This window comes from Cupressus sempervirens, chromosome 6 (assembly GCF_028749045.1).
Source record: "Cupressus sempervirens isolate cs-2001-9-10 chromosome 6, ASM2874904v1, whole genome shotgun sequence".
Taxonomy (NCBI): domain Eukaryota; kingdom Viridiplantae; phylum Streptophyta; class Pinopsida; order Cupressales; family Cupressaceae; genus Cupressus; species Cupressus sempervirens.
The window spans coordinates 337,232,550-337,484,553 of NC_143123.1; the positions used below are offsets into that span (position 1 = coordinate 337,232,550).

Here is a 252,004-nt window from a genome sequence, read left to right on the forward strand (position 1 = left end):
GAAAACCATAGTAGACCTAGAAAGAAAAGAAAGACATTGCAAATCAGTGATTCTAAGGAATTTGATAAAGAAAGTGATGAGAATCTAGTTGAACAAGAAGTTATCTTGGAAACCTAAGGTTGAAAATCTGAATATGAAAATTATAGATAATGACAATTTTGTTTGATTGAATAAGTATTATAGTTTGTACAATAACATGGATATGAGAGAACTAGAAAATGCTATTGTAAGGAATATGATTATGAGGAATAATATATTTTATAACATCCAAAATAAGATCCTAGAAAATTTGTACAATAGATTGCTAAACATGAAGAAAAGAGTAGTAGAGGAAGACACTAAATTAAGAGAGAATATGATTATCAAATTATGTGAAGTTTGCACAAAGAAAGACATGGACAAAATTTTGAAAAGTATTGAACCATTGCTAAGGAATAAAAGAAGAACAATTATTCTTATGGGAGCCAACTATGAATAAGTCAAGAAGGAAACTAAAGAAGCCATAGTAAAATATATGACTTCCATGCCTAAAATCACCAAGGAGAGCATGCATCATGAAACTGCAAATCTAGTTTATGTGGAGGCTAGCACTCCTTTTGATAGTGAAGAAGTAGTTGAAGAGGCACAACAAACCTATTCAAGAAGCAAACAAAAATGTAGAGAAGAGAAAGACAAAAGAAGAAGAAAGAAAGAAAGAAGTAGAAAGAAAAGAAGCAAAAAAAAAGAAACAAGAAGAGAGAAAGGAAGAAGAAGAAAGAAGAAAAGAGCAAGAAGAAACAAGAGTTGAAAATGAGAAGAGATTAGAAAAAGAGAGAAAGAAAGTTGCGGAAGAAAGTAAGAGAGAAGAAGAGAAGGAGAAAAGAAGACAAGAGGAACAAAAGAAGAGTACAAAACTAAAAGCAATTGCACTAATTCTAGCAACAACAACAACATCAACAAGATCTGATGATGATGATGATGATGATCAGAAAGGGCTAATGAGCTCCTTGAGGAAATTACTTGAAAAGAAAAAATTGGTGAACTCTTTAGAAAGAATGCTGATAGAAGTCTTCAAGAGAATGAAGAATATAGTCCATGCAACTATCAAAAATCCATATTTACAAACAAAGGTGAAAGAATTGGTGAAATATTTTGATGAAAAATTCACAATGTTTTTTGAAATTGCTTCAGCACAAGCAACGCATGATGCATCATTGTTTGATACAATATGCACAAATTTTAGAAATGATATGAAAAAATTGGATATGTGCATTAAAGAGTTAAGGAAGAGCACAGATGAAGGTAAGAAGTTGTATTGACAATGCACAACGTCATGCAATTACCTATCATATTTTAATAATCAAATCAAAGGCCAAATGACTGAGCTTCAAACACTCATTACTAGATTGTAGCTACCAAAGGAAAACATTGAAAAATTTGGAACTAAAATGGAGAAGATTCACAATGCTATCAAAGGCATTGAAATTGTTAAGGAGAAAGTAATCATAAGATTCAAAGGGGTAGAAGTATATGTAAAGAAAATTGTATATGTATATATTTGTAAAAGAAAAGTATGTGTATATATAAGGGGGGGCTTACCTATGTAAAGGAGTGATAAGAAATGTAATGATCCATCAAAACGAGAATAAAAAAATTTGTTTTGAAGGAAATTTTGTGTAATAACTTCTTTTATTTATTTTATTTTGTATGACATCATTTTGGGACTTAGCCAATTTTCCCAAATGTTGCCATCAGTGCCAAAAGGGGAGATTGTTGGCAATATGGCTAGATAGATGTTTGAATTTTGTCATTTATGGAAAGATGTATTTAGCATTTTATTTATGCAATCAAAGTTAGAAAATTGTTTAAGTGTTAGATAGGTTGCAATAGTGGAGAGACAGATACAGTATGTACGAATGACAGAGTTTGAGTTTGGACATGCACAGTTAAAGATCAATAGATGATAGTGTCATGATGATGTATGTTAGTGCACAAATGGGTATGACTTGTACAACACAAGTTATAGTTAAATTATCAGTTTAGGTAATCAGCAAAGAAGAACATAGCACGATAGCTAATTGGAGTGTATGGTTTAAGGAATTTTTTTGGAAACAAAATAATTACTTGATCATGTTGGTGTTAGGAAAACCATGGACAGAAATAAAAACTACATGCAAATATAACCAATAACAGAAAATAATAGATCACATAGAAATGAACACAAGGCACCAAAATTTAACATGGTTCACCCAATCCTTGGGTTACATCCACCAAACTGCAAGTCCAATATTATTACAATCCAGTGATTACAATCTGTAATCCCTTACAGCTCAATACTACCACAAGAAGCAATTTGGCATCACAACATAATGAAAATACCTAACCCTAAACTTTTTTATACAAGTATTTTATGCCATTTTAGGGTTACAACATGTTGGCCATATGTCAGCTACAATGATGATCGAACCCCACTAATTGTGAAGTATGTATAGTACTTTCCTGATTAGTCACCATAATCTAACAATCTCCCACTTGGGGACTAATCAGGCTCCACACTAAACAAAAATCTCCCACTTGGAGACTAATCCTATAGCAATACCACTACCACATGGGGCTCCCACTAGATCAAACCACCCTGGACTCTGCTATTCTTTGATTCATGTTCAGTCTAAAAGACCAACCAAAGTTGAAGAGGAGTTTAGCTTCTCCCTTGTTACAACATTTGTCAACATATCTATTAGATTGTCATTTGTATGGATCTTCTCTAGCTTTAGCTATCCATCCTCCAAAACTGACCAAATGAAATGGTACCACAATTGTATGTGTTTGGTCTTAGAATGCAAAGCTGAATTCTTTGCAAGATGAATGGTACTCTGACTATCTATGAACAAATAATTATCCTTCTAAGGATGTCCCAATTCTTCTAAGAAGAACTAAAGCCATATCATCTCCTTGGCTGCCTCTATAGTAGAAACATACTCTACCTCTGTAGTGGATAGAGCATTAATCTTCTATAATCTAGAAACCTAGCTCACAGCTACCCCACCAACAGTAAAGACATAACCTATAGTACTCTGCCTGGTATCAATATCCCCTACCAAATCTGAGTCAACATAGCCCTGTAAATTAGAAGTAGAGCCCCCAAAGTGTAAACACTTATTGGATGTTCCTCTCAAATATCTGAGAATCCACTTGGCAGCATTCCAATGCTCAAATCATGGATGACTCATATACCTGCTAATGACTCCCACTGCATGTGCAATATTTGGCCTAATACATACTATAGCATACATCAAGCTTCCTATAGCTGAAGCATAGGGTACCTTAGACATCTTATCCTCCTCTTCTTGTGTCTTAGGACACATCTCCTTAGTCAATTTCAAATGACCAAGTAAAGGTGTGCCGACAATTTTAGCATTCTCCATAGAGAAACATTGCAACACCTTCTCAACATAATGAGCCTGAGATAGCATTAATGTTCTATTCTTCCTATCTCTGCAAATCTTCATACCAAGGATTTGTTTTGCTGCCCCCAAATCCTTCATAGAAAATGCATGTGCTAATTGGCATTTTAACCCCTTAATATGATCCATGTTAGACCCAGCTACAAGCATATCATCAACATATAAACATAAAATAATGTAGCTATCATCATCCAACCTCTTAAAATAAACACAGTAATCTGAATGACACCTATTATATCCATGCTCATGCATAAAACTATCAAATTTTAGATACCATTACAGAGGTGCTTGCTTCAAGCCATATAAACTTTTCTTCAATTTGCACACTAAGTTCTCCTTACCTTTGACCTCAAAACCCTATGGCTGAGCCATATATATTTCTTCATCCAAATCACCATGAAGAAAGGTTGTTTTAACATCCAACTACTCTAAATGCAAATCTTCAGTAGCCACAAGACTTAAAACAATAGGAATAGAAGTCATTTTAACAATAGGAGAAAATATCTCATCAAAATCAATTCCCTTTTTCTGTGCAAATCCTTTTACAACTAACCTAGCCTTAAATCTTTTTTGACCTCCTTCCTCTTCTTTTAACCTGTAAACCCACTTATTCTATAAAGCCTTTTTACATGCAGGCAACTTGTATAGATCCCATGTCTTATTCTTCAGCAAAGATTCCATTTCATCTTTCATTGTAGACTCCCACTGAATCTTAGTATTCACCTACACAGCTTCATCATAACTTTTAGGTTCACTAGCATCAGTAAGTAAAATAGAATACAAAAAGGGAGAAAATTTTTGTGGAGGTCTAATTTGCCTCGTTGACCGTCTAACATTCACCAGTGTGTGTGGTATTTTTTGTTGCAGTTGTTGTAAATCATGAAAAATGGCTGGAACATTAGCTTTTGGAGTATCATCCAGCACAACATAATCATCTTCTTTCCTCTCATGTTGCTGCAACAGATCTTTGTACAACACTTTCTCATTGAATATGACATCCCGACTTCTAACAATTTTAAGATTTTTAAAATCCCAAAGCCTGTAACCAAATTAATTAATTCCATATCTAAAAAAGACACATTTCTTTGATTTAGCTTCTAGCTTGGTTCTATTTTCAGAGTCTATATGAGAAAAAGCTTCACAACCGAAGGTCTTGAGAAAAAAATAAATCAACTTCTTACCAATCTATGCCTCCTCTGAAATAACACAGCTAAAAGGAGTAAAGGGACCTCTATTGATCAAATATACTACAGTATTGACAGCCTTCACCCACATGTGTAAGGGTAACCCAGCATGCAACCTCATGCTCCTTGCGCGCTCCATTATAGTCATGTTCATGCGTTTAGCCACTCCATTTTCTTGTGGAGTACTTGGAATAGTTTTCTATCTCTGAATACCATTAGTGGAGCAATAATCTTCAAATTCATGACTGCAATACTCACCACCATTGTTAGATCTAAGACATTTTAATTTCTTACCAGTCTCATTTTTAACCAAGCGTTTCCATTTCTTAAAAGTTTGAAATACATCAATTTTTTGTCTAAGGAAATAAACCCATACTTTTCTCATTGCATCATCAATAAATGTAACATAATAATAAGAGCCACCAAGGGAAGATACCTGAGATGGTCCCCATACATCTGTATACACAAGCTCTAATTTCTCCTTTTTGTTTTCCTTCCCAGTCTTTACAAAACTCACTCTCTTTTGTTTTCCATACACACAACTTTCACAGAAATCCATATTAACACATTTTAGACCTAGTAAAAATTTCTTTGAATGAAGTACTTTCATACCTTTCTCACTCATGTGCCCAAGTCTGTTGTGCCACAGTGTTGTATTAGAATCTACAATAGCTATTTGTTCTCCTTGCTCAACTGTAGCAATTGTTCCTGAACATTCATTTTTCTCTGAAACAATCAAAGTAGAAGGAACAATATGACATGTACAAAGATATAAGGTGCCTACTTTCACACCTTTTGCTACTACAAGGGAACCTTTTGAAACCTTCCAATTTTTATCATTAAAAGTAACTACAAAATCCTCATCACCGAGTTGCCCCACTGAAATTAAATTCCTACTCAGCCTTGGAACATGCCTTACCTCATGTAGTAGCCAATGATTCCCATTCTGCAACTTAATCTTAATTTTTCCATTTCCAACAATTTGACAGGGCTCATTATCCCCCAAATAAACAAGCCCAAAATCCCCTTGGACATAATCAATGAAATAACCTCTATGAGGTGTAGCATGAAATGAAGCACCAGAATCTAAAACCCATGAATCATCAACACTTTCTAAAGATAGAAGCAAGGCATCCTTTTCAAATTTTTTACTTACCACATTTGCCTCCTTGTCTCCATCTGATTTATCTCCTTCATTTTTCTTTCAATTCCATCAATCTTTCTTTTTGTGCCCTGGTTTCCCATAGTACCAGTAGTCGTTTGGTCCTCTCGATTGAGACCACTTCCCCTTTGACTTTCCTCTTGATTTCCCATGATTTCCAAAGTAACTTTCTCTCTCAGTTGTTCTGCCCCTGCTTTGTGCATTCAAAGCACCTCCTAATGTAGATCCACTTGAGGATTTCCTACGATTTTCCTCACTCAAAACAACACTGATCACATCATCATATTTTAGGGTACTAGATCTAGGAACAGAATTACTCACCGCCATTACCAAGCCATTCCAACTTTCAGGAAAAGAACACAAAATCAAGAGAGCCCTAATTTCTTCATCAAAATTTATACCCACAGAAGATAACTAACTAATAATAGTATTAAACTCATTTAAATGATCTGCAACAGATCCACCTTCTGCCATTTTCAAATTAAATAAACGCTTCATGAGAAATACCTTGTTTGAAGTGGAGGGCTTTTCATACAGTGTCGCTGGGTTTTCATCAACTCTTCTGTCATCTTTCCTTTTTTAATATTAAATGCCACTGATGGTTCCAAGCATAACCGAATGCTTTTGAGTGTCTTTCTATCTAAAAGATCCCATTCAGCATCTGACATAGATCCCTGATTCTTGGCTTTTCCTTCCAACGGTTTTCATAAATCCTTCTGATACATATAGTCTTCCATTTGCATCTTCCATAATTGGAAGTTTTTCCCATTAAACCTATCAACCCTTAGTTTACCCTCATCTATCATTGCTCCCACTCAATCGTGAAACTTTCCTGTAGAGGATAACTAAAAACAACTGGGCTCTGATACCACTTGTTAGGAAAACCATGGACAGAAATAAAAACTACATGAAAATATAACTAATAACAAAAAATAAGAGATCATATAGAAATGAACACAAGGCACCAAGATTTAATGTGGTTGACCCAATCCCTGGGCTACGTCCACCAAACTGCAAGTCCAATATTATTACAATCTAGTGATTACAACTTGATTACAATCTGTAATCCCTTACAGCTCAATACCACCACAAGAAGAAATTTCACATCACAACATAATGAAAATACCTAACCCTAAACCTTTTTATACAAGTATTTTATGTCATTTTAGGGTTACAACATGTCGGCCATATGTCAATTACAACATCAACCATGGCCCAAAACCCCACTAATTATGAAGTATGTAAAGTAATTTCCTGATCAGTCACCATAATCTAACAGTTGCGCCAACATACTAAATGTTTAGCCTAAGTTATTTAATAATTAGTCAAGTGTGTAAAAGCATCAAATTTGACTAAGTATGCATTTATTAATTTGTGAGATATAAGTAAAGATCGTATCTTGCACAGATAAAGAAAAAGTGTGAATGTGATGCAAACAATATGTGAAGAAAGCTTAAATGATATGTGAGCCTTATGTGATGTGAAATATGATGTATGATCAGAGAAAATGTGAGATACAATAGTAAGATAGTATTATATGTATATCTACTCTTGTGAAGAAACTTATCTACATATTGTATGTTAGGGAAGTGGGCTCTTCTTGTATACATTTTATTTGATCTACCAACTCCTAACAAGGTTGGGGCTTTTAACAGGGCTTAGTCCTCTAACAAGGACTCAAGATATTATATGTATTTCATAAACTCCTAACAAGTTCAATATCCTTAACAAGATTCTTTTTTTTAGTGGATCATCTTGTGGGTATCATCCCCACCAAGGTTTTACCTTGGCTAGGGTCTCCCTAGTTAACAAATAATGGTGTAATGAGTCAACTTGGTGTATGGTTATATTTATTGTTCAACATTGTTTTAGATTAAGGTAAAAATAGGCTTTGAATAGACCTAAAACCCTTTAAAACTATCTAGAGATAAACATTAAGCACCACCTGGTTTTACAAGGACCTAAAACCTAAAGTAAAGACAAAACACTCACAAAAACCAAGTTTTACAGGTACCTAAAACCCCAAGTTTAAACCAAATAAAAACAACCAATTTTTACAAGGACCTGGAACCTAAATTTTTAAACAAGGTGGAAAACAAAAAGAAAAATGAGTAAGACCACACAGACCAGTAACCATCACACTAGCACCCATGACCAACACCTACAAAAACTCTTTGATGATATTTGCCACCACTTTACCTGTTTCTGCAATACTCTAGATAATTTTAGCCAAAGCTAAAGTAGGAACCTCAAGAACCTTAGTGACATTTTTCCTCATGCTCTACCTAGTTCTCTTACTTGGACCTCTTGGACTCCCCTTCCCAACATTACCTAGAGACATTATCTTCGTGTTGCTCTTCTTACCTAGACTAGCTGCCGCTACACACAAACTTCAAGTAACTTGTTCCATTCTTTTCCCACTTTCCTTTATTAAGTAGTGGAGCTCCCGCTTATACTCCTTGATATTTTTAGGGATGTTGCCAATGCGAATTTCTAGCTATGTTCTCATAGTATGTTTGTGGTCCAGCTCTTTCTGTATAACCCCCACTTTTTTCTTGAGCACAATGATTTCATTGTAAAGCCAAGAATAACCTTGAAGGGATGCCTCCACTTTAAGCTTAGTAGTATGAAGGAAGGATAATTTTTCTTCATGAGACTCTTCCATGCACCCTTAATCAGCCCTAATCTCATAATCAATAGCAGTAGTAACTATATTGATATTAATTTAGTGTTTGCATCCTACTTCTCCATACTCTCCTCTTTTTTCTCTTTGCTCAGGTTTTTGTCCTTTATGACAAGGTCTTTACCCTTGTTTTCCTTTCTAGTATCCTTCTCCATTTTCTCCTCCCTGTCATTCCTCTTCGAAGGGGAAGGGTGAACACTCTATTTCTCTTCATCATCTGCTAAAGCTTCTGACTCAACATTAGATTCAGTTATTCTATCCTTGCTACCCTCCACATTATCTTTACCAATTGAAACACCTTTGCTCCCAGAATATCCATCCATGTTGATACTAAGGTCCCTCATTTCCATTTTGTCATTGTTGTTTGAATTCTTAGACTCTGTGATTTCCTCCACATTTTTCTTTTTACTCTCTCATTTGAAACCCTTTTTGGTACTCTTAATATCACTAGTGTCTTCCTCACTTGTGACATTAATTCTCATAGAATGAGGATCATTACTAGACACTTTCCACTTCTTCTCCACAATCAAAGAGGGTTTAATAGCCTTTATTTTAAAAAAAAATTCTATAAGTAAAATTAAACCCTCATGAAGCACAAGACAAGATTCTTTCTTCCTATGAGCATAGACACTTTGAAGCAGAGAAAATTTCAAGTAAAATGGAAAAGAGATCCTACCTTTATGCCTAAAATGATTTAGGAAAACAAAGTGAAACATATGGACTCTCTTTGCTCTACCATCAAAAATAAAATACTCATTAATGCACGAAAAAAATTCCCTCCAGATGACCTTGATCTATTTTAGGTCGTAGAAGTCTCCATTTTTCTCCAAGTTTCTCTCTTCTACTTCTATTTTTAGGAATTTATTAAATGTCGCATTCAAGATACTAGTCTCCTTGCTGAATTTAATTCCTTCCATGGGAAGCCTCGTAAGCTCAGATATAAACTCTTTAGATAAATTTTCCATGACCCCATGCAATGTGACCCTTTCTTCAATCCAATTTTTGAAGAAAATCTCAGTAATATGAGGCTTATACCCATGGAGTCTCTCAATGTAAGTTATTGCTTTCCCTTTTTGCAAAATCTCCCACACAAAAGCATTCACCTTCCACTCCCTACAATCGCTCAGTTTTTCTTTCTTGGTTCCCCTCACATCTCATAATCTTCTTTGCACCTGCAATTCACCTAAGAAATGAAAACCAGAAGAAAGAGTAAAGTTTTTATAATTACTAAGGAGCTTTTAACCTTAGATACGTGTTGAATATAAATCATAATAGCACCATAGTACTTCCTAAGGAAACTCATACTTTCCTTTGTAAACCCATCACTCCCCTTAATAAATTTTCCAATCTTAGGAGATATTTCCTTCTATAGCATGTGTCTTGTCATAATTAGCTATAGCCATCAACTCCACTTCCTTACATAGGTTAGCTTGCTACCTCAGCTTACTTTCCCTATAGACAGCTTGGTTAGCAATCTAGTCAGCTATTGAATTGCCCTCCCAAAATATATGAGAAATTAAAATGTTATCAAATTTATTCATAAGATCTTTAATTTCCAATATACTTCCCTAAATGGTCCAAGTTATCAGACACTTTTAATTAAGCATATTAATAATATTGAGTGAATCTCCTTCCAACCACATATTTTGATATCCATAATCCATTGACATCCTCGTAGTATACACAATTTTTGCCTCTACTTTATGGCTAGTAGATATACCTATAGGAATGGTAATAGCATCAATAATTCTACTAGATTGGTCCCTCAATACACCTCCAAAACCAACTTTTCCAGGATTTCCTTTAGTTACACTGGCAAAATTACCTTTAATCCATCCCATAGGTGGAGAATTCCATTTAACATTCTGTCTCTAATCATTTTTTTTTTTTATTGCTTTTAGTCTTCATGGGATTACTAATTTGGGTTTCATCAATCATTTTTCTCTAAGATTTGAAATTTTCCTTGATAGCTTTGATAATATTATGACCAAGAACCCACTCAGGAATTTCTTTATCTCTAAAGATTCTATTATTTCTCTCTTTCCAGATTCCCCACCAAAGATGGGGTAGAGAAATTTCCAAAGGAAACCAATATCAACATCCTTTGAAGGACAAGTCCAACTCTAGAAATATTGATCAATGTTATTATGTTGAACCCAATCTAAATTCCAATAGAGAAGGATATAACTCCAAACTTTCTGGCTATACCTACAATTTAAGAAAAGGTGACTCCTATCTTTAGATTCCATTTTGCATAGACAACATCTATTGACCAAATAAATTCCTCTTTTTTGTAAATTTTCCAGAGTTAAGATTTTATTTTGAAGCATAATCTAGAAAAAAAATATCGATTTTGGGAGTAAGACCTTTAATCCAAGCTTTAGCCCCATAAAGGTATATTTCCCTTATCCTCAAATCTAAAAATAGAAGAGACATTAATGCATACTCTTGTTTCTATCCCCAAAACCATTTTATCGTCAATACGAGGATAAAGGCTAAAAAGCATTCACAATTAATTGAAAAAGTGTAAAAACCAAATTACTCTCAACAAGATTAACCCATTCACTATCAATTCAATAATTCTCCACTAAAATACCATAAATCTATTTACATCTATCAAAAAGAGTTCTATCCTCAAAATTCTCAAGCAAAGGAATATCCAAAAGCCACACATCATTGTTAGAGTAAATAATTAATTATTTATTTATTAATTATTTATTCTATTACTTAAGCTTACTTAGGTAAATGCATGTAGTTGATAGTTGTAGAGATAAGTTGTTGACAACACGAGAGTTTGTTCCCTTCTAGCATATTCCACCTTTTTGTAAAAAGCATGCTTAATTGTCAAACTTATCTTCTACCACCTTCTAAGCTTGTTCTACAAGCTTCCTTGAGGCATTTATAAGTAGTCTCTCTTTCATTGTAAATTCATCCATTCACATAGAAATTCTAATTTCCTATTGTGAAATATTTTCTTGTGTGGTTCTTACTTCAAGCTCTTGCTCCTTAGGTTTTTCTTCGAAAACCTATTTGCACTGCAGGTGATCTTGGCACATTTTTGGAGTTGGATTCTCAACTCCTACATGGTATTAGAGCCTCCCTACTACTTCTTGTTTGAAGGATTTTTGAAGATGTGATTTGAAGTCACAAACCCTAGTTTGTTTGTGTATTTTTCTTCAATTCAGGGGTAGAGCAATTTTTTGGAGCATTTTGGGGTCAAACGAATACTACCATTGGATCTGGAAGGCCATTTTTAGTTAGGATTCATATAAAATATTTTATTTTTGGCTACAAGGAATTTTTGGAAAAAAAAAAATTGGGCCCCTAGTATGGTCGTACAGACACAAACAAAAAAATTAAAAAATTAAAAAAATTGGGTGGCCACTGCCAAAGTGCCTAGGTGCCACCGTGGGACCATCCACTGACTACATGATGACCACCATCTGACCACTCAACCGACAGCTCCTCAATGCAGCTCCTCCGACGCTGACCCACTACTAGGTCACCACCTTTGCTCCACCATGGACAACGGTACCACCATTGGTTTTCTCCCTATCACCACTCTGGCATGCTGACATCACTTCTAGACTGCTTAAATCACTCTCTAACACCATACAAGATGTTTACATCATTTTTTGGACTAACACGTCATCTTACCAACCACTGATGTCATCACTATCTAACCTTGTGCTAATGTCATTTTCCTATGAGGTGACATCATCAATCTGACTACTAACATCAGCAATTTGACCATTGGAATTTTTTTTGTCGATGGCCTTGTGACAGTCATACGGGCGTCAAACTTAACATAGTGACTGTAAATTTTTCAGTGAGGTGGTCCTTTTGGAGTAGTAGTCAATTTTTTGGCTATAACTTGAGCATACAGAGGTCTTTTTTTGATCCAAAAGAAGCATCGAAAAGCTTACTTAGAGACGAAGACAATAATATTGCTTTCTATAGTTTTTTTTTTTGTGGTATTCGAGGGATATATTTGTACATTTGTGGAGAGGTATTTTATTTTCTGTAATATTGTTTAAGACCCTTCTACTTTCATCTTTTTCTTTCTCTCAATGATGGGTCCATCTATGACCCATCTCAAACCACACAACTACTACACCTGGAAGGCACAAATGACTAGGCTTCTCATGTCAAGAGTTCTATGGTCTTGTATGGATGAGCACCAACCTATTCTCATGCACCCTATTGAGGTTCTACAGCATAGGAACAAAATGGATGAAGCCATGGGATTGATTGCACTCAACATTTCAAATAGTCTGCTATTTCACTTGGATGGTTTGACTACTCCATGAGCTTATTCGTAGAAGTTTTAGACTTTTTTTGGTTAGGTGAATGAGTTCCAGGCACTTTAGTTGGATGCAAAGTTGACTACTTTGTCACCAGCCAACTTTCCCACCATTGAGGACTTTCTGATGAAGTTTAAATCCCTACATGAAATTTTACAGGGATGTGGGAAGAACAAAACTGATGATGAGTGCATATTTTTGATACTCTCAAAGCTAAGGGGGCAATATCAAATTTTTTCTTCTACTTTCTACTCCACCATGGATGCCCTTGGTGACAAATTCAAGATGCCTACATTTGAGACATTTTGTGATAGGTTGACTAGGGAATAGGCAAAGATCCAATAGGTGGATACTACTGGCTCTGCTAGCCAAGCATTGGTTTCCTAGATTAATTCTAAGGGGAAATCAAAGAAGAAAGGTAAATCGAAGAAAGACACATCAAAATCTGATCCTAAGCCTCTAGCTAATCCTCTAGCAAACCCTCCCAAGGGTAAAGATTCTTTGAAGTCAAGTGAGTCTACCTCCAAGACCAAGAAGAAATCCAGTAAGAATTGTAGTTTTTGTGGGAAGGATGGACATTCAATTTCTAGGTGTTGGAAATGATTAGAGGCTTTAGAGGAAGCCATGAAGGAGCATTAGATTTCAACTCCTCAGTCTTCATCTCCACCTATTGGGAAAGGTCATGCTCTTTCTGCATGACTACGACTTCCATGCCTACATGGATTCTTGATTTTGGGGCTTCTCACCACATCATAAACACTCCTAAGTTGCTCACTTCACTTGCTACTTGTGCCAACACATAGATTGTTGTTGGAAACTCTTCACAACTTTTAGTTTTGGGTTCTGGTACTATTGCTTTGGCTGGGGACTCTCTACAGGATGTACTTTGTGTTCCTAATATTTTAGTGAACCTCTTATCTATCTATCAAAGTTGGCATTCTGGCTCTGGAAAGATAATTGAATTCTCACCACACAATATGGTTATTCGAGACTTGCATGATTCTAAGATGATTGTGGCCACTGGGAATGTTGACTCTACATATTTGATGAATTTGAGTCTTATAATGACACGGGTTCATGCTTAGTTTCTCATGTAGATTCAATAAGTAGACTTTAGCATGAATGTTTGGGGCATGTCAATTACAGATATCTTCAGCAGATGAGCACACAGGTACTTGTTCTTGGGCTTCCGCAAATTTTTTGTCTAGATGGTGTTTGTCAAGGATGTGCACTTAGAAAACAACATAAGGATTCTCTTCCACATGGACAAGCCACTTGTGTTTTAGCACCCTTGGAGTTGATTCATAGTGACCTCATGTCATTTCCTACTTTTTTGGGTGCCAGATAGGTTCTTACATTTATTGATGACTTCTCCAAACGCAAATGGGTGTACTTTCTTAAGTACAAGTCTGATGTCTTTGACTCATTTTGAGTTTTCAAGGCATTTGTAGAGAAGCAGTTTGAGCTTTCTATTTGACAGATACGCGCAAACAATGGGGGGAGTATGTGAACCAGGCTTTTAGAGATTTCTTTTCTGAGCATGGTCTTCAACATCTACTTTCAATGCCCTACACTGCTTAGTAGAATGGTGTGGCTAAGAGGAAGAACAAAATCCTTTGGGAGATGGCAAATTGCATGATTCAGTCTAGGTCCATGGATTCATGTTTTTGGGCAGAGATAGTCAATTGTGCCAATTACATTTAGAATTGAATGCCTCACAAGGCACTTCGACATATGACTCTTAAGGAGGCTTGGTCCCATGACAAGCCTCATGTATCATCATTCAGAGTTTTTGGGAGTACAACATATGCATTTGTACCTAATGCTTAGAGGAAAGCAATGGAATGAAAGATTCAACCACTAATTTTTGTTGGCAACTGTGAGGATGCAAAGGCTTATAGGTTATTTGATCCTAATTCTATAGAGGCCATGTTTCAACGAGATGTCCAGTTTGATGAGAGCCCACCTATAGTTCATTCCTTGCCTCCTTTAGCTCCCACTAATCCCTCTTCTTTTCCAGATTGTTCCATGGATGATGAGGATGATGATCATGGTGATACCCATTTACCTCTACCACAGGATCCTCCCCATATGCCTAAATGGGCTCGAGCTATAGTTGAGGCTACAGGATCTCTAGCTAGTGACCCATCCACTTCCCATCACACCTGTTCTCATACTGCAAGTTCCAGTCTTCTCAGTCATGCTATTAGTGTTGATCCTCAGACCTTTGCAAAAGTGATAGGGCATTCTAAATGGGATAGTGCGATGGAGGAGGAATATTCTTCTTTGATGAAGAATCACACATGGGATCTTTGTCCTCTTCCCAAAGGGAGAAAGCGAGTGCAATGTAAGTGGATTTATCGTACTAAGTATGTTGTTGATGGTTCCATTGATAAGAATAAGGCTTGTCTTTTTGCAAAGGTTTTTTTGCAAGTTGAGGGTGTTGATTACTCTGAGACTTTTTCCCATGTCGCCAAGATGAATTTTATCTACCTTGTCTTGTCCGTGACAGCTTCACAAGGATGGCCAATTTATCAGATGGATGTGAAGAGTGCCTTCCTACATGGTGACATTACTGAGGAGATTTATATGGAGTAGCCTCCGAGTTTTGTGTAGGATCCCAACTTGGTTTGCAAGCTTTGACATTCATTGTATGGTCTCAAGCAAGCTCCTCGGGCTTGGTATGAGAAGATGGACTCATTTATATTGCCTACAGGCTTCACTCGCTACCATTCTGATCCCACAGTGTACATACAACATCTTGGAGATGAGATTTTGATTCTTGTTTTGTATGTTGATGATCTTATCCTTATAGGTAGCTCATCATCTATGCTCCAGGATGTTAAGTGTGCACTGATGGACCAGTTCAAGATGACTAATCTTGGTTTGCTGCACTATTTTCTTAGTCTTTAGATTAATCAGTCTCCTACTGGGATATTTTTGTATCAGTAGAAGTATGCTCTTGACATGCTTCATCACTTTGACATGCTTGATTGCAAGCTTGCTGCCACACCTTTTCAGTCGAGTGTCACTTTGTACCTCCTACTCTTCACCTTTAGTGGATGCTACTTTGTATTGACAGTTGGTTGGCAATTTATTGTACCTGACACACATCATCCTGATATTTCCTTTTCAGTCAACCTTGTCTCTTGGATCTCACAGGACCCTCATGAGAGTCATTGGCAAGATGCTAGGCATATTATGCACTACACTTAGGGCACACTCATGCATGACATTCATTACACTATGAATTCACATATTATTGGCTACACTGACTTAGATTGGGCCAGTGATGTCGATGATTGAAACCTTACTTCTGGCTTTGTGTTTTTCCTTGGCTCAGGTCTTATCACATGGTCGTGTAAGAAGCAGCATACTCGAGCACTTTCATTCACAGAGGTTGAGTATAGGGTCATAGTTCTTGCTATTCATGAGGTTTTATGGTTGTATCAGTTGATGACTGAGTTTGGCTTTCCTCCTAATCATCCCACTATTTTGTGGTGCAATAATCAGAGTGCCATCCACATTTCTCGCAACTCGGTGGAGCATCAGCGTACCAAGCACATTGAGTTGCATATGCATTTCATCCGTCAACTGATCTAGGATGGTGTTATTGCATTGGAGTACATTCTTACTACCAGTTAGGTTGCAGACATCTTCACTAAACCTTTTGCATCACCTCGCTATCTTCAGCTACGATCTATGCTTGGGGTTATGGAAGTTTTCCTTGGGGGATTGGTTGAGGCCTTCCTTCCTTCACTTAATTTTTTTTCAGCATGTTGTTTTTACCTCTTTTTGGAGGGCTTTTCCCATGTGGTTTTCCCTCTTTGTCCATTTTCAGAGGTTGTATTCTTTTGCATTGTACATGGGTACCTAACATGGCCTTGTTATGAGGACCTATCCTACATTTCATCTTAGTTTTTGTGAGCTTAAGGCATTCCCCTACATTGCACTTAAGGGGGGGTGTTAGAGTAAATAATTATTTATTTATTTATTCTATTACTTAAGCTTACTTAGGTAAATGCATATAGTTAATAGTTGTAGAGATAAGTTATTGACAACATGGGAGTATGTTCCTTTCTAGCATGTTCCACCTTTTTGTGGAAAGTATGCTTAGTTTTCAACCTTATCTTCTACCACCTTCCAAGCTTTTTCTACAAGCTTCCTTGAGGCCTTTATAAGTAGTCTCTCTTTCATTGTAAATTTATCCATTCACATAGCAATTCTAATTTCCTATTGTGAAATATTTTCTTGTGTGGTTCTTGCTTCAAGCTCTTGCTCCTTGGGTTTTTCTTTGGCAAGCTATTTGCACTATAGGTGATCTTGGTGCATTTTTGGAGTTGGATTCTCAACTCCTACAATCATCCTAAAACCTAATCTTATTCCCATTGCCCACTTTCCATTTTCAACCCTTGTTTAAAATATGTTTAGTTCCCTAAACAAAACCCCAAATGGCAGAAGAAGACTGAACATTTTGGTAAGATAGAAAATCAAGAAAAGTAGGAGCAAAAAAAAGGTATTTATGAATCCAAATAGAACTCCATTCCTTGTTCTCATGATAAACTCTCCATCCTTTCTTAGCAAGTAAAGCTCTATTCATACTCCTAAGAGACCTGATACCCAGCCCACCATCCAATTTAGGCTTACAAATTTTCTCCCATACAATTAATGCCATTCTCCTCTTCTCCTAAGATTCGGACCAATGAAATTTCCTTTGGATTTTGTCAATAGTATCAAAATATTTAGCTAGAATCCTAAAGAGACTTAAAGCATAAGTAGGAATACTTTGAAGGAAAGCTTTAAGATTAGTAACTTTACCAACTTGACTTAGAAAATTCCTTTTTGCCCTACCAGTTTCTTAGTGAATTTCTTAACAAGATTCTCCCAAAAAGAATCTAAACGATTAGGTCCTAAAGGGAGACCTACGTAAGTACAAGGAAAAGATCCTATAGAACAACCAAGCATATTGGCAATCTTTCCCTATCTAGTAACTAGAGTATTAATAAAATACAAATAACTCTTGTTCTAATTAATCAATTGACTAGAAGTAGAGGAGTGGAGATTAAGGGCCTTTTTGAGATTCCTTGCTTCCCTAACCTTAGCTTTACCTAAAAAAATAGTGTCATCCACAAATTTTTCATGAGAGCACATAAGAGGATGAGAAGAAGGTCTCAATCCTTTAATTTCCCCTATAGAAGCCAATTTCCCAAAATATTTTCCCAAGAAATCAAACATAATAGTAAAGACGGTTAGAGATAAAGGATCTCCCTATCTCAACCCCCTAAATGGGTTAAAGAAAGCAGTAGATCTCCCATTAACCAGAACAACAACTGTAGTAGTAGTGGAGATCATCTACATAATAAGCTTAACCACATTGACACTAAAACCAAAAGACATTAAGATCTTATTGAGAAAGGACCATTCAACTCTATCATAAGCTTTAGTAATATCAAATTTCATAATAAACCCCTAATTGCTAGAAAGAGATAGTGAATGGATTTTTTCATGCACTGAAATAACAGAGTTAAGGATTTGTCTACCAAGGATAAAACCATTTTTTTTCTCAGATATAAGAGAAGGAATAATGTTCAACAATCTCAAAGTAAGTACTTTAGAAATGATTTTATAAATCGAGTTGCAAAGATTCATGGGCAGTTATAAAGTAAGGATATTGTTCAACATTGTTGGTTTACTTTCATATGCAAGTTATAAAGTAATTAACAATATTTAGTTGTGGGAAAAAAAATTAGAATATTGATTCACCCCCTCCCCCCTCTCAGTATTATCTATTTCTAACATGTAATTTCTTCAATTATTTGGTCTCTAACCAAGGCACTAGACTCTTCCTCTACTATTGCAGTCTTCAAATCATCTTGATCTATTTTGGGTTCACAAATCTTGTCATCTTGATGCTCTTCCTCTTCTCTTTCATCTTCTTCAACTTCAAGTTCACAAATATTTTCATCTTCATCATCTTGTTATTCTTTTGTATCACATGTGTGATACTCTACTACATCTTCTTTCTGTTCTGCATCCAAAGAATTATCAACATCTCTTTTCTGGTGACACACTCTTCTCTTTTGCAACTCTACGTATAATTCATTCACTTGCTTCTACAAATCAAAGAGTGCAACTCGCAATGCCTCTTGATTTCTTGCTCTAATTTTCTCAATTTTAGGAATCCTCGAAATCCATCCAATCAAAAAAGTCATCTTCTTCTTTCTCTTCTCCATAAGACAAATCTTGTGCAAAATAAGCACCTCATGCAAACTGCCTCACATTTGGTGATTTGTCCACACACTCAAGAACTCCCACTCTGATACCACTTGATGAGGGGCCACACTAGCCTTACCAACTCACAACAAAAAACACAACAATATGGAGACAAAGAGAAGACACAATGCTTCACAAAGCATGCTTTTATTATACTTGAAAATCCTTACAAATTTTCCAACATGGGAGAAATCCAACTTCTTACAATATAAGAGAGATTCCACACTAAGAGCTTCCAACTAGCTTACACACCAAGAGATCTTCCATAAAGAAGAGATTACAACAAAATATCTTTAACAAGAAGAACTTCCCAACTAAGATCTTATACACTAAGATATTTCACTTCCAAAGCTTGCTTACAAGAGATTGTACCATGAGAGCTTCACTACAAGAGCTTATACTTGAAGAGCTTGATTACAAATGATCATAAGCCTTACCTATATAGGCACTTACCATCCAAGATATTACAAACACAACTAATGTGGGATAAAAGGTAAATACAACTACCTTAAAGAAAATATTAAATTCCCACCCAAGTACAACTAAGCACCACCATGTGGGCCAATTAGAAAATTGCATTTCCTTTGTAGATCACAACAAATATTAAATGTATAATTTAAGGAACTTTCCACAAACTTCTAAGATGCCACCTACATAGCTCAATAAATGAAATGAGAATTATTTTTCTATTTACACCACCTATGCACCTTGAAAATAGAAATTCCTCTTTCCCCTCTTTTTCCCATATTTTATTCTTTAATTACTTTTCTTCTAAATTTTGTCACTTTCTCTCTCCTTCAGTTTTTTTTTAATAAATAAATTTTATCATGCCCCCTTTATTTTTGTGATGCACGATGCTCTTGCATCACACTTTGGTTGTGTGTGTAGACCTAGAGGATCCTTATGTAGGAGATGGATTTTATGATGTCATGGTGACCTAGAACCATGGTTAAGTGGGAGTTGTTGGCATCAATATATTTATTAAGTGTTTGCAGATGTTGGAGGAAGTCTTAGATCATGTTGCTATAGAAGTGTCTTTGACATTTGTATGGTGCACTTGGTGGTGGTTATCTTCATGTTGTGTGGAGATGGTTTCATCTTGAGGACTCATGTGACATTTGGTAGAGGTTTGGTTTATGTTTTCATTTAACCTTGGTGTTAAGATGGTTTCACAATTATGTTATGGTATACTCTTGATACACGTTTAAAGTTTTGACTTGTTATGGTATGTTCATATGGAGCATGTTATCTCTCTAGTTTAGATGGTTAGATCATTTCGTTATGTTTACGTTCCTGAAGCCTTGGTTGGAACTTTGATTGATCTTGGAGTAGTTTCTTGGTATTGAGTACATTGATCATTTGCTAGATGCTTAATGATATTGCTATGTTGCATTTGGAGTTTTCATGGATTGATTGGTTATAGGTGCTCATGGATACTTAAAGATGGTGCTAATGTTGATTTCTCTTAGATTAGGAATATATTTATTGGGATGGTTGATAGTTTCAGTAGGAACTATGGGGGGAATTCACCTGATCTAACTTGAGAGGAGACTATTTTTGGTTGAGTCTTGGCTGGAGACTTGGATATCTTGATGAGCATTCTCATTCCCCACTCTTGGTCTACTCATAATTTTTCTACTTGAGAGGTATAGTCCATTTTTTCTCTTAGGTGCATTATGTTTATGCTCATCTTTCATAGATATGGATCTTGGGCTACATTATGAGTTACTTCCAGAGGGATCATTTGAGAGATAGTTTAGCATATGTTATCTCCTTATGCATATGGTGTGCTCTCATTATGGTTGATTTTTGAGGATGATTTATATTGGTCATATTTCTTGGATCAGGAATGGTTATTCCTTAGGGTTAGGAATGGTTGAGTTTGATCTTCTTATGTGAGGCTAACATCCATGATTCATTGTATGGTAAGGTTTAGGTGTTGTTCTAGCTTCTTGGTTGGGGTTTTCTCAAAGAGATCATAATTGGCACAATTTATATCTAGAGGTGTGTGTAATACATGATACAGGTAATGATTTGTATGTTTTCTCTTTGGTCTTGGTTATCTTCTCAGATGTTCTATTTCACTTACATTAGATTTTTTGATCGGTTAGAACTTATGATCTCTAGTTTTTGCCAATGTATGTCATGTGAGAGGTGACATCATTATTCCTTTATCTCTTTCTTTTGCTATTTTTGGAAAACTTGGGAGAGTGTTGGACACTTTTTATAAGAGTTGTTCTTGTAGGTTATTGGTTAATGTGTTGTGAACGTCGTTGATACCACATGGATTCACTTCTACAAGATTTTGTAAGTGGATTGATTTCAAATTTGACATTACATTTGCAGCCAAAGCTTCTTGGTGTGTATGTGGTAGGTATTGCACTTGAGGCTTGTGATTGCAGTGACATATTGAATATGTTGATTTTGTGACATTCACTCAATATACCTTTGGATGTATGTATAGTTGGATGAGTTGGCACTTGATGTGGGTGTTATTTCAACTATGGGTTTTGATAGCTATGGATACATGTGATTACCTTTGGATTAGGTATTTTTTATTGGCATTTCAGTTGGTACATGATTTTATGATTCTTATATAATAGGTTGGGTGGCTTTCTCTTTGGACAACTTCAATGTATGTCTAGTAGCAGTGGCATAATAGGAGGTGGGACCATTTATGTTTGAGATGTTGGATACTTTGATATTTTATAAGTACCTTGATGGAGTACATGCTTTGGTTTGATCCATGATGATGGATGTGCTAGGAGGCATTGTTTCTTTGTTCATTTATGGGGCTACAGATTGACCCTATCCAATGTATACAACAAGTGGGAGATTTTTTAGATTATGTGTGTTGCACACATTGCATAATATTATTTATATTATATTATTTAATTTTACTATGTAATGTTGCACCTAGATGGACATGCAACATATAGAGGTTCCCATGCAGTATTATTGATGGGTTGTAGGGATAATGTTTGATGTAATTATTTAATATTGGGGAAAATAAATTAAATGCCCAATGTTAAATATAGGTCAATGGGGATTAGGTAGCACATGGTTTATGTAAATCACTTGGTGGTTTTGTGGGAGCTTTCCATTATAAAAGAAACCATAAGGGTACTTGTTGGTGTGAGACGGGTTAGCCAAGGTAACACTTGTGGAGGTTGGAAGCATGACATGGGATGTGTGGATTCATACTTTTTCACATGAATTGCTTGGTTGTGACTATGGATTTGAAGGCTCGCATGGTTGTATTAAAATGATGTTTTATTAAATAATAACATGGTGATGGATGCTTTTGGAGGATGGATTTTTTTTATAAATAAGGGTTTTGTACTACATATCTTGTGTCACATTTTTATGGGTATGTTGTCTAATCTCTTGTGTGTGGATTCTAAGTGTTTATTTGTTTCAAATCTATTATGGTTCATGTGGAAATTTTTTTTCTATAGGTTGTGACTTTCCTTTTGGTTTAGACCTGAAGGAAGACTTAAATAGAGAAGCCCCTATCAACATATGTATGTCAAGACTCCTCCTGGAGGTATGAGATAAACAACACTTTAGGTGGACAATACCTCATCATTGATGATATGCCAAAAAGAAATTCTACATTATTTTTTCCTTCTATTGTGTTAAAGATGTGATGAACAAAATTCTTCCCAACTTTAGAGTTCTTCAGTCAAATTTAGGAAAATCACCCATGTTCTTGTTTATGAGAATGGCACAATATACTATAAAAAATGTTCCAAGGGGCATTTGATACATGAGTGTTTGATGTAGTGCCTCTCTCATTTGACTTCTGTAAGTCATCCTGATGGATGCAAACTTATTGATCTCTCCTTGAGAAGGGGTCATGATTGGGACCATGAGTGGTCTACACCCTTGTGATGATTAGATTCATGTTGCTGTATTAGTTGCTTTGATTATGCTTATGGCTGATTTATGAGATTATGATGTGTTAGATGGTTTCATTGAGGTTTGTGCTAGTGATTACCAAGATCAATGTGGTAGCATGATGTTGTTCCGTAATTACCTAGAGATGTGTGCAAAGATTGCACTATGTACTTTTATCTTGCTATACTAGACTAGGTCCCTGTAGCAGTGGTTAGTCATGTGTTTGACCATTTTCACTTATGTGTTTTAAGTACCCTTTTTATGTTGTTTAAACAACCATTATTAAATGCTTAAATAATTAGAAATGGATTGTCCATGTTGGATTCATTGGTTATGTGTTGCAAATATTTACCTTGTATATTTTGATCTGAGAGATACTTGTTACTAATGTTATGCATTATGTTTGAGATGACCTGAGGGTTAGATATCATACTTTGATTTCAATATCATAGATATTAGATTCCTATGTTGTTCAGTTGATCATATTTGCATGTTGATGCCATTTTAAGATGACATTATATTTTATGATGATACTTGGTTATTCGGTATTTGGACATATCTCTGATTATGTTAGATGTGGATTTAATGTTACGGTGATTTACATCATTCTTTTTTTGTTATGCTTTATGTGAGTGTGACTGATGTAAATGGATTATTTTAGTATAATTGAATAAATGGTTAAATTGGGTATTTAATGCATTTATTGCTTCAATTATATTATTATATATAATTGCACTTGATCAAGCATTTTAGTGTATAGGATTTATATCCCTGGCAATGGCACATGGAGTTAGTGATTCAACTATTCATATTGACCAATTTCGTCCCTGTATGGTTGACGTATCTTATTTAATTGTTTAATTAAACCTTCCAAGGATTTGATAAATCTGGACTCATTTGCATTATATGACTAGACCAGTGAACGTGTCTATGCATTGTCACAAAGTTGTTAAGGCTTTTTGTGATTTTGGTTTAAGGGTTTTCGGGCTTTATTTTTATTGATTTTAATTTCTGGTAGCTTTTCTATAGATGAATTCCAATTACTTGGAATAGCCTATTTCTGTTTGGGTTGATTCGGGGGTTTAACTAGGTTAGCTAGTTATTTTCCCTAATCGATTATTTACTTGAAAAGTGAATAAGTATCCAAAGTGGAATTTAATTCCTCGCTTCTCACTTTTGAATTAGAAAGTTTGAGAGTAAAACCCAAAATCCTCTTCATGAGGAATTATTGTTCAATTCATTATGGGAGCTAGGAGTGTGTGATCCTCATGAGATTGGTCTTGTTGGATCTAGCTCGGAGAGACCTTAGATTGGCACGATTTTCGGCTACTTCTACAAAATTTTTATTTAATGGTTCAAATTCTCGTGTTGCCCTTTTGGCTACAAGGTAGTGCTCTCCTATTTTATTGTTTCAGCTCTATTTTTGCTTCCATTTTTTGTAGTTGTTTGTTTGGAGGTTGAGAACTAGTGTTCCCCTTCATTTTTGTATGCTAGCTCTACCTGGTTGGACAGGTATGAGCATTTTCTGATTTTTCGGGATGAGGGTTTGGGGTTTTGCATTGTTATGATAAAAAAAATTGCATATGGACTCTAAACCTTGATATTATTGGATTTTTGTGGCTTTTGTGCGCTAAGATCAAATGGGTTTTTATTGCAAAGTTTTTTAAGTTTTTGGGTTTTTACCTCGATTTGTGTTATAACTAGATTTCTTGAGTTTTCTTGGCATGATGTTGGTCATGGACTTGGATTATCCATAGGATGTCAGTCAAGCCATTTTTTCACTTTTATGTTTGCATTGGGATGTGTACTACATCTGTACTCCTAATGTTGTATTTAGTTGAGTGATTTTATATCTAGTTTTTTTGGTTCTGATCGAACCCTTGTTATTTTGTGGACACTAGGATTCATGTAGAATCCATACTCCTGGATTGAGGTTGGTCAAGTGAGTTCATGATGTTTGGTTTTGTTGCATCATTGGAATTCATGTAAAATCTATACTCCCTAATTGTGGCGAATTGAGTGAGTTCATGATGTATGGTTTTATTGCCTATGGGGATTTGTGTAGAATCTGTCCTCCCGAGCTTGTTTTTGGTTGAGTGTTATTTTGTTTGTGTTCTCATCTAGTCCTTGTGATATGATCTTCATGATGGTGGTGTGCCACACATGAGTACATGCGCATACATTTGTTGGGTGACTTGCGAGGCCCAATCTCTCATTTGTACTTCAATGGAGTTATGATCATTTGGGGTTGGGTTGGGAATATGCATGCCTATGGGCACTCATCGTTGGATGAGCATGGGTAGGGTAGGGTAGCACCATGGAGGGGACCTCTATCTCCACAGCCCAATGTCTATTTCCTGAGGGTTGGCATGTTGAAGCTTTAATCAAGTGATAACTAAATAAAATGTGAGTGGTAATAAAACTTAAGATAATAAAATGATGTAGCGTGAGAGCCTTTCGTTGGGAAGTTAAGTCCACACGATCTGAGCTTGGGCTTTCTGATGCCAAGTGACTCTCCATATTGTCAGCCCCTGCATAGTTGTCCATTGAGTGTCTAACAAAGACCTGCAGTATTTGCATTGTCTCATGATCTTGGTTTCAATCCTCATTATTGTCTAGCGTGAGTGTTAGCCATGGACATTTTCTTTGCATGTGTTTGTGGTTGGATCATTATCTCCATTAGCATGGTGAGAGTGGACCTATAGGTTTCACATGGTTGGGAGGCATAGGTACCTATACCACTACTAGGGACCGGTGTATAGGGACGGTCTATTGTCCCAGTGCGACCGTTGCTAGATATTTTCACTTGATACTTCAGGTTCTAGAGTATGTTTTCTTGTGATTTAAGCTTTCATTGGAATACTTGGATATCATGTTAGATGATGCTAGTTTATTTGATGCATTCCCTTGTTATGATGTTTAGCATATGATTAGATGATGTTATTTGCTTAGTTGGAGTATCTATTGCTTATTGGATTAGCATGTTAGATTTCATGTTCTTATGATGTTATTACGCTTTAATAGTGGCATCCTTATAAGACAACTCTGACTATCTAGTTGGCAGTTTGGGATGTTATGCTCGGGCGATGGTTAGGGCCTTCAAGGTCTCATGATGCAATTGTGGTTGGGAGGAACCGAACACTTAGTTTTTTGTTTCAATACATTGTGATGTTGCTTTCAGTACTTTTTCATCACTGCTATGTTTAGATGGTTAGATGCATTTTTTGTCTTTTTGATATTATGTTCGAGTGTCTATGCCTCGATTTTTGGATCTGATACTCCCTGGCATGGAGGAATTGTCCTTTCTTGCTTTTTGTTCTTTGTTTTCCTGGTAGGCTGTTATGGTTCCTTGTGCGAGATTGTGGAAGTTTCATGTGGTTCTCTATAGTTCCTACCATGGATTATTGCACTTCCTTGCGCAAACCTCAGCACCAGTGTAGTGCTTTTTGGCTACTAGACCCAATGCTTCCTCACGCAAATGGGTGTTTCCTTGCATGGCTTGGTATACTTTCTCGTGCGAAGAGGTACTTCCTCACGTAAGACTGTTAGTTCCAAATTCTCTCGTGTGAAAAACAAAGGGCATCTCTGCTATTTTCAAAGAACGCAATTTGGACTTTTGAGTACTCTTTAGGAATTCTTGTGTTTCCATGCTTTGACAAATCAGAGATTTTGGGTTTTTTTGTCGTCTTTGGTTTTGGTCCTTCAGTTTGGTTGTGTCAGTTCGGTAGTGGCATTTGGAGATCCATTGGTGTTTCGATTTTTGGTTAGTCTTCCATTGTGATCTTTGTGATCCTTGTATGTTGTTGTCATGTGCAACCATACTTGTTATTATTATTATTTTTATCTTGGCTTCTATTTATCCTTATTCCAAGGATCTTTGGGCAGGGCATTACATTTGACCTCCAAATGAAAACAACCCATGAATGGGTGGTTGCAAAAGAGGTGACATACAACCTTAAACAACAAACAACCAATGTTGGAGATGGGGCATCGAACTCTAAGATTACTCGTTCTTTGGAACCTAGGAGCTCACATTCAACGGTTATACAAAGAAAGGATATCCATATGCAAAACTCTATTCTCATCCTAAGCCTTCAACTCTTTCAAATCAAGCACATATAAAGAAGGGAATTATGCAACTGATGCATTTGGAGCATTGGAACACACAACCAACACTGTTAAATGTTCGTGAAAGGAGGATAACATCTCCACACAAGTTAACTATATCATATTGATGGATAGACAAAAATGCGATTAGCATGAGGGGACAATTATAAATGTCAATTAAAAGATTATTAAATATTGTGGAGGAATAAATTTATTAAATAATATCGACCATACAATTATTTTTAAATGACATTAGAATAAATAAAAAATTAAAATCATTTAATTAATTAACAAAAAGATAGTAAATTTATTGCTTTAGGGCATTGGACAAATTCATATGTCTATGGGTATTATTTAGTTTTTAAATTGAACGATGCAATTGATCTTCCTTTATAATTAAGAACTACATTATTATGATTCATTGGCATCACAACCAACTTCAAAAACTTTGTTAAAATCAAAAAATGAATGCACCTTCAAGTATTCAAACCTCTTGACAACTCTAATAACCTAGTGAAAGTGGCGCTTTCTAATGCAATGAAGAATGTTGCATAAATTTGCTAGACTATATAAAAGTTTGAATGAACTCTGTTGAATGAACTCTTAAAAGTTTGCTAGACTATATAAACTTTTATAACTTGTACTATAAACCATTTGATTTTTCCTCTTAAATTATTTAAATCCATTATGCATCTATCTAGAAAATTTGGTTGGCACTAATTTTATGGGTTCATATTTGGCACCAATATTAACTATTTTTTTATAACACTCATTAAGAATAAATAAAAGTGCATATAAGATACCATCTCTAAAAGGTTTATAATTTGAATAAAATGTAAATAGGGATTGGATAGGATACGATTTCTAGCTGATTATTTTGAAGTGGCAAGAATTTAGACATGTAAACTCAATTCATGGATTTATAGTATGAGGAACTAAATAGAACAATATAGTTATTGTTGATATGGTGTTGAAGGTAATTCTTTTATAAATATTTTTTATATATTTTATAATAAATAGTTGATTTAAGAATTAATAGAGAACATCTTTCTATGATTACAATATAATTTTTCTCATCCTTACTATGTGTGATTACAATTTTATCTAGTTATCTTACAATGTAAAAGTTTGTACTAAGGAACTAAATTTTATGATGCCTATAAAGGGCTCAAAGTGGTAGACACTAGGTCACTCACATTTATGGGTATTTTTGCTAAAAATTTAGTTGTATTGTGAGGATCCTTTTATGGGCTATATGTTATGCTTTAGATATCACATCACAAAAAGATTTTGTGCGGAGCACCTTGTTGGAAATTATTTCAATGTTGGATTGATATTGTGTATCATGTAGAGGGTTCTTTATAAGACTATTAGAACACTCTTATCAATCAAATTCTATTTTGAACTATAATGCACATCGTAGATAAATTTTTGAGAAATTAGTTAGAAACAATATTTTGAAATTTGTTTTGTCAACCTATACATGTCAAAGGAGGCATGCCCATATTTCCCACTCCTTGTCAAATATGAATTCATTAAGCAATTTACTGTTTAAGTAAATATGTTATTAAATAGAATGTCTCTTAAATAAGATTTGATTGTATCTTTTAATTGGCATTCATATCTAAATAAACAATTCTGTGAATTCTTAGATAAATGATTATCTTTAGTTTTTTATTAAGTAAAATAGGTTTTAAACAGGTGCCTAAAACCCAACGGTTACAAAAGAAGTAGACATTAAGCCCAAAACCATTACAAACAACATAGAAACAACAAGCCTAAAAGGTCACGAGAGCCAAACAAAAAAGGGCAACCTCTAAAAGAGTAGGCGAGCAATAGGTTTTGAAGGGACCTGAAACCTTATACAATACCAATCTTCAAGATTTACATTTTGGTCTCATCTTTTGAGAACATAAAGACATATCAAGCGACAGTTTAGAGGACTTGACTCTTGTCCCTTTTATTTTTGTCCATCCATCCTCCACCTTTCCAACAGCCTTTTGCCAATCAAGGCATTCAACCTCACAGCCAACCCCCAACACTCGCATTGCAGGAGATAAAACAGTTGAAACAACACCACCATCCATAATCTAAACAGCAGCAAAAGAAGGGACAACAACACCATCCTGAGACAGAGCCGCAAGAGGGACAGCATCTGAATCAACAATTTCAGCAACTGAAGAAGGGACCATTCTTGGTCACCACCAAAGGGACAACATTTGAATCATCAAAGACATCAACAAAATCCTCCACCAAAGAACGATCTTCCTATGAAGAGCCTTCCAACCCATCCCCAATTGTGGAAACTTTATGAACTATGTAGTGCTCATTCGAAACTCCCAACCACCAAGAAGGTGATTTCTTCGATCTAACCTTTTTAGAGGAGCATTGTATAGCAAGATGACCGGTCTTATGGCGTTTCCTACTCTGAAGGGAATACCCTCATAGTCAAAAAGTTGAATCCAAGAGCCTTTTGGAGAGGCCAACTTAATCATTTCAGGGAGCCCCTTGGAGACATAAATCTCCACAAGAATGTGGGCATATGTCATTCTAAACACATTGGAAGACGCAATGTCAACTAGCAAGAAGTCCCCAAGGGCCTCCCCCACAGCCTCCAGGACTGAATCGAACCATAAGTGAAGGGAAAGATTCGACAATCTTACCAAAGAGGAATCTTAAAGGATTCAGTCGACGGATCAAACTCCTTATACCAAGGTTTAGCCATCAAGGGGAACCTATCCTTCCAAGAGAAACCACAACACATGATGGTATTTTTGTCTTCCGCATTAGCAAATTTCATAATAAAAAAGCCCCTTGCCATAGGGTAGATTTGAACTAAATCCGAAATGATGCGTTCCCAATATTTAGATATCCAAGCATGCAAATCTGACAGAGATGGCTGAAATGCCCTAAAACGAAAAATAGCAATTGTAGCAAAGTAGTCCTCCACATATGTGGAAATTTCATCAACTATTTCAGAATCTAGATGAATCATAATCGGGTTACTTATAGCGACAGGCACAACCAAAATGATTATCTTTAGTTACTTGTCTCATTTTCATTTCATTTTATTTCTTTTTCAATATTTATGAATTGATCTTTAATGCCTAGAATATTCAAACAATGCAACTAAATTATTATTATAAATAGAAAGCTAGAAATATTATTTTCAATTAAAAATAGGTATTTATTACTTTATGATCCAACCCTGTTTTACCTAGCATCTAAGAAGTGTATTATTATCATCAACATTGATGACATCAACTTTGCATAACAAAATAATCAATAATCTAATTAAATTAACATCCACATACTATCCAACCTTATTCTACCCAGTGTCCAAGTAGTGTATTATTATCATCAACATCTAAATCATCAAATTTGCATAACAAAATAATCAATAATCTAATTAAATTAACACTTCCATATATGAACGTGAGTATATACGATGACAATTTCAATAGCTTCCAATATGGACCAACATACAAAGTACTTACATTTAACTCACACAAATGTTGCTAAACGAAGTGACTAACCACTATGAATATTACACATAATGAAACAAAAAGTGCATACTTCATAACTAAATAAATAATTTTCAAATTATAATGATATGCCAATCCAAAGCTTGGAGTATATGTTTCTATGCAAACACCATCCTAACCAAGAGTAGGATGACAAAGTACCAATGAGTCGAAAGATTTGATAAAAAGAAATGTCCAATATTTTAAATTTGGAGATAACCTTAAATTATTTTTATTTCTTCTTTCTTCTATTTTGAAATTTACACTTTTCTTTGTCATTCTTAAAAACTTGATTAAAAGATTCACTGAGCAATAAAGAATCAACTTAAAAATATAAGAATTCTTATATTTCTATATAAATACATATATTTTTATGCATATAAACATGTGTATAAATGTACACAAATAAATGTGCATATTAAAAAACACAAGAACAAACATATGCATACATATACACAGATGGGGCACACACACAAATAGGCACACTTGTATTGACATGCACACATGTATCAACATGTGCACATATATAAGCATAAACACATTGAAATGTACACAAATATATACATGTGTGCACACACAAATGCACATCCATCAATGTGCCCATGCACCTGCAAATGCTTATACACATGCCCACTCACAAACACAAGTACGGATACACACACATCTACATGTCTACATTCACATGCCTACAGAAACATTTGATTATGTAATTGTGTATGCATATACCAATAAAAATGAAGTATACGATTTTCATATTTAAGATAAAATTCTTCAATATTGTCATCTTTTGTTTAGGCAAACATATGACTTTGAATACAAAAATACTTAAAACATTAACATCAAACCCTAACGAATACTTTTCAATATTATCTTATTCACCAGTGTAAAACTATTGACATTATGGGTAGAAAGTAAAAAGAGCCTTCAATTCAGGTCGGAAACAAGGTATGCTAGTACTGGATATTAAAATGATCTTTATCAATAGATTTAAAATATATTTAAGCTAATCATCCACAATGGTGGTAGACAACAATTATTTTGGTCACAAAAACTAATAAAATTGGTTCCAACAAAGATAACTATTCTTTTATTATTGAATAGTATTTTATTCTCTCCAGATTCTTTATTATTCATAGCTCAACAATACAATTTTAAATCTTGCATCCCCTAATTTAAAATAACATATATAATTCAGTTTAGTAAGATAAAAGAAAACATAACAAACAAGGACACAATACATCTAATTCCTGCCTATAGTAGTTAGTAGTTTTGATTTGTGTTGCGGATAGTAGTTTTGAGTTTTGTTGAGTTTAATCGAAGAAGTAATATTCATGTAAAGTGTTGTTTAACAATTAAAATAAATGTTACAGATTTTGTTATAATATGTACCAAATATTGATGATAGATTTATTTTATGAACATAGTAGATAAATAATTTCTTTCAGATTATTAAAAAATCAATATAAATAAAATTACTTACTTACAAAAAAGATGCTGAAAAATAAAATGTTAAAAATTTGAACAAAAAGTCTACAGTTACAATTTTCTTTTAAAACTTTCTAGTTCCAAAAAGTAATTGAATAAAGAACTATTCTGATTGGACAAACATATGAAAAACTTGCACTCCCTACTGTAGCAAAAACAATCAAAGAAAGTGTCAATAAATATATAGTGTTGAATTATTTTTCATGTAATAAATATGCAAACTTTATAGCTCAAAAAGTATTTGAATAATAAATTGTTCTAATTGGACAAACAAATTAAAAAGTTGAAGTGCATTGAATGTTATAGTTTCTTGCTAACGGCAGGAAATAATAAGATTTCAACTTGTTTAATTGATAATAGAGAGGTTCTCATTATAAGATGTAGTAGAAGCTTTACTACAAGTAGGGTATGTTATTACGCGTCATTACAATGATAACGTTGATGCATTCAAGATATATTTGAGCACTCATTCCCAATGCTTAAATGTATCAGTTTGACCAGAAAATTTACTAATAAATTGATTCCAAAGAATAATAAGCTTAATAGTTATCTTTAGTTTCTAACTTTCTATGAATAGAATGCAAATTTACTTCCTTCAGTAGGTTTCTAAGAATGGCACTACTCATACTCAAAAGTTGCCATAAGCTCAACAACTCATTTACGATCCTTTTATATCTAACCCTCACTAATAAATAATTGGTTCCATCTTATAGATAACAAACTGTTACCTTTCCCACTCTTTTTAGATGGCTTTAGTCTGCAACTTGATTCATTTTTCCTTATGCTCTGTATCATCGTGATGGATCAATGTGTGCGATCCCAAAAATTTGATGCTAAAAACACTCACAAGAGAATCCAGCAGCGGCATACTTACCAACTGATAGATTATGTAAATCTACTCAGTGGCTTGTATTTTTTGTTGAGATTTTTTGAGATCTACGTTACATGCCTCGAATATGTCCCGTAGATATGAGCAAGGAGACAATTCAAATGGAACCAAATAAATGACAATTTACAGGATGCGTTAAATGTATATATTCCTAAGTTGCATTGAACAGACAGCATGGTACATAAACTACTAACAGATAGTAAGACTGTGTGCTAGAGGCTCCAATTTTTTTTTCTAAATATCAGAGTACATAAGCAATCGCATTACTCCTAAAGCTAGCACACATGACCCCAACCAGCAAGGACCTTACTCAGAAACAGCTAACAAATAACACTTCTCTCGCAAGCAAATAGTAATATGTAAAATCAGAGTTTTCAAAGTCAATAATTCCATTAAATCTATTGGAATAAAGTCAATTAACTAGCAAGACCATAATTCCACTGAATCTATTGGAATGCACTAAACTAAATTGTAAAATTAGGGATTGCATGGACCAAAAAAAAACTGCTTCTATTGGATTGCTTCTTGGAATACCTTTTCAGGTATTTGCCAAATAATTTTATCAAAAATATCATACTGTGAAAATGATGATAGAATACGATTTAGGTATGCATCAAAAGGATTAAGTGTGAATACTGAATAGTGATACACCTTTCATGATCTTTTCCACATGAATAAGATGTTTAAATTAGGGATTGCACGGACAACAATTCTATTGTTTCTATTGGATTGCTTCTTGGAAAACCCTTTCAGATATTTCTCATATAACTTGGATAATTTTATCAAAATTATCATACAGTGTGAAAATGATGATAGAATATGATTTAGGTTTACATCAAAAAGATCGAAGTGTGGTTCACTATTTTTTCGAAAAATCAGACAAGAATAATGTCCACACCACTTTGCGATAAACATTTCTCTAGGAAACAGATTCTATATGTTTCTATTCTTTCTTGCACATTCTATATGTTTCTGTTTCTAGTCTCATTTTGTTTCTTATGTTGCGACCCCTATCCTAACCATAAATCAAGTTACAGATTAGCAACGTGAAAGCCTGTTCCACAACTAAACCAGAAAAATTGTGCAATGTTTCTGAAGATACTGTAAAGCTTAAAACCATTTCCACCATTTCCTATTTCGTCTCTCCTCTCTTTTCCTGCGCACTTCAGCCTCCTGTTTGTTGTCAATGATTCTCTGTGATTAGTATAATAGATAAACCAAATCAAAACTGTTTCATGCAGGATTTATGAACCCGTGCATTTTAGACCCAAAATTGAATATAAAACACCTAACTAATCCACACATAATCCTTTCACATAGAGGGAAGAGGAATAAAGGATAGAACCTGTTGAAACTTGGCAATTCCCTTCTGAACCCTCTCTCCTACTAGTTCCTCGTACTGTAAAATATAGCTTGTCAGGTATCATGTTAAGAACTTCCAAGCCTGCTAACGACTCACATACAACTTCCTTCCAATAACATCTCCCAAAATTATTAGCAGAACTACCCTACCTTTTGCTTGCGCCACTTCATCTCCCATGCTCTATCTAAAACATCTTTCTGCACCTGCTTCTGTCTTGGATCCTCAAGTTGATCTTTCGCCCAACCTGTCTCTTCTAAGGAGATACTTGAAACCTTAAATCATCACAAGTCTGCGAATGTTAGGAAGGACCCAAAAGGAATAGGGTTCTAATACTCCCAAATGAAACTAAATCAAATTCAATAAGGATTTAAGTTTCGTACTCCCCAATTATGTGGTCGTTGTGGGACTTCAAGTTTCATAACCTCAGCTTTGATCTTCTTTGTTGCTTTATAATAGGGAACATTTTTTACAACAACAGGGTCAGCTCTAGCCGTACTTGGGTCAATGGCAAGCAATACCTGTCCATTACAACAAGTGACAGCAAATTCCATTGTGATACCAGAAAACCCAAGTTAAAATATTGGATCTAAAAAGTAAAATAAAATTCTAGTAGAAATTCTAAAAATATTTATGAAACAAATTATACCTTGAAATTCACAAAGCATGTTTATTGCAAGCATTTGAAAAGCCCAAATTTTAAGCCATAACTGAACATCTTTTTTGGGAATAGGATATAAAGTTGAGATGGATAACAGACACTAGAACAAGAGCAATAGAAAGAAGAAATACATTTTTCAGTTAAATGAGAACGAAATATGTTTAGCAGCATAGTAGGAAAAATTGCTCTGAGGAATAAATTGGAAAACCAAAAGATGAAGGATTTCAAAAAAATCACAACTTAATTGTATATAGCCTCACTCTACATTTTTTTTCTTCCAAATCAGTGACTTTTTAATTCAAGTTGTTTCAACAAGGCATAAACTGTCAATTTTGAGAATTAGTGATGTCAGATGTCAATATGTTGCAACATTACAACCTTTGTTGATTTTGACAGCTTTTAATGTTGCACCATTGGCCAGACTATCCAAGTTAGTAATCCATGTGGTCCATGGTTCTTTTTAAAGCTATCGATCAGGGCCTGATAAAAGGGATCCATGTGTCATCATTGATTGTAGAACTGACGCATTCAAGTTGTTGCACTCATAGATGCGATACTCACAGACTTCTCCGTGAGAAGTTATTATCTCGTGGGCTAAGTTGCTGGTTCAGATTCTGGTATGGATGTGGGTTCAAGATTCGGATTCGAAATTTGTCTAAATTTGTTTGGGCTTGGCTTCGGATTCGTTTTGGGTTCATCTGTGCAAAAACATACATTTTTAAAAATATGTATTGTGTGTGTATTTATATGTAACAAAAAATAAATCCATACTTGAACCTGCTAACAGTAAAGGAACATAGCAAAATACACCACCAAATCTATGTTTCAGTTCAATAGGACATTAATTGCATCAATTTTAGCCATACATACAACTTGATACACTTGCTTGGTCACATGCATGGAAAATATTTCCATATCAAGGAAACAGTTTGAGAATGAAAGGAATTGTCAAAAGATAACTACAGTTATCTGATTTAGATGTCGCCTATCATCAATATGGATTTCCTTTATAAGAAAGTTCTCATTTTCATACACAAATACATAAATGACATATAAACATCTTTTTTGGTCTTTTTAGTGGTCACAATAGGGTTGGGAGGCCAAGAAAACACTTTAAAAAAGTCTAAAAAAGAGACCAAATTCAGCCTGGGTCTAGATAGCAAATTCTTCAAAATTCGCTGCAAATTCTACCTGGGTTCCTCTGATAGAATTTGCAGTAAACTTGTAGTTCTGCAAGAGAATTTGGAGAGAATTTGACAAGGACCACAGGCTTTGTACAGAATTAAACCAGACTTTGAGGGTTGCTGGAGAGAATCTGGTAACTTAGCTCGTGAGAAGTTGCAGCTTGCGAGTAATTGCAATACTTTCTCACCAGAACTTTTCACTGAGAAATCGGCGAGTTTGTGACTACTTATTGGCTGCAGATGTATATTGCTGTTTGATGTCAAACAAATAGTTTATGGTGCATGTTTGTGGTTTCTATTTTTCTGTAAGGCAAAAAAGTCCTTTACAAGGTATTGTAAGGTGATTTGCAAGGATTTAGTTCAATTTGGAGTAGATTTGGAGAGGATTTGAAGTAAAATGAAATTCTCGTGTAGGTTTTCAAATTTCTTTTTTCTTTTTTTCGTAGCATTTTATCTCCTCTTTGTTGCATCTATGTTCATAGAAATTTAACAATGACATTTTCCTAAGTACTCTAGAATTGTTTGACTGTAATGAACAAAATATAACACCTTTTTTTTAACAAATTTTTTCAGATTTTTTCATTGTTTTCTCAAAAATCTCAACTTTTCCTAAACATTTCAAATTACCTAATACATTGTTTTTCATGTTTCAACTGTCTACGATTATTTAAACGAATTTAGATTGTTTGCTTATATTTTTATTAAAATATCAAGGTTACCGGGAGACAAAGAGACTTGGAGGAAATAGGAGACAGGGTAACTTGGTGACAAATTTTTTTTTAATAATTTTAAGAGTCTAATACTAAATACAAAATAGTAATACTGTAAAACAAAACGACTAAAGTAAATAATAATAGTAATGTCACATTAATATAGAGTCAAATATTTCAAAACTCACATAATCACATTATTGTATCTCATAGTGATACTTGTTTTCTGAATATTGCATATGATCATTATCATATCAGCTTGATAATTGTTGATATTATCATTACATATTCAAAATTTAAATTTTAAAAAGTATAGTTTGATGCTAAATTCCCAATATGCAAACAAAAATGAACAAACTTAGTACAGTAAACAAACCAGAAATCTATCAAGTACTAGATGTTGATGCTACTATCATCTACTCCACAAGGTTGTGATCATCCATCTCAAGGTCTTCAGCTATCATGCTCTCAAAATCATTTTAATTGTCATTGGTCTTAATTTTTGCATTAAAAAACATTAAAATGAGGGCTAAATACATCAAATAAATTAATATTATATTTTACAGTTATTTTTTATCAAGAGACTTCACTTTTTGGATTAGGAGACTAGGAGACTTCAAGAGGCTTTGTCATGAAGTCTCCAACCTTTTTTGAGGTCTCCGGAGACACGGAAAGTCTCCGAGACGCATCTTTTAGGGGGGAGACGGGTATCCAGGTAACCATGTAAAATATTGTTTTGCAATTACAATTTGTAAATGGAGGTGAAATTTGATTGATGATGACAAATGAAGATTCTTCTACAACATATCAGCTTCATGGTCTCTTAGTGCCTCAATAGACGCATGCCCATCTAGATATGTGGGCACACATCTTAAAGGGGCTAGACATAAGGCTTAGAAGTACGCCTTTGAAGGACCGGAAAATAATATCAGAAATTGCATCAAGTATGAAAAACTAACCTGTGGAGCATACACTGCTTGAAATACCACCTTGCAAGCATCATAAAACATGATGCGAGGGTTTGTGACAATCCCATAGATCAAATAAAAAGAGAAATAAATGTCTTGCTTGCTACCCAAGAGGAGAAAAAAAACAAAGGGGCAGGGAAAAGCTAACCGTGAGAGCATACATAGATGAATCTCAAAGTGTTACAGTCAACCTTGAAGAAGAAAAAGAAGAAATGCTTGAGAACTCACTTTGTGGCCCATGTCTCCATAAATCCACCACTTCCTTAGCCACCACTTTTGCTACTTCTAGTGGAGCGCCACCATTGGTGTCGCAACTGCAGTCTATGGATAAATGTTTTGTGCACACAAACACACTTGGAGCATGGCTATCGTTGCAGAGAACTGGGTAATATAGGGAGGTGCATTAGCAAGTAGGCATTACTTGTGCTGATTTCTGGTACTTCAACAACATCCCTCTCAATGTCACAGAAAATCCATATTGGCTGAATTTGGTTATTGCAATGATTGCAGTGGAAAATGTCTACAAGGCACCTTCTCGTGGAGACTTAAGTAGGAGGTTAGTTCACTTGTTTTAGTTTTTAAACTGTTTACTATTAGTTTTAAATCTTGATAACTTGAGTTTAAATTTTTATAGTGTAGACTAAACTTATGTTCTTATTTTTATAGCACTAACTAATTTTTATTGAGTTTAAGTTATTTTTTAATCAAAATTGTGTACTTAACATTAATTTTACTTTGTACTTGTAGATTGCTCACATATGCAATTGCTAAAACAAAACAAGTGGTGGAAGAGAAAAGAATACAATGGAAACAATATTATTCTTTTTAATGGATGAACAGACGGCAAAAACTGCACCATCATTATTTTTTTGGATTCTTGCAAGGATGATATGGTGTTCTAGAAATTTGTGGATATCTCCAACAAGGTGAAGAATGTTGAAACTTTGGCTCCAATGTTAGAGCAAGTGCTCCCATGCCTCGTGGTGTTAATGCTGCAATAACACTCTCACTGTGATGCCTCTAGGGTCCTATAGGCTCAGTATTCATTTGTTATGTTGCCTATGTAAGCTGCTGCGATACATCCACAGCGTGATTATGTCCTTCTCTAAGAGCTCTCAAGGTTTCCCTTGCTTCTCTATTTGCTTCTTTAGCCGAGTTTGGGACTCTTTCAGCCATCGAATGTACTCCAATTACCACTTATACTGTCTTGCCTTCCGGAATTTGTGGGGGTCTCCAAACTCTATGTGGTTCTCTGTTATACTAATGCATTAAAAGAAAATGCCCACTAGGTAGCAGGTTCGCTGCTCTAATACCACTTTGATATCCTCTAAGTTTGAGAACTTCAAATATTAGGATGTGTATGAGACTTTTTCTTCTTGATATTGACTTTCTTAGTCCTTTAATTCATGCCAAGTGTTTGATGAAATTAGTTGCATTTTCCGGCAGCTAAATCTATGAAAGTCTGATTGCCTCCTTATGGATAAGAGCTAATAGGCATATAAGCAGCCTAAACATGAAGCAATAGACTTCCAAATTGAACAAACATCATGCATTTATTAAATATATTACTCAGAACTCAGATTTCAACAACAAACTCTAACATTGATTCACTTCTAATTATAAAACTTAGACAATTCAGGAAATGCAGTTAATGATTTGAGAAAATCTAAAGAGGGCAATTGTAGAAATAGCTTGTTGTCCAACCAATACTAATGCTAGAATTGAAAACGTAGGTGACCCATGTATACAACAACATAAAAGGTCACGTTCCTATATGGCTAGACTTGTTACGACAACCTTTACACTGAATGTGTTGATGCAATAGTTTCCTAGGCCACGAAAATCTCAATAACAGAAGACCCAACCACTCAAGCATATGGTAACAGATATATTCATTCTCGCTTATGACCAAGTCGAACTCTTTATGCTAGCAAAACTCTCACTTGATAATATGTCTCACTGTTGGGTATCTCACAACTTCCTTATGACTAGTTCTTCTCAATACTCCAATACACTAATGCAGTTTTTCGTGTTTAGGCCCAACACTTGTGCATCGTCTCCAACAACTCTTAAAAGGTAAACCATACTGAATCTCCTTGCAATCATGCAAACACCATCCAGGAATTTGTCCACTGATAATTCTACTGCAAATCAAATGAGGAGAGGTTTAGGGCTATGTCCAAACATCCTACAGCATTATCATCCTGCACTAACAAAGGAAAATGCAGTCTCTTGGTTTCTTGCAACTTATGGAATCAATTTTCTTCTACATCCATGTCCTTTCCCATCTTCCCATATAAATTCATGGACTCCACTATTCCTGTTACCTAGCACGAAGATGCATTTAGGTGTAACAACACTGACAAAGCATCGATAGGGTTGTAGGAGCATTTGGATTCCAAATGCTAGTCATTACTATGTTGTCCAAGTAACTACCACGACCCTAGTCCAACATGGCGCCACATAGGATGAGTGTTCATGTTAGAATCACCACCTCTCAAGGACTCATGGGCGATTGAGAGTGAATGTTAGGCCACGGAAGTAATAGGAAGTTGCCGCCAGCATAATGAATTATTATTTCCTCAATCAACACTAACATCTATTTAATCAAAAGAAAACCCCTTAGCCTATCACGATGCAAGAAGAGAAAAGGCTAAGTATGGGTGTCGACTATTATGCAATGGGAAGGGACATGAACAATTCTTTGAACCTAGTTGTTCTATTGTGGATAAACAATTCTCTGTCTCTCCCAAATTAAGAACTAATTCATACTCTTATCGAGGCAAACATGCAAGTTTCTTTTCCATATTGAAAAGTTTTTCTTCAAGGACCTGTCCTTGGCAATAAATTTTGGTGGCTACCTGAGCATATTTGTTTGCTTCTCTAAAATATTGTTTGCCAATTTTATTTTATATTTTCCCTATGGAATACCCCTTTCTTGGCCTCAATTTAATGCTACCTTTTACTGACCCTACTAAATATAAATTGTAGGAAAGTGTCAATACTACCAAAAACAACTTAGCTTCTAATCTGGTCTCAAACTTTCAATTTCAAAACTCTAACATTTTGTTGAATAGTTTGTATGCAAAGACTGATCTGAGTATCTAAGTTCCAAATATTAGACAATTGAGATCTGCAAATTACTTCAAACTAGAAATAGACAACTCTGGCAATCACACCACCAAACTTGGAAACAATATCTTTTAACAATGCCCAACTATGGATTGCATAAGGAAATAGGCAAATAACTGAATCCCAATCTTTAAACTTGCATAGCAGCACTATCGAAATCCCAATTGCATATATATCAAAGTAACGAATCTCGCTGCGAGTCAAGGGAGTTGTCCGAGTCGGCGAGTCGAGTTACCTCAGCCGGGTCAAAATGACCCATGACCTTGACTCGGCAGGTCAACTAAGCTGACTCGCCTAACTCGACCGACTCAGCTGACTCGGTTGGGTGACTTAGCTAACTCCCCTAGTAACTCGGCTGACTCATCTGATATTTTCTTTTTCTTTTCAAAATTTTCTTAATACATCTAAAATTTACCTTTGTACTTACGTAATCAATATATGTTATGTATGTGATCAAATTACCTTCTATTTAAGCTTTATTTAATAATGGATGCATGGAATTAATTTAAATCCTTAAAAATCTCAAAGTTTCAAGGGTTTTGTCACTTTGTTGAGTCGTTGCCGAGTCACAAGCAAGTCCGAGCCAGGTCACGAGTCAAGTTACCCTTGCCAAGTCCGAGCCGAGTCCGAGTCCCATTACTTTGATATATATATTATATACATTTGAAGAGTTGGCAAAAAAGATATTTGGAACCGATCCTATTCATATGATCAAAATATTATTTAAAACAATGCCAAGTTCATTTTCTAGTATGCTCCTAACAATTGATACAAGGGCTCGACAAATACAACACTAAATTCAGAATCAATTGTCTGACTTTTCCCTGGTCTTATCACACACACACACACACACACACACACACAAATATTTCCTATTAAGGCCAATAATAATCAGCGTAGGCATGTGTATTGAGAGGCTTTGAAGTAGCATATATGATTAACATGTTGTCATTCCCAAATTTTGTTCCAGATTTGATGCTTATTGGAGAAGAAACAATATCAAATCAAATAGCCTATGTTCTGGGTAAACTTCTGAAAGTGATAGAAGATACTTGCATTCCTCAATAACACCTTTTTCGATGATAATATAGATTTTGTGGCATTGTTTCTAGGTAGTAAGATTCAAGACACTTGCATTAGTACCTACTCTGATAGATGGTCTCCTATGCAAGTTCACCACTAAGGCCCAACAAACACTTTGACATCCTTGACTCATAATTGATCCCCAAACAATTGGTCAAATCCCTTACCAATGCAGAAGTGCGTAGACAGTATGAGATAACTTTAAAGAAAAACTTAAGTTGTTTGTTTGATGAAACATAGGGCCCTTTTGTTATGCAGAATTGAATAGGAATTAGGATAGTGATAACCTAATTTTGCCCCAAAATCAAGTTACTAGTCTTCCATCTTGATAGGTGGAACTAGAAATTGACTTCCAGTTCTACCTTTTATGGATTGGAAATAAATTAAAATGTATTAATTTTTCAAGTCTAGCGATTTTTAGCATAATTTGTTTTGCCATTATACCATTGTAAATCTATGCATTCTGTTCTTGACATTTTATAGAAGCAGGTAACAAATGGTATGTTTCTACTCTATTGTAATGTCCCTGTTTTTGGCAAGTCCGTGCAGTTGATGGAGTTAGCTCATCATAGCGACCCTCGTGGGCTGACAGGGTGTTGTGGGGGTCTCAGTTGTGGACTCGCTATTTTTAGTAAGTCTAGTATTGGTAGTTGCTATTTTTGGCAATGCAATGGGTGGCTTCAGCAGTTGGTTGTCACCTGTAGTTAATAAAGTTAATAATTGCATGAGCTCTTATTTATTTATTAATCATTGAATTGCATTATTATAATAATGTTTATATTATTATAATAATGACATTAAGAGATATTTCTAAAAAGTGTTGAAAAGTTTCTAGTGTTGATTCTTTTGGAAAACTTCCACAATTTTTGTGCTAGAGTTATTTAGGAAACCTTGGCCAACGGAAGATTATAAATGAGAGCTCATTGCATTGGGAAAAGAATGCTTAAATATATATTTGCTTTTTGTGCCTTTGTGGCTTTTTCCTGATTTCTGACTTGTGAGCCCTTGCTGAAGTATAAGGGTCTCGTCTAAGAAGTTCTTGGCAATTGTGTGCAATATACAATTGGCCAACATTCTCCTACTGTATTCCTGTAGCTAAGGAGAATAATCTTGAAAGTATATTTCTTATTGATTATTCGGGTGAGGGTTTCTAAGAAATTCTCTAAGAATTGTTCTAAGTATTGCTTGTAATTTGTTGCTGTGGTATAACAAATTACTCATTCTCCTACTATTGCATATTGTATCTTGGAAAATTGACTCGATTGAGGTAGTTGTTTGGGAATTGAATTCAGTGGTGTCTTACGACTTGGAGACTGCAAACTGCAAAATAATTTGGTTGGGGAAAATTGTTGTTGACTTCTAGTAAGAGACATTGGGCATTTAAATTGTCTTTGGCAATCATTATAGAGCTGGACACCTATCCCTTAGTGTACTGCGATTATTTCCTGGGAGAATCGCAGGGTTATATTGGCATTGCGTTGGAGGATTTAGGAGAGGCTGCAGCTAGTCTGGACACCCTGAAATCTACTGCTGGGTGAAATCTGATAGCTGTGGGTCAGTTTGGGAGTGGTGACATATATCTCCTTGGAGTAATCGATCAACATGCTGCAGCCTGCAATTTAAAATCAAGCTAGCACGTTGACAGTCCATATAGAGGGTCGGCTAGAGAACAACAAATACAAATCTGATAGCATTCCGAATTAGCTCCAGACTGTTATGATATTGTCTCTGGCCTGTGTTGAGGATAACCATGGTGACATCGTGTTAAGGAGCCGACTTTGACTCATATTCTGGGTTCCCCTTTCAGCCGGCAAGCACAACGAATTAAGCTATGGAGAAAATCAAATTTCTTCATTGAATCAATGGTGGAATTTGATTTATATTAATTGTATTTCCTTTCCAATTAAAATTTTAAATAGTGCTGAAGTGATGTTGTTAGTATTTCTCATGCACTCTTAATGTTTTTCTGAAATTTAATTTTTAATAAAAACAAAGAAACATAGCAGCATTGTTCATTGGCACTGAAAATTCTATCAGAGCATACAGAGTTTTTACATCTATATAGCTGCCTCCTCTTTGCCTAGTTTGCCACCAAAGAAAAATTCCAATCCACCGCAATATTCTATATAACACACATATAGAGACTCAACATGCAGAGGTGATTGGAAGGTGAAGCGAAAATGGTGAGATCTCTTGTGGTAGTTTTTCTAAATATATTATTTTGTGTGGCTCATGCATTTTCTATAAAACACAGTAATGATTTGCCCGCAGCAGTGGATGGTCTGTTGTGGACATGTTATGAAGAAAGTTGCCCGAATGTGAGGGACACAGTTAGAGCCACAATTGAGTCTTTTCTTTCTCTTCGAACTCTATGATGCTCTATCAATGGGCTTACAAATTATCATGCCTTCATAGTTGGTGATCTGCAGTTTGGCCTGGGTTATAGATAAGCCTAAGAAAAATGAGCCGAGTTACTTCATTTTTTTTTTTACAAATTTTAAAATTAAGATCTGATATTACCTGTTCATTGTATGTTATCAGTTCCTTAAAAAGTCTAATTCCAATTCCAGTTTTACGAACCAAATGCAAAAGATGTATCTTCCCACTCATCTTCTAGGTGAAACAAACGAGACCAACTAGTTTCCCAAAACCTGATTTTGACAAATTATGGATATGACTCAAAACTCAGTTTTGCTGATTCTGAAAAACAAGCGGCCCATAAAGAACTTCCCTGTGATACTTGTCTACAACCAACTTTATCTATTCCTGTGTGTATGTTACTAGATAGCAACAATCATCATTTACACGTATGATTACAATTCATCTGTCACTGTTGGGAAGATGTAACATTTTGTGTATATGGAGTGCCATTCAATATCAAATTATTTTGGTTGCTGAGAAAATACATTTAATGCAACCAATTTGCTTATTATTTGTTGGAATCAACTTGCTACTGAAACTGATTACAGTCATCGCAGTGCCCTTCACAAAGCACCTTGAAACTCATTCACATAGACTATCCTGCGTATAATTTCTGATAGGTACATGCCCAATAATGGTTAAGTACTGCTTCTAGCAATAGATGTGCAGTCCCTTGATACTTGTCGTTTCAGACTTACACGCTTCAGAATGAATCATTTGATTATAGGGTGATATGTATTGGAAGCTCCCATTCACAAAAATGGCAGATGGTGGCTTAACCAGAGCCATAATGGCAATTTCACCAAACTCTAGCCACAGACTATCAATACATGTCGAACAAAATTAATTCCTTAACTCTGGAAACTGAAACATCATATTCTGAGGGCTTGACATGTGAAAAACTGACCCAACTCTCACTCAGATTGTACACACAGTTGTCGAATAAGACTCCAGCAACCAAACAACTTCTCTTCCTTACGAATACTTTCTGCTACTGATAATAGTTTCTTGTTTCCTCAGCGATGCTATATTTGCTCCTTCAGACTTTTACCGCAATAACAATATGGATCCATGCTACAGCTATATGACAATTAAGAAGATCGTGAAATGGGGCTCAACATGTGAAAAACCGACCCAACTCCCACTCAGATTGTACACACAGTTGTCGAATAAGACTCCAGCGACGGAACAACTTCTCTTCCTTACAAATACTTTCTGCTTCTGATAATAGTTTCTTGTTTCCTCAGCAATGTTATGTTTGCTCCTTCAGACCTTTACTGCAATAACAATATGGATCCATGCTACAGCTATATGACAATTAAGAAGATCGTGAAATGGGCTTGCCGCTGCTAATAATTTCAGATAAGGACCAACAAGAAGACCAAATTAAATCATGGACTTAAGCATAGCTAAAATTTAGAAATATCGTTTTCCAAATTTCTTCAACGGAAACATTAAATTTAACCGCCATGTAATGTCCCCTTTCTAGCATTCATAGCATGATATTGTCGTTAGCCTATTTCCCCACAGTCTCGTAGGCTAACTAGGACATTAAAGGGGCTTAGAGGCCATTTGGCCTAGACAATTTCAGTTGCAGGTCTTTCTGAGGGGTTCTGAGGCAACTTTTGGCATACTTACTATTTATAGTAAGTCATCTTGGACATGGCCGGACATTCAGTCACAGTGGTATGTCGATGGTAATTGTTTAAAATCGACAGGAAGACTTATTTATCATTGACAAGATTTGTTATGCATTGATAAAGCCATTTTATAAAGTTAAATTTAAATATTTAATTTTATTAATGCATAGACTATAGTTTGTGGGAAATATTTAAATTAAAAGAGTTCCCTTTATTTCTATAACACATTGGAGACATAAGGTACATAAAGGGAGTTATGTTTTATCCCACATTGAGAAAACGAAGGATTGAGCTCTTGTGAGAACACTATAAAAGAAATGGAAGAGTTTTTTTTTTGTATGCTTGGATGAAGATTAATGTTATATTGCTGGATATCTGATTATCGGGCTTGGAGGACGGAATCCCTCTTTGCTAGCATTCTCTTCGCTGTTGGAAGACACAGTCAGGAGGATCAAGGGTGTTTTCACTTCAGGAAACACACTGGGTTTCATTTGGGGCATTTGCATAAAGAAATTTACAAGGGTTTGAGGTGCAGATCTGAAGTTAGTTATTGCTATAGTGCCGCATGAACAGTATTTTGCTACAGTCGGCATGAACATTATTTTGCTACAGTACGGCGTGAACAGTGTTGGTATCAAGTTTACTTGTTTTTCCGGCTGATTAGAAGTTTGGAGGGCTGGCCGACTACATCTGCAAAATACTACGGCAACTAATTCCAGGTTTCTTCTGTCAAATTTTGATATTTTGCATAATAATTGTTGAATACAAGTCTGAATAGTTGTTGCAGCCTTTAAGGCAGCTGTAAGTGCACATTTACATTTAAAAATCACCCTTTATTAGCAGATTGAAAGAGTTTCCAGATTTTTCATATACTATTGAATGTGTGCCAAGTGTTTGTGAAAATGTTATGTGTATTATGCATTTTAATGTCACTTCATAGTTGTTCGTAAATCTACTCATTGGAAAGCAATTTATTGAGGAAATCAGCTTTATGAGTTTGCATACAAAGTGTTTGACAATATTCCTTAAGTTAAATTTCTACAAGGCAAAGTTCAAATCAGGGGAGGATATTACAGTGGTATCAGAGCTATAAGTCCTGCCATCCTGTGGAGGTCTTATAGGAAATTTGGAACTGGCGGATAGAGGGGAAAGTGTTTGATGAAATGTCAAAACACTAAAATCAGAGCATTTATGTTTGAGCATGCGACAGGGGCCTTATAATTTCCGCAATACCAGAGCAAGACAAAGTAGGAGTTCAGACCTGCAAAGCAAACAGTCTAGTTCATCCGTACAAGGGGGTATAGAATCCAGTCATACAGACACAGCGGAGGTATTCTTTGATCAAGACAGCAATATGGGTGACCGAGATGACAGGAATACAAGATTAGGTGGAGGCGGGAATGCCGGTCCAGAGCCTGGAGAGGAAAGATTCTTACAGTTATTAGAGACCTTGGTACAGGGTCAGCGAGTAGCAGAACAAAGGGCACAAGAACAGAATCAGAGATTGGATCTTATGATGCAGATGATGGCTCGTCAAATGGGGTTGAATGCTAACATGGGTGGAGGAAATAATCAGAATGGTAACAATCAAAATGGAAATGATCAAGATGGGACACATAATGGAGATGAACAAGTTGGAAACAATTTCGGTCATGCACCCCAGCGAGCTAGGACAGTGAGTTCAAGGCCCATGATTCCTACATTTCCTCCTAGAGCTTCAAAGCAGCTCGTACCAGAGCCCCAGATTACTGATATACAAGACCAGTTGAGGAGAGATTGGGAAGCCGGAGGGCCAGATTTTACTGCTGCAATTACCTTTAGGGAGTATATGGATGTGCGGATGAAACATATGCCACGTGGACATGACAGGAACCAGAGTTATGAGCTACGGAAGAAAGTAGGGAGACTTGAGTTACCATATTATGATGGCTCAGGAAAGTTTACAGCAAGAGCTTGGGTTCAAAAGCTTGACACATACTTTCAATTGAACCCTATGCCCGAGGAAGAAGCTATTAAGTATGCAGCAATTCATCTGGATGGGTTAGCACACGAGTGGTGGCATCATGGTATGGTCACTATGGGACATGCACACATTACCTCATATGTGGAGTTTACAGAGAGGCTGATTGAACGTTTTGATAGGAAGGATCCAGAACTCCATTTCAAGGAGTTAGCTCAGCTTAAACAGTGGGGATCATTGGAAACATACATTTCAGAGTTTCATAAACTTGCAGTGTTAGTAACAGATGTATCTGAACGGAGGATACTAGTTCTATTTATGGATTGGTTAGCTGATCCATTGAGAGGGTGGATTAAAGCTCTCAACCCTCCCACTTTGCAGGAAGCCATTAAGAAAGCTCGTGACATGGATTCCTCTTCATCTTCAAAAAATAAATTCCAGGCAAAGAGTTTCCCTTGAAGAAAAGATAAGGATAGGAAACCTTTTCATAAAGAGGTTCAGCCAACTAAGGAGGAAAGTAACAAGTTGGACAATGAGACACTTAATGATCTCAGGAAGAAGAAGCTTTGTTTTCATTGCAGGGTGCCTAAGGCCAAGGATACTTTGCAGGAGTGTCAGGACATTATGCGATCCTTGAAGGAAAATTTGCAAAAGGCACAAAATCAGCAGAAGCAATATGCTGATCAGCACAAGGTTGAGAGGTCTTGTAAGGTGGGAGATATGGTGTACCTCATGTTACAGCCATATAGACAGTCCTCTCTCAAGAAGAGTGGAGCAGAGAAATTGAAACCACGCTACTATGGACCGTTCAAAGTAATCAAGAGAGTGGGCGAAGTAGCTTATGAGTTGGAGTTGCCTGCAGACAGTAAAGTGCATAATGTGTTCCATGTGTCACGCCTTAAGAAGGCATTGGGTCACAATGTGTTGCCTTCAGTAGTATTGCCACCTCTTGATGATGAGGGAAAGCTTATCTTGGTTCCCGAGGCCATACTTGACTCCAGGGAGAGGATGCTTCGCAGGAGGACTATCAGGGAGTATCTAGTGAAGTGGAGGAACCTACCTGTCGAGGATGCTACTTGGGAAAATGAGCAGATATTGCAGCATCCAGAGCTGAAATTGCTTGAGGACAAGCAATTTTGGGAAGGGCGGACTGTAATGTCCCCTTTCTAGCATTCATAGCATGATGTTGTCGTTAGCCTATTTCCCCACAGTCCCTTAGGCTAACTAGGACATTAAAAGGGCTTAGAGGCCATTTGGCCTACACAGTTTCAGTTGCAGGTCTTTCTGATCTGAGGCAACTTTGGGCATACTTACTATTTATAGTAAGTCATCTTGGACATGGCCGGACATTCAGTCACAGTGGTATGTCGATGGTAATTGTTTAAAATCGACAGGAAGACCTATTTATCATTGATAAGATTTGTTATGCATTGATAAAGTGTAATGTCCCCTTTCTAGCATTCATAGCATGATGTTGTCGTTAGCCTATTTCCCCACAGTCCCGTAGGCTAACTAGGACATTAAAGGGGCTTAGAGGCCATTTGGCCTAGACAGTTTCAGTTGCAGGTCTTTCTGAGGGGTTCTAGGGCAACTTTGGGCATACTTACTATTTATAGTAAGTCATCTTGGACATGGCCGGACATTCAGTCACAGTGGTATGTCGATGGTAATTGTTTAAAATCGACAGGAAAACTTATTTATCATTGATAAGATTTGTTATGCATTGATAAAGCCATTTTATAAAGTTAAATTTAAATATTTAACTTTATTAATGCATAGACTATAGTTTGTGGAAAATATTTAAATTAAAAGAGTTCCCTTTATTTTTATAACACATTGGAGACATAAGGTACATAAAGGGAGTTATGTTTTATCCCACATTGAGAAAACGAAGGATTGAGCTCTTGTGAGAACACTATAAAAGAAATGGAAGAGCTTTTTTTTTATATGCTTGGATGAAGATTAATGTTATGTTGCTGGATATTTGATTATCGGGCTTGGAGGACGGAATCCCTCTTTGCTAGCATTCTTTTCGCTGTTGGAAGACACAGTCAAGAGGATCAAGGGTGTTTTCACTTCAGGAAACACATTGGATTTCATTTGGGGCGTTCGCATAAAGAAATTTACAAGGGTTTGAGGTGCAGATCTGAAGTTAGTTATTGCTATAGTGCTGCATGAACAGTATTTTGCTATAGTCGGCATGAACAGTATTTTGCTATAGTACGGCATGAACAGTATTTTGCTACAGTACGGCGTGAACAGTGTTGGTATCAAGTTTACTTGTTTTTCCAGCTGCTTAGAAGTTTGGAGGGCTGCCGACTACATCTGCAAACGGCAACTAATTCCAGGTTTCTTCTGTCAAATTTTGATACTCATTGGAAAGCAATTTATTGAGGAAATCAGCTTTATGAGTTTGCATACAAAGTGTTTGACAATATTCCTTAAGTTAAATTTCTACCAGTCAAAGTTCAAATCAGGGGAGCATATTACAGTGGTATCAGAGCTATAAGTCCTGCCATCCTGTGGAGGTCTTATAGGAAATTTGGAACTGGCGGATAGAGGGGAAAGTGTTTGATGAAATGTTAAAACACTAAAATCAGAGCATTTATGTTTGAGCATGCGACAGGGGCCTTATAATTTCCGCAATACCAGAGCAAGACAAAGTAGGAGTTCAGACCTGCAAAGCAAACAGTCTAGTTCATCCGTACAGGGGGGTATAGAACCTAGTCATACAGACACAGCGGAGGTATTCTTTGATCAAGACAGCAATATGGGTGACCGAGATGACAGGAATACAAGATTAGGTGGAGGCGGGAATGCCGGTCCAGAGCCTGGAGAGGAAAGATTCTTACAGTTATTAGAGACCTTGGTACAGGGTCAGCGAGTAGTAGAACAAAGAGCACAGGAACAGAATCAGAGATTGGATCTTATGATGCAGATGATGGCTCGTCAAATGGGGTTGAATGCTGACATGGGTGGAGGAAATAATCAGAATGGTAACAATCAGAATGGAAATGATCAGGATGGGACACATAATGGAGATGAACAAGTTGGGAACAATTTCGATCATGCACCCCAGCAAGCTAGGACAGTGAGTTCAAGGCCCATGATTCCTACATTACCTCCTAGAGCTCTAGAGCAGCTCATACCAGAGCCCCAGATTACTGATATACAGGACCAGTTGAGGAGAGATTGGGAAGCCGGAGGGCCAGATTTTACTGCTGCAATTACCTTTAGGGAGTATATGGATGTGCGGATGAAACATATGCCACGTGGACATGACAGGAACCAGAGCTATGAGCTACGGATGAAAGTAGGGAGACTTGAGTTACCATATTATGATGGCTTAGGAAAGTCTACAGCAAGAGCTTGGGTTCAAAAGCTTGACACATACTTTCAATTGAACCCTATGCCCGAGGAAGAAGCTATTAAGTATGCAGCAATTCATCTGGATGGGTTAGCACACGAATGGTGGCATCATGGTATGGTCACTATGGGACATGCACACATTACCTCATATGTGGAGTTTACAGAGAGGCTGATTGAACGTTTTGATAGGAAGGATCCAGAACTCCATTTCAAGGAGTTAGCTCAGCTTAAACAGTGGGGATCATTGGAAACATACATTTCAGAGTTTCAGAAACTTGCAGTGTTAGTAACAGATGTATCTGAACGGAGGATACTAGTTCTATTTATGGATGGGTTAGCTGATCCGTTGAGAGGGTGGATTAAAGCTCTCAACCCTCCCACTTTGCAAGAAGCCATTAAGAAAGCTCGTGACATGGATTCCTCTTCATTTTCAAAAAATAAATTCCAGGCAAAGAGTTTCCCTTCAAGGAAAGATAAGGACAGGAAACCTTTTCATAAAGAGGTTCAGCCAGCTAAGGAGGAAAGTAAGAGGTTGGACAATGAGACACTTAATGATCTCAGGAAGAAGAAGCTTTGTTTTCATTGCAGGGAGCCTTGGGATTTGTCGCATAAGTGTCCATTGAAAGCAAAAGCTAAGCAGATGGAGTACTTTTCAGCCGAAGAGTCAGTAGATGGAGATTCAGAGCAGTCATCCGAATCAGATGGAGATGATGATAGTTCTTCACAGGAGGAAGCACGCAGTGATAGCACGATAGCTCAGTTGTCAAGTATACAGGAGGCCGTCACTTTCAGAGTTAGGGGAACCTTGGATGGACAGAGAGTTGTGGCACTCATTGATACAGGGGCGACACATAACTTCATTGATGAGAAGTTTGTGACACGCAGAGGGCTACATACAGAGGAGCATAGGGGATTTAAGGTGATGGTTGCCAATGGCTTCAAAATTGAATGTACCAAGAAAATCTCCAACTTGCAGCTTCGTTTGGGAGATTATGACATGACAGGAGATTTCTTTCTGGTCAACATTTGTGATCAGGATATGGTGCTTGGGATGAACTAGATGAAGTCTCTGGTAGAGTTTACATTTAACCTTGAGAAAATGGAAATGAGGTTTGAGGCAAATGGTAAAAAGATAGTGCTTAGAGGTTTGTCAGATGGGAGACTTCGAGTGGTGTCACTCAAGCGGATGCAGAGTTTCTTTAGACATGATCAGGTGCAGTGGGCAGCAGAGTTTAGAGTAATGCCTGAGATGACAGAGCAGCATAAACAAGAGTATCCACTTGATGTACAAAAAATAATAACCAAACATACTAAGGTGTTTGGTGAGATACCTCCAGGGAGACCCCCGGATAGGGGAATCGAACATGTTATTGAATTAGAGGAAGGGGCTAAGCCAGTTATCATCACACCTTACCGCCATCCGAAGAGATGTAAGGATGAAATAGAAAAGGCAATTAAGGAGTTGATTGACATGGGGCACATACGGCCAAGCAAAAGTCCTTTCGCTTCTTCAGTAGTATTGGTGAAGAAGAAGGATGGTACAATGAGGATGTGCATTGATTATAGGGAGCTAAACAAGAAGACAATCAAGAACCGATACCCTATCCCGCGCATCGATGAGCTTATTGATGAATTGCATGGTGCATGCTACTTCTCCAAGATTGATTTGAGATCCAGCTACCATCAGATACGGGTTAGAGAGGTGGATGTGTAGAAGACAGCTTTTAGATGCCACTATGGACATTTTGAGTTCTTAGTCATGCCCTTTGGGTTGACAAATGCCCCTGCCACTTTCCAGTCCTGTATGAATAGAGTGTTCAGAGATCAGTTGAGGAAGTTTGTGTTGATATTTTTTGATGATATACTGATATACAACCGTACTTGGGAGGAACATTTGAAGCATATTGATACAGGCCTCAGTATTCTAGAGAGGGGGTCATTATATGCCAAGATGAGTAAATGTGAGTTTGGGCTCTATCTAGGGCATATTATTAGTGCAAGAATTGTTTGGGTTGACCTAGACAAGATCAGGGCCATTCTGGATTGGCCATCATCGAGGAACACTTCACAACTCAAGGGATTTCTCGGGCTTTGTGGGTTCTACCGCAGATTTGTGAAGGGATTTTCACAGATAGCAACACCACTTACAGATTTGACACGGAAAGATAGTTTCAAGTGGTCAGAGAGGGCTCAGGATTGTTTTGACAGGTTTAAGGAGCTGATGAGTACATGTCCTGTTTTAGCCATTCCAGATTTCACCAGGCCCTTTGAGCTGCAGTGTGATGCCTCGGGAGAGGGCATAGGAGCTGTTCTCATGCAAGACAAACATCCCATCGCATATGAGAGTAGAAAATTACAAGGTGTGGAGAGAACCTACAGCATCTACGACAAAGAGATGTTAGCAATCATGCACGTGCTAGCTAAGTTCAGGCAGTACTTAGTGGGAAGCCGGTTCACAGTAAAAACAAATCATAATAGCTTGAAACATTTCTTTGGACAGAAGGACCTTAATGACAGGCAACAGAAATGGGTGAGTAAATTACAGGCCTATGATTTCGACATAGCCTATGTCAAAGGGGAGAAAAATATTGTTGCAGATGCTTTATCTAGAAGGCCTCATTTGCTTGCTGTTGGGATAGTCATGGATGATTGGAGAGAGATGATCTTGGCAGAATATGCTAAGGATAGTTGGGCATCTAGCATTATTGAGGGAGCTATTCAAGATAGTCGATACGCTGTCATAAATGATCTGATCATCTACAAGGAAAGGATTTATTTAGTACCCGGGTCTGCTATGAAGCAGAAGATTTTGAGGGCATTTCATGATTCACCAATAGCAGGACATCCCGGATTTTTTAAGACATATCGGCAGGTGAGAGAGCGCTTCACTTGGAAAGGACTCAAATCAGAGGTGCTTTAGTTTGTGAGGGAATGCCCTGTGTGTAAGCAGAACAAACAGAAACATTCTTTTCCGGGTGGTTTACTACAGCCCCTACCCATACCAGAGAAGAAGTGAGATAGCATTTCCATGGATTTTATCACAGGCCTCCCCAAGGCACAGGGTCGGGATTGTATCTTTGTTGTGGTAGACAGATTGACGAAATTTGCACATTTCTTTGCAATTTCGTCTACATATTCAGCAGCACAAACAGCAGAACTATTTTTTTGAGAGGTATTCAAACTACATGGGATACCACGGAGCATAGTCAGTGACAGAGATAGCAGATTTATGAGCCACTTTTGGCAGGAGTTGTTCAGGTTATGTGGAACAAAGCTCACTCCGAGTACCAACTACCACCCCCAAACTGATGGGCAGACAGAGATAGTGAACAAATGGGTTGAGGGGTATCTTCGAAACTACATTGCAGGAGAGCAGAAAGCTTGGGTGAAGTGGCTACATCTAGGGGAGTACTGCTATAATACCTCTTTCCATATGTCTATTCAAATGTCCCCTTTTATGGCACTGTATGGGTATGATGCTCCTAATTTTTTGGATTTGTTATTTGGGGACAGCAGGGTGCCTAAGGCAAAGGATACTTTGCAGGAGTGCCAGGACATTATGCGATCCTTGAAGGAAAATTTGCAAAAAGCACAAAATCAACAGAAGCAATATACTGATCAGCACAGGGTTGAGAGGTCTTTTGAGGTGGGAGATATGGTGTACCTCATGTTACAGCCGTATAGACAGTCCTCTCTCAAGAAGAGTGGAGCAGAGAAATTGAAACCACGCTACTATGGACCGTTCAAAGTAATCAGGAGAGTGGGTGAAGTAGCTTATGAGTTGGAGTTGCCTGCAGACAGTAAAGTGCATAATGTGTTCCATGTGTCACGCCTTAAGAAGGCATTGGGTCACAATGTGGTGCCTTCAGTAGTATTGCCACCTATTGATGATGAGGGAAAGCTTATCTTGGTTCTCGAGGCCATACTTGACTCCAGGGAGAGCGTGCTTCGCAGGAGGACTATCAGGGAGTATCTAGTAAAGTGGAGGAACCTACTGTAATCACCTAAAAATGGTCATCTAGACTATTAGCCCCCTTTTCAACATTTTGGCTAAATTAATTTAATCACTTACCTAAGCCAAATTGCTAATAATCAATTTATTTGATTATAACCTATAGTTTGACTATGCTATCCTAAGTTCATTATTTGATTAAAAGAACATGTCCCCTTTTAATTAAATAAAAGACCCCATTCTTCTAACCCACTTAAAGTGCACACATAAAGTCCTTTTTCTATTTTGCAATTAAAAGAAAAGGCTTTGTGACTTTTGTCTTATATGACAAGTCAACTTATATTCTATTGGTTGATTTGTGTGTGCACATGGATCACTCCTATTTTCGAATTCCACCGTTGATCATCCACCATCTTCATCTTGATCTCTACCGTCCATACATATTTAAAAGGGAGAGAGCTTTTCCCCTCAATCCATCTTTTGAACATTGTTATGCTGCAGGTTTTCTAACAAGTTTCTTTGGAGCTTTGTGGAGAACTTCTATTTCTTGTCTACATTCTCTCATCCATGGCATCCATGGCATTTTAGCTTAGCTTAGCTTCATTTTTACATTTAGCTTAAATCATATAGTCTAATAGTTGGATTGTAACACTCTCATATATGTTTTAGCATAGCTACATTTTGCATTCTCATCTTAGCTTAATCTTCATTTGCATTGCATCCTTGAGGAACTCCTTGGGACATTTGCATTCTTGCATCTTGTCTTTGGAACCTCCCATTGCATGGTTTACTAGCAAGAAGAGTATCTCTAAGGCTCATCTGAGAGCCTTTTTATTCTTGAAATATACTCTCTTGCACTCCATGGATAGGGAGCTCTAAGCCGGCATCTCAGCATTCCAACTCATGGAATTGTTTGGATAGAAGGGTTTAGAGTGGGACACTTTCGAGTGTACATTTTTGGCGCCCACCGTGGGGCTTGAATCAAATTTTCAGCTCCATTTGCTTTCATTTCTTATCTCTGGTTTTTTTACAGCAGCATATTGAGTCTAATCAAATGCTTTTGTAGAATTTTCACTTTGGTTTTAAGGCCAAGCCATAAGTAAATTGGTTTGAAGGCCAAAAACTTAGTTGGTTTAAAGATTTGATCATATCTTTTAAACCGCTTAGAATTTGGTTCTGAAATTTTGTTCTGAAATTTTGTTTGCAGGTTGGGTATATGCTCAAAATGTCTCAGTCCAATTTTCAGAGCATTTTGACGTGATTTTCGGAAGTTATGGTATTTTCTTTATTTTTCATAAAAAGCTGTTTTTGATCGCAAATCAGCGCATTTTTTGGAAAAACTTACATTTTCAGAAAGATTTTTGAATTCTAATGGGGGTTCTTTCTTTGTGTTTTGAATTTTGAGATCGTATTAAGGATAAAAAATTCGATTTGATAAATTTGGCCTGTTTTGACAAAATCAATCTCTTGGGAGCAAATGAAGAGATTTTTTAAAATTTCTTTCATTTTTGGAAAGCTCTCTGATTTTTAACAGGGGTCTCTTTTTTTCATTTTCATTTTTGGATACGAAATCATAGCAAAAAAGTCCAATCTTGTTGACTAGGTCAAAACCAAAGAGTAAAAATGAAAGCATTTGTGATTAACTTGCACTTTCTTTGCATGTACTTGGTTGGAGGATAAATTAGATTTTTGAAGCAACCCACCACTTTTTATTGCAGATTTTTATGTTATTTCACACTAACTTTTGTTTCTAACAAGTTGTGATTTCAGGTTGCCATCCTTGTGAAAAAAATTGAAACATTGCATAAAAAGAACGCATGTCAAAGCTTCAAATGCACAAGGGCTACTAACGATTGTTTGCAGGGCTGCCCAAAGCATAAAAACCCAAATTTCTTGCTTTTTTGTTTTCATGTGTGGCATTGAATAATTGTTCATTTTTCATAGGCACATAAAACTTGTGATTGGAGTCTTTTGGTAATAGGAGAGTATGCTCTTCACCCTTGTGGTGAATCAGAAATCTTGACTTGCCATTTGGTTTCAAAAACAAGGGGTAACTGAATCTTCTTGGCGTGTTTGGGAGAAAATGATTGGAATAGGAGAGTATGCTCTTCACCCTTGTGGTGAACCAGAAATCTTGACTTCCAAAATTTGATCCACTTTGTGTAGTTAGAATCCTTTAGAGGGCCTGCTCTCGGACAACCTGAGAGGAACGACCCAAGTGGGAACAAGCCGATTACCTGGCTCTTCCAACCCACTATAAACTCAAGGCTATCAAGGACACAAAACCTTGGTAGACGTAGTGTTTATCTTCATCTAGTGTGATCGCTTATGGGATTTCGACCATAGGGAGATCACTAGGCAAGAATGCTTAAGGTACTCTTGTGATCGCGAGATCGGTTACTCATCGCAAGGTGAGGTGTCCCGTAATTGGGAGCAAGAGGAACACTATGAACGGAAGCCCGATCTAAAAACTCTAAGTTAGTAACTACCTTTTTTTTTAGCCGCTCAACTTCTTGGTGCAAGGATTGATCCTAGTGGACTACCCGGATCACCCCAAGATTTACACTCACCATATGTGTTCCCTTGGTTATGCTTATGGCATTTCCATGACAAAGCCAATATCTCTTGTGGGCAACCACTTGGTGTGAGGCGAAGGAGCATCAAGCGTGGGCTAAGTTGTTGAGTAATGAACCATGACTTCTAGGTAGATATTGCTTGATGTGTTCTCGAATGTGCTATACCTGTGAAAATCTTTTGAACATACACATGACGATAATTCTAGGGAATTCTTTTGAGACGTCACATATGCTTGTATCATGTAAGGTTGCTTTGTCCCTTGCTTGATTGTTTGAAGACTACTCCATGTGTCACTATCTTGCTTGGAAAGAAATTTCTTTTGAACATCAAATTTACTATGCTATCAATTATTGCCAAACTTTGTCAACCAAGTCAAAACATCAAATGCAAACATTTTCTTGTGTTGCTTGTTAAGTGGAGTCTCATCATTTGACTTTGATTTTCTATGTCTATAGTTCTTGAACATGCTTAAAGTGACTCTTTGGTCTTAGTGCTCTTGGTCTTTCTATCTTCATGGTCTATGCATGCTTGCTAGTTATCTTTTTGCTGAAATGGTTACCTTGATTTCTTGACTACACTCTTGGGTTGGGAAAGTTGTTCACTTGTCACCCTACTTGCTCTATTTATTTGGCTATTTGGGCATCTTGCCTAGCTATTGACTTGAGTCATTCATGTCGTAAGTTTCTTGGACATATTTTTTGACAAGTTGCTTTAATCTCTCTCTAATATCTTGGCAAGTGAACACTCTACCTCCTATAGTTTCAACATCAAGTTATCTTCTAGACTATTTTATGCTTGGCTTTGCATCTAAAACTATGGGATCTAAACCTTATGCTACCAAAATTCAACCAAATCTAGATGATCATGATATCCTCCATGTCACTAAAGAGTTTCAAGATCTATATGCACAATACAAAGAACTAGAAGAGACAAATGATCTTTCTTACCTTCATCTTTCTAAGCGCATGATAGAAATGAAGTCTAAACTTGAGAAAAGGTTGGAGGAGAAAATTGCATCATTACATGAATCTTCCTTAAGGTCTTTACATGTATGTGAGTCACCTTCTTTGAGGTCATCCTCTTCTTCTAGGTCTACATGCTCTACTTCAAGACATCAATTGTCTTCATCTTCTAGATCTAAAGACCTCTTTAGAGGACAAGCAAGTGATACCTACTTTGAGCCTATTCCAAAATTTCATGATGGACCTATCTTTGACCAAGATAATGATGAAGACATGAATGCATTCTATTCACTTGAGAAACAACAAGAAGATCCTAGACATACTTCTAATAGAACTTTTGCTCCCTTGGAAGATTCTTATGATGACACTTTCCAAAAACTTCTTAGCAATAAGATCATCATGTTACCTAAGTCTAGCTCATATGGAAACCCATTCTCGGATATCTATTGCACTTATCATCAACATAATGAGCATAGTACTTCGGATTGCATTGAGCTAAAACATAAAATCCAAGATCTTATTGATAATGGAATTATTGATACCTCTAATGATTCATGTGATGAGGATACTTTTCTTGAGCAAGATCATATTAATGAGCCTATGTCTAGTGATGGTTTCCTTGATACCTCCACTTCTTCCAACACTCGTGCATCTCCCAACACTTCAAATCTTTCCAACATGCCTCCATCAAATAAAGAACCTAATGCTTTCCACATTGACTACATGTATCCTCAAGGGCTACCTCTAAAAGAAACTCAAGCTAACCTTCACTTGGCTGCAAACCTTTTCCATGCTAGTAATCCTAAACATCCTCAACCTTCATGCACTGCTATGCCTAATCCAAGCACTACTCCATTCACTCTTCATTCTCCCTTGTCCTTAGAAATGGCTCCATGTCAAGAGGACTCTCAAAAAGAAAAAGCTATAAATGTCAAGAAAGATCAAGATCAAGCACCCTTTCATCTCTTTCAAGATTTTTCCCCTCCATATCATATATCTTGCCCACCTCCTAAGTATGATGAAGATACCACTTCCATTTCCCTTGAGCTTACTGAAAATTATGAGAAAAGTTCTCTTCCTATGCTATCCAAAGCTACTTGTCAAGATCAAAGCATCCCCTCATGTTCTACTTCTCCACATCCACTTCAAAACTGTGCTCAAGCTTCAAGTGCTTCTATTAAAAATGTTGTTCCTATCAAAGGTACTCATGAATCTATTGATGGCTTTGACCACGTTGCTCACTCTAAAGATGTTGATATCTCTTTTCACTATCCATTTGCATCTCCTAAGTCTATCCTTGGTCCTTATCCATCTAAGCTAAAGCATTCAAACCTTCCATCCATATTGGGGCCTTATGTTCCTCCATCTCCTACATTCACTCCTAGCTCATTCCCTAGCTCTTCCATCATACCTCAAGATCAACAAAGACACTCATCCTTGATGAATTTTCACCCATCTATACATCTAAACCAGTCATATCATCCTTATTCATCCACAAATCCCAAGTCATTTGGAAGTGAGAATAAACATAAGAATCCTTTGAAAAATGAAGATCACTATGTCCCATCTAATCGACATGTGAATGCTAAGAAGGAGAATGCACAAAAGAGACTGCAAAGGTCCACTATTAAAAAAGCTAAATCAAAGAAAATATGGGTTCCTAAACCCATTATTGAAGAAATGTGTTTTGAAGTATCCAAAGGAAAATCTAAAGCTATATGGATTCCCAAGTCTCTTTTAGAAGACTTGAATATTGAAAATATTTCAAAGTTGACATTCAAGCTTCCAAAGGCTTCCATTCCATCTTCTTCCAAAAATCTTCCTAAAAATATTCCAAAGCCTTCCACTCCACTTTTTTTTTTTTCCAAATCTTTTCTACCACCTCATACATCTAAATCTCAAGCTATTTCATCCATGATTCCTCCATCATTCCAATACCCTTCCAGGTGTGTGTCAACATTGATCTTGTCCAATATTTCAACTACCCTCATGAAATCCTCTAAAGCTTACACTAACTTTCTATACATGAACTATTATCCTCCATATACTCTTCCTACTACCATTTCTCTTTCATCACCCTATCAACATCTTTGAGCATACCTTTCTATGGTCTTGGCTTATCATGACTTATCTTTCCTATAGGAGCACTATCTACATTCAAAAAAGCTTGAGCTCTTTCTAAAAATTCAAAAAAAAAAAATTTTAAAAAAAAAATGAAAAAAATGAAAAAAATTGAAAATGTGCCTTGGTGAAAACCACTTCTTGTGGCACCTTGGTAGCAAAAGTAAAGAGAAATAAATGCATCCTATGGTGAAAACTACATCTTGTGGTACCTTGGATAAGTACCATGATGAAAACCTGGCAAACAGGCATCAAGCATAATTCTTCCATCATCCATCTATCCCCTCTTCTCTCTTTGATCTGGACAATGTTGAGCTATCTTTGCATATTGGCTATCTTATCCACGAGATTTTCTATTATGCTCTCCCATTCACTCATAGCCTCCATCTTGAGCTTTATTCTTATTGCTCTATCCCATTGCTATACTATCTAGTTGACCCCTTGGTCTTGATCATAATAAATAAAACTTGGTTCTCATAGGTCTCTTGACATGTCTACTCTTTTGGACTACATGCTTCATGCTTTCTCACTTGTTGGCTTCACTGCTTATCCTACATGCTATCTTGCTCATTTCTTCCATTGCTTATCCAAAATATGCTTCATATGACTATTTCACCTCTTTCCCTAGCTTGGGTACTCTTGAGGAGTGCGTCCTTGAGGATCACTTTCACTTGCTTCATACTCCTTTCTTATCCATCTTTGTCTATCCACCAACTTTCTGCTCCATCATGTCCTACACCTTGCTAGACATTGGGAGAAAATGATGTGATCTTGCTTAAGAACTAGTGATCTCTAAATTATTATAAAAAATCCAAAAAATCATATATGATGCTGAAAAAATCCTAAAAATCAGAAAATGTCCTAAAAAAAAGATCTTCTTAGTGAAAACCTAGCAATAGGCACTTTGATGTATCACCAAAAAAATCAAAAATACAAAAATACAAAAAATTGAAAAAAAGTCCTGAAAAAATCTGTCAAGTGGTGAAAATATGGAAACAGGTGCTACTTGAGACCCTTGCACCTATGTCTATCAGTCTCAATCATCTATTTTGCTACACATTTCCTAGCTTGGAATTGTTTCTTGTCCTCGTCTTGGGGGCACAACTACTTAGCCTTTTTGAGGTATTCTTATGCATTTGGGTTTCTTTGACAACTCACAAAATAGTGTTTCTCAACACTACCCCCACCCACTTTGACATCAAGTGTTTCTCAACACTTTTTAGATAGTTTACCTACAATCTCTGATGTCGCAATATTTCTCACTATCAGAATCAAGTCTTGAAGAAATGGCCAAGTGACTTACACACATGCACTTTAACACTTAAATGACTGAGCTATGCTGACATTTATCTACTTTGTGTGTTGTCTATGATAATTTCTTTGCCATGTATTCCCTCCCTAATAGTCTTTCAAGGATGTCATTGACTAGAAGACTGGGGGCATGGGACATATTTTCTTGATTTCTGCTTGTGGGTATACTTTTGTTTGTCTATAGTGTTGTAAGCATTCATGCTTGTCCTATTCAACACTTTGACTTATAAATGTATCATCCTTGATTGTTTTGCAAGACCGCACTCAGGGTTTATCCTGGCGCTTATGCCTTGATACAGGTGTAATCTTGCTAAATTAAACTTAGGGAATCTAATCATGTAGTTATCTTGACTTACATGTCTCTGATGCTTAGATTGGATTTCCACATACCTATCTAATATCGATCATATTCATATCCTCATAGTTATACTAGTGATGGTTGTATGATCTCATGATGTCCCTAATAAATGCTCAATGATGAAATTAAGAGTCTAAATGTTATGCGCTTCTTGCTGGTAAACCACTTTGCATATTAGCTTGCATTTTAGGTTCATTTTCTAGCTTAGTCTTGCATTATTGCATATGGGGAGAGCTCTCTCTTCATCTTTTTGTGGACATATCGGCTAACTCCTTTCATATATTTCTTTACTTTCTTCTTGTTCATGTCTTTTCACCTTCTTAATCTTTTGCTTCATCTCTTTTCTATCTTGTCATCACAATATATAAAGTTTTGACCTCTTAAATAATTTTGACGTCCTAGATTCATTTTCGGGATCGAAATCCAAAGTCGAGTTCATCTTGATGGTCAAAATTGTCTTTTAAAATTCTACTTTCTTCTGAGCAGTTAGCTGACCTTTTGAGGTCTAATCTCTGAATCATCACTGGGGCATCTTCATTTCTTCATGTCTTCATCAATTTAATACTTCATATCTACTTCAATTCACTGTTTCATGTCTAAAATCACCTTTCTACTCATTTTGACCTAATTTTTATGCTATATCCTTCAAGGTCAACTCTAGTCAAACTGGGGCATTTTATCAATTTCTTATAGTCATTCTTGGGTTCTAATCATTTATCTGTCATTTTGGACATTGCTATATTCTACTTTTCTCATGTCTAGCCAGTTTCTGCATCCCCTTACCTCATTTCAATTTCGATCCCGAGGGGGCAGAAATACTCTATTTTTGATTGTTACAACTATCTATTTCTTAGGAGCATTTGTTTGACCTTATCACTTGCTCTTGATCTATTCTACTTTGCTAAGTGTTAGCATTCTTCTTGAATTCTAACTTCATCTTCCTAGTGTTCAGTACTACCGCTATCAGGCTGTACATTTAGGACTTGCTATCTTTTTCTACATTTCGTTCTTCGAAATTAGACATCTATATCTATCATCGCCTACTTGGCTTCAATTTTCTTTGACATAATGTGTTCCCAGATCGATCACGCATTAGTCAAAGAGGGGCAAATGTAATCACCTAAAAATGGTCATCTAGACTATTAGCCCCCTTTTCAACATTTTGGCTAAATTAATTTAATCACTTACCTAAGCCAAATTGCTAATAATCAATTTATTTGATTATAACCTATAGTTTGACTATGCTATCCTAAGTTCATTATTTGATTAAAAGAACATGTCCCCTTTTAATTAAATAAAAGACCCCATTCTTCTAACCCACTTAAAGTGCACACATAAAGTCCTTTTTCTATTTTGCAATTAAAAGAAAAGGCTTTGTGACTTTTGTCTTATATGACAAGTCAACTTATATTCTATTGGTTGATTTGTGTGTGCACATGGATCACTCCTATTTTCGAATTCCACCGTTGATCATCCACCATCTTCATCTTGATCTCTACCGTCCATACATATTTAAAAGGGAGAGAGCTTTTCCCCTCAATCCATCTTTTGAACATTGTTATGCTGCAGGTTTTCTAACAAGTTTCTTTGGAGCTTTGTGGAGAACTTCTATTTCTTGTCTACATTCTCTCATCCATGGCATCCATGGCATTTTAGCTTAGCTTAGCTTCATTTTTACATTTAGCTTAAATCATATAGTCTAATAGTTGGATTGTAACACTCTCATATATGTTTTAGCATAGCTACATTTTGCATTCTCATCTTAGCTTAATCTTCATTTGCATTGCATCCTTGAGGAACTCCTTGGGACATTTGCATTCTTGCATCTTGTCTTTGGAACCTCCCATTGCATGGTTTACTAGCAAGAAGAGTATCTCTAAGGCTCATCTGAGAGCCTTTTTATTCTTGAAATATACTCTCTTGCACTCCATGGATAGGGAGCTCTAAGCCGACATCTCAGCATTCCAACTCATGGAATTGTTTGGATAGAAGGGTTTAGAGTGGGACACTTTCGAGTGTACACCTACCTGTCGAGGATGCTACTTGGGAAAATGAGCAAATATTGCAGCATCCAGAGCTGAAATTGCTTGAGGACAAGCAATTTTGGAAAGGGCGGACTGTAATGTCCCCTTTCTAGCATTCATAGCATGATGTTGTCGTTAGCCTATTTCCCCACAGTCCCGTAGGCTAACTAGGACATTAAAGGGGCTTAGAGGCCATTTGGCCTAGACAGTTTCAGTTGCAGGTCTTTCTGAGGGGTTCTGGGGCAACTTTGGGCATACTTACTATTTATAGTAAGTCATCTTGGACATGGCCGGACATTCAGTCACAGTGGTATGTCGATGGTAATTCTTTAAAATCAACAGGAAAACTTATTTATCATTGATAAGATTTGTTATGCATTGATAAAGCCATTTTATAAAGTTAAATTTAAATATTTAACTTTATTAATGCATAGACTATAGTTTGTGGGAAATATTTAAATTAAAAGAGTTCCCTTTATTTTTATAACACATTGGAGACATAAGGTACATAAAGGGAGTTATGTTTTATCCCACATTGAGAAAACGAAGGATTGAGCTCTTGTGAGAACACTATAAAAGAAATGGAAGAGCTTTTTTTTTATATGCTTGGATGAAGATTAATATTATGTTGTTGGATATCTGATTATCGGGCTTGGAGGACGGAATCCCTCTTTGCTAGCATTCTCTTCGCTGTTGGAAGACACAGTCAGGAGGATCAAGGGTGTTTTCACTTCAGGAAACACATTGAGTTTCATTTGGGGCGTTCGCATAAAGAAATTTACAAGGGTTTGAGGTGCAGATCTGAAGTTAGTTATTGCTATAGTGCTGCATGAATAGTATTTTGCTACAGTCGGCATGAACATTATTTTGCTACAGTACGGCGTGAACAGTGTTGGTATCAAGTTTACTTGTTTTTTCGGCTGATTAGAAGTTTGGAGGGCTGCCGACTACATCTGCAAAATACTACGGCAACTAATTCCAGGTTTCTTCTATCAAATTTTGATACTCATTGGAAAGCAATTTATTGAGGAAATCAGCTTTATGAGTTTGCATACAAAGTGTTTGACAATATTCCATAAGCTAAATTTCTACCAATCAAAGTTCAAATCAGGGGAGGATATTACATAAAGCCATTTTATAAAGTTAAATTTAAATATTTAACTTTATTAATGCATAGACTATAGTTTGTGGGAAATATTTAAATTAAAAGAGTTCCCTTTATTTTTATAACACATTGGAGACATAAGGTACATAAAGGGAGTTATGTTTTATCCCACATTGAGAAAACGAAGGATTGAGCTCTTGTGAGAACACTATAAAAGAAATGGAAGAGTTTTTTTTTTGTATGCTTGGATGAAGATTAATGTTATGTTGCTGGATATCTAATTATCGGGCTTGGAGGACGGAATCCCTCTTTGCTAGCATTCTCTTCGCTGTTGGAAGACACAGTCAGGAGGATCAAGGGTGTTTTCACTTCAGGAAACACACTGGGTTTCATTTGGGGCGTTTGCATAAAGAAATTTACAAGGGTTTGAGGTGTAGATCTGAAGTTAGTTATTGCTATAGTGCCGCATGAACAGTATTTTGCTACAGTCGGCATGAACAGTATTTTGCTACAGTACGGCGTGAACAGTGTTGGTATCAAGTTTACTTGTTTTTCCGGCTGATTAGAAGTTTGGAGGGCTGGGCGACTACATCTGCAAAATACTACGGCAACTAATTCCAGGTTTCTTCTGTCAAATTTTGAAATTTTGCATAATAATTGTTGAATACAAGTCTGAATAGTTGTTGCAGCCTTTAAGGCAGCTGTAAGTGCACATCTACATTTAAAAATCACCCTTTATTAGCAGATTGAAAGAGTTTCCAGATTTTTCATATACTATTGAATGTGTGCCAAGTGTTTGTGAAAATGTTATGATGTGTATTATGCATTTTAATGTCACTTCATAGTTGTTCGTAAATCTACTCATTAGAAAGCAATTTATTGAGGAAATCAGCTTTATGAGTTTGCATACAAAGTGTTTGACAATATTCCTTAAGTTAAATTTCTGCAAGGCAAAGTTCAAATCAGGGGAGGATATTACACGCCACTAATACGAACTCCCACAACTACAAGGTTTATTAAAGTTTGCCTCCTTCAATCCTCAATAACATTTTCTTAACATTAGAATCTAATCCTCATGTAGCCACTGTATGTAATCTTGAGCAGATTCATCATTTTTTAACATGCCTTCAAGACATGGGAGAAAAATTGTTATCCTTGAATTAATAATCTTTAACTTCACCTTGAAACATTAATAACACCCACAGAGACAATAGGACACTCCCAAATATTTATTTACACCACATTTTGAAGCAACAAATAATATTCAAGGGAAATTATTTCAAAATACTTTGTAATAAATATTTATTGGCAATACCATTATCTGTTCATTAATATTTCCACTCCTTTTATATAATATCACCCACAACTTAATCTCAAGATATAACACCCAGCACAATATAAAATTTAATCACCAAACTAATAAAAAACTGCAATGAACCTTGGGAATAGTTAGGCTCCTTATAATTTTTTGGGCCTTGTAATTATTGTAACACCAAATTGTTGAAACACTAAACCAACTTCTACCAATCGTGGCCAAACTCTTCACACGGAAAAAGATGAATCGATATACTTCAGCGGTCCAAATTGCTTATTTAGGCATTAATAAATGAGTCCTCACCGTCCCACCAACTGAAATTTTCTGTGATTTCCAGCACTGATGCTTTTTTTCTTTTTTTTGTTTCTGATGAACTCTCTGATTGTACCCAACAGGATGGCAGGTTTAATGCTCTGATACCACTGTAATATCCTATCTAGATATTCTCTCCAATTTTTCCTCAAATAAATTTCTGAATCATAAACAAGAATTTATACAATAATAACCAGCAACATTAACCAGTAAATAACCCAATACTCCAGAATTCGTTACTGCATTATAAACCAGCAATACAATAACAATCCAATCGTATAAACAGTGATAACAATCAGACTGGATGATCAGAAAAGAATTTGTGATGCAACTGTGAACTTCGTTACAAACTCACCACAGCTAATGATCAGAGCTATGTCCAATCCACCCAAGAAGAACCTAAGGGTTTGTGTCCTCGGATCTTGAATAGAAGCTAAAGCTTCCTTAATTTCTCCAAACAAATCCCAAACCAAATCAATATCCAAGCTTAATGAAATTGAGATCCCTCTTCCCTTTTTAAGCACAATAGGATGACCCTTCATATTCCTTGCCTTTCTCTTCATTTTTAATGCTCTTTTCTCCTTTGATTGTCTTTTTCCCATTTAAGAGAATAATATACCTTCATAAGATAAAGTGACTTAATATTTTCTCTTTTAATGTTAGTCACTTTATTAAAACAACTTCATCTTCAGACATTAAAATAAATATCCTGTCAATCTCAAAAAAACATGTATAATAGCTTGTCAGAAAGCTCTCAGCAAGACGCTCAAAGTTCAATACTACAAACATAGAAATACAATCCCCAACTAACTTACAAAAGTATCAGAAACCCCTTTTATCATGACTCTGATATGCCTGAAAGTAAAGATGCCTATGTCGAAACTCATACTAACCCTAGCAAGACTTGGCTAACCCACATCACCATGATGGAAACGGCCAATGACGCATCAGAGGCTAATGGATAGAAAAAGGGGACATTACACATCATGAGTGGAGCCAACAAAAAGAAGAGGAAAATACAACAATTTTTTATGGGATGTATCATCTTGTCAAACATTCGTTGATAGTAGGCTAAACAAAAACCCAACTTAATGTCCTACTTTCTCCACAAAGTATACCAAAATGACCCATAAATTTTGTATCCCTATTAAGACCATGCTCTTTGGTAATCTATTAGAAACAATGTTCTTACTACATTTCTAAATAGCAACAAAAAACACAAGTCGCTTGACATGACTTCCCAAAAATCATAGTGTATCCTTTTAGAAAACCCATCTACAACAACAAAAATAAGGTGATTGCATTATTGAGTTCTTGGGCATCCAAGAATGAAATCCATGCTCACATTTTTTCTATAGTCTCATTAAGGGTGATGACTGATATAAACTTGTATTTTGAAAACTTCCTTTGTTATATTGGCAAATTCTAAAATTTTGAATCGTAATTTTCATATCTACATTCATCATGGGCCAACTAGTATATCTTGCACAACTGCATTGATATTTTATCAATTCAAAAATGTTGAGCTAGACCTCCACTATCCTTCTCTCTCGCCTATTTTTCTCATTAAACCATGCGTACACACAAATGTAGTCGTTTGAACAAAAATCCTTCTTCAATAAGATATTCCAACCATAAGATTTTCTCCATGTTGATTGAGCTCTTAGATATTGCCTAAGTTTCCTCAAAATCTACATCATCTTTCGCAATTCTTTCATAAGAAAACCCAAAAACCTCCACTCTCATCTCACCTGACAAAAGAGCATCTTTTACAAAATACATTGCCCTCCATATCCAATTAACTACTCCTATGCATTAAAATAAATAACTTACAAGGACTTGAACCAATTTCATCTAATTTTAACTCAGTTTACCTTGGTTATTATTAAATATTAAATTTCTTCTTAAATGCTTGAGCAATCACATTAATTCTTCCTCATAGACAAAACATTCATCTTAGCTTCATTTAACTTATCACTAATATATACGATGGACTTACCTTCCTAATTCAAAACTTTACCTGCCATTGTCCCACTTCCATCATAATGTTAATAATAAGCTCTTTTCTACTGTAACTATACAATGCAATTCATTCTTACTTCCCTTCATTCCATCCATGATAAGTGTACAAATGCAAGTTAAATTTCTTTTATTTTTCTGTAAAAACTTGTGAAATAGTGAAATTCTCGCTTTAAATGTGCCCCTTGATAATGGACACTCTACAATAACTCTTAGATTTTTACAGTCCATCTACAAACCTTTTAGTGCAATTATAAAAGTCCAAGTACACTAACTATGCAAACTACCTATCTTCAAGTTGTCCAACAACTTCACTTCTTGCAACCATTGCAAAACAAGCCTTACATGCATCAAGTGTTCTTCATTCTGCTATATATCAAGATATCATCCAACTAAACAATTAAAAACTTACCAAGAAATGATCTCAACACTTCATTATCCTCATGACCGAGGTGGGTCATTTGTCAATCCACATGGCATGGCATGCCACTCATACAAATGATCATTTATCATGAATATGATTTTCCACTCACCCCCCTTTCTAATGTAAATTTAGTGATATCCACTCTCAAATCCATCTTTACGAAGAAATTAGCTCCACTCAAGTAATCTATCCATGATAATGGAAATTAGAAATTTCTACAATGATCTCACTAATAGCTGGTGACTCTGTATGCACTCTCAATTTGTCCATCCTTCTTGGGTGCTAGTATGGCTAGTACTACACATGGGCTCAAAATTTTCTTATGAAGCCCTTCCCTAACAACTTTTATTTGTTTCTCTTCAGTTCATCATTTTCTAGAGGTCTCATCCTATTCACTACCTTATTCAATGAACTTGATCCAAGGATTAAATCATAGTCGATACTTCTAATGGGTGGAAATATGATGATGGTTATTTTGAAAGAATTTCTTCTAATCACTCCAATATACTGTTTACTTCACATGGAACTCCATCCACTTACCCATTATCCAAACCTTTATAAGTTAAGGAGTGGAAGTAAAGAAGTTTTTCTCTTTCTTCACTCTCTTAAGCACTATTTTCCTAAAATTAGCACAAGTTAGGACTACTATAAACTTGTTCCCCTTTTTCCATAAAACGGTATACTTATTGTCATTCTTCACAATAAAGAAAATATTCATCCTATCATCATGTAGAACCTCTCTATTGAATTCCCAAGCCCCATATAACAAGCATACATGAGCATGACATCTCACAAAATATCGTCCTTATATGATCCAATATAAAAACCTACTAAACAATGGCTTTGCATCATTTAGCTCTAAATCTACATATGGTTTTGAGTAACATATTTGTATTGGTTCATGTTGTTTAACTTGATTCTCTTTACCATGAGAGATTATATGTTCTCCAATGCCTATGTGTGATAAGATGCAACAATTGTTTGCTATGAGGTTTTCACACTACCTCCCCATTACAAAACGGGACCCCCTATTTTCACTCGTAGTTGTTAGGTTTGTTAAGTTTTGCTTGTAGAGTTGGTCATTTCGAGTTTTAAGGATTGACAGTGATTGAGAAATCAAGTTGTCAAGTTGCAATTTTAAAGTGCAAGTATTAAAATTAAAATCCTTCAAAGTAAGTTATAGTGGATTGGGCCAAAAATCTCAAGTGTATTTAAACTGTGATTACTCAATAGTCCAAAATACATTACAAAAGCAAGCTTTGTTCATAAAGGCCTTAATATGTTTATAGAAATTGATTTTACATACCAAGAAAGGTCAAAATCATAAGGAAAATCACCCCTGAGTAAAAGAGAACGTGCTCTACAACTGCACGACCTCCTTGGATGAAGTGCAAACTTTGTGGCTCTTTCTCTTTCCTCTAGGTGGATTCTATTTCCCATTCTTGGCTCCATCGTATCCTTCTGTGTTACTATTGTTTTTACATCCTTCTTGTGTTTGATTTTGTGTGCTTAAGTGTTTTGTGTGCTTTAAGTGTTTTGTGTGCTTGAGGAGGGTTTGGTTATAATGTCTTTGGAGCCGAGCCTTGACTCCTAACTTGGCTCGCCCGTGTTTAAGGATGGAGGATTGCCTAATAATGGGAGTGATGATTCAGAAATGAGGTTTTCTCAGAAGTGTGGTAAATGATTGTCAAGATAATGTGCAGAAAGAGGATGGGGTTTCTCGGCCCTCATATAAAGCAATTCTCTCAGAACAATCTAAACCAAAGTGTCCACCAACGACTTTATTTAATGGAGTTTTTAGTGGAAAAAGGGGCAGTTATCGAAGACCTACAACCAATGGAGATAGACTGGAGGGCAAACCAGCCGAGGATGGAGGCACAGGCAATGATGGAGATTGTAACTGCTGAATAACTTGGATATTTTCCACAAATGTACTAACATGGCCATTGTAATTGATGATTTCCAAACGCAGATTTGGATCTCAATTTAAATATGAGTCTCTACGATTAATCATCACTTGTTAACATATTTTATAGTAATATAAGTAACCATATATGTAATATATTATTATATTATTATATAATAATATAATAATATATTATATTACATATATAATATATATTATATATATTATATATATTATATATATAAGATATTTATCTTAAAGATGATTTACCATCAACAAGATATCTCATCATAAAATCAATCTAACAGAAGCTACAACCTTAACACTCCCTCTTAGCTAGGGAGGATTTATAGAACACATTATGCTCTCAAGAATATGAAGAGATATCATCTCAGTTGGTTATCATGGTGTCCGGCAAAATCCGGCCCAAAGAACCATGATGAGTTAATTATCATTTATAAAATCACCACTTTACAATGGTTACCTTCTGTTTGTTCGTTATCATGACTTCTAGCACTCTCAGACAATAATTTAATGAAGTCATAATAACAAGTCTACCATTTATAAGATCTTCATCTTATAATGGTTACCTTTTGTTTATATATGTCAATGAAAGATCGTCACCTTTCATTACATATCATATGTGAAATAATAACCACCATGAACCAAGTCAGAGGGTGGTGCAAAGGCTTTCACCTCAATTCTCTCTCATAGAGAAGAATGCATTTCAAGGAATTTCACTTAGAACCAAAGGATTGCACCTCAAAAATTCTCTCTAAACAAAGATCATGGGAACTCAGGTCCAATAGTTACTCCCTTAGAGGCTTTCTTCCCCCAAGGATTCTTGTCAGACTCACTCTGAATCTGATATCAGTTTTTTGATTTTCTGGTGATAAGTCATCACTTTCTCATGATATACATAGAAGTAGGCCCATCAAAATCATGCAGTCACACACGTGTATTTGTAATGCCCCGCCTGAAGATCCTTGGAACAAGGATAAATATAAGCCAAGATAAAATAAAATTTAAACAAGTATGGTTGCACATAACAACAACATACATAGAACACAAAGATCGCAATGGAAGACTAACCAAACATCCAAACGCCACTACCAAACTGACATGACCAAATTGAAGAACGAAAACCAAAGATGACAACAAAACATAAAATCTTCGCTCTGTCAAAGCATGGAGATACTAGCAATCCTAAAGGGTACGCAAATCGCCAAATTGCATTCTTCGAAAAATAGCGAGGATACCCCCGGTTTTCCGCGCGAGAAAATCACAACTAACAGTCTTGCGTGAGGAAGTACCTCTCTGCGTGAGGAAGTACACTAAGCCACATGAGGAAACACCCTCTTGCGCAAGGAAATGCCTAGCCCAGCAGTCAAAAAACATTGTACTGGTGCTGAGGTTCACACGAGAAAGAGCCAGGAGCTATGCCAGGAAACGCAAGGCCCTACGTGAAACTTCCACACTCTCGCATGAGAGTACAATCTCGCGCAAGGATTCACAACAACATACCAAAAAAACAAGGAATAAAAAGATAGGAAAGGTAATTCCTCCACACCGAGGAGTACCGGATCCACAAATCGATGCAGACACTCGAACACAATAGCTACAAGACGGGAATTGCATCTAACCATCTAAACATAGCAGTGAAGGAAATGAACTGAAAGCAACATCGCAATGTACTAAAACAACAAAACTAAGTGCGCGGTTCCTCCCAATCGTAATAGCATCATGAGACCTCGAAGTTCTTAGCCATCCCTCACACGTAACATCCCAAACTGCCAACTAGATAGTCGGAGCAGTCTTATGAGGACGTCACTACTAAAGCACAACATCATAAGAATAGGAAATCTAACATGCTACAAGTAAAGCAATAGATATTCCAACTAATCAAATCACATCATCTAATCATATGCTAAACATCATAATAAGAGAATGCGTCAAATAAACTAACATCATCTACACATGATATCCAAGCATCCCAATGAAAGCATGAATCACAAGAAAGCATACTCCGGAACCCAAAGTATCAAGTGAAGACATCAAGCAACGGTCGCACTGGAACAAAAGACCGTCTCTGTACACCGGTCCCCAGCAACGGTATAGGTAGCTACGCCTCCCAACAATGTGAAACCCGTAGGTTCACTCTCCCAATGCTGATGGAGATAATGATCCAACCACAAACACACATTAAGCAAACATCCATGGCTAACACTCACGCTAGACAGTAATGAGGACTGCAACCAAGATCATGAGACAATGCAAGAGGATCAGGTCCTAGTCAGACACTCTATGGGTAACTATATAGGGGTTCACTGGAGGGTAAGTAACTTGGCATCAAGTAGCCCAAGCTAGTGGTGGCAGCATCAACTTCCCAACGGAAGGCGCACAATCCTAGCACCATCAATTTCCTAACGGAAGGTGCACAATCCTATGTCCTCAAACTTAATTGGGTGCTCACATAACAAGTGTCCTCAAATTGAATTGGGTGCTCACTTACATTTTCTTATCTTTCATTTATTACCCAGTTCATTTATTTAGTTATCACTTAATTAGAACTTCTTTACATCAACCCTCGAGAAATAGTCACCGAGGTTGCGAGAGAAGCCCCATCATGCTATCCTACATACCCATGCTCATCACAACAATGAGTGCCTGTAGGAATGGATGTTCCCAACCCAACCCAACCCAACATGAACATAATTCAATTGTAATACAACCAGGAGATCGGGCCTCACAAGTCGCCTAACAAATGCACATGCACGTGCTCGTGTGTGGCATACCACCATCACGAAGATCATAACACAAGGGTTGGATGAGAACACAAACAAAATCACACTCAACTGATAACAAACTTGGGAGAACAGATGCAGCACGCATCCCAATGCAACATAAAAGTGCAATAATGATCTCACTGACATCCTAACGGATGATCCAAGTCCACAACCAACATCATGCCAAGAAAACCTAAGAAAACTAGATGGCACGAAAATCGAGGTAAAACCCCAAAATTGGAAAACTTCAAAAATAAAACCCATTTGGTCTTTGGGTAAAAAAGTCACAAAAATCCAATAAAAAGTAGGTTCGGACACCACATGTGAAACGATCAGCATAACGGTGCGAAGCCCCAAACCCTCATCCCGAAAACAAGGAAAACGTTCATACCCGTCGAATCGAGCAAAACTAGCAATCAAAAACAGAGGGGAATACTAGTTCTCAGCCTCCTAACATACAGCTACCAAATACAGAAGTAGAAACGAAGCTGAAATACAAAAACGGGAGAGCCCTACCTGACAGCCAAAAGGGCTAAAATGGAAAACAACCAGATAAAATAAATGTCTTGCGAAAGCTGCTAAAAGTCGTGGCAAAGCAAGGTCTCCCTGAGCTGGATCCAACGAGACCGATCTCGTGAAGATTCCGTGCTTGTAGCTCTCACAACGAACAGAAACACAATCCTCCATAAGAGGATTTTGGAAAAAGCTCTCAAATTCTTAATTTCCAAAAGTGAGAAGTGAGAAATTAATTTCCTCTTTCAAAACATATTCACTTTTCAAGTGAATAATCGATTAGGGTAAATAACCAGTTAAGCTAGTTAGAGCTCGAATCAACCCAAACGAAAACAGGGTATTCCAAGTAAATTGGAATTCATCTATGGCAAAACTGCCAAAAATTAAAAATCAATTAAATAAAGCCCGAAAACCCTTAACCCAAAATCATAGAAGGCCTTAACAACTTTGTGACATTGCGAAACTCTAAATGCACAAACACATTCGCTGGTCTAATCACATAATGCAAATGAGTCCACATTTATCAAATCACCAAAGGTTTAATTTAACATTTAAATAAGATGCGTCCACCATACAGGGACGACATTGGTAAAATATGAACACAATCACTAACTCCATGTGCCACTGCTAGGGATATAAATCCTGCACACCAAAACACATGATCAAGTGCAATTGCATATAACATAGCCAAAACAATAAATGCATTAAATAACCTAATTTAACCATTTATTCAATTATACTGAAATAATCCATTTACATCACTCACGTTCGCATAAAGCATAATGAAGCAAGAATGAAATAAATAACCCTAACATTAAATCCATCATGATATGTCCAAATACCGGATAACCAGATATCATCATAAAACATACCGTCATCTCAAACTGGCATCATCATGCAAATATGATAAATTGAACAACATAGTAGTCTAGCATCTATGATATTGAAATCAAGGTATAACATCTTGACCCTTAGGTCATCTCAAATGAAAACATAACAAGAGTAAAAAGTATCTCTTGAATCAAAATATAACAAGGTAAAGACTACAAACACAAGAGACACTACAGTATTTCTAGATTCCCTCTGAGCATCAATCTTCTAAGCTCATGTGTTGCAGTGCCATACTCCCTCTTAATGTAGAAGAATCTCATTATTATAAACATGATTTACCATTAACAAGGTATCTCATGATAAAATCAATCTGACAAAAGCTACAACCTTAATAGTAAGTCTATCCCTAATGACTTCAGAAGTCTTTCTTTATCTCCTAACGAAGATATGCTTTTGGCTATTAGAAAGGAACATAAGAGGTTGAAGGATATCGCCATTTTCTTTGTATGCTTAGATAAATATACCCTCCCTTCTCGAATTTTTTTTGATGACTAGATTGCTAACATTTGGGGAAGAAAACTAGGGATTCAAGTAAGCTTTTGTAGAATCATCCAAAAAGGGCTTTTTGCAGTTTTTTTAAAAACCCATGAAATGTAGGAAAGAGTGTTGAAAAAGAATTACTTGAATGTTGGTCAGTCGCTCTTTAGGGCATATCAATGGTCAGCCATAGGCAAGGTTGAGCAGGTTGCTACTCGTTCTCCCCCTTGATGGATTGAAATCAAGAATCTACAACTAGAATTCTGGCCTTTTATCATTTGAATTGTCCAACCGCTTGGCTCAGTCCTTCAAGTTGAGGATGCCAAGTATACTTTGCCTCATTTGAATGTTAGGATTTTGCTTGCCCTAGCATCTGATATTGAATTTCTAGAATTCATTTCAATGAACTTAGAAGAGGAAAGTTTTATTTGGGAAATTTCTTTATTAGGGAACCTAGGATCTTGTTGTCATTGTAAAAAGAATGGCCGTACAAAAAAAGGGGTGCCCAATTCTTATCAATTTGAAAAACCCTAGGTTTGAAACCATGGCTAAACCTAACCCTAATGAAGGTGATAAACAAGAATTGTCAAAAGATCTTAATGCTAATGATTCATCGAGGGCTAACCGACCGAATGTCAGTATTGAATCCTTTAGGAATACTAAGGATCTGCCAGTTAATGAAACAGTAACTGAGACAATTGATGATGGTAAATATATCAGCTTAAATAACCATTTGTATGAAGTCAATTTTGAAGTTGTGCCAACCCTAGGCTCCAATATCTCCAAAGCCCTAACCGTTTGTCAACTAGTGTCTCGTTCTGTTAATAGTAGTGTTAATGCAGAGGTTAATGCTAGTTCTTCATTCCCACCTAAGCTTAAGGCACAACAATTAGCTCTTAATACCACTAATGCAAGAGTTGAGAATGCTAGAAGGATCACTAATGGATTCCTGAATGCTGATAAGAATCTAACTAGGGCCCCAAAATCAGTGATTGTTAGAAAGGACAATGGTAACATAGATGTTTTAATGGAAGAGTAACCATTTACAGAGGTCATTAATAAAACTACAAAAAAAAAAGAGAGAAAATGGTGGAAAGGCAGTCTATCTCTAATGAGAATAGAAGGGTTGGTAAAGAAATCCCAAATTACTTTAGCAGATTGTATAATAATTCTAAATCCCATTAAACTAAATGATGCACTTACATAGTTGGAATGTGCGAGGTCTAGAGATGTTTGACAGGAAGTATTTGGTTAGAAAATGGTATAACAATTTTAAACTAAAGGATATTATTTGTGTACAAGAAATTAAAATTGTAGGTTTTCAAGCCTGTACCATTTTGAAATTTATCTGGGATCAAGCTATAGGATTTCACTCTAATCATCTCAGAGGCAAAGGTTGGTTGGCTATCCTGGTTGGTCCACTTTGGGCTGACAAGGTTGTTGCTAATGGTTCCTCCCCATGTCATAGAGCTGTATGGGTTATTTTTAAACATAATGAAGTGCTAATTGGGGTCTGCAATATTTATGACCCCAATGATTATAGGGACCGTGCTGTCTTATGGGAGTGGTTAACCTGTAAACTGCCTAAAGCACACTGGATTTTCATTGAATACTTTAACATGGTAGAGAATAAAGAACACAAATGTGGGGGATCCACCCAGTGCTGGAAAGGTAATGAATTCTACTTTTGGTCATGTTTCAAAAGAACATTTAGTGTTGCTGACCCTTTAGCCCTTCAAAAGAAATGATTCTCTGATATTTGGTTCACTTGGTGCAGCAATCAATCTGGAAGCCAAAGAGTCTATTGTCGGATGGATAGGATTTATGTTGAAGAAACAATATTCAGTGTAGCTAATCAGGATGGTCATGCTCTTGTTAGTGTTACCCCTGCATCTCTTTCTAATCATCAACCTATATATGCAAATGTCTTTATGGACAATTATCTTGGTAATAAGAGTAAAGCTAAGAGTGGTTTTAAACTCAGTACATCTTTATTGAATAATGATGAGGATGATGGTGCCATGCATATGGTGACAAGTCTTTGTAAACTTTGTAACTCAAATTTGAACCCCAGGGATAGATAGAGCTTATTGGTAGATTCTTGGAAAAAAAATTACCAAATTATTGGTATGAAAAGAGCTAGGGATAGGGATGAGGAGAAACAGTTCTTGCAGAGCACCTTGAACTCCATTGAAAGGGATCTTCAGAGTAAGGGTTGTGATCCTAACTTAAAGGAAAGACTAATATGGACTAAATCCCAACTTAGGAAAATTCAGCATTATAGGATAAAAGGGCAGCTAATCAGAGCTAGGATGAATTGGATAAAGGAAGGAGATGAAGGCTCTAAATACCTTTTTAACATTATTAGAGCTAAGCATAAGAAAGAATTGATTGAGCATGTCCAAATTAATGGGGACCTAAACAATGATCCTCTCCTTGAGTTTCTATAAAGGTCTCTTTACCTCAGAGTTTAGTGATGAAAAGAAGATGAAGTTAAAACAATGTCTTAAGCTCATTTCCAAAAAGATCTCTAATGAAGATGCTAAGAAAATGGATAGGTCCATCACCCTTGATGAGATTAAGAAGGCAATTCTTTCTTTAGCAAATGACAAGGCTCCAAGGCCTGATGGCATCCCAGCCGAGTTCTACAAACATAATATTGAATGGATTGGTCCTGAACTTTTGTAGTTGTATGAGAATGCTTTACCATCTTGGTTTTCTTGGTGCTGACATCAATGAAGGGGTTATTAAACTTTTGCCAAAAGGAGGGGGTAAGTTAGAGGTAAGGAATTGGAGACCAATAACATTACTAAATCTGGCATATAAAATTATAGCTGAGATTTTGGCCAGGCGTATAGGGGGTCTTCTTAATGAGTTTATCTCACCTACTCAAACTGGTTTCATTAAAGAGAGGTATATTCTTGAGAGCCTCATTACTAGCTGGGAAGCAATGCATTGGGCTAAGTATGATGATCAGAATGCAGTAATGGTTAGACTTTGAAAAAGCCTATAACAGAATAGTGGCCTTTTGTGATGGGTATGCTGCATGCTTTTGGGTTCCCTCCTGGTTTTTGTAAGTGGATTGACATATTACTTAAAGACTTTTCTACAGTTATAGATGTTAATGGTAAATTGACTGAAAGGATAGTCCTTCAAAGATCTATAAGACAGGGATTGTCCAATTGCTCCCTCTTTGTTTGTAATTGCTGCTGGTGCATTATTTTATTTTCTCAGAGCTTCCCAATTAGTAACTCCTGCCAAGGGTATTACTCTACCCAATCAGGAGATCCTGCTTAATGCTCAATTTGCAGATGATACTGCCGTGTTCATTGTCTTGGATGAAGATAATTTTGATAATATATATCACAGGTTGCAATTCTTCTGTTTGGTCTCAGGGGCTAAAGTGGCTCCTCATAAATCATCCATTATTGGGTGGTCCTTGTCCCCCCCAGGCTGGGTGGTGAGTAAAGGATGGCAATGGTTGAGAGCTAATGAAATTGTTACATATCTTGGAATCCCATTCTCTATTGAGCCATCTATTAAGGATATGTGGATGTGCTCTATTCCAAAATTGAGAAGAAATATTTGAAATGGCAAACCCATCTCCTCTCTTTGGCAGGTAGAGTTCAAGTGGTTCAGAAAGTTTTATCTACCCACCACATATACTTGTCTTCAGCATGGTTATTTGTTAACTATCAAAACAGTAGTTTAGAAAGGATCGTCGGAGACTTTTTATGGTCTGATGGATTAGGGAATAAGAAAAGACATTATGTAAAATGGAAGTGGTGTTGTTTACCCAAAGAGAAGGGGGCATTGGGGATTAGGACTTAAAAGCCCAAGGTATGGCACTGGCTTCTAAGTGGATCATTCAAGCTTAGAGAGGGGAAGAACCATGGAAAGTTTTAGTTAGGAGCAACATCTCTGAGTCGGGTATCAAAATGGGTAAAAACTGGACCAATCTTCAGCTATGTGATAAGGTCTATGGGAATTTTGAACTCTCTGTGTTTGGGTCTAGAGTTTGCCAATCTATTTGGAAAGCTTGGTCCCAGGTTAGAAAGCTTATCCCATCCAGGGGTGCAGGTGGTGCTCCCCCTAAATATTATGTTATAGATTGATCTATTTGGTGGGGAGTTGAAGCTAATGGTAAACCTCTTGCATTAACTCAAAGCTGTTCTGCAAAAAATTGGAATAAGTATGGCATCTTTGTTGTTGGTGATATATTGGTTGACAATAAATTAGGGCTACAAAATGAGATTGTTGGCAAATTTCACATTCCTAATTCTCAAAAGAAGACTTACTCCATCATTGTTAAAGTTGTTTGTAATCTCTTCCCTAGACATATTATGGACGCTAAACAGTTTGCTCAGAGATTAAATGGAAAGATGGTAATTACTTCAGTAGTGTTTCTACTAAACATATCTATTAAATGCTTAAGGATGATTGTTCTATTCTTGACTGGGTTAAACATGGCTGGGAGCTAGGGTTCTCGGTTGATAGATGACGTTTTATCTTTACTCTTATTTGGCACTCTCACTGTGAGCCTAAGAAATCTTGTTTTAGATGGTTATTACTCTTGAAGAAACTTGGTGTGGGTAATACTCGGCCTAATGGTCTTGGTAATCCTATTATGTGTGGTGTCTGCTCTGTCCATGAGTCTTATGAGAACCTTTTTTTAATGTACCTTTGCCCATGGTGTTTGGTCTATTTTGTTTGGGTCACCAATAGTTTGGAATAGTAGGCCAGGTCCCTCATGGAGTGAAATCCTTCCAAGTTTTGTTGAATCTTTTCATCTTAAAATTAATATTTTTTGTTCCGTTTTAACTTGTGAAATTCTTTGGTTTCTTTGAAAGGAGAGAAATGAAGAGATTTTCCAAAAGATGAGACAACTTACTGAGTTTGGATGTAAACTCATACATTTTCAAATCATGTCCCAGGTTGTTGCTGCTTTGGAAATATCCAGGGACAGATTCATGATATTGCTGTCAGAGGGACAGATCCTGATCCACAAGAACAATATTGGCTCATGTTAATATTTTGATATTCACAAGGATATGCTTAAATAAAGGAAAATGGACAATCTTAACCAGTTAATTAAAGATCTTAGTATTGAAGATAGATTGAATGCTGCTAACCATGTTCCTCATGATCATGCTACAGCTGGACAGATGGGCTAGCCTTGTATATTGGTTGTTTCCAGATGTTGGAAAGGATTGTTTAAGCTGGTTATATATCTTTTTTGTATTAGCTAATCTTATTATCGGTTATTTCAGTTGTTTTTGTAATCAGTAGACAAATACTTTGAATTGTAATAGGTATTATCATCTCAGGTACCTGCTTAGAATGTATATCTGTGACTTTCTCCTGAGCCTATTTTGAAGATGTAAACTTAAGATGCTCAGTGGTTTATACACCTCATGATGTAACCCAGATGCTTTCACTATATTAATACAAAAAAAAAAAATCAATTTTCTTTATAAAAATTTACAAAATGGAGACATGGCATGAAATTCCAGACTTAAGTTGATCAAAATCCAAGGTTACCATGAATTTCCCCACTTGAATAAATCAAAATATGGACTTACTATGAATTCTCCACTTAATTTGAACAAAATCCAAACATGGTACGAAATTCTCTACTTTAAATGGCTTTTTCTTGAAAATTTTCTTAAGTGTTGAGAGTTTATCTAGACATGGGTCATTTTTCTCCACATAGAATTCAGGGATAAAAGGTGTAAATGAAGGCTCCAAATGCAAGGAAATTTCCCCCTTTTTGGTTTTACACTTAGTCAAATTTTATGACTCAGTGTCAAGATTCACCCAATAAATGTTTGGATTTGTCTAGAGACAAATCGATTTTCCCCTTGAGGTAATTAAGGATGATGAAAAAAATTTGAAGTATGAGAACTAGTTATCTCTACATGAATCAATTTCCTTACTTGGAATAAGGAGAAATGAAGTGTGCATACCACCCATGAAAGTGAGGATTCCTCCTTTGAAGTGATAAAGGGGGACTCAGTCAAAATTTTGCTAGTCCACACATGGATCAACCTCCCCATTATTTTTTTTATTTTAGCAAATTAATTAATTAAATAAAGGGGGAATATATAATAAAGATTTTAAATGCTTCTAGAAAGTAAAATATTTTATACCACATTGCATGTGTGTGTGAAAGGAATGTTCTCGGGAAATTGGGTAGTTAGATAATTTGGCTTAACTGAGGGAAGTTATACAGGTGCAATGGTTTGCCTCCCACCCCCTCGGGTACTATATGTATGAATCCTCTTTATCTAAAAGCACATGTTGTGCATTGGAAATGTAATCTCGCATTTGATGATCAATGAATACACAAGTTGCTTCTAAGTCCTTTGAAACTCTTGTGTTCAATTTCCTATTATATACTTATGCATTAATTCCTATTACCCCAGAGGGCAAACATTTGGCATCGTTGCTGAATAGAATTTGGGAAACACGGTAATGGAATAGATGAGACTACTTGTGAATGACAACAAGGCAACAAATGAAGAAGGAATCGCAAATATTTTTTAAGGGGAGCACGCTTTGACAATCGACTTCTATATTTTCCAGTTGACCGCCATTGAGACATTCGTACGACGGGAGGCCACGCAAGAGGAAGTTATGAAGGACTCGGTGTGGAATGCACTAAATGTCAGTCCTGTCGGAGACAGGCTTTTGCACCAACTACTTCGTCTATTGGCCCCAGCATTCATTGCAAAATGAAACTGACAAGAACAAGTCGAGGGCAATAAACGATGACAATAGATCCTTCATAACTTTGTCAAAGGCAACCGTCGGGATGGAGAGGACCGCAATGCATCCCATCAAAGGACCAACTCATGAGCTTTAAGACTTGGGGGTGGTAAAGAACACTTATAAATCTGTAATTGCAAAGGTCGCATTGTCGATCCACTTGTCTTGTAAAGATTGTTTACCGTACTGGGTAAAGAAATCAACGCATACAAGCAATAAATAAGAACAGCAGAACTCCTTTTATTATTCGCATATGCCAAAAGATTACATAATCCTTATGATGATTTACAATGAACCCAAACGGGGTATAAATACTTTCCGCCGAACCTTCCCGAAGGGGTCCATCGGCTACATAACAATACTAACCTACCCGTCGGCTACAAAATCTTTCCCGACAACATGAGCCCGTTGGCTACAAAGTTTCTACAGACGACAATTACAAAATATCTGAGACAAATTAACAAACAAAATACTTTAACTGACTAACTACAACAAGATAGATCACTTTCACATTCATCCCATGCCTACACCAAACTGGTCTCCAACCCACGCACATCTGTAGCCTCTGCTAACACAATACTGTCTCCTTAGTCAAGCTGACCTTGATAGCCACTTGTGTTGCCAACTCTGGGTGCACTGGACCAAGTGTCATTGTACTGCCTTCAACTGGATGATCAACTCCTCCTGAACTATCTATACATCCACCAAGACAGCCTCACATCCAACACCTACTCCAAGTGCCTCTAGTACACAGACACTCCATGCCCGCAGCAGCTCCAAGTTCATCAACTGGTCACACTTCCCACGACTGATAACCGCAACAACCAATAACCAAATTAGCACTCTGAAACCCACACAAAATTGCATGGAACACACTATTTCTGTCATTTTTTTCTGATTCCATAGTCTTTCTGGCAACTGCTTATGTTTTCCCTTCCCTTTGGCATTATGCGTTACTCATTCCGAACTGTTTCAATCTGTCATCATTTTTTTTTTTTTTGCTCCACAATCCTGATCCCGGACGCTTGAGCTGAGGAGTAAAACAAGGATGCAAAGCCGCGTAAGTTTAAAAATCCAACCAAGGACTTACGTCGTGGAGAAGAACAAGTTATAACTTGCGCAAGGCAAAGTCCACAGAAGAAGACTCTCAGCCCACAATTAAAAAGCCACCCGCAAAATAGAAGATACACCTTCACCAACATCGAGTGAGGTCCGCCGCATTAGAGACGCCGCGGGAGAGAACAGTTTGAAGCCGCGGGAAAAAATACCATCGCAAGCATAAAGCTGCAGAATAACAAGATACCCCGCGGAGTTAAGTCAACCCATGGAGAGGAAGCCCGCGGAAGAAAAATGAAAGCGATCTGCGAGGAAAGCATAAGTGCCCGCGGAAAACAACAAACGCCTGCAAGAAACAAGATAGATGGGGTGGCCACGCAAAGAAAACAAAGGCATTTGCGGCAAACAATAACAAAGACATCTGCAGAGAAGGAAACAAAGAGGTGGGAAGAAGTTTGTCCCACGGAAAAAGACTTCGCCACGGCCTCATTCGCGGACCCACCCGCGGAAAGCTCTGTCCACGGAGGTGGGTGCCAACGGGACATCCCTATTCACTTGCTCTCTTTTTTCTTTTTTTCTTTTTTTCTTTTTTTCATTTCTTTCTTTTTATAAAAAAAAAATTTACAAAAATACAAGAAGCTCAATTTTCCCTCCAAACTTCGCCATTCTGCAACAACGAGGGAGTTTAGACTTTATCATTCTGTGACGACGAGGGAGTCTTCCTGGCATGGTACATATTTAGCTTCAACCCATTGACTGCCTGAGGCACTTCTTGTCCATCCAAAGTCCACAATTTTATTGCTCCATTGTCACCTACCTCCCGGATCTGGTATGGCCTGACCCACCTGACCTTAAACTTTCCTGGTTTATTTCGTCCATCATACTTCAACACTAACTGCCCTCGCTAAAACCTGTTTAGTTCCAAGTGCTTATCACACTGCGCTTTGCGTCTGTTCTGTGTCACCTCCGTGGCCCATTGTGCCTGTAATTTTATCGGCTGCCATCCCTTGTTGTCAATAATTGTATTCTTGATTTTAGAACCCTCACTCTATATTGCTGAAGTTTTTATTAAGCCTGTTCTCTTTGTTTCCTGTGCAGACTGTACGATGTGTTTTCCTTGCTGCCGGCACCCTTCTAATATATCAGTGGTTCGTCATAACATTTTCTTTTTGCGCAGTCGTATGGTGGGATCTTTCTTTTTTCTAAGTTCGTATTGTATGTTCTTCCCCTCAGCTTCAGCCGTAACCACCTTTCCTTCTTCCACTTCTCTGTATTCCTTCGGACATTCATTTTCCTCTTCTTTCTCACCTTCGTCCACCCTTAACATATTACAACTCGGAAAGAGTTCGTAGTCCTCTATCTGCCAGTGGTAAAGACTGTTCACCGAATCCAGATCGTCATCCATTGAACCTCCTTCCGACTACAGGCCTCCCTCATGATCTGATTCCATACGCTGCCTTCCTTCATCTTCTTCTTCGGAATCCGATGACAGAGCTTCTTCTCCTACCATTTGCGTGTGCAGATCAATAATGAATTTCCTCCCTTTGCTTTCCAGTGATAATGTATTTGTCTTCCAGTCATGCTTGGCCTTCGCTTGCATGATCCATCCACAGCCCAAAATAGCGTCATATCCTCTCCTCTTCAATGGGATAACGACAAAGTCGAGCAGGAACGGTTGTGTTCCAATTGTCATTGGTTGCGTTATGAGGACACCGAGAGGCTTAATGCCTTGTTGGTCTGTTGTCAGCAATTGGAATGTAGGCGGCCACAACGCCGACTGTCCCAACCTCTTCCAGGTATCCTCAGGTAAGACATTCATGCCGGACCCTCCGTCGATAATTATGTCCGTCAACACACTTCTGAGAATCCCCATCTCGACAACCGTCGGATGCCGTTCGGATGTGAGGGCTAACAACATTGGGTCTTCTCCACCGGCGGCAATTTCCTTCCCTCTTCCTAGTTCTCCTGGTAACTTGGCAGTTGGCGCAATATTTGTGAGTGCCAATTGGAGTTGAGGCATTGTGAGCAACAGATCGCCTATTTTGATGGGTACCTCAATTTGTAATATCTAGCATACAATGTTTTGTTTCGTGCAGTTCCTTGGTGAGGTGCCAGTGGTATCCTTCAACTAAGATGTCTTCGCCTTTGTTTTCTCAATTTCCTTTCGTACTTCCTCCAGTCTCTTCTTTTCTTTCGCCAGGTCAAGGTATAGTTTTGCTTGTTTTCGTGTGATTGCCAGCACCTCCTCTTCATCCATCCTAACGGTGATCAGATTCACTCCAAACTTCGGGCACTTGGCATCTTCATGATCGCCAAGTCCGCACCACCTGCATAATAATTTTGGTGTGTTTGTCGTTGTACAATCTCAGGCAAAGTTCCCCACAAATTGCATGCTCGGCATTGAACGATCGACCATCTATTCGCATCATACTGAATTCGACTCCGGTTGCTATTGTTATTGTTCGCATTGTTGTTGTTGTTTTGCCCTCTGCTATTATTTCTGTACCCACCCGAAGTGGCACCATCAATGTTTGTGTTTACGTTCCCTCCCGATGTGGAAGCTCCCTGTGTCAGGAGCACTTGTTGAGGTCCTCTACTTTTCATATTGAAGGGGCATTCTTTTGTGGAATGTCCCATGATCTGGCAGATGTCGCAAAACTGGTTCTTTGGACAAAAGCCCTTTGTGTGACCTTCTGCCATACATTCCATGAAACATAGTTCGCTTCCCTTTGTTTCTTTCTGCATGTTCTTGAATTCCTTCATCATCTGGATCATGTCCTTCTCGAGAGCTCGGACCTTCTTGCTGCTGCTTTCATCATTGTTGTTGTCTTCTTTGGAAGACGCATCGTCGTCTTACTCAGAGGAGCTACTCTTCTTCTTTTTCGTCTTCTGCTCACTTTCCAAGTTCATTGCTCGATTGTACGCTTCAGTGTATGACGATGGCGGCACAATCTTCATCTTCTTCCGCAACTTCAAGTGCACGCCTTTAGTGAACCATCTTTTTTGTAGTTCGTCAGTTGGCTTATTTTTCATTTTATTTATCAAGTCATTGAGTTTCCTGGCATAGACTCAAAGAGTTTCGTTCTTCCCCTGCTTAGTATTGTATATCTCTACTACAATCTCATTGTCATCTTGCAACAGTTGAAATTCTGTCATAAACTCCTTGATGTTGTCCCAACTGTTTAACTTTTGTGGATCTGCATCAGCAAACCAATAATTGCGACACCCCATAGGTTTGCCGGAAATTGTCAGACCCATTCATTTGTATCTATTATGCCATTTGCCCTCCAAATTGTTTGCATGTTTTACAGTGTCGGATTGGATCGGTCATACCATCGCCATCAAACTTCGGCAGCTTTTCCTTTGGTCCCACCATTACTACTGGATTTTGTGCACGGGCGTTGTTCGGTCCTGCAACACTGGCGCTTGGTACTCCCACACCGGTAGTTTGCACTCCCACACTATGGCTTTGCACTCCCACACCGGCAATCTGTACTCCTACACTGACAGTCTGCACTCCCACACCGGTGGTCTGCACTCCCACACCGGCGGTCTCAACAGCTGCGAACCTTGGTGAAGAAGTATCTTCTAAAGTTGTCCCTTCCGGAAGTGTATCCCAAACGAAGAGTTCACTCCACGCTCATGCTCCCTTGGCACTCCGAGCCATGTGAGTCGATTCCGTTCTGTCTGGATTCTCTTCCCTCGGCGAATGCAGGCTCAAAAATTCCTCCCTAGCTTCTTCCACCAATTCCACTCGCTGTCGAGTCTCCTCCAACAATTCCTCAGTGCTTCGGTGTCCATTGGCAATCTTCTAAAACCTCCTCCTGCGTTCTGTTGCTTGTGCCAAAATTAAATTTTCTTGCGCAATACGTATTCCATCTCTTCCCTTTATCTTATTTCGATCCTTGTTAAGCTGATTTAGCATTAAGCTTCATTCCTCCCTCCCAGGTTCATAGGGCAACGGCGCCAAATGTTTACCACATAGATTAATTGATTAATGCACACAGACTATGAACAAGAACAGCCACAACAATACTTCCTTTTATTATTCGCATATACCAAAAGTTTACATAATCCTTATGATGATTTGCAATGAACCTAGACGGGTATAACTACTTTCTGCCGAACCTTCCTGAAGGGATCCGTCGGCTACATAACAATACTAATCTACCCGTCGGCTACAAAATCTTTACCGACAACATGAGCCCATCGGCTACACAGTTTCTACCGACGACAAGGATATATAAATAAATAAAAAGCGTTTTGTTTGTTTTTTAAATTATGATGTTTTCTTGGATTAAATGCCCAATCTATTAAATAAGGATACAAATGATGTTGTACATGCCACACACCAAGCCCTAATTCTCACACAACAAGCCCAACAAAGATGGAGGTTCAAGCAACTCGTTGAAGGGAGCCATGAAGGTATCACAAAGGGTGACCATGGTGGTACCATGGAAGATATAGGGACCAAAGGGTAAAGCAATTCGTCTAAACACTTGCGGGTGAAAAATAGTGAGGAGTTACTAGAAGAAACACGGTAAAGACTAAATTGTATTGAGATAACAAGAGAGTTCATGAATTTGTCTCCTACACCATGAGTGGAGAACCGGTGCACGAGTGAAGAAGTAACCAACACGGCTAGAGGTGTCGAAGCAGCACGAGCGTGGGGTAATTGAGACACTCAGTTTGTTCCTTACACACCAAACGAGCGAGTACAGTTTACTAACCTAACCTTGTTTTCAAAACCTACAACACCATAGTGCAACATAGGAGCACAAGAGCAGATGCAAACCTGTACAGGACACAACCGACACAATTGGTGGTACAAGTATCACAATTGACAGTCATGGTGACAAACAAGTTGAAATTGCCCAAATTTATGGGTCGGGTGGAGGAGGATTTGGTCAACCATTGCCGAACATGTGAGAACATTTGGACGACAAATGGGGTTACTAACCAAGACGAATGGGTTATGCAATTCCTACTAAACTGAGGGAGGGAGCCATTGACTGGTATTTTGGTGTAGATAAAACCAATTTGATGACGTGGGATGCATTGAAGAAGGAATTCCAAAAAGAATTCAAATTACAACACGACAATGAGATACTAGTAGAAGTTTCTAGTACTAGATAGGGGAGGAGCGAGCCCGTTAAAGCCTATGAACGACAGCTGAAAGGAGTTACTGGGTAAGATGGATTGTGCACCAGCGAACGAACTCAAGAAGCAGTGGTTCGTCGAGGAACTTAGAACATCTTTCCGAAGGAAATGAAGATTGTACCTCCTACTTCGTACAAGAACACCTAGAATCGTGCCATGGATTGGAAAGCGAGTACAAGACCTCCAAGGAGGCCGGCAAATAATTATCAAAAGATGAGTCCTCTAAAGGAAGTAGTGATGAGGGCTCAAGCAAAAAAAGTACATGCCTTGCAAAAGGATCTTCAGTGAATGATGAAAGAACTGAAGGCAAGTAAAGGAGGGTCAAGCAAAAATGAGGAAGGCGAAGTATGGTGTACAAACTACAAAGAAGCCGAACACAAAGGGTTCTTGTCCTAAGAAGTCTTTTTGCGACATTTGCCAGATTTTAGGACAATCTACTAAAGAATGTCCCTACAATATGAGGGTTAGAAACCAATAAGTATTGTTCATACAAGAACAACCCTCCACATCAAGGACGAGTACCCAACAAAATAATAATAATGTGACTTTTGGTGGCTATAGGAATAATCGACGGCGAGGCCGAGGGAACAAAAACAATATTTGTACCCATATCTAATACAGAAGCTATGTAGTTAGTGTGCACTTGGCAACCACGAAGATGCCTATTGCTCGAGCCTAGCATCAACCTCCTTTACATCGAAGAGAGAAACAAGGAAGATGTTTCTAGCAATCACATCAAAACAAGCTAAGAGGGCGATCCATCTTGATTCCTAACCCTCGTACAAAGAAACAAAGGGCAATTGAGGCAAAGGCTGAAATTAAGAAAAAATTCCTAGCATGTAAAGAGTCAAGGGATACAGCGCGTAATCCCACCTCAACAATGACTGAACAAAATTTTCGAAGGTTGGTGATGCAACTAGAAGTACCCGTAAAGAAGAAGGACCTCCTGGATACGATGCCTCACCTCTATAGAACCCTCCTAAAGACTCCAACGACCACAATGAGTACCCCGGAAAGGAATGGGGCTCCCAATAGTTTGGCAACAGATCCCATGATACTTACAGTAAACAACAAACGACACCCTATCATGGTGGAGATGGGCATTCTAGGCACCATTCTCACTAATACAATAGTGGATGGCAATTCAGGAGTAAATGTTTTGTTGGAAGAGAATTGAAGAGCCTCACGAAGCCCACTTTGTGGCCATCGACCTTCTATCTCTTGGAAGCTGACCAACATGGTGTCAAGCCCTAGGGACTTTAATGCTGCAAAAAGTACAATCGGCACACAATTGTTTACCCTAGATTTTGTGGTAATCCCTCTTCAATGTATGGGATATGATGCCATCTTGGAGGCAAGGATGGTTGGTGACAACCAAGGCAAATCATAATTAGAAAAGGAACATATTATCCTTTGAGAAGGGCAAAAGGAAGTTCATAATTGATCTAAGGACCCAGATGGTTGGAGAGGAGATGATATCTTTGAATTTCTGTTGGTTAACAGTTTGTCCCTCTTGCTAATTTGGCTTTACCTCGACTCTAAAAGCCCAAAATGTGAGGAAACAAAAGGATGTCAACAACAAATGGCTCAGTGTATGTGTTATATCACTGCCCTATGAATTATAAGGTACAGCTCCCTTATATGCAAGATATGCAATGAATTATGTCTTTAATAGATTACTAGGATGGGGGTATGCTCTTAACCTGAGAGCAGAAGTGGATAAACCAAGATGCTCATAACTACAAACACCCTAGGCAAAGATAGAAATGAGCCACCTATAACACCCAATGGAATGGATATCATAAGTTACCTTAAAGTTCTTCTAACATCTACTCCTACTTCTAAGTGCAGATTAGTTCTAATGAAATGCAATATAGGGAAAGAGAAGAGATGCACATGAAAGACAAAATGGAATCTACCTTAACTGATAACCCTTTACCAAAATGGAATCTAGCAAGGAATTAACAGCTCCAAATGCTTTTGTCCTACAATCCCATACAAACTATTCTAAGATGCAAGGTTAGCTCAGCTGGAGGAGACAATGAAAGAAACCTAGGCATGCTAGTCCTAAATGGAATCAAAACATCACATTACCTAACTGCAAACATCATAAAAATCCTTCATTCTATCTAACTCTTCGATTCTCGCTCAACACTTGGAAATGCGAGGGGAAAAATTAGACAGAATTGTTAATCCTTTTCATTAACTTGGAAAATTACATATATAGGCCCCCTCTTAGGGTTCTTGGCTAGTTACATATTCATCACTTATATTGACAAAGCACTTGAATCGCTCAAAAATCCAAGAGTCATACAATAGTAAGAAAATATGAATAAGACATGAAAAATATCTAATCTGCAACATGGTATAGACACATGACATTATTCCCAACAATGATCTTGCTCCCATGGCACCTTTGAGAACACCCAACGACCTGTCATCTTTATGTGGCTTCAAAAAACCCTATTAAACTCTTTGTTTCCTTCATATTCTTTTGTTGGCGCCAAATCCATATAATTTGTATCTCAACAGTCACAACAATTTTGAATTATGGCCGTCAATCTCTTATCAACAATCATGATTTAAAACCTGGCAATTTCCCTTTATGACTTTCTTCGTGGGTCCACCCGTGTAAATGTGTCGAATTGTCGCTTTCTCACTTTGGTTATTTCACGCGCATCTTTAAAAAGTGAGAAAGCGAGGGACGTTGATCTGATTTTCATCAACGGCTGAAAAGAATTTCTTAAGAACCTAACTCTGTTTTGTATAAAACCAATCAAATGAAGACGCTTGTCACCTCGTTTGACATCCGTACCAGCCGCAAAGGAAATGGCCCACAGGGACATGTGTTGTTCTATTGTAATGTCACTATAATTAACAACCGAACAACTTTGGAAAGCAACATAGTGATAAGCGTAGATCTTTTAAGATCTAAGGACTGAGGATATGCATTGTTGAATACTTATATTTCCATCATAAAACACCATCTATTGATCTGGTCTTCATCTAACGATCTAGATTTAGTCTTTGAGCCATTTGACTTGTCAACTTTGCAACGTATATGCGCAGAGTAAATATTAACCATCGATTTCATTTCAAAAAGAGTCATACAACCTTTTACTTGGTTCTTTCACCATTTCTAAGGGTTTATATGCTCCTCCTGTATTCAATCTGATTTCTCTGGTTTCCATGATGTTCCTATGATTTGCATATAATCTTTTAACATCGGTTCTTGTATTCTTTGCTGCCATTTGTTGTGAATATGCCTATGATATCTCCATTCTGCCTAAATTATGCCTTCAATAGAACACTTGATCATAGAGTTAGGGTTTCTTATGAATATAACTATTTCTCTCTCCTTTAGGATATGCAGAAACTTACCCTACCAAATTCTATTCACCTAGCCTAATTGAATCCATTACATTGTTCTTGTATCCCTGCCTATGTAACTCAGAGGGAAAGATGAGAGAGGAAACCCTAATGGCAACCTAGACCAAACATGACATCACATTGACTCAACCCTAATCCTACAAGTTCGAAAAATATAAGGGAACTGAAAGTGCTCTAACAGATTCCAAACCCAATGACACAGTAGACAACGGGGATAACGACATGGAACCCAATGACAACAGGGTATTGGAATTGAGGGAATACACAGATGATGCAGACTCCATGGGTGGCCTATTCCAATGGGAGATGGGTGATTATGAACTATTCATGCCATCCTACAATATGTTGGAAATTGAAGAGGAACGAAACAAATTAGTTCAAGGAGAGAGAGGCTAAGGTCAACGATAGTCCTGCCCACCAATTCCCTAAGGATAAGAGTATCAAGTATCAAGAAGCCAAGTCACAAGAATTAAATTTGGGAGATGAGTAGAACCCAAAAACCATCCTGATAGGGGATGGCTGGGATCCCGTACTGAAGACCGCCACCATAAAAATATTTATGGAGTACAAGGATATGTTTGCATGGACATACAAGGACTTGAAGGGAGTACCCTCAAAGCTATGCATGCACTGAATCCCTCTAGTTCCTAGAGCCCAACCTGTGCACAAGAGATCGTACAAGAATTATGTTGCAAGAGTGAACACGAAGATTGAATGCATGCTCGAGCCAAACATCACCTTTAGAGTTGAAACAAATGAATGGGTCTCTCCCATAGTCATTTCCTTGAAGAAGGAAAAAAACTATATCCACCTGTGTGTGGATATTCGATGCCTCAACACAATCACCATTAAGGACTCGTTCCCTTTCCCATTCACTGACAACATTTTGGAGGAAGTAGCAAGCCATGAAATTTATTCATCTATGGATGGGTTTTTCGGATATAACCAGATATCCATTGCGGAGGAAGACAAAAAATACAACCTTTGTAGTGGAGGACAATGTATACGCATATAATTGTATGCCCTTTGGCCTCTGCAGTGCACCAACTACTTTCTAGTGGATCATCCTACACATCTTTTACAAGATGTCAATAGGGAACTTTGCAGCATTCTTGGATGATTTATCAATATTCAATGGAACGACAAGCATCTTGCAGCTTTGGGCGAATGTATGGAGTAGTGTCGAAAAGCTCGCCTTGCCCTTAACCCGAAGAAATGTTGCTTCATGTTGCCACAGGGCAAGTTGCTTGGGCACATAGTTTGTAAAGATGGACTAAAAACTAACCCAGGCAAAGTACGGGTGATAGTGGAGATGGAGGCCCCTACGGATATGACTAGAGTCAAATCCTTGGTTATATTGGATATTATTGTAGATTTATCAAGAACTTTGCATAGATATGATATCCATTGGGTAAGCTCACACGGAAGCAAGAGTTGTACATTTGGGAGGAAGCACAGTAAGAAGCCTTCAAGGAGTTAAAAATAAGGTTGTTGAGTGCTCCCATTCTGGCATTCCCTAATTGGGATAAAGAGTTTCATTTTCACATGGATTCCTCGAACTACGCCATCGAGGCTACCTTGGCTCAAGAAGGGGTGAATGGACTAGACCACTCGATATACTTTGCAAGTCAATTGTTGTCCAATGCAACGAAGAATTATGGTACCACGAAAAGAGAAGCCCTTGAGATAGTTTATTCTATTCAAAAATTTCAGCACTAGCTACTAGCTAACCCATTTACTTTCTATGTGGCCCACCAAGCCCTCTGTACTTGGTCAACAAGCCCATTATTCAAGGGAGAGTCAGTCAATGGCTTCTGTTGCTCCAAGAATTCACATTCAAAATTGTGGTACAGCCAAGATGCAACTACTTGATTGCTGACCAATTGTCACGTATCAAGTCTGGCGAGCCACCCGTCGGAGTGAATGATGACTTTGCCAATTACCACCTGTTTGAGATTGTCATTCTCCCTCTACAGTATACTAGCATAGGGGAATATCTGTCCACTGTCTAGTTCCCACGAGATATGCATCTAGGCGAACAAAGAAAGTTTGTGTTACGGAGCAAGACTTTTCAATTGATCAATCGATTACTATACAAAATGGGGGCATACCAAGTACTTAGATGATGCATGATGGGAGAAGTACCAGTACTCTGGGAAGCCCACAAGGAACTAGCAAGCAGACACATGAGTCTTGACACGACGACAGGGAAGGTCCTCCTAGAAGGCTTATGGTGGCTGACACTACATAATGATGCAAGGGAATGGGTTGTGAGGTGCAACACTTGTCAACGAGCAGGCAAGCCTCTTAAATGCGACTCCATGCCACTCAACCCTTCATATGCACAGGAACTATTTGAAAGATGGGGGTTAGACTTCGTCGAAGCACTAAATTGTGCCCAAAGATGTCAATACATAGTAGTGGCAACAAAATGGGTAGAGGCATGAGCACTGCCAGATAATTTTGCATTAAGCACAACCAAGTTCATTTATCAACAAATCATAACGAGGTATAGAATTTCGATCTAGCTGACCAATAACAGGGGTGGACATTTTGTGAACCATCTTATCAAGTTGCTTACCACTGAATTTAAGATTTTCCATGCACTATCAAGCTTGTACTATCCTCAGGCAAATGGCCAAGCCGAGGCAACTAATAAGATTTTGGTCAAGGTCATCTACAAGTTGTGTGGAGTCAAGGGTAAAGTTTGGGTAAGTTAGGTTCTAGGATCCTCATTCACTTGCACATTGAGATTTATTTGCCTCAAATCCTTTACTCTCGGTCTACTATACTTGTCAACGGTCAAATACCTAGTGACCAACTTCTTTACACTAATTACATGTTTGAGTGAATCCTCTACCTCTTCCTCATTTGTAATTGCCTCTTCACCTCAAGTTTTGACTAAAATAATGGTTTTGATAGTGTTTAACTCTCCTTAATCTGCATGTCAGTTGGTCTCCACACTATTTGGTTGTCCTCTTCCTCGACAAAGTCATCCCTTTCCCCTAGAATTGTTTTGTTGCCTCCTAGAAAAAAATTCTTCCACCTCCAAAGCCATTTTGATAGGTCACTTCTATTGGCCTCTACTAATCATATGAAATCATCTTGAATAGGTACAAGAATCTATTAACATGCCTTGAGTTATTATCTTCATTTTCTCTACATGTCTAGCCCGAGGGACGAGTTTGTAGAAATCCTTTCGATAGTGTTAATAGTCATCTCCTTTAGCTTTAGGCTCTAGTTCTTTAATAAACTTATATGATAATCTGTTGGCAGAAACTTGGCCTTCAGCTTCACAACTATCCAAATCTCAAGATAGAGTCTTCTCCTTCCAATTTTCATAGTTCTTTCCTAGCTATTGCTATAGCTGAATAACTAATGATTGATTCTGAATTCACAATCAAGTCCCATCCAAAATTCCCCCTCTATTCCATGTTCCTACATCATCAAAAAAAAAAATCCTAGAATCATTCCCATTATGGGAATATGAGGACTCCTTTGTCTCTATGGTTGTACACAATTCCATCACAGGGATGGATGTGCATGTCACTTTACCTACATAGAATATTCTATTGACTCAATCAAAATATTTCTCCATATCTTGGTTTATTACCCATGTTCAAAATTGCATTTCAAAAACTACTTTCAAGTTCACCCATAGCTGCTCTACTTCAAGCTATTGACCTTACTTTCCTCCATCATCACTTATATCCCCAACACATGTTCTTTTTTTGCATTTTCTTCATTACATCCAATATTACTGCAATACCTCTCAACATCTCTACAAAATTTGCAAATCTAGGTGCCTTCAACATTCCTCTATAAGTCATGTCTTATCAATGTAACCCCAATACTGGGGTATGTCAGGAAGAATTTCCGGGATGTAGGGAAAATGGGCCTCATTTGGGACGGCGGGGGGATGACTAGGGGACGACGGCAAGGGGAGGACGGGGTAGGGACGAGTGTTGTATAGCATACATATAGAACTTGAAATGCTAGTTACAAAATAGTGTTTCAATAGAACATACCAAATTAAAATACTTAAACATAGAGAAATTGCAACATGAACTAGAACCATTGAACATTCAATATAGTAACATTTAAAAATCAAAATTCAAATAGAAATTCAAGTACTCGTCTCAATAGTAGCATAGTTGCGAAATGGCAGAGGTGACGTCGCAAGGACGGCTACTTCGAGGTCTGGGAGGGGGTGCGAATCCCCGTGTTACACTGTGTCTTATCTCCATTGCTCCTCATATTTCTAGGACACATGCACACCTACCCAAATTTTCTAGACCTTCTCAGGACACAACACAACAAGACAATTACTTTGGTACCTATTGATGCAGTCTAGGGGGATCTAGCTAACACTACTTAAAATTAGCAGCCTACATTCTCCAAACAATCATAGATGAATTGGACCACAAAATTCTTTCTATTTACGTTATCTAGAAAAATCAACCTTCCAAGGTGTAGCATCCCTTGCTAAATGATGAAGAAAGATATTTTTGTTTCTACCCAAGAATATTGTAAAACAAGTTGCACACAATTTGGAATGTACCATAAACTGATTGCAAACCAAATATATAACATATGACAAGCCATACACATCAATTTTGCATCATATAGGAAATTCGCATTTGTCAAACACTTGCCATACATGACTCAAGAACAGTGTTCCGGGACTCTGTGCGTCTGAGGCAGAGGCGGCCTTTCCAAGGCAAATGGCCTCTGGACTCAGACTTGGCCGAGTCCTGGTAGAGTCCACGTGGACTCGCACCCAAGACTCTCCTGAAAAATTTAAGAAGAAAAAAAAATTATGAATTTGTGAGATAATAGATATAGAGATTTCTGGAAGGTGTTTATTTTTTCAGTGAATATTAATTCTAAAAATGATGTTGTGGTATGTTACAAATTTATTAAAGATTGAATCTTAAACAATTCCTCGACCAATCTCAGATTATGGAGACGGCAAGTTATAATGTTCTTATTTTAGTCTTTTGGGTGTGTAGAAAATTATGTAGAAAGAATGTCAACTGTCTAACAATATGCCTTATGCAATTATGAATGCTTGAAATTGATTTTATTGTCCTTTCCCACCTTGCCCTTGTGTATAGGACTTGACACGTTTGGAGTGGGATTATCGTGGTACTAGTATAATAGTATTTAGTCAAGCAAGTAATGATGTTTTTGAAAACTAATCTAGAACTATATCCTTGCATTACAAAAGTCAATGTTCTCCTCTAGATTTTAGAAGAATAGTTATAAACCAATAGAGTCAGCTCCCAGTCTAAAAATATGAACAATATCTATGCAAAATTGTGTATGAGTGTTAAGTAGCTTCTATTTATCTCAATTATTGTGTATTTAATGTTAATTGTCTAAATGATGCATGAAAAAATCTTTAAATCTTTAAATTTCATGGGTTTTTCGATTTTTCAAGTCCTGGCAAAGTATGGCTGCCAAGTCCGAGTCTGAGCCCAATTTTGACTTTTCGAGTCAAAGGCGAGTCCGAGTCCTGTAAAACACAAGTTTTGAAGGATATACTACTACAAACCGAACCAAGTAAAAATCTTATTGCCATTCAGGGAACTAAAATATATACTATTAAGAACAATGCATTCAAAAATTATTTGAAAACTATAATTGAGAACCTGTAGCTGATTGCATAAAATATTTGGCACCCCAAATGGAATCACTAGTTTCAAGAAAATAATGAAAGCTGATGCCAAAGCTTGCAATCTTCAATTGGAGGCTCTTGCAAGTCAAACAAGCCTAACAAAGACTAAATGTAGATCCCCTTTTAATTAAAATCGTTGCCTTTTGTTGAGGAATCAGGATCCCTACAAATGTATTAGCACAGCCAATTCGGTATGTGTTTTTCAAAGGTAGCAATCTCTCTTATTTATATTGTGGATGAGATATGATAGACATGTCCCTTCATTGGACATGTCTATTCATTAATATATACTCCTTTAAATAATATTATGACAAATATATATATATATATATATATATACATATATTGGCCCCCAAAATCGGCAAATTGGTAAAAAATCGCCAAAAATCACCAATTTTAAAACCTTTGAATTTCAAGGCTTTTTTCGCCTTGCCAATTCATAGGCGGTTCACAATTCGAGTAGGCCTTGCCGATTACGATTTGATTCCGATTTTTGGTTCTTTATTATATCTCACATATAATAGATGTGTATATATCTACAATAGAATTGTCTCATAGGTTTATCCGACTGAAGCTACCAAACATTAACACTCCCTCTTAGCTAGGGAGGATAAACACATGAATGGATATCAGCTCAACGTGATATCAGGAATGGAAAATTTTTAAGAATATATTTGATCAGAAGGTATCCACCATTTAGATATCATCTCATGATAACAAAAGTAATGGCCAAAATATCTAGTTACATGATATTCACCAAGTACTCAAAAAATGTCCATAGATAATGTATCCTCAATAATACTTACCATAGGAACATTCATGGATTATATAAGGAACTTAATCCACCATGCAAGATATAATCTATCATGATCTGTCTCAAACATCATAATATGTCCATCACAATAGAATTAGGCCATGGTTTGTTTAAGGATCTTAATCCACCATGCTAGTTATCATCTATCAAGGTCTACTTAGAATCATAATAGAAGGCCATGCACTGATATAGGAACCTAATCCACCATGCAAGTTATAATCTATCATGATCTTCTTAGACATCACAAGATGTCCATCATAAGAGAAGATTAAGTTATTGAAAGATCGTCACCTCGTAATAACTTCTACAAATACAAGTGATAATCATTTGGAAGTCATCACTGCCTCATGATGTACATAGGGGGTAGGCCCATCAAAATCATGCAGTCACACACATGGATTTTTAGACTCCCTCTAAATATCGATCATATGAGCTCCTTATCCAATGTTGCTTCTGAGGAAGTGTCAGACTCCCTCTACATTTAATATAAATCTTCCTTTTCTTGCAAGAACATCCCCAAAGAGAAAGGAAAAAATAAAGGCAAATAGCTCTTATAGTACGTCTAGAAATACAATTAAGAGATTAACTACAAAAGTAAAATAAAGGTAGTTCTCAAGATATAATAATCAAAAAATACTTCTCTTGTAGACAAAGGATAATTCCCTTCATACAATACTTGATCCACTTGAGCATTATTGATAGATTAATGCTCCCTCCAAGCTCATAGATACATGATTAAATTCATTCCTTATATCTTCCTTATAAAAAATATCCAATACAAATTGTATTCTCTGATTCTCCCATATATATTCTTTATTTCCATATATAGTTTTATTCCAACCAAAAGGTACGTATCTACCCTTTATTGACTTGGTACCCAATGTCTCTACCTTCCCTAGGCCTTTGCCCAACTTTAACATATACTTGTCATTAATCACTATTCTCCAATAATAAATTTTCCCCTTCAGAGTTTTGTCCATGACCCCTATTGTCGGTCAGTACCTTGACCTCATGTTTGAAGGGAATGATTCTCTCGTGTGCATATGGCAATATATATATATATATATATGCCTTACTAACATGTCCAGTTCATGCCATTGACTTTGTCCAGTGGGTTTGATAATATGGTTTGATACCTGAAGATTTGTTTGAAAATGTCTAATATACTTTCCTTGATCTGCAGTGGCCCTTGTTACTAATATTGCGATATAACCACTGATGTGATTGGAGACTAGTCTGACACGTTGAGTCGTATTTTATTGACCTCCTCAATGGGTTTGTATACCCTATGTCCTCAATGGGATGTCCAATGTATGCTTTGATATTATCGAGCCGATATATGTTGCAATAAATATTTCTACTCTCTTATATATTCCCTTGAATGTTGATTGCTTGTTTTCCACTAGCCTAGATACAATGTATTCCCTTTGTTTTTTTATGGTGCACTGTGGGTGATCTTGTTTTAACATTTTCTTCTAATTTATATTTACCTTTTCGTGATCACTAAAAAAATATCTGAATTATTCCTCTGGTCGAGGCTCTGCAATACATATTTAATATTTTATATCTAGTCCTTGATATATTCAATATTTGATTATTCACTTATACATTTGCAGTTTGGCTCTAATACCACATTGAGGAATAAGGATCGCTGCAAATGTATTAGCACTGTCAATTCAATATGTGTTTTTCAAAGGAAACAATCTCTCTTATTTATATTGTGGACGAGACATGAATAGACATGTCCTTTCATGGGACATGTCTATTCATCAACATATATTACTTTCATTATATAATGACACACACACACAGATATATATATATATATATATATATATATATATATTTTTTTTTTTTTTTTTTCTTTAATCTTATTATATTAATTTCTCTATCATAACAATACTTGGATATGTGTGTGTGTGTGTGTGTGTGTGTGTGTAGTAAATATGTATACATATATACAATAGAATTGTCTCATAGGTTTATCCGATTGAAGCTACCAAACATCAACACCTTTAAATGGATGTCACTGCCACTTTATGACTTGCGGTTGTTTTTTACTTCAAGAATAGATCCTTCTCAAGACTACGATTTTTCGTAAAACTCTATCTTCTGCCCTTGGGAATGTCTCTGAGATGAAATGGAGTTGTTGATACTTGAATTTCTGCAAACAATGATAACAATTTTGGCCACTAATTGTAACCAACACACGTGCACAATTCATTGGAAATTTGCACCAACTCAAAGTGCAATGAAATCTCATAGAATTCACAATTCTTCAGATTAAAATGATGCAACCCCGTGTGTTTCAAACCCACACCAAAAACCATCAAGGAAAATAACCAAGTACAATGAATGAGGTTGGATTTCCATCTCCAAGACTTTAAAATTCCTCCATCGACCCTGAAGTTTCAACCAAACACTTCTGAATATACTTTGGCATTGCAAATCATTCATTTTTCATATATATTTGAAATAATATAAACAATAACTCTCCCCCACTTTAAAAATGAACATGGCCACTTCCTTTATGAAATAATAATAACTTAAACATAATATTAAATGTCCTCATAATAAAAATAATTAATCAAGTTATCACTTTATCATAATCAAATAAATATAACTTTATAATTAATCAACTTTTCTTCATTCCATCTGCTCTAGGAAGTTGACCATTTTATTCTCTATCCAACATATCAACTTACCAAAGATAGAAAGGGTCCCTCTTGATTGCTGCATGACCTACCATAGATAGTAAGTATATGAAACTAAGCCCAAATGAAGTCCAATCTGAGGCAAACAAAATCCGATTTGAGCCGAACGAAGACCATGCTGGAACATACTGAGTTCTAGAGAAGATGAGAACCTCCATTAATCAAGCCTCTATCTTAGAAGACCCTCTATCCTAATAAGTAGCCTACAAGGGTCCCAACAGGCTAATCCCTCAAGCTCAAGTGCTCACTAAAATGGGGACATTACAGAAGGACTTACAAACAAACTGAAGGGATAAAATAAATGGTCACACACTCAATTAAGCCCAATGACAATATGTGACTTCAATGGATCGATTACTAATTGAAATTATAACTTTTCTCTTTCATTCTTCTATTCTTTTCTCCATCTATACGCTCAACCTTCCCAATTTGATCTCCTTTCTCCTCCTCATCAACTGACTTTGATCTTTTTCTGTAAGAAACCCTGCTGGTTTGATCAGGTAAATTTAACTTTGACTAACAGTAATTTTGCCAAACAGTTATCATACGAATGAAGACATTAAGCAAGGTTACTACTGGGTCATACCACTGCAATATTCTCCTTATACTTCATTACAACATTGGATCCATTAATCAAACATTTTAACAAACAGTTGGTAAGCACCGACTGCTATAAGTTGAAGACAATACTGTAGTATAGATTTAACTGGTGTATCACAACATAGAATGGTCGTTCAATAAGGGATTTCAGTTATTTCGAAAACTCACTTTTACTATTGCAAATGAATACAACGATTGCAATATAAACAGACTAAGGAATACTATCGAACATTAAATATATACTAGCCAAGGAATGACTACACGTTAGGAGATTGCAAACACATGCATGCCTGCTGTATGACGTGATTACGTTCAGACTGCTCACTCACTGAAAGCTGCCGACAGTGGACAGGTGTTGGCCTAGAAGATGCCATGAAAGACCCTTGCTATCCCTTTGAACTTTCCTATTGCTACCGTTAGTTCATATAAGACTTTCCTAACTTACTACTGCCCATTACCTCTACTCTGAGGGAGTTCCGTATTGTGCAACTGTTAAGGGACGTGAGTATGATGCCACTGCTGTTCCTAGTCTCCACGTCAACCTCTGCTATGAATAATGCTAGAGAAAAAACCCAACTGTGATAGAATAACCCGTGAGAATGAATAGCTAAGTTCACACCAAGTTTACCTTGTTTCATCTATGACCACCCTGCGGTAATATATTAACCCCGCACTGATCTTCTGATAACTAGTGAATGCAGCAAAAGATCTATCTGCTTGCTGGTGTGTTAGACTGCGTGATGGATTCCTTAACTGTCTACTAGTTGGACCCATGTCTCAAACTGTAACCCGTGCTTCCTAGTGTAGTTGCTATAGATAACTGAAGAACTCCCTCTCTGAATAGGACCTCCACCTCTGACTATGCCACAGTCCGCAGTCTAGAAGAAAAGCTTCGAGAGTTATGCAGCATACCTTATATTTTCTTCTGCTCTTCACGTGGAACTTGGTTCTGTCTTTACATTAGCTGTCAGAATAACCATTCACCCAAGAAACTACTCAGCTAACCTGAGGGATATTGTATAGCAATGAATGAACCTTTACTGTCTAGTAATCTTCCAATCTGATGTAAGTCTCACAAAGAAGACTGGGGCTACGTCTAGCTTCCGACTTCCCAAGGGGTTTTGTCCTTAAGAAGAACGCAGTCACATTTAAGCAACCATTCAGGATTTTAAGTAATAGCATATATTCGTTGTGTCAATCCCAATGTAGCTCCACACTTTTATAACCTCGATATGAGGGAAGACACAGAGAACTAGGCAATGTGGGATTAAAGGCCAATTTTGTCTTTTAGTCACTTAAGTAACTTTATAACTTTATAACGTTAAAATATTTAAATAAATCACTTAAGTCACTTGAACTTTAATATCTCTTGAAATACTTGTTTGATTGCCATGCTGTCTGAAATAGGAATCTCTCCACATAATTCCCCATGTAACCAAATACACTTTCTAAGAATAGAAAGGGTCCATCTCTATTACCCTTGACTTACTATACATAAGTAAGCATGGCAAATGGAGTCCAAATGACATCGAACGAAGGCCAAATCCATAGATCGTTGAATGTTGGAGATGAATCAATCCTCAAAAGACCCTCTAACCATCCTCATTAGCCTACAAGGATCCAATATTAGGCTAATCCCTGAAATTCTAATGCTGATTTCGAACGAAGGCCAAATCCATAGATCGTTGAATGTTGGAGATGAATCAATCCTCAAAAGACCCTCTAACCATCCTCATTAGCCTACAAGGATCCAATATTAGGCTAATCCCTGAAATTCTAATGCTGGCAACCAATGGGGACATTACATTTTCCTACTCTAGCTTTATCTCATCTTAATTGAAAATTCCCCTGCCCTTCTTCCTGGATGGTATCAAAGAAAAGCTAATAGAAATGCATTTCCACGTTCAGCTTCCATTGTAACTATACAATGGATATGTCATCTTGGACTCTAAACAACACCAGCCAACTCCCATAGCCACCAAAAAAGAAAGGAGCGACAAGATCATTCACCCAAAAGACAATGAATAGATGGCACTTCAAAAAAAAGTGGAAGCTGTGACATAGAACAAGTAACCAGCAACCAAATCATGTATATTTGCTGACTAGCATCACCAATGACGAAAAGACAAACACACCAGTTTAAGAAAAAAACAGCAGTCAAGTGAAACAATGACTACCTGTGTCAGATGGGACCACTGCACATCCATTTGATATTAATCACATTGTGGGAGCAATGACAATTGCATGAACAAATTAACCGATCTTATGACCTATTTCCAAAAGGCCTATACCATGATACAAATCACCTGCAACAGCTCACAACATACCTATGGAAACTTATTATATGTGTGTTGAAGTTCACATAACTGTAGCACAATATAAGATACCTTGAATAGTGTAATAATGCCTATAGCAGCTTGCAGCTGGCCTTTACAATATGGACTAGCAACCAAAATACTCCTGAGAAAACAACTAAAACTAAAAAAGCTGTTTATTTACTTAAAGCATTGCTTGCTATACCATTTGATGACACAATACCACTCATGAACCCAAATACTCCTACATCACATGCCAAAATATTTTGGGATCTTCACGTGTTTCTTTGAATGTTTCAATGAAAACATTTAGTATCTGTTGCAATGGGTTTCTTTCTGTCACTTTACAAATCTTCCACAAAAATAGGCATCAATTTTCTGAAAAATAAGTTCACCTGGAGTATAGGCTGTAATTATTGTCCAAATTTCAACTGTCATTTGCTTAGAATTCATCTCATATGGCCATTTCAAGGAATTCGACACAATAAACAATTCCATACTCTCAAGAAAAAATTAACCAAGAGGATAAAAACGCTATAAATAGTTCTTATGCAAGTAAAACAGAATACTGAGAAAAAAATAAAAAATTGCCCAAACTGAATTAGGTCTCCAAAAGAAAAGATATACTGATTCTATGTACTATCAAGCACATAAGCACTAGCCATGATTACTACTGCTTTTGTCCACCCCAATATAGTACACGTGAAATAGAAAACACCAAATGTTATATCTTTCTGATTGATTTCAATGCATCAATAAAATGAAATATTTCCCTCGACGCAGATGCTCACTTTCTGCATGTGTTCCCATCCCGGTTCCCGCTCAGCAACACTCTTACGAGCCATTCCATATCGCAAAAAATACTCCTGGAAAATGACAAACAATAAAGGTCTCAACAAAGAAAAACTCTTCCAAACATTGAAGATTCTTGGAAAAACCATATAAAACCTACAATTTGCAGGGCAAAGTCTGTTTTACTTTGAGCTAATGTCATCACAATACCATCTAAGGAGGTGGACTTAATTATCACTAGCCACCACTACAAAAGGCTTTCCTACAAAAAGGTCCTTAAACACTAAATCCTTCCGAGATTTGTATCGGGATTTCTAGCATCTATGAATAGCTCATTCCTGTCTGTACTTCATAAAATTGATTAAAGAACATTAAGATTTCTCTGTTACATGTTAATGATGACCCTCAAACTTATAAGTGAATTGTAATTAACACAACCCAGAAAATAAATTTGGAGCAGATCAAAAGGTTCAAAGCCAACCTTATACTTCCACCATATCTTTTGTTTTACATCTTCATCGAACTTGAAACCACCTTCAAGCTCAGGTTTAGCAATCAGCCAGTACGCTGCCAGAGAAGGATCTTCCATGCTCGCCAATAAATGCTACACACAATAAATACATTAGACTCACCTATAAAGCTATTCAAATAGATCTTTTTTCTTAATAAGTAATTTGTTTATCATTACATTAAATTTCATTCTTTAACACATCCTTATGTCATATGCACCAAATATTCCTGTGGTCGTTAAGGACAAGGATTTTGGAGGTTGATTTCTTGCATACTGAATGGTGGCACCCCAAGTGATTAGTTAAGAGACTTGCTAGTGTTCTAAAAGGAATTTCCTCCTTTTGGAGAATAAAATCATACATCCACTAGGATTTTAGCAGGCTAAATTGGACATAACACTGCCTTAAAGGATTGACTGTCCCAAACTTGACAGATAGATAAGATAAATGTATTAATGTCCAACAAGAGACCGCGGAAAACAAGAGACCGCAAAAAGGGTCTAAGGGACTGAAAGCGAACAATCAAGGAGGCTAACACCAACAGGATCACCAAATGGTGTCCGGAAAGAGCAGAGCAAAAGAAAACAAGAAAGTGAAAGAGAAGCAAGAACAAGAGCAGGAACAACAACACCACTAAGGCAAGGACTAGGGATCCTGAATAGAACACAATTTATACAAAAGAAGTCATCCATTAGTTCTCTGAAAAGTGGTCTAACTGAACATAACACTACTTTTAAGCTTTGTGAATGAACTAACACCATACCAGCTGAAATACAATTTATAAGAAAAAAATGATCTGTTATTTCCCATAAGAAAAGCCTCAGAGGAGACTCAATAAATTGTAAAAGGAAAAATATTAACACATTTATGTTCAGATACATTGATCAAAAGTTGTGACTGTGGAAATATCAATTTACTAATTACTTAGCATAGCTGGACAATAGGAAAGGTTAGAAATTATTGCTAGAGGTCTTATTTATGATTACATATCTGAACCTTGCATGTTGAAACCATGACTTCCGTGATATGGATTTTTTGTACATGAAAAGTCAAAAGATAAATGGATTCCTATCAACCCCAAGAAATGTATAACCTACTTCATCATACGTATTACAAGATTTGTCAATCACTGATGCAACCCAACAAAAATGAGGCTCATGATCTGATTGTGCATATTCAATTTAATGATTATACTATGCTAACTAACTGTACGTAGGCAAGAATGAAAAAAATCCAAGAAGTAAATCGTACATATGACAAACAATTCCGTCAAATATAATAAGTCAATTGAAGATGTACACATATCTGGCAGGGATGGGTAACCTAATACAAGTTGGTTCTATCTCAATCAAGATCTCTAATATACACCTTGTTTGTTTGTTTGATGGTGCTTGATAGAAGTGCAGAAATGTATCACAGTGTATATAGGTTTATTACAGCAAATGGACAAAGAAAATAACTTGCAAATACAATAATTTAAATACTTATAATCTAAAGTACAAAACAAAAGCAGAATCAGAGATACCCAAAAGTCACAATCTCATTACAAACAGATATTTAACATACCCAGTTGCTGGTCATAAATATTGAACGATAGCAGCTATAATCAGTAAATTGGATTACCAAATCCTTGGTGCCATCCAATAGGCACCTTCAAAAGTTACAACCTGATGTAGGAAGGCTTGGACAACTCAAATATGCCAAAAGGTCTCTCCACAACCCTAATCGCCATCCTCCCGTCCAAGAAGTATGGCCAGCACAAGCAAGGATAAAAAGCCAAAACTTGCAATAAAACTCTGCATCCTTCCTCTGCTAGATGCTGAGAATAATCTATGCCAAACAAGCTCTGAGATATGAGGAAGAAAACTGAATCAATGACAATCACTGAAGCACCAATGTGATTCCTGAGATGAAAACGCCAAAAGATCTTCCAGATTGGTTGCACCAATATAGAAAATGTTACTTAAAGATTTTTTGTCTTTACAACGCCACAGGATACATGTGCAACCAGAAAAAGATTTCCAAAACTCAAACCAAGAATAACACAAGCTCCAAAAACTATCTTTTACAGCCCCCTTTTAGACTTGCTTTTTCATTTAACTTGAAAACCCTTGTGTCTCCAAAGTAGTGGACATTCCAAGAAGACCCCTTATAATAAATATTTGAAGTGTTATTTTATTCAAATAACAATAAAGTTTAATTTAACTTTATAAATGTATTGTTCTTTTTTTCCAAGCACCGGACTATATCAAATAACCGTATCCACCAACCAATCTGAGCATAGAAACACTGACAACTGACTTGATTGGAGCCTAGAACTGATTTACTAAAAATAGTATGAGAAGAAAATCCAAATCCACTCCAAAAAAGGGTGTTACGCACATTTCAACCACTTGAGCTCCAAGAAACACCTGTCACCACCAAGCTTTTGGTTCAAATTGTCATCAGAAGTTCCCTGATCCTTAGTATCATACAGGAACCCAGTGAATAAGCTAACAGTCCATCATACTAAACTGCTTAAGAAGTGGACATTACAAGATCATATACTAATTGGAATTTAATAATTTAATTCAAAATAGAGGATTTATCTTATAAGATGTTTGAAGTTTTACAATCCCACCAGAGAAAGATTTGCCATAACTCTTCTTTATAAATTCCAGGACTACCATAAAGAAGCTTTATTCACAGATACATAAAATAAAACCCAGAAACATAATAAAATAAAACCGAAAACAAAAAGGTTATTATAAATAGAAAACTAGTACTTGCTCTAACTTGAAAAACAAAATGGATCTCATAAGAGAAGTGTACATAATCTGGAAAAAGAGATGCTACACAGAGACAATACAAGAATTTTTGATATTAAACTTTAGGTCATGAATGTAAATTAGATGTACTAATGTTATAAATGTAATTGATGTAGGAAACAAATGCACAACTTGAAACATAACATTGCGTTTTGTAAAAGTTGTAAGTGAAGCTGTGTTGACTAACCTTATAATAAAAGATTACTCAACAATGGACCGCCTCTCTATTTCATTTTATGATTTACCCAAATTCATTTTCTCATTTACGAAGTTAATAAATGTTATGCACCCACGTTGTAATATTATTATTCATTTCTTTACTATGTGCCAGTGTGGGTTTGGATTCCATGATTTGCTGATTTTCTACTGATTTAGGTACAACTTGTTAATGATGTATATAAAATTATATATATATATATATACAACTTGGATATAAACTTAAATACACACACACACACACAAATGTATACATATTCAATTTGGTGAATTAAACTATTATTATCAATAATCAACCATCTATATCAGATCGGGCAAACATCACATAACTCCCAGCAGAATCTTATCGACATATCGTGGTTAGGAACTCATCGATTATACCAAATGTTATTATCTGCAGCACTATAAATAGTCATATTCCTCTCTTCAATATATATATATATAACAAGATATATAGCAGGGAAATTATACAGTTGCAGGACAATATCAGAATTATCATTCGGTCAGTTTGGATTGAAATAAAATTATTAATACACTCTATCTCTGATTTGAATTCCTTAACAAATTATCAAAGCCAAACCAATAGAGTTCAAATAAATATTGAAATTACTTTACAAATTTAGACTTACATAAAAAATCCATTGAAAAGTCAACAATGGTGAACGGAGTCAGAATCGAAGACAGACTCAAAGGTGCATCAAAGTTTGTATCATGAAGAATTTGAATAATAATCATGCTTTGAGAACTAGAATTAGAATCATACGTCGAAGAAAACAAAACCATGCCAAACAGTGAACCATATAAAACCATATGGAAAAGGCATAACAAGAAGGTCATGAAAATCATTATAGATGCAAGGAAAGATCATATACTACCAGCTATATCAAAAGTGGAAACTGCCTACCAAATGTTCATGACTCTTCAAAACACGTGAGAAATTTATAATACGAGCAGGCTTCTTACCTTGAAACAGCAGGCTTCTTAACTTGAAACAGCAACTTCTTACCTTTTGTCAAATAGATTTTTCTATTTTATGCAAGTGCATAGCAAATAATAGTAGCATAGAACATAGTTTTGGGACTCTATGAGTCAAAGTAGGACTCACCAAGTCTGAGCCAGAGTCCATCAAAAAGAGGTAGACTACCTCTAGCCTCAGACTTGACAGAGTCTTGGCAAAGTCACCATGGACTCGCCGAGTCTAGGGACTCTCCTAACTCGCAGTCTCGAGCTCCGGATTCTCACCGACAGCAAGACTCATAAACTCATGAAGTGTAATAAATAATAAAATAAAAGGGTTAAGTGAATTGTTTGTGCTTTGTATAACATCTATTTCACCTAAAAAGGTCATTCCATCCTTTGCTAACACTTGTGATAGAGAGAAAAAGAGTTAGAGAAGAGTATTGGGGTTTTGAGAGAGATATTAGTAAACTAGTTGGCTCTCCCATATCAATTGTTGATTGTTTGTGCAACTTTGTAGCTTACACTTAAGCATTGAGAGGAGCTAAAGGCAGCATTTCGAGGAAGCTTCTACAAACTTACTTGCATTTCAATTGTTTGTGCAAAAAACGAATGATCTTGTCTTTGTTGACTACAACCTTCACCTTTGCCATAGACAGATCCTGGGCACCAATACATCACAGACTGTATTGGAGATTGTTGATCCACATTCAGAGTGGAACATAGAGATTGCTGATCCTGTCTTCATTGATGAAGATGTGGAGTGGGTTGATTAGGTGAATTGCGAGGCAAAGGCAGTAGCGATGGTAGTCAAGGAGGCTACACCATGAGGAGATTAAGTGCAGGACCTTGAGGCTAGGAGTGATGGATTCGACTCTGATAATGAAGATTATGTCGGTGAGGATAAGGATGAGGATGAAGATGCCCCTGAGGTTCAACCTCAAACATAGGGAGAGAGGATGGCTCTATAGTCCTCCATGACTTATCTTAGGCATATTTGTAGGACATAGGCTACGATGAGTCTTACTCTTCTGCACTCTAGATGTTATTTTGATATATGTTTTGAACTTTTGATTACATGGATTTCATAATCCATGAATATTGTAGACATTTGATAGTGACACTATGCTTAACTTTATATTATGTTATTTTTTTTTTTTTCTTTCAATAATTCGCTTTTATACTTCTGTGATCTATACAAAATTGTGTATGTGTATTAAGTAGCTTCTATTTATCTCAATTATTGTGTATTTGATGTTAACTAACTAAAAAATGCATGAAAAAATCTTTAAATCCTTAAAAATCTCTGAATTTCATGGGTTTTTCAATTTTTCAGGTCCTTGTCGAGTCTGGTCATAGAGTCCGAGTCCGAGCCCAATTTTGACTTTCCAAGTCAGTGGCTAGTCCGCGTCCTATAACACTAGCATAGAATCTTGATAGATGAGCTTAGGTTCTTCCATCATTACTTAGATCCATTGGATCTAACACCTTTTCTTATGTATTTAGGATTCATATGCTTGGATGAACTATGAACTAGGGCAGCAAAAAAGCGGGATCAAAGCATAATAACATAACCAGTCATTACATGCAATGGTTGGTTCCTTATGACCCTCTCATTTGCATTCTTTTACTTTTTCATGTTAAGTACTTTCAAAGTAGGGATATGTATCAACAGATTTAGAGGCTACTCTCACAGCCAATTGTGTGAGAGTCATTTACTTTCAGCATTCATTTCATTTCAGCTTTGTGATATCAATTGTATCTATCATGATGAATAATACGAAGGACAGTTTGGTACTATTCTTTTGTTCCGAATGAAATATGATTTGGCAATAAATATGAGCTGAATGCAAATAAAAAATGTGTACCTTGCACATTGTTTAGGACTGAATTTTGACATGTGTGAATATTTAGTAACATGACTTACTATAAATAGTAAGTGTACCAAACTGACTTACTATAGATAGTAAGTGTACCAGACTGGCTTGCAATAAAAAGCCTCTAGCATTGCCAACAAAGACCCTCTATCCATTTGATTAGCTTATGAGGGTTAAAAAATAGACTAATCTCGCAAACTATGATGCTCACGAAAAATGGGGACATTGCATACTACATAATTCGTAGTTCACATACCTCTACTATTTATCGATACTCCGTTATCGCAGGAAGTTCCTAAACCATGAAGAAATTTGCTTTTGTTCTATTTGATCTTTGCTCTCTTATCATTTGTGTGAGTTATCTCAAAGGTGTGATGCTACAATATATTCTATTTCTGAGACAAAGTGTTCCATTAAGATGAAAAACATTTTGAGAAACAGCGTTAAGGAGTTCAGTGAGATGTGATGGCCCCAAATTTTCGGTCTCCATTTGTGATATTGAGAGCTCAAAAGGAGTGGGCTGCTTGAAATTTTGAGCTCCATTTTCTGTCAACTTTCACTGAGGAAAGATCAGAGACATAGGTTCTGTGATGACACATTCTATCTCAGTTCATGTTGCAGATGAAGGGGATAGTTCAAGGATGCTGTAAATATTTATTTACAAACATCAAGTGAGGAACCAAGTTTGCATACAAGTGTGCTGTTAGAACAGGCAGCCTATTGTAATTTACATGCAAAACCCAGCATGCCGAGGGAATTTGGATTCCATCTTGTGCTTGCTGGAAGTTAGTACAGTATATGTGGCCACAGGAAGCATGCTGTTTTGAGCATATGCACATTTTTTTTTTTGTCTTTGATAGCAATGGATGGAAATATATTAGAGACTGTGTTCATTTCAATCTGGAGTGTGGTATGCCATTCTGGGTAAATCCGATCTGGCAATTCAGCATTTGATGAGATTACTTCCATGTAGTCATCAACCAACAGTAACTTAAGAAACATTTCTGAAGGACTTCTTACAAATTTTTTAGAGCCTGGGTAGGAGGGTGGAGCAAATGGTGAGATTCAATTCATAGACTTTTCAGTAGATGATAAAGTGAAGATAACCAGCAAAGTTTGAAAACGTCTGAGTTAAGTTGCACAAGAAATGCCTATACAAGTCATAAAGATTAGGCATTATAGTCTTTACTTTTAATATTTTATGAGGGAGATGGATATTGCATCTGCTTGTCCAAGAAGATCACCAATAGATTATCGGGCAGTAAGCAGAGAGTCATTCATTATAGCTTGAATTTTATTTCAGATGAAAAAACTATTGGAAGCATGTATTTTTCAAGAGGCATTCTATCAGTTTTTGGATCCTTTGGCATATTCTCATTTCAAAACTAAGGGTGAAGTTGAGCTCAGAAGTGTTCTCTACATCCCTGACTCGAATGCTCTTCTTCTTAATGTCTCAAGAGTGATCCTTCAAGAAAGCCCTTGCTGTTTTTAGTAAGTCGTCAACAGCAGATTTACACGAGTTTGATGATTGAGTGCGATGGAAAAGATAAATTGTGTGGGTGAAACTTCCAATAAGGAGCGCATCATATGTTGATGGCGGAGACTTAAAATCCGAGCACGGGGCACAATATTTGTTTTCAGACATCAATTACATTACCCGTTCCAATTCATAACCATAGCGGCTCTAAACTGTATATGATTTGAATATTGTATGGAAAAGAAAATGGAATGTTACAGATTACGATTTGAATATTGTATGGAAAAGAAAATGGAATGTTACAGATTACGATTTGAAGAAAGCAAATGTTCAGTGGATAGAAGATTGCAAAGATAAACGCCCACAGGAATGAGGGAAAAACAAAGTCCATACTGTATAGGTTAATAAAATAGAGTGATGGCAATATCGACTTGAAGTGTGTCTTCCGCCAAATACATCGCTCATGCAGCGCTCACAGGAACTTTCCAAGCGAGGATTTCGAATTACCTTGTTACTAACTGGTATTTGATAAATTAGTATCTAACGTCGTTGTTGTTTGTTGCAGGAGGAAGGATTACACACGGATCATGTATTAGCGTCTAAAGTCGCACTATTCCCATGAAGCCCTTTTCGCAAATATGGATAAGTGCGTGAGAAGAGAGTGCTGGTTAAGTAGATTGCGAAGTGTGATTGTGTCTGGACAAAGCGTTGGGAGCAAGCGGATATTGTTTGATGATGGAGTGCGATGTAACTTTATTATTAAATTTATTTATAGTTTAATATATTAAACTTTATAAAGTTGTACGTCTCAGCTTATAATGTTGACTCTAATTGCCCATTTAATTAGGCACTGATCTTTTACTCATGATCCATAATCCATATGCTGGCAAATGTTTCATTTCTTTCCATTGAAGAAATAATATATTCATCTATTGCGTTAATCTATATTTATTCTTTATTCAAAACATTATTTCAATCATTTACCTTCGTTCTCAATTCATAAATCGCAAGTTTGAAGTTTTCAATAATTCTTGCCATTTTGAAAGCTTTTGTTGTATTCGCATTCTAATTGATCTGCTTTGAGCATCTTGGATATAAAGCTGTTGTCCAAGATTAGGTACACCCACCTCGGTTTTGCAGAGCCAGAAGTGCAGGGAAATTGGACTGTGTTGTTTAGTTCCGTCAAGTTGGCCTTAACTGGTTGGATATCCCAACATCGAGCAGGCAAAGCTCGTAGGATTCCAATCTGCGGTTTTGGGAACCAACAAGACGATTTTAGAATCAACTATTATGAAAGGTGTGTAGTACTTGGTGATTGAGGTGTGTGTGTTCTAAATATTGTTATTGAGTTTTGTTTGAGTTGGTGCTACAAAGAGGGCTGGTACATCAATTGACTACAGTTGGTGCTACAAAAAGGGTTGGTACCTCAATTGACTACAGTTGGTGCTTCAGTGTCTAGGGTTGGAGCTTCAAAGAGGGTTGGTGCTCTCTATGACTTGGTGCTCACATCTGTAATCTAGGTTGGTACCCATTTTTGTTAATAAAAGCTATTGCACATAGTTGTCTTTTACCCAAAAGCGTTTTCTACTAGAAATTTGGTGTGTCTTTATGGTTTCTCTCATTATGTTTAAGTGGCTTCATAAACTTAAAAGTTTAAAAAAATTGAAATATTGATTCGCCCTTCTAGCTCTCAATATTTCTTGTGCGCTTCAAAATTAATGTCTTGGCTTTTATTTTTTTCCAAAAAAATCACAACTTGTGTTGCTGGTCTTATAGGGTATTTTGATTTTTACTACAAAAAAATTATTAGAGGGGTTTCTCTTTTTTGTCCATAAACAACGATGGAAGGTTTTGCTTGGTTTTTCCATCAAAAATCAGGAAGTTTTCCATGGGTGATATCAGTATCACATCAACGGTTTTTTGATTTTTGACACAAAATTGTAGTTTTTGCAGTTGTTTCGGGTCATACCTAGAGTTGTTACGGTGTTAATCTGCAAATGTTTCCAGCATTTTTTATAGCAAAATGGCAACTTTTTTTTTCTGTAGTGTAGGGTTTGATGATTTTCTCCTCAAAATCATTGTTTCAGGTTAAGAAGCTAAACTCCGTGTCGCTGGCTACAAAAAGGAAAATCTTTGTTGCCCAGAATCAGGTTGGAAGGGTTGTGATTCTCTTGGTTGTATCCAAAAGTTTTGAAAAACCACGCGACTCAGCAATAGGCTCATGTTCCAGAGTGTTCTGAACATAAGAGGACTCTGGTAACTTAGGTTGTAAATAGATATGTCTAACTATAACTTGTACCTCACTCTATATGCACACAAAACTTTGACAGGTTATCCTATGTCATTTTTTATAGTTGTTATTGATAGAAGAATCGCTTTTGCAGAAAAAAAGAAGAAATTTAAATACACGATCACAAACTTGTTTTTCTTTACATTCCTAAACACTTAGGCAAAAATAATGTATACAACCGATGTAAGAAGGAAATTTGTTTATTCTTTGCTCAGATATACAAAAGTTGAACATTTTGTGTGATAATGCTTATAAACAATATATTTGTATGTCACTCATTTATTTGTCAACAGATGTAATAAGGAAATTTGTTGATTCTGATGGGAGCCAGATTTTAACAAATAAAGGTTTCCATTCGAGCTTTATCTACCATTATTTTTCTAAAAAATTGCCTAGTCTCTGCAAGGTGGTGATACACTTATTCAGCTATATCACAACTTTAGTACTGAATTTGAAACAAAGATATTGATCCTACAGTTTATGGAAGAAACCATTACTCCTCCATTTAAGTGTCTTCCTGTATCTGCAGATCAAGATGAATCTTCTGGTGAAACAAGGAACAGCTCCTAAAGGAAAATGTTGAAGTGGTTACAGTTGCCTCAACCTAAAACAAATTCTGTCAACATACATTTCCACATCATTCAGCGATAGTTGAGCACTTGAATGAAATGGTTACATGAGCAACTACTATGAACAGAAATAATATATAGGCAGCACCTGGCGGCAAAGCAATCATTCAATCGCTTGTCACATGATGGATCCCAGTCACTTTCTTCACAGTGGGGTCCACTATCGTCAGAATCACTTGGAGATGATGAATTATCTGGCAGAAGCAAATTAACCTGAGGAAAATTCGAGTGTTTGGGCATGATTCAAATGCTATTGAGGACAATCCTATAACCTGAAGGCAAAGTACAATGCTTAGAGATTCTATGGAGCAGGTCAGAATACGGAACACTACAAGTACTGTGAGTATTTCTAAACTTTTGTCACCCGGGTGTGGAGCCAATTGACGGGAAAATGCTTCAGGAAAGGAGTAGGTTCTTTGCACCAACTTATCATGTCCAATCATTGACCTTTAGAAGCTATCTATGTTCCACGATTCACAACGGTGTGTTTTTTGCGATGAATGCGAAAGAAGCATCTTTCACAGTTTCAGACATGGAAGACAGTAAATCGCAATATATGTTTACATATACACAACAACAACAAACATTTATCATCCTTTACAAAGCTCTCACGGTGAGTGTTTAGCGTAAGTTTGCAATATCACGCACTGCAATAAAGTATGGTTTTGATCAACAAAAGGAAGAAAACTGAAAAACCATCAAAACAAGGAGGGCACATGCTAACGATGTCCATACAAGAGGAGTACTTTGCGGAGAATAAATCTTTGATGATTACGACTATATCATTTTGATGTTGCAATGAAAATTATGCAGTGTTACCCCGGCGCAGGGGTGCGGCAGTGCGGGGGGACGTCAGGACGAGTTTCAGGTGCGGGAAAAAAATACCCTCAATTTGGGGACGGCGAGGGGATGGCAGGGGTGCGGCGGCGGGGGACCAGGGGGGCCGGGGGGGGCGAGTAGAGGGAGTGGGGGGAGGGGGTTGCATATTATATATATAATATTATAAATATATATGATTGAAAATGCTAATTATGAAATGATACTTCAATATATTATATAACAATGTAAAATTAACATACCAAATATAGTTGACTACAATGAATAGAGAAAATTAAAATGTGATTCATAAACCATAAGTTCAAACTTGAAACTTGAAATTTCATAACCATTACTATTACTAATGACCATTTGACAAATTAACTTAGTTCAAGATGCAAGATTCAAAATTCATTGTTCAAATATGATTTTATGAATATCATATATCATAAAGATGCTCATGATGACAATGAGCCGAATAGCATGAAACAGTGAAATAATAATAATGTATCATAGCCATATCAAAGTGAGTATAATCAACAAAATGACAAAATGCCAATAATGAGAATGGATGATTCTCAAGTGCTCTCTAATCATCCCCTATGCCGAAGTCCTCATCACTGGAACTACTAGACTCCTCCTGGGTAAGATCCTGATCCTCTAAAGGAACACCAACTAGCCCTACATTGGCTTCTGCATCGGCATCCTCATCAATCTGAGCTAGATCCTCTGGCTCCACATCCCATTGTGCTGCAGGGCTCTCCTTGTACTCGCATGTCTTGCGATCTTTGAGCCGCAAGTGACCATGTACAGCAACCAGCTTCTCCGCTCTCTTAGAGGCAAGTCTGTTCCTCTTAACAGAGTGAATGAAGCTATAGTTGGACCAATTCCTCTCTACAGCCGAGGAGCTAGACACCTGAGATAACAAAGTTGAAAGTTACAACTTACAAGTTACAAACAAATGTTCATACAATTTGTAACAAATGATAAATGGTAAATCGATGATTAATAATTATTGAATCAATGAATCATAAATTGAAATCAGCAAGGTAAAACTCTTCAAGTTAAGATTGTAAAGGGCTGGAATTAGTTATTAGTATTACAAACCTGAGAAAGCAGTCGAATGGCTAGTGAGGTGATCTTTAACTTTTGTGAACCATGACATTTCCACCATAAAATGGGATTCTTTTGTGCCATGGTTTTCAGATCCACCTTTGCAATATCCGAGTATCCTACAAGTTACAAATTTTAAAGTTTACACCATAATATTAAAATTATAAATAACTTAAATAAAGTTATACTTATTACTTATAACTTATAAGTAAAGTAACAATTAATTATTAAAAGAACTTATAATTTAATAATTATAAAGAGTTTAGAGCATTGAATCAAGATTTAAGGATTACCTGAAAGACTAGCAAATTCAGACCACTCGGTGCGAATCTCACTAGCAGTCTCAGTATCATACATTTTGGCAATGCATCGAAAGAACCCATTCTTCACCTCATCATCCCGAAGTGGTGTGACTCTACCAGGCCTAGGTATGTACCACTTCGGGTTCAATGCATAGGCAGCCATGTGCAAAGGAGTGTTCAACTTCTCCCATCTACAGTGAATGATAGGCTCAATGTGCTCCGTATAGAATGCTAGAGTGGGGTCTCTCTCACGTACAGCAGCCCTCATCTGCCCAAGCATGGAATCAATGCACTCATAAACCTCTCCAAGGCTAGGTGAATCTGCATCTCCATATCTGATCACCTAAAACACTGGAGTAATGATGGAGACTATGTATTTTGCATCACTCCAAAACTGATCACTCTTCACTGTCTCCTTTACTCTCTTCCCCTGCTCTGTTCTGGACTCGGGCCATCGATTCTATTCTTGTGTCATAACCATGAGTTACAATGGCTCTTGCAACTCAATCATTCTCTCCAAGAGAATATAATATGATGCATACCTGGTCTCAACTGGTTTGTGGAATTGCTTCTTTGCGAAGCTCTTGAAAAGTGCATGTGAACTATGGTGATTGCAGGTAAACATCTGCACCTCTCTCCCATCATTAACCACCTTTCTAATCCACTCTATTTTCCCCATGTCTTTGAGTGCATTGTTCATAGCATGCACACAACATGGAGTCCACCAAATATGCCTATAAGCTGCCTCAACAAGCCTCCCTACAGCTTTGCACACATGTGTTGCATCTGTCACAACTTGGACCACATTTTGTGGTCCAACCTCCTCAGTGGCTTCCCTAAGCACATGAAACTGAAAATCAGCATCTTTACGATGCCCTAAACAATCAACTACTTTCAAAAAATATGGGCCCTCCATGCATGTAACCATAATGTTGATGAGTGGATGATGACTAATGTCCATCCACCCATCCATGATAATGCTGCAACTTGACTCCATCCAACATGCTTTCATTTGCTCCATCAAGATCCCAACCTTGTCATAGGCTCTATCCAACACTGTAATCCTCAGCTTGTGGTCACCTGGTGGCACATATGATGGCTCTCCCTCATTCACTGCCATGGTCATCATCCTCACGAAATAGGGAGATCAAGCCACATGTGTAGAGATGCCATTGGAAAAGAAGAAATCACCAACAGCATCATCTAACCGGTCCCTTGCATGTATGTCAAATAAATGAGCAATGGGGTTACTATCACTACGACTTGTGGTTGCTTTCCGTTTCCCCCTACTACTGTCCCCTGCTGAACTATGTGTAGGTGAGGTGAATGATGGTGTAGGTGACATAGTCCCTGCTCTCTGATGCAAGATACGAGTAGATGTATCTCGCTGCCCCTGTAACTGTTGTATATGTTGTACCTGTTGCCTAGCAGACAAAGATCTAGGCACTGCAACATCACTATCATCAGGAATGCCCCATAGTTTATTCACTTCAATTCTGTATTTGACATTCTCAGGATTTGACAAGAACATGCATGGGTTCACACCATAGCCACTCCAAAAAAAAGGTTTGAATTAACTCTTGTAATGCTGCCAAACCATTCTGCTCCACATATATTGCACTTCCATTTGCGTGTGCCACCCCCTGAAGGTGTAGGGCGTGTAATTTTTCTAGCAAACTGTTTCAGAGGGGACCTTGAGTCATAAGGACCCCTAGCATACTTCCTCAAAATCTCTGAAGGGCAATCAGTAGAAGGCACCCCTGGTGCAACATAAGGAGGCTCTACTTCAGGCTCAGATTGACCACCTATATCAGCCCCATGATCACTTCCTTCAAGCTCAAGTTCAGGCTCATAATCAGATGCACTTGACTCATTAATTTCCATGTCTTCTGCACTTTGGCTGGATCTAGAAGCCATTTATAAAACTGCATTTCAAAAAATGAAAATAAAATTATAAAAATGATCATGATACATTTCAGCCCAAGTAAAAATAATTTAAAACTTAAAAGTTAAAACTTTACTATTTAATTTTAGCATTTACTATTTAAAAATTTAAAGTATTAAAAAATGAAGCTAAATAGTAAATACTAAATAAAAATATGGCAATATGGCATATGCTGAAACATTTTACTAAGTTACTTTCAAGTTTCAAGTTTCATTCTTGAATCTTGTTGATAGTTGAATCTTCTTAGTTCTATGATTTTTTATTTTATAATTTATTATCTATATTAATTTTTAGCTTTTTTCATTGTTCTTAAAATAAAAATATGGCAATATGGCATATGCTGAAACGTATTTTAGTAAAATACGTTTCAGCATATGCCATATTGCCATATTTTTATTTTAAGAACAATGAAAAAAGCTAAAAATTAATATAGATAATAAATTATAAAATAAAAAATCATAGAACTAAGAAGATTCAACTATCAACAAGATTCAAGAATGAAACTCGAAACTTGAAACTTAGTAAAACTAAATACTAAATACTAAATTTAAAAATTATTATTTATAAATTGATTTTTAAAACCAAAAAAACTAAGTAAAAATAAAAAGAATCCTACCTTGAAGGCTTGAACTTGAGGAGACACTTGCCAAATCAAACTTTCTTGCTCCTCTTGCTCCTCTTGATCTTGCAATCCCTTGCAAAACCACCCACTAATCTTTCACAAACTCCTCCAAACACTCTTTCTCACTTAGCTCCTTGCTGCTCCAAAATGGTGAAATGAAATGATGAAATGAAAATGAGATCAATTGGTCTTGTTAAGACTTCAAATAGACCACATGGGACCCACAACCAATTAGGGTTAGCATACTTTAAAAACAAAAACAAAAACAAAAAAAAAAGCAAAAAGTATTGTTTTTTTAAGTTTTTTTGGGCCTCTTCTCGGCGCACCCCGCAAGCACCTGGGAAGCACCTCGTGAGCACCCGCGGCGCACCTGCGCACTCGGGAAGCACCCAAGCACCACGTCCCACCCGGGTGCTCAACCAGTGCGGCGGGGGTGCGGCGGCAAAAAAGCCGCAGGCAAGGGTGCTTGGGTGCGTGACGCACCCGCACCGGGTGCGTACGCGCACCGGGTGCGTACGCGCACCGGGTGCGCCCAAGTTTTGACCTGGGTGCGCGCACCAAGGTTACACTGAAATTATGACTCAACGGCGCCCCAATGGATATGAAGTGTATTCCAAGCATGCCATGGTCACGTGTTTGGTTGTTGAAAATCGCAGGCGCATATGGATGATCTCCTAATCTCCATAGAAGATTCAAAAACACATCAAAATTAATTCCCAGGCTACCTATTATATGATCGATCAACTTTAGTGTCTTTCACCGTTTGATTTAAATATAATAAATAATTTGATATTAGTTAAAGCGGTAATTATTTAGCAGTTCGCAGATTGAGTTGATATATGTTTTGTATGCATAACAAACAATTAGTTGTTTGTTTCCACGGATTATATCAATCAGTGGTTTCTATGCACCTTCTCATGCACTTAAAAATAAGAGATGTAAAAAATAAAAACAAGACATATTCGACATCCAAGAAGAAGAAGAATTGTATGGAGGAATAAGAAGCTTAAATTATGGCCATGTAATATAAATTCATTTAGTATATTTTAATTAAAAGTAAAAGCCCTTTTTACTTTTAATTTATTTTAAAAAGGCATGGAGAATTAAATTACAATTAATTCATCCTTTATAACAATTAATTCATCCTTTATAATCATCTTTAAATTCTGTAAACAGTTTAAATATCAGATAAGTGGACATGATCATTTAGCATCTTAAATGTGATCATCATAGATATAGTGAAAAATATCAAATTGTTTTTGTACCTGTGTCCATATCCCCTGACCAAAAGAGTTAAAATTCAATCTAGACTAATCTAAGATTGCGTATATATTTGATCTGTCGCATCTTGATTATTAAATTGTTGACAGTACATGTGCGTAGAGTTTTATAAATAAAGTTGTACGTGAAAATCTTTGTTGTAGTTGAATCTGTTGCCCAAATAAGCAAAGGCACTAGTCTTTTAAATCATTGAAGTATTATTGGATTTATATTTGAAATCAGAAAATCTATATCTTCCTTCTTACAAGCATCAAATCCATTATTTACCTAAGTTGCCCGTTCAGATTCTGGTCTGTATGCAGGTTCAAAAAAATTTTGGGTTCATTTTGGGTTCGTCCCTACAAGATATATATAGACTGCATTGTTCATACAATATACTATATACAGTTATACAGATACTTATTGCAAAAACAAAAAATAGTCTCTTAACTATATTCCAATTCCTACCAAAATGGTTAACTATTTTGTGCAGAAATTAAATAGAATTATAGGAATATGAACAAAAAACATGTAAAGAAGACGTATCTTATGATCTTATGAGGAATTAATGAGAAAGAGGTATTTTGACGTCCAGAAATATAAAATAAATTATACAAATTATACAAAATCTTTAAAATATGATTTGTATGCACGATTACAATCAATTTAGTTTGATATGTCTGGGAATTTTTTGCAATAATATTAGCTAAGGGCTATATTATTTTAGAGAATTTTCATTTAGATTTAGTATTTTCTTATTTATATACAATGCAAACAAGATGCATGCTTGAGTTGCATGACAGCAATATAATTTTTAGTTTACTCTTCGAAGAATCTGTTCTTTTTACAGGCTTGTGATTCTATAGAAATGAAAAGCAGACTCTTTAACAATTAAATTGCAAAAAGTTTTTTTCTGTTGTGCAAATAATGAGCTCGAGTTCTTCAAAGTGCAGTCAAAGAGCCCACTGTCATGGCTTCTCAAAACAAACCCAAGCTATTACAAGTCAAAATGTTCGCTCTCAAGATGCCAGGTAATTTTTTTTAGCACTGTAGAATCATATACAACCTCATTCTTCTGTGTTTGATATGTATGTGCAATTTGTTTAAAATACAACGTTTGATATAAAACTTTGTTCTGATCGCTTTCGTTAGTCCCCAAGATGCGTTTGAAATTTGCCCAAATTGCACAAAATTCATTTTGGGTGCACTTTGACCAATCAAAATTTCCTGCAGATGATCAAAAAGTCGTCCAGGATCCCTTTGACTGAATTTCCAGCAAATTACACAGGGAAATAACAACTTAGAACCGACTTTGAACTGAATTCGAATTTGAGGCGAATCGACTTTCGAATTCTATGGTAACTGATCGAATATGGTAACTTACTTATTTACAAATATTATACAAAGCATTCAATTATTTCAAGCAAGCATTCAATTTCATTTTGATTGAGTTTGAGGACCTTGCCAACCAGAAATCTCGCAAAGCTTAAATTTGCTATTGTAAAGCCTTGAACCAGGCAATCAGTATTTGAGGTGAAGGTTTACCGGCCTAGGTGTACCGAAGCCTGAAATGCAGGGGAACTGAAGTCATCCCTGTTCTTTAGCCAGAACTTATTGAGAAATCCTATCCGATTTTCAATCTGTGTTTTTCGGAACCAACAAATTCTTTGCTCAAATATACAAAAATCGAACATTTTGTGTGATAATGTTTATAAAACAATACATTTGTATGTAGCTCTCTTGTATTTGTCTAATATTTTATGCTGTAATTCCATATATGGGCATACTACCATCTTTCTGATTTGTTACAAGTATGTGGCTAAGATTAATTTTTCTTTCATATTACACATACAAGTACCAAACAGTAATTTAATACCAGTGTAGAACTTTGAATTGTATTTACTAGTACCACAAAAATAAATACAAAGAACAAAATAGATAAGTATCTGCAATTTTAAAGTAGGCTAATAGCTAGTCACCTCAGTAGGATAATCAATCTTCCTCAGCACATCCCAAGATAACCTGGGTACATCACGCAACTGCAAAATGCCAGAAACCAGTTAGGAATATAAAAGGGCCATATGTTCAAGAAAATCACACACAAGACGAATACATGCAGAAATACCAAGTTTACTTGAGTTTATTATATCAAAGTAACCAAAGTTCCAATCAATAATTAATTATAATCCAGCCAAACTTAACAATAGATAATTATAGAAACCCAAAAACTTTCCGTAGTATACAAGAATGCTTAAACAATGGACGGTAAATTATGGGATCCAGTTTTTCAAAACATAAATAAGACAATGGACAGCTGAAAAGGGAAATAGCTCACAAATACTAGTAGAACTACTGTGATAAAATTTGTCCTCTCCTCGATCCTAACCTATCAAATGTCTTGTCTTCCTTTATCACAAGAAGTCAAGAAAAACCTAGACAAAAAACTTATATCCTTCTTCTAGGAAGAATTATCAGAAAAGTAGAGGGTCTAGATATCAAAAAACTAGCATTAATTAAATGGGAAAAGCTATCCAAACCTATATCAGTAGGGGTTCTAGGTATCAAAAAACTACAGTGGAAAAATAAAGCTTTAGGGTCCAAGCTAGTATGGAGAATGTTCCATGAATCTGATAGGAAATGGGCCAAAATACTCTACCACAAACACATTAAGATGAAAATCATATTGAATTGTTTAGAACCAACCACCTCCCAAATGGATCTAGGATAGCGAATTTTATTCTGCAACACAGATATTATTGGAAGCAAATTAACTTGGGACATAGGTAACGAGTGTCATCCTGCTACTCATGTCAATTCACAATTAGTGTCAGCTTCTCATAATTTTACATCCAGAAATTGTAAAAGATATCATTTTTACCACATATCCACACCCTCATGACATTGCAAAACAAATATCAATGCAAATAACTAGACAAGAAAACAATTAAAATAAGTGACATGTTTTAACAAAATACTGACTACACCAAGGGTCTCTCTTGATGTTAAACTTCAAAATTTCAAAATGGATGAAAATGCACTTCAAGCCTCTATATGCTTTGTGGCTCACATATATCGTGTCTCATTCCTCTCAATTTGACTACTCGAAGTATTTAAAAACAATAAACAAACACCCTATTTGATCACATTCTAATTATCCTAGTTAGAAGGATTCCATGGATTTTAAAATTTAAATCCTTTTTAATGTGAAAATAAAACAAGAATAAATTCACAAAGATCTTAATAAAAGGAAAGTGTACTCAAACAGCAGTCAACCGGAATAAAAATTCAATCAAATAGGAGGCAAGAATGCAATCATCAGAACATCTTTAATCTTGTGTGAAAATACAATGTCAAACATACTGTTAGAAATGCAAAAAATATTCCTAGTAAGAACTACATCATGTATGGTGATTACTACAAAATAGGTATTCATCTGTATCATTTTCCCGAAAAACAAAAAATTATATAATAATAACAATAAAGAAGCATGAACTATTAGAAGAGTTACCTTATCGGACGAAAGTACGTGATTATATTTGCCATAGCATTCAGGGCAATCCATTACCCCCTACACATTCAATATTATGGTGTTACAATCCTTTGTATGCACTAATATGAAGTGAAATAAAATGGAACAAAATCCAATAGCCATTAAATGCTTATTTCGATTTCATATTGTTAATGTAACAAATGGTTTTGCATATCAAAAACAAAGACAGTTTATATAAAGATTACCCAACATTCTTTGATAGATAACTGAAAATCCTATTCATATGACATTAACTGTTTTAACAATCCACTGAAATAACCATAACCATATCAATGATCTTCTAAAAATAACTAGTTTAACGACTAATTGAAGATAAGTGTATTTAGGATCAACTAAAATAACTAAATTTATGATCAACAAAAAATAACTATATTTATGATCGTCTATAAATAACTAGATTAACGATCAACTATAAATAACTAGATTAACGATAAACTGAAAGTAACTGTATTTATGATCAACTGAAAATAATTAGATTAACGATCAACTGAAAATAACTATATTTATGATCATTTGTAAATAACTTGATTAACAATCAACGATCCTTTCTTCATACAAGTGGGTAAATGCTTAACAACAAAAGAAGAAAAAAACATACAATAATCATCTAGAGGATCTTTAGCTAGTTGTGCAAGTCTCGGCTTTGGTAAGAGGAGAAGCATTGACATAGGCTTAACCTCCCAACCTCGGAATATACTTATCCCCACATAATCTATTGAATTAGAAAGGCCCTCCCTACCTTGGAATCAGGCTTGGGATGTTCTTAGTCTAGCCACCTGAGCATCCTAGTGTTTAGAATGTCCGCACAGTTATGAAACAGACATACGTGCATAACTGGCAGTCTAGCACCATTGACATCAAGTGATCATTAGATGGCAAACATACCTTTAAACTACCTTGGCCAAGGATTTCTGATGGGTTCAATGACCCGATCACCACCGCTCGACTTGACAATAGGTTACATTATTAGGGACGAGCACGAGCTATTAAGTAAGATTTATTTTTTTTTTTTTTAAAGTATCAAGTCTGATTTTACTCTCTTATCCTTCCAAGATTTCATCTCATCTCTTCACCTTTTTCGTGGCTTAACAATCTATGAGTCCTAGGTGTTCAAAAATTCAAAGCATCCGGCTCTTATTGATTCATGAATATTGCAATCTTCCAGCATTTCATAATATTCTCTTAAAAAAAGAAACTTGCATAAATATTTATCAGCCGACTTTAAAATCTATTGGCAAATAGTTTATGAATCCATGCTATAACACATCAATATGCTTATTGCTTAGCAACTCTCTAGAGTCATTTAGTTATAAGTGATGGTACACTACAGCTACAGCTATGGAAATCGTTTGTAAAAAAAATAACATGGGAATAACATGAACTAGAATGGTTTTCACATGACCTGATATAAGTTTGGGTCTATCCTGAAGTATTTCAAATCATCTTGGTAGCCAGCTCTCCTTCAGTTGCTATGGACGTATCCAAAATGCAGAGATACTTAGACTTTAGTGAGATCAGAACACATATGGTAGAGTTTTATGGAGTTGCTTATGAAAGGAAAGTGCAGATTGGGATAGCAGAGAATTCGGCACAAGAAATATGTGAAAGTCAAGTGTTATGGAGGGCGGAGAGAATACTGGAAAACGTAGCAAAAGAAAGATAGTCAGGTGTATGAAATATGATGTCCACCTCTTCTTACGGCTTCCATTTTAAAAGAACAAATCGTGACTTCTTGGCTTCCGCAAGTTAAAAGATTATTTGTCAATTTATCATGCCAAGTGTTTAATCGGTTAAAAGCAAAGAAATATTAAAAATCGTAATAGAGTTGGAAGATTATAATTATAATTCGAATGTTATTATATTTTAAATATTATTATAATTTTATATTTATATATGTACATGTAAATATATTAATTAGGTGACAACATTTTATTAAATTATTATAATATAATGGTGTCATTTCATTTTTATATCTATGTGTATGTATATACATATATATTATAATAATATGGTGAAAGATCATTTAAAATCCTTTTAAGTATAGTTTACATTTTAATTCAATTATTTTATGTTTCTCAAATTATTTATTTAAATAGCTCATGCGGTTCTCACAAATGTATCCTGTGTTCAAGTCGCTAAGTCCTTATCAAAGAAGTTTAAGGTCATACCTATCAATCTTGTTAACTGAACTAAGCGAGCATCCCATTCCAATGATCTCGTTTAGCAATGCTTCCCCCCCTATAATAACAAGTCTATAATAATTTTCATATAAACATTTAAAAGATTTTAAATTATTAATCATAATTCAAAAATCAAGCAACTGCTAACATCATATAACAGTTAATGGTTAACGACCATCTTCATTAACAGTTAATACAACGGATATAAATAACTACCTACTTCACATGATGATGAAAGAAAATTTATTAAATCCAACGGTTATGAGCAAGTTTAAAATTAAGTAAAAAATTTGGGATGTAATAATTAAGTTGTTTATAATATTAACTCAATTGTTTATAGCCATTGCTTTTCACAACAGCTAGTCCATGTTGCAATTCTTATTATTTATCATGTTCCTTTCAACAGCAACTTAATGCAAACATGAATTCAGGCATCATATGCATACCAATTTGAAATTGAAATGTGCAATGTTATGATGAAAGAAAAAAAGACGGATATCATATTAGTGCCCATAAATTCGCAAACTTGGTCCATTTAACTCGATGCTACCTACTAAAGTGATAGTATGAAACAGCATACCTCAAGCACCTTCCAATATAGAAATTAATTAAACAAGAAACAAAATGAAGGTTAACAAAAACAAAATAATAAAAATTAAAAAGCTAACTTGAAAGAATTGAAACCTAAAAAGCAGCAACTGCAAGTACAAAGAGCACTACCCTGAAGGGGAACCTCGTAAAAATTGAAAATGCAGAAACAAAAGACACTAAACAGTGACATGAAGACAAATCATAAAGAGCACTGTCTCCAAATTTCAGAAAGGACATGTGGCCCACTACCACAGACGAAAGGAGCGATCATAGAAATGTGAAATGCTCTTAAAATCCATCTAGTTAAAAAATGAACTCTGACGATATCACTCAAGGGTGGAGTAGGCTAATGAGAATCCAAGTGATTCATTATCAAACACAGAAATACCATATTAAAAAAAAAAGTTACCAAAATCTCTACTAACACAGGTCAAAAAGTTAGTGATTCAGTCCCAATGATCAGAAATATTTTAGGGGTAGCAGAGTGTATTCTTCATGATGATAAAAGATGACTTCTCTATTATCTTCACATTTAAAAATACAAATGAATCTTGTAAATAAATCAGAGAAAATGTATTATTTTGATCAAAAGGGGCCAATGAGAGAAAAAGTCAATGTCTTGAGTTTACAACCCCTAAATATGACATCTGTGAACATGCTGGGCATCCTGTAATGTCACCTTTATTTGGATATTAGAAGTTGATTAAATAATAAAACTTCAAGTTGTCAAATATAATAAATTTAATGACAACTTAATTTAATTATTTAATAAAGTAATAAAGTGACTTTATGGTGAAGGGTGGAAATTTAATAAAGAAACTTTATTATGATTTCACCCAGGTTAAAAATTAAATTAAAAGCGACGAGAAATCAAAAGACAAAGGGAAAGGAATATCAAGAGGCAAGCAGAAGGAAAGCCAAGAGTCACTGCAATGGGCTATGAAAGAACAGTAAGGGGTTCATTCAGATTATGCTTAGTCTTTCTTTATTGTCTCGTGGAGACTTTGGGAACTACAAGCTTCCAATTCAGGAAATCTGAGGATAGAAGTCCTTGGATTTTCTAAGGAATTAGAAGGATACCCAGTTCCAATTGGAGGTTTTAATTTAAAATCTCACCATGGACATTAAGTTTATAAAAAAATTGAAGTCTTGTTCTGAGACAATTTTGTACAAGTTTAAAAATTATTACTTATTTGAATTAAAGGCTTTGCTGGGATATATTTCATGGGACATTTGAACTTATTAATATAATTCTTAGTTACCGGTTTGAGTTCGATTCCAAATACGGGTTCGAAGAACTGGTTTGCCAATACGGCAAAATTTTGGAAAGGGTTTTGAGTTCATTCTTACAAAAACATGTAAAAATTATAAAAATTTATACATATATATATATACACACACACATTTATGAAGCCTAGAAGCATGGAGTATGATAAAATCATATAATTTAATCATTTGAAAAACTAAAACACCATAGGCATAAACTTTAAACATGTAATCATAGCATCATGAATCAAGATCATACCATCATATATTCCAATTTTCAAGTTCAACATCAAAGATTCAAATTCAAAACATTAAAATTAAATCATGATCAATGAATCATTACATGTAGCAATGAGACACAAACACTTCAATATAGCTAATATTCTACTCTTCCAACTCCACCTTGGACAAACTTACTTTTGCTCAATCACCTATTTGCACACCACAAATGATGTTAGAAGCCAAAATAACCTATTTACATTTACTTTTTAGGGCTTCCGTAATCAAAACAATATCAAATTTGCTATAAAAAATGCCTTGAAAGTTGTCCATGGCCGGAAATTCACCAAATTCACAACAAAATCGATCTAGGTAGCTGAAATTCGCCTAGATTCACACCAAATTCAATCTTGGTAGCTGAAATTCGCCCAGCTTCAAATTCTTGGACTGTGGGTTTGAACCAGCCCCACGAAAATCGAACCATGTTCGAACCTAGGCCGAAACGAAGCAGTATTTCGAACTAGTTTGAACCCAAGCAAGGTTCTAGGGACAAAATGACAAACCCAAGTAACTAAGATATAATTTCTAGAGCTCAAAATATAAATAATTGATTTAAAATGAATTATCTGGGCAAAGAGATTGGCATTTTCTTGGTTGATTCGGTTTTTCCCTTATTGGCATGGTTTGCAGATATTGCTTGAAATATTTAGCAGCTCATTATATATTATTATGAACTGATGCTTTAGCAAGGAGTCTTCTTTTTACATGTGAGGTATTTTAAGGACAACTGGTATTCTCAGACCTCAACCTATCGCTAAATACAAATTTTGCAAGTTGAGGGAATATCAAAAATCATTTTCATAGCTGTGTGAGGGCATTCAAGAGTAATGGCTTCTTTCTTTGATGGTGCAGAGCACCCAAATTGTACCCAAGGATCCAAGGGGGTCTTTGGAATTCTTAAAAGATGTAATAAGATATTTTGGGATCATTTAGACATTTGTTTCAATCAAGTGAAGTAATTTTGTAAGCCCATTAAACCCATCAAGCTCATAGAAATTTATAAGGTCCTTATTAAATCAAGCATGCTAAAACCACTCAAATGTATTTAAATAGAGTGGAACTGTTCTAATTTCAGTATTGAAGTCATTTGTATCATGTTTGTAATGTTTAGAAAAGGTTTTAGGGTGTTCTGGATGAAAAAAGTAAAAGTTGTTCAAAATTGTCATGAAAACTTTTGTAATTTAATGACAACTTTTTAAAGGTTTGTTAAATGTTGTTTGTGGGGTAGTTCTAGGTTGGTTTCTTGGTTGACTATAACGAAAAATTGTATAAATTTGGTCTTAAAAACACAAATTGGAGGTGGGAGGAATTTGAAGAATAATTGGAATGGAAGAGAACTTTGTTTCAAGCATTTTATTCTAGTTTTCTAAATCATATTTTTCTATAGTTTAGTCGTTACAATCTCATGTGAAATTATACAGATATTAAACTTAAATTTTCAGAAAGGTTTATGAATTACCTTTCATTTGGTTTTAATTTGGTATAATTTCATTGAGATTTGCAGAAGTTGTGGACATTTTGGTGAAGACAGGCCTGAATCTGTCCTAGAGTTAGCAGTTGGGCAGAAAAAAATAACATTTGTTTCACTGATTGGATTTGGCTATAACTTGGGAAGAAGTCTATAATTCATTCTTCTACAATATCATCAAAAGGATTTGCTTTATTGATTCATTTGTAAAAGTTATAAATGACTGTTTGAAGGTTACTGATTCTGCCCTAAATGCCTCATATTTCTCAACTCCTTTGCCTATATAAAGGAGAGCCCCCTCACTATAAAATCATCTTTGCATGCAAGAAAGCTCTACCACACTTGTGCAAGCATATCTTTGATTTTATGGTACGAATTTAGGAGAGCAATGAATAAAAGAAGCAATTGGATTCGAGGTTTTGACTGGCAGCAATTGTGATAAAGAAAATTAGAACCTTTGACTGTAGTTTGTGCCTATTCTATTTGATTCATGTTATGTTTTGTGTTCAATAATAGAGCATAGTGAATTAACAAGCAATCGGAGACGAAGCTTTGACTGAGAGCGATTGAGGTGATACATAGACTAGGAGCTTTGATTGCAGCTTGTATTACCATCTCAAATTCACGAAAAATAGTTAGAATTCCCTATTTCTAGAAGTCTTTGTGCCCCAATGGTAGAGGTTATTCTTATAGAATATGTTAAAATAGGACTTTGAGCCAAACTGGTACACTTTCCATCAGCCTTTGAGCTAGTGTTGATTTATCGGTATCACCGTTTCCAGCTACTAAACAGAAGAGTAGTTAGAGATTTCATCTTGCCCATTACTTGCTCTAGAGGTAAGTGGATTCTTTCCAAAAAGTTAAAAAGGAAAGAATATTGGTAACACCCCTAACAAATCTCTCAACTTCTTGCTTAGCTTGAGTTGATCCAAGGAATGGTGAGAAGGAGGAGCCTTCACTTTAATGTAGGAGAGACTTTGTCTCACACGCTGTGGCTGGTCTACCGATTTTGTGACTAGATTTTCACAAAACTATCAGTTGCAAAATATCCACCCAACACACACCAAGCCTCTAAAAGTGATATACTATCGAAGTAAAACTTGTTATGTTGTAATTATTGAGAAGAGTCTTAGAATATTTGATTATTGCACTAATGAATTATTTTGTTTCATATGGGTCCTGTGTACATCATAAGGAAGTGACCACTTCGAAATGAATATAACTTGTATTTGCATAAGTTATTGAAAGGTGACAATCTTACAATAGCTTAATTTCTATTATGAAAGAATATATTTTATATGGTGGATTAATATCCTTAAATAGAGCATGGCTTTCTATTGTGATGCATATCACAATAGAAGATATCTTGCATGGTGGATTAATTTTCTTAAATAAACCATGGCCTCTTATTGAATTGCATATCACAATAGAAGATATCTTGCATTGTGGATTAGTTTCCTTAAATAGACCATGGCCTTCTAGTGTGATGCATATCACAATAGAGGATATCTTGCATAGTGGATTAATTTTCTTAAATAGACCATGGCCTTCTATTGTGATTGACGTCTCATGATGTCTAAGTAAATCATAGTTGATGATAACTTGCATGGTGGATTAAGTTTCTTAAACAAACCATGGCCTTTCTTCATATTACAATGAGGTAATATCAAACCATGTGTTTATCCTTCTAAACTAAGAGGCAATGTTAATGTGTTAGTTCAGTAGGATAAAATGTTTATGAAATTAGAGATGTATAATCATCCAATGTATCACTATGAATTTTAATATATTATGTAATTATTATTTTTGTGTATAGATCTATAATTACTAAATTTGATAATTCTCAAAATTCATTAAACAAATAATAAATCTATTTAAAACTACTAGCCAACAAATGACATCGACTGTCTTAAGGCAGAAACAATTGTTATATTGTATATTATTAAGTGTAATCAGAAGTCACATAACCGATGGACATGACTCCACCATGGAGTCATGTCTCATTGGTGAGGTGACATGTCCCATCGGTGACATGACTCATCAAACACATTTATGTAGGGGTTGACCTATCTTTGAAAAACAAAGATCACAAAATACAAACGTCTTCAAGTTATCAAACGCAGGCCATCGGTACCTCTCTTCGGTTCAGAACAATACTGTGGGATTTCACACACACCAATCACTTCCGTCTAAAATTCTTAATAACTGGTCGACGATACCATATATTTGTTAAGGTTGTAGCTTCTATCAGATTGATTTTATCATGAGATACCTTGTTGATGGTAAATTATCTTTAAGATAAAATATCTTATATATATATAATATATTATATATTATACATTATATATTATTATCATGTCTTCAATTACCAAAGAATATCAACAAATAAATAGAAGCAAAACTAAGGGACTTCTTCTGAAAAAATAGAAGATAAAAAAGAAGGCAGCCATAATCAGATGGGACAAGATCTGCAGGCCAAAAGAAGCAGGGGGATTAGGAGTTAAAAACCTTGATTGGCAAAATGAAGCACTAGAAGCCAAACAAGTCTGGCAGATGTATCAAGAAAGAGAGAGCAAATGGGCTAGAATACTGTATAGCAAATACCTGAATGCAGCTGATAGCTTATCTCTCCTAAGAACTAGGAATCCTCCCAAAGGATCAAAGGCCTAGAACTTTATGCTAAAATGTCGTCCGTTGATCTCTAATTATGTAACTTGGGATATCGGAAGAGGTGATAAAGCCTTATTTTGGGAAGACTCTGGGGATGGACATCCCCCCCAAGATAAATCGAATTTGTCAATCAATACTAAAAATCTACTAACTTCAGTATGGGGGGCTAAGGTAGCTGATTATATCCAAAATAATCCCTTCAACGAAGAAATAACATGGAAATGGAAACCGCTAGACAACTTAGGACTTCAACTAGAAGAACAAGAGAAACTTGAGGCTATTCTAAGAGATCGCCCAATCCACCACTATGATAGGGAAGATAAACTTATCTGGGCAATCTCTAATGATGGAATATACAAGGTAAAAGAAGGATACAATCTAATAATCAATTCACAAAGATGGGAAACTAAAAATATGCCTCTGAATCTCTATTGAGACCCAGCGAGACTTCCAAAGGCAAGCATATTCCTATGAGCAGCCTTACAAAATCGAGTCCTAACAGCAAATAGATTTAGGAAAATGAATTTTGAAAGCCCCTCAAGATGTATTATATGTAAAGAAAACTTTGAATTAGTAGAGCATCTATTTTACCAATGCAAGTATGCCAAGGAGTGTTGGGATTGGCTTAAAAAGAAACTCAACTGGACTGCTCCCCTTCCGGGGGATTGGCAAGACCACTTATCTGGTTGGCCCAAAGAATCTAACTACAAAGTGCATGGAAAACTTTGGAAGATCACCTCCACTATTCTAGTATGTGAGATCTAGAAAGAAAGAAATAGACGAATTTTCAATAACTTAGAACTAAGTGCTTCCTCTCTCTTCAACAAAATAGAAGCAAGTATTACAGAAGTAATGAATAATGACCTAAGCAAGACAGCAAAACAAGACTCATTCTCGAAATGGGATGAAAAAATAAAAAAGAATCGGCAACACTTAATCAACCCCCCCCCCCCCCCCTCACATACAAAAATAATAATAGTAAAGCTAGAAGCGAATGTAGGTGGGAACCTCCACCTGTAGGATGGCTCAAAATTAATTTCGATGGAGCCTCAAGAGAAAACTCGAGGAAAGCAGGAATCAGTTGTATAATCAGGGACGATTCCGAAAATTGGATCATGAAGCTAAACCCTTGGGGACAGCAACTAACAACATCACGGAACTAGAAGCTTTCCATGAAGGATTAAAAATAAGCTTTCCATGAAGGATTAAAAATAAGTCTCACATTAAAAGTCAATAGAATCATAATAGAAGGAGATTCTCAAATTATATTAAACAAACTTAGAAAAAGGAAAACTCCTAATTAGGTCTTGAACTCTAAATCTGAGAAAATCCTCAACCTTATGGATAAGTTTGAATAAGTAAGACTTAACCACATTTACAAGGAAGGCAACTCAGAAGCAGATCAATTGGCTAACAAAGGAACGGATGGAGAGAATATAATTCAATTTACATCTAAAATAGTTAATATCGAAACATCCTAAACCGATTCGATTCTTCAACATATCTCCCCCCTTTTTTTGTAGCGATATCGTGATTTCATGATAAATTAATAACTTTTTAAAATACACAACTCAAACAATACTTATAGCATTAAGAATTAAGGTAATACCTTGTAATCATATAACATAGGTATAGATTTGCTCATGACTTGTAATGATTATCAAATGACAATACCTCTCATACCTTTCTAGATCTTTCCAGAGCATGAAAAGAGTATTTATTACTCGGTTCTGTGTCTCCAACAATCGCTTTTGCTTTCGGTAGTTTACGCATGATACGATGATATGATAGATTTTAATGACGTCCACGAGGCTAAAGTAGCCTATGGGACCTACATGATCACCCCCCAAGCCAAGAGCGAAACTAATCTAGCTGTAAAGTTTTGGTTAACTTGTCTCTCCTTCACTAAAGTTTGATAATCAAAGCCGGTGTTCTCTTCACTTGATCTTCCTCGAATAAGTAGTTGAAGTCCTTGTTCTACAATATCTCTGTATAACCAAATCTGATCTCACTGTATGTCAGGCAATCCTTGACAAAGTGTTGCTCTATCTCTACTACTCCCATATTACAGAATAAACACATTCTGTCTGCCCACTCTTCCTTTGGAACTTGCCATCTACCAATTTCACATCGCAGCCGATGTGAACTAGTTCTGAGTTGTGCCATCAACATTTTTGCTTTCCAATTAATAGGTGCTCTTATATAGGCCTTCTCATCATGACTAGAAGTGGGGTTAAATTCTTTAATGTAATAAGATTTTTTCTGCCCTATGTGCCTTGTCCATAAAATATTGAAAAAATTTTCCATGAAAAACTTCTTTATTTCTTTAATGTTATTCGGGCAAGTATGGATGTTGATATCCCATTTTCGCATCCATTTGTCATTTTGCTTCATCCATGTGCTTTTTCACCTAACAAGTTTTTCCTCTGCGACTAGCTTGGGCCAGCGATGTGTTTCTAGACCTTGGGTTTTCTTTAAATAGCTTAGCATTCGGACCAATGCAACGGCTTCTAACAGAAAGGAACCCACCTCTGCCAATAAGATCTCATACGGCACCGTGGTCTTGACTTTAAGATTGCATGTGATGAAGTGTTTTTGAATTCTTTCTACCTATCGCCATTTATGTTCGAACATGCTACCGCCCCACACTTCACATCCGTATAGAATAACCGGAATGACCAGCAAACCAAAAAGAGTTTTCATGGTCATCTAATCCCATAATTCTGCGTTCCTGCACCTCTTTTGTAAAGAATATAATGCCTTTCAGCCCCCTTGGATCCTTTTTGATTTGCATTTATCCCAATTGAGTTTGTTATGAAAATCTATGCCTAAGTATTTGTACTCCTCCACAATCTCAAGAGGGTTACCCTCAAACAGGAACTTGTCCTGTATACCCCTATTCCTCTTCAGCGAGAAGATCATAACTTTGGTTTTGCTAGTGTGCACTTGCATTCCCACTTCATGGTAGAAACTTTCTAGTGCTTTCAAGTGTTCTTTCAAACCTTTAGCCGTTCTAGCAAGTATTATGAAATCGTCTGCATATAAGAGCAATCTTATCACAAAGTGGACCAGCTATACCCCTCACCATCAGTCTTGTTTATCCATTCTTCTAACTTGTCAATATAGAGCCCGAATAATGTTGGAGATAGCGGACACCCTTGCTTAACCCCGATGTTGCTGCCAAAATCCTCTAATAGCCCTTCCATCATTCTGATTTTAGCTTTGACCTGCTCATACAATCTGTGAACAGTAGACCTAAGTTCTTTAGGAACTTCCAACTCTTCCGTGGCACTGTGTCAAATGTTTTTTTAAAGTCCACAAAACAACAAAAAGCCTCGGCCCCCTAAGTGTCCCAAACTTTCTCTATCAAATATTTGAGAGTGATGTCGTGATCTATAGTAAAGTGTTTTGGTCTAAAGCCTACTTGCCCTTTTGCTCTTTTGCCTTCTATTTCAGCCCATTTACTAATTTTTTGTTCTACCATGCTACCAAATAACTTTCCGAAGTGTGGATTGATCATGATGGTTCGGTAATTAGAAGGGTTGTTTATATCTCCGCTTTTGTGGAGTCGAATCACCACGCTTGTTGTCCAATTTATAGGGAAGACACTATTGAAAATCTTAGTGATGTGTGGTGCCATGGTTTCAGCACCCCATTTTAAGTATTCAGCTTGTATCCCATCTATATCTTGTGCTTTACCAGCAACTAACCTCCTTATGCCTTGAATAATATCCTTCTGGCTGAATAATTCACCTGTAGTCTGGGTTACCATGGTTCTATGTTCTCCTAAATCACACTCATAGAGGCTCTTTGCATATTCCAGCCATTCGGTTCCTGTGATGTTGTTCTCTATCTGTGTTTTCTCTGCTGAAGCTCTTTCCAAAACTTTTTGGGGCTGCTTTTACCAAGATTAATCAACTCGATTCTTCTCATGTTCACATACTCCTTTTTCTTCTTTTTAATTAGTTGATCATATTCCTTTCTTCTTTCTCTGTTCATGTTCTTTTTCCAATTATTTTTTGTCATTTTGCACTCTTCATCAAACCACGAATTGGCCGGAAAAGCGTTCTTGGCTTCTCTTGTGGCCTTAGATCTTTTATACTCCTCCAAGGCTTTAATGATAGTAAGAACAAGATTATCCTTGTCCATGGAATGTTGTTTATCAGACTTGAGATGCTTTCCCTAAACCCTAGACAGCCGCAAAAGAGTCTCAGAAAATATTATGGTTTTCTTGTGTTATTAAAACTTTGTTGCTCGAAATCATCTTCCTTTTCTGTAAATGTTTTGAGACAATATGTTGATCTTTAAAGTGGGTGGCTACCCTTATCAAGATGGGGTTATGGTCAGATTTTAGCTCCATGGGGCAATCCTCTATCTCAAAGTTAATTATCTTTGCGACATAGTCTTGCGAGCATATGACATAATCTACAAAACTTTGCCCATTATGCCTTTTGCATGTGATTCCACCCGATTTAGGCCACTTTTCCATACCATTGCATATGACCATGTTATATAGGCAGCATAAGCCTAGTAATTCAGCCCCAAAGTGATTAACCTTTCCCGTGCTATCCTACGATGACTTTTCCCAATTTTGCGTCCCTTCTTCTCTACTTTTTTTGTAACTCTCCTTAAGATTTAGAGTTTGGTTGTTTTTTGTTCTAGCATTGAAATCACCTATTACCATTATTTCCCCTAGAGAGCTAAAGGCTGCTATGTCTTTTTTGAGTGCAGCGAACAGGTCTTCTCGATCCAATCTATGTTTTTTATACATTTTTGAGCCTTTTGGGGCGAAGTAGCAAACAGCCACCATTGTAGAAATCTGATTCTCTGTTATTTTTATCCATATATACTGCTTGTTTACATCTTATTTCTCCAAGTTTATAAATTTGCTCCAAGTTTCTTTAATTAGAACGGTGATGCCTCCATGCCCCTTACCATTTTCTATTTTCTCGTTCCACAGTGATATCTTCTTATACCCCTCAAAATCTAGAACCCTACATCCATCATGTTCATGGGTCTTGGTAAGCATAATGATGTCATTATCTTTAGCTACCGGCCCTAACCCAGGTCCTCTTCTCCAAGGATAACCTCTACAATGCCAACTAACTATAGTTATATGTTCCTTGGTAGGCCCGAGTTCCTATTTATTGTGTGTGATTTTGTCGCTAATTTGGGCTCCACCATTTTGTAGCCACGCCCATTTGTCGTTTTCTCTTGCTATTTTCACATTTTCCCACTCCTTTCTTCCTGCTGAGTTAAGGTGAAGTCATCATCAAGATATATGTGTGTGCCTTTAAGAAATCTCCTATTACTTCAGATGTTTTTGTCCCCTATATTCTTCATGGTAACTCTAACATGCCTATCCTTGCCTCCTCTGATCCATTTTCCAATTCTCTGTACTTATATGGTTGTTCCATGCCAGTCTAAATGGTCTTTACAGAAGTCTTTAACTAGATCTATTGTGTTTTCCTGTTCTCCATAGTCTCATAGCCCTTCGATGACGATATTTGCTGCTTTCTCACTTCTTTCTTTTTCCTCTCTAATCTACCTCCGAACTTGTTTTTCTATGTTGTCAATAGAAGTGTTTGCTAGGCCCTTTACTCTGTTAGCCCATGATCTAACTTCTTCAATTTGCTCTCTAAGTCGGTCGTCTTTTAATTTCTAATTGGTCATGGCATCTTGAATATTTTCCATTTGCAAGTGTTTGTCTCCTCCAACGATACTAGTTGTTGTCCTCTTTTCCCCTACTTCTTTCTTTAACAATATTAATTCATACTCTCCTTTTTCCATATTAAATTGCAATTTTTGAATTTGTTCTCTAAGTGACTTGACCTCCATTGCTAGTTTCCAGTTATCTTCGGTGACTCTTTTCATTGTGATACTTTCTATTTGGCTCCTCTCTTCAAATGCCCACACCCTCTCCTTCATAGCTACCAAGTCATTCAGAAAGATGTTCGGGAACCACGTCATGGGTGTCCTCATGGGGCTGTAATTATTTGACAGCCCATCCTCCACTGTGTCCATTGCCTGAGAATTATTTGTCTTCCCTTTACCTTTGATATCATTAACCTGCTTAGCTGTTTCAGAGATTTCAGCCGGCCTCAAACTCTGTTCCCCCGTATTTGTACTGTCTAGGAGGTGTGGTAATGGTTTCGGAAGTATAGCTGCGAGCTCCCCTCTTTTTGCATATTTAATCTTTTGTATCTTTCTCCGTCTAATTATTCTTTTATATTGTTTGGCATTCACGTAAATATAGTTTCCTCCTGTAGGTGGTCCACTGACTCGTGGAAAGCTCAAAATGTTTATGGGTAGATTGCCATTTGTTCCTCCAAGATTGAATGGACTCATGTGTCTGGTTGGTGGTCTTGGAAGAATGACGAAGCTCCCCTAATTCCACTTGATGATGTTGTTTTGTATTAAACTATCCCCGTGTGTTAGAACCATGCCTTTTTTACCAGAGATGTCATTGTGTTCAGTAGCCTCCCCCAAACTTGCTTGTTGCTTTGTTGTTACGGGCGCACTGACCATCTGATTCCGTGCCACACTGTTACTATCAAATCCTGTGTTGTACCCAGTGATCTCATCTAGTTCTGACTATGCCTCCCTTATCTTTGGTTGATCGATTGATGATACATGTGCAAGTATCTTCTCATCATTCTGAAACCCTACAGGTGCTTCTGTGGTTCCCCCGTTTATTCCTTCCGTGAGAACCATGTCGTTATCACTGGTGTCTTATTATAGATTCTTTATGGCTTTTGCGTTTTGCTTAGCTAGTGACACACATTTAGTGTAGAAGTTTTGTGCATCTTCACGTATGATATGGAATCGACAAAGCAATTTTGGGGAAAGAAATGTGCTAGAAAGTGATAGTTGAGTGGGGCACTTGGACTTACCGATTGATAGCTCGATGTCAATAAAATAATAGGGTTTTGTTACCCGTGATGCTCCGATGCTTTTGGCCGACTTGGTTTTTCCTGATGCACCTTTGCTATCTATGGGTCCAACCTGGTTTCCTATTGCTTTCCAACTTCCTGCTTCCTGCTTGCGGCTCCCTGCTTCCTATGTTGCAGCTTCCTGCGATGCAGTTTCCTAAACGTTGCGGCTTCCTATTGTCGGCTTCCTAAACCTTGCAACTTCCTGTTCTGTAGAAAGGAACATGACCTTACCTTACCTCAAAGGCCACACTTACTAGTGTTTTTATCATTCTCAAAGGAATTATGCTATCATTCTCGTACGTACACCGTCTCTATCTGCGCACGATGGATTCCATGTGGACTGGAATTTAAAATCAATTAGGCTTACTTCATCGATGCGATGCCTCTTGTCATTGGCATCTTGCAATGTCGGATGTGTTTTTTGTTCTCTATATTGTCTAGCTTGGGTGTGAGAATGGATACAAACATTTCTCTGTTTCACACCTTAGAGGTCTGCACTATGGCTTTTAGAGAAAATATTAAGCCAGAAAGATGGAAAAGGTCACTCCATCCCATAGACGATATGACCATGATATGACCAGGGTAGCCGTTAGCAAGGTGCTAGGTGAAGGGGTTTTTAACTACGACTACACTTAAAGGATTAATAGCAATATTGTAGTAGCGTTTGTTGGGTGTTTAGCTAGGGCAAAAATTGGAAAATGGGAGATCATCCGGTTCTACTACAATTTATTTGACCTAGTCTAGTTGGAGGGCTTAGAATAGGTGGTCTTCAACATAGACGAAAAGCTTAGGATCCCCCTGTCGGAATTTTATGTCTCATCCTCCTGGGAGTTTTGACTTTGCGCTTGTGCCTAGGCCTCCATCTCTAGACATTCGGGAAAGCATCCTTTTTACCAAGAATTGGCTGAAAATGGAGGCCAGTATGCACTTCCTTCTTCAATGGAGAGTAATTGTGGTCGACCCCAACAAAGACTGGCCCCTACATTACCTCAAAATCTTCAATGCATACATTCAACCGAGGGTTGAATTCGAAGACCTTGAAGCCTTGGAGTTTTGCCTCCTAAATTTAGATAAATCTAGCAAGGAAAGGAATACATATGAGTTCCCTCCAAGCTCCAAGGCCAAAGACTTGAAGGAAGCTGCTGAAATCATAATGGTATACTGGAAGAGGGAAGGAGTAATCTAATTCAGGAGCTCTCTTGAAATGGTGGTTTTGGGGGTATCTAGTCTAGGCTTCCGGTTCTGTGCACCAAGGCTACTAGCTTGGAGTTTTTCGTCTTCTTATGGTTTTGTAGAATGGTCGTCTATACTTCTCAGGTTCCCTGGTCTTTTGCATCTTTCGTCTCCTTTCATAGTATTCTGTAGGTTTTTCTAGGTTTGTTATTATCTAGGTCAGCTCCTATTGAAAGAAAATATAGCCCAATATCAATTTCTGGAAGCTGGGCAGTTGTAATTTTGGTCCCCTATGTAGATTTGTGGAAATTCCAATCTATAGGTTTCATACTTTGGTAGTCTTTCCTACTGTTAGTGCCCAAGTGCTGGTTTTGGTTTTGGTGCCCTAGGGATCGGCCCATATAATCTAGCGACGGTGTAATTTTGATTTCAAATAATTAATATATATTAAAGTTTCGAAGTTACTCTTTATGACTGTCTCCTGTATCTGTTTTTTAGTTTTTCACCAAGCCCCCTGCTCTTCGTAGCATTCATCAAAGTTAGTATCTACTTTCGTCCAGTGTATGGATTAATAATAAAGTTGCAGAATACAAAACAATCTCTGTTGGAATTAACGTGCTCAGCAGTGTTGTTACTAGGCTTTACACCTGGTCAATCTTAAAGGTATATTTCCCATGATAATTATTTAATATGGATTGCAATATCCGGCTATTTTGCAATCTCTTATCATTTTTTCATTTTTAGACACATTATCCTCATAGTATTTAAACAATGGTGTCAGCAATCTTACCCACTTCAACTAAGGCATAGTAAACCGATATATACAGATGACAGTTATCTACTTGAAAATAAATAGACACAAGGCTTGAGTAAATCTGAATTTATTGATTTCACACATAGCAAATTTAATCTAATAAATGATAAATTGTAATCAGTATAGATCAATAGTAGGCAGTAGTATCTTCAAGAATCTGCAAAAGTGTGCAATCAAAATTAGGGGAGACAGATTTTTGATACCAAAACAGGGGTATTCGTCATTCTGGGAGTATGAGAACGATAACATATGAACTTCTAAATTATTAGGATACCCAATTATCAAACATGTGTAGAACACGTTATCAAGATCGGTAGCAATTAATAGATAAACAGAGTGGGAGATTATAAAATTATAATTAAACATTAAAGAAAACTGAAATTAAAGGAATATGAATCATAATATATTTTACAAAAATTAAAACAAACATGAATCACAATAAAAACAATAAAGATCAATAGGTAGATTTGAATATTAAGACACTAATCTCAAAATGGAAAGTTTTAAAAACTTACGCTTTGAATTTAGAAGGAATTAAGCCAGTTAGCATATATTATAATTTAGCAAGAGGTGAAGAACTAATTAAAGGATAAATTATTAATGCATGTCAACCCAACCTCTTGTTATTTTAGGAAATCAAGAAAATAGATCCAAGTCTAATGTTATTTAATCAAGTTCCTAAAAAGTCTTATATTAATATAAAGGTCAATTTTTACTGACAGAGAGTACTAACATTAAAAAACAAGTTTGAAGAGGCTTTGTGATTACAGAGCAGTAGTATAAATACACCATCATCAAAGCTCAAGTTATAATAATGATTAAAGAGGATGATCTTGGTTGTGATCAGAGATACCGACAAACTTCTTAGAAGTCCTTCATAAAAATGAAAAGGAAGATGTTGCCTCCAAAACATCATATATCAGAGAATTAGTCATTAAAAAATAGACAAAGCAACAAGTTAGCAGAGAATGATGTAATATTCATATTCTAAAACTGGGGATATGTACATTGTCAAAGACTAAGGTCCTAGGCAAGACTGGAGGTATTCTTATTCATTCTTTCCTACCAGTGCCCGTTTGAACAGAAACATTTGTAACTTATATTTATTAATATAATATATAAGGCTTCAGCTATTTACCAATCAAAAAAAAAAATTTATTACATAAGTGGTTAACATATTAATATTACATATATGCTTGAGATGAGTTACATATATGGTTATTTATATTACTATTATATTAATATGTTAACTAGTGATGTTTAACCGTAGAGACATGTCTCTTCCTCTCATATTTAAAATTCCTCAAATCTGCATTTGAAAAATCATCAATAACAATGGTTATGATTCTACATTTGCAGAAACGATCCTAGAAATTAACATGGTATCAGAGCTAGACTGCAAATGAATATATATATATATATATATATATATATATATATATATTCACTCTGAATATTTATTATTGCAATTATTATTGCAAGTTAGATGTCACAACATCTCTAATATCAAAGAGGACTATGATAAAATATTATAATAATTAATAAATACAAGATCTTTCCTACAGTCGAGAGTTCTCATTAATAGTGCGACAAATTAAATAATTTTAGAGCATCATCAAACAGCATAGAACGAATATAAATATATGGTAGGAGATATGTCAAAATAATGCAAGTTATCATTGACCAAATCTGTGCAAAGTTCATTTAAAATTGAAACAAAACTCCTCCATATATTTTGTTCAAGAATACAAGTTGTAGCTCCACTGTTCAGAAATGTTATGTCTAGAATTGTAACCAAGGAAAGTGGACGAAAACATTTGTGACAAGTACTATCTTCCGCATTTAGAGGTAGAAATCACCAAATTCATACTTGAATGCAATAATACATGATTGCAATACATATATTCTGACATTAGAACATATTTGAATGGTAGCACTTATGTCTATGAAATATATTTTAGACAAAGCCACTACACTTCAATCTGTCGGCCAGTTCTCAGATTTGTGTTGTCAAAAGCGAAAGATACACTTCCTAAGTAAACGTAGAAAACAGAGTCCAGCATCTGTATATCTCACCACCACTTGCACCATGCGATAAAATTCGATGATCACAAACAATATTCACCTCATGCAAACGCCTGCTATGTGTGACTTGATGGATAGGAACGAATATAGTGTTACAAATAAAATAAATGAATAATGTTCAATACAAATAAAGGTTTCTATTTCGAATTAAGGTGGATGGTTGTATAGAAGTGACACTAACTAATTCAGGATCTCCTATGTTAGCAATGAGTTGGGCCTCATAGTAAGGTGCGTATAAATATGTCAAAACAATTTATTAAAGACCATGGAATAGATTGAAATATGAAATACAATTATAAATATTGAATAAAATAAGAAATAAATAAGAATGTCATTTTTAGTAGAGTAATTATGCTATCCTAAGGAAAGGAAAAATATTTTACCATTATGATTTTATTACGAATAATTGATTATACCTAATATTATCGTTGTTTACCGTACTAGGTAAACAAATCAATGCATATAGACAATAGATAAGAACATCAGACTCCTTATATTATTCGCATATGCCAAAGATAGTACATTATGCTTTTGATGATTACAATGCTTCTCGAAGGGGGTATATATACTCACCGAAGGGCCTTTTGGAAGGCTCCCGAAGGAACCCGTCGAGTACAAGTCGGCTACATAACAAATAATGCATACTAACCTACCCGTCGGCTCATTTACAATTATTTACCGACTACATCATCCCCCCCAAAAAGAACAGTCGTCTCCGGAGGACAATACAACAAAATATCAGAGACAATTAACAAACAAAATTCGTTAACTGACTAAGTACAACAAGATAAATTTGCTTCTGTCACATCACTTTCACATTTGTCTCGTGCCTGCACCAAACTGGTCTCTAGACCACGTTGCATCTGCAGCCTCTACTAACACAAGATTGTCTCCTTAGCTGACCTTAATAGCCACCCATGCCACTTTCTCTATTTCCAACTCCTGGGTACCCTGAGCCAAGTGTCGCTGTCCTGCCTCCAATTGGATGATCAGCTCCTCCCGAGCTCTCTATGCATCCACCATGATAGCCTCACGTGCAACACCTACTCCAAGTGCCTCTGGTACACAAACACTCCATGCCTACAGCAACTCTAGGTCTCATCAACTGGTCATACTTCCCACGACTGATAATCTGCAACGACTGGGGGTCTAGGGAGCATCACCCTCGATGGGGTCAAGGGGCAACGCCCCCGCAGGGTCCTGAGGTCCAAGACCAAATTAGCACTCTAAAACCCACACAAAACTGCATAAACACACTATTTCTGTCATTTTCTTTCGATTCCACACTCTTTCTAGCAACCTCAAATGTTCCCCCTTCCCTTCGTATCATCCGTTACTCATTTTGAGCATTCTTGATTTGTTGACGTTTTCTTTTTCTTTTCTTTTTTTTGCTCCTCTCTTCTGACTGCTTCCTTCTGGTAAACCCTTCTAAAAGCTATCCATAATCCATACGGTATCAACAAGAAGACTTAATAATCTGAAAATGCCGTTAGTGTTTTGAATTTAACCAGCAAATCCTCTAGATCCTTTCCTAAAATCCATACGGTAATCTGTGATCTTCAAATATCAAACACTCAACTCCTCAAATCCGTACACCAACTCTTGAAGCCAAATATCCTTTAAAATTTGTACAAAACTTCAATATTGAAATCCGTATGCCATAATGCATACAGGGAATCCGTACTCCATCAAATGAAGGTAAATTCGTACATTAATGCGGTCAATGATTATTATCTTACTCCAATCTGTACGGTGAGGGTGCTCTAAAAAATCGTACGATGAATGACGACTGAATCAGGCTTTCCATCCCGTACTGAAAATTCCCCTTGGAATCCGTATGGTAGATGTTATTCACCAAGTCCGTACGCTGAAATCTTAGAATCCATGTGCTGGACAACTCATTTGCAAATTCGTATGATGCATCCCTCTTCAATTGTCCATACGGTGTTATACAATTTCTATTGTTCAACTTCGTCGTACAGTAAACAGGCTTTTAATAAAGTCGTACGGTGATGCTCTTTAAAATGTCATACGATGAAGGAGCTTCAAAACCATATGGTGACTTTTCACTTTTCTTTTTCTTTTTTTCAAATTTTTTTTTTTACTATCCTTACTGATCTTACATATGTACAATATTTACATATATACAGTACTTACAGTTGTTCTTTTCTCAGTTGTTCATCCGCGGAGGTGTGTTATTTCTTTCATGGTAGACATTCAACTTCAACCTATGTATTGCATCGGCCACTTCCTTTTTGTCTAGCGTCCATAGTTTTATTGCTCCGTTATCACCCACTTCCCAAATCTGGTACAACCCGACCCATTTCACTTTAAACTTGCTTGGTTTGATTTTGTTCCGTCCGTCATACTTCAAAACCAACTGTTGCGGTTGGAATTTGTTCAATTTCAGGTATCTATTATGCCATTCTTTGCGCCTGTTCTGTGTCACCTTCGTGGCCCCTTGTGCATGCAATCATCGCTCGTCAAGTTTATTTAAGGTAGACGATCTCTCCCTCCGATTTTCCATATCGCCCAGTTTGTTCCCGAAGCTTGGTACCATGGACTCCGTCAGCTGCCCCTTCTTGCCATCAATAACACCTCCACTCCATACTGCTGCAACTTTTATTAAACCCTTCCTCTTTGTTTCCTGTGCAAACCATATGATGTGTCTTCCGTGCTGCCGGCACCTTTCTGCTATATTTGTGGTTCAATGTAACACTTTCTTTCTACACGTTCGTACGGTGGAATCCTTCCTTCTTCTGGGTTCGTACTATATGTTCTTCCCTTCAGCTTCAGTCGTAACCACCTTTCCTTCTTCTGCTTCTCTGTATTCCTTCGGACATTCATTTTCTTCTTCTTTCTCACCTTCGTCCACCCTTAACATATTACAGCTCGAAAAGAGTTTGTAGTCCTCTATCTGCCAATGGTAAAGACCGTTGACAGAATCCAAATTGTCATCTATTGATCCTCCTTCCAACCGCAAGACTGCTTCCTGATCTAGTTCCAGACGCTGCCTCACTTCATCCTCTTCACCTTGGAAGTCTGATGACAAAGCTTCTTCCCCGACCACTTGAGTGTGTAGATCAATGATGTATTTCTACCCTTTGCTTTCAAGTGATAAAGTATTTTTCTTCCAATCGTGTTTCACCTTCGCTTGTATCAACCACCCCCCGCCTAAAATAGCATCATAGCCTTTTTGCTTTAGTGGAATCATGACAAAGTCGAGCAGGAACGGCTGTGTTCCGATAGTAACTGGTTGTGCCGTCAAGACTCCCAATGGTTTGATTCCATGTTGACCGGCCGTTAGCAGCTGAAATGTAGGTGGCCATAGTGTCGGTTGTCCCAACCTTCTCCAGGTATCCTCTAGTAACACATTGACCCTGGACCGTCCGTCCACAATCATGTCCATCAACACCGTCCCAAGAATGCCCATTTCGACAATTGCCAGATGGTGTTCAGATGAAAGGGCTAAAACATCGGATCTTCTGCACTTGCACCACCTTTTTTCCTTGCTCTGGTGGTATCTTAACAGTTGGAGCTATATTCGTGAGTGTCGTACGGAGTTGAGGCATAGTGAGCAACAAATCATTTATCCTAACGAGCACCTCCATTTGCAGTATTTGTCGTACGATGTTCTGTTCTGCGCAGTTCCATGTGGAGGTACCAGTAGTGTCCTTCAGGTGTGCCTATTCTACCTATGTTGCTTTCTGAATCTCTGGCCGTGCTTCGTCCAATCTCCTCTTTTCTTTCATCAGGTCAGGGTACACTTTCGCTTGCTTCCACATGATTGCCAGAACCTCCTCTTCGTCCATCTCGACGGTAATCAAATTTACTCCAGACTTCAGGCACTTAGCATCTTCATGATCGCCAAGTCTACACCATCTGCATAACAATTTTGGTGTGCTCACCATTGTGCATTCTCGGGTGAAGTGGCCCCACAAATTGCATGTGCAGCATTGAACTATCGGTCAGTCATTCGCATCGTACTGAATTCGACTCCTCCCACCATTGTTGTTGTTGTTGTTGTTGTTGTTGTTGTTGTTGTTTTGACCGTGTCGATTATTTCTATATCCTCCCAACATGGCACCCTTCGTACTAGTGTTCTCGCTCCCTCCTGACACAAACGCCTCCAGCGTGAGGAACACTTGCTGCAATGCTCTTGTTTTCAGGTTGAAAGGGCATTCTTTTATCGAATGTCCCATGATCTGGCAAATCTCACAAAATTGACCTTTCGGGTAGGATCCCTTCGTATGGCCTTCTTTCTTGCACTCCGTGCACCATAGCTCATTGCCCTTGGTCTCCTTGTGCATGTTTTTGAACTCTTTCGTCATCCGAATCATGTCCTTTGGAAGAGCGCGGACCTTCATGCTGCTGCCTTCATCATCGCTGCTATCTTCTCCTAAAGGTTCCTCATCGTCTGAATCGAACGAGCTACTCTTCTTCTTCTTCTTTGTCTTTTGCTCACTTTCGAGGTTCATTGTCCGATTGTATGCTTTAGTGTATGTCGATGGTGGTACGATCTTCATCTTCTTTCGTAGCTTCGGGTGAAGGCCTTCAATGAACCATCTTTTCTGTAGCCCATCAACCGGCTTATTCTCCATCTTATTGATTAGGTCCTTCAACTTCCTGGCGAGGACTCGAACTGTTTAATTCTTTCCCTACTTAGTACTGAATATGTTTGCTACAATCTCATTATCGTCGCGCAATATTTGAAATCTTGCAATAAACTCCTTAATGTTATCCCAACTATTTAACTTTTGTAGATCTATATCAGTAAACCAAACAATCGCAACACCCCATAGGGTGGCCGAAAACTGTCGGACCCATTCGTTTGTATCTGTTATGCCATTCGCCCTTCAGATCGTTTCACATGTTTTATAATGTCAAATCGGGTCGGCAGTCCCTTCACTATCAAATTTAAGCAACTTTTCTTTTGGTCCTGCCATTATTATTGGATGTTGTGGGTTTTGTTTTGTACCTACATTGTTTTGCACTCCCGCGCTGTTTCCAATACCCGTTTTGTTTTCCACTGTCGCACTATTTGGTGAAGAAGGGTTTTCGTCAACCAAAGCTGTCTATTCCGAAAGTATATCTCGAACGAAGAGTTCACTCCGCGCTCATGCTCCCTAGACACTCCGAGCCGTGCGAGTCGATCCCCTTCCGTCTAGATTCTCTTCCCTCGACGTATGCAGATTCAAAAACTCCTCCCTTGCTTCTTCTACCAAATCGAGCCGCTGTCTAGTCTCTTCCAACAATTTTTCAATGCTTCTATGTCCGTCGATAACTTGTTGAAATCTTCGTCTATGTTCAACCTGTTATGCCAAAACTAAATTTTCCTGCACGGCGTGTATTTCGTCCTTTTCCTTCAACTTATTCTTATTCTTGTTCAACTAATTCGGCATTTAGTCTTCATCCATCTACCTGCATACTAGGTCCATCGGGAAACGGTGCCAAATGTTTACTATACTGGGTAAACGAATCAATGCATACAAACAATAGATAAGAACAATAGACTCCTTATATTATTCGCATATGCCAAAGATAGTACATTACGCTTCTGATGATTACAATGCTTCACGAAGGGGGTATATATACTCATCGAAGGGCCTTTCGGAAGGTTCCCAAAAGAACCCGTCAGGCACAAGTCAGCTACATAACAAATAATGCATACTAACCTACCCGTCAACTCATTTACAATTATTTACCGACTACAATTGTTATTCTTGGGTTAGCCTCTTTCTTATTTGTATGTCTATATGTACTATAAAAGCCATGTGCCTTGATCTTTTCCTCCGAGAATGTAATTGCAGGAAAATGAGGATTACTATCATATACAAAGGAAGTCTGACACTTCCTCAATGACTGCAAGATATGCATAAATCAGAAGATAAACAAATACCTTTGTATGAACAAAGGAAATTTGAGTTGTGACACATTAATGAAGTTTTAAGAATTCATTTGAACCATCTACGAGTCTCTCTTTGATGAATGAAACTTGACATATGAGTTGTAGATTCAAACATGTGGCACAATCATACTCAATCAAGATATTGTCGTATTGCGGATGAATTTAAGAAAATGGGAGGACATATTCGCTTCTACTGTTAGGCTAAATGATTTTTTGGATCTTCAATGGACAAAAAGAGTGAGTTAGAACTTAGAAAGAAGTTGTCATATTTGATACAAAATTATTCAACAATATAAGAATGAGTGGAAATTTACATTGTGGGGGGAATAATAGTCAATGTTCCATTCCCACTTGAACCTTATTTGGAGGGGAGATGTTCCATTCTCAAATAATCTAAAAAGACAATTTTTGTATCTTCATGTGCCGATAATATTTTATCTTTTATATTTATCTACTCTTTGTAGTCTCTCTCTTATTTGTAATTATATACATACTATAAAGGTTATTTTCCTTGATCTTTTCCTTTATGTTTGAGGATATTCTTACAAGAAAAGGTTGGTACTTTACATATGCTAACAAATATTGTGCAGACTCAATCTAATGATAGGAGCTCCAAAGACCTTGATGATCAAGATGGATAAAATGAGGCTCTTGAAGAAAACATCTTTGATGATTGAAATTCTGAGATTCTTCTACATTAAGAGGGAGTATGACACTTCTTCTAAAGCAATGCAGGAGCTTAGAAGATTGATACTCAGAGGGAGTCTAGAAATACAAGTGTGTGACTATATGATTTTGATGGGCCTACTCCTATGTATAACATGAGGAAATATTGACTTATCACTAGAAAATCAAAAGACAGATTCAGAGAGAGTTTGACAAGCATGCTTGGGTGAAGAGAGCTTCTAAGGAAGTAACTAGAGGACCTGACTTTCCAAAATCAATGTTCAGAGGGAGAATTTTGAGATGCAATCCTTTGTAAATGATATCTTCTCTATGAGGAAAAGTTCTAAGTAAAATTTATTGTAATGTATTTTTCTCTATGAAATAGAGTTGAGGTGAAAGTCTTTTCACCACCCTCTAACCTGGTTCATGGTGGTTACTATTTCACATATGATACGTAATGAAAGGTGACGATCTCTCATTGACATATATAAACTGAAGGTAACCGTTGTAAGGTGACGATCTTATAAATGGTAGACCTGTTATCATGACAGACTTCATTAAATTGTTGTCCTAGAGTGTTGGAAATCATGATAACGAACAGATAGAAGGTAACCATTGTAAGGTGACGATCTTATAAATGGTAGACCTGTTATCATGGTTCTTTGGGCCGGATTTTGCCGAACACCATAGTAACCAATTTGTTATGGTTCTTTGGGTTGGATCTTGCCGGATACTATAGTTACTATTATTGACCACACTTAAGGTGGTGTTTTAAAGTTATGGAAATTGCTTCAATTGTGTGTTCAGAAAGGTGAGAAATTTAGCCTCATAGTGAATTGAATATCATACTGAGATGATATTTCTTCATATTCTTGAGAGCATAATGTGTTCTATAAATCCTCCCTAGCTAAGAGGGAGTGTTAAGGTTGTAGCTTCTGTCGAGTTGATTTTATCATGGGATACCTTGTTGATGGTAAATTATCTTTAAGATAAATATCTCATATATATAATATATATATTATAGATGTAATATAATATATATTATATATATTACATTATATATTATTATATAATGATATAATAATATATTATGTATATTAAATATATTATACGGGGCAGGACTCGCACACTCTGATCGCCAATATTACTGGTTGGATATTAGATGTGGGTGACGATGTTCATACAAAGCCGGTCAATCAAGACTATGTCGTGATGGAAGAATAAAAGTTTGAAGAATTGTTTTTTGTATTTTGGTTCTTTGCTTAGTTATAAGTTCAAAGGTAGTATATACTCCATAATGTAAACCGGCTGCTTTTTTGCACCTCCGAACTGTACTTAGCATGTAATATTCGATGAATCGATTTTTTTTGTATTGAGCGACAATTCCGAGTTTTCTTCCTAATTTTTTCCTGATTGAGCTTTTGAATCAGATTTATTAATATAATATTACAGTGGCTTGCCCACTTTTGCCTATAACCATATATATATTACACACATGGTTAACATATTAATCTTACATATATACTTAAGATGAGTTACATATATGGTTATTTATATTACTATTATATTAATATGCTAACTAGTGATGTTTAATCGTAGAGACATGTCTTTTCATGAGACATGTCTCCTCCTCTCATATTTGAAAGCCCTCAAATCTGCATTTGGAAAATCGTCAATAACAATGGCTATGATTCTACATTTGCAGAAACGATCCTAGAAATTAACAATATTAGTTGTCATAAACCTGTTATATGCTACACAAAGGACAGTTTGTCATAGCAGAAAATTGTCACATTTGAAATAAGACATTTATACCTCCGTCAAATACATTGAGAATTAAGGACATATATCTGATGTTGAAAGAATACTCTGATATAAACATTGAATTGCTAAGTCTTATTCATTTTACAAATTCATATTAAAGTAAATATAGATTAAATATATATTGACCTCAAGTGATTTCAAGGATTAAAATAATAAAGAACTCTTATATATATTATATATTTAGTTAATTGAAAAAATAAGAATCTGATCAAAAATTCAACAAGTTTGTGTGAATAGACTGCAATTTGGAGATCAAGTGGAAGCTGGGTGTAGAAGCTTGAATTGAGTCCTTGAGTTCAAGAATGGAAAACTCAATCATCTATGAAATGGACCAAACATTCAAAATATGTGGTAAACACTTTTCCTCGGCACAAAGTTGTTCCTTGCTGGCTGTAGAAGTGTGGTAAATAACTTCATATGTTGGATGTCAAATCTGATGCTTTAACTAAAGCGACTTCTATGATATTGATTCTATTTATTATGGGAATGCCAATCTTAGCGTATTTTCCGTTAGGAGAAGTGATGCATTTCTTTGACACAATGTCCTCTAGAGTGAAGCTTTCTTGTCTACGGGATTCGATACCACATCATTTTGGGACACATTGCTGCCGGAGATTGCAACCAAGTTTGGGTAAGGATGTGGATTGTCAAAAAATGAACTACAAAACGAGTATTTCAATCAGCCTTTGTCATCATACAGGTCAGAAAATTAAAGCTTAATCATTGTAATTTGACGCATACGGTTTTGGTTTTACAATATATGGAAATTGAATCTTCTCTTTTTCTGATTATCAAACATTGAGGTCAGAATTTAACTTAGTTCTGAGTATAAAGTGAGCAAATCTTAGGGTTCAATTACAAGTTGTAAAATACACTTCCATATACTTCAAGATTTTATTCAAATCAGAAATCTTGAAGCATAGTATGCCCTCAAACTCTTTGACAAAATTACAGTGAGTGGAATAGGCAAAGAATTTAATGGCAAGAAGGAAAAACTGTTCTCACTACTGTTCTCACTGATTGGAAATTTTTGGTGGTGTTATATACCAAAATAATCCACCATCTTGTTGCATTCCGATCAGGGTTTTGGACACCAATTATCTCCTTCATTTTGGGGTGGAGTTTGCTGTTATTTGGAAGGCCATTCTTAGCCGTTTTGGGGGAATTACTGGAGCTGCGATTTATGCCCTGTTTGGGCATGGTTTTACTTGCCTTCATATTGTATTTACTGTTGCTTGAAGGCCATCAATTTCCTGCTGCAATTGGGCATCTGAAGCCTGCATTTGCACCTTCATTTGGGCGGCCATCTTTCTAGCAGAGGCCGTCGGTTTAGAGGCAGCATCTGCACTATACAGGTTGGTGTTTGGGCCTGTCTATATTAGCTGCGATCTCTTTATAAGGAGATCGATCTGCCTTAATTGGGCTGCATACACTTCCTGTAGCAGCGTCATAGATTCTAGGTGGCAGTGGTTAAAGGCTGCAACATTTCTTTTCTGAGAATTTGGTGTTTGGGTGCTGGGAGATCATATTATTATTCCTACAACATTTCTCTATCCAGGTTCTTCATTGAGTTTACTTCATTTCTGAGAATTATTATATTAGTTTTCAAGAGTTCTATAGCAAAACAATAATTCTGAAACAGACAATTTTTCCTGGCATTATTTGTAATTGTTTACCAGTTTGTTTTCAGCATTTCATATATATTTGAAAATTATAAAAACCATTTATTGCAAAATAAAAAGCAAAAACTACAAAAAAAAAACATCACCCAGCATTGCAGTAGTGTGAGCCAGCAGGTCTCATTACATCTTGTTTCTTGAGAGAACTAAGTTGATTATTCAAACTTTTCTTGATAACTGTAGGAAGGTTTAATTAATTTCTCCTCTCCGGCCACTAAGGAAAGGGGTAGCTTATTTCAAATACTATTTGTCTTAGAATCGTCAATGATTGCTACATGATGCTAGGTTTCTCCCAACATCTTAACATTTATGAGCCTAGTGCAAACAGAAGGAATGGTAATAGTCTGCAACGATACATGAGAATTCCTTTGATTTGATATCGCTACTGTAGGTTTTAAGTGGCTTACAAAGTGTACAGCCCTCTTCTGGAAGGTAATTTATGCCTTGTCCAATCTGTTATATAATGGTTTGCTGGACTTAAATGAAGATTTATTTGCTGTGTTGCCTTTTGTGAATATGTTTTAGTTAAATGATTTTGAACTTGCAAGAGATTGTCAATCTAGCATTGACAGAATTAATCTTCCTCTCCTTGTTAATCTGATTTATATAATTCTGATTCTGATGTAATGATATAGTGCCCCTTCCTTGATGTCCACATACTCCTACATATATATTTTAGTATTAATGAAGAGGTTGCCTTCTAAGAGGCATGTCTCATCATGTCTATGCCTTCTCTTATAAAAATTGCACCCATTCTGTAACTAACACTAATCGCTGCCTTTGTTATTCAATAAACAAGTCTTAGATGCTAATCATTTCATTTTATTGGAATGGCTTAAAGACAAAATGTATTGATTTCTGATATTAGCAATTAGTTTCTCGTTACTAGTGTTGTCCCTAACAGTAATTATGTGGGAGTATGTGGCCCACTCTTGTATTATTATTTATTTTAATTTATATATTACTGTGCATATTACTGTTTGTTTACTTATTAAGATAAATTACTATTTGTTTACTTATTTAAGTTATTATATTTATAATTCAATTTTAATGTTTATTATAATTACAATCATTTATGTTATCATTACAATATTTATGTATTTGATAAATAACCGGCCGAGGCCTTTTAATATGTATTATTAATAACCAGAATAATCTTACACTTGCGTTCAATGCGAGCACTCAAAAAAACGAAGGAAAGAAAAACCTCTGGTATGGCCCAGGACTTGTGAAAGTCTTGTTAATCAAATTTTACATATCCCACTTAATGCTACAAGTCATCAATAAATGAGAGAAAAGGATCCACATTTACAGATCAGATACATATATACAATTTTGCACTTTTCTATTGCAGAATAGATCATCAATCCTTTTAGACTTGATTTTACAACTTAATCCACAGATTACATATTTGGCTTTAACATATCTAAGCCAATAAATTTGTTTCTTTATTCTGGTGTAGTTTGCAATCCTATAGACCTCCCTTCCTTGTTTTGATATGAGTTTCATAACACCAAATATCTGAGCTAAGCATCCAAATTCCTTCATAATCAACCTATCCATCATACATGCTGCACAATATCTTTACGTTATATCCTGCACCATCATGATTAGTAGCTTCTTTATACAAACTTCATAATTCAAATAATATTAATATTTGTCAACCATCTGTCATTTCCATTTGCCAAACTGATTTATTTTACTGAGAAAGAATATGTCAAGCCAGAACAAGCTCCTAGGGTTTCACAAGGTAAACAAAGTCTACAAAGTCCTACATCCATCCTACCTATACAAAATCTATACTACATCATCAATCCTCACACCATTGGTCCTCAACTTAAATCATGTTCCCTTCTCTACAAATATGATTAATAGTATAATGTCTAAAGAATTTCAAAATCTGCATAACTTTTTGAACCAATCCATTTAACTTCCACATTGGGGTCTTACCACATCTAATGGCATTGACCACCATAGTCAAATATCCTATTGCCACATGATCAAAATGCAAGTTCTTGCATATTATCAAACCTTCCACTAATACCATAAATTCTGCAAGATTATTAGATTTTATACCTAAGGGTTTAGCCAGCCTAGCAAATATCTCACCTTCCCAGTCGTGAAAACAACCTCCAATTCCCACCACCCCTAGGTTACTCCTCGAAGCCCCACCAAAATTGAGTTTTACCTGCCCCATCTAAGGAGCTTCCCATTTACACTCAAATCTCTTTGAGTTCTTCATTTTTGTATTATTTCCAATAAGGAAAGAATTTTCAAACCAAACAACTTGTTCCTAATTCTATTATCCCAAGTTGTAAAGAGTTTATCTATACTTCCATTCATGTTTCTGCTATTAACCACTTCTACTATTGCAACCTCAATCTTATTTATGAGCAGTTCTACTCCCATACTTCTCCTTTATAATCCTTCTATTTCTTTCTTTTCACGCCTCCCATAAATTATTATATAAACTTTTCCACCTTTCTTTGGCCAGCTTTGAAATAAACTAAAAAATATTATTTGGGAGAATTGTTTTCCAGCCCAGTCTATTGATTAACCATATCCAAAATTTATTACTGAATTCACAATTTAACAGAAAATCGTCCACTAGTTCTACACTCTTTTCACATAGAATGCATTGTGAATGGCACATGTTGTCAATATATGTTACTGGAGGGCTGCCCATGCAAACATCCTAGCTTTTGAAAGGCAATTCTTATCCCAACATAAGTCCAATGGTAAATCAGTTCGAGAATGTTGTTGCTTATTGATGAGGACTTTCTACCCATCCCTTGTATTCTCCATTCTTTTCTTTTACCCATACAATCCTATCCTTAGTATTCCTAGGAGTAACACTTCTACTTTCTAAGATCTCCTTAAGCTTCCTAAGAAATCCATTTTGGATATTCATATCCTCTAGCGACTTCCACTTCCATCCTAAGGTGAGGCAATTGTTTAGATTATCAATATAATCCATAACATAAATCCTAACATTAGTTTCCCAAAGCTCCATGATTTGGTCATCATTAATTAATGTTTTAGGGGTTGGATATTCCCCCCATGAGTCATCCCAAAATAGGGTTGAACCCCCATCACCAATGTCCCATGAGATCCAATCAGTGATAATCTCCCTATACTCATACATAAAGTTCCAAACTCTAGACCTGGAGGGAGAATTATAATGTCTAAAATTACTAAGGGGGTCATTACCTTCTAGGTACTTATACCCAAGGATCTTCGCCCATTTAGATCCCAGATTCTGATACTTATGTCAAACCAATTTCGCCTCTAATGCCAGATTTTGTTCCTTAATACTTTTAATATTGATACCCCCTACCTCTCTTGGTTTACATATCTGATTCCATGCAATTAAAACCAATTTCTTCTTCTCTACAGCACCTTGCTAGAAAAAGGTCCTACGACTCTTACTAAAATTAGTTTCAATGCCCACCAATAAACTATAGCATGCCATTTGATAAATTAGTATAGCTGTCAAAACTTATTTAAACATGTTTAATTCTTCTAGTTGTAGAGAATCATTTCCCCTTCCATGATTTTGAACGTTGATCAACTTCCATTGTCACATTATCCCATAGCTTAGTTGATCTACTACCTTTATCTAGAGGAAGCCCTAGATATCTGATCACCAAAAGGCATGTCACACTATAAAATATTGAAAATTAGGTTCTCCAATTATAGAACCCAAAAAATATTTAGGTACCAAACATTTGGAATGCAAGGTAATTCTCCTCTTCTGAAATCTAATATACTGGAAAATGTCTTTTTCGATATCTTCATCTGTGTTGAAGAAAAATCTTGATTTCACTTTGTTGATAATTTATATTTGAAGCTTTTGAATAAGTGTCTAAGATATTCTTGTTAGAATAATAGAATAACTGAGAGATGGGGGTGAATCAATTATCCTCAGGTCTAGATGTACCAATTCAACTTTTTCTAACTTCAAACAACTTATACAAATTCATAAAACCACTTGGTCCATATGTCAACTTAACATATTCATTCATCACTTAGCTCTTTGTTCAGTATATGCCAACTAACAGTAAATAAAACAATAGTAAATAGCATGTGTCACACATATAACATTCACATATATGACACCAGGATTTAACGTGGAAACCTAATTTGGGAAAACCACCAAGTAAAATGCTACCAGTTTTCACTCTTCTAAAGTGAGTTTGGTTAAGAGCCAACCCTATTAAAGGTTACAAAACACATTGTTAGGTATGACCTTGTTAAAAGGATTTAATCGCCCTATTATGAGTGGCTTAGTTAGAGAACTTTGCATCATTCCATTAGAATGTCACCTTGATTAAAGGATTTACAAAATGACTATTAGGTCAACCTTGATTATAGGATTTTTAATACCACAATGGTTAGAAAGTAACAGCTGGGTTTGATCTATTCAGATACAACTCACTTTGCAAATTCAGATCTCTATTCGGCTCATTTGTTGGTTCATTGACTGGACGTTCTTATGATCTCCATCTCTAATATGTTTGGCAACCCTTCAAGCAATCACACTTCTCCAATCTTTTACTTTTCCTTTGCTACTCTATACTTCACAAGTTCTCCACAAAATCGTCAATCAACAATGAACCAACCTTAGAAAACATCTCTTATGCCTCCTTAAATAGGTAGCTTTGATCTTTTGTCGCTCAAACATCACCATAGATCTTAGGGTTTGGTTAGATTCAATGAATCTGTCCATCGTTTTGTCCTTCTCCTTTCTTGATACCTCTAGAAACCTCTCTTTAAATCCTTGCCTTTGATAGCATAACAAACTCAATTCGTGCATTAATAACGCCAACTCATCAATCCTTATCATTTACGGGATTGACTAATCCCAAAATTCAACTCTCAGCATCAAACTGAATTCTTTCACAAATTGTTATTTTGCTGACACTTGGTCATCATTGTGTTAAACTGCTCAATTAACACTAGGTAGCTCGGTCTCTACTATTCTATCTTGCTCGGCGTTCACTGGCTTGCTCGGTCTTCACTATACTCGGTCATTATTGCATTTTCTTTCTTAATCTTGCTCGGCCACAACTATCACTCGGTTGATACTATTTGCTTGGCTATCTCTTAAGTTCCTTAATCTTCTGCTTCAACTCCTTCATTGACCTAGTGAAACTGTCACTCGGTGAAGCTTACTGTTTTACTCAATTGCTTGTGTTCACTTCTATACATCAACTCAACTACCTTCTTCACCTCATATAATGATTAAACAATCTTGACAAAGACTAATTGATCAAGTGCCTATTGTAATTCCAACATACCTGCTCCTCTTTACTCAACAACTTCACTAGTTCATCTAGTTATTTATCTTTTCAAATCCTCGTCATCAATCAACAAATATGGCACTCTACATTGTTAGTAAATCTCTCTAGAGTAGGTTTGACATCAATGACAGCATAACAATTGTTCCAATTGTAGTTTCCAACAATTCTTATCTTCCTACCTTCTTTGCATTAGCTTTTCCATACAACATTGTATCATCTACAAATTGTCAATGAGTAGTGGTCTCCAATTCACTTGTAATTTTGACCTCATTCAATTTTCCTAAACACCTTCGTTTAAAAATGTCCTAATTAGAGCTTCAGCAATGATAATAAAAGATAGGAAGATAATGGATCACCTTGCCTCAATCCTCTAGAAATATCAAACAAACCTTATGGTGACACATTAAACAAAAAAAACATACTAGGACTTCATATGCATTCAACTATCAAATTTACTCATTGCTTTGAAAAGCCAAACCCCTCAAAACATTTGCATAGAAATCTCCACTCTAACTTTATCATACACTTTCTTAATGTCCAATTTTCTAAGCATACTTGACTCTCGATTTTGCTAGACTGTATGAATAGCTTCTTGGGCAAATATTACCCCATTCAAAATTGATCTATCAGGTACGAAATCGGTTTTTTCATGTGCAATGTGTTCCAGGAGAAGTTCCTTAATATGATTAGCTAGAGTTTTAGTAAGAAGTTTGTAAATGGTTATACATAAAGATATAGATCCAAAATCCTAAAAATTCATAATATTTTCTTTCTTCGGTATTAGAGCCATGAAGGTATTGTTAATTTCTCTTAAAATCTTCCTAGAGTTTCTAACAGTTTCCAAGACCCCAATCACCTATAAAGGACCAACATTTCTCATAGAACAAGATAGGGAACCTATCAAGCCCTAGTGCCTTATCTGGGTGTAACTGTTCAAGAGCAGATTCTACTTCTATCTTTGTAAATTTTGCAATTAGCAATCTATTTTGAGCATCAGTAATGATTCTCGAGCTATTAACTAAAATAGCTTTTTGAGCTCTTCAACTTAAATGCTTCCTATTGTTAGGAATATCCTTAAAGTAGGTAACAGTTTGTTGAGCAATGTCAATTGGATCTACAGTACAACACTATTTTCTTTTGATCCTAGCTATTATATTAATGTTCCTCCTTGTCTTTGTAACATCCTCTTTTCCCAAGTCTTAACTAACATCATATCATATCAAAGAAATACAGTTACTACTTCATATTCATAGGAAGATAGTTATAATAGTTATGTTCATGTGAATGAGAGTAATGGTTAGAAAACAGTTAAATGAAAAATTTCATAACTAACAATTTGAAAACACCATCAATGATTTTAACAAGGGAAAGATGTACATACCATAGAATTCAAAACCAAAATCCGTCAAGGGATGCTTCTGCAAAACCCAAGTTAATACATATATGCTGCTTAGGAACAAATAGCTATACCACTTTATCGAAGCACCATTACCATCAAATACCATTATATCACTTAGGGCATCAAATACCACTACATCATTTAGGACATCAAATACCACTGTCAATGTATCAATTAGGGCATCAAATACCACTGTATCATTTAGGGCATCAAATACCAATGTATCATTTAGGGCATCAAATACCATTGTATCATTTAGGGCATCAAATACCACTGTATCATCCCTTCTCCTTCCATTGCTAACTATGGCAATAACATTCAGTTAGAAAATATGCTCATATTCATTATTCACATTAATGGAAGATTGAAATAACAATCCATCAAATAAACCTATCTCTTGCATATAGATATATTTCATGTTCAATTGGAAGATCAACTGATCTAACTAGTTACCAATTAGATTTGATGAGAAAAGTTACTTTCCTTAAAGGAAATAACTAAATCGATGATAAAAATCAATCCATCATATCTTCTACTTGTATCAACATCATCAAAGTGAAATACATGTTACCAACAAATGTTTGAATGCATAACTCATCTTCATCTGGTGCATGTCTTGGCATCTTGTGGAGAGGGAAAACATTGTCAGAGGCTTAACCTCCCAACCTCGAACCCTCAAAATATCCCCATAAATCTCATTCGAGAAAGGCCCTCTCTACTTGGAATAGACATGGAACACCTTGTCCAGCCACTGAGCATTCTAGTTCTTAATTCCACCACTCGACTTGGCAACAAGGTACATATTGAACAAACATGAGCTTATTGAATAGTTCTTTAAAAATAAAGTTATCATATCAATTCTAATTCCTATTCTTTGTTTTTGCAAAACTTCCCTTCCACCTCTTCACCCTCTCTCTTGGTCATCCAGCTGGGGTGAGTCCTAGGTGTCTGTTCATAAGGCATATCAATTCATTTGTTGAACTCAGCTGATGGAAGATAATATTTTAGTGCTGGCATGAAGCCATCCTTGAGACTCAAGGACTTCTCTCAAGAAAAATCAGAGGATTATAATTCAGAAATTGGAAGGCAAGCTGATTCGAAAATGGAAACATAACATGACATATTCATTCAGTTTTAGACTCAACATGGTCAAATAACTTGGTAAGCTTGATTGAATGAGCTATTCAATAGTCTCATTTCACTTCACAGTCAAGCATTGAACAAATGACATTGGAAATCCTTGAAACTCCCTTGCATCTAGATTTCAGATGCAATAAATATACCAAATAAAGAATAGAAGCTATCCACATAACCTAATCAATGATGGATTTGAACTTGGTTAATCCCGACTAGCTGGCTCTCAAAAATCTATATTGCCAACACAGATTTCAGAATACTAAGTCCCTTTGATAACAAAAAGAGCAAGCTTGGATTCACTTCCAATATCAGCCGCATGAAAGAATAAGAAAATGATAAAAGGAAGAATGGTTAAGGAAAACAATATCGATGATAGCTTTCAGACACACTATTGAGCTTAAAAGTAAAACAATATAGAAGGCTTCAATTGAAGCCATGGCTCTTGATGGCAGTTACAAAAAAGATTATTGGCTTCTTGGTTCACCGATTCAAAAGAAGGAAAATCGGCCCAAGTGTACTCATCATCTCTCATAGAGACATATAATTTTAAAAGAAAGAATTTGAAGGACTCCTTATTAAAAGAATAACTTAAAATTATGTATATATATATTTGCATATATATATATATATATATATATATATATATAATTTTCGAATGATATCACCATACTATTATTGTGTCCATGGTTATGCCTATTAGGATATGCATATCTATATACATGCATACTTTGGAGAATTTATTTTATCTTGATATCCTCCCAAAGTATATGCATATATATGTATACATATGTTAATAGAGACGAGCTTGGGTAATTTAATACCATGGTGGCATCATACCTTCATACATATGTGCATTTATATATGTATATAATGAAATGATGAGGATACCAACATAAATGATCAAAGGTACGAATTTTGATAATGTTTAAATATTTAAATGTTTTATATGTTATCCAAGTAGCTTGTGGTATTGTCCAACGTACACTCTTGCTTGCCTAGTCGTTTACCTTTAGCCATGGTGATTCAAGATTCACACCTAGTTGCCCAGTGATGGTGGTGCCTGTGTGCCCAATTCTTTTCTGACAATGCTTCCACCCCTTTAACGTGCTCCCTACAAGAAAATTCTTCACAATTAAATCATATTACCATAACAAGTTATTAATCATAAAGGATCATAATTGCTAACTGCCCTTTCAATTCCTATGAATTCATTATAAATAATCAACTTCCCAAAATAGCTTTAAAATATCATCATAATGGTTAACTAGCATTTCATCTTCATATGAAATTATAACGATTAACCATCTTACCATTTCACATGATTGTAACAAATTTTAACTATCAACTGACTTCATGTGAGACCTCAACAACTATATGAACATTTTAGATTGGGTCAAAAATTGGGATGTAACAGTCTTAGTGCTATAATGAGAAAAAATTTGTATTCTTATCACTTTCAGCTAACCAGGTTTCCCTAGACTTGTGACGCAAATAAATCTCTTCTTGGGCTAGGATATCTTCTTATTTATGTATATTATTGTTTATCTATATTGTAGTTAGATTATAGTTACATTTTATAACTATTTCTTTATAATACATTTATATTATTTATTTATTTTTCATTTTTATTTTTATTGTGATCATTATTACTTACTATATTGTGAATAATTATTTATTCACTATTATGATATTTAATCCCACAAGAAAGGGACATCACATTACAACTAGATAGATTGATGTTGTTATCAACTATCAATATGAGACATTATGTCATTATTGCTTGTTGGGATATGAATTAGGAACATTTGAAATTGGTGTTGAAATTGAACCTAGTCATAATGGTAATGATGTTCAGAAGTAATGCAATGTATTTCATTATTGTTTTACTTAGTTGATTGTGATGTAGGGGTGTTGCTCAAGTAGCGATGATAGGGTACCCTTAGCAGATATAGTCTAGACTTATAGATTATCTTCTATTTATAATTTTAATGAATATACATATAAGGTGTTAATATATCTTTAGTTCCACGAATCATGATGTGTAGATAAAAAAAGATGAGATAAGATAAATTATTACCAACAAGACACTACAAACAAGCCTAAGGGACTGGAAATACAAACAGAGACCAAAAAGCAGCAAGACCGCCAAATAGTGTCCGAGAAAAAAGAAACCAACAAAGAAAGAAGCAAATAAAGAGAAACAACACCACACAAGAGAAACTACGAAACTGCTAAACAACTGGTGGTTCATAGTTGTCAAAAAGCAGCTCAAAACAGAAGGATAACTATCTGTGTGAGGAAAGTTTGGACCTATCACCAAAGAGAGGAGGATCATTGTTGTTGATGGTGCATGTGTATATGATCTCTACGCGGTCTCACCGATCTAGTGTGAGTAGCAGTGGACGGGCTCCTAGACTGCTTGGTTCTTCCAGGAGAGGTAATCAGAATGAAGAAGGAAGTGATAAGCTAAGGAAGGGATGCAAATCCAGAGGGGGATAACTCTCGTAGAGTGATATCTTGAAGACGAAAGGCCTCTTGGAGATAGAGAGTAAGGCATCATTGATCATCATACCTGACAAAGGAAGATAGGGACCTGCACTCTCTGAATAAGCAATGAAACCTCCCTCAAATCTCATAGTAGATTGGGAAATAGAATAGGAAATGGATCTTAGTCTCAACCACACCCATGTCACAACACTAACATATCCACTAATCTATGTCGGTCTGGTGATTTGTTCCGATACGGAGCCAGTGCTAGCCAACTCTGAAAAAGCCTAATTGGGTACGTATGGCATGGGGCCACCGTTGGGAAGAGTAGTAAGGTCGAACAATAATACCATCCTAAATGTCAATATAGTGCTTCGCATACAAGGCCATACATGGGGGGAGGCCTCCTAGCGGGTCAACCCAAGTCACGTGAATAAACTTCTACTAGATGTCCATCCTGGTAATCTCATTCAACTCTAAGTAGGGCGGAGATGAGTAGGAGCGTCCAAGGAATACTGAAAGGAAGAAAAGCGGTCAATACCGATACCCACAGAGCTGAGGAGATTGGAGGCCTAAGCATACCAACACTGAGCACGATCAATTGGGTCTGAAACTGCAATCGAAGCTGAGGAACAGTAGGCTAAGTACGAATAACGATATCTGCAATCAACAGAGTTCGCAAAGCCCATAAGTCTGCTAAGTAACAAATACCAGATCAAAGATTGTGCAAAGTTCGAAGGGATGAGCACCAAACTCAACCAAGATAATACTAGGAGTAGTCAACTAACAACGAATGAGGCGCCAAAGAAGAAGAGTCTAAACCCTCTCTTGTAAAGCCCAATCAATGGCCAACAAGGAGGGACCCTAGACAGTCGAGCCATAAAGGACAGTAGGTCTAACCTATTACGAAGTAATTGGTAAATATTTGCTTGATATTAATAGAGATTGAGAGGTCAAAATATACAAAAGAATAAAACAATGTTTCCTTGGGAAACAATTGTAAAGAATAGAAACATTCTATTCTAGCTAAAAGAAAGCTAACAAATAACTACAAACTAACTAATATTAGAAACACTCTAACATTTACAATATTACAAATAGATAACCATTAACTAGTAATAGAAGCATGGAGCCATCTCGGTGATTGTTCTATTCTGGCATTCAACTACATTGTTTTGTTGTGGTGTGTGGGGTGTGATTAACTGGCGTTTGATGCCATGAGTATTCAAGAAGCTAGAGAATTCATTAAACAAAATTCACCCCATTATTTGACCTAAGAGTAATAACAGATTTCCCATACTCTTTTTCAACTAAAGGTTTAAACTTCTAAAATACAAGAAATGCATCTAATTTCTTTTAAGAAAATATACCCACATTTTTCTACTGAAATCATCAACGAACAACAACAAAATACCTCGACCCAAGTTGAAGTACTTGAGAAGCTCACCATTAATCACCATTGGTGAAAGGTGTGTGATGTTGCTTCCCAGCCTGGCATGCATCACAAACTCCAACCTGTTGAGTTTGAACTTTTGGCAAACCAAGGACAAGCTCTACCCGAGCAAGCTAAGAGAGATAATGCACAATTAAGTGCCCGTACCGCTGATGCCAAAGTGTGCTAACAAAAGACCGCCAAGCAGCCATAGCTAAGTCTCGAGAGTCAAAAAAATCAGTAAGTCAAAAAAGACCATGATCCTGAAGACCTACTGCAACAATAGACTGAGTTGCCCTATCAGTAATAGTGCACTAATGTGAATTGAAGGTGACATCCAATTGTGGAGACTGTTTGAGTAGGTTTAGTTACATCATAGAACGTAGTGCATAGCGAGGAAAATCATATTCCTCCCAACAAACTGAATTTGAATGTTGCCTTTACTGAGAACGGTGTATTTTTCGCCACCATCAAAAATAACAGAATCTGAATAAGGTTGGTAGTCAGTGAACCAGTTGCTACAATGGGTGAAATAACAAGAGGCACCTAAATCAATGTACCAAGCAAACGGCTTCACATGATCTACTGGTCTTTTAGCCATGTAGGCATAAAAGGCAAATTTCGTCTACTCAATGTGCTCTGCACTATTCGCTTTAGGCTGGAACCCGATTGCTTAGATTGGGCAGCTAAGCTTTTCCGACATTCAACCTTCATGTGACCAAACTTGGGGCAATAGTTGCATTAAATGTTCTTCTTTCGGGGGCCTTCTAAAGCTAGAGCAGAGGACTTCTGCTGAGAAGACTGTTGAGACTTGCCTTTATCCTTTTGGAAGGATTTAGCGACAAAGGCTTGCTCTATTGAGGTGGAGCTGCAATTGCTACCGAACTGTTGTTTCCATCGATCTTACTGAAGCAGGGGCGTGCAAAGATCTGTTAATTTCAAATCAACACCAAAAGAAGTGATGTTGAGAGTCTCAATAAAGTGCTCATAAGACTTGGGTAAACTCCAACGAATGATAACCACAATGTCCTCTTCCTCCATCTTGCGACCAATGACAAGCAACTGATCACGATTTCTTGAATTTGATTCAAGTGAACCTAGAGAGATGTTCGCTCATCTATGATAATAGAAAACATAGTGTTTTTCAAGAAGAAAGATTTTCTTTTGTCAGAAGTCTCATGAATATTTTTGAGATGTGCCCATATCTCGGTAGCAGTTTTGTCAGAGGGAATCTAAGAGAGTTGATCATCAGCTACAGATAATTTCAGAAGCATCACCGCCTCCCCATTATTCAAATCCCATGTAGCTTTATCAATACTAGGGGCAGTCGGACACTATGTAACACCCAGAACAATCTAATCAGTATTCCAATATTCAAAAATTGCCATTATCCACTACTTCCAAGTGCCATAATTCCGACCATTGAATTTTGAATTGCTCTCAAACAGAATATTAGTCAAAGATGTCATAATACGTTTTCCAATGAAAAGCGTGAAAATTTGTAAAGGCACGTACTTTGAGGCAAAACATGGAAGACCCAAAAATATTGGAGTACCCAGAAGAGAGCTCGAAAAATCCCAAAAAGAAGATATTGTCAATTTTTTGATCTAGTGGCTCAAAAATTGAGGCACCCATTAAAACAAAGATAACCCAATTGAGATCTCGAAAAAGCCACAAAGAATTTGATAAAAAAAATTGATCCGGTACAGAAAATTAGGGTTTTAAACAAAAACAGCCCTGATGCAAAAAAAATCACAAAAAATAGCAGAAATGTGCAGAAAAAACAGACGGCAATTGTAGAAAATTGGTTGTAAGAAGCAAATCACTGAAAATAATTTTGAAAAATATTGCTCTAATAATTTCGAACTAGAAATTATAATATTTTATTTTATTTTTAAATTGGCTTTGATACCATATTATGAAATAATTGGTAAATATTTGTTTAATATTAACAGAGATCAAGAGGTCAATATATATGAAGGAATAAAATGATATTTCTTTAGGAAACGATTGTAAAGAATACAAACATTCTATTCTAGCTAAAAGATAGCTAAAGAAGCTAACAGAGAACTACAAACTAACTAATGTTAGAAACATTCTAATATTTACAAATAGGTTACAAATAGATAACCATTAACTAATAATAGAAGCTTATCTATTATTGAAATGTAACCAGGGAGTCTAAGATATCCATGTTTGATGTAGCATCCTAAAAATGGTGTCTAAAGCACTGTCTCTCAAGAAAAGCAAGTGAACTTGGCCCCTTGCTGACCTACGGCACCATGGTCGATCTCAGACTGAAACATGGCCCAAAAAACCTGATGCCCAAATAGGTATAGTTGGAAGTCATCTCGGTCTTGGTCCCTTTAAAAAAGAAGTGGAGATAAGAGGTTTTCAAGCACCTAAAAACCATAACCTTGGTCTTGCCCAAGTTAACCACTAACCATCGAAAATCAAAAAAGGAGGTCAGTCCATCCAAAAGGAGCACCATGTCATCAACAAAGAGAAGGATGGAAATCAAGACCTGATGAAGATAACACCTGTGCTTGAGAAGCAAGAAGCTCCTCAGATAGCTCTCAAGCTCATCAATGTATACACCAAACAGCATAGGAGATAGTGGGAAACCCTACTTGACCCAAACTGAACTCTGAATGAAATCGGAGAAGCCTAGAAGTGTCCTGAGATTATCAGCAACCCTCTCGTAAAGTCTCATGATGGCCACAAGCAGAACCTTGAAAACCCCAAGACCTCTAAGTCGCTAAAACAATGCCAAGCGGGAGATAGAATCAAAGGCTTTGCGAAAGTCCACAAAGCGGTAGAAGACTTTTGCCAAGTGATTATGAGCCTCCATAATAATGGCCCTAAGGGTGAGAATATGGTCTTTAAACTGAAAATTTGCTCCGAAACCAGCTTGGCCTCTTGCCCTACAACCTAATCTGTTCAACTCTCTTGTAAGAATAATGTGTCGAACTATGGCAGAGTTTGGCAAACGTATGTCCAATCAAAATGGTCATGTAGTTACCTTAAACAGAGGTCGGCCCAGCCTTGTGGATTGGGTGAATAATATGGTGAGACCAAAACGTCAAAAAGCCAATACATACCACTTTGTTGAAGGGAGCAGCAAGCGACGATCCAAGAACAAAAATCACCAACTTGAAGAGCTCTGCTTGGAAACCTTCCTCATCAGTAGCATTGCTAGAACTCATGGCTCTAATAGCGTCAAAAATGGTAGATATGGTAAAGAGGTTGCAATGGGGAGGGGGGGTGATGCAAAGGGAAGGTTGACTAGGACTTTCGTAAAGGGTGACGATGTAGGAGATGAGGGAGCTGAAATCCAAGTCAGCAAGGAAAACGGAGTGGCAAGGAAAGAACATGCACCAAAAGTGCTTCGTGGAGGCGCAAAGGGAAGAGTTGAGGGACTTCACTGCTCAAGGTAGAAGAGACGCTTCTTCTAGCGAAGGAAGCTACAGTAGGAGAGCCTAACTCGGATTAAGGAGGGATCCTAATCAGTGAAGGTGGAAAGGCGGTGGAAGGACTTGCAATCGTCATCAAACCAACAATTCTGGGGATAGGAGCTGGGTTGGGAGGGATGAGTAGTGAGGGCAGCAGAGAAATGCAGGAAAGAGAGGACAGTGGACTCCTAGATCGTTTGGAGATGAGGTCAAACACAGTAGGAGCACAGGACAAATCTGTCAAGGGAGCGGCTCGAAGACCACGCCTGAGGTTTGATCCTCAAGTGGTAGATGGAATGATAATGTTTAGATGAAGATGTATTGGTTGTAAAAAAGACTCTTTCTGTGTCAATTTGATGGTTTAGTGACTTAGTCGTTCTCTTAGGTTCCTTAGATAAGTTTTACACCAATGTTTTTGGCGAACTCAATGACCAGTTTCAATGGTCTTCGTTGACAGTAGCTATTTATAGAAATGTGTGTGTGATGCCAATCTTTCTAAGTTTTTTGGGGTTTGATTTTGAAAGAATACTGTTGTTTAATACTGATAGTGAGTGGTTTTATGGCACCAACCGTTCTAGGCTTTCTGAGTTTGTTTTCTTTGGTATTCGATAAACATTGTATTTATAGTAAGCGGTTGCATGGCGCCAATCGCTCTAGGTTTCTCAAGTTTGTTCTCTTTGGTTCTTAAAGGGCACTACTATTTATAGTATGTGCTTGCATTGCACCAATCTTTCTGAGTTTTTCGAGTTTGTTCTCTTTGGTCCTCATAGAACACTAGTATTTATAATTTTATACTATAAGTTCATATTGACGTCAGTTATTAGCTATCAACTTCAGCTGGTTTCAAGCTTGTTTGGTTCTTCGTTTGCAATGCTTGGGTGTATTATGATAAGGTTATTGAAACAATTTTAATAATTTCACTTCATTGTTTCAAAAGTGATTATAAAAGGAATTTCTAAAAACTAACCTGAAAAGGTCTTTAAATAAGACATTTGAGTGCTCATTCGGTACTTTGAAGATTTATGATATTTCTCTCCAGTAAAATCCCTCAGGGATCGGAGTTGAACTTAGATCGGTTGAGCCTTTCGAAGGTCATAAACCCTCTCAAAAAGCAATGGCTTCAATGGTGAAAGATCGCACAAATTTCATATTTTGCACTTCAATGGTTTTGGTATGAGATTTATGAAATTGTTGTGAAACATAAATTTCAGATATTGTGGCTGTAATTGAAGTTTTCCCTATTTGGTAACTTGGATGTTTATTTGCTTCAAAAGTGAGTTTGAAGACTTTGGACGCCACTTTCTTCTATTTGCATCTATTGGGTGATTATTATTGAAATAACTAGCTTTAATGAATGCCTTGCTTATTTCATTTGGGGAGAAATTAAACATGCTTGAAGCTTTGGCTTGAGATTTTTGGGGGTTTGGTGTCTACATTGTTTTAGATTAAGGTAAAAACAGGTTTCGAAGGGACTTGAAACCCCTTTACATCATAGACACAAAAGATATTCGAAGAAAGCCCAAACATCCCAAAGGGATCCAAACAAAGGTTATACAGGGACCAGATATCCCAAGTAAGATCTTAAAACCAGAAGCAAGCTGCCACAGAAAAACCTTATATGTCTAGCAGCACCAACAAAAAACTCCAGAAAAGAAACCAACACAAACTCTTAACCGACCAACCAGCAAGGGAACTAATAATTCCCTTCACTCCCTTTTTGTGAGAGCGTAAATTCATATCAAATTGAGGAAGGGCCTTTTTAGATCCTTTCCTAGTAACAGGTGTCCACCCCTCCTCCACCATCACAGCCTTAGACTGCCAAGCTTGAGAATCCAAAATAGAGGGAAACTTGTCCAGCTTTTGACAAGGACCAGCTGTCATCACTTCTCCCATCACCTCAAATCAAATCAAATGTTTACAGTTCCAGATGTGACCTTTTCTCCTTGTTTTTTCTGGGTTGGCAATGTGATCTTACACTAACCATAAGCCCTAGCTTTCCTATCGCCTAAGCTAATTCAACATTATTGTTCATTCCTTCAACACATTTGGGAGATCCTTGGTGTACTTGGTTCTGTGTTTTGGCCCGGCACTTGCTGCTTGTTTTAGCATGAGCTGTTTCAGTGGCATTAGCCTCTTTGTGGTGAGTCTTCCTTGCTGTAAGCATGGGTTATTATTGTTGCCGATCTAGAGCTCAAGATTGTTAATACTTAAAAGTCAGATTGAAGATTATTATTGCTGCTCTTCAAGAACTGAAGATTGTACATCTGACTAAGACCTTTGGTATTCTGCAGGTTCTTTTGTGGCTCTGCCTGAGAATAGATAAGTTTGTTTATGTTATGTACTAGTAGGAGTGGATCTGGGCATGGACTTCCTAGCATGCAAGATATACAGTTTCTGAGTTGCAGAAAATTATGATTTATTGATACATCTGTAATTTCTGAGTTCATTTTATAGCAGAGCATGGTGATATTTTCAAATCAGATCAGCTCTTTCTAATTCTGGGATTATTGAAATAATATTTTCTTTGAAAATCTTTAATTTGAGTTGCATGTTCAATTCTGTAATTTTGAGCTATACTTGTAAGTCTGTAAAAAAACATAAAAACCGTGAAGTGAACTGATTTGTTAAAATGATAGCGAAAAGAATGCAATGAGTAACGGTGCCAGCTGTTCCACAAAATGCATTCATAGCTGAGTGAATGAAAGTAGAAATTTAAAAAGCAAAACTGGGTAGCATCTTACGTCAAATTCTCAAAGTTTCAGAGGCAAACCCAACTATTATTAACAATTGAACATTACATATAATAATTTCACTGGAGAGAAAATATAAAATATCTACTTTCTGTTTTCTTTCAAATTTCATCAGTCTATTCTCTATGTACTTTCTTTCAGATTCATAAACACACCAAAACAAAGAGTATATGTTTCTGGAGTATTATCTCAGGAAAAAAATATATCATTCTACATCAAGGTATTCATTGCTATTATGTTTTTATCAACATGATGATATAAGAGTTCAATGAGGAGAAAACATTACAACTCCGAAAAAGAATAGCATAAGAAAGTCAAAAACTGCTTACTGATCCATCACATATAGGACATGCTGTTCTAGGGAATTCTTTAGAGGGAAACACAAACTCAGTGTCAAGAGAGGCTGGATAGCATATAACTTCTTCTTGTCCATTTGCAATAGAAACTGCAAGATCATCTTTTGCAGGCTTTTCCCAGCTACAAAAGAATCGAGCAAATAGTTCAATGTTCTATGTTGAAACCAAAATCTGTATGTGCTTGAAAATTAAACAAAATAGCATTTCAAAAAAAAAATGTTATTAAGAGCTGTTATATAGGCACGTCTTATAAAATGCATTCCATTGCTCAAAATCCTGGAGAATTCAATTCTTCTTTGCAGAAACAACTAAAAATGTTAAAGGTAAATTAGCAATTTTTGCCAGAAAACGAATCAAACACTTGCTTACTCAAAGAGTTCGCAAATTGTAGGGTAACGACTATAAGAAATTAAATGAGTGTTTCTGTAAAAATGTGAGGAAAATAACATTGTAAAAATATCTACTTTAAATGGTAAAGTCACATAAATAAAGTTCTCGAAGTCCCCCTTTATTCTGAGACCAGTCCGTATTACATCATACATCTGATAATCTATTTTATTCTTTTACATATTCTAAGAGATTATGGTAGGTACACTTGTCATTTTACTACCACAAAAGTGCATTCTATCAGAAAATCTCATCAAAGCAACTTAAACTAATGTTTGAACTATATTGCTAATGCTACAGTTATTGTTGGCATGTAGGAGAGTTAAAAGATTCAAAATGCTTTTCCCATTCATCTCGCTTCAAACCATAAATTAGGGGTGCCTTTTGAAATGTTAGGAAAATGGGACTTCACTAGCTTAAACATGAAAACTAGGAATCATTTCTCACTACACATTAATTGAAGAACAACTAAGTAGCCCCAACTTCAGTCCCTTGTGAGAGCTGAGCACTTTGGTTGACTGTTTTGTTTGCTGATTGATATGATTGGATATAATTAGAATGAGATATGATGCAAGAACTAGTTAAAGTGCTAGCAAATTGATAAGTTTCAGCATAATAGAAAGATGTGGAACAGAAAGATGCACAAACCTGAAAATGAGATATAGAGAGAAGCCTGTAACAGAAATCTCAGCCTGAAAATGACATCAAGTGCCCTCGCCTTAAATCTGAAAATGCCTTTGTTCGCTAAAACTTCGAATTCCAAATCAGGATGCCCTACAGATCACTCCCTCTAAAATTCGGCCAAAAAGTGTCCATCACATGTCCAAATCACCATAGACCAGCGCTTGCAGCCTATTCAAAATCTACGACTGTATATCTTAGTCTTGGGCTAATGTTATGGAGAGGGGTCTCAGTTGGTTGAGTCAATGGCCAGTTCCTACTCCCTTGGTCAGGGATGTTCAGGTTTGCACTTCATCTGAGTCATATCGGCAAACTTACTATTTATAGTGTCTGTCTTGTGTCTATTTATTGTTTCTATCTTTAGTAGGGCATTGTAGTTGCTATAGAGATTCTTATCTCTGATTTTTAGAGATATGATCTTTATGGCGGTTATGGTCATCTTCAGTTGAAGAAGAAATTTGTGATACTAGATGCGATAATATTAAATAAAGAGACATATGTCATGCATCATGCATAGAGGCATGCATTTGGAAATATGAAGAGACTTGTTTTGGAAAATTGAAGAGACCTTCAGTTGTGATGTGAAGAGTCTCTCAAACTCTATATATTTGTATGATTACTTTGTGGATGGGAGTATTGCATCAAGCGAAAAGCATTGTACTTGAACATTTCTTAATCAATAAAGTGATATTTTTCTTGTGTGGCTGGGTTTTTTGCTTCAAGTGGAAGGGTTTTCCCAAGAAAAATGTTTTGCATCTTTTTCTCTTATTTTTGTTCTTCTTTATTGTTGTTTATCAATTATTTCTGAGCAAAACATTAACATGGTATCAGAGCTAGGGCTCATAAGGGAGTTTCTCTTGTTTTAGTCTTTTTCTATTGCAGATTGCGTTAAATATCTTTGTTCTCTATATTTCAGGGAGCTCTGACTCCTAGATCTGCTATGTACATCATCTTTCTCATATGATATTCTGTGGCTCCAAGTTTTGGCCAAAGTGGCTATGGAGTTATTTGCTTACTGCAGTCTACTTCTTTTTTTGTTCGTGGTTCTCCTTTAGTGATTGCATCTCTTGTTTATGTTTGTGTTGTTGCAAATTTCATTAAGTTGAATTTGTTCAGATTCTATATTCAAGTATGCCCATCAATTCTTTGTTATTTCCAGGGATGTCTATGAAAAATTTGTAATTATGTCATGGAATCCTAGTCTTCCAACTCAGCATCTTTGGAAGCTAATGTGATTTTATTCTGATGTAGCATTTCTGGTGTCATGTCGTCTCATTCTGACAAGGCTCTTGTTCATGTTTTGCTGGAAACTATCTTCTCTACTGTCCACCTGGAAGGAAATGTATATCCTCTTGCTTCATCTTCTTTTATTGCCGTTTGTTCTCATGCTTACCCAACAATGTTTATTTGTTTCTATGTGTCGTTGAAGTATATGTGTTGCCGGTTTATTTCCCTCACCGCTCGTTTTCTTATTTTCTTTCATTGGTAATCAGTATGAAGGTTGTCAATGGTCTTGTAACGGGCAGATACTTTTGTTTATTCTTCTTGGAAGAGTCTTCTCTCATACAGTGTTTTGATATCCTTTGTAATATTTCTGAGCATGCCCATTGCCATGGATTTTTAGCTATGTTGTCTCCTTGTACTATGTTGTCTCCCAGGTAATTTCTCTAATCTTTTAGACAGTATGAATAACAGGAGAGAAATTGATTTGATTAGCAATCTAATCTAACAGTAAATATTGATTGACTTGAAGTAAGACCTGACTGGTATAATATAGATAACAAACTGATTCATCAACTAGAAACAGCAAACTGAACTGGAAATAATTTGTAATATTCCTCCATATTTATGTACAGAAAGTGAGAGATAGAGTTTTATTCTAGGCACCTGAACAGATTAATAGTTAATGACCCTCTTGAAGTCGAAGCTTCAACTCACCAGCCAGTAGGACCCTCCGCCAACACTTGATAATTCCTACCAGAATGAAGGAATTACATTCAAGAAATGATTAGATCCTTGCATCACCTCTATTTGGTCGTCCGCCAATCGATTGGTCCACGTAGACTCAATGTGATGGTCCGCCAGTTTTATCCAAGGCAAATCCTTTATCTCTTACCACCAGTCAAGACAAATAAATCTGAAGAATATTTGAATCTATATGCCAAAATTTAATGTCCATAGACCACTCGACTCCCTTATTGCTCCATTCAAGATTAATGGTGATTGCCTTGTCTTGTGTGCATACGTGTCAGCTGCTATCTTCAGTTCACTGTGTTAGTTTTAATAGTTTCTATGTCTTCAAACAAGCCGCATATAAACAAATACCAGCCATGTAAGACAAATCCTCTGACAGTTCCTGTCAAGATAAGATGAGCTCCCTTCTCTGTCATGTATCCATACTCTCAGAAAGACAAGTTCAATAAAATCTGGATTATTATTCTCCAATAGGTCAGACGTCCCAAATCTGACGAAAGGAGTATGACATCGAGTAATTTCCCAAAGAAAACAACAAATTTCCAATCTTCGATGATCAATGTGATTCTCCCCCCTTTCAAACTCAATCGTATGCCTTCTTAAAACAGTGGGAGTCGGGTAAATCCCGTTAACTGTGTGAACCGAATTTTGGTTAATCAAAATAGAATAACCTTAATTAACTTCCACCGCAATAACCTAAATAAGCTTATTAAAATAAGCTTAATTTATTATCTTTCAAAATTAAAACTATAAAAATTATTAATTAATTTACATTAGTTCAAAAGAAAATCGAAACTAATATAAAATTATTAATATTTATTTGCTTTCTGACTTTCAAAAAGAAAGTCCTCTTGGAGGGACATTACAATATTTCTGAGCATGCCCATTGCCATGGACTTTTAGCTATGTTATCTCCTTGTACTATGTGTATCATCTGCAGCATGATATATGTTCTTTTGGTTTTAGGAAGCAGATTGGTATTGACCGCAATAGTACTCATGATTTCAAGATTATTCTCGCGATCTGTTGTTGAGCTGTTAGAACCGTATAGCTATATTTTTTTCTTGCATCTTCATCATCCTAATGACTTGGCAATAATTTTTTGTCTACGTTGCAGGCTTTCTCAGCCTTAAGCTTTTTGTGTGTGAAATTGTGTCATCATTAAGGAGAGTGAGTAAATTATTTATCTCAAGTACTCGATGGGTTCGCAAAAAAATTAAAATTATCAAGAAAGAGTGCTATTTTGATCCCCAGGTAAACCATGTAACATGTTTCTTTTGTGAAGGGTTCTTCCAATCAAAGCATAGTTATGATGAGTTGCCATGTCTGCAGATTGTGTCAAGATAATTTATTTACTTTTCTGCTTTGAGTTCTAGCGTTGAATCTTTGTAATTATTTGCAGGATTAGTCTCATCATTATTATTTCAGTATCTCTTCCTGTCTTGAGATATCTTGACAGTTTTGAATTAGATGCATGCAATCAGTATTGAGGAGGATAATTATTGATCAGAATTCTGACTGATTAGCATAAGTTATGTTATGTGGTTGTTGGAGAAACTATGAAACATCAAACCAGATTGTGAGATCTCAAAGAAATCTGTCACAGAGGGAGGTGAAGAACATGAATAAAGCAGTACAAAAACTCAATGCTCCAGAACAAAGCAGTGCCTATCATTGGGGCATTGAGGAAAGTTTCTTACAGCAGCAGAGCTGAGTTCTCGAGCATGCATACTACAAGGAGATATGTATTCTGTACTATTGAATAGTAGGTGTTTTTAGCATTGATCTCCATTATATTGATTTTCTGAGTTGTTCAATCTCTCTCTTAGTTGCAGGGTGCAACAAGAAGCAATGAGATTAAGATGTTTCCTTGATGATACATATTCAAAGGGAGATGTTCATCTTTAGAGGGATGTTACATCATCTATCTTATTGTGGTGAACAAAGTCGTCCCTGCTGAGAGGGAGTCTCTGTTGATAGAGAATATCGGTCATTATACATCAACTATCTTATTGTGGTGATTTACTTTCTTGTTGATTATGAGTTTTTATTCATGTGAAAAAAATTGTAAGGACAATTATGATAAATCTTTCACTTATGAGGGAAATCGTAGTGAATATCATAATTGGAAAACTTGGACTCAGCAACAACTCACCAAGCCCCCTAAAAGTTTATTTGGGAAAAAATCAACCATTTCTTTAAAAAACTCGAGAACCTAAAAAAACCGCTAAAATTTAATTCAAAATACATTTTTTTACAAATTTCAATGAGAAGATGCATCTAATGAATTCATTAAAGAGAACACAAAAGAAGCAAGTAGAGTTTAGATATATATAAATGCATAGTGGATACAAAATTGCATTCTCATGTGGAGTGCTGATGGCAGGAAGCATAATAGTAAATAGCTTGTGTCAAACTAGAAGTAAATACATCATTACAATCACATCTTCCTCTTCCCAGCTCTACTAGCATACTGTAATTCTCTATTTTACATCATATATATAGACATTTTGCTTTTTGTTTTTTACAAAAAAATAATAATAATAATTTTTATTTTTTTTAAAAGAGTTTTTCTGAAAAACTAGCCAATTTTTTGCAAAAAAATCAACGATTAATCGGCAATTTTTTCTCTAGCCGAGTCGCGATTAAATTTGGGAAAAACTCGCCTATCCCAAAAACTCCGCGATTAGTAGAAACTCGCCGATTTTTCGGCGGTTATGCTAACTATGGTGAATATCATGTAGAGAGAGTCCATGATGTCATCACGTTGAGAGATTTTGTAATGGGAGTTAGATGTCATGTTAAGAGATTCCATTACAACATCATGTTGAGAGAGCCTGTGATGTAAGCTGACTGTGATCCTTGCAAGCTTTTCATGTTGACTGATTTAATGAATGTTTAGGTTATTTTATCTTTTATTGTCATGTTGAGAGAGCTCATGACAACCTCACGTTGAGAGAGTCTGTGATGTATACCGATTGTGACCCTTGCAAGTTTTTCATGTTCAGTGATTCCATGAATTATGTTATGCTGTGATAACATGTTTTTATGAGAATCTATGTGGTGAGAATTTATCGTTGACATTTCTTTTGCAGCTATGTGTGATTTCTATACTATAGATCTGTCTCTTGCTAAGAGGGGGTGTTGAACATTGTAGCTGTGATAGAGATCTTTAACTATGATTTTGAGAAATATGTTTACTTCAACCATTATGGTCATCTTCAACTGAAGAAGATATTTGTGACAATAAATGAGATAATATTAAATATAGGGACGTGTCATGCGTCATGCATAGAGGAGTGCATTTTGAAATATAAAGAGACTTGTTTAGGGAAATTGAAGAGTCCTCTGTTGTAATCTGAAGAGTCTCTCGAACTCTAAATATTTGTATGATTACTTTGTGTATGGGACTATTGCATCAAGTGAAAAGCATTGCACTTGAACATTTCTTAATTAATACAAGTGATATTTTTGTTGTGTAGTTGGGTTTTTCCCTTCAAGTGGAAGGGATTTCCTATGATAAATGTTTTGCATCTTTTTCTCTTATTCATATTATTCTTTATTTTTGTTTATCAATTATTCCTAGGCAAAACATTAACACCAAGTTCAATCGGAATTGAGAAATTATGATTAATGACAAAGCTATAATGTTATAATTATTATTAAAATTACACTTAAATAATAATTGATTATTAATTGCACATCATTTATAAATTAAGTGTGCTTTATCTGAAAAGAAGATATAAGTGTTTAATAAAGTATACTTTATGTTGTGCACCAAAAGGGGAGGGTTATAATTGAACTGCAACAAAAGTAAATGGTATCAAAAGATAAGTAATTTTTATTATGAAGTAATTAGACAATATTTAGTTGATATTAACAATGATCAAGAGATCAATATATACAAAAAAATGAACAATGTTTCCTTAGGAAACAATTGTAAAGAAAAGAAACATTCTATTCTAGATACAGGAAACTAAATATTAGAAACAAATATATACATGAGATTACAATGGATAACCATTAAATACTAAATAATAATATATACTATCTATTATCGTAATACCCTCCCTTTATGATTAATCCATCCACAACACCGAGTTTTCCTCTGAATTGGACAAACTTATATGGACCAAGAGGCTTGGTGAGAATGTGTGCAGTCTGATCCGCTGTAGGAATCCACTACGAGTCAATTGTCCCATCTTCAACCAGTTGCCATATATAGTGACAATGAACATCCACATGCTTGGTTTGTTCATGGAAGACTGGATTTCGAGCTAACTTGATAACACCTTGGTTGCCAACAAACAAAATTCTCAGGCCTGTTTGTGACATCTGCATATCCCGAAGCATCTGATGAAGCCAAACAACTTCACCACCTGCCTTGATTGTCCCTCAATATTCAACCTCTGTAGAGGAGAGAAACTGCCTACTACTTATTGGTCCATGTGATGGCACCAAAACCCAAATTGAACACATATCCAGAAGTTGACTATATATCATCAACAAAACCTACCCAGTCTGAATCTATGAACCCACTAAGTTTAGGATTAGAACTCCAAGAGTAAAGAATTTCATAATCAGTAGTACCCTTCACATAACGAAGCGTACGCTTTGCTGCCATCCAATGATCAGCCTTAGGAGTTGTCATAAAACGTGAGACATAGCTGATTAAGAAGTTGATATCAAGTCTAGTAACAAAGAGGTAGATGAGGCTCCCTACTAGTTGCCTGTATGTAGTATCGTCAACTAGAGGAGAATCAAACTTGGCTAATAACTTCAAATCTTTCTCCATGGGTGTAGATGTAGGCTTGCACTCCTGCATACGAAACTTGTCTAACCGAGCCCTGGCATATTTGGACAAAGAAATGAATATACCAATAGATTGTTGCTAAACCTCAACACCTAGGCAATAATGCATGAGTCCAATGTCAATCAAATCAAAAGACTGACATAAAATCTATTTGATTACCTAAATTAAAGATGTCAAACTTCCAGTGATGATCAAATTATTAATACATATAACAAAAAGGATGATGTCAATGTTAGTAGTCTTGATGTACAAATTTGAATTTGAAGAACTCTTGAAGCCTTGATCACTGAGGTTCTTATCAATTTTCATATACCATGCCCTAGGGGCCTACTTCAAACCATAGAGAGCTTTCACCAAACTAAGAACCTGGTGTTCTTTACCAACAACCTTGAAACTAGGAGGTTGTTTCATGTAAACCTGTTCTTCTAGGTCACCATTCAGGAAAGCACCTTGATGTCCATTTGATGGACCTTCCAACCAAACTGTGTTGCCATGGCTAGGACTAATCTGATTGTGCTCATCTTTGAAGAAGGACCAAAGGTCTCCTCATAATCAATGCCCTGACGTTGAGAAAAGCCCTTTGCAAGTAAACAAGATTTGTACTTATCCAAAGTACTATCAAACTTGTATTTGATTTTGTTAACCTATTTGTAGCCAATGGGTTTCCTCTCTAGTGGAAGATCAGAAAGGACCCAGGTGTTATTCTTCAGCAGACTGGTGTTCAGATATCATGGTTTATTATCACTCTGGAATTCCTTTAGCTTCGGAATATGTTAAAGGCTCAAACACACTGTAAATGTTGGAGATGAGAACAAAGTTAACTAACTCTGTAGGTTTGCTCTTTTTCCAAGCAGTTCTCTTATCAATGAGCTCATCATCTCGAAAAGCAGCAAGTGTCTTAGCCTGCCACTTAGACCAAAGAGGAGAATAACCAACATTAATATTAGGAGATTCTCTATGATTAGGTTCCTCATCAAAAGTATCGGGATCAAATTCAGGTGAAGCATCAACATATCTAGGTGATCTTGCGGGAGAAGCCAGAAAAAGTGCTTGTATAGAAATCGTTGGTATAACTGGAGCTGTTGGAGCCCTCACATCAGGTGGACCTAATGGAAGTCGAACTCCTGAATCATGAGCCTTCATAGGCTGGTCTTTTGGATCAGGAATAGAAGAAACAGCCATGAATGGTCCACGTTGCTCATCAAAGACTACATCATAACTGTACAAGAGACAAGATGTCTCAATGTCGATCAAGCGGTAGGCTTTTTGAAGACTCTTGTATCTAGCAAACATGAGTTTCTGACTCTTGGCATCCAACTTGGTGCGTGACACATCAAGGAGCCAAACAAAAGCTAGAGAGCCAAAAACCTTTAGGTGACTGATTCTGGGCTTGCAATTTGACCAGGCCTCCTCCAAAGTCTTACCTTTGACAACCACCGTGGGTGACCGATTCAAATGAGATCCTTCCCAGCAGACTAAATCTAAATGTTGCCTTTGCCAACAATGGTATACTCTTCCCCTCCACCAAAAATAACAAAATCTAAATAGAGTTGGTAGTCAATAAACCAATCTCTACAATGGGTGACATGACGAGAGGCACCTAAATCAATGTACCAGGCAAACAACTTCACATGATCTACAGGTCTTTTAGCCATGAAGACGTAAAAGGCAAATTCTATCTGCTCAATATGCTCTGTATTGTTCACTTTAGGCTACAAACCAGATTGCTTAGATTGGGCAACTAAGCGCTTCTGACATTCAACCTTCATGTGACCATACTTGTGGCAATAGTTGCATTGAATGTTCTTTTCCTGGGGCCTTCAAAAGTTGGAGCAGAGGACTTATGCTGAGAAGACTCCTATGAATGAGACTTACCTTTATCCTTCCGAAAGGATTTAGCAGCAAAGGCTTGCTCTGTGGAGGTGTAGCTGGAACTGCTACCAAACTATTGTTTCCACCAATCTTGCTAAAACAGAAGTATGCGGAGATTAGTGAACTTCAGGTCAACACCAATAGAAGTGATGTTGAGAGTCTTGATAAAATGCTCATAGGACTTAAACTCCTAAGGGTTATGACCACAATGTCCTCCTTCTCTATCTTGAGTCCAATGGAAAGCAACTGATCACAGATTTCTTGAATCCTATTCAAGTGTTCCTAAAGCAATTTTTGCTCATCCATGACAATAAAAAAAAAAGAGTTCTTGAGAAATAATAAGGCTCTTCTTTTATCTAAAGTCTCATGAAGTGTCTTGAGATGGTCCCATATCTTTGCAACTGTCTTGCCGGATGGAATCTGAGGAAGTTGATCATCAGCTACGGATAATTTGAGAAGCATCACTGCCTCCCAATTATGCTGATCATATGCAATTAAATCAAGAACAGCTTGAGTAGGTCGAGTTGGAGTACCCACGGGCTAGAACCACCTCATCACTACTGCAATATTTGAAGATGGTTAGCATCCCTTGTTTCCATCTACTATAATTATGATCGTTGAACTTCTTATTTCCCTTGAGCAGACTATTAGTCAAAGATGCCATAACACATTTTTTCAATGAAAAAGTGTCAAAATTTGTTAAGGCATGTACTTCGAGGCAAAAAAGCAAAAGACCCAAAAAAAATGAAGATTTACCCAAAAGAGAGCTCGAAAAACTTAGAAAGAATATGTTGTTGGATTCTAGACCTGCCAGCTTGAAAGTGAAGGCATGAAAAATCGAGGCACCGAGAAAAAACAAATACCCCAAATGAGCTCTCAATAAACCCACTAAGAATCTGTAAAATAAACTTGGATCCGGTATAGAAAATTAGGGTTTTGACCAAAAGCGGTCCTCGATGCAAAAAAACCCCCAAAATATGGTGGATTTGCAGAAAAAATGCCAATTTTGAGCACAAATCAATACCAAAGGTTTGTAAAAACCCTAGGCGCATCCAAACATTGCAAAAAATGACCATTGTTTTTTAGAAAATCATGGCAAAAACGGGCAACAAAACAAATGCGTGATTTTCAAAGAAAATTGGACGGAAGTGGCAGAAAAATTTGGGCCTGAGATGTAGAGAAATGGTGCTCAACAGATCTCCACATGAACAGCAAAGAATAACCCTTGATTTCATAGGATTCAGTCGTGTTAGTTGCAGATAGAAGGGCACAAGTTTGCAGACCCAAAAAAATCGTGAGTAACAAACAAATTGGCCCGATTTTTTGGTAGAAAACCCTAATTGAACCAAAGGTTTTGGAAGCAGATATGAAACTAATTTCAAAAATAAAAGGCAAATAATTTCGACCAAGAAATTATAATAGTTTTTGAAAAATAATGGAGTATTGGCTCTGATATCACATTACGAAGTAAATGGAAAATATTTGTTTGATATTAACAATAATCAAGAGATCAATGTATACAAAAGAATGAGCAATGTTTCCTTAGGAAACATTATATTGTAGATAAAGGAAACTAAATATTAGAAACATTCTAATATGTGCAAGAGATTACAATAGATAACCATTAAATAATAAATAATAATAATAGTAGTAACTATCTATTATCGTAATAATTTTCAAATTATGTGAAGGGTATTTGTGAACATGTCTCTTGGAGAATTATAAAAAAGTGAAGGCAAGAAAAAAGGGGTTCATTCATGACTTGTGCATTTTTTTTTGTTTGTGTAGAGAAGAAATTGAAACAAGGGTTTCAGATTTCAATCTTGAAGATTTGTGAACTCTTCCAACTGATTTTGCACTTTGAACTAGTGAAACAATTCAGCAAATTGTGCTTGTGATGGTCTTATTCAAAGGGCATAATTGTGCTATGAATTGTGGTCGTATGTGTGAAGGGTTTCAGCATTTTTCATCAGGAATTCAATGCAGAGATCCAATTGGTAGACAGAAGCAATAAAGATGCTGCCTCTAGAAGAGACGTCAGGGGTTCAAAAAAAACAGCCGCTTCAACATATGCAGCCGATGTGAGCTTTCCCGCATTGATGCCAAGCTACATCGCATGATTATTAGGGGCTGATCATTGATTCCAGATTTGAGGCCAAAGAGGGTTAGTTGCACTGAACGAAAGTCATGAAATAATTTGGATCGAATTACAGAGCTGTGAACACATTCCAGGTTGTCATTATTGTCAATTAATTTCATTTCTCAAATTCTAATAACTGCTGTTGTATGCAATCAGATTTCATGCTAAATAAATTGGAATACTTCTGTTTGGATTTGGAAAAACTAATTTATTTCATGCAGAGTTATATGGTTTGCAATTGCAAAACCATTCAAATACAATCAAACAAAAACACATTTAACTTCAGAAGTCAGAAAATTGGACTTTGACTAAATGTCGAAAGGGAAACATATAAAAAGATCTTGGAAATTCATCCCCATCATTACTAAGGTAGTTACCCACTAGACTCCCAAAACATTGTGAAATCCACAAATAGGAATGGTATATATAGGACTAGGACTATGTGATTGATATTTTCCCGTGTAGAGCTTCACATTGTGGCATTTTCAAATTCAACTAGTCATATCCTCATCAGCCCACCCTTTCAAGTATTAATCCATTTCTTTTTCATTCGCAACATTAATGCAGAGCAATTTCTTTTCTCCACACTTATGTCCTAAACTGCACTTACTGTCACAATTAAAGCATAACCTCCTCAACTTGTTAAGGAATCAGTCTGGTAGGCAGAGGATAATTGTGCAGGAGTGTTTGTATCTCTAAATGCTTACTAACCCCTATGTTTTGTTGACCAAAAACTTTTCCTCTACCTATATATCTCGATTGAGAAATGGAGTCCACTACACATATCCCCATGCATGTTATAGATTAAGGGCATAGCACAATTATCAAGGATTCCCACGGTGCTTCTACCTATGATCAAAGACTATACTGAACAAGAAAAGAGTGAGTTTTCATACTCTCTATTGCCATAGATATGATCTGATTCTGCACAGAAAACCACAGCAGAGTCCTTCATTTGTCTCCTCCCCTTTAGGTCAAGAAAAATCATAAAATATCAATTTTTATCCATAAACACAATTTTTTTGGTCAATTTTGATCTTTTTTGGTTATATAGTAATGTTTATCAAAAGTTGAGCTTTTTGGTTAGAAAACATCAAACTCCGGCATAGTTTATCATGATCTTCAGAATCTAAAGTTCCAGTGGAATGTGCATGTTCCTCTTCAACAATCATATCTCAGAAAACGTCCAGTTAATTCTAATCCTTTCATTTTGACAACAATAATGTAGTACTCAAAATCATGTATGGTGTTTACCTGTTCTAACCATGGTCTGCATTTAAACATTCGCTAGGAAGTAATTCATAGCATATAGCAAACACATGATTTGTGATCATTCTATTTTAATATAAAATGTCCCATATTGTATAGTTGCAAACATATAATGAAACACAGCTTTTGGATTAAGAACAAACAAGTTATGATGCCACTTTATATAGAACTCAACTATATCATGTAAATCACAGCATAGTAATATTAACTTAAATATTCTCTTTGCAAGAATCTATCCACAACATGGACATTTATATACATCTAGTTGTTGCATTAAAGCACATCCTATCACAGGTATTATTTCATAATTATTACATGACCTATCAATGCAAAACCATATAAATTCAACCATTATACCATTTCTAAACTCTGGGCAAATTTTTTTAGGGGAATCTTTCTATCATATGAGTTGTATGGAAAAAGCCAAGAAGAGAAAATTGACCATAGTACCTTTTTTCAGTGCATAATTCAACCATAGTCAGATTTCCAAAACAGAGAAGACCCATCTTCTCTACAATGGGGTCTATTGAAGGAGCTAAATTTCTTTAGTTTCCCATTTTTCTACTATCCTGATCACACTATGACCCATGGTTCTATGTTGTGCATGATGACCTATAGAAAAGCCCTAATGACCATAATGTCCCGACAATGATGTGGCTTTAATACAGTAATTGCAATTGAGCATATATATAATTTCATTGATAGAAAAAAATGAACAGCTTCTCTTCATAGTGGCATAAATAGTAAAGATGACAAGAAACTTACTAGTTACGCCCAGATTTCAGTCCACGAAATTTCACCTTTCCAGTACCTCTGCACCTTGTACATTGTAAAGCCTCCCATCCCTTGCAAGTATCACATCTTCTGCATTCATTATTACAATTTATGCTGATTGTTATTACCAAATTTATCCTAAAAGACAAGCATTGTCAATGTACTAAGAAAACAACTTGTTTATTACATCTCCAAAGAGGAAGAATAATTTTATATTTTTTATCAGCCCGAAACAACACAATAGAAAAAGAAGAGTTCAAAGTTTTGTAAAAATAATGTCATTTGATACACTTGTACCGTAGGTCCACTTCTGTATACTCTAAATTATTTCTAGAACAATAAAGAAGTTTTAAGCATTACAATTCAAAAATTAATTGTAAAAAATGATGTAGTCGAGGACCCATATAAATCTTCATTCAAACAGGACTTGCACTATCATAACTTTATAAGTGACTACTTAACTTATGCACAAGGGCAGAACAGTCTTTTCAGCGTAACCTTGTCATATCCCCTTTTTAATGACATGTTATTTTTCAGTGAATTTGCCTATCATGCACTCTCGTAGGCAGGTGATTTTGGTGAGAGAGTTGTTCTGATGATTATTTGGGGATTGGATGGTCTATTTTGCTCTTGGAGAGATGGGGTTTATCATATTTTTATTTTATGTGTTATGCGGGGCCAAAATATTATAATTTTGAGTTGAGTTGCACTTTTTATTTTATAAAGTTACTTTTTATATAAAAGTGCATTATAAAGGAATTTCATAAGAATATTTTATGGATACTTCTAGAACTTCTTAGTAGCTTCTTAGAAAAGTGAATAAATAGAGTGCTTGGCCCCTCATTTGGACATCCCATGATTTGAGTTTACACTACTTTTCTCTTTAAGCATTTGTGGCGCCATCTTGGTCTGCAGATTGTCATTTGATCATTAGGAACGAAATCTCCTAAAGATTTGCATAACTAGGGAGGTGAAATATCCTTTGAAGGGTTGCACTTTGGAAGTGGTATTCAGCTACTTCAAATTGGGCTTATTTGGTATTTAGACATTTCCAGCAGGGTTCGATTTTCAGCCTAGACATACATTTTTGCTCATATCTCACTATTGGCTGGGAGTTTGAATTTTATTTTTTGGGAGAATTTTCCTTGGAGCCTGGCGATTATTTCCATACCATTTTCGGCACCTTTCAGCCCAGCATTTATTTTTGCCAAGTGTCGTACCAGTTCGTACATGTATGGTTGTACCTGCAGGTCGTACGGTCAGCAAGTCTAAGGGTAGGTTGGAGTTGCATTTTCATCATTTCATCTTCAACATTCAGTCTCTAGCATTTGCTCAATCTAGGTCCTTTCATTTCAGTTTGTAGTTGCAAAAAATTCTCAGTTACATTCAGCCAGTAAGGGTTTGTTTGTAATGTGCCATGTTGTAATGCCTTGAACTGAAAATCGCATATCATATGTAGAAGCATTTGGTTATCATTGAATGAATATATTGGCACTATTTTACATCAGCTATTTGACTAGATTTGTTGCACAACAATTTCCTTTATTCAACATTTTACTTTCAGCAGTGTATTTAGTTTGCATGTCAAGTGTTTGACGAAATTTCACAGTTCAGTATTAGTGGTTATTAGTGGCCTATTGGCAAGGGCCATTACAGTGATATCAAAGCGGTGTTCTTGCCATCCTATTGGGTAAAGACTCTTTATGCATTCTTCAGTTTTTGGGTATCACAAGTATTATACACGCAGGAGAGCAACACCTAAAGGTGAGCAAGAATTCAGAGATATACTTACTATGGGTGAAAGACAGTCACAGAGTCCACCTAGAGTCCCCAGGACTGATGAGGATGAGGCTAGAAACTTCTTCCGAGCTATGCATACTGGACAACAGGAGAGTTTAGTCTATACGTGCATTGACTACTATGATGGAAAGGGTTGTTCAGCTGTGGAATCAGGAACAGGGTAGGGGGACACCACAGCAAGATAACAGGAGTGTAGCAGGTTCACAGGGTGTTCCTAGGCACAGGTCATGGACTCCAAACAGGCCTACACATCCTACATTCCTTAGAGAGGCGACCCAGGAGGCAGTAGAGGATGATATGCCAGAGGACTTTCAGGATGATCTTCGAGCTGCAGATACAGAATGGCAGGCACTACCTCCACATGTTCGTGAGTTGCTGAATTTTGATCGCTACCTGAGTTAGAGAAGAGAGCACACGAGGAGTAGCATGCAGAACTGGAGGCCTAGAGGAGGTCAGGACAGTGAGTTGCAGCGAGCTGCTAGCAAGCTCACCTTACCATCTTTCGACCGCAGTGGACAGATGACAACACAAGCCTGGATCCATAAGTTAGATACATTCCTAGCATTGAGGCCTATGTAAGAGACAGATGCTATCAAGTATGCCACTTTGCATTTAGAGGGTGTAGCACATGATTGGTGGTCACATGGTATGTTTACATTGCAACGTAATCAAGTGACATCCTATCAAGATTTTGTGGATAGATTGGTAGAGCGCTTTGATAAGAAAGACCTGGAGGTCTTCTTCCGTGATCTTGCACAACTAAGACAGAGAGACAATTTGGAGGTCTACATCAGTGAGTTTCAGAGATTATCAGTGATGGTGCAGGATGTGTCCGAGAGGAGGTTGGTTATACTATTCACAGAGGGGTTGTTTGAACCTCTAAAGGGGTGGATCAAGGCATTCGATCCCCCTTCATTGCAGGAGGCTATGAGGAAGGCACAGAGCATGGAGCTCACAACACCCTCCAGCAGGTTCACCTCCAGGGGCACTTCTTCATTCAAGGAAAATAAGAAGTTTGATAAAAACAAGGGCAAAAAAGGTAACACCAAGGGTAAGTCTAATGCACCTTTGGATATGGAGACACTAAATGACTTGCGTAGGAAGAAGCTATGGTTTTACTGCAAGGGTCCCTACAACAGAGATCATGATTGTCTTATGAGGCCTAAGGGGAAGGCCAACAGGGTTATGTGGGCTTACTACGATGGTTTAGATTCTGATAATTCTAAACATGAGGTTGATCATAGTGATGCAGAGCCCGAGGCAGAAGCAAAAGCTCAGGAGACTAAAGAGGAGCCCAAATTGCACTTACACAAGGCACACTTGTCTAGCATTCAACAGGAAGGATCTTTTAGACTGCGTGGTGTTCTAATAGGGAAGAGAGTTATTACTTTGGTTGATACAGGTGCTACGCACAATTTCATTGATGCACGTTTTGTTGAAAGTCGTGGAATTATGACTGAGGAGTTTGAGGGACTACGAGTACAGGTTGTTGATGGTTACACTCTTAAGTGTAATAGGATGGTTAGAAATTTGCCCTTACGCCTGAACAATTATGAGTTCAAGGCGGACTACCGTGTTGTCAACATAGGTGTTCTGGATATTGTTCTTGGGATGGAGTGGTTGCGCTCATTGGGAGAGGTCACCTTTAGATTGAAGGACATGGAGATTAAGTTTGAAGTGGATGGGAAGCAACACATTTTGAGAGCCATCAGGAATGGAGACATCAGGACTATTTCCTTCAAACAGCTGGAGAGGTTAACCAAACATGATGACATTGAGTGGGCAGCCGTATGTACTCTCATGCCTACACAGGAGTGACAGCATAAGACAGCATATCACCCAGACATACAAAGGTTGAGAGTGAAGTATGATAGAATCTTCAGTAACATTCCACCAGGCAGACCACCAGATATAGGTATTGAGCACATCATTGAGTTGGAGGAGGGTGCTAAACCTATGATGATTACACCATACAAGCATCCTAAGAGGCTCAAGGATGAGATCGAGAAAACCATCAAGGAGCTTCTTGCGATGGGACACATCAGGCCTAGCAAGTCTCCTTTTGCTTCTTCAGTTGTGTTGGTGAAGAAAAAGGATGGTACATTGAGGATGTGCATTAATTACAGGGTGCTGAATAAAAGGACAATCAAGAACAAGTACCCCATTCTAGGGATTGATGAGTTGATTGATGAGCTTCATGGTGCATGTTACTTCACGAAGATTGATTTGAGATCCGGCTACCATAAAATCAGAGTTAGAGAGCAGGATATTGAGAAGACTGCCTTCAGATGTCATTGCAGGCACTTTGAGTTTGTGGTCATGCCATTTGGGCTGACCAATGCGCCAACTACTTTTCAGTCCACCATGAACAAGGTCTTCTATCACCAGTTGAGGAAGTATGTGTTAGTCTTCTTTGACGATATTCTGATTTACAGTTGGACTTGGTAGGAGCACATGGAGCATTTGGAAACAATTTTGGGGATCCTGCAGATGGAGTCCTTGTATGCCAAGGAGTCCAAATGTGATTTGGGCATGACAGAGCTATTGTATTTGGGTCACATCATTAGTGCAGAGGGAGTAAGGATGGACCTTGATAAGATCCGTGCTATTGTGGATTGGCCTACTCCAGAGAACCTGACACAATTGAGAGGGTTTCTTTGGTTGTGTGGGTTCTACCGTAGATTTGTCAATGGGTATTCATGCCATGCAACTCCTATGACAGATTTGCTAAAAAAGGGAGCCTTCGTTTGGACACCTGAGGCACAAGCTTGCTTTGAGAGATTCAAAGAGATCATGACTACATGCCCTGTGTTAGCATTACCCGACTTTTCGAAGCCATTTGAGCTTTAGTGTGATGCATCTGGAGAGGGTATTGGTGTTGTTCTGATGCATGACAAGCACCCCAATGCATTTGAGAGCAGGAAGCTTCGTGGGCCAGAAAGATCATTTAGTATCTATGACAAGGTGATGTTGGCTATTATGCATGCATTGGCTAAATTCAGGCAGTATCTAGTGGGTGGTAAATTTTGCATTAAAACTAACCACAAAAGTTTGAGACATTTCCTTGGACAAAGAGATCTCAATGACAGGCAGCAAAGGTGGGTTAGTAAACTACAAGCTTATGATTTTGACATCTGTGTGAAAAGGACTCAGAATGTGGTAGCAGATCCATTATCACGTAGATCACATCTCAGTGCTATGATTCAGATATCAGAAGATTGGAGGCACTTGATCATTGTTCTGTATGCTAAAGATTCATGGGCATCTGGGATTGTTGATGGGACAGTAGTTGATACCAGGTATACACTTGTAGATGATTTGATTACCTATAAGAACAGGGTATTCTTAGTCCCAGGATCGAAGGTGAAGCGTATTGTTATGAGAGCACTTCATGACTCACCTACAACTGGACATCCTAGATACTTCAAAACGTACAGGCAGGTACGCGAGCAGTTTACATGGAAGGGGCTCAAGGCAGATGTGTTGCAGTATGTTAGAGAGTGCCTTGTTTGTCCATGGATTTCATTATGGGCTTGCCTAAGGCCCAAGGGCGAGATTGAATCTATGTGGTGGTAGACAAGTTGACAAAGTATGCACACGTCTTTCCCATCACTGCTACTTACACGGCAATGCAAGTGGCTGAAGTCTTTTTCAGGGAGATTTTCAGACTACATGGGATACCTCAGAGCATAGTGAGTGATAGGGACAGCAGGTTCCTGAGTCATTTTTGGCAGGAGGTGTTCCGTTTATGTCGCACTGAGCTCACACCTAGCACCAGTTACCACCCGCAAACTGATGGGCAGACAGAGATAGTAAATAAGTGGGTGGAGGGATATTTGAGGAACTATGTGGCTGACCAGCAGAAAGCCTAGGTTAGATGGATTTATTTATGCGAGTATTGCTATAATACGACCTATCACATGTCTATTCGGATGACTCCTTTCAGAGCACTATATGGCTATAATGCACCGAGCTTTGTTGATTTGCTTATGAGTGATGTTAGAGTTACTCATGTTGGGGATTTTCTTTAGGAGAGCAAGGACATTGTTGATGCTCTCAGAGATAATATTGCCAAAGCACAGAATCAGCATAAGCAGTATGCACGCCAGAAGAGGATAGAGAGGAGTTTTGAGGTTGGTGACATGGTTTACCTCATGCTGCAGCCTTATCGAAAGTCTACCCTCAAGAAGAGGGGGTCAAAGATACTATGACCCATTCAGGATTATCAAGCAGATAGGTGAGATGGCTTATGAGCTTGAGCTTCCAACAGACAACAGGGTGCACAATGTTTTCCATGTGTCACGGCTCAAGAAGACATTCGGTCAGCTTGTTGTGCCTTCAGCAGTTCTTCCTCCATTGGATGATGAAGGGAAATTGGTTCTTGTTCCTGAGTGCATCATTGACAGCAATGAGAGACAGCTCTGCATGAGGACTATCAGAGAATACTTGGTGAAGTGGAGAGATTTACCTGAGGATGCCACATGGGAGGGAGAAGATATTTTGCAGCATCCAACTTTGAGATTGCTTGAGGGCAAGCAATTTCAAGAGGGGCGGACTGTCATCTCCCCTTTATAATGACATGTTATTTTTCAGTGAATTTGCCTATCATGCACTCTCGTAGGTAGATGATTTTGGTGAGAGAGCCATTCTGATGATTATTTGGGGATTGGATGGTCTATTTTGCTCTTGGAAAGATGGGGTTTATCATGTTTTTATTTTATGTGTTATGCGGGGCCAAAATATTATAATTTTGAGTTGAGTTGCACTTTTTATTTTATAAAGTTACTTTTTATATAAAAGTGCATTATAAAGGAATTTCATAAGAATATTTTATGGATACTTCTAGAAGTTCTTAGTAGCTTCTTAGAAAAGTGAATAAATAGAGTGCTTGGCCCCTCATTTGGACATCCCATGATTTGAGTTTACACTACTTTTCTCTTTGAGCATTTGTGGCGCCATCTTGGTTTGCAGATTGTCATTTGATCATTAGGAACGAAGTCTCCTAAAGATTTGCATAACTAAGGAGGTAAAATATCCTTTGAAGGGTTGCACTTTGGAAGTGGTATTCAGCTACTTCAAGTTGGGCTTATTTGGTATTTAGACATTTCCAGCAAGGTTTGATTTTCAGCCTGGACATACATTTTTGCTCATATCTCACTATTGGCTGGGAGTTTGATTTTTATTTTCTGGGAGAATTTTCCTTGGAGCCTGGCGATTATTTCCATACCATTTTCGGCATCTTTCAGCCCAGCATTTATTTTTGCCAGGTGTCATACCAGTCCGTACATGTACGGTTGTACCTGCAGGCTATACGATCAGCAAGTCTGAGGGCAGGTTAGAGTTGCATTTTCATCATTTCGTCTTCAACATTTAGTCTCCAGCATATGCTCAATCCAGGTTCTTTCATTTCAGTTTGCAGTTGCAAGAAATTCTCAATTACATGTAGCCAGTAAGGGTTTGTTTGTAATGTGCCATCTTGTAATGCCTTGAATTGAAAATCGCATATCATATATAAAAGCATTTGGTTATCATTGAATGAATATATTGGCACTATTTTACATCAACTATTTGAGTAGATTTGTTGCACAACAATTTCCTTTATTCAGCATTTTACTTTCAACAGTGTATTTAGTTTGCATGTCAAGTGTTTGACGAAATTTCACAGTTCAGTATTTAGTGATTATTAGTGGCCTATTGGCAAGGGCCATTACAAACCTCTTCAACACTAATCTCCTACTATGGATCTTGACCAAGAAGCTAGCCATATTGCTGACCTTTGCTTCTCGAATAGCTCATGAAGCCTGTAAATTTTCAAGATGTTTTCTTATTAGATATGAATATCCTCATAGCCTACACACTCTTGATAAAGTAGATTAGATGTGATTGGCTCTAATGTTGTGGTCACCATCTCGTCCTCTTTGTTGGCCAACGCCCAGCCAATTTTGCTAGTACAGCCAGTTTCACCAGTACAGCCAACGCTGCCTGATGAGAGCATGCAATCGTACAGGCAGCACAACCCGAGAAGATGGAGGTGATGGACAGAGCAAGTGCATTCCTGCGACAGCAGTTCCAACTCATTCCTGCAGAGGTCGGTCCTTCCATTCAGTCCCCGAGGCATGGAGGGGTATCCCCAAGACCAACTACCGTATCGGAGCCACAAGGGGTGGGAGTTCCACAGACCGAGGATGCGCCCAGAGAGGAGGAAGCCGCACCGAATGTGGGTGTGGCTACCGCAGGCAAGGCAGAGATGGATAGTGATGGGGAATGGACGATGTGGCAAAGGAGGATTATGGGTCAGATGACGATAGATGCAGGACTACCTCAGAGCTATGCGGGTTGCGTTGAAGAAAGGACACATCGTTGCACTACAGGCTTTGACTCATAGGAGAGAGTTGCATTTGATCCGAGCTTATATTTGGTAGGTTTGTCCTAAGCGGTTTCGTTCCTGCTTCGAGGACAAGGGATGGCTTCCAATTGAGACACCAGAGATCTTGGTTGATTGGGTTACAGAGCCTAAGCTGGGACTGTGCAATACTCTGATGAAGAAACTGGCACACGAGATAGTGGGGTTGTATAAAGGCGTCTATTATGCTCAAAGGCGAGCAGAGGCGGACAAGGCATTAGAAAAGATCGCAATTGAGAGATCTGTGACGGTTGAGAGGGAGACTAGAGAGAAGCTAGCGGCTAACTTAGTTAGCCAGCAAACAGTGTGGGCAGCCAAGCACACAACACTTTTGCAAGACAAAGAGATGGCCGAACAAAGACTACAAACGGCCGAGCAGGAATTGCAGACAGCTAAGGCCCAAGCTATGGACACAGCCCTTCTTCTGAAGGAAGCAATGGAGGTCAGTACGCGGACTCAGAAGGATTTACGCATCCGGACGGATCAAGTGTACGAGTTGCGTCGACAGTAGAGCTCTTCAAGGACACAACCTCCTCCCTAGTCTATATTATTTCTATGTTGTATGTTGTTGTCTCCTATTTTGTTAGTTTCTGAAGTCGCCAAGAGACGACTTTTCTTTTTTGGGGGGGATGATGTTGTCCGGAAAAAGGGTAGTTAGAACAGTTACCAGTGCGGCAACAGTTGTGTCATTTCATTGCACTGTTTCATACATTATAAATGTTGCGAACACCTTTGTATTTGGCATCATGATCATAGTCATTGTCATTGTATGGATACCATTGCTATGTATGGAAACATTTTGATAATGAATAGTAATTTGCATTGAGTATTTGTTTTCTTTCTTGTTCACCACGGGCTGAACACTCATTTCATCTCCACCACCACCTTACTATAGAATATGCAAGTTCTCTCTTCCCAAACTTCCTTAGGTATAGTCCATCTCCCGGTCTCACACCTAAGATAATGCAATCTAGTCCTCAATAGTTCAATTAACAACCTTGCTTTTGTCTTCATAGCTGCCACTAAACATGTTTTTCACCATGTTCCCAAGTTGGGTTAACTCTTTCATGTAGTAATCTTTCTTCCTCTCAATCAACTTTATCCACATGGCAATCCTAATTTTTTTGCCACATGTTTTTTGCTTCCTTATTGTCCTTAGGGCATAAAGTTTTGGAGCACTCACACAAATTGATGTTTCACTTGTTCAACCATTTGTTGTTCTACTTCAATCACATTTTCTTCCTACAACTTAATTCCTCCTCCACAACTATTTTGAGCCATGTCAGTTATCCAAGTTGTCAACCCTCTTTAGATAGTTTAGAAATTGGGCTAGCATTATTGCCTGTAGGGAAGTTCCAATGTAAGCCAAAAGAGTCTCATACAAGACCGTGGCTTCAACTTTGAGACTGCTTGATTAGATTCTTTTTTAATTTTGAATTGTTCTCCATCTGCAATTTCACATGCTAATTCACAGCCATAGACAACAACTGTTATCACCAGCAAAAATGAAAAGTATTTTCTTGGTTTTTCAAGCTAAAAGTTCAGCTTTCATGCATTTTTTTAGGACTAAGAAGGTTTCCATTCTCCCTATATCCTTTTTGCTCTGCAAGTCTTCCAACTAAGCTTGCAGTGAAAATCAATCACAAAAGTTCAGCTTTCATGCATTTTTTTAGGACTAAGAAGGTTTCCATCCTCCCTATATCCTTTTTGCTCTGCAAGTCTTCCAACTAAGCTTGCAGTGAAAATCAATCCCAAAAGTTCAGCTTTCATGCATTTTTTTAAGACTAAGAAGATTTCCATCCTCCCTATATCCTTTTTTCTCTGCAAGTCTTCCAACTAAGCTTGCAGTGAAAATCAATCCCAAAAGTTCAGCTTTCATGCATTTGTTTTGGACCATTAAGGTTTCCATCCTCCCTATATCCTTTTTTCTCTGCAAGTCTTCCAACTAAGCTTGCAGTGAAAATCAATCCCAAAAGGTCAGCTTTCATGCATTTGTTTTGGACCATTAAGGTTTCCATCCTCCCTATATCCTTTTTTCTCTGCAAGTCTTCCAACTAAGCTTGCAGTGAAAATCAATCCCAAAAGGTCAACTTTCATGCATTTGTTTTGGACTAAGAAGGTTTCCATCCTCCCTATATCCTTTTTTGTCTGCAAGTCTTCCAACTAAGCTTGCAGTGAACATCAATCCCAAGATATTTGTATTCTTTCACTATTTGCAATGGGCTATCTTAAAAAAGACAGTATCTTGTCTGTCTTTCCCTATTTATGCAAAGACATGGCTTTGGTCTTGGTAAGGTTCACTTGCACCCCAACCTCTCAATGAAGGAGTTCCAAGGCCTTGAGATATTCTCTCAATCCATGGTCTGTTTTTGAAATTAGGATACCATCATCAACATATAAGAATAGCTTCACCACAAAACCTACCAACTAGATACCACTCTGCCAACTTCCCCATCTATTATGTTAACCATTCATCCAGCTTGTTTATGTATAGATCAAATGGACATCCCTGTTTACCACCAACATTGTTCCCAAAACATTCAAACATCCCCTCGGTCATTCTGAAGTCATCTGGAATACCCAGTTCCTCCATTGTGTACCACCATTTGTCTCTAGGCACCTTATCAAAGACTAGCTTAAAATCTACAGAACAAAAATACAAAAACTTACTCACCTTTTTTTAATTAAATACTAAGGATGATCAATGATCAATGGTAGAGTGCCTTGGTCTAAAGCCAACCTGCCCTTTCTCTTTTTCCCTCTTTTTCTGCTCAGTTGCTGATTGGAAGTTAACTCAGTTGTTTAAAGAATCTCTCTCTCTTACTTCAATAATTCAGCTTTAACATTTTATTGCCATGAATACTGAAAAAGAGGTTAGCCGTTTCCTATAAGCACAAATTCCCTAGATGGTTTTCTTCATAGCTCTTGATTAAACATGTATAAGTGATAGATTAGCTTAACAACCAAGGAAAACTTGAAGCAATATATTTGACAATTGGCTTTTATCAAAACTAATTTCTTGTAAATATGGTCTCCAGTCGGTAATTTTTTCATTAAATATTACCCATTACAAAAATGAGATTAATTGACCAGATGTAATAATTTAAGAAAGAAACTCTATAGAGGGGCTAGTAACATGAACATAGACAAAGTTGGGTTTTGAAAATAATTTTGCAGCTGTGTTAGGGTATTTCACATCCCTGTCCAAGTTCTATATGAAGATTTTCAAGTATTATTAGAATTTATTGATTGATTTTAGACATCTCCTTAACATTCTAAATGAATGCAAAACAACAAAGAAAGGCAACAAGCCTTCCTGATTTCTTCTTTTCAACATATAGTCGCAGAAGGAGACTTGGGAACAACTCAAAAGGAAATATTGACCGTAATGGGAATAACAAAAAGTCAAAAAGTAGTTTATCCCAACAAGTTCTCTTAACCAACCATTCCGCTTACTATTAAGATTACTACATTTATTAAGGTTAATCCCTTGTAAATTCTACATGTTAACTTCACAATCATATCTCATGCAAAGCATGAGAATAGATCATTACCGTTTTTAAGATACTCATTCAATAAACACAAGAACAATACAAATAACTATGATCTAGAAATTAAGCATATACAAACATATAGAACTAGCATTAAAAATAGTCATGCCTCCATTATAGTAACTAGAGGATTACATTCAAACCAGGTCCATTAACTCTTCTAAGGCATATTTCCCTCTTTACTCAAAGTTGTGTGCTCAAAATGCACATCTACAAGATGTGCTCAAGATTACTGCTCAAAGATACGCACTAAGATAATCATATATGAATATGATTTATCTTGTGAAGAAAGAATGAGAGTGGCCAATAATGGTGCCAAAATTCTCCTAGAAAGACAATGGCTCAATGAGTTCAAAATCTACATAGTTAAACCTCAATAAATAATTCAATACATTGCAAGAAATACTTGATACTTGTAAGTGGATGAGATAAGGTGTGGATGAAAAAGGGGCTCTATGATGAATGTTTGATGAGTAACAATGCTTGTAGAAGGGTTTTCAAATAGGGTAGAAAGATATGGGGACTTGATCTCAAGACATGATCAAGCATTCTTCAATCAATCTATTAGTTAGATGAGTTACCTCCCAAGAGGTCCCAATGCTTATCCTATTAAGCATCACCTAAAGATACAATGAGTGCTAAATAGACCATTCATGTTCAAAAGAAATGAGTTCATCTGACCACTGATGAAATATGGTTCAATGAATTTGATGAGCGGATGAGCTTACGGGGCTTTCTAATGAATGGTTCATAAGGCACAACACTTGGTGAAGGTTTTGCAAATGGGGTTGCAAGCAAAGTGGGTTTAACCATGGAGGAAACTCGGTAGTTAAGCACGCTCAAGCTAGAGTAGTACTGGGATGGATGACCTCACGGGAAGTCCCGATGCTTCACCTCTGTGAGCATCACCTAGATCCAATGAGTGCTAAGCATAGTTATGAGGAGACCTATCTCCCCGCTAAAAGACACATCTCGAAGATGGAGACACATCTCGAAGACTTTTCGCATCTCTGGAGACCTCAAAAAAGGTTGGAGGGAGACTCCATGATGAAGTCTCTTGAAGTCTCCTAATCCAAAAATTGAGGTCTCCTCGAAGTCTCCTGATAAAAATAAACGTAAAATATAATATTAAATTATTTTATGTATTTTAGCCCTCATTTTTAAAAAAATTAATGCAAAAATTAAGACCAATGACAATATAAATGATTTTTTGGAGAGCGCGATAGCTGAAGATCTTGAGATGGATGATCACAACCTTGTGGAGTAGATGATAGTACAAAAACATAATACTACTAGATAGATTTCTGGTTTTTGTTTACTGTACTAAGTTTGTTCATTTTTGTTTTCATAACGGCAATTTAGCATCAAACTATACTTTTTTTAATTTAAAATTTGAATATGTAATGATAATCACAGCGATTATCAATATGATATGATGATGATCATATGCAATATTTGGAAAACAAGTATGACTTTGAGATATAGTAATGCGAATATGTTAGTTTTGAAATATTTGACTCTATATTAATGTGACATTACTATTATTATTTACTTTAGTCTTTTAGTTTTAAAATATTACTATTTTGTATTTAGTATTAGGCTCTTTAAACTATTAAAAAAAATTGTCGTCTACAAGTACCCATGTCTCCTATTTTTGAAAAAATGCCATAGTAGTACTAATACCAAAGACCTCCAAGTCTCCAAGTGACCTTGGTGCTAAGTGTTCCATTTATTCTCATGAGAGATGGAATCATGTGTGAATCAATACTCATGAAACATGGGTCGATGAGTTTGACTCAAAACTACACAATTAAATCCTGATAGCAATATCAAAAAAAAAGATAGTGACATTTATTATTTTCAATGGTGTTATCTCTTGTGTTCTCATCCATATATATAACCCTATGAAAGGGTGGTCATGTCTAATCAAAATAAGGAGGCATGACATTTCAACATGGTTAGTTTCCAAGACCCCCAATCCTAATTGGGTGTTAGCAGTTAACTAATATTAACACTAAACTCATTAGTGTTTGTTTGGATAACAAGACAAGATTGATCTATATAAAACAATGAATATACGCTTGAACAACACTCGATCAATTTGCATGATTTCAAGAGATAATCGCAGATTTCATACTTGTTAAAATATGCACCATCAAATCAGTGATGGAAAGGATAGTTAAGTTGGATCATATATATGATTGTGTATGTATGTATATCACTTCACATGGTGAACTAGCATACATGCATGTATACACAAATATCAATTTCATCCTTTCATACTGACCGACGCTACCATATTTTAACACTCACTCTTTGCTAGGGAAGACAACATGGTATGATCACCTAGCACGTGATATCAAGAGTATACACTATCAAGTCAGCAGGATTTTTGTATATCCCAATTATGGTATGTCCACTGACACCACATCGTATGATGTCTATCATAACATGTCATGACATGTCCACAAACATTACATCACATAATGTCCACCATGATTATCTCATTAAGACCAAATTGATCTACAATAGATATGAAGTCAACATGATATCAATCAATTAGTCTAGGAGATACTGAATATCAAGGTATTCCATGAATATCAAGTTTTCATGATAGTAGAAATTGTAAAGCCATCACCTTATAATGTTGAATACAAGTGTACATTATCAAAAGTATACATAGTGGAGGACCATAAAGCCATACAGTCACACATATGACAAAAGAGTTTACACAAGAAACATCTTTAAAATATATATTAGTACAAATAGAACAAATTTTGAGATTTAGTCTCAATGAATTACATTTCAACAATACCAAGTTTCTTTTTGAAGTGCTCCACTTTAACTTTGAAGAGAGGCTTAGCAAGGATATTTGTTGTTCGATCACTTGTACAAATATATTCCAGCTGAATTGCTTTCCCTTCAACCATATCCCTCACATAGTGATAAGGGATCATGGAAAACAGGATTCACTAAGAGCTTGATGCAACTTTGATTGCCACAATGGATAGTGGTAGGTTTCAAGAATTTTCCAAATAATCCCAAAATGAATTTTTTAAGCCATATCGCTTCTCTAGCTCCCATGACAGCTACGAATTATTTTGCTTCTGTAGAACTTTGTGCTACGAAAGATTGTTTCCTTCTTAACCAAGAGATGCTCTTTCAATCAGTCACACTTCTGGAACAATCTGAATCTGATTATCCATGTACGTCTAGATCAACATTCTTATATTTAGCCCATATCCAATCGTACCCTGTAGGTGCCTCAATATGTGTTTAGTAGCAACAAGGTGTATTTCACGTGGTTCACACATAAACTAACTCAAGGCATTCACTGCATAGAAAATATTAGGTCGTGTGTTAACCAAGTACATCAAGGATCTGATAATTTGTCTATAGAGGGTAGCATTTGCAAATCTAGATTCAATTGTTGCTTCTTTCAACTTGTGTAAGATTGTTTCCATGGGTGTGGACATAGGCCTACAGTTTAGCATTCCAAGTCTTTTTAGAATATCAACGGTATATTTACATTGATTTAGAAGGATACCATCAGGTTTCTGTCAGACTTCCAATCCTAGCAAGTAGTGTAGGATACCCAAATCCTTCATATCAAATTCTAAAGCCAAATCCTTCTTGCATTGAGCAATGAGGTGACCTTCTCTTGTAATCCATATGCCATCAACATATAGAATTAATATTAGCATGTCATATTTAATAATTTTAAAGTAGAGATTTGGATTTGCATCATTCTTAGAGAAACCTAGTCCCACAAGGTAGTTGTCAATTCTTTCATACTGAGCTTTAGGAGCATGTTTGAGTCCATCCAGGGCTTTCTTCAATTTGCATACATGGGAAGTTGTATCATGAATCACAAAACCGTCAGATTGTTCTAAATAGACTTCCTCTTCAATAGTCCCGTTCGAGAATGTTGTCTTTACATCCATCCGGTGTATCTTCCAACCCTTAGCTACAGCAATAGCTATAACTGCTCTAACAAACGTATATTTGGCAACAAAGGCAAATGTCTCCCGTAATCAATTTCCTCATTCTATGAGAGACCTCTTGCAACAAAACATGCCTTACGTTTCTCTATACCGTCATTTGCAACATGTTTAATTTTGAAGAGCCATTTAGAGGAGACAATGGATTTCCCTTCAAGTCTAGGTACTATATCCCACACGTAATTTTTTAGAATGGATAGATACTCTTCTATCATGACATCTTTCCATACTTGGTGTTTAAGAGCTTCACTTACACTAATGGGTTCTGAATTTATAATCTCGTTCATTAGTGCCACATAGTTTGATAATATATTAGGCCTCTTACTCTCTCTAAAAGTGTCTTTTGGTGCAGCAAAGTTTTATGCTTCCTCAACAACTTTTCTAGCCCAAAGTGGTTGTTTCCTTTTGTTAATATTATGATTTTGCTCCCTCTGAATTTCAGGATCAGTATGGTTTTCATTAGGGATTTCTTCTAGTTGCTCCCTTTAAGGCTTAGAAGTAGGTTCTTCCTCCATATTCTTAGGTGACACCTGAATTTCTAACTAATCTGAGCTCTTTGACCTTTTGAAGGCAATGTCTTCCTCAAAGGTGACATCTCTACTCAGTTCTACTTAGCCTTGATCAAGTAGGTATATCCTGTAGCCTTTAGAAGTTTCACTGTAACCTACAAAAATCTCTTTTCTCCCAAAAGGTTCTAATTTTGTCCTTTTCTCTTTAGGTACATGTATGTATACACGACACCTAGACATCCTAAGATGGCTTATATTAGGCTTTATCCCGATAAAGGCCTCTTCTGGTGTTTTATTATCAAGATGTGAGTGAGGACATTCATTTTGTATGTAGACAGTTGTTCTTGAAGCTTCTGCCCAAAATTAAGTATCAAGATTTTGGTCATACACCATTGACTTTGCAGCTTCCACAATGGTTATGTTTTTCCTCTCAACTACCCTATTTTGTTGAGGATTATAGCGTACAGTGAACTCCCTCTTAATCCTGGCATTAATACAAAATTCTTTAAAGATAATGAATTATTTCCCATTGTCAGTTCTCAAGGTTTTAACTTTCTTTCTAGATAAATTTTCTGTTAGGGCCTTGAATTATTTGAATTTCTTAAGGATCTCTTCTGACTCTTTGCATTTCAAGAAGTAGATCCAAGTCATCCTGGAGAAATCATCCACAAAAACTACATAAAATAGAGACCCTCCCATAGATAGGGTTGACATAGGTCCACATAAGTCTGAGTGGACTAATTCCAATACATTTTTAGTTTTGCTTGAACTATTTTGGAAGGATCCTTTAGTGTTCTTCCCTAAAGCACACCCCTTACATGTCCCATTATGGATCGTGTTTAGTTTGGGAAGTCTTGTCGTTGATTTTTCCATAGATGTTAGGACTCGAAAATGTATATGCCCTAATCTTTTGTGCCAAATTTCTTTGGAGTCATAGGTTTCACGAATGACCACTTGTTTTGACCCAGTGTTGAGTTTGTATAGGTATCCATGTCTTACACCTATTGTTTTAGCTTTCTTAAAAGTAGCATTCTTTGGCCATGCCAAGACTTTTCCATTCATGAAAGTGCCTCTAAATCCATTATCTTCTAAGGCAGATATAGATACTAGTTTTCTTTTAAATCCTAGTACAAATAGTACATCTTCTAGTTCAATAATGATGCCTGAATCTAATTTGATGTTACAGGTCCCCAATTCTTTTACAGGATGTGTGGAGGCATCTCCAATGGTTACCTCTTCCTCAATTTCTTCAACCATAATATCTAGATGTTCTCAGAATCCAGCGATATGTCTAGATGACCCACTATCAATCACTCAAGTATTGACTTTATTTGATAAATGATTTGATAGTGTTAAATAGAATAGGAATTTCTCAAGATCCTCTTTTGTATTTGTTTTTCTAACTTTAGCATAGGATGCTTGTTTCTTAAGTCTGTCAAGGCATTTGGCAGCATAATGTCCATATTCATCACACCTAAAACATTGGACTTGTGAAGCATCTCTCCTTTCTCTGCCCTTTCCATGAAATTTTTTCTTCCTTTTGAAGTTTATTTTCCCTTTATTATGATGTTTGGCATGCAGAACATCAAGGTCTTTGTTTATGGATTTTCATTTGATTCCTTTTGGTAACTCCCTAGCTTCTTCTTGTAGACAGTCAGACCTTAGGCAGTCTAACTTTGGGAGTTTTGACCTTGCACTTATGCCTTTTTTGAATGATTCCCATGAGTTGGCTAGTCCACTTAGAGCTATTAGAAATAATTCTTTTCTTTCTATCTCATACCCAATGTTTGATAGTCGATCCCTTAATTCTATTATTCTCATGAAGTAGGCAGTCACAGATTCTTCTTTATTCATACTTGTATGATTCAGCTGTGTTTTGAGTGCAAGGGTTCTACCTGTATTATTTATCTGAAGGGTGCTCTCTAAAGATTTTAACATGAGGTATGCAGTTGTCTGATTTGCCAATATAGGTAGCATTATCAATTTCATAGCTTTCTTGTTATTTTCAATCCATTGGGGTTTTTCTGGCTCATCCTCAGGTTCTGTCCTTTTATCTTTTACATATGAATCTACTTTGTTCTCATCTAATATCATCATGATTCTTAATTTCCACGCTATGAAGTTGTTAGTACCCTCAAGGCAATCCTCATATCTGATTGGATTTGTAATTTTGAGTGATGGAAGTGTGACAGAATTTTATCAACGTAGGTAGTCTGATTTCTCAAGTTTACCTTTGATCTTCCTAACTTGGCTTTGATACCATGTAAATGTAGTGGTAAACTTAGTAGTAAACTGCAATTTTTACAACTTCCAGAATTCTGATCTGATTGTCTTATTATGCAGCTATCAGTGATCACAATACTTATTTAATGTTGAGATTTGAGATGGAAATTCTGAAGATTATACTTTGCTTTTCCTCTGATATTCAAAGGCAAAGATAGTACTATTTATTCTTTTCGATGGTGCTATCTCTAGTGTTTTCATCCATATATAACCCTATGAAAGGGCAGTCATGTCTAATCCGAATAAAGAGGCAAGACAGTTCAACATGATTAGTTTCCAACAGCCCCAATCCTGATTGAGTGTTAGCAATTAACTAATATTAACACTAAACTCATTAGTGTTTGTTTGGATAACAAGACAAGATCGATCTATTTAAAGCAATGAATATATGCTTAAACAATGCTTGATCGATTTGCACGATTTCAAGAGATAATCGCAGATCTCATCCTTGGAAAAATATGCACAGTTGGATCGCTGATGGAAAGGATAGTTAATTTGGATCATGTAAATGATTGTGTATGTATGCATGTTTATCAGTTCACATGGTGAGCTGGTATACATGCATGCATACAAAGATATCAGTTTCATCCTTTCATACTGACCGCCGCTGCCATATTTTAACACTTATGTTGCCAGCTGCATGGAAGGAAACTCTTGGCACATTTAGCAGTCATTTGGTAGAAACCCAAATCTTCCTATTTTCTTATCTCGTTTGCTATTATATTGAGTCGTTTCAGATTTATGGACATCAGCCACATGAAGAGAAGGGTCGACAGTTAGTCAGTACCTATATTATAACAGAGATGTTTTTAATCTATGCTCAGCTATGTAAAGACAAACGAAATTCCATCCTTTCTCATCTATAGGCATAAGCAAGTTTGTTTTTTAATATATGAAAAGGAATTATGGTTTCACGTAGATCATTAATTTCTAGTTGGCTGGCTGCATACCCAAACAAACTGGCTATTAATGAGCATAGTTGTTATAGCTTGAGGTTGTATATATACCAGAGCTCTGTAAGCAGAACAAAATACAGATTGTATGCACACAAATGGGAGTTGAAGCGGCAGATTTCTGTGGCTGGATATTATGCACTGTCCTTGTAATATTTATGGATAAATAAAATAATGTTCGTTTGATCAAAGTGTTAAGGTTGTAGCTTCTATCGGATTAATTTTATCATGAAATACCTTGTTGATGGTAAATCATCTTTAAGATAAATATCTTATATGTATAATATATATTATATATGTAATATAATATATATTATACATTATATATTATTATTATTATATAATAATAATATAATAATATATTTCATATATGGTTACTATATTAATATTACATATATGCTTAAAGATGAGTTATACATTTAGTTATTTATTAACTAATGATGATCAACTATAGAGACATGTCTCTTCATGAGACATGTCTCCTCCTCTCATATTTAGGAGTCTTCAAATCTGCATTTGGAAGACATCAATCAAATTGGCAATGTTAGTACATTTGCAGAAAACAATCCGTGTTACTTAACATGCTATCAAAGCCAAACTGCAGATGTAAAGGAGGTTAAGAGATCTAAGAAATATATAAATTGATTTGAAAGATTGCTTCAGTCAAATGTCTTCACATGTAATACGTTGATTGAAGGGAACAGACTGAGGAGTCAGAAATTAGAATGGAACCAAATCTTGAAGGAGATGGCAGATATAAAAAAACAAAAAATAAAACACAACTTCTGCCGTGAGCAGACCAGAGATCCTCAGCAGTTGACATGGATAGAAATGATATTAGAATATAGTATTTTCTGCTTTGCCAGCAACATAGTCAGGCGCCTGTATGACTACACATTCACAAGCACATGATTGAGGCATTGCTAAATGAAATTTCATTCAGGCATTGCTACAGGAATATACACATGTGGAGTAGTATGGATCTAACAGGAGATGCAAAGGATTTCTCATGATCTGAATAACATATCAGACATTAGGACAGTGCCCATACATTTGCAACCAATCCGAGAAAACCAACATGAAAAAATGCATATAAACAAATCAGAATTCAAGGAAATCTAATGACATAGCAAAGGCATTAAACGTCAACATTTTAAGGAGAAAATATATGATTATATAAAGGCAACATAGATTGTGTATACTATTTTGATCATCATCAATTGGATGGGAAGGGTTCAGTTCTTTTGTCAGAAGTGTGTGTTCTACTAATTCTACCATTTTTTCATGCTTTAACTAATCCTATACAGTCAACTCTATGAATTCAATTGACTCTCAAATTATGTTTAAACGTAATGGTTAAGTGTGTCAAAATCAAGGTAGAGTGGAGTTAAAGATTAAATATGTACATAATCAAGGTTGAAAGTCTCACAGGAGAGGATGGATTACAATAATGTAACTGGGCCTACATGCAGAGTCAGTCTTCCGTACTATAAGACATCTGGCCCACTCAATCCTTTCATAAATCGCACACATAAATTAGATGTTGCTACAGACAAAGAAGGGACAAGTGAGCGAATTAGGAGTGAAGGAACCCATTGAATTAAGGGATGCAAAGGAGGGTTGGAATGATATTTGCTACTACTAATTTGCTACTCGAAACTGATTGTTATCATCCAATGAAGTATGGCGTGGAAGCCAAAATGCATCGAAAGGGGATAGGAGATTTGACGGATCAGAGATTCACATATTCCCTGCACACCGAGCAGTGACTAGAAATAAGACATTTACTGCACCCTTTGACTCACGATCATTAGATATGATAGTGCAGGGTCACGTCAGCAATCACAGGCTGCCACTAAGGCTTAGGTAAGAGAGGTATGTACTTTCCTTATTCATTAATTTTGATTAGTGAGGTATATTTTAAGAAATGGAAAATGTTATGTATAATATAGTTAAGTAAGAATTACATGAGAAATTTTGTAATAACTATATTATGGGATAATTAAATAAGGTGAAGTAAATATTTGATAAATTATTACATTTTAATCATCTTGAATACAAAGAATTCAAATATATGTTAATAAGTAAAGAGACTAGGTGGGTCAGAGGGTAGAGTTGATCCCTAAGGAAAGAGGGGTATGTACTCCACTCTTGGGCTTAGGCTTATCGAGCCATTGAACCACACCGCAATGTCCAAGTACTTAAATGTAGTATAGCATCTAGACATGGTGAAGGATGGAAAGCACCCATTGGAAGTTAGGAGACAGGTCTTGAGAACTAGGGACCCACCTCCGATCAAGTAAGTATAAAAGATGATACTTGGTAGGGTTATATTCTATTGAGTATATTCACATTTATATATATTTCATATAAGTTTTGAATTATCATTCTCCTCTTAATTAGTATGGCTATTATTTATATGAATATGAATTAGGATTGATATATAAAATAAAACAAATTCATTTCACATGGTATTAGGAGATAATGAAAAGTTATATGGAAAGTAATAAAAAATAATGAGATGAGTATTTCCATTATATCTTCAATATTACTTTTGTGGTCAACTTTTTATTTGGAATTCTATACATACGAGCTATATACCTTGATATTTTCCTCTAAGAATGTTCTTGCAAGAAGAGGGAGATTGAGATTCAAAGGGAGACTAACATTTCAAGCAACTTTGAAAGAGAGGGAGCAGATAGAGGATATGATCCAATCAATCTTCAGAAATCTCGATCATATTGATTCAGAGAGAGTAAACTATGTTGCAATGGAATCTTCATTGATCGATATTTTGTAATAGTCAAGAGGAATGTAATTCATGCAACTATGTGATCCTAATGGGCCTACCCCTTGTATACATCATATCAAAGTGGTAACTTCAATTGAACCATCTACAGTAAATGATAAACAATGTTCTATTCTTACTTGAACCATCTTTAAAGGGAAGATGTTCCATTCATGGGGAGATAAGAATCTGTTGTCTTTGAGTATTACATTGATCTACTCATTGTGTTCTCTCTTATTTGTAATTTCTATACATACTATAAAGGTTATTTTCCTTGACCTTTTCCTTTATGATTGAGGATGTTCTAACAAGAAAAGAAAGTTGGTACTTTACACATGCTACCAAATATTGTGCAGACTCAACCTAATGATAGTAACTCCAAAGACCTTGATGATCAAGATGGATAAAATAAGGCTCTCATCTTTGATGATTGAGATTGTTAGATTCTTCTAAATTAAGAGGGAGTATGACACTGATTCAAAGGCAACGCGGGAGCTTAGAAGATCGATACTCAGAGGGAGTCTAGAAATACATGTGGGTGACTACATGATGTTGATGGGCCTACTCCTACATATATTATAAGGGAGTGATGAGTTCAACAGGCATCCTTGGGTAAAGAGAGTTCCTAAGGAAGTAACTAGAGGCCCTGACTTCCCACGATTGATGTTAAGAGAGAGGAATTTTGAGATGCAATCCTTTGTGGATGATATCTTCTCTATGAGGAGAAGTTCTAAGTGAAATTCCTTGTAATACATTTTTCTATGAGAGAATGAGGTGAAAACCTTTGTACCACCCTTTGACTAGGTTCATGGTGGTTAGTATTTCACATATGATATGTAATGAAAGGTGACAATCTTTCATTGACATATATAAACACAAGGTAACCATTATAAGATGATTATCTTATAAATGGTAGTCCTGTTATCATGGTTCTTTGGGTCGGACTTTTTCGGACACCATGATAATGAACAGTCAAAAGGTAACCATTATAAGATGACTATTTTATAAATGGTAGACCTGTTATCATGATTCTTTGGGCTGGATTTTGTCGGACACCATGATAACGAATAGTTAGAAGGTAACCATTGTAAGGTGGTGATCTTACAAATGGAAAACCTATTATCATGGTTATTCAGGCCGAATTTTGCCAGACACCATGATAACCAACTTGTTATGGTTCTTTAGGCCGGATCTTGCCGGACATCATATAGACCACACCGAAGGTGGTGTTTTTTAAAAGTTATGGAAATTGCTTTAATTGTGTGTTATGAAAGGTGAGGAATTTAACCTCTTAGTGAATTGAATATCATACTAAGATGATATCTCTTCTTATTCTTGAAAGCATAATGTGTTCTATAAATCCTCTCTAACCAAGAGGGAGTGTTAAGGTTGTAGCTTCTGTCCGATTGATTTTATCATGAGATACCTTGTTGATGGTAAATCATCTTTAAGATAAATATCTTATATATAATATATATTATATATGTAATATAATATATTAAATATATAATACATTATATATTATTATTATATTATATAATAATATATTTCATATATGGTTAATATATTAATATTACATATATGCTTAAAAATGAGTTATACATTTAGTTATTTATTAACTAATGATGATCAACTATAGAGACATGTCTCTTCATGAGACATGTCTCCTCCTCTCATATTTTAGGAGTTTTCAAATCTGCACTTGGAAGACATCAATCAAATTGGCAATGTTAGTACATTTGTAGAAAACGATCCATGTTACTAAACACGAAGTAGTGTAGAAAGGTGTTCATTATTTCTCACCAGATGTACCAAGGAGGCACGATCCCCTTCTTGGGATTTTTGGCGATTTGTTTTCGACTAGATGTATTTTTATTTATTGTGTTGTCATTTTAATTGATTTTGTACATATAATTGTTATATTAATTTAAATATTTCAATTTATGTAATTGTACATAATTATAATTGATTCTTATTTGCTTCAGATTTGATTATAGGTTAAAGATTTGTGGTTTGTTATAGATTTATGTGGTTTGTTATTTATTTCTTGCAGGATTATTCCCTAGATTAAATCTTCATGCTTTATATTTATTTCTGACTTTTAGAATGTTTGCTTTAGAGTTGTGAATTTAATTTTATTTCCTATTGCCAAGAAGTGATAGTTCCTAACATCAAGAAGTGACAATTCCTGTCGCCAAAAAGTGTATGTTTATTTTTGTGTGTTCTAGCTGCATTCATCCCCACTTGGCTTTCTATCTTCATCCCTAGAGCAGAGAGATGCTATACCTTTCATCAATCTACAACCCTAGATTGACATGAGATGCAAGATGACTTGGCTATTAAATCTTATTAATTATTCTCAATACTGGAACAGCAGTTTGTATCTACAATTTACCACTTTTGACATGATAATAATAAATTGCACAATTGATTCCATATTTTTGTGACTTTGAAAATTTTGATGATGTATTAATAAATGATGTCATTCACAAAGAGTGTCACTTCTCACTTGAAACTTAATTTTGGTCTCCTCTTTGGTGAGCCATGCAAATTCACCACTAGCAAGCGAATTTTTACCTTGGAAAATTTTGATGCAATTTTAGAATTCAAGTAAATAATGTTAATGCCACTCGTCAATTTTTTTGTCCAAAACTTTACTTTTCATCAGTAAGGTTGAATGATTCTACTCTCTTAAGACATTTTATGTTTTTGAAATTTTTTAAGATCGTCTTGAGAGGGTCCATGGTTTTGATATGTTTGACAATTCTGTCGTACTATTGAGAACTCACACAATTTCTCACTCTATTGCCACTTTTAATTTGTACACAGCTTTTGGATGTCTATAGACCTGTCATGCACACAAGGGAGACTTGAGTCACTTCAAAGTTTCCACTGAAAAATTGACAACATAGTGTTGAATCACACAATTGATAAGGAGATGCCTCGTTTTGCATTTTTCAAATAAGTTTGATGATGCAATGGTATATAACACAATCCATAATAAAGATTATGTCTCTTTTCACTTTCACTTAATTTCAGTGCTCCTTGTGGACAACTTTCCGATGAGGAGAAGCCATTTTGCATTCTTCTAAATTTTGGGTAGTCTTGTGGTTGAATTGCACAACTCACCATTAGCATTCCACCTTTTCTGTGCTCCAAATTTTGAGACAATTTTTCACTTGCTCAATAGAGATTATATCACATTTCACTTGAAACTTAATTTTTTCAGCTCTTCATTAGTGTCACATGATCCACAAAGAAAACTTCATTTTTCACTTGATTTTAGGCTCCTCTTTGATGAGTTGTCTGGCTCGCAAAGAAGAAGCAACCTTGCACTTAACTTTTTGGTGGCTTAGTGGTGAATCATTTTTCTAACTTTTTCAGGTGACTCGACACTAACACACCGCCTTTCCATCCTAAGCAATTTTTAATACAAATTTGGCATTTGAGCACTAATTTATGGCCTGATCAATGATCAAAAAGCATCTATCATTCCCTACATAGTGATTTTAATTAGAGAGCAAAAACATGACATCAATGAACATAGGGCATGAGAATTCCACAATGACCAATTACAGTGAAAAAAATAAATTTTCATTAGCAATATGAGTCTATATGAAAAAAATTGTAAGGGTACAACAATTACCATTACTATTATAATTGCCATCAAGGTATACTACCATAAAGAAACCTACTATATTTAACATGAAAAACATGGGACGCTTTAAGCATACAAAAATAACAAAAGATTTTCTCTCAATAGAGAAAATAAACCATATCCTTCGTACAGGCTTTAATGAAGTTAAATTATATATGATGTTCTACCAACTACATCCTTTAAACAAATTTACAATTTTCATTGCTTTTAAATTTTGGTAAGATCACAAGTCTTTTGTCATCATGTACCTTCTTGTAGTTTAACAAGTTAGAGACAACAAAAATTCACAAATGCATTTGGCTCCAATAACCTCTGCAGATAGGATAACTTGAGCAGAAAAAAATTAAATATAATTAACTTTAAATATTTGTTTCTAGTTCTTATCTTTTTTAAGTGTGAATTCAGTTCTCTCCCATGCATCTTAAACGTAAGCATAAAACGGAAACCTAAGAATATCTTAAAAACAGTTTGCAAAAAATGATACAAAAGCATCAATTTAGAGGTGTCTCTATACTGATGACAAAAAAGTAGAGATGAAACCTTTTGCATATGAAATTGTTTGCCATTCGAAAACCTACTTCTGTAGCGCCAACTGCTGCAACACCCTACAATGCACCAACTTTTATGTGCACATTAAATACCACAAAGAAAACAACCCATTCAAGATAGTATGACAAGAATATTAGAAGGAACAAACGTTATATTAATTTATTCAATGGACAAGAGTATTCTGAGGTATTGATTAGAAGCAAAAAATTAATACAGTTTCACCCAGATCTAAAAAAGAAACATAAGTAGCAATACCATTAAAATTAGCAACTATATATATGGAGGAAAGATCATAAAAACAGATTCTGCTCAGTTTGTGATAACATATGCTTTTAGTGATTTAATACATGAATATATAACACCACACTCATACCTCTAGCTGGGAGGGGCCATTTCCAGAACCTGTAATTTTTATGGTGCAACCTTCTAGTTGCCAGTTCTGTCTTGAAGGAAGGACTTCAGTAGAGATTACCTTTGGTGGACCAGAGATGACATGAGTTACAAGGAAATATGAAATTGAGTGAGACCACCAAGATTATCATCTTGTTGATGTTAGCATTGGGAGGACAAACCAGATTACTCAGAAAGAACAAAGAAACAGATTACATCAGGAAGGATGTTGATAGGCATTTAGTGAGATAAGTAATCTCTCTTGAGTACTATTTGTTATTTTGTACTCAGTTTGCTATTTGTATCCCTATATGTACTATAAGAGTCATTTACCTTGTTATGCTCTTGTTCTTTTCCTTGGTCCACGCATATGTTCTTGCAGGAAAAAAAGAAAGGTGCATTAGAAATGTTGACGAGGTATTTGCGCAGGTAGTGGTAGCATCTGGGATTACAAAGCAAAGTCAAGACAGGAGGATTCTCCAAGTAAGAGGGAGTGGACGGTGGGAGATTTTGTTCTAATCTCAGGATGATCTTATTCCTGTCTGGCCTAGGGCTCAATCTTATGATAGTAGGTCCAAGGTAGTCTTGGTCTAGCACTTTCAGTCGTATATGGATCATACCAGATGATGAGAGTCTGTTGGAGCAAGATATCTTCCATGACTGGAACCATGTGTGCAGGTTATGCTTCCAAGACAGAAGGAGCAGCTAGATGATTTTCTTCAATTGACTTCCGAGGACCTTGGTCATATTGGTTTCGAGGGAATTAACTATGTCAAGATGGTTTCTCTACTGATCAAGAAATTGTAGCAGTCAAAGGACTGTGATTCATGGGATGAAGTTCCATATGTGCAGATTGGAAGGCCTTTATGCGGACATCTAGGTCATGATAATTTTGGATAAATGGATTCTTATTGGATCGAGAAGCATTCAAGAGAAGAGCTTAGCGCATCATATGTGAAAGTCATGTAGGTTGAAGAATGAAGACACAACCTGCTTCCATGAGGCTAAGTTGATGGCACATATCTAGATCAATTTCTTTGAAGAGGAAGAATTAACATTTAGAGGGAGTATGACAATCCATCACAGGCAACCTTGGAGAAGGAGGTCCAAAGGTTGATATCAAATTTGAGTCTAACAATCCATCAAAGACAATCTTGGCCAACAAGGTCAAAAGGTTGATATTAGATCCAAAGGGAGTCTAACATTTCATCATATGCATCCCTAGACAAGGAGGTCAAAAGGTTGATATATGTTTCAGACAGAGCCTACTTAATGCATTCTTCTCTGTGAGATCAAAGTTTGAGGTGCAATTCTTTTTTGTGAGGGAAAAATTTGAGGTATCAACCCTTGTACCATTTTTCTTTGAGGCGAAGAAATTTGAGGTACCAGCCCTTGTAGCATTTTTCTCTAGGACGGAGAAATTTGAGGTACCAGCCCTTGTAGCATTTTTCTCTAGGACGGAGAAATTTGGGATGAAAGCCCATGTTCCACCCTCTGGGAGTAGCTATGGTAGATCTACCCTCTGGGAGTAGCCATGGTGGATATGTGAGAAAATCCATGACTTAGCACTTGTGTTTATTCACCCTCTGGGAATAGCCATGACAAATGTTATGATAAGATGATGACATCAAGTTGAGTGATTTTGGGTCACCCACTTGTGCTCATTCATATTTCCATTCATGGGAGTAGCCATAATGGACCCACCCTCTAGGAGTAGTCATGGTGGTCATGTGACTGTAACTAAACACTTATGTTGAGTAGCCCTCTAGGAGTAGTTATGGTGATCGTCATCGTGAGATGATGACATTATGTGAGTGATTTTGTGATGAACTCGTGTTTGTTTGCATTTCCATTCATGGGAGCAGCCATGATGGAGCCACCCTCCAGGAGTAGCCATGGTGAACATTACTCTATAAATTAGATATCAAGAAGGATTCCTCCCTATCTAAGACGGAGTGTTAATATTATTGTATGATCAGATTCCTTCAGGCCGACATAGATAACATAGATGTTGTGATAATATGATTATTGTGATATAATAATTATATTGATAAAATTATTGTAATTAATAATTGTTAAAACATGTAGCTTTGGTCTGACAATAACTGTAATCTAGATCAATATATACATATGTATATATATACCAGTATGATGTACATATTGTTATACATACATACATACATACATACATACATACATACATATATATATATATATATATATATATATATATATATATATTGGCAGTATGTGAAATTATGCATTTGATCGACACAGTTGAACCAATGAACATATATATATATTATCTGAGATTACATCTCAGTCATGATCCATACTTATTTCGATTCCTTTGATTTAAAGATCATTATCAATCTATATTATACCGGGCTGCATATGAATTGAGTTCATAATGATCGGTTATACATGGTTAAGACTTGTATTAAGTCTAATTAAATCGGGTATGATAAACAAACACCGAACCAGTATGATGGTGAAAGTTCATGTCTCCATTTGGAGACATGTCCCTTCAACCTCACACCCCTCTGCGTGATCTGTATACTTGATCTACCCGACATAACGAGGCATCGAAATCAATTAATGCAAGCACATCAAAGGATCGTGAGCATCTCAAGTTCAAGAACATCTTTATTATCTCTGTTATTTCTGTACTCACATATATAGATTCTGGAACAAATCGAATTCCTTGACATGGGTGTTCAAATCTGCAATCAAAGTTGTGAATTAATCAACCTCTTAATGAAATCTGGTAAGAAATCTACATGGTATCAGAGCCTTGTTAAGGAGAAATCTCATTAAGTTTAAGAGATCAGATTTCACATTAAGTTGCAGTCATTTATTATTCTTCAAGATGACAAACATGTTAAGATTCGAACACCACCTTACAAGTTCGATGGAAATGTGAATAGACTATACTGCTTTGGACTACGAAGAAAGTCAACTGTTTTGCTTTATACTGTATTAGATTTGGATTTATTTTGAAGAACTATCAAACATATCAGAATTTCAATTCTTCAATATCTGCATATAGTTTGGACCCTTTACATTCCAATGGACTGTCAACAGTACATATTGTATGCTGCCTACAAATGTGAACATATTAAACCCATGGAGATGCGGTGGAAATGTATTCGTGGGAAAATATCAGGATATATAATCAACACTAAAAGATCTGAGTTCAACCTATCATTCACAGTCAGAGATTGTCTTGCAATACATCATTGATAGCTATGTATACACAGAGACTTGTACTTCATCAGCAATTGAATACAGAGACCGAGTCTAAAATCACTGTAGAAGTTTGACAGCTATATCGAATAATTTTTATTTGCAATGATGAGAAGTGATATATATTTAGTGCATACTTAAGAATATAAGTTATTCACCAATCTATGATTGGACGATTATCATAGTTAACTGTCATGCTACTAGTGCATAAAAGTTCCTGTTTTAAGTATATTCAAGGGATAGTTATGAGACATTCATCCTGTGTTTGAATATATCTTTTGGCAGTACTTCCAATTTCATGTGGCAAGAATCTAGGCAGAGATCATATAGCTGATAGAAGTTGCTATCAAGTGCTCTATATTATGGCTGTGTTGACATTTACCGAGGACCATCATGACATGTTGTCAAGTTCTGCAACCGTCTTTTCTTTTGCCTTATACTGTGCACTTAATAGAGGAATAACTAATTATCCAGTCAAAGTTGGATAGAATGGGATTTCAAGAATTACGATACTGATTGGAATGTCAAGAAATGCCATAATAGTTGCTTATATACTGGCCTGTATGCATACATCAGAGATGGTAGGATTCATCTTAACTTTTGTGGAAAGTTGAAGATCATCCTAAAGAGTCTAAGCATTATAAAGTGTGACTACTTCATGTTGAAGTTGAACATTACCAGAAGATATGAGTTTCATGTAAGGCTTTGGTGAATTTCCAAACATACGATACTGTTGAACACATCTTCCACTCGTTACATGATATTCTTAATTTGGAAGGTCGAATAGACCCTTATATTAGTATATGCCAAATACAATAGAATAATGTATAATCTATGGAAGTTAGTGAATCAGAGGATTGGCACCTAAATGATGCTTTTGGGACAAAATGTCTAAGGTTACAGATTCACATGAAACCTTGGACATTGATCATGATGCCTGGATGAGAGACACTCTGTAGTAGTAGTAGAGAATGATGGTTCATCCATCATGAAACATTGGACAAAATTCAGACCCAATTGAATTCTTGGAGCAAGATATGCTTCCGTAAGAGAAGGGGCAGCTAGAGGACCTGCTTCAATGACTTATGAGGAACTTGGTAACATTGGCTCAAAGGGAGTGGACCATGATGCTACCACCTAAGTCATGATAAATGCATACTCTTTGAGCTTGAGATTCCTCTTATTAGGGAGCAACTAGAGGATCTATTTTAATTGACTATCAAGAATTATATTAATTCAGAGGGAGAAGATCATGTCTAGATGACTTCTCTATTGACAAGGAAACTATAGCAATCAAAAAGTAGATATACAATACATTGTTGTGAAATTCTTCGTGTTTTGCTTAGAACCAGAAAGATAGCAAAGAAAATAATATTACTAGAGTCTTGTGACCCAGCTCTAGACTAGCTTTATGATGTGTTAACATAAGTGATCATTATTTCATACCCTTGAATAATGTTCATTAGTTCATGCTGTAGACACCTAAAAACCTTTAGAAAATAAAGTATTTTTATTTTCTGAAAAAGTCCTGATGACATCATCATTTATTAATTAATTAATTATTTAATTAATTAATTAATTTTTATGCCATTAAATCCCTTTATCTTAATTAAAAATATTTAATTAAGGAATCCCTCCCAAAAATGTTTAAATCTTATTTAAACATTATTTCCCTATTTATTAATTATTTAATTAATAAATTGACCAAAAATCCTAAAATAAATAAAAAATTTATTTTTTGCCCAAAACTTAGCCAATTTCCTTAAGACCACTAACCTCTTCCAAAATCTTCTAATCCTTCTTTAATTTTGATTAAAGGCTAATCCCATCATTTCCTACCCCTAATCCCAACTCAAAATATTTAATTAAGATTAAATATTAATCCTCATGTTTATTAAAAAAGTTTTAATAAATATCTCCTCAACCCAAACCCTTGAAATAAATAAAACTTTATTTATTTCCTAAAAATCTAATTTATCCTCATCCTAAGAAGTTCTAAACTCTTCTAGAAAGTCTTCATCCTCATCCTAGGAAATTCTAGACTATTCTAGAAAGTATTTATCCTCATCCAAAGTCTAGACTCTTCTAGAAGATGTCTTTAAACCTAATCCTAATCCCCTCCTAACCTTGTCACATTCCCTAAAAATGGGTTAAGACTTACTAACCCAAGCCAAAGTTAATAAATATTTCCTCCTTCACCCACCTTCATTAAATGCCATCCACTTGCCTATCCCTAAGCTAATCCTAAACCATCCTAATCCATCCTCTAATCATTTGCACAATCCTAAGCAAGCTTAAAACCTTCCTAATCAAGCTCAAGTCGAAATTGCTCTCATCTCCCTCAAAATATCTCAACCATAAAACTTTATGAAGCCCACTAGGCCATAAATGACTTTTCCAAGCCCTTTTATTGCTCTTACAAGTCATTATGAGGGTCTTTATGAAGATTTTATCCCTTGAGCCTCCTTTGTTGACTCATGCTTCCCCTTTCCTCCATCCTCTCACCATGTGACATGTGTCACTCCTTGATTGGCTGTAAGGAAGCACAATCCATGTGCTCTCCTCTCATGCAATCTGAACCCTCCATGAGCTTTTTCTCATCCTTGCATCTTAGCCCTCAATCCCTCAAGCCTCTTGCCTATAAATTGGATCCTTCCCCTTTGCAAAATAACACAATCCATGAAGTAAAGTCATAATGCCATTTTGAGAAGCCATTTTACATCAAAACCATACACTCACACCCAAATTCCAACTCCATTTGAAGCCCTTTTTGAAGCATAAAACTTGAGCATACATCCTATCTATTTAGACAAAGCTACTCAACAAGAGAGCTTCTCATTGAGAGAGCCCATTAATGGCTCATATTCTCAATTGAGAGCTCATCTTAGTCTATCTTGAAGTTTATGAATTTTGTTTAGTTTGTAGAAGCTTTATTTAAATTTGGTTTCTATTAGCATACTAACATTGCTTATATACACATGCTATAACATTGGGATGACAAATCTTGTATGCTTCTATGATTAACATTTCCCTTTGAGATAGTTTAGTTTTATCAATTTTTGAAATGTCTTCAAGATGGAGCAAGAAGCCTAAGAAATTGCATTCAGGGGAAAGAAAACTTAATACTTCAAGTTATGAACCTGAATTTAAGATGGAAATCAGATTCAGAGGGAATTTGATAATCTATTAAAGGAAACCATGGATGAGAAGGTCAAGAGGTCGATGCATGTAATTGGAGCTTCAAATAGAACCCACATTATCATGAATGTTTGGTGTCACCAAGCCTGGGGATAAATCCAAAGCTTATTACATTCACTCATGTTACTATGGAATCAAACAAGTAAATTTGTGTATGAAAAATAACTGCCATGAATAATGTTGTGATCAAAATAGAGGGAGTTGTTAGAAGCACTGCCAAGTGGATCTTTGATGACTTTGATCATAGTGATTCATGGAAGTAGACCGTGGAGATGGTTTCTAGACAAGGTACATTATCACTGAAGAACAAGTGGCCGATATTCTCACCAAGTCTCCTACCAAAATATTTTTTGTGCATTTTGAGACTAGCTTGGAAATTGTGGAGAATGAAGCTATGACTAGATAGAGAAATGTGTCATATCATCTAAGACTGGATGATAAAGTGATAAGTTGATTCTAATTCTTTATGTTGATGACCTTCTGAGAAGACCATCTCATTAATCAGTGTAAGAAAGAATTAACTTCCAAATTTGACATGAAGGACTTAGGGATTCTCCATTACTTCCTTGGATTGGAAGTTCGTCGGAAGTCTGGGAATATCTTACTACATCAAAAGAAGTACACTGTCAATATTCTGAAAAGATCGGGAATGTGGAACTGTCAACCTATGTCAACACTTATGAAAATCAACTTATACAAGCTAAAGGAAGCAATTGTTGAATCTAGACTAGTTGATCCCACTTTATACAGCCAGATAGTTGGGTCTCTAATGTATCTTGTGAACACTCGACCTGAAATTTGCTATGTTGTGAGTGCATTAAGTTAGTTCATGTGTGAACCTCATGAAATTCATTTTGTTGCCTTGAAGCATATATTAAGGTACTTTCAAGGCACTATTGGGTATGAACTTAAATATGACAATACCAACTTGGAGTTACATGGATATACCAATTCTGATTGGGCCGGAAGTTTAAAAGACTGAAAGAGCACATCAAGATGTTGTTCCAGCTTAGGATCAGCTATGATCTCATGGATCTGCAGAAAGCAAGCTTTAGTTGCTAAGAGTTCTACTAAGGCAGAGTATATTGCTGCAACAATGGGAGCAAGAGAAGCAGTGTGGCTTCAAAAATTGCTTTCTAGATTATTCTGTGAGCCTCTAAAACCTACCACTATTCACTGTGCTAACCAAAGTTGTATAAAGTTATCCATGAATCCGGTATTTCATGATAGATCCAAGCATATAGAAATTCCTTACCACTACGTAAGAGACATGGTGGAAAGAAGAGCTATTCAGTTGGAATATATTAATAAAGGTGATCAAATAGCTGACATTCTCACCAAGGATCTTCCTAAAGTGAAGGTTGATCATTTCAGAAAGAAACTTCATATGGTTGAAATGTAACTTTATGAGATTGAGTCTCAACTTTGTAAATTTGTATTATTTTTTAATACAGATGTTTAAAGTGTAAACTCTTTTGTCATATGTGTGACTCTATGACTTATAGGCTTACCCTATGTACATTATCAAAAGGTGACAATCTTTTATAATGAAATGTTGACTCTAATATTATAAGGTGATGACTTTATAATTATTAGATTACTATTATGATGAATATCTTGTAGCTTGATATTCATGGACAAGTCATGATAGTTAAAACAACATATTGATAGATATCATGTGACGTGATATCTGTAGAAGATCAATATGTTCATTTTTATCATGGTGGATATTAGGTGACATAATTTCTACAGATATACCATGATCTCTTAGATATCATGAGACTTGATATCTGTGTACACACCATAACTGGAATGAATATCATGTGACTTGATATTCATGGACAAGTCATGATAGTTAAAAGAACATGTTGATAGGTGTCATGTGACATGATATTTGTAGAAGATCTGTATGTTCATTTTTATCATGGTGGATATTATGTGATATAATATCTATGGATATACCATGATCTCTTATGGTAGATATCATAAGACTTGATATCTGTGTACACACCATAACTGGAAAGAATATCATGAGACTTGATTTTCTTAAGTATATCACTATCTAGGTGATATCACTTTTCAAATAAGGAGAACTTATATATATGCACTTTGTCTTCCCTAGCTAAGAGGAAGTGTTAAAGCATGTAGCTTCAATCTGACAATAACTATAATCTAGATCAATATATACACATGTATATATATATATATATATATATATATATATACCAGTATGATGTACATATTGTTATACATACATACATACATACATACGTATGTATGTATGTATGTATGTATAACAATATGTACACCATACTGGTAATATGTATGTATATTGGCAATATGTGAAATTCTGCATTTGATCGATACTGTTGAACCGATGAACATATATATATATTTGTATGAATATTGGCAAATATGTGAAATTCTGCATTTGATCGATACAGTTGAACCGATGAACATATATATATATATATTATCTAAGATTACATCTCAGTCATGATCGAAACTTATTCTGATTCCATTGATTTAAAAATCGTTATTGATCTATATTATATCAGGCTGCATATGAATTGAGTTCATAATGATTGGTTATACATGGTTAAGACTTGTGTTAGGTCTAATTTAATCGGGTATGATAAACTAACATTGAACCGGTATGATGGTGAATGTTCATGTCTCCAAATGGAGACATGCCCCTTCACCTTCACGCCCCTCCGTGTGATATGTATACTTGATCTGCCCGACATAACAAGGCATTGAAATCTATTGATGCAAGCACATCAAAGGATCGTGAGCATACCAAGTTCAAGAACATCTTTGTTTCTCTATTATTTCTGTACTGACATATATGGATTATGGAACAAATCGAATTCATTGACATCAATATTCAAACCTGCAATCAAAGTTGTGAATCAATCAGCCTCTTAATGAAATATGGTAAGAAACTTTACAATAATATAATTATTAAATTATCATTGTGAGATAATTTCATTATTTATTATGTGATTATATAATATTATAACTATATTATACAGTTATTATATTATTAAGAGATAATATAATTATATTCTTACATGGTAATATAATTATTATATAATAATATAATATTTATTATATTATATTAATAATATAATTATTATTATAATATATTAATAATTTAATAATTATTCTATTATATTAATAATACAATAATAGAGTGGCGTCCCCTGGTGAAGTGGTGCCACAATAGGTATAAAGGAAGATAAATCTTCCTCTCTTGAAAAATGATAAATATCACACAATCTGCTTTATTGAGAATAAACAATCCTCGGGAGGGACAATCGTGTATTGTCTATGGTTGGGAGGGCAAGTCAGTGAGAACTTGAATTCAACTTCTTCCAATCACTCCCAACCAAATTAATTGCAAGGATAAGGGTTTACAAAATTTAATCTAACTTAAAGAATGTGAGACAATAGTGATGATAAGGGTTTTAAAAATGTAATCTATTTTTTAATCTAACTGACTCTCATGCTAAGCATGCGCTAATTGGCATGCCAAAGGAATCATATGCAACACATTTCTTCATAACCTGAAATTTTACCGATAACTAACCCTCACCTTCAGGCTAACCATGCTCAAATTGGTACACCAAAGAAGGGGAAAAACAGGGTATGAAAATGTTGACAGTATTTAGCTGTGAAATATAAGAGCGTACCACGGCTGCGAAGGCGGCGACATCAGTTATGAGCTTGGGAATGCCGAATATTTGCTTAACATTCGATTCCACGTCGTATTTAAGGCTGACGCCTTGATGCCTCAACGATGAAAACATCCCTCCCACTACCTCTGACATTCCATCTACAATTTTTGTCCCCGCATCCTTCGCATGACCCGCCACAAAGTTTACGACGTCCATCGCCTCGATTATCTCTGCTGCCTATCGCCACTACTCTGTTTTCATGTCATGTTATCCATTAAACGGAGTAGCCTTCGCTCATCGTCGGATGGGAATACACAAGCCAGGCTTCTCTTCCGTAGGGTAAAACAAAAAACAAAATATAATGTATATAATGCAAATCTCAAATTAGAAGAAATTAAAAGAGTCTCACTACCATATAGATTTCGTACATGAAATTAAAAGGAAAATCAAAATTTTGAAAATGGATTTTTTCTTACTCCACTAATTTTTTTTGAAATGAAAGAAATTTAGATGTTTAATTTGAAGTTTAAAATGTTTGATAAAATGAATTCAACAATATAATATTACTTTAAGAACATTGGCCTAAATATGTTAAACTAGCACGTATTAGTGGATAGAAGTCATTTGTGTAATATGATTGGAAAATAGGACCTATGTTAGATAGAGTTCAAATTTCATAGCTTCCAATATAGATGTTTTTATTATTTCTAGAATAGAAACATTTGAATATGTAAAATAAATAGTGAACAATTCACAATAATTTTAAATTTAGAAAATATATAACATTTTTTCTTTTTTTAGATATTAAAATTTTATGTTATCTTTTCAATATTTGCATGTCTTATATTTATTTTTTAATAGGATAGTAGTTGCAACTGGCCTAATAGACATGTATGCAAAATGTCAAAGTGTAGGCAAGTCATTTGAATTGTTTATCAAGAACACCTCAAAGACAAGTGCTCATATGAAACACGATAATTGCATAAAATGCACAAAATAGATCTGTTTAAAGAGTTGTATTAAACTTTCAATCAAATGCAATCATCATGTAACCTTTTCCATAACTTTTTTCTACCAATCTCCATGCCTATACTAAAATGGGGTTTTGGGTTAAGGCATGGACATCCATAAGAAAAATGTCAAAAGCAATCAATAGGAGTAAAGTAATAATTCAAAAACTTTGCTACTATCCTCCTTTTTGAGAACGTTGGAATAGTGTATGCACATTCATCAAATCACAAAGAAGACATAAATGGTATTAGACATAGTTGCAACATGTACACAAAATGTGAAAGCATAGACAAACTACTACATCCTTTTTTTATCATGGGATTTCATTAGTTTATACCAATTGTCAAAATTCTCTAAATTGATTCTAAGACAAAATAAAATACTTTTTATTTATATCATGTTTTATAAATAGATGCATTAAAGAAATCTTTCAATTAATATAAATTTTAAAATTAAAATTAAAAAAATTAAACTAAAACTAATTTGAATGTTTAATAAAATATTAATCAATGATTAAAAAAAAGATTTGAATATAAATTAAGAAAAAACTAAAAAATCAATTGTGTATTAGAAACTTCTAACTTTGTAGTTGTTAAGGGAAAGAAAGAATTGAATTTTTTTGATAGGATTGACAATGCTAAATGGAAAGTTAAATTCCTAAATAGATTTTTTTACATCATCAGAAAATTATAAAACAAATTAAAAGTATTACAAAATTTCTATTCAAAAACTAATTTCTAGGAGAAAAGCTCCCACAATAAGCCTATTGACTTGTTAAACTTAATTTATTTTCTTATATCAATATGTTTTGAAAAATCCTTGAAAATGATGAATTATGCAAAAGAAATATGTCCTTTGTGATGAAAAGCAAAATTTAACAAAAACCCTAATCCTTGCTCCCAAGAGAACATTACTGGACACAGAATTTTCCCTAAATGGACATCAAAACTATTAATAGAGAAAGCAAAGATAGAAAGCAATATCAAAATGCAAAACAGATTCAATAGTCTAGCACTAGAACCAGAAGCTCAACAACATAATGTACATTTAACAAAAACAAGCAGTTTTGAAGCCCTATTTCGGCTTCATAAAATTTGAAACGCACCTATTGCTATCAAGCAACCAAATGTCAAAATACAAAATAGAGGCAAATGGCAAAAGGTAACAAATCGAAGAAGTAAGAGACTAGGTTTCACCCTACACACTTTGGCTCCAAGTACCAATAAAAAAGTAGAAGATGAGCATTTGAAGAACCAAGAATTTTTCTTCAGTTAGACCAAGTACACAAAATCTAGAGAAATCTAAGCAAAAAAAGGACAATATAGACAATAGTTACAGGTCTATTGCCAACAAAGGTTTCAAATGCTAACAATATTGCACTGGGATATAAGAAACCTAATCCCCCTTAGCTCAAAACTCAAACTGACAGGTTGATTACAACGATAGTAGGCACCCCCAAACCCCTAGCCTACATTTCACCACATAAGAAAAAATAACTTGTCTTAAGCAAGCAAGTTGAAACTAGAAACCCTCACCCCAAAGAAATTAATCATGCTGAATGCAGAGATGTGATCATAATTAACAATGAAAACAGTGAAACAAAATGGTAGGAATGCTTTGATCTAAAAGCATACGCGATCTAGAACAGTCCAGAAAGATACAAAGCCAAACTGGTAAGTAATCTAGTGAAGATTTGTGGTGCAAAGGTAAGCAACATAACCTCTTTTGATAATCATTCCTTGTATATTCAATGTCAAAATCATAGAACTAGAAACGAATTGGTAGAAATATCTAATTGTTTTTCTAAAGGTCACCTAATCAAATTCATAGCATGGGAACCTAATTTTATTGATAGCACCAATCAGAAACTATAAATAGAAAAGTGGTTAGAATGTGTAAATTTTCCTCCAGAACTAAATGAGATTAACATCATAAAAAGAACAGGGCGATTCTTAGGAAATCTTATAGGTTTTGAAGCAAACCATAATAACTCAAGTAAGATCAGATTCATAGTTAATATGGAATCAAAACAAACTAAACTTAAAATATGAAAAAAGTTATAACGAATAGATCAATTTACAAAATAACCTTCACTCACTACGAAGGAGAAATTAACAAAATAATTGGAGCAAACCTCAGAAAGGAAAAAACAAAGGATAATTTGAAAGAAGCCCTAAGGAGTATCAGAAAATGGGAGAAGGTAGATGACAACAAGAAAAAAGGAAACTCAGTTGACAAAGAGAGTCCAAACATTCAAGCAATAAGGGAAAAAGAGTTTGAGCAAGAAGCACAAAGGAGAAATACAAGGCAAATAGAGGATTTAGAGAGAGAGAGAGAGAGAGAGAGAGAGAGAGAGAGAGAGAGAGAGAGAGAGATAAAGAGAGAGAGAGAGAGAGAGAGAGAGAGAGAGAGAGAGAGAGAGAGAGAAAATCATGGATAATCATTTCACATTAGCAAAATACAAAAAATGTGAAGATTGTAGACAAGAAAAGGAAAATATAGAAGAAATAAAACTCAACATGAAAAAATTGAATATTCTAACGCATGAGGTCTTGCTCCTACAAAATGACCTAAAAGATCAATTTATCCTAGCAGAATGTAATCACACAGAGCACAAAGGAAAGACAACCAAGGGAATAGAATTAGAAAAGAGCAAGTGAAATAACAACAAAAGAATAAGGAGAGGAGATTAATATGGAATAGGGTACGTCAAAAAGCAAAATGGAATCAAGAATAGATAATAGCAAAATCAGGAAACTAGATAGCCACACAACAAAAGAAAAGTGCCAAATAGACATGGAAGAAACAAAAATAGAAAATAAAAAATAGAGTCCAATCATATAGGCATCAGATTCAATTGAATGGAGTAATGTGACCATTAGGAAAAAATCAAAGAAAAAGAGCTATAAATTATGGCAGACACCCATCAATGGAAAGGACATAGTTGACTTAGATAAGGAAGAGGAAACCATGATGGTAAAAAAGATCTCTAATGAAACCCTGATACCAGTGGAGATAGAAACATTCCTCAGAGAAGCAGAATAGAATGACAGTCAATCAAGCATATAGAATGAAGATCAGGAAAACCAGTAAGGGAGCAACCCAAATTTAGAAGAACTTGGAATTCTAGAGGAAAAAATCCTTATGTATGAAGAAGAAGAAAACTTAGGAAATGGTGAGGAAGGTAAGAATTTAGAAGAAGAAAAAACTTCAATAGATAATCAAATGATTACAGAATTTTTAACAAAGGAAGAACAGAAAGCAGAAGAGTTAAAAGTCCCAACCAAAATTAGAGATCAGACAAATTTGGAAAATCTAGGAATATTCATTAACCAAGAAGGTTTGCAAACACCCAATTGTGGAAAACAAAAACAAAAAAGAGGATAGAAGTCATTGAAGGAACTCAGGGAGGTAGTAGGACAAGTAAAAGAGCAAAACAAGATAAGTGAAATACTACAAGTAGGGAAGGGGAAGATCCTTGCCAAGGACCAATGAGAACAACAACATGGAATGCTAGGGGCCTAAATGCCCCTAGAAAAAAATACTTACTTAAGCGTAACGTCGCATTATTTGAATAAGAAATCATATTAATTCAAGAAACTAATTTTTTTTTTTTAAAAGAAAAGGAACCAAGTTAGGATGGAAGTTAGTATATGGAAAATAGAATTTAAAAAAGAAGAAGGAACCAAGTTAGGATGAAAGTTAGTATATGGAAAACATAATTTAAAGAGTCAAACAGAGCCTTAGGTGGACTAGGAATATTATGGAATTCTCACAAGATTGAATTAATCATAATAGCTACAAACTCAAATTGGATGGGATGCAGAGCTTCAAGTCTTAGAAATAACCTCCAGGTCATAGTGATAAATGTTATGGGCCGACCCAAATAACAAATAAATTAGCAATATGGAATGAGATTAGTATCTTTATAGCAAGTCATTGGAATGAAAACTTTATCATTGGTGGAGATTTCAACACAACATTAAAAAGAGGAGAAAAATATGGGCGTCTTCACATAACTTCACAAGCAATAGTGGACTTCAAAGAATGGGTAGGAAAAAACTCACTTATAGACATTCCAACCAAAAATGGATCTATACATGGAATAATATGAGGAAAGACTTCAATTATATAGCAAAGAAGTTGGATAAATTCTTCTTTAAAGGAGATTTAAGCAGCATAGATAAGGAGATCAAGGCAGAGATAGTACCACTAGCGGATTTGGATCACTTTCTAGTAAAAATAGATATTATTGAACCATCTAAACCTATGAGAAACCCGTTTAAATGTGAAAAAATGTGGTTCCTAGATAAAAATTTCATGGATAACATGAAAAAATTGGTGGCAAGAAGGACAAGTTCAAGGATAAAAAATGTTTTGCTTTGTGTCTAAACTAAAAATGATCAAAGAAAAGATTCTAAAATGGAACAAACCGCAATTCAACAACATATTTAAAGAAAAACTAGATATAGAAGAAAAACTCAAAAAATTAAATAAAGAACTCATTAAATATGGAATGAAAAATGAAAAATGAAAAATACACTCATGAAAAAGAACTCTTATCCAAACAAGAAGATATTTTAGCTAAAGGGAAGTGTTCTGGAAACAAAAATCTAAGGAGAAATGGCTGGCAAAAGGAGACCAAAATATAAAATATTTTCACGCAAGCACCATACAACACAGAGCAATAAACAATATATCAAAAATTAAAAATAAAGAGGGAAATTCGAAATACAATCTGGTCAAAATTATAGAGACTTTGGTTGATTATTTTAAAGATATCCTAAATAATTATGAATCCTCTAATTGAGTAGAGTAGCACAAGAGGAGATGTTGAAAGCAATCCCTAAGATAATCATAGAAGAAGATAATAAATTTCTCAATAAACCTTACCCTCTGTATGAAATTAAAACAACTCTTTTTAACATTAACCTAGATAAATCACCATGATCAACTGGGCTCCAAGTATTCTTTTTCCAAAAATGTTGGGATATTATAGGGGAGGATTTATGGAAAGCAATCAAAGCAACTAGGAATGGTAGGACACTACTAACAAAAATTAATCACACATTCCTTACATTAATCCCAAAGAAGAAGAAGGTTGAGGAGCCAGGAGACTTCAGACCAATAGCTCTATGTAATACGATTTATAAAATTGTATCTAAATCTTTAGCAAACTATTTGAAAGAATTTATCGCTAAACTTATATTAGAATAAAAAATAGGGTTTGTTACTAGGCAATCCATTCTAGATGGCATTTCAACTATTCAAGAAATAATTCATTTGGAATTAAAGAATAAGGAGGTATGCATGTTGTTGAAACTAGACATACAAAAAGCATATGATAAGATGGACTAGAGATTCCTATGTAAAACCCTTGAAGCCTTTGGATTCTCACATCAATGGATTAACATCACTTATCAGTGTATCTGTACCCCAAAAATATTGCTTCTTATAAATGGAACCCTAGAAGGTTTCTTTAGTATTTCAAGGGGGATCTAACAAGGTGACCCTATTTCACCCTTCTTCTTCATTGTAATGGCTGAAACCTTTAGGAGAACTATAAAAATAGCTCAAAATGAAAGGAAAATAAAAGGAATTAAGGTAACAGAGGATGTCACAAACACCACACATTAACAGTTTGTAGATGACACAATACTAGCTGGGTTAAGTTCTATAAAAGAAGCAAACAACTTTTTAAAAAATCTTAAACAGCTGCGCAAAAACATCAGGGCAAAAAATTAATGCAAATAAATCAAAAAATTTCTTCCTCGATACATCATTAGAAAAAGAAGACTATATTTGCAATGAATTAGGATATAAGAAAGGAACCTTCCCATGCAAGTATTTAGGAATATATCTAAAAAAAGGAGCTAAAAAGAATCAAGGCTGGGAGCAAATACTGGAAAGAATAGATAACAAAATGGAAGCATGGAAAGGAAATGGTTAATCAAAGCTAGGAGAACAATGAAAATTAAAGCTACTCTATTAGCATAACCCACTTACCAACTATAGTGTCTTCAACTACCTAAGAATATCAACAGAAAAATAGAAATGAAACTGAGAGACTTTTTTAGGAAAGGCATAGAGGACAAAAAGAAGGTAGCTCTAATATGATGGAACAAAATTAGTGGGCCTAAAGAAGTAGGGGAAGTAGGAATTAAAAAGCTAGATTAGCAGAATGAAGCATTAGGAGCCAAACAAGTCTAGCAAAATGTATCAAGAAAGAGACAAAAAAAGGGCAAGAATAATGTGTAGTAAATATTTGAACATATTAGACAACACATCTCTATTGAGAACTAGGAACCCACCCCCCCAAAGGTTCTGTAGCTTGGAATTTCATGTTAAAGTTTTTCTCTTTGATTTCTAAATATGTAACTTGGGATATAGGTAGAGGTGACAAAGCCCTATTCTAGGAATCTAGTCACGGAATGTGCACCCCCCCTAGATCAATTAGACATATCTATTAATGGCAAAAATCTACTTAGTTTAGCATGGGGAACCAAGGTTGCATATTACATCCTACATGACCCCTCTAACAAAGAAGCCCCATGGAGATGGAAATCTCTAGACAATGTGGGTCTAACACCAGCAGAACAAAAGAAAATAAAATCTATTCTTAGAGAGTGCCCTATAAACTACTACAACAGGGAAGCCAAGCTCATTTGGGTGGCTTCCAAAGATGAAATATATAAGGTAAATGATGGTTACAACCTAATAATCAATTAAAAAATATAGGAAGCAATACAGATGCATTTAAACCTCTGCTGAGACCCGACAAGGCTACCTAAAGTAGTTATTTTCTTATGGGTAGCTTCGCAAAATCAAATTTTAATAACATATAGATTTAGGAAAATGGCATTTGAAGGCCCGTCTAGATGCACCCTATGTAGAGAAAACTCAGGAAATGCAGAACATCTCTTTTATCAATGTAAATATGGTAAGGAATCTTGGGAGTGCCTTAAACTTAAACTTAATTGGACTGCCCCACTCTTGGGGTTGTGGCAAGACCACTTGATAAGGTGGCCTAAAGAGACTAATAACAAATTGTATGGAAAACTATGGAATATCACCCACGCTATCCTAGTATAGGAGATCTGGAAGGAAATAAATAGATGGATCTTCAATAATGAAGAACTTAAAGCTACATCTCTCTTTAACAAGATTGAAGCAAGCATCACAGAAATTATAAATTGCAACCTTAGAAAGATGACAAAAGAAGAAGGCTTTTTCTTGGAATGGGATGCAAAAATGAAAAAGAATTGGCAACATCTAATTAATCCACCTCTCATTTACAAAAAAAGAATAGTATATCCAGAAGATAATGCATATGGGAACCCCCACCTAAAGGATGGAAGAAACTCAATTTCTATGGAGCCTTAAGAGGAAAACCGAGGGTAGTAGGAATTGGATGTATAATCAGGGAGGAACCTAGAAATTGGATCATGAAACGAACTAAACCCTTGGGTATAGCTTCAAACAACATTGTGGAACTAGAAGTTGTACATGAAGGACTAAAATAGAGTATTAAATTAAAAATCAAGAAGCTCAACATAGAAGTAGACTCTCAAATTATCCTAAATGCACTCAGGAAAATAAAAACCCCTAATTGGATCTTGAATTCTAATCTAGAAAAAACCCTCAATCTCATGAACAAATTTGAAGAAGTAAGATTTAACCACATATACAAAGAAGGTAATATACAAGTAGACCAATTAGCTAACAAATGAATGGGTATAGAGAATATACTTCTACTTGATAACAATCTAATTTCTTCAAGTAATCATGAATCTTATCCCCCTTTCTACTACCTTCACCTTTGGTATTAGGATATACATTTTACTCATATCATGTATTCTAAATAACATTTTATACTCATCACACTAAGCATCGATGATAGTTAGGAATCACATTATAATCATAAAACTTACACATTGCTTAGATCATACCCCAAAATGTAATTTGATATCATCATTGCTTGCTTCTCTCTAGATCTTTCTAGACTACCAAGAGAGTATTTATAAATTGACATTGTTTCATTTTACCTCTGCATATTCTAACTTGTCTAGATATTGACTAGGGTAGGTGTTAGTATGGATACAAATATTAGCTTCTATCATGCTATAGAGGTCCACACTATGGCTTTTCAAGGTAATGTGAAGCCTAAGAGATGGAACCGATTGCTCAACCCCATAGATGATATGAGCAAGGTAGCCATTAGTTGAGTGCTAGGTAAAGGAGTCTTTAATTATGAATTTTCTTTGAGAACAAACATAGATATTGTAGAAGTGTGGATTGGGTGCTTAGCTAGGGCCAAAGTTGGGAAATGGGATATCATCTTACTGTGCTATAATGTCTCTGACCCTATTTAGTTGGTAGGATTAGAATAGGTGGTATTCAATATACATGATAAACTTTATATCCCTCTACTAGAATTTTACATGTCTCATCCACCTAGGAGTTTTGATTTAGCAATTGTGCCTTGATGCCCAACCTTGTTCATTTGGGTAAACATCCCCTTTTTTTGAGAATGGCCAAAGATGGAAGCCAGTATTCAATTCCTTCTTTGTTGGAGAGGTTTTGTGGAGGATCCCTCCAAGGATTGGATCCTGCATTACTTACATGGTTCCTCAGTTTAGGATTGATGTTTTTCTATGCATTATAAATTTGTGGGCATTATGTCATATGATATTCTTTTTTGAGTATTTTTCTCTATAGTTAGATGTTTGTAGGAGGCAATTTTGGGCAAGCCAAGGACCAATTTATATGTCTTGGCTTTGATGTATCCATGTTTATAATATTAATACACTTTAAAAAAAAAAGCAAAGTAGATGAGGCTACTATATATATATATATATATATGTATGTATGTATGTATGTATGTATGTATGTATGTATATGTATATGTATATGTATATGTATATGTATATGTATATGTATATGTATATGTATATGTATACATATACATATACATATACATATACATATACATACATACATATATATATATGTATGTGTATGTATATGTATATGTATATGTATATGTATATATATATATATATATACATATATACATATATATATATGTACATATATATATGTACATATATATATGTACACATATATATGTACATATATATATTGTATATATATATATACATATATATATGTATTATATATACATATGTGTATGTATATATGTATATATATATACATATATGTATATGTATACATATATGTATATGTATATATATGTATGTATATATATGTATATATATATATATATGTATATATATATATATATATATGTATACAATATATATATATATACATATATACATATATATATATATGTACATATATGTATATATACATATACATATATGTATATATATACATATAATATATATATATATATAAAGATAAAAACCTAGTTCGAAGACTCCATGGGGAAAGATAAAAACCTACTATATATAATATATAGTAATTATTATGTTTGTCTATATCTTGTATTGTGGAATTTTGGTTTATTTTTCTTAACACTAGCTCGATCATATTTTGTCTGTTAATTTTGTAGATCTCTTCGACATTTATAAATTTCACTATCTTAGTTTAGTAAAAACTACAATAAATTCATAAAACTCATTTATGACTCCTTGTAGTAGATCATTGCCCACTTTCTTGAGTTCACCACTATCTAGCATGTATGATTCTTGTGGTTTGCATCATACTGTGGTGGTTTAGATGAGCCATAAATTAGGCTTGACAAGTGAAGATTGATATTAATCATTAACCAAAGTATACAATATAAAATTTAGTTGAACTAGTTAGAAAGTAAAATGCATAAATTAAGTGTTATCTTAATTTTAACCTAAACAATGGCTAAATAAAGTAGCCCTAATCAGACATCAGTAATATTTTCAACTAAGATGAATGAAAGATTCTTAAGGATAACTAGCCAGGAAACCAGGGATATCAACTCTGACATTTTTTACTAACAGAACTAACATTATTTTTAAGTTGCATTACTTATCAGCAGGTAAGTAAGGAGCAACTATTTTATCTAGAAAGATAGAAGAGGCTTTTTGCAAGTAAACAAAGATCAGGATGAATTTGTCACCCTCACCCCCTCTTCTGAATTGTAAATGAGGATCGCTATATTGTATTGTAACTTCAGAGCAAGAATTAAGCATTGATATTGTATTCAAAAACTAAAATTGGAAATTGGTAACTGGGGTATGCCCCATTTAATCATGTAAAAATGAAGGATTGTGGTCTTGGGCAAGGCTGGAGGTTTTCTTCTTCTTTCTTTACTAGTGCACATTTGAACAGAGATACTTTGATGTATTTTTTATTAAGTTAATATAATCAAAAGGCTTTGATCGTTTATCGATAAAAATAAAAATAAGCCAATTGGCTTAATAAACTATAACTGAAATAAAAATTATATGTATAATTTGAAGTTTAAAATATTTGATAAAATGAATTCAATAAAATAATGCAACTTTAAGAACATTCACTTAAATTAAATATAAATGATATAATTCATATAAACCATAAATAATGAAAAAAAACCCTTTCAACTATTGATGCAAGTATGATTTGATATTTATGTCATCTAGATAAGCCCACAGTTATAGATAATGTCAAAGGTGACAATAAATATTTGTGTCAAATTTTATAATAATAAATATAGAGAGAAAAAGATTAAAATTTGGACAAAAGTTAAAAGTCAAACTCACAACTGTAACACACTTCTACTGATAGAATTAGAGATAAATGTTTTAAGTTCAAATAAGAAAATTGCAAGATATATTCAAACTATATAGAATAATTCTTTTCTAAAAAATTCAATGTTGTGATTGGTCAATTAAATTGAAAAGTTGTTTTTCATGAATGCAATGGTTTCCTGCCTAGGACATGAACTAATAAGAATCTTACATTTGTACTTATAATACATGTATCAAGTTATACAAGTTTACTTAAATTTTTATTCAAAAGTCAATTTAATGTCAATGGACCCTTGGTCTACTGGTGAATTTAAATGGCTCACAAAGAGCCCACTAGGGATCAAATCTTGTTGAGTTCAAGGCTTCGACATCATAAGGGATGAGGTCAAGATCATGCCCTGGGTAATTTTGATGGCATGGATGCCCCTCAATCCTTGGCTCTAAGCTGAAGAGGTTTTAGGTGTGAGCGAGCTTGTATCAGGTTCCTAAATCGTTTCAATGGCAACCTTTGTTGGTTGGTAGCTCATAGGCTTCATGCCTTAGTCAGGTTTCCTTGCAGGTATGAACCCTCCATTAAAAAACAGTCAATTTAATATTTATGAATAGTATTAAAAATAAACAATATTTAAATAGCATAAATATAAATGACTAAAATTTATAGTATATCTTATTTAATTATAAATATGCATAACTATTAATATATTATATGTTACAACGAAAATAATTATAAATTTTATGTGCTTTTGTATGCTTGTGATTAAACTATTGTCAATATGGGAATTAAATGACAAGCAAGTGTAGTATAAAATGATTGATTATTTTCTACTCTATTTTCAAATTCAAAATAAACAATCATAAATAAATGCAATCATTCCATAATTGATATTTTTTTTATAATATGAAATTTGCAATATCATTTTCATTACAAGTTAGCTATGTTTATGTTGAATGTCATTTTTAGATTTCAAAGCTTGGGAAAGAGTGCCTCTACACATTCTTAATATCAAGGTGATTGTTCAGGTTAGTACCTTAGGATATTGTTTAATTCATGATGAACAATAGACAAAACCGTGCATTAAATAGTTAAAACCAGCCTCGACAAGAAGCAACAATAGATTCTCCACATTTTAAAAGTTACACAAAGAAAGGAACAAAGAAATCGTAAAGTAGAAGATGACTGAATCAATTGCAAATATACTTATTGATCAAAGCACTGGTTGGAAAATGGTGAAATACAAGAAGCGTATAATTAACATTGATCAAAAATCATAGGTTTTAGACAAAGAATACACTTGATGAAAGTATTTGAACAGAGCCAGAGGAAATAAAACACAAAAATAGATAGGAAAAAGAGGATCTGACCCAAATAACTGAACTCAGACTACCAAAATCAATCAAGGTAACAAGTTTCATGATCAGATAAGGCTTTCTTCATCCCAATCTTTAACCAAATCTCAATCATATCGTCTAGAAAATAGATCTAGACATCTTGAGAAGCCTAATCCGAAACATCACAAACCAGTAGTTATTTTGGCAACAAATAATATACCCATAGGAATAAACCCTAAACCATGGAGGATCCTTTCTTCTCCTCATCAGTGTCCCTATTCAAAGCTTGCCCTATCTAAATCCCACCAGAGACAAAGTATCTCTCAGAATCTCATCTGCAAGGAAACTATGGAGAAGCTTGAACCCTCACATATCTCCCATAAACTGTATCTGGCCCCACATTCTCCATCTCACAAAAACCCTAATAAAAAAATATCTAGCACCAATAAATAATAATCCAAAAATATAGAAGAAAAATGGTGAAAGCCAAAAGAAAGGATTGTATGCATATTGGGATGTCCCGGAAGACAGAGAATAAAGTCTAGAGGACTAGTTTCAAATGTTCAATCTAGAACAGGTAAGTATACTCCCTCTATCTAATAGATTAATTTATATACATTGCAAATTGAATTAGGTAGAAAAGAATTTTTAACTACTACATCATGCTTCTTTAAAGGTTATTTGATCAACTTTATTAAATGGTCACCTAATTTTACTGAGGCATCAATTTATCAATTTAAATTCCTGAAATAGTTAATTAACAAAAAGATTCCAATAGAAATGCTGCATTCTCAAACTCTTGCTAGAATAGGATCAAATCTAGGTAATCTTATAGGTATAGAGGTCGATAAAAAGAACTATAGTATAAAAAAAATACTGGTTAACCTAAAATTAGAAAACGAAGTGAATGGATACATTAGAATTATAAAAAATAGATCAACCTATGATTTGCAATATGAAAAATATGAAGCACGAATTAGAGACATATTGTAACGCCCCAATGGGGAACCCAAAAGAAATTAATCTAAAGTTTCACTATGTTTGTCAATTTTATTTTTTTGAAAGATAATAATTTAACGACAATATATATAATATAGCGGAAGCAATAACATACACACATACAACCATCATAAACAGATTTCATCTCCTAAGGGTTCCATGGTGCTGAATCACATATAAGTTTAATTAATACCAAATCAAAAATATAACAAATCCACATCAAATAATAGCTACAAGTATGAATCCATTTAAATAATATACAATTACATGATGCCACTTGGCAATAATCAAAATGCACAATCATCCACTGTACAAGTCACAAGGTATGAAAGTTTGAAAGAATATACATCATAAAATAGATTACATCATCTTGTAAGATCTATGAAATCAAATATAATACAATTAGAGTATAACCATCCATCATAGTACACAAGAACATAATGAAAAGTAATATAGAATAGGGAACTCCAACAATGACATCCAACAGTCAGATGTCAATGATAAAAGTAAAAGGCACTACCACCTGACCTCATGGCAACCTAAATGGCCCACTCCCACTTTGCCAAGGAGATAAACTCAAGTCCTATACAAATATCAAAACACAAGTCAAAACCAATATCTAGGTCAAGGAAACACTCGAAAGAAAACTATCTCAAAAAGGTAGCAAGACACAAGTATCATCTAATCCCAGAGGCAATAATGACACTTAGGAAGTCTACTATGTAAGTGGGCAAGTGTCATCACATGAGCCAACTCTAAGGTTACCCTGGTAGCCTCTCTAAACTCTAACCCCTTAGCGTCTCTATGCGACACTAGCATCCTTTCATACAGAAAAGGCATACTAACGAAGCAAGGTCACAACCAAGCATCCTCTCTAATCTCATCCTAGCCTATACTAGCACTTGAGGCATGGGTGAGGAAAAATAATGACTCTTAATAATTAATTTTTAAAAACTCACTTAATGAAATGTTGTCATTTATAAAACAACCTACAGTGGGTTACCCAAGAAGCCACTTAGGTCTCCAACCTCTATTGCAAGCCACTTCCCAACATACACATAGATTACCTACCCTATGCTCATAAAAGTACAAATCATAGAATCATAGTTTTCACCTCAATCCTTTACAAGCAACTAGAAAAGCACCTTTGTCCTATACAAGAAACTGGAAATCATCCAAAGATAACTAATCAAAGGCTCAAAAGTTACATCGAAAAAGTCACACCATTCACCTCAATTCTATACAAGAAACTAAAAAGCATCCAAAAGACAATCGATTGAACAATCAAAGGTTACATTAGGAAAATACACCATTCACCTCAATTCTACACAAGAAAACTGGAAAGCACTAACAATCATTTGATCAAACTCATAATAGACAACACATGACACATTAGCATGGTCAGGTATAAAAGATCATATACATAACATCATTAGCAAACATAACCGCCAAGCCTCTAGTAAACATCCTAATTTGGTCAAATTACTAAGTCAAACCCAAAACCCAACATGAAATACCACACATCACACAATGTCACTTCCATAACTCATTAGGTTTTGAAAACACAAAAGTTCAATTTTCACTATGGTTTCAAGTTTTCATTTTAGTTTTCAAGTATTACAAATTCACTAAAGTTCTCAACTCCACACGAGTCTCAACACTCAACAAGTCATAAAAAGTTGTTTAAACATAAACCCCAAATGTAAAACCATACACATCTCATCAGAGTCTTTTAAACATTTGTTTTCATCATTTGTTAGGTTTTCTTTAACATAAGAGTTCAATATACAAACAAGGTTTCAGTTTTCATTCTTCCAAAGTGTTGATTTGCTAATGTTTCTGAGTTCACAAAAATAATAGATTAAAAAATCTTATTAAAAGTCAATTAAATATGACATTGAACTATCAACCAAAACCTGAGTTTACTAAAATAATCTTTTCCCAATTTCAATTATCAATTACTTTCCAAATATGTTTTAATAAATTAGAGATACTTAATTTAAATATTATATAAATTCAACAATAATCAATTAAATTATTAATGATAATAATTATTTATTATTAATAAAATAATTTAAATTAATTTTATTAATAAAAATAATTCCTTATCTATTAAAATAATAATAATAATTAACCATAATAATATTTAAATTATATAATAATTAATAATAAAATGTTTAATAAAACTTAATATTTACAAACATTAATATTAGTTATTATATTTATTAAAATTTATTAATAACATAAAATAATAATTAAAAACACTAAAAACTAAAAAAGCTTACCATACATTTAAAGCTCGTAGGTTAGAGGGATGTTGTGGCAGCCTTGCTACCGCTGCAGCAGGTCTGCATCAGCAACACCTACTGCATCGGTAGTAGGCCTACCATGTGTGGCCATACTGCCATGACACCAAAAGGAGAAGGGAGGAGAAAGTGGGTGAGGGGGTCGGTGCCCTCGCCCACCTATATATATATATATATATGGGATGTTGTGGCAGCCCTGCTACCGCTGTAGCAGGTCTGCATCAGCAACACCTACTGCATCGGTAGTAGGCCTACCATGTGCAGCCATACTGCCATGACACCAAAAGGAGAAGGGAGGAGAAAGTGGGTGAGAGGGTTGGTGTCCTCGCCCACCTATATATATATATATATATATATATATATATATATATATATATATATATATATATATATATATATATATATATATATATATATATATATATATATATATATATATATATATATAACAAAAGGCCCCCGTACGATGCCATTTTCAACATTTATAAATATTATTATTATTATTTTTCCTATAGTTATCATAGTAATTATAAATTACTATGATATATATATATTTGATAATTTTGCAATATAAACCTGGTAAACAAACCCGAATCAAACAATCAAAACCTATAAAACAAAATTGGTTTTCTTTTCAAAATCCACATCCTGATTTTAACAAATCCATTACGAATCACCCAATTTAAATCAAACGAGGGTTTCCAATCTCAAATTAAAAAATAAGGGTTTCAAAAGGATGAAATTCATTCACAAACATCTTCGAAAATAAAGAATAGTAAATTCACAAACAAGGGTTTCCACCCAATTGAATTCTGAGAACAGGTCTACCACAAACACGGAGAACACAGAGAAATCAAAGAACAATAACTACTACACAAAACTCATAAGATCCTACCTAGATCTGATGCTAAACAATGAACGCACAAAACATGCAAGGGTTTTCATTTTCTTTCGAAGACCCTCTTCTCATAAATTAGCTCCTCCAAACCTCTATGTGGAGAAATGAACTCTAATTTCCTAATAAAGAGTTTTCCCCCAAATTAGGGCTTCAATTGTGAAATCGTGTGAAACCCCTTTTTCCTTTATTATTTATTATATTTTAATTTTCATGTGCAACCTTTTTAAAATTTAATTAAAATAATCTTTATTAAATCGATTCATTTCTCTCTCTTATTAAATCATGAGACGTTTATAATATAATTAAATATTGAATTTCCTTTATAAAATTTTCATTAAATTATCTTTTAATTTGATTTAATTATAACTAAAAATCACCACAGACCCACAAGACTATAACTATGAAAACCCATAATAAAGTACAAAATAATAGATCAAACTCAAGGTTAAAATCATGAATTTATGTCACTTGACGAATTCGAAAGGGTAGACAACTCAGATACTTGTCCTACTTTCTAAGAAAATTGGCTTAAGGTTAGGATTTGGATTCTAGAATTATCTCCCCACTTTTACCATTAAGATACTGCGATAAGGCATGCTCATCCTGGAAATTTAGGGAAGTTGATGCCCAATACCTACAATCTGCATAAAATCCATGCATGTAAACCCATATATTCTAAACTAAACAAGAAATGACAAAGAGTGGTGCATCGTGTAGATCCTAACTAGTAGGTGACTAGAACTCCCTCCCTCAACCACATCAACAACGTCAATCATAAAGTAAAATATACAAGTACACCATACACATGCAAGTATGGGATAATTAACCATGGAAACACCATTTAAATCATTCCTCTAACCAACATCATGGAATAATTGAAATCACTATATGAACATACATGTATCATCATCGAAATAATCATGAAAATATGGAATAACTAACTCATCACATGTATAAACTAAATATGAAATATTTCTAATAAAATCCAGTAACCAAGTACTGCTAATCATAAAACATAATCATAAAACTAGCCTACAAGAATCCAAAAATATGACATGAAAAGTCAACTAGGAGTAGGCATTACACATATCACTAGTTAATAATCCATCTTCAACAGACCCATCAAACTTCAAATGCATACCTATAAAGAGAAATACAAATCTTAAAAAATTAATCATCAAACAGGGTACAACAAATGTTGAGGAACCTTTGGAAGGTGAATAGTTGGGTCAATACAGTAGAGAGGAGTGCAAAATACAAAGCAAGATCATTCAAGAAAGAGATATTATAGAAGAAGGAGAAAATCAAGACAGTGAGGAAATTAGGGGATTAGAGAAAAACTTCAAACTTCCAAACAAACATATCCTAGAAAAAGGATCAAAAGACAACAGTGACAGTAGGGCAAAAATTAGTGATCAAAACTTAGAGAAGAGTCTTAGGTTAATAGGCTATAAGCATGAGGATGAAATAAAAAAGATCCAAATATGTGAAAATGTGTAGAACACAACATATCAATTGAGGACATAAGAAAAAATCTGAAAATATACAATCAACTAATAAATAATTTTATCCTAATTCATAATGATATATTAGATCAGATAGAAATTTGGGAAAAGCATATGCACTCCATCAAAAAGATAGTATGGAAGATTTGGACTATGAAAATAAAATGAAAAGGGAAAAAATAGAGAAGGGAGTAAGCTATAATAACCCTTTATTGCAAAATAATCAACATACTTTGGCCACATTCCAAGAAAGAGAAATGGATAAGAATCAAGAGGGACAAATAGGCAATGAAGTACACATGGAGTTAAGAAAAGAGTAGTCAATACTTACCAAGGAGGTTGAGGCACTTAAAACATCAAATATCTCTCTTCAACAAAAGACAAGAATCTAGTAACTAATAAAGAAATAGTAATCAAGAACCTATATATTATTAACAATGGACATAAGACTAAAAAATTAGGGGGAAAAAAAAAACACCACAGAAAGGCAAAAAAATGTTTACAAGAGAGCCCCAAACTTTTCAACAAAAATAAACTAAAATTCTGGTAGACTTCGGAGAATGGAAGGAATCCATTCTCACAAGCAGGCAAGAGTCACCAATTAGAGCTAGACTCATCAAGATCTAAGCAACTTATGCCACCAAAAATAGTAGCTTTTGATTTTGGAACAGACACAACAAATTTGCAACAAAAGAGACTTAATGAACCACCTAAGGAAGTAGCAATCCTGCTGAATGAAATTTGGACAATCAACCTTGGGAATATGGATAATACAGACAATGAAGAGAGGCTCACAAAAGAATTCTAGGAAGAATTCAAAGTAATGGATCAATTAGAGGAAGAGCATAAATCTAAAAAGGAAATTAAGAGCGGGAAAATGGCTAAGGTAGAGATAACAATGGTAGAAGAGGTGTGTGCCATTTAGGAAGGAATATTGGAAGAAGTTAGACTAGAAAAAATGGAAAATAATGAAGAAATAGGTGTCATTTAGGAAGGAATATTAGAAGAAGTTAGACTGGAAAAAATAGAAAACAATGAAGAAATAGGTGGTAATGTTAATCAACAAGCACAATCCACAAAGGAAAAATTAGGGATAGCACTAACTATAGAAAGGATTTATGTACCAAGATTTGGGGAACTAGAAAAAAAGAAGAGAGGTAGAAGATCACTAGCAAAGTTAAGGGAAAAAATTGGGAAGCATAAAATTAGAGAAAAATTTAGGATACATTGAAAGGCAGGAAGGGGAAGACCCTTCTCATTGAACAACTAAGATATCATCATGGAATTTTAGGGACTAAACACCCCTAACAAGAAGCACTTAATTAAGTGCAATCTTACCTTACTTAACTTAGAACTAATAATGATTTAGGAAACCAAACTAAGAAAACAAGAAGGTGAAAAACATTCTCAAAAACTTTGTACTTGGAAGACTCTATTAAAGGAATCAAAGGGAGCTTAAGGGGGAATAGGTTTGATTTGGGATCTATGAAAAAGAGAAGTTGAAGAAATGTCAATAAATAAAAATTGGATTGGGGGAAGAGTTAAAAGTTACAAAGCAGACACACATTCCATAATTATAAATGTCTATGGTCTAGTACAAATGATAGAAAAGAAAATACTTTAGAATGAAATTAGCAACTTCATTAACCTCATCTAGGTAGAGAATGTATGGGTGGGAGGAGATTTGAATGCCATTCTAGACTTAAAAGAGAAAAGAGGGGGTTCACAATCAATAACACAAACTATGTTGGATTTAAAAGAATGGATTCAACAAGATAATTTCATAGACATCCCTCCTACGAATGACCATTTCACATGGTTAAACATGAGAAGGGACTTCTATCAGATAGCAAAAAGATTAGATAGATTTATATTTAAAGGGAATATGTATACCTTCGACTTTATAGTTTAATCATTGATTATGCCTTATGCCAGCTATGGTCACTTCCCCATCAACCTTGAGATCTCAAAACCCCATAAATCATCTAAAAATCCATTCAATTGTGAAAAGTGTGGTTTAAGGATGAAAGTTTCATAGAAAACATTAACAAAAGGTGGCTAGAAGATGTTTTGCTTCGTCTAGAAACTTAGAATACTTAAACAACACATCTTAAAATGGAATAAAAAACACTTAAAAAATATCTTTAAAGAAAAATTAGAAATTGAAGAAGAACTAGAAAATCTAAATAAAATTGCCATCCAATAAGGAATGGATAATGATAAATTTGAAAAAGAAAAAGTACTTACACACAAACACAAAGACATCCTAAACAATGAAGAAATATTTTGGAAATAAAAATCATGAGAAACATGGCTTCAAGAAGGAGACTGCAACACCAAATTCTTCCATAACAACACAATTGGGAATAGAAATGTTAATAGAATTTTGAAATACAAGAATAATATAGTAACTATAATAGATGAACCAACACAAATAACATAAAACTTTGTCAATTATTATAGAGATATTTTAAATAATTAAGAACACTCAAATCTCACAGCTCAAAATTTGATGCTAGAATCTTGTCAAAAACAATTTTTCAATTGTATATTGTCTTTAATGTTACACAAAATGTCAAGTCTTTACTAGTTAGTGTCTTTTGAGCTCAGTCGAGTGATAAAGACAATTTCTAGTGTCTACTAAACATTCCAAAGTAAACCAAGTTGAGAGACAGTATGTGACAAGCTTCACTTAGGCACCAAAGAAAGTTTTTAGGAAGAGAGTGTCTACCGAGTTCACTCAGACACCAAAGAGAAGATGACATGGAACTAGCATTAACTAAGCTTACTTAGTTACCAAAGGAATTTAGTTTAGGATGTAGTGTTAACCAAGTTCATGCATTTAACAAAGGAGGTTTGAAGAAATTCTTTTATGAGTTATTGTTGATCGAGCTGGGTCAACTAATGAAGGATTTTCTTGAATCAACATATTTAGTTTAATGAATTTATTTGTTAAGTCTAGCTGACTTAAGGGATGAATATTGAATTTTTGTAAGTGTATTCAAGTTGACTTGACTAGGAAAAAGATATAAGTATAAGGTCAAGTTGTGGGATTGAATGAGAGAAGCATGGGATTGGAAAGATAAATCAAGGAAGCAAATTGGAAGGATAATAGAGTATCTCGAGTTCACCAAGTTGCAAAGTTTATTTGATCAAGGAGGATCAAGTATTCAATCTAGAATAAAGATATGAAATTAGTAATACAGTTGCATCAACAATCAGTTTGTATCATTATTCCTATCTAATAATTGTAGCAGTGTATCAAATCTCTTAACAGAGTTAGCTTAACAACTATTTGCCAAATCTTCTAACAAGGTGGCATTTCTAGATCGAAGTGTCTAAAGACCTCTAACAAGGCCAACCCTAATATCATGATTAAATCCTTTAACAAGGTCACACCTAATAGTGTGTTTTGTAACATTTAACAGGGTTAGCTCCTAATAAGGCTCACTTCAGAAGAGTGAAAAATAATAACTTGTTGCAATTGGTGGTTTTCCCCAAATTGGGTTTCCACGTTAAATCCTAGTGTCATATGTGTTCATATCATTTTCTTTTTGTTCCACAACTAAGTTAATTATGGTTAGTCACATTAAACATCTAAAGAAGTAATATTTCAGTGCTTACTGACTTACAATAAAAATGATTAGTATTTTCTAGGTGATTCAATTCTAACCGAGTTACAATAGTATTTTCAGTTTTGATAGAGTTTGGTTTTGATTTGTATTAACATCTAAGGGATCTGGGATTTATTTTTGTGGTAACAGATTCACCCCTCCCCTCTCAATTACTCCTCTTATACTTCCAACAATTGGTATCAGAGCCTTGGTGCTTGCAGAGAAGGTTTCAAGGACCTAAGCTAAAGATCAGGATGTCTCACAGAAGGGAGATCCCTAAGCTGAATAGAGATAACTTCAAGGCATGGCAAGAACTGATGAGATTGCATTTGGAAACCATTGGAGACTTAGGCCTAAAGTACCTAGACAACAAGTATGTGGCACCTTTTAGAACTATGACTATTGAAGAAATTACAGAAAAGAAGAATCATAACATTATGATGATTGATATTGCTTCAACTCTCAGCTATGTTGAATTTGATGAAGTCAAAGACTGTGATACTGCTCATGAAATGTGGATCAAGATGAAGGAAATCTATGAAGGAGATGATAATGTAAGAAAAGCCAAGGTAGAAACTCTTAGAGGCAAATTTGATGTCAAAAGTGTTGAAGGAATATTTCTAAGATATTCCAATAAGAGCAAAGCATATAAATGTTTGAATCTATCTACTCATAAAGGTATAGAAAGTGCACATGTGAAGATTGACAAGTTTTCATAAAGGAGTGAAGAAAAAAGTAGTAAGGAACCTGAAGACTATAGAAATCTTGTCTACCATGACCTTGATACTATTACTAATGTTCAAGCAAGTGGCAATCAACATTCTTCACCACCTGAGTCCCCAAAATCTGTAGTTGAACCTGAGTTGTAGCAAGTGCAACCTGAGTCATCAGAAGGACCCGAGTTTTAGCAAGAGGAAACTGAGTCATAGTCTAATGGACCTGAGTCACAGATAGTGGGACCCAAGCATGAAACAGGAGATCATAGTGAACCTAGTGACTTCAGAAAGAAGGAGCTCATACTTGTTGGATATGTCAAAAGGCATCATGCACTTGAGAAAATCATTAGGGATTAGTTAGTTGGTACAATAACAAGAAACAAATTGAAAGGTACATGTTTTCTTACTAAATTTGAACCTAGATCTATAAAAGATGACTTAGAGAATGAAAGTTAGATTAAAGCTATGAATGAAGAAATTGATTAGATTGAAAGGAATAAGACTTTGAATCTTGTTCCTAGACCCAAGGATAAGAATGTAATTGGCACAGAATGGTTATTTAGAAACAAGTTGAATGAGAATGGAGAAGTTTTCAAAAATAAGGCAAGGCTAGCTTGCAAGGGCTATGCTCAAGAGGAAGGTATTGATTATGGCAAAACTTTTGCTCCTGTTGATAGACTTGAAGAGGTTAGAATACTCCTTGCATATGCAGCATATAAAGGATTCAAAGTGTATTAGATGGATGTGAAATCAACATTCCTAAATGGAATCTTAGAAGAGGAAGTCTACATAGAGCAACCTGAAGGTTTCGTTGATCCTAGCAAAAGGGACATGGTTTGAAAACTACACAAAGCTTTGTATGGTCTCAAACAAACCCCCAAAACATGGTATGAGAGATTCCACAAGTATCTCATAAATATTGGTTTTCAAAGGACTAATGATAACAACCTATACATCAAAGAAAGACCAGATAAGAAGATTGTGTTGGCGGAAATCTTTGTAGATGATAAATTATTTACTAGAAATGATGATTTGTGTAAATTGTTTTATGAGGAAATGAGTAAGGAATTTGAGATGTCAATGTTTGGAAAGATCAAATTCTTTGTTGTCTTACAAATTCAATAAAAAAAGGATGGTATCTATATTAATCAATCAAGATACATCAAGGAGATATTGAAGAAGTTTGGAATGGAAGATTCTAGACCAATTGGAACACCTATGTCTACAAGACATAAGCTTTTGAAAGATGATGATTCAAAAGAAGTAGATCAGACTACATACAGATCAATGATTGGAAAACTTCAATATGTACTGCATATAAGACTTGATGTAGCATTAGCAGTTGAAATGGTGGAAAAATTCTCTGCTAATCCAAACAAAAATCATATGATGGCAAGCAAAATAACCATGAGGCATCTAAAGGGTATTGAAGATCATGGTTTGTGGTATAAGAAAGGAGGAAACTTTGAATTGAAAGAATTCATTGATGCTGATTGGGTAGGAAACATTGATGATAGGAAGATAACTAGAGGTGGAGAATTCTTTCTTGGAAAGAGGCTAGTATCTAGGATAGGCAAGAAGAAAAATTGTATCTCTTAGTCAAAACAAAAGCAGAATATGTTGCTGCAGTAGTCAATTGTTCAAATATTATTTGGTTCAAACAACTATTGACAAGTATTAAGGAAGATATCAAGGATCTAGTTGTTTTTATCTATGATAAAACTAGTGCAATTAATATTTCCAAGAATCCTGTGATGCATACCAAAACCAAGCACATTGCAATTAAGTATCATTTCTTAAGAGAATTGGTGCAAGATAAAGAGGTAAGATTGGAATATGTGAATACAAAAGAACATATTGTAGACATATTCACCAAGTCATTACCTAATGATGCATTCTTGTATCTAAGAGGTAAGATAGGGGTGATTCCCCTATCTGAAGCTCACTATTTAAATTTTAGTGATGCATCAACCAAGCATATTGAAGATCAGTCAAGTTGATGTAGTATTCTAAAGGGAAGATTACATAAGAATCAATGCAATAGGTACATGGAAGTTCATTGAATGCTATCTTTGGCATAAGATGTCAAAGAGGGAGGGATTTGTCATACATATACATTAGAGAAATTTTATGTCTAATAAAGGGATCAGAGATATTTTGTATATATGTTAGAGATGTCAAAGAGGGAGAATGAACTTGAGTTTTATATTGCAGTCACTATAATCAGATTAATTAGAAAATCATTCTAGAAGGAGAGATTGATGTTAGAGGGAGTTCACATTGATAGAGGGAGTTCTCATGGATGAGAATCAGGTTGAAACTAAGGATATTATCCTTTTATTTTTCTCTAAAAATTTCATTGTATTATGACATGTTGTGTTGCCATCAATGCCAAAGAGGGAGACTATTGAAAACAATTGTTCAATTGTATATTATCTTTGATGCTACACAAAATGTCAAGTCTTTACCAGTCAGTGTCTATCGAGCTCACTCAGGTGATGAAGATAGTTTCTAGTGTCTGTCAAACATTCCAGAGTAAACCAAGTTCAGAGATAGTATGTGTTGAGCTTCACTCGGGCACCAAAGAAAGTTTGCAGGAAGACAATGTCTACCGAGTTCACTCAGGCACCAAAGAGAAGATGGCATGGAACTAGTGTTAACCAAGCTCACTCGGTTACCAAAGGAATTGTGTTTAGGATGCAGTGTTAACCAAGTTCACATGGATAACAAAGGAAGTCTAAAGAAAGTCTTTTCTGAGTTACTGTTGATTGAGCTGGGTCAGCTAACAAAGGATTTTCTTGAATGAACATATTTAGTTTAATAAATTTAATTGTTAAGTCTAGCCAACTTAAGGGATGAATATTGAATATTTGTAAGTGTATTCAAGCCAACTTGACTAGGCAAAATATTTAAGTATAAGGTAAAGTTATGGGATTGAATGAGAGAAGCATGAGTTTGAAAAGATAAATCAAGGAAGTGTATTGGAAGGATAGTAGAGTATCTTGAGTTGATCGAGCTGAAAAGTTTATCTAATCAAAGAGGATAAAGTATTTAAGCCAAAATAGAGATCTAAAATCAGCAATACAGTTGCATCAACAATCGGGTCATATCATTGTTACTCTTTAATAATTGTAGCAGTTTATCAAATCTCTTAATAGAGTTAGCTAAACAACTATTTGCCAAATCCTTTAACTAGGTGGTATTTCTAGATTGAAGTGTCTAAAGACCTCTAACAAGACCACTCCTAATAGGGCGAGTAAATCCTTTAATAGGGTCACACCTAACAGTATATTTTTTTAACCTTTAATAGGGTTGACTCCTAACAGGGCTCACTTCAAAAGAGTGAAAAACATTAACTAGTTGCAATTGGTGGTTTTACCCAAATTGGGTTTCCACATTAAATCCTAGTGTCATATGTGTTCATGTTATTTGCTTTTGATTCTGCAACTAAGTTAATTGTGGTTAATCACATTAAACATCTAAAGAAGTAATATTTCAATGCTTATTGAGTTATAATAATTCTTAATGTTTGCCAAGTGATTCAGTTTTAACCGAGTTATAGAAGTATTTTTAGTTTCAGTAGAGTTTGGCTTTGATTTGTATTGACATCTAAGGGATCTAGGATTTATTTTTGTGGTAATTGATTCACCCCTCCCCTCTCAGTTACTCCTCTTATATTTCTGACAAATCTATACTAAAACTCATTATTGAAGAGGACAAGAAGATGTTAAATAAAATATTCACAAAAGAAGAAATTAAAAATGACTTATTTAGTATGAATCCTTATAAGTCTCCTAGACCTGATGACTTTCAAACATTATTTTTCTAGAAATAATGGTATATACTAGGAGAGGAATTATGTGTTATCATTGAAGTAATAGGAAACTCATATTCTCTCTTATCAAAAATCAATAATACCTTCATTTCACTCATCCCCAAGAAAAATGAACACATGGAATTTGATGACTT

General features: G+C 35.8%; 2 protein-coding genes across 2 annotated transcripts; both read right to left on the reverse strand.

Moving 5' to 3' along the window:
• Positions 1-33,687: 33,687 nt before the first annotated feature.
• On the reverse strand, positions 33,688-225,268 carry EMB2737 (embryo defective 2737). Its single transcript, XM_089788108.1, has 12 exons — positions 224,943-225,268; positions 214,405-214,469; positions 187,910-188,008; positions 173,982-174,129; positions 126,113-126,172; positions 124,584-124,643; positions 106,266-106,388; positions 105,784-105,858; positions 34,698-34,835; positions 34,467-34,589; positions 34,300-34,353; positions 33,688-34,127 (listed from the first exon to the last, which is right to left on the reverse strand). Exons 1-12 carry the CDS (start codon positions 225,141-225,143, stop codon positions 34,065-34,067), a joined length of 1,209 nt encoding a protein of 402 aa, XP_089644234.1. The 5' UTR covers positions 225,144-225,268; the 3' UTR covers positions 33,688-34,064.
• LOC149552524 (uncharacterized) lies at positions 117,748-118,612 on the reverse strand. Its single transcript, XM_089788109.1, has 2 exons — positions 118,470-118,612; positions 117,748-118,278 (listed from the first exon to the last, which is right to left on the reverse strand). Exons 1-2 carry the CDS (start codon positions 118,557-118,559, stop codon positions 117,952-117,954), a joined length of 417 nt encoding a protein of 138 aa, XP_089644235.1. The 5' UTR covers positions 118,560-118,612; the 3' UTR covers positions 117,748-117,951.
• Positions 225,269-252,004: the final 26,736 nt, after the last annotated feature.

Excerpts from the sequence above, each read along its gene's own strand:
- LOC149552524 (XM_089788109.1), bottom strand. The coding sequence starts at position 118,559 with ATGGCACAAAAGAATCCCATTTTATGGTGGAAATGTCATGGTTCACAA. Across the intron at positions 118,279-118,469 it reads CCATTCGACTGCTTTCTCAG|GTGTCTAGCTCCTCGGCTGT; the intron begins GTTTGTAATACT and ends TTGTTATCTCAG.
- EMB2737 (XM_089788108.1), bottom strand. The coding sequence starts at position 225,143 with ATGGACGTCGTAAACTTTGTGGCGGGTCATGCGAAGGATGCGGGGACA. Across the intron at positions 214,470-224,942 it reads TCGCCGCCTTCGCAGCCGTG|GGTGTTGCAGCAGTTGGCGC; the intron begins GTACGCTCTTAT and ends GGTGCATTGTAG. Across the intron at positions 126,173-173,981 it reads GTCCTATATGTGATGGATCA|GGGGTAATGGATTGCCCTGA; the intron begins GTAAGCAGTTTT and ends TTGAATGTGTAG.